Genomic DNA, 235,118 nt, shown 5'->3' on the forward strand with positions numbered 1-235,118 from the left:
AGATTATAAACAGCCATTTACACAAGTGAGTAGTTGATTAATTTTTTTTCGCTTATAATGCTGATTTAAAAAATAATATTGTCCTGATATAAAACGCTTATTTGATTTCATTCGGATACAAAACTACGAATATTTTGTTTAAAAAAATATATTTACTTTTATGTTTACTTTTAATAGTGCAATAAAAATCTTATATATCTAAGGATTCAAACAGGGTTCAACTATCAAAAATTAATATATTAATTATGACAAAAGAATAAATTAAATATAAAGCTGAACAAAACATATTTCATTTAATTGTACCCTAATAAATTTATCAAAAGAATACAAAATGAATTTTGCAAAAATTTCAGAAAATTGAGCAATTTTGTTTAAACCGATCACAGTGCTGACTTAAAATTATAAATGAAGCATTCGTTAGAGTCCACTAGCTGTCGAGCTAACCGTGTGAGGTTTTTGTGATTTTCCTCACCATGTAACGCAAATACAGGTTAGTTACCTTTACAAAGTCCTCCACGAAGGGTAGTTTCTCACAGTGCTTGATCTGGGGGTTAACTTGTCGTCGCACGGGGTTAGCTTTATTCGAGGCGGCCCTGGTTAGGGGCACTTCTTTATTATGACCTGTCTAGGAGCACACAAAGGAACAGTTCATAATAGGGTTACGCCACTAGTATGACGTATGACGACAACTCTGGGCATGGATTCTAATGAAATTTTAATTTCAACTTTACTATGGAATCATATCTCTGCATACGATCTGTGTATGTTGTTAAAATACTACGTTATTCATTGGTTTTGATTTTTCATCCGTAATATAAAATGTGTTTGTGATTGTCTCGCTTATAACTCAATAACTCTTTGTTCTAGTGTTCCGAAATTACGACAGAGGTGGGAATGGAGGGAATTATAGTTCATGATCCAAACAATTGTTCAAAACTTTCAATTCATCGTTTGGGAGAGACGTTTAAAAAATGATATTTTCCCATATCAATTAGCCTTTACATAATTAAATTGCAGACGATTTTGTTTTATGAAATATTTTAAAGATAACATCGGAATTGTTTGCAAGCTTATAGCTTTTCTTAATAGTTTTTATTATTTAAAAAAATTGTTTATTATGCTTTTTTTAATGTTTAGTTGTTTTTTATTCTTCATGTCTCAATTATTAACAAGAACGTGGTAGAATAAGTGGACTACCTCACGAAATGAATATTCCTCAAGTAATCTAAAACCACGTATTTATTTTTCCTACTGTTTGAAACTTATTACTGTGAAACAAAATTATTTTGAATTTATGGTGATTTAAATAAAATAAATTAGGTACTGAAACGCAAAATTAGTGGAGAAATATTTTTTTTTCGTTTAAAAGAAAAGAAAAAATTTGTCATACTTTTTTTGAAGCCAATGATGCTTATTTGATTTTGATAATGAGTACTAGCTGAAATTAAAAAATAAGCTATAGACTAAAATGCAAAATGAATTGAGAAATTAAATTTACTCGTCTAAGAGAAAGGTAAAAAATCGTTGTGTTACATTTTGGTGATTGTGAGTCTTCTTCGTTCAATAACATTTTTATTTGAACCGATCGGTCTGTAAGGGTAGTAGTACTGTGTGTGTGCGGGAGGGGGGGGGTCAGGGAACTGGCCTTGCATCAGAAAGATTCAGGGTTCGAATACCAGGAATGGCATGGATGTTCCTTCATTCTCTATACTATCTGTCCTGCCTGTGGGTGCAACGTTGGCCCACCTAATATGGTGCCACTGAAAGTGCTAGCAAATCTGCCCTCTAAATGATGACGAAATGTTAACACAGATGTACATTGGAGATAAATACAGTTATAGAAAAATTATTTTTGGTTTTTCTTTATCTAATAACGTAAAGCAACCGAGAAGGACAAATACTAATAATAAATAAATAACTAAAAGGCAAATTATTCGAGCTGTATTAATTGTGTTTATTTTGTACATGATTTTGAAATGTTATTCTGTATTGAATTAATGATTATTTACTTTTTTTCTCACTTCGTACTTAGAACGGGTATCCAGCTAGTAATGTAATAAGATCATCTTTTCTTCATCGGCAATAATATATCGAACACATTATTTAGATAGCATATATTATTAAGTTACTGTTTCAAAATCACGCGAAATTAATTCAGGAGAAAACCTGATCAATAAATTCTAAATTTCAGAAATAATATAAGAAATGAACTTATGAAGAAGTCGCAAGTTAAAAGTTTTTATTTCTAACTTCACGTGTTTCCAACTATTATGTTTACATTTGCTTATAATCTTAATCTTACTGCTTCCTCCTACATAAAAGAAGAAGAAAATTCTGGACAGCGTGTGTCTAGAATGTTACTAATAACGTGTTGTTTTGACAGCGCGTGTTGTTAATAATTTATAGATGAATCAGATACGTTGAAAGAAGTATACACATGGCATCGAACTATTGCTATGAAAAGCATACTTTTGCATGTTTCCTTCTGTCTCGACATGAAGTGTTTCATATTTACCGTTTTATTAATCACGGTGGTAATCCTTGCAACAGTACAAGTTCAAGGTGGTAGTCCTGGTACTCCTGGAGCACCAGGTAGTCCAGGTTGCCCTGGTGGAGCAGACGGGGCCGGTGGTCCAGGAGGTGCTGGTGGTCCAGGAGGCGGTGGAGATCACGGAGGCGGTGGTGGCCGGGGAGGCGATGGTACTCCAAATGGTAGTCCTGGTTCTCCTGGTCCACCAGGTAGTTCAGGTAGTTCAGGTAGCCCTGTTGGTTCAGGAGGCGCCGGGGTCCAATAGGAGCTGCTGCTCCAGGAGGCGCTGGAGGAATGATCATGCAACCCTTGTATTCAGAGTGTGCCATTTATGGTAAACTAATGCACGATATGTTTGAAGGTAAGTTATTTTAATACGTGTTAAAATGATTTTTGTCTTGTTTAAGATTGGAACACTTTTAAAATTTCAGTAAATAAGATAAGAAATAGCTTATTACGTAGCAGCAACTGTTTTTTATGTAATATGGTTAGTAGAATGCAAAATATAGATGTCATCATTGTGTAGAAGCCACCCTAAATCATGTAATGTAATACTGGTTAAGTGTTTTCAGAATGTAAAATATAGAATTATACCTATGTAACAGTTGCATTTAATGTAAGGATTTATTTAATGTAAAATTAGATCATTGTTGGCAGAATACAAAACGTAAAATACATCGCAATGTAAAATGGCTTAGTTGTTTGATGTATTTTAAATTTCATTTTAGCTATTTGGTTCTGACTAATTTTTTTAATAAAATTTAAATTTATGTATTAAAATAAAACAATAATAGGTTCGATTCTGAAATAATATCACATATTTTTTGAATATTTTTGTTTGTTTCCATCTTAAGTTTGGCAACTATTCTGGAAATGTCAAGGACAGTGTTTCGAGCTCACGGCGTATCTTATTTCTACACATTCCAGTCTGATTCAAGTTCAATGTTATGTACAATGCGCAAAATAAAAACTGGACCACCCTGAATAATTTTTGATCTAATGAAGGTATTTTCACGGTCTGGGACTCAATGGTTAAAAGGGTGACCTAATTAGTGCAGACGATGTTTTGAGTTGCGAAATCAGGCACAAAACAGTACTTTCTCTAAAACAACATAGTTATTTTTCTTTCTCGATGAATGTGGATTTCCGATCCCCACAAAATATAGGGGCTAGGCTTAGATATATGGTTAATTTTGTCGGGAGAGTGGTTGAAAGTTTGGACCCCTTGCTTCGCCTTTTTTGACTTCGCCATATCTCGAGAACGTTTTAAGAAAATTGAAAAAATTTTGCCCCCAAATATAAAATTAATTTAACCACTGATAAATCCACGCAAAAAAGTAATTTTAGTAGGTCTTTATTATTTTTAATTGTTTTATTAAATAGCAGTGGGAAAAAATTCTTGAATTGTAAATTATGCAACTATTGACATTATTTTAAAGAATGTATTTCTACGTGACAAATTAGAAATTTTGAGCACTATTGGTCTAATAATTCCTGAGAAATCAAATTCTAAAAATACGACTTTTTCAAGATAAGATTTACGATAAACTATTTCACCGATTTTGCTCAAATTTTGTTTTGTCCCTTAAAATTGCATTTTTTATAATGATGTAATAAACTGCATATCTTACAGTTTAATATATTATATTTAAATAAGTGAATTTCATAAATTTGTGCAAAAATATTTAAATTCGCTTAACAATTTTTCGAGATATTGTGAAATATGCAAAAAGTAGAATTAACATCAAGGGATCCAAACTTTGGACCGCTATTCTGATCAAACTGTTGGGAACCTATTTCTGGGATTACGGTAAGCCCTTATATTTTATGAGTTTGAAATCGTCGAAAAAAAGTTATACTTACTCAGAGGAAATACGTTTTTGTTTCTAATCTCGTAACTTTAAGTATCGTTAGTTATTCTGTATATTTGAGGTCACCTCTTTGAACCATTAAGATTAAATTCTAGAATGTGAAAATTCGATCATTAGATCAAAAGTTAATCAGGATAGCTCGTTTTTTGTTTTGCGCGCTGTAGTGGGGTAATGCAAAACATATGTTTAAACATTTCATGACCTGTTACATTAGGCTTCCTAATTCTCCCTGAACTGGGTAAACATTAATGCTGGATGGAGCATCTTGCTACGATTTTACCATCCTCAATAGTGATTCACCAGGCATTAATAATTCATTTTTTTCGCTCGAATATTAGTTAAAGAGAATGTGTATGTTTGTTTGACCATTTTGACAAAATATTTTGAGTTATATATTATTAAGAGAAAATAATAAACCATCTTATATTTATTTTTATATATTTATATAATTCTTTAGTAAGTCTTAAATGATATATTACATTTAAAATACATTAGCATGAATGCATGCTATAATCGTATGCTATAAAAGTTTATTTTATTTTTCAGAAATGCGGAACGATAACAGAATTGGTCCAGAACAATGTCAATCAGGAAATCATACAGTGAGTTATAGTTATTCAATAAACATAATTACATTAATGAACGTAATAAATAAATCTAAACTTTGAATTCGTTATAAAATCTGAAACACTGACAATCTTTCAAATGATTTAATGATGCCAATAAAAACTCAACTTTTAACCATTTTAGTTCAAGTGTTATCATTTGGTATAATTTTTGAAACGCAAAATTATTTGAATAATTGGAAAAGCATGAAAATGTTTGGATATTTTTCTTAAATTTATGTACCACAATTTTAGTTGAGGGAAATAGTACACTGAGAAAGAAAAGAGTGGTTGAAACTACCAGAACACGGTAAAATTTGCCGTTTTTCTTGCTCTATGGGAATACTAAAAAGCTCGGTAGTTTTTACCGTAGCGTTTCGATAATGATTTTCTTAAAATTAACAATAAAACATGATTTCATAATATGTGATATATAATTATTTAAAGGATAAAAAATTAGGTAATTTTATCACGATGCCTTAGACCATGGCGAAATAATAATAATAATTATAAAAATTGGTTAAATTTACTTTTCTCTTTTGTATTTTATACTAACTGTGTGGTAATAAGAGCTATAATTTTAAAAACCGGAAATTCCGGTAAACAGTTGCCAAGGTAAAGAAAAAATAACAGAAAAATTACCAAATGAGTGGAATAAATACTGTATATTTTGGTTTTATATACTAGAATTTAGGTTTTAATTTACTGGAAATTTCCGTACCATAGAGTAAGGTAATTTTACGACACATTTTTTGTCTTCTTTTTTTTCGTAGTATAAAAAAGGAAACCGAATTGCTTGTGTTACTGCTATACTGAAGAAATGATTTATTCTGCAAATTATCTTGCTAATGTGCAAATTAACTAGAGTGATTTCTTAAAGTCCCTAAAATTCATTTCCTTCCTTTAATTACCAAAGTAATCAGCATGTAAGTACCTATTAGTATTTTAATAGATTTATGATGCTACAAAATCTGAATACAAGGAAGTCATTTAATTTTTTTCATTATAAAGGAGTGAGGCAACTCTTTGTATGTATTACTTTAAATATAGCAAGAAAATAAAATAATAAAAAAAAACAATTGAAGAAATTTAAAAAAAATAATAATATTTCAATGGGTCTGCACAAAAATAGTAATAATGAAATATTGCGTTTAACTTATAAAAATTGAGTCTATATAGCTTCGGCTAATTTTCCAAGTAATAAGTTCATTTTACGTTTACTTTCTTAAAAATTTACTACGCTTTTAAATACTTCTATAGTTATATAAGAATTTCTTATAAATTTACCACTGATTTCTTATAAATTATAAAGGCAAAGAAGAAGTCGGTGGTTTTCGAATAACAATATTAACGCAAAATAAATCACTGACTTGTCATCTGCTTTCTTTAAAAATTTTGTAAGAAATTCCTGCAGCACATTTAAATGTACTGTAGGAATTTCTTGCAAAATTTTTCATAAAAGTTTAATTTCTTACAAAATATTTCATAAAAGTTGAGTTTAAACTCAACTTTTATAAGTTATACGCAATATTTTCTTTATTACTTCTTCGTCCAGACCCATTAAAAAGTTGTTGCCCTTAAAAACTTTTAAAATTAATTTATTTAGTGACAAATATCCATAAAATATAAATGTTATACTATGATATAAATATTTAATAACAAATTCAAAATAAACACGTGATTTCAAAGCCACGTGCTTACTTTATTTATGCAGCTTAGTATTAGAAATGCTAATTTGGTTACGTAGATCAACATATCATTCCAGTTGAATGGAAGTAATAGATGAGGGGTAGTGTGGACATTTTGAATAACTTTATTTATTTATTTATTTGTCAAATTTCTTTTGTGAGATATTATGGATTATCGCATTTTGTTTACACTATCATGTGAATTAGCATAATCATACTGTGAATAGCTTAGTAGAAATTCGTAAATAAAGGTTTTTAATTTGGCACGTTCAAGTTTTCTCTATGCTATGCGTTGAAGCCGGAAATACAAATGGCGCTACCTGCATTTATTCGAGAGAAAAAATTGTTTCATTGTGTCTACATAGATAGACCGATGTAATAAATGCAATAAAAGCATGTAACAACGGCTTTAGTTATGAATCCTCTATTCATTCTCTTAATTGTTATTTTTCTAAAAGAAATTAATCCTTCAGCATCAACATATGTGAGCTTTTTCTTAAACAAACCACGCAAAACTGCTATTCAAGAAAAAAAAATATTAATAGTATATTAGTAACATATTTTGCTTTCAGAGTTTCAACAAGATATGATATAATATGTCCCAAATTATGCAGGTTTTCTTTAAAATTTTAATATTAACCTTTACTTTGACTAGTTTCAATTAATCAACATTAAGCATAAACAAATAGATGCCTTTGTTACTTACTTACTTATCCTCTACGTGCCTTGGGCACTTAAGGCCTCCAGCATATCCCTCCAACGCCTCCTGTCTTTAGCAATAGATCTTGCTTCCTCCCAGCCAGATATTCCACATTCTTTTGATTCGCCCAAAAACATGCGCTGGATGGTAAGTCTGGGTCTTCCTCTTGTTCTCTTACCATCAGGGGCCCATGTAAGCGCAACAGATGAAATTTTTTCTTTGGGCATTCTAAGGATATGTCCGAGCCAGCTCCATCTTCGTTTTTTAATTTCATCTTCGATTGTTTTTATTTTAGCTTTCTTTAATAGATTTTGATTTGATACTTTGTAAGGCCAGAAAATTTTAAAAATAAATCTTAAACATTTGTTTTGAAAGGTTTCTAATTTTTGTATTTCGATCTTAGTCTGTTTCCAGGTTTCTGCACCATATAATAGTACTGCTCTAACAATAGCTTTGTAAACAACTATTTTTGTCTTTATTTCAATATTTGACTCTCTCCAAAATTTATGTAATCCCTTAAAACATGTTCTTGCTTTGATTATTCTCTGTCTAATATCTTCGCTACTTCCACCTTTTTTTATCTACAATAGAACCTAAATAGCTAAACGACTCTATGTCATCTATTTCGTGATTTTCGATTTTAATTTTGTCATTTTTCTTTTGATTTATTCTCATTACTTTAGTTTTCTTCTTGTTCATGAATGAACCTACACTATTTGAATATTTGTTGAATTTGTCTGTTTTAAGTTGAAGGTCTTTGTGGGGCAAGTGTAAACACATGGTGGTTGGGCTAGTATTGACGTGCCATTGGAAGAATTTGAATTTGTTAAAAATGTAGCACATGTGACATTATTTATTTTCTAAATTAGAATGATTTTGTGGAATGATATACAATATTGAAATTCCAAATATAAACAAGAATGCAGGCAAATGTCCAAATTATTCTTTAAAAAACACTTCATGAGTTAAAAAAAATATATTAAATATGGTATTGAGACAAGTTAGAAATATATGTCCGCATAGTATCCTCAACCCTGTATGACTAATTTTGATGACGCTGAAAATCTTGTGATTCAAAAAGCAGCTTCGTAAAAATGTCTGTCTTAATAAAAGATTTTTTATTTTGTAATTTGTTTGAAAGGAACGATAGTAAGTAAAATCATGAAATTAAAAATAATTCATTAAAACAATTTATTTCTCATCTCTCTGACAGAGCATTCTAGATCTATTACAAAACTTTCAAAATAAAACTTTTAAATTAAAACTGAAAAAAAAACCTTTTTATTATTTTTTGGTTTAATGATCTTGTTAAGAATCCAAATCTGTTTAAGAAAGTAATTTATATGACTAATTTCATACAGTCTTGACCAAAGCACGAGAACAATTAAGATCGATTCCTAAGTACGTGTAAATCCATACTGATAAAAAAAAGTATAGTCAAAACCACCAGAATATGGTAAAATTTATCATGTTTCTTGCTCTATCTATGGGAACACATAAAAGCATGTTAATTTTTCGGAAACTCTTTGGTAATGATTTCAGGTAAGATTTAACAATCGAATCCATTTTTATTTGTTTTTCCAGTCAAGTTTCTTTGGACCTAAATTTTACAAAATACTTTTAGTTGCCAATGAAAAATTGGAAAATAAAATATAAGTTAAAAACGAAACAAGAAAACCTGCGGTAGCCTTGAGAAATAATGGAGGCCAAAAGAGGTAAATCAGAGCAAGTGAGAAACTTATGCGGTGAATTAAAGAATCGAGATCCACGTTAATGAAACAAGATTCCAGAGCAGATTCGAGACATGTATAAATTTAATGTGGGTATAAAAAACTTTGGCTTTGTTTTAGACCTTTATTTTTATTTATTTTTTTTCCATATTATAGTTGACAACGTGACGTTTTTTATTTTTTACTTTTTTTTAACCAACTCTGTTTTGTATTCTTCATTAATGTCTGGGGGGTATTGAATATGGGCTCCTTGCTAACGAATGGAAACATATGTACTGTAATGAATTCCAAATCGAATTGCGGTAAGATACCGTCACCCTGTGTACATTAATCGTAAAATCAATTTTACCGTATATCCATTTTTACACCAAAATTTTGTACCATATAATTTACATTAATAATTATTCTACTACCGTGACTCCGTGATTTTAATATAAATATTGCGGTAAAAATTACAGTATGCAATATTTTTTGTCCCGTAAAAGTTTGAGGTAAAAAGTACCGGCACTCTGGATGACGTACCTCGTACTGTAATTTGACCCCGAATTTTTCATCGTGTAGACTTTTTCCAGCTTAAAATGTTTGAAGTTACTTTTTTTTCTAATGGTAGAATAAAGGTACTTTTTTGATGTGTTCCTTAAATTTTGATATTTATATTTATTTATTTATTTTTAAGGTATGCATGCCTGAAGATATGGAAAAGGTTCGCTGTGCAGTAACTGAGCAAATGCCCCAAAACTGTGTGGATAAGATTATGGAATTTGTACAAGGAAATTCATGAAACGGAGCCGAAGTTTGATAAGATCGAAATTTAAATTAAAAATATAACTGTTGCCACCTTTTATGAAGAAACATGAAATGTCGGTGAAATAAATATATTCAATTATAAAGTTCTACATTTTTTAATGCATTTTGTTTTCAATAACACACTTTAATTGTTTAAAACTTTAAAAAAAAATTCATTAATTTAATGTTTCTGAAAAGTAGTTGAATTTCTTACTGAGAAGTTAGAATTCCGATTTTAAAACTTTTTTTAATTATATTGTTTCTTTCTAAAGAAAATTTCTTCTAATTGATTTGGTTAAAATTAGGGATGGATCAGATTATAGACAGTCATTTATACAACTGAGTAGTCAAATACATTCTTATCGTTTATAATGCTGATTTAAAAATAATTTTGTCTTAAAATAAAACGCCTATTTGATTTAATTCGGTTGCAAAACCACGAATATTTTGTTTAAAAAAATATATTTAACTTATATCTAAGGATTCAAACAGGCTTCAACTATCACAAATTAATACAGTACACTCTCGATTATCCGTGCGCGGATTGTTCGGTTTGCGGATTATCCGTGCTCATTCCGGAGTCACAAAAAATATAAAGAGAAACATTTTCAAAATTGAAAAACTTTGATTCATGAAGTTATAACACTACAAAATTTCTGGAAGCAATATTCGTTATTGGATTACAGTATATGGAATATCAGCAGCAAGGTCAAGGGTAAAATCGTCTATGTTATCACGATCTTGGAGAGAGATCATACCGCTTGATGAACAATCTTCTTCAGATGTTCAAGAAAAATATGATAACAGTATTTTCGAACAAGCAAGAGGAATCTAAGGTTTCGAAATTCTTGATGAAGAAAATTTAGAAGATTGGTTTCCAGTATTTGACAGATGAGGACATCGTTATGTTGTTAAATCAAATAGTGATGATAGTAACTGATGCAGAAGATGTAGTAAATGAGGGAAATACAATTTTTCATACTGCTGCTCTGTGGAAACTTTATTAGATTATATGGGATGATTTGATTACGGTGACATTACTGCGGTTCGTAAAATATGTGTATCGATAAATGGCGAAGACGCATTACACATTTTTTTAAAAGGAAAATTCCTAGTTTGATGTTTTACAGCATGCAGAAGTGAGTAATTCTTATATTTTTTGTACTGATATTGATTTTTTCTTTAATAAAAGGAGTTTTCGGATTATCAGTGTTTTTCGATTGTCCGTGTGACCTGTTCCGGTGATTAGCCCGGATAATCGGGAGTGCACTGTATATTAATTATGACAAAAGAATAAATTAAGTATAACACTGAACAAAACATATTTCATTTAATTGTACCCTAATAATGTAATCAAAAGAATACAAAATGAGTATTGCGAAAATTTCAGAAAATTGAGCAATTTTGTTTAAACCGATCGCAGTGCTGACGTAAACTGGTAAGTGGATCATTGGTCAGAGTCCACTAGCTCTCAAGCTAACCGTGGGAAGTTTTCGCAATTTTCTTCACCATGTAACGCAAATACAGGTTAGTTACCTTTACAAAGTCCTCCACGAAGGCTAGTTTCTCACAGTGCTTGATCTGGGAGTTACCTTGTCGTCGCACGCGGTTAGGGGCACTTCTTTATTATGACCTGTCTTGGAGCACACGAAGGAACAGTTCATAATAGGGTTACGCCCTTAGTATGACGTATGACGACAACTCTGGGCTTGGATTCTAATGAAATTTTATTTTCAACTTTACTATGGAATCATATCTTTGCATACGATCTGTGTATGTTGCTAAAATATTACTTTATTCATTAGTTTTGATTTTTCATCCGTAATATAAAATGTGTTTGTGATTGTCTCGCTTATAACTCAATAACTCCTTGTTCTAGTGTTCCGAAATTAGGACAGAGGTGGGAATGGAGGGAATTATAGTTCATGATCCAAACAATTGTTCAAAAATTTTAATTGATCGTTTGGGAGAGACGTTTAAAAAATGATATTTTCCCATATCAATTAGCCTTTATAAATAAAATTGCAGACGATTTTGTTTTATCAAATATTTTAAAGATAACATCGGGATTCGCGATCGCAACGCTCGAGTACGCCCTCTAGCGGGAGCCTGTAAATATCAGACATTAATTTATCACGTTTTCATTTAGTCCCATCAAAATCATCGGCCATGATGGACGCCATTTTCTTAGCAGCAAATAAAAATCAAAATTTCCCTAAGGAACAGCTGAAGAATTTTAAAAAACTAACCAGAACATGCCAAACATTGAAGTAGAACACGCCAAGCATTTGAAGAACAATTTCTTAATATTTTTTAACTTTCTATTACCAACAAAATAACTTACAATTGCATGATCACTTGCCGTTACAGATGTGTATATTACGGTAAAATAATTTTTTCTGTCTTCAATTCATTACAAATTAAAATGAAGTCAACATTGCTTTCGACATTCCAATAAAGAAATGTGAATTCAGTACGTCAAGAACTGCAATAGTTATAGAATTCTTCTTTGTTATAGCTATATATTTCTGTATCTATATAATTCGGAAAACAACAATAAAGAATCAACCAAATTACTTGAAATAGTGTCATTTGTGCTGATGGTTAATAAATTTTTTATCGTTTTCTTCGTAAGTATTTCTCAGTTTTGAAAGAATACATAATTTCAACTAGAATTCAGCTGTTCTGTTTTTAAGCTACATATTCAAACTCATATCGAGATCTTACAATTATAAAATTTTGATGTGTGGTATGTTATCTAAAAGTAATAAAGGGATTATCTATGCACATATTATTAGAAGATAAAACTTTCAAACGAAGAACATTTCATTTGGAACTCTACTGATTTATAAAGAAGGTAAGTGTTATGATTTTTATAATAAAAAATTAGCTTGTAAAACTTTTTTTTCTTATTTCATGATAGTTCTCTACAGAATGGTTTCTTACGTCTGATTAAGAACTATAAGAAAAGAAACTATATGAAAGTTTTTATTTCAATGTAAAGAATTCTTAAAATCGTTTTTTATCCTAAGAATTCTTTATTTACCGTTTTATAGTTTATAATTTTTTGATAAAAATTGTTGTCAAAATACTTTTTTTGAAAACATAAATGGTATAACATTATGTGTTTATGTATACTTCTTGCATATTCTAATGTTTCAAGTAATATGATTCAGAAAAGTAAGAATAAAAATTCGGTACTTGTGTATTAACGCCACAACAGCTACAGATTTGGCTGTTTTTAAGTGCCGCCAATCTACACCTAAATTTTTTGTGACAAATCATAAAACGAAACACTTTATTTAAAATCAAAGTAGTTTATCGGATTTCGGTGGACAATGGGCAAAATATTCTCTCCAGAAAAAATAAAATTGCATCTTGTTCTATTTTTGGCAAATCGCAAAGACGCATTTTCGTAGCGTTAAAAACTGGTAACAAAAATCGAAGTACAAATCATTTTGGAATTCTTCTGATTTATAGAGCAGGTAAGTGTTAATTTTTATAAAATAAAAAATTTTACTTTTAAGTAGTTTTTTTCTTGATGATAGTTTTCTATAGAATGGTTTTCTACGTCCGATTATGAATCAAAAAAGAAAAAACATTAAAGTTGTTTATTTTAATATAAGGAATTTTTAGAATTGTTTTTTTTTTTTTTCTTTTTTTTTTTTTTTTTTTTGCATCGTAAGCATTCTTTACTTTACGTTTTTCAGTTTCTAAATAATGATTTTTATTAAAACTTAAAATTTTTTGATAAAATTACTTGTCAAAAAACTTTATTTACAAAATTAAATTACATAAAATTATGAAGCTTATGTATACTTTTTGCTTATTTTAATGTTTGAAGTAATATGATTCTTAAAACTATGGAATGTAAAGTTTAACTAGGCCTTTCAGGTTATATCATTAAATTTAGTAAAACTATTTCTCAGGCATTGGGTTTTAACTCTAATAAGAAGATACATATTTTTTTCTGTTTATTTACAAATATTTTTCAGATGTGTTTTTGATGTTCCTCCTTTAAAAAAAAAAAGAAATACCATCTTGTTTTCGGTTGTATAAGAAAGGATATCAAACATTTTTCTTTTTTAAATTTAATAAGCCACATTAAAGAAGGAACGTTACAATGCTACACGCTACATTGAAGACGTCTCCAGAGTAACAGAATGACGGTTCATATAGAAATCGCAGGTATGCGTCTCATACAACAACGCCCCCTATAGTTCGTTGCGATCGCGAATTGTTTGCAAGCTTATAGCTTTTCTTCACAGTTTTTATTATTTAAAAAAATTGTTTTTTATTCTTTTTTTAATGTTTAGTTGTTTTTTATTCTTTATGTCTCAATTAGTAACAAGAACGTGGTAGTATAAGTGGACTACCTCACGAAATGAATATTCCTAAAGTAATCTAAAACCACGTGCTTATTTATTTCTACTGTTTGAAACTTATTACTTTGAAATAAAATTATTTTGAATTAGTGGTGATTTAAATAAAATAAATTAGGTACTGAAACGCAAAATTAATGGAGAAATATTTTTTTTCGCTTAAAAGAAAAGAAAAATGTGTTATACTTTTTTTGACGCCAATGATGCTTATTTGATTTTGATCATGAGTACTAGCTGAAATTGAAAAATAAGCTACAGACTAAAATGCAAAATTAATTGAGAAATTAAAATTTGGTGAAGGCAATGTTGGTATCATGATTATTGGTGCAGTTTTATCATAGATACCGTTGAAAGGAGTTTTTCATGACCCTACGAATAAGTACAGTAAAAAACCACCTGTTTGTGGTACATTTTGGTGATTGTGAGTCTTCTTCGTTCAATAGCATTTTTATTTGAACCGATCGGTCTGTAAGGGTAGTAGTACTGTGTGTGTGGGGGGGGGTCAGGGAACTGGCCTTGCATCAGAAAGATTTTGGGTTCGAATCCCAGGCATGGCATGGATGTTCTTTCATTCTCTATACTATCTGTCCTTCCTGTGGGTGCAACGATGGCCCAACTAGTATGGTCCCACTGAAAGAGCTAACAAATCTGCCCTGTAAATGTGTGTATTGACGAAATGTTAACACAGGTGTACATTGGAGATAAAAACAATTATAGAAAAATTATTTTTGGTTTTTCTTTATCTAATAACGTAAAGCAAGCGAGAAGGACAAATAATGATAATAAATAAATAAAAATGAAATTATTCTAGCTGCAGTAATTGTGTTTATATATTTCTTTCAGTTCTGTACTTGATTTTGAACTGTTATTCTGTATTAAATTAATGATAATATACTTTTCTTTTCTCCCCGTACTAAGAACGGTTATCCAGCTAGTAATGTAATAGGATCAACTTTTTTTCATCGGCAATAATATTTCGAACTCATTATTTAGATAGCATATATTATTATGTTACTGTTTCAAACTCACGCGAAATTTATTCAGGAGAAAACCTGATCAATAAATTCTAAATTTCTGAAATAATATATGAAATGAACTTATGAGGAAGTCGCGAGTAAAAAGTTTCTATTTGTCACTTCAACACGTGTATCCAACTATTATGTTTACATTTGCTTTTAATCTTAATCTTACTGCTTTCTCTTACATAAAAGAAGAAGAAAATTCTCGAAAACGCGTGTCTAGAAGGTTACTGATAACGTATTGTTTCGACAGCGCGTGTTGCTAATAATTTATAGATGTATCAGATACGTTGCAGGAAGTATACACACGGCATCGAGCTATTGCTATAAAAAGCATACTTTTGCATGTTTCCCTCAGCTTCGACATGAAGTGTTTCTTATTCACCGTTTTATTGATCACAGTGGTAATCCTTGTAACAGTACAAGGTCAAGGTGGTAGTCCTGGTTCTCCTGGAACACCAGGTAGTCCAGGCTGCCCTGGTGGTCCAGGAGGTGCCGGTACTCCAGGAGGCACTGGTGGCTTAGGAAGCACTGGTGGTTCAGGAGGCCCTGGTGGCCAGGGAGGAGCTGGTTTTCGTTCTGGTAGTTCAGATTGCCCTGGTGGACCAGGAGGGGCCGGTGGTCCAGGAGGCCCGGGTGGTCCAAGAGGAGGTGGTGGTCCAGGAGGCCGAGGTGGAAGTGGAGGCCCTGGTTCTCCACCTGGTAGTCCTGGTACTCCTGGATCAGCAGGTAGTCCAGGTGGCCCTGTTGGTCCAGGAGGCGCCGAAGGTTCAGTAGGAGGTGCTGCTCCAGGAGGCGCTGGTGGATTGATCATGCTACCCTTGTATCCAGAGTGTGCCACTTATGGTAAAATAATGCACGATATGTTTAAAGGTAAGTTATTTTAAATGAGTGTTAAAACTATTTTTGCACTGTTTATATTGGAACACTTCTAAAGTTTCAGTAAATAAAATAAGAAATAGCTTATTATGTAGCAGCTACTGATTTTTATGTAATATGGTTGGTAGAATGCAAAATACAGATCTCATCATTGTGTAGAAGCCACTCTCAATCATGTCATGTAAAACTGGCTAATTGTTTTTAGAATGTAAAATATAGATATATACTTATGTAACGGTTGCATTTAATGTAAGGATTTATGTAATGTAAAATTAGTTCATTGCTGATGGAATACAAAACGTGAAATACATCACAATGTAAAATGGTTTAGTTGTTTGATCAATCTTAATTTTTATTTGAGCTGTTTGGTCCTGACTAATTTTTTAAATATAATTTAAATTTATGTAATAAAATAAAACAATAATAGATTCGATTCTGAAATAATATAAGATATTTTTTGAACATTATTGTATATTTCCAACTTAAGTTTGGCAACTATTCTCTAAATGTCAAGAGCAGTGTTTCGAGCTCACGGCGTAGCTTATTTCCACACATTCCAGTCTGATTCAAGTTCAATGTTATGTACAATGCGCAAAATAAAAGCTGGACCACCCTGAATAACTTTTGATCTATTGAAGGTATCTTCACGTTCTAGGACTCAATGGCAGAAGGAGTGACCTAATTAGTGCAGACGATGTTTTGAGTTGCGAAATCAGGCACAAAACAGTACTTTCTCTAAGTAAACATAGTTATTTTTCTTTCTCGATGAATGTGGATTTCCGAACCCCAAAATATAGGGGCTAGGCTGGGATATATGGTTAATTTTGTCGGGAGAGTGGTTGAAAGTTTGGATCTCGAGATCTTTTTAAGTAAATAGAAAACACTTTGCCCACAAATATAAAATTAATTTAACCATAGACAATCCCACCCAAAAATTGAATATCGGTAAGACTTTTCTATTTTTTATTGCTTTATTGGATAGCAATGGAAAAAAAATGGATTGTAAATTATGCAACTTTTGGCAATTAAATAAATTTAAATTCTACAACTTTTATTTTAAAGAATGTATTTTTACATGACAAATTAGAAATTTTGAGCACAATTGGTCAAATAGTTCCTGAGAAATCAAATTATAAAAATACGACTGTTTCAGAATAAGATTTCTGATAAACTATTTGACCGATTTTGCTCAAATTTTGTTTTGTCCCTTAAAATTACATTTTTTTAAAAATGATGTAATAAACTACTAATCTTGCAGTTTAGTATATTATATTTAAACAAGCGAATTTTATAAGTTAGTGAGAAAATTTTTCAATTCACTTAACAAATTTCTCGAGATATTGTGAAATACGCAAAAAGTAAAATTAACATCAAGGGGTCCAAGCTTTGGACAGCTCTCCTGGTCAAGCTATTGGGACTATATTTCGTAGATTCCGGACAGCCCCTATTTTTGGGGGGTCGGAAATCGAATTCGTCGAGAAAAAAGTTATGTTTATTCAGTGAAAGTACGTTTTGGTGCCTAATTTTGTAACTTAAAATAGCTTTTTTTATTCGGCATATTTGAGCTCACCCCTTTGAACCATTAAGAGTAAATTCTAGAACGTGAAGATTCGATCATTAGATCAAAATTTAATCAGGGGGCTGGTGTTTGTTTGTTTTGCGCTGTAGTGGGATAATGAAAAACATGCGTTTATACATTTCATGACCTGCTACATTAGACTTCCTAATTCATTCTCTCTGGACTGGGTAAATAACTATGGAGAATAGAGCATCTTGTTGCTATTTTACCTTCCACAATAGGGATTCACCAGGCATTAATAATGCTTTTTTTTCGCTTAATATTAGTTAGAGAGAATGTGTATGTTTCTTTGACTATTTTGACAAAAAATTTTAAGTTGTATAACTTAAAATTTTTACATTTAAGAGAAAATAATAAAATAAATAATCTTTCTCTTAAAATTTTTGCATTTTAAGAGAAAATATTAAAACATCTTATATTTATTTTAAAATATTTATGTTATTTTTAGTAAGTCTTAAATGATATATTACATTTAAAGTACAGTAGCATGGATGCATGCTATAATCGTATGCAATAAATGTATATTTTATTTTTCAGAAATGTGGAATGATAACAGAATTGGTCCAGAGCAGTGTCAATCAGGAAATCAAACAGTGAGTTATAGTTATTCAATAAACATAATTACATTAATGAACGTAATAAATAAATCTAAGCATAATAAATAAATCTAAGCAGTTCTTATTTTAACGTTTTCTATAAAAACTCAACTCTTATCCATTTTTACTTAAGTGTTAACATTTGGTAGAATTTTTAAAAGCAAAAATACTTTAATAATTGAAACTTAAAAAGGGTTGTATTTTTTTCTTAAATTTATGCCTTGCAATTTTAGTTGACGCTAAAGAGACTGAGAAAAAAAAGCGTTTTTGAAACTACCAGAATACGGTAAAATTTACCGCGATACTTTGTCTATAAGAATACCAAAAAGCTCGGAAGGTTTTATCGCAGCGTTTCGATAATGATTTTTGTAAAATTAACAACAAAATATGATTTCATAATGTATTATATATAATTCGGTAAATGTTGCAAAATATGATTATTTTATATCATGATACCTCAAAGTGTGGCAAAATAAAAAAATAAAAACATTAGATTAAATTTACTTTTTGGTTTTGAATATTATGCGAACTGTGTAGTAATAAGAACTGTAATTTTAAAAACCAGAATTTTCGGTAAATCAAACCAAACGAGCGGAAAAATGACCAAATGAATGGTTTAAGGTACTTAAAAAGGGTTACCGTATAATTTCGTTTTATTAACTAGAATTATGGTTTTTATTGCTGCTACACTGTATTACTGCTACACTTGTGTTACTGCTACACTGTAGAAATCAGTTATTCTACAGATAATCCTGCTAATGTGCACATTTACTAGGATGATTTCTTAAAATACCGTAACAAAGCAGTGACAAATTGCATGTGTTACTGCTACTGTGTAGAAATTATTTATTCTACAAATTATCTTGCTAATGTGCAAATTAACCAGAGTGATTTCTTAAAGTCCCAAAAAACCGTTTCTTTTCTTAAATTACCTAAGTAATCAGCATGTTAGTACCTATTGGTATTTTGATAGATTTATGATGGTGCAAAATCTGAATATAAGGAATTCATTAAATTTTTTTTTCATTATAAAAGACTGAGGCAACTCTTTGTATGTATTACTTTAACCCTTTCAATACGGCGAAAAATCAGACCGAGTGCACCCCATTTCCGGGATCAGTTATTTCTTTATCAAGCGATTATTAGATAAAATAGCTTTTATGCCTAAAGAGTTTAAGGTCTTGGAGACGCATAAACGTCCCCATAACAGTGCGCCATCAACAGCAATGGTTTCACAAGCTTCATACGATCCACAGTAAACCCAAATCATCTGAGACCCGGGACAGGGTATGAACCGGCCTGAATTCTAGAGTCAATAGCTCGTTTTTATGGACATGTCACTTAACATTTTGATGTATATTTTAGACAACGTTTTATTTATTAACACTTTCATGTACATTTGCGTTAACATTTTTATTAACATATTTATTTATAAACCACTAATGTAGACTCAGCTCTCGCTGCTTTCCTCTAATCTTTAATGAGGACTCAAGAGTTTTCAGTTTCAGAAGAGTCACTAATTTAAGCGAGCTTTCATAACTTGTTGTCAAGATAAATTCTCTTTCGACTCATTTCGACCCTTTATCAGAAGAAGGAAAGAAAATGAAATATTTCTGAAGAATTTGTCTGAAAAATTTCGTGTAAAAATTCAACGGGCCAATGTTATAAAGAAGTGAATAAATTGACGTAAGAAATGAGAATTATCAACTGAGCAACCTTGAGAGTTGTCGTTCGCTTGACTAGATCGCGTACGATTAAGATGAGAAAATTATGGAAATATATTGAGACAGCCTTAGAATCAGTTTGGAGGCCCAACGTGGCGTTATTTCCTGTCCTAGATGTTTTTCAGCATCTGGGACATACGTTGTCCCAGCCGTAATATCAAACTTTTTCCAGACTGGGACAGCACATGTCCTTTCCGGTGAGAAAGGGTTAAATATGGCAATAAAACAAGAGAATAATAAATAATTAAAACATTTAAAAAAAACAATAATATTTCTATGGGTCTGCACAAAAAAGTTATAAATAAAATATTACGTTTAACTTATAAAAATTGAGTTTATACAGTTTCGACTAATTTTCCAGGCAATAAGTTCATTTTATATAAAGTTTATTTTCTTATAAATTTACTATGTTTTTAATTACTTTTATAGTCATATAAGAGTTTCTTATAAATTTACCATTGATTTCTGATAAACTATAAAGGCAAATTAAAAGTTGGTGGTTTTCGAATAACAATCCTAATACAAAATAAACCACCGACTTTTCATCTGTTTTCGTTAAAAATTTTATCATAAATTCCTGCAGCACATTTAAACTCAACATTTATAAGTTATACGCAATATTTTGTTTATTACTTCTTCGTTCAGACCCATAAATTTTTTTTTTACTTAGTGACAAATACCCATAAAATATAAATGTAACGTTATAATATGAATATTTAATATCAAATACAAAATAAATACGTGGAATCAAAGCCACGTGTTTACTTTATTTATGTAGTTTAGCATTAGGAATGCTAATTTGGTTACGTAGATCAACATACCATTCTAGTTGAATGGAATAACTTTTTTTTATTTATTTGTCAAATTTCTTTTGTGAGTTATCGTAGATTAGCATCATTTGTTTACACTTTTATGTGAATTTGCATAATCAAACTGTGAGTTGTTTAGTAGAAATTTGAAAAAAAAAAAAAGGTTTTTAAGTTGGCACGTTCAAGTTTTCTCTCTACTTTGTGTAGAAACCGGAGTTACAAATAGCGCCACCTACATTTATTCGAAAAAAGAGATTTGCTGCATTGTGTCTACATAGGTAGGCCGATGTAATAAATTTAATAGAGGCATGTAATAAAGACATTAGTTATGTATCCTCTATTAATTCTTTTAATTGTCATTTTTTTAAAAGAAATTAATCCTTCAACATCAACATATGTGAGCTCTTTCTTAGACAAACCACGCAAAACTGCTAATCAAGAAAAAAATATTAATACTTCATTTGTAACATATTTTACTTTCAGAATTTCAAAAAAAGGTCATGATATGATACAAATTATACATTTTTCTTTAAAATTTTGATATTAACTTTTACTTTGACTTGGTTTCTATTAATCAACATTAAGCATAAACAAATAGATGCCTTTGTGGGGCAAGTGTAAACATATGGCGGTTGGGCTAGTGTGGGCGTGCCATTGGAAGAAAAATGAATTGGTTAAAAATGTAACACATTTGACGTTATTTATTTTCTTAATTAGAATGATTTTGTAGAATGATATACAACATAAAAAAAGTTATTTCAATCTCAAATGAAAAATTTAGCACGGAACCTTCGTATTAATCCACTTTTTAAAGGTTTTGAGAACATTTAACAGAATTGCTTTATGAAAGTAGTGAAAAGAATATGATTCAATAAAGTTGGAATAGTAAAGAAAACAAAGTATTTTATAAATATTTATTTTTCGTAATACATTATTCTAAAACAGAATAACCACGAACGGTCCTGTCTACGATTTTGCGATTTGTTGGCAGACTCCGTGTGCTGTCCATTCAGAATATTTCATCATTAATTTAAAACTAAGGTTATGAAAAATTTTACTTAAAATTGGCTTTCTGCTTTCAGATAAATCAAGATGAATAATAGTTTTAAAATGTATTGGCTTGCTTTCAAACTGTCTTTCTCAGTATAATGAACAGTACAAATTAGTACTTTAATTATAATATGCCAGTATTTATTCTTCACTAAGACTTAGATTGCAGTTGATTGCATTATTTGAGTTGTATTAAACGAAAAAATAATAAGTTATTAAGTTCAACCACTCCAGCTACATAGCTTGTCCCATGTAGTGGTGAAGTGTCTACAAAAACAACCTTTTTTAAACAAACTATTATTCAATAATCAGTTTTGTAATTCCAAATATAAACGAAAATGTAGGTAAACGTCCAAATTATTCTTAAAAAAACACTTTATGAGTTAAAAAAATATATTAAGTATGGTATTTTCATAAATTAGTGAAAAATAGTGAAAAATGGCAGAATGGTCTCCTTTCCCCTATCAGGCTAATTTTAATGCGTAGAAACTCTTATTATTCGAAAAGCAGCTTTGCAAAAATGTCATCAAAAAAGATTTAACATTTTGTAATTTTCTAAAAAGAAACGATAGTAAGTTTAATCATGAAATCAAATATAATTAATTAAAAAAAATTTTTTTAACTCTTCTCTGACAGCGCTTTCTACATATATCACATAAAAGAATTAAAAATTCGATTTATTTTACAATTTTTAAAATAAAGCTTTAAAGTTATTTTTTCTTTTCGAATAGTAGAATAAAGGTACTTTTTTGTCATGTTCCTTAATTTTTTTTATGTATTTATTTATTTATTTTTTAGATATGCATGTCTGAAGATGCGAAAAAGGTTCGCTGTGCAGTAACTGAGCCAATGCCACAAGAATGTGTGGATAAGATTATGGAGTTTGTACAAGGAAATTCATGTAACGGAGCCGAAGTTTGATGAAATCGAAATTTAAATTGTCAATATAACTGTTGCCACCTTTTATGATGAAACATGAAATGTCGGTGAAATAAATATATTCAATTATAAAGTTCTGCATTTTTTAATACAAAATTTGTTTCAATAACACACTTTTAATGTTTAAAACTTCAAAAACAATTAATTAATTTAATGCTTCTGATACGTAGTTGAATTTCTTACTGAAAAGTTAGAATTCCGATTAAAAAAATTTTCATAATTATATCGTTTCTTTCTAAGGAAAATTCTTTCTAATTGAATTGGTTAAAATAAGGGATGGATCAGATTATAAACAGTCATTTATACAACTGAGTAGTTAAATATATTCTTTTCGCTTATTAAAAATAATTTTGTCTTAAAATAAAACGCCTATTTGATTTAATTCGGATACAAAACCACGAATATTTTGTGTGAAAAAATATATTTAATTTCATCGTTACTTTAAATGGTACAATAAAATTCCATATATCTAAGAATTCAAACAGGCTAAAACTATCACAAGTTAATATATTAGTTATGACAAAAGAATAACTTAAATATAATGCTAAACAAAACACTTTTAATTTAATTGTACCCTAATCATTTCATCAGCTGTCAAAATATTACACAATGAATAGTGCAAAAATTTCAGAAAATTGAGCAACCTTGTTTAAACCGACCACAGTGCTGACGTAAAATGGTAAATGGACCATTGGTTATAGTGCACCTTGCTGTCGAGCTAACCGTGTGAGGTTTTTGCGATTATCCTCTCCATGTAGCGCAAAGACAGGTTTACTCCATTACAAAGTTCTCCACGAAGGCCAGTTTTTCACAGTGCTTGATGTGGGAGTTACTTTGTCGTCGCACGCGGTTAGGGGCACTTTTCTATTATGACCTGTCTAGGAGCACAAGAAGGAACAGTTCATAGTAGGGTTGCGCCGTAAGCATCGTATGACGATACCTCTGGGCAAGGATTCTAATGAAATTTTAATTTTAATTTTACCATGGAATCATATCTTTGCATACGATCTGTGTATGTTGTTAAAATACTACGTTATTCATTAGTTTTGATTTTTCATCTGTAATATAAAATGTGTTTGTGATTCTCTCTCTTATAACTCTTTGTTCTAGTGTTCTGAAATTCGGACAGAGGTGTAAAGGATTAATTATAGTTCATGATCCGAACAATTGTTCAAAAATTTCAATTGATCATTTGGTACAGACGTTTAAAAGATGATATTTTCCCATATCAATTAGCCTTTATAAATAAAATTGCAGACGATTTTGTTTATAAATAATTTTAAAGATAACATCGGGATTGTTTGCTAGCTTATAGCTTTCATAGATAGTTTTTATTATTTAAAAAAAAATAGCTTATTGCACTTTCTTTAATGTTTAGTTGTTTTTTATTCTTTATGTCTCAATTATTAGCTATAACGTGCTAGTATAAGTGGACTACCTCTCCAAATGAGTATTCCTGAAATAATCTGAAACAACGTGTTTATTTTTTTCTTACTGTTTCAAACGTATTACTGTAAAACAAAATTATTTTGCATTAATAGTAATTAAAATAAAATAAATTAGTCACTGAAACACAAAATTGATGGAGAAATAATTTTTTTCGTTTAGAAGAAAAGAAAAAATTTGTAATACATTTTTTGACGCCAATGGTGCTTATTTGATTTTGATAATGAGTACTAGCTGAAATTAAAGAACAAGCCATAGACTAAAATGCAAAATTAATTGAGAAATTCAATTTATTCCTCTAAGAGAAAGATAAAAAATCGTTGTGTTATTACTGACTATGATGCTTAATTAAAAAATATGAAGGCAATATTGGTATCATGATTATTGCTGCAGTTTTATTATAGATACCGCTGAAGGGAGTTTTTCATGGCCCTACGAATAAGTACAGGAAAAACCCCACCAGTTTGTGGTCCATTTTGGTGATTGTGAGTCTTCATCGTTCAATAACATTTTTATTTGAACCGACCGGACTGTAACGGTAGTAGTACTTTGTCAGGGAACTGGCCTTGCATCAGAAAGGTTCTGGGTTCGAATCCCAGGAATGGCATGGATGTTTTTTCATTCTCCATACTACCTGTCCTTCCTGTGGGTGCAACGTTGGCCTACCTAATATAGTGCCATTGTAAGAGTGGCCAACAAATCTGCCCTGTAAATGTCTGTATTGAAGAAATGTTAACACAGGTGTAAATTGGAAATTAGTAAAATTACAAAAAAATTATTTTAGGTTTTTCTTTATCTAATAACACAAAGCAACCGAGAAGGACAAATAATAATAATAAATAAATAAATAAAAATGAAATTACTTTAGCTGTATTAATTGTGTTTGTATATGTCTTTTAGTTTTGTACATGATTTTGTAATGCTGTTCTACATTAAATTAATGATAATCTATTTTTTTCTCAACCGCTGCTAAGAACGGGCATCCAGCTAGTAATGTAATAAGATCAAATTTTTCTCATAGGCAATAATATTTCGAACTCATTATTTAGATAGCATGTATTATTCTATTACTGTTTCAAACTCACGCGAAATTTATTCAGGGGAAAACCTGATCAATAACTTCTAAATTTCTAAAATAAGATTAGAATTGAACTTACGAGGAAGTCGCAAGTAAGAAGTTTTTATTTGTCTCTTCAACACGTGTATCCAACTATTATCCAACTATTATCATTTGCTTATACTCTTAATCTTACTGCTTCCTCTTACGCAAAAGAAGAAGAAAATTTTCTACAGCGCGTGTCTAGAAGGTTACTGATAACGTGTTGTTTCGACAGCGCGTGTTGCTAATAATTTATAGATGTATCAGATACGCTGCAGGAAGTATACACACGGAATCGAACGACTGTTATAAAAAGCGTACTTTTGCATGTTTCCTTCTGCTTCGACATGAAGTGTTTCATATTTACCGTTTTATTCATCACAGTGGTAATCCTTGTAACAGTACAAGGTCAAGGTGGTAGTCCTGGTTCTCCTGGAGCACCAGGTACTTCAGGTTGCCCTGCTGGCCCAGGAGGGGCCGGTAGTCCAGGAGGCGCTGGTGGCCCAGGAGGTACTGGTGGTCCAGGAGGCACTGGGGGCCAGGGAGGAACTGGTTTTCGTAATTGCCCAGGTGGACCAGGAGGGGCCGGCGGACCAGGAGGTGCAGGTGGTCCAAGAGGAGGTGGTGGTACAGGAGGCCAAGGTGGAGGAGGAGGCCCTGGTTATCCACCTGGTAGTCCTGGTACTCCTGGACCACCAGGTAGTCCAGGAGGCGCCGGAGGTCCAATAGGAGCTGCTGCTCCAGGAGGCACTGGTGGAATGATTATGCTACCCTTGTATCCAGAGTGTGATACTTATGGTAAATTAATGCACGATATGTTTGAAGGTAAGTTATTTTAAATACGTGTTAAAATGATTTTTGTACTGTCTAAGATTGGAACAATTTTAAAGTTTCAGTAAATAAAATAAGAAATAGCTTATTAGGTAGCAGCTGCTGATTTTTATGTAATATGGTTGGTAGAATGCAAAATATAGATCTCATCATTGTGTAGAAGCCACTGTTAATCATTTAATGTAAAACTGGTTAATTGTTTTCAGAATGTAAAATATAGAATTGTACCTATGTAACGGTTGCATTTAATGTAAAAGATTTTGTAATGTAAAATTAGTTAATTGTTGGCGGAATACAAAACGTAAAATACATCACGATGTAAAATGGTTTAGTTGTTTGAGCCACCTTAATTTTTATTTTAGCTATTTGGTTCTGACTAATTTTTTAAATATAATTTAAATTTATGTATTGAAATAAAGCAATAATAGATTTGATTCTGAAATAATATCAGATATTTTTTGAGCATTATTGTATGTTTCCAACTAAAGTTTGGCAACTATTCTGGAAATAGTAATGTCAAGGACAGTGGTTCGAGCTCACGGAGTAGTTTATTTTCCACCCATTCCTGACTCATTCAAGTTATATGTTATGTACAATGCGCAAAATGAAATCTGGACCACCCTGAATAGCTTTTGGTCTAATGAAGGTATTTTCTCGTTCTAGGACTCAATGGTTAGAGGGGTGACCTAATTAGTGCAGACGATGTTTTGAGTTACGAAATCAGCCACGAAATTATACTTTCTCTAAATAAACATAGTTATTTTTTTTCTCGATGAATGGGTACTTGCGACCCCCAAAATATAGGGGCTGGGCTAGGCCTCAAGCTGGGATATATGGTTAGTTTGGTTAGGAGAGTGGTCGAAAGTTTGGGCCCCTTACTGTAAATTTTCCTTTTTTGATTTCGCCATATTTCGAAAACATTTTAAGAAAATTGAAAACATTTTGCACACAAATATAAATTATACAAATACAAATATTAATTTTAACAATGATAAATTCACGCAAAAAATGAATTTTAGTAAGCCTTTATTAATTTTTATTGTTTTATTAAATAGCAGTGGACAAAAAATTGGATTGTAAATTATGCAACTTTTGACATTATTTTAAAGAATGTATTTTTACTTGAGAAATTAGAAATTTTGAGCGCAATTAGTCATATTTTTCCTGAGAAATCAAATTCTAAAAATACGACTTTTACAAAATAGGATTTCTGATAAACTATTTGACCGATTTCGCTCAAATTTTGTTTCGTCCTTTAAAATTACATTTTTTATAATGCTGTAGTAAACTACATATCTTACAGTTTGATATATTATATTGAAATAAACGAATTTTATAAATTTGTGCAAAAATTTTCCATTCGAGAGATTGTGAAATACGCAAAAAGTAAAATTAACATAAAGGGTTCCAAACTTTGGACAGCTCTTTTGGTCAAGCTATTGGGACCCTAGTTCTGAGATTACGGTTAGCCCTTACATTTTATGAGTTTGAAATCGTCGGGAAAAAAATACTTACTCAGAGGAAATACGTTTTTGTGTTTAATTTCGTAACTATAAATATCGTTAATTATTCAGTATATTTGAGGTTACCCCTTTGAACCATTGAAATTAAATTCTAGAACGTGAAGATTCGATCATTAGATCAAAAGTTAATCAGGGTGGCTCGTATTTTTGTCTTGCGCTCTATAGTGGGGTAATGTGAAACATGTGTTTAAACATTTCATGACCTGTTACATTAGGCATCCTAATTCTCCCTGGACTGGGAAAACAACTATGGTGGTTGGAGCATCTTGCTACGATTTTACCTTCCTCAGTAGTGATTCACCAGGCATTAATAATGCTTTTTTTCGCTCGAATATTAGTTAGAGAGAATGTGTATGTTTGTTTGACCATTTTGACAAAAAATTTTAAGTTATATATTATTAAGAGAAAATAATAAACCATCTTATATTTATTTTGATATATTTATATAATTTTTGGTAAGTCTTAAATGATATATTACATTTAAAATACATTAGCATGAATGCATTCTATAATCGTATGCTATAAAAGTTTTTTTTTTCTTCAGAAATGCGGAGCGATAACAGAATTGGTCCAGAACAATGTCAATCAGGAAATCATACAGTGAGTTATAGTTATTCAATAAACATAATTACATTAATGAACGTAATAAATAAAACTAAACAACATTGATTTCGTTATAAAATCTGAAACACTAACAAACTTACATATGATTTAAGTTTTCATTCTAATGTTAGCTATAAAAACTCAACTTTTAACCATTTTAGTTCAAGTGTTACCATTTGGAATAATTTTTAAAACGCAAAAACATTTGAATAATTGAAAAAGCATAAAAATGTTTGGATATTTTTCTTAAATCAATGTCTTACAATTTTAGTTGCGGAAAAAGTATATTGAGAAAACTACCAGAACACGGTAAAATTTGCCGTGTTTCTTGATCTATGGGAATACCAAAAATTTCAGTAGTTTTTACCGTAGCGTTTCGATAATGATTTTGGTAAAATTAACCATAAAATATGATATCGTAATATGCGATATATAATTCGGTAAATGTGGTAAAATGTGGTCATTTTATCATGATACCTCAGAGTATGGCAAAATAAATCTAAAAACATTAGGTTAAATTTTCTTTTTAGTCTTGTATATTAAATTAACTGTGTAGTAATAAGAACTATAATTTTAAAAACAGAATTTCCGGTAAACCGTGACCAAACGAGCGGAAAAATTACCAAATGAATGGTTTAAATACCGTATATTTTGGTTTTATTAACAAGAATTATGGTTTTTATTCACTAGAAATGTCCTTACCATACAGTAGGGTAATTTTTTCAGACATTATTTCCCCTTTTTTTTGTAGTATTAATAATGTAACCAAACTGCTTTTGTTACTGCTACACTGTACAAATCAGTTATTCTACAGATAATCTTGCTGATGTGCAGATTTACTACGATGATTTCTTAAAATACCGTAACAAAGCAGTAACAAATTGCTTGTGTTAATGCTACTGTGTAGAAATTATTTATTCTACAAATTCATTATAAAAGACTGAGGCAACTCTTTGTATGCATTACTTTAACCCTTTCAATACGGCGAAAAATCAGACCGAGTGCGCCCCATTTCCGGGATCAGTTATTTCTTTATCAAGCGATTATTAGATAAAATAGCTTTTATGCCTAAAGAGTTTAAGGTCTTGGAGACGCATAAACGTCCCCATAACAGTGCGCCATCAACAGCAATGGTTTCACAAGCTCCATACGATCCACAGTAAACCCAAATCATCTGAGACCCGGGACAGGGTATGAACCGGCCTGAATTCTAGAGTCAATAGCTCGTTTTTATTGACATGTCACTTAACATTTTGATGTATATTTTAGACAACGTTTTATTTATTAACACTTTCATGTACATTTGCGTTAACATTTTTATTAACATACTAGCTGACCCGGCAAACGTTGTTTTGCCATATGATTTATTTCTAGAGTATGAAAATATATCTTATTTATTGTAAGTGTGTGCGTATGTGGTATGTGAGTGGCAGTGGCATGGAGCGCTGTGAACGATGACGGAAGGTGAAAATAACAACACACCAAATAATAATTTTTTAAATTTATTGTAACTTTTTTTTATAAATTATATATACAACTAATTCTGAAAATATTAGTAAACAATATTAATCTCTTAGTGCAATGGAGTGTACAATATTTTTTGTCATTCCGTCTTTTGCTAACACAAATAAACTGGATGGTTTACCCACTCGAGAGCATGCCACGTATAATTGTCCGTGTGAAAAACATGGTGTGCTCAAATCTAAGCCACAAACAGACATTGTTTGGCCTTGAGATTTATTAATAGTCATTGCAAATGCCAATCTAATGGGGAATTGAATGCGTTTAAATTGAATTGGCGCATCTGTGGGTATAATAGGGATTCGTGGAAGTAATACACTTTCACCCCGGAATTTTCCATTTAAAATAATGACTTCGATAACGTTGTTCATTAATTTTTTAACGACCAATCGCGTGCCGTTGCACAGCTGTGGTGGGTTCAAATTACGAAGCAAAATAACAGGAGATCCAACTTTAAGTACTAAATTATGCGGTGGCATGCCTGGTAAATCCAATGAATTTAAAAACTCTGTTGGAAAATATGCAGCTTCCATAGGATCGCAAACTGCATCAACGGATTTGTATGTCACCATGTTACCCGGCAATAACTGTTGTATTTTCAGATTCAATTCGTTGACGTCTACATTTTTTGCTGCTAAAATCGCCCTTTCTGCAAGCCACTCATGATTAATGTATTGCGTGTGTAAATCGGGAAATATAAGGTTAATGAGAGCATCTTTTGAATCAGTGATTGTGCAGAAATCCTCCGGTAATTTTATGCATCCTGTCTCATCCTTGGTAACTTTTCCATCACCGATATCTAGCAATTGTTTTGAGAATGTTTCAGCAGATGGATCCTGAAGCATTTGGACTCGCATATTTACTGTTAGTTGAACTTTTTCAACATTATACCACAGTGGAGATGATTTCAAGCAAGCATTGATCTCATCAGCGTACGTTGAACGCGGAATGACGGGAAGTGTTTGCCTGAAATCACCTGAAAGGAGTAGCAGAGTGCCGCCAAATAATTTGTCATTGTTCTTTATATCTTTCAATGTCCTATTCAACGCCTCAAGCGAATGTTTGTGAGCCATTGTGCATTCATCCCAGATGATAATTTTACAGTGTTTCAACACTGTGGCCATAGACGATTGCTTTTTTATGCTGCACGCTGCGTCCGGGTTGTTTTGAATATTTAGTGGCAGCTTAAATACTGAATGAGCTGTTCTGCCTCCATCCAATAAAGTTGCCGCAATGCCAGATGATGCAACGGCCAACGCGATGCCATTATTTGATCGTATTTCAGCAAGAATTAGCGAAATAATAAATGTTTTGCCAGTTCCACCTGGTGCTTCCAAAAAAAAAATCCACCTTGACCTGCCGAAACTGCGAGCATAATGCGGTCATATATGTTCCTTTGTTCCTCATTCATCAGTGGTACATTGCGAGTCACAATAGCTGCCATTTCTACTGTATTGTAATGAAGTTCACGATTCATGTCATTGTTTAAAAAATCAGATGCACTTCGATTTGGCGAAAGCATACCGAAATGACTGAGAGGCAAGTTGGCAATAGTAATGCAAAGATCCTCAATAGCAATCAGTGCTTCATTGTACATAGCATCGCTGAATGCTATCGTTAGATCGTTACAACGTGTGCGATGGTGATACAGTATATCATCAGTCATCGAATCTTTGTGATTATCCCATAAAGTTTCTATTCTGCCCGGGAAAGATGTAGTTAATACTATAGCGAATAGTACACGAATTTGCTTAGCAGTACAGTTCAATGCTGCTTCAGCAAGCATACATTCCCACTGGTTGTCATCTTCCAGCAAGCCGAGTGCAAGACATGCATCTTTATACGTTGGATGCTGATGCCCATCGACTTTACGTATATCGCGAAATGACAATGAGCCGGTGACATTAACCAACAACAGTCGAAGATAAAAGCACTCAGTCTGCCTTGGATTGACTGTAAATACTCTCCCCAAGGCGTTTGATTTGAATAAACCGGGACATGCTTCAACCGGTGTGCCTTGCTTGCGGGGTATCCATTTTTTTTGTTTGAGACCATATGAAATAGTGTGGTACTTCTGAGTAAAGTAATGTCCGTGCAAAAGCACCAAAAGCATCAGCACGATTACACAATTCAAAAAATTCGGTGAGTGTAGTTCTTGGTGGATTTATAGCTCTGTCAATCGCTGTCTCGTTCGTGAAATATACGCGCTGACCGTTTTCAAGATGGACGGCTAAATGAATAACGGTTGGATCCCGTTCATGAATTGGGAAACCAAAGATACGCCAAACTGCTTCATTGGAGCTGATGTACCGGCCAATTTGGTACAGCGTTATTTCATCGTTGTTATTCACTGGAGGGGCAGTCACATTGGTATTTTCAACTCGAAATACTGCCATATCACTGCCTTTATTCACATACTTGCAAATATATTTGATGCTCTTCACTGAACTACAAAACTCTACATTAATATGAGCTTGGAATGTTTTGCTCAGTAGAGGTGAATAAGGCACCACCCAACGATTGTCAATGTCAATGTCGATGTTGCTGATATTTTTAATAAACGATTGTCCGCCATTATCGGAATTTCTTCGACGATATATTGGATATCCGTCAACATTTGTGATCGTATCGTTAGTGAAATTTTTAGGAAACCCTTTGGTACATTTTCCATTTGCCATACACGGCGATAAACGATTAAAATTGCCGCATGGGCCATGAATCATGTTAACTGTAACAATATCAAACAGCAATTGATCAGTAGACGGATTTGGAATTTCCGCAGAAATTACACTATCGATTTCTTCAGGACGTATTTTGTTGATTAACCAAATCAAAATGTGCGCATGATTTAATCCCCTCTTTTGCCATTCAACCGAATACATCCAGCAACGTGTAGGACCAAATACTTGTAATTTCGTAATGAAACTTATTAAAGACTTTAACTTTTGTCTGAATACACGTGCTGTAATGTCATGACGATGTATTGCATTTTGGCCGGGAAAAAGCAATGATGTAATCTCTGGCCATTTAGGATTACACGTGAACGTGATAAACAAACACGGTCGTCCGTACTCGCGCACGTAAGCCAGAGCATCCTGGATATATTCTTGCATATGACGTGGACTGCCTATATACGATGATGGTAGAATGACCGAGTTACCAATTTCGGCGTCATCGGCGCTGCTGACAATAGCGTCTCGCAAGTGAATGTATTCTTCAGCACGCAGCTGTTGTTGATTATATCGCAAGTATCGTAGTCGTTCACTCTCTATCTTCACGTACATGTCGACCATGAATTGTTGACAAAGCTCACGATATCGTAGAATGATGTTGTCCTGACCGCGTCTATTCATCAACTGATACGCATAATAATCCTTCGCACTAACATTCTTGTTTGTTTCGGCTCCTGTAATAATATATACTAATAAATATAATTATAAATAAATAATAAAAATATAATTATAAATAAATAATAAAAATACAATTATAAATAATTCATGAATAATTATAAATCATTAATAAATATAATTGAAATTAATTAACATTAGTTTAGTTTGATAAATTGAAATTAATTAAGTTCTTTGTTAAATGAGTAATGTTCAAGTCCACAATGAATGAAGTACCTGTTGCGGGATCACGTTGTTTAATATTTACGCAATATCCATCTTGTCCCTTCCAAAAAATTAGCGGATATTGGAGAGCGTCATATGAACGGTGTGTTTCAGCAATGAACTGGAGATTATTATTTCTTCTACGAATCACGATTTGTCGTGCAGTTGTTCGATCGCCAACCATGATTCCAGCAACGTCGTCAACAACAGGTGCATTGAATCTACGAATATGCTCTCCAACAGGTGTTTTATCAGGGCTGATGACAATAGCGTGATGATCACTTTGTAATTTAGGCAAGTGTGATTTGAATATTTTCAATAATTCATTGTGCTCATTCAATAGAGCGTCCAGCTCACCAACGATGCGTTTGGCAAAAAATGAATTGAGGTGATTGTATTCACAACGTGCGTCTACGCGCGCATCTTGCCGCCCATGAAATAGATTTGCAAAAATTTATGCGCTTCGTTTGGCATTGGCAGCAATGAGCCCACTTTGTGATAAATTTGACCTTTGACTTTAAATATTGAATTGAATTGTTGACCATATACCGTATTATTTTTAACTATTTCTGTTGCTCCGAATGATGTCATTTGGAAACAGGAATTGAATGTCCGAATTGATTTCAGGAACACATTTGAATCTGGATTCGTGCCAAACAGTAAACCCTTTAATGGTTCAGGTGGTGTATCAATTACATGTAGTTGTACCTTTCCTGATGAGCAACACATCCCGGCTGGCTCATTTTTGAACTTAAGAGCATTGCAATGCAGGCATTCCTTGTCCATAGCACCAATTATGACTTTTGAATGAGCATAATATTCAACATTAGGCTCATACTCGAATGCTAGGCGCAGGAAAGACTGAGAGTTAAAAGATCGATGTGCCTGTTGGCGTTGTTGTTCATTTACTCTTAGTCTGTTAAATGTGAGTCGGCGCGATCGTCTTTGTTCCAATCTTCTTTCTTCATTTCGGTCAGCTCGTGCATCTTCTGATTCTACTTGATGCAATCGTGCCATGCTCTCACGTGCATCAGTATTGTCTTGCTGGATTTGTTCTGCGTTTCTCTCGGCTCTTGCATTCTGCATGAATGTAGCTTGACATGTTTTACGGCCCAAAGAAGCCCCTCTACGTCGTTTTGGCATTGTTTGCTGTTAAAAAAAATTAAATTACTTAATGATGAAAAAAAGTATTATGTATTTATTTATATTTTATTTATGTTATAATTCTTTTGGAGCGTTTGGATGAGAGTAAACTTTGTGAGCTGCGCGCGCAGAAAACGACAGGATAAAGTTAGCCATAGAATGAAATTAATTAAAAATATATATTTTTACTTAAATAATACCTTTTTGATTGATTTTAATATTTTTATTTGATCATTACAGCATTTTTATTATTTTAAATTTTTTTCCATACGCCAAAAAAGTATAACTTCTAACGCATATACATAAGTACACACACACTTTTTTAATTTAACATACTTTTCATGATATTTCTCTTTTGAAATAACAGAGCAGAATTACTCTTAAAATCAATAATTGTATCAATTATTTATAAAATAGGAATGAATAATGACAGCTCTGCAGATTAATAAATTAATAAAAATTTACTTGAGAATAACACTTAAATAGTAAAATGATATTTGTAAACGTATGATGAAAAACAGCATAGTAGTAATGTGTTTATTTATCTTTTATTACTTAACTTACCTTTCACAATATTTTTCCTTCCGAATAATACAGTAGAAATACTCTTAATATTAATAATTATTATTAATATTTACAGCACTGCAAATTAATAATAATTACACGGAAATGATAATTGTAAACGTCACAACGGCGTTCGATGTACAAACAATAATAATGGCCGAAATTTTTCCGAAAACTGCGTGAGAAGTGAGATACTACTTATTGCAAACCTGCCAACTTTTAATCCTTTTGAGGATGATTTTACCCTGCGGTAGTTAAGCGGAATTTAAATTATAATTTTAGACAGAAATATTCGCTGTATTTAAATCAAGCTTATGCGTACTTCTACAATAGTATTACATATTAATATATATGCTTAATTTTTTTAAAAATAGTAGTGGATCAAAAAGATAATAAATTAAGTTTATAAATGCAAGGAATATAGAGAAAGCATACATTTTGCTACTAATTGAAATAAAGAAATAAAATTCTACCTGGTTGTCGTCTTCCAGCAAGCCGAGTGCAAGGCATGCATCTTTATACGTTGGATGCTGATGTCCATCGACTTTTACGTATATCTTGAAATGACAATGAGCCGGTGACATTAACCAACAACATTCGAAGATAAAAGCACTAAGTCTGCCTTGGATTGATTGTAAATGCTCTCCCCAAGGCGTTTGATTTGAATAAACCGGGACAACGGCCTTCATCGGTGTGCCTTGCTTGCGGGAAGTCCATTTCTTTTTGTTTGAGCCCATGTGAAATAGTGTGGTACTTCTGAACAGAGTAATGTCTGTGCAAAGGCATCAAACGCATCCGCACGATTACACAATTCAAAAATTCGGTGAGTGTAGTTCTTGGAGGATTTATAGCTCGGTCAATCGCTGTCTCGTTCGTGAAATATACGCGCTGACCGTTTTCAAGATGGACGGCTAAATGACTAACGGTAGGATCATGAATAGGGAATCCAAAGTTGTGACAAACAGCTTCATTGGAGCTGATGTACCGGCCAATTTGGTAGAGCATTATTTCGTCGTTGTTATTCACTGGAAAAGCGGTCACATTGGTATTTTCAACTCGAAATACTGCCATATCACTGCCTTTATTCACATACTTGCAAATATATTTGATGCTCTTCTATTAAGGGCGAGCATAAGTATTAGAGTTTAAAGTGAATTGTTGCAACGTGCGTGAATATTACTTTTTGATTTATCAGGTTTCTATGTCTAGTTTGGATTGGAATATGATTAAATAAAGATATATTTAAAATATACGTTAAATCTGTCCAAAAAATGGAAAAAAAATTAGTTATAAACCTATTCTCATACCTACTGAATATACATATAAAATTTCATCAAAATCGATCCAGCCGTTTAGGAGGAGTTTAACCACTAAAACTGTGACAAGAGATTTTTATATATATAGATTTATTTATAAACCACTAATGTAGACTCAGCTCTCGCTGCTTTCCTCTAATCTTTAATGAGGTCTCAAGAGTTTTCAGTTTCAGAAGAGTCATTAATTTAAGCGAGCTGTCTCAACTTGTTGTCAAGATAAATTCTCTTTCGACTCATTTCGACCCTTTATCAGAAGAAGGAAAGAAAATTAAATATTTCTGAAGAATTTGTCTGAAAAATTTCGTGTAAAAATTCAACGGGCAAATGTTAGAAAGAAGTGAATAAATTGACGTAAGAAATGAGAATTATCAACTGAGCAAACTTGAGAGTTGTCGTTCGCTTGATTAGATCGGATACGATTAAGATGAGAAAATTATGGAAATATATTGAGACTGCCTTAGAATCAGTTTGGAGGTCCAACGTGGCGTTATTTCCTGTCCTAGATGTTTTTCAGCATCTGGAACATATGTTGTCCCAGCCGTAATATCAAACTTTTTCCAGACTGGGACAGCACATGTCCTTTCCGGTGAGAAAGGGTTAAATATAGCAATAAAACAAGAGAATAAAAAATAATTAAAACATTTAAAAAAACCAATAATATTTCTATGGGTCTGCACAAAAAAAGTTATGAATAAAATATTACGTTTAACTTATAAAAATTGAGTTTATATAGTTTCGACTAATTTTCCAGGCAATAAGTTCATTTTATATTAAGTTTATTTTCTTATAAATTTACTATGTTTTTAATTACTTTTATAGTCATATAAGAGTTTCTTATAAATTTACCATTGATTTCTGATAAACTATAAAGGCAAATTAAAAGTTGGTGGTTTTCGAATAACAATCCTAATACAAAATAAACCACCGACTTTTCATCTGTTTTCGTTAAAAATTTTATCATAAATTCCTGCAGCACATTTAAACTCAACTTTTATAAGTTATACGCAATATTTTGTTTATTACTTCTTCGTTCAGACCCATAAATTTTTTTTTTTACTTAGTGACAAATACCCATAAAATATAAATGTAACGTTATAATATGAATATTTAATATCAAATACAAAATAAATACGTGGAATCAAAGCCACGTGTTTACTTTATTTATGTAGTTTAGCATTAGGAATGCTAATTTGGTTACGTAGATCAACATACCATTCTAGTTGAATGGAAGTAATAAAGAAGGGGGGGGGGTAGTGTGGACATTTTGAATAACTTTTTTTTATTTATTTGTCAAATTTCTTTTGTGAGTTATCGTAGATTAGCATCATTTGTTTACACTTTTATATGAATTTGCATAATCAAACTGTGAATAGTTTAGTAGAAATTTGAAAAAAAAAAAGGTTTTTAAGTTGGTACGTTCAAGTTTTCTCTCTACTTTGTGTAGAAACCGGAGTTACAAATAGCGCCACCTACATTTATTCGAAAAAAGAGATTTGCTACATTGTGTCTACATAGGTAGGCCGATGTAATAAATTTAATAGAGGCATGTAATAAAGACATTAGTTATGTATCCTCTATTAATTCTTTTAATTGTCATTTTTTTTAAAAGAAATTAATCCTTCAACATCAACATATGTGAGCTCTTTCTTAGACAAACCACGCAAAACTGCTAATCAAGAAAAAAATATTAATACTTCATTTGTAACATATTTTACTTTCAGAATTTCAAAAAAAGGTCATGATATGATACAAATTATACATTTTTCTTTAAAATTTTGATATTAACTTTTACTTTGACTTGGTTTCTATTAATCAACATTAAGCATAAACAAATAGATGCCTTTGTGGGGCAAGTGTAAACATATGGCGGTTGGGCTAGTGTGGGCGTGCCATTGGAAGAAAAATGAATTGGTTAAAAATGTAACACATTTGACGTTATTTATTTTCTTAATTAGAATGATTTTGTAGAATGATATACAATATAAAAAAAGTTATTTCAATCTCAAATGAAAAATTTAGCACGGAACCTTCGTATTAATCCACTTTTTAAAGGTTTTGAGAACATTTAACAGAATTGCTTTATGAAAGTAGTGAAAAGAATATGATTCAATAAAGTTGGAATAGTAAAGAAAACAAAGTATTTTATAAATATTTATTTTTCGTAATACATTATTCTAAAACAGAATAACCACGAACGGTCCTGTCTACGATTTTGCGATTTGTTGGCAGACTCCGTGTGAATATTATTCAGAATATTTAATCATTAATTTAAAACTAAGGTTATGAAAAATTTTACTTAAAATTGGCTTTCTGCTTTCAGATAAATCAAGATGAATAATAGTTTTAAAATGTATTGGCTTGCTTTCAAACTGAATTTCTCAGTATAATGAACAGTACAAATTAGTACTTTAATTATAATATGCCAGTATTTATTCTTCACTAAGACTTAGATTGCAGTTGATTGCATTAATTGAGTTGTATTAAACGAAAAAATAATAAGTTATTAAGTTCAACCACTCCAGCTACATAGCTTGTCCCATGTAGTGGTGAAGTGTCTACAAAAACAACTTTTTTTAAACAAAACTATTATTCAATAATCAGTTTTGTAATTCCAAATATAAACGAAAATGTAGGTAAACGTCCAAATTAGTCTTAAAAAAACACTTTATGAGTTAAAAAAATATATTAAGTATGGTATTTTCATAAATTAGTGAAAAATAGTGAAAAATGGCAGAATAGTCCCCTTTCCCCTATCAGGCTAATTTTAATGCGTAGAAACTCTTATTGTTCGAAAAGCAGCTTTGCAAAAATGTCATCAAAAAAGATTTAACATTTTGAAATTTTTTAAAAAGAAATGATAGTAAGTTTAATCATGAAATCAAATATAATTAATTAAAAAAAAATTTTTTAACTCTTCTCTGACAGCGGTTTCTACATATATCACATAAAAGAATTAAAAATTCGATTTATTTTACAATTTTTAAAATAAAGCTTTAAAGTTATTTTTTCTTTTCGAATAGTAGAATAAAGGTACTTTTTTGTCATGTTCCTTAATTTTTTTTATGTATTTATTTATTTATTCTTTAGATATGCATGTCTGAAGATGTGAAAAAGGTTCGCTGTGCAGTAACTGAGCCAATGCCACAAGAATGTGTGGATAAGATTATGGAGTTTGTACAAGGAAATTTATGCTCCGGAGCCGAAGTTTGATGAAATCGAAATTTAAATTGTCAATATAACTGTTGCCCTCTTTTATGATGAAACATTAAATGTTGGTGAAATAAATATATTCAATTATAAAGTTCTGCATTTTTCAATACAAAATTTGTTTCAATAACACACTTTTAATGTTTAAAACTTCAAAAAAAAAATTAATTAATTTAATGCTTCTGATACGTAGTTGAGTTTCTTACTGAAAAGTTAGAATTCCGATTAAAAAAATTTTCATAACTATATCGTTTCTTTCTAAGGAAAATTTTTTCTAATATAATTGGTTAAAATTAGGGATGGATCAGATTATAAACAGTCATTTATACAACTGAGTAGTTAAATACATTCTTTTCGCTTATTAAAAATAATTTTGTCTCAAAATAAAACACTATTTAATTTAATTCGGATACAAAACCACGAATATGTTGTGTAAAAAAATATATTTAACTTCATCGTTACTTTAAATGGTACAATAAAATTTTATATATCTAAGAATTCAAACAGGCTAAAACTATCACAAGTTAATATATTAGTTATGACAAAAGAATAACTTAAATATAATGCTAAGCAAAACACTTTTAATTTAATTGTACCCTAATCATTTCATCAGCAGTCAAAATATTACACAATGAATATTGCAAAAATTTCAGAAAATTGAGCATCCTTGATTAAATTGACCACAGTGCTGACGTAAAATGGTAAATGGATCATTGGTTATTGTCCAATTGCTGTCGAGCTAACCGTGTGAGGTTTTTCTATTTTCCTCACCATGTAAAGCAAATACAGGTTAGTTCCATTACAAAGTCTTCCACGAAGGCCAATTTTTCACAGTGCTTGATCTGGGAGTTACTTTGTCGTCGCACGCGGTTAGGGGCACTTTTCTATTATGATCTCTCAAGGAGCACAAGAAGGAACAGTTCATAGTAGGGTTGCACCCTTAGTATGATGTATGACGACACCGTATGACGATACCTCTGGGCATGGATTCTAATGAAATTTTAATTTTAACTTTACCATGGAATCATATCTTTGCATACGATCTGTGTATGTTGATAAAATACTACATTATTCATTAGTTTTGATTTTTCATCTGTAATATAAAATGTGCTTGTGATTCTCTCTCTTATAACTCTTTGTTCTAGTGTTCTGAAATTAGGACAGAGGTGTAGAGGATTAATTATAGTTCATGATCCGAACAATTGTTAAAAAATTTCAATTGATCATTTGGTACAGACGTTTAAGAAATTATATTTCCCCATATCAATTAGCCTTTATAAATAAAATTGCAGACGATTTTGTTTATTAAATATTTTAAAGATAACATCGGGATTGTTTGATAGCTTATAGCTTTCATAAATAGCTTTTATTACTTAAAAAAAAATAGTTTATTGCACTTTTTTTAATGTTTAGTTGTTTTTTATTCTTTATGTCACAATTATTAACAAGAACGTGGTAGTATAAGTGAACTACCTCCCCGAATGAGTATTCCTAAGGTAATCTGAAACCACGTATTTATTTATTATTATTTTTTTTTTGGCTGTTTTAAACGTATTACTGTGAAACGAAATTATTTTGAATTAATGCAAATTTAAGTTAAATAAATTAGATACTGAAACGCAAAATTAATGGGGAAATAATTTTTTTCGTTTAGAAGAAAAGAAAAAATTTGTAATACTTTTTTCGACGCCAATGATGCTTATTTAATTTTGATAATGAGTACTAGCTGAAATTAAAAAATAAGCTATTGACTAAAATATAAAAAGAGAAATTCAATTTATTCGTCTAAGAGAAAGGTAAAAAATCGTTGTGTTATTACTGACAATGATGCTTAATTAAATTTGGTGAAGGCAATATTGGTATCATGATTATTGGTGTAGTTTTATTATAGATGCCGTTGAAAGGAGTTTTTCATTGCCCTACGAATTATCCTAAGCATTTAACTAAACCACCTTTTTGTGGTACATTTTGGTGATTGTGAGTTTTCTTCGTTCAATAGCATTTGTATTTGAACCGACCGAACTGTAAGGGTAGTAGTACTGTGTGTGTAGGGGTCAGGAAACTGGCCTTGCATCAGAAAGCTTCTGGGTTCGAATCCCAGGCATGGCATGGATGCTCTTTCAATCTCTATACTATCTATCCTTCCTGTGGGTGCATCGTTGGCCCACCTAATATGGTGCCACTGAAAGAGCTAACAAATCTGCCCCGTAAATGTCTGTATAGACGAAATGTTAACACAGGTGTACATTGGAAATAAATGAAATTATAAAAAATTATTTTAGGTTTTCTTTATCTAATAACACAAAGCTACCGAGAAGGACAAATAATAATAATAAATAAATAAATAAATAAAAATGAAATTATTTTAAATGTATTAATTGTGTTTTTATATGTCTTTTAGTTTTCTACATGATTCTGTAATGTTGTTCTGTATTAAATTAATAATTATTTAATTTTTTTTCAACCCGTATTAAGAACGGGCATCCAGCTAGTAATGTAATAAGATCAAATTTCTCTCATCGGCAATAATATTTCGAACTCATTATTTAGATAGCATATATTATTACATTACTGTTTCAAACTCACGCGAAATTTATTCAGGAGAAAACCTGATCAATAACTTCTAAATTTCAGATATAAGATAAGAATTGAACTTATGAGGAAGTCGCCAGAAAGAAGTTTTTATTTGTCACTTCAACACGTGTATCCAACTATTATCCAACTATTATCATTTGCTTATACTCTTAATCTTACTACTTCCTCTTACGCAAAATGAGAAGATAATTTTCTACAGCGCGTGTCTAGAAGGTTACTGATAACGTGTTGTTTCGACGGCGCGTGTTGCTAATAATTTATAGATGTATCAGATACGCTGCAGGAAGTATACACACGGAATCGAACGATTGTTATAAAAAGCATACTTTTGCATGTTTCCTTCTGCTTCGACATGAAGTGTTTCATATTTACCGTTTTATTGATCACAGTGGTAATTCTTGTAACAGTACAAGGTCAAGGTGGTAGTCCTGGTTCTCCTGGAGCACCAGGTATTCCAGGTTGCCCTGCTGGCCCAGGAGGGGCCGGTAGTCCAGGAGGCGCTGGTGGCCCAGGAGGCACTGGTGGTAATGGAGGCACTGGGGGCCAGGGAGGAACTGGTTTTCGTAATTGCCCTGGTGGACCAGGAGGGGCCGGTGGACCAGGAGGTGCAGGTGGTCCAAGAGGAGGTGGTGGTACAGGAGGCGGTGGTGGAGGAGGAGGCCCTGGTTATCCACCTGGAAATCCTGGCTCTCCTGGACCACCAGGTAGTTCAGGTAGCCCTGTTGGTCCAGGAGGCTCCGGAGGTCCAATAGGAGCTGCTGCTCCAGGAGGCACTGGAGGAATGATCATGCTACCCTTGTATCCAGAGTGTGCCACTTATGGTAAATTAATGCACGATATGTTTAAAGGTAAGTTATTTTAAATGAGTGTTAAAACTATTTTTGCACTGTTTATATTGGAACACTTCTAAAGTTTCAGTAAATAAAATAAGAAATAGCTTATTATGTAGCAGCTACTGATTTTTATGTAATATGGTTGGTAGAATGCAAAATACAGATCTCACTGTTAATAATTAGAAGCCACTGTTAATAATTTTTTGTAAAAATGTTTAATTGTTTTCAGAATGTAAAAAAAAAGAATTTTACCTATGTAACGGTTGCATTTAATGTAAAGAATTTTGTAATGTAAAATTAGTTAATTGTTGGCTGAATACAAAACGTAAAATGCATCACGATAGCAAAATGGTTTAGTTGTTTGATCCACCTTAATTTTTATTTTAGCTATTTGGTTCTGACTAATTTTTTAAATATAATTTAATCTTATGTATTAAAATAAAACAATAATAGATTCGATTCTGACATAATATCAGATATTTTTTGAGCATTATTGTATGTTTCCAACTGAATTTTGGCAACTACTCTGGAAATAGTAATGTCAAGGACAGTGGTTCGAGATCACGGAGTAGTTTATTTCTACCCATTCCTGACTCATTCAAGTTAAATGTTATGTACAATGCGCAAAATAAAAACTGGACCACCCTGAATAGCTTTTGATCGAATGAAGGTATTTTCACGTTCAAGGACTCAATGGTTAGAAGGATGACCTAATTAGTGCAGACCATGTTTTGAGTTACGACATCAGCCACGAAATCGTACTTTCTCTAAATAAACATAGTTACTTTTTCTCTCGATGAATGGGTACTTGCAACCCCCAAAATATAGGGATATATGGTTAGTTTTGTCAGGAGAGTGGTCGAAAGTTTGGACCCTTTACTGATAATTGTTCTTTTTTGATTCCGCCATATCTCGAGAACTTTTTAAGAAAATTAAAAACATTTTGCACACAAATATAAAATTAATTTAACTACTGATAAATCCAATTTTGCTTTATTAAATATATAATAAAATAATATATAATATTAAATATATAATAAAAAATTGGATTGTAAATTATGCAATTTTTGACATTATTTTAAAAAATGTATTTTTACACAGCAAATTAGAAAGTTTGAGCCCAATTAGTCAGATAGTTCCTGAAAAATCAAATTCTAAAAATACGACTTTTTCAAAATAAGATTTCTGATAAACTATTTGACCGATTTCGCTCAAATTTCGCTTTGTCCTTTAAAATAATTTTATAATCATGTAATAAACTACTAATCTTACAGTTTAATATATTATATTTAAATAAACGAATTTTATAAATTTGTGCAAAAATTTTTCAATTCGCTTAAAATTTTTTCGAGATATTGTGAAATACGCAAAAAGTAAAATTAACATAAAGGGGTCCAAACTTTGGACAGCTCTCCTGGTCAAGCTATTGGGACCCTAATTCTGAGATTACGGTTAGCCCTTACATTTTATAAGTTTGAAATCCGAATTCGTCGAAAAAATGTTACGCTTATTCAGAGAAAGTACGTTTTTGCGTCTAATTTCGTAACTTAAAATATCGTTAATTATTCAGCATATTTGAGGTCACCCCTTTGAACCATTAATATTAAATCCCAGAACGTGAAGATTCGATCATTAGATCAAAAGTTAATCAGGGTGTAAAACATATGTTTATACATTTCATGACCTGTTACATTAGGCTTCCTAATTCTCCCTGCACTGGGTAAACAACTGTAGTGGATTGAGCATCCTGCTATGATTTTACCTTCCACAATGGTTTTTCACCAGGCATTTATAATGCTTTTTTACCCGCCTAAATAATACTTAAAAAAGTTTAGCTACGTATTCGACAGCTTTTTATGCTCGGTATCTTTATACTCTTTGTAGTGACTTATAGAACATCAACACTATTTTAGATAATTTATGTTGAAGTCACAAGAAATAAAAAAAAATAAAAAGACAATCAATGATTTATATTCTTTTTTCGAAAAAAATAGTATTCTTAGTAAATAATCAGCTGTTTTGCATTAAATAATTTTAAGCAGTAGAATGTTTTTAATTTCTTAACAAGGTTTAATTCTTAGGTAGCAGACAATAATTCATTTTTAAAAAAACTTGACAATAATTTAAAAAAGAACTTTACTTTAAGGAAAACCTAAATTAAAGTACTAAAAAAAATGATTAGTATATTGATGAGGAAATAATAAACGTAGTAGGGTAAAGAATAAGATTTTTAAAAATGTAAAAATTTAGTTAAATAGTTGGTAAAATAGTTCTGCGAAACATTTCCGGACAGGTGATTAAAAAATTACTTTTTAGACGATATATTAGATGTTGAGAAATTTGCGATGATATGAAATATGCTTAAATATGTCTATTACGTATATCTATTAATGTTTATAAAAAATATGTTCACGAAATTGATAAATATTTTATTCTAAATCTATTCATACCTATGTATGTTATTGAAATTGTATCAGTTATTGAGAAAAAAAAATTAAAAATTTTAAAATAATCTCATTAAATAAGCACAATCTCGTGTATAATCATATTCTATCAGAAGCATGCTTTGATAAAATTCGACATTCGTTGAATAAAATGTTTTTTATTCAATAAAATGCTATATTCAAATTTCTTTACTAAATTGCGAATAGATTTTTAGACGACTAAAACAGAAACATCGTATTTTACAGTTTAAAAAAAAATAAAATTAAAAAGATTAGCAAACGATTACTAGCGAAAAAAATATGAATGAAATTTTACGCTACGTGCGCTAAGTCAAGTTCCTCGTAAGTTTATCACATTTTAATATTAATCGCCCCATTTAATTATTTCTTCATTGTCGCCAAATTATTTTAAAACAGTTGAAACTTTAGATTTTTCAATTGAAAAATATGTAGATTAATATGGCATAAAAAAATCCATACCCTTTAATTCAAAATTTTTTCATCCTTACTTTAATTAAATAATAAAAAATAATAAATAATTATTAAAAGTTATTTTTTTCATGAAATTATCTTTGGGGACGTGAGTTTTCTGAGTGGGTGCAATTTTGTTTTTGAATTGCTTCATTAGTTTTTAAAATATGACTGAAAACGCAAAAAGCGAAATTAACATTAAGGGGTCCAAACTTTGAATCGCTCTCCTGACCAAAGTATGGGGACCACACTTTCCAGATTGCGACTGCCCCCTATATTTTGAAGATAAAGAATCCAAATATCTAAAAAAATATATATGTTTATTCAGAGAAAGTACGTTTTTGTGTCTGATTTCGTAACTTAATTAATAATTATCGCTAATTAATTATGTCACCCCCAGGAGCCATTAAGATTGTGATAAGAACCATTCGAGAAAATCCGATCATTAGAACGAAAGTTATTTAGGGGGATATCTTTTTTTTGCGGACTGTAGAGTCCGCAAAAAAAAAAAAGATATCACCCTGAATAACTTTCGTTCTAATGATCGGATTTTCACGAACTAAAAGTCAATCTTAATGGTTCCTGGGGTGACCTCAAATATGCTAATTAATTAGTGCTAACTATTAATTAAGTTACGAAATCAGACACAAAAACGTACTTTCTCTGAATAAACATATAATTTTTTTTGCATATTTGGATTCTTAACCTTCAAAATATAGGGGGTAGCCGCAATCTGGGATATATGGTCCCCATAGTTTAGTCAGGAGAGCGATCCAAAGTTCGTACCCCTTAATGTTAAGTTCACTTTTTACGTTTTTAGTCATATTTTTAAAACTAATAAAGCAATTCAAAGAAAATTTCACCCAGTCATAAAACTCATTTACCCAAAGACAATTTCATGAAAAAAATAATTTTTAATAATTGTTAATTATTTTTTATTATTTAATTAAATTGAGGATTAAAAAATTTTGAATTATAAGGTATGAATTTTTTTATACCATATTAATCTACATATTTTTCAATTGAAAAACCTAAAGTTTCAGCTGTTTTTATTTATTAGAAGCTGAGAAAAATTAAAATTAATTATTTTTAAAAAAATAATTTGGCGAAAGTAAAAAAATAATTAAATGGGGCGATTAATATTAAAATGTGATAAACTTGCGAGGACCTTGACTTCGCGCTCGTAGCGTAAAATTTCATTCATAATTTTTTCGCTAATAATCGTTTGAAAATCTTTTTATTTTTTTAAAACTATAAAATACGATGTTTCTTTTATAATTGTCTAAAATTCTATTTGCAATTTAGTAAAGAAATTTGAATAAAACATCTTATTGAATAAAAAACGTTTTATTCAACGAATGTCGAGTTTTATAAAAGCATGCTTCTAATAGAATATGATTATACACCAGATTGTGCTTATTTAATGTGATTGTTTTTTAGTTTTTAGTTTTTTTGTCTCAATAACTGATACAATTTCAATAGTATACATACATTTTGGAATAAAATATTTATCAATTTCTTGAATACATTTTTTATAAATATTAGTAAAAATACGTAGTAAACATATTTAAGCATACCTCACATCATCGCAAATTTCTCAACATCTCATATATCGTCTTAATGTTAGAAGTAATTTTTTAATCACCTGTCCGGAAGTGTTTCGCAGAACTATTTTATCAACTATTTAATTACATTTTAACATTTTTAAAAATCTTATTCTTTACCCTACTACGTTTATTATTTCTTCATTAATATACAAATCAATTTTTTAGTACCTTAATTTAGGTTTTCCTTAAAGTAAAGTTCCTTTTTAAATTATAGTCAAGTTTTTTTTAAAAGAATTATTGTCTGCTAGCTAAGAATAAAACCTTGTTAAGAAATTAAAAACATTCCACTGTTTACAATTATTTAATGCAAAACAACTGATTATTTACTAAGCATACTATTTTTTTCTTCATATTTTTTGAGGCCAGGTGAGTTTTTATCATCAATTGGGTATAATATGAAAAAAACACAACTACTTCGATTTAGTAGGAACAACATATGACGCAATGCTAAACGAATGGAATTTAGTTGCTGTTTATTTAGTTACTGTTATTAGTAGTTGTTGTTATTTGTTTTAGTTGTTGCTGTTTATTTAGTTGTATTTAGTTTCAATAACTTTTCTTTATAATGCAATAAAATCTGGCGAGCAGCTATTTAAGCGATCGAACACTTCGTTTGTTTATTTGTGGCTTGAAGTTAGGCTCACAGAAAATGCCGTTCATGGGTTAAATTTAGTAGGAACAACACAACCTGTGACGTAGGCTATATTATACCCAATTATACCGTTTTACATTTGAGTCTTGATCATTATTTTGATAAGGATTTTACACTCGTTAAAGTAAACATAAGCATTTCTATATTTTAACAGGATTTATGTGGTCTTTAAAAACGTAATAGCATTAATATTGTAAAAGTTATATTTAACTTAAAAATTAAAATTTTGACACCAGATATTTTGAGTTAATGAAATTAAATATTTTATCTTTTAAGTTTTTGTGCCCCCATTTCAGTATCTTAAGGATCTTACGAGCTCTGCTTAAAAAGAGAGTATCAGATATATAAAAGAAAACAAAAATAATCATAGTAGCAATATTTGGGGGTAAATGTAGCTTATCGTAATGAAGAATATGCTGTGCGACATTTTATGGTGAATTTGCGAACGTAAGTTTCAGAATGTATCGAAACATGAGGATGCTATTTGCTAGTCATCTTTATCCAAAGAAAACCATGTAACCTAAATATCTAGCAGAATGAAGCGATTTTTTAAACAATGAATCATACAATATGCAACATATTATTTCAATATCTTATTCTGAAATATAACATGTTTCAATGTTTTTAAAATGCCACTTAACATTCAGAAATTCCTTGAGTTATAGAAAAAAGAAATATCGTAAATTATAGAAAACCTTGTGAATGTGTATTAGAATTACTATACAATCTACATTTTATTTTTGAAGCACTTTTTGTTTCTTAAGACTCGATTAAATCTGTAAAAATAATTATCCCTAAAATTTTGTATATAGCTATAATAAGTTATGTCAATTTGATTTTAGTAAGAAATCCTCAAATAAATATAGCAAAAACAACATATCTAAATAATATCAGATAAAAAGTTCATGTATTTAAATTCTAAAAAATTAAAAAATCATAAATAATTCTTAAATCAATTCAAATTTCCTTTTCAAAGGAGATATAAAATTTTTTTTTGCTTTTTGGACAGAAATCAGCTTAAAAATTGTCTATTGCCTTGAAACTTCGAGATATTTTCTATTAACAATTAATTAAACCTCTCCCAGCAATCACAGAACATTATTTCATTTTTTTTTACATTCAAAGTTCTTTTACTAGGTTGCTTATTGGCGGTTTTCTGGACTATCGCCAAATATATAAACCCTTATTGCTACCCAATTTACAATCTAATTTTTTCAAAATTTTGTCTACCCCCCTAATTCAAGTGTCTAGATTCCAAATATGTAAAAAAAAAATGTTTTATCAGAGAAAGTACGTTTTTGTGTCTGATTTTGTAACTTAATTAATAGTTAGCACTAATTAATTAGCATATTTGAGGTCACCCCCGGGAACCATTAAGATTGACTTTTAGTTCGTGAAAATCTGATCATTAGAACGAAAGTTATTCAGGGTGATATCTTTTTTTTTTGCGGACTGTACATTGGAAATAAATAAAATTGTAAAAAAATTATTCTTGGTTTTTCTTTATCTAATAACGTAAAGCAACCGAAAAGGACAAATAATAATAATAAATAAATAAATAAAAATTAAATTATTCTAGCTGTATTAATTGTGTTTATATATGTCTTTCATATTTGTACATGATTTTGTAATGTTGCTCTGTATTAAATTAATGATTATTTACTTTTTTTTCAACCCGTACTTAGAACGGGCATCCAGCTAGTAATGTAATAAGATCAATTTGTTTTCATCCGCAATAATATTTCGAATTCATTATTTAGATAGCAAATATTATTATGTTATTGTTTCAAACACAAGCGAAATTTATTCAAGAGAAAACCTCTAATCAATAACTTCTAAACTTCTGAAATAATATAAGAAATGAACTTATGAGGAAGTCGCAAGTAAAAAGTTTTTGTCTATCACTTCAACACGTGTATCCAACTATTATGTTTACATTTGCTTATACTCTTAATCTTACTGCTTCTTCTTACATAAAAGAAGAAGAAAATTCTCGACAGCGCGTGTTGTTTCGGCAGCGCGAGTCTGGAATCTTACTGATAACGTGTTGTTTCGACAGCGCGTGTTGTTAATAATTTATCTATGAATCAGATACGTCGCAGGAAGTATACACACAGCATCGAACTATTGCTATATAAAGCATACTTTTGCATGTTTCCTTTTGTCTCGACATGAAGTGTTTCATATTCGCCGTTTTATTGATCACAGTGGTAATCCTTGTAACAGTACAAGGTCAAGGTGGTAGTCCTGGTTCTCCTGGAGCACCAGGTAGTCCAGGTTGCCCTGCTGGTCCAGGAGGCGCCGGTAGTGCAGGAGGCGCTGCTAGTCCAGGAGGCACTGGTGGTCCAGGAGGCACTGGTGGCCAGGGAGGAACTGGTTTTCCTAATTGCCCTGGTGGTCCAGGAGGGTCAGGTGGTCCAGGAGGCCCTGGTGGTCGAGGAGGCACTGGTGGTCCAGGAGGCTATGGTGGCCAGGGAGGATATGGTCATCCTAATGGTTCTCCTGGTACTCCTGGACCACCAGGTAGTCCAGGTAGCCCAGTTGGTCCAGGAGGCGCCGAAGGTCCAGTAGGAGCTGTTGCTCCAGGAGGTGCTGGTGGATTGATCATGCTACCCTTGTATCCAGAGTGTGCCACTTATGGTAAATTAATGCACGATATGTTTGAAGGTAAGTTATTTTAAATGCGTGTTAAAATGATTTTTGTACTGTTTAAGATTGGAACACTTTTAAAGTTTCAGTAAATTAAATAAAAAATAGCTTATTCCGTAGCAGCAATTTTTTTTATGTGATAAGGTTGGTAGAATGCAAAATATAGATGTCATCATTGCGTAGAAGCCATTCTCAATCATGTAATGTAAAACTGATTGATTGTTTTTAGAATGTAAAATATAGAAATATACCTATGTAACGGTTGCATTTAATGTAAGGATTTATGTAATGTAAAATTAGTTAATTGTTATCGGAATACAAAACGTGAAATGCATCACAATGTAAAATGGTTTAGTTGTTTGATCTATCTTAATTTTTATTTTAGCTATTTGGTTCTGACTAATTTTTTTAAAAATAATTTATATTTATGCATTAAAATAAAACAATAATAGATTTGATTCTGAAATAATATCAGATAGTTTTTGAACATTATTGTATATTTCCTACTTAAGTTTGGCAACTATTCTGGAAATTTCAAGAACAGTGTTTCGAGCTCACGGAGTAGCTTATTTCCACACTTTCCTGACTCATTCAAGTTTAACGTTGTATACAATGCGCAAAATAAAAACTGGACCACCCTGAATAGCTTTGATCTATTGCAGGTATCTTCACGTTCTAGGACTCAATGGCAGGAGGAGTGACCTAATTAGTGCAGACGATGTATTGAGTTACGAAATCAGGCCCAAAACAGTACTTTCTCTGAATAAACATAGTTTTTTTCTCTCTCGATGAATGTGGATTTCCGACCCCCAAAATATAGGGGATAGGAGCAAGCTGGGATATATGGTCAGTATTGTCAGGAGAGTGGTTGAAAGTTTGGTCCCTTAACTGATAATTTTTTTTTTTGATTTCGCCACATCTCGAGAACTTTTTAAGAAAATTAAAAAAATTTTGCACACAAATATAAAATTAATTTAACTACTGATAAATCCACGCAAAAAGGAGAATTTGAGTAAGCCTTTATTGTTATTATTTTTTTTGCTTTATTAAATAGCAGTGGGAAATAATAGCTTTTTTGATTTAACCATATCTGGAGAACGTTTCAAGAAAATTGAAAAAATTTAGCGCACAAATATAAAATTTTTTTAACCACTGATAAGTCCTAGCAAAAAATGAATTTTTGTAAGCCTTTATTATTTTTTATTGTTTTATTAAATAGCAGTGGAAAAAAATTGGATTGTAAATTATGCAACTTTTGACATTATTTTAAAGAATGTATTTTTACATGACAAATTAGAAATTTAGAGCACAATTAGTCAAATATTTCCGGAGAAATCAGATTCTAAAAATACGACTTTTTCAAAATAAGATTTCTGATAAAGTATTTGATCGATTTCGCTCAAATTTTGTTTGTCCCTTAAAATTCCATTTTTTATAATGATGTAATAAACTACATATCTTACAGTTTAATATATTATATTTAAATAAACGAATTTTATAAATTTGTGCAAAAATTTTCCAATTCGCTTAAAAATTTTTCGAGATATTTCGAAATATGCGAAAAGTAAAATTAACATCAAGGGGTTCAAATTTTGGACCGGTATTTTGATCAAACTGTTGGGAACCTATTTTTGGGATTACGGTTAGCCCTTATATTTTATGTGTTTAAAATCGTCGAAAAAAAGTTATACTTTCTCTGAGGAAATACGTTTTTGTCTCTAATTTCGTAATTTTAAAAATAGTCAATATTTCAGTATATTTGAGGTCACCTCTTTGAACCATTAAGATTGAATTCTAGAATGTGAAGATTCGATCATTAGATCAAAAGTTAATCAGGATAGCTCGTTTTTTGTTTTGCGAGCTGCAGTGGGGTAATGTAGAACATATGTTTAAACATTTCATGACCTGTCACATTAGGCTTCCTAATTCTCCCTGAACTGGGTAAACAACTATGTTGAATGGAGCATCTTGCTACGATTTTACCTTCCTCAATAGTGATTCACCAGGCATTAATAATGCCTTTTTTCGCTCGAATATTAGTTAGAGAGAATGTGTATGTTTGTTTGACCATTTTGGCAAAAAATTGAAAGTTATATATTATTAAGAGAAAATAATTAACCATCTTATATTTATTTTGATATATTTATATTATTTTTAGTAAGTCTTAAATGATATATTACATTTAAAATACAGTAGCATGAATGCATGCTATAATCGTATGCTATAAAAGTATATTTTATTTTTCAGAAATGCGAAATAATAACAGAATTGGTCCAGAACAGTGTCAATCAGGAAATAATACAGTGAGTTATAGTTATTTAATAAACATTATTACATTAATGAACGTAATAAATAAATCTAAACATAATAAATAAATGTAAACAGTTCTCATTTTAACGTTTTCTGTAAAAACTCAGCTTTTAACCATTTTAGTTCAAGTGTTATCATTTGGTATAATTTTTGAAACGCAAAAATATTAGAATAATTGAAAAGGCATAAAAATAATATTTTTCTTAAATTTATGTCTAACAGTTTTAGTTGACTGAAATAGTACACTGAGAAAATAAAGCGTGGTTAAAAATACCATAACACGGTAAAATTTGCCGTGTTTTTTACTCTATGGGAATACCAAAAAGTTCAAAATACCAACCGGTAGTTTTTACCGTAGTGTTTCGATAATGATTTTGGCAAAATTAACAATAAAATATGATTTCATAATATATAATATATAGTTTGGTAAATGTTGTAAAAAATGATTATTTTAGATCATGATACCTCAGAGCATAACAAAATAAAAAATAAAAACATTAGGTTAAATTTACTTTTTAGTTTTGTATATTATACTAACTGTGTAGTAATAAGAACTATAATTTTAAAAACTAGAATTTCCGGTAAACCGTGACCAAACGAGCGAAAAAAATTACCAAATGAATGGTTTAAATACCGTATATTTTGGTTTTATTAACTAGAATTATGGTTTTTGTTCACTAGAAATGTCCTTACCATACAGTAAGGTAATTTTTTCAGACATTCCCCCCTTTTTTGTAGTATTAATAAGATAACCAAATTTCTTGTGTTACAGCTACACTGTAGAAATCAGTTTTTCTACAGATAATCTTTCTAATGTGCAGATTTACTAGGATGATTTCTTAAAATATCGTAACAAAGCTGTAACAAATTACTTGTGTTACTGCTACTGTGTAGAAATGATTTATTCTACAAATTATCTTGCTAATGTGTAAGTTAACTAGAATTATTTCTTAAAGTCCCAACAAATCGTTTCCTTTCTTAAATTACCGAGGTAGTCAGCACGTAAGTACCTATTGGTATTTTGATAGATTTATGAAGATGCAAAATCTGAATGTAAGGAAGTCATTTAACTTTTTTTCATTATAAAAGACTGAGACAACTCTTTGTATGCATTACCCTTTCAATACGGCAAAAATTTCCGACTGAGTGCGCCCCATTACCATATTCAGTTATTTCCATATATGGCAGTACTTTTACTTTCGTTACTTGTACCGCCGGTACAAGTAAAAAATACGTACTTTTACTTGTACTTCGTTACTTTTTAAATTTAGTACTGTTGCTTGTACTTTCGTTACTTTTTTAGGGAAAAAGTACAAGTATTTGTAACGGAAATATCGATTGAAATCGTAACTTTTTTCTAAAACTCGATAAGCTTTCTAAAAAAAAAGTTAAATTGAAATTTTTTTTTTATGTTCTTTTAATTTATAAAATTAATGTGCAATATATATGCATTCACAGCTAACTTCGCGTTTAAATACCTTCTGTTACAACTTATACTGCACATTCAATTATTTTTTACTAGCTCAAAGCTCACAAAGCTATCTGAAACCCCGTGTTTGCTTTGTTTATGTTTGTGCTTTTAAAACGCTCTTCTAAAGAGTGAAACAATTTTAAATCAATGGTAATTTAAATAAATGAAAATAATAAACTAAAAATTAAAATCAATAGATAAAATTTCTTTTTCGTGCAAATCCGTAAAAAGTTTGATATTAAAATTATATTTGATTTTAAAATTATATTATACGATTATATTACAAAATTACATTATAATATTCTTCCGAATTTAAAAATAAATTAAATTAATAATAAATTAAATTAAATATCCATAACTTTCAAAATTAAAAATAATTAAATAAATAAAATTTTTGCAAAAACATTAAAGAGCATAAGAATATTATTCAATAAAATTTCAGGTTACTTTGAATTTTCGATTTCCTAGAAATGTACTTTTAAATCGTTACTTTTTTTGTTTAGTACTTGTACTTTTACTTTTTACTCGTTACTTTTTAAAATAAGAACTTTTTACTTTTTACTCATTACATTTTTTAAAAATACTTGTACTTTTACTCGCTACTTATTAAAAGTAACGTTGCCATATATGGTTATTTCTCTTCCAAGCGATTAATAGATAAAATAGCTTTTATGCCTAAAGAGTTGAAGATCTTGGAGACGCATAAACGTCCCCATAACAGTGCACCATCAACAACAATGATTTCACAAGCTTCATTTATGGGACAGCATATGTTCCACAGTTAACCCAAAGCATCTGAAACCCGGGACAGGGTATGTCCCGGCCTGAATTCTAGAGTCAATAGCTCGTTTTTATGGACATGTCACTTAACATTTTGATGTATATTTCAGACAACGTTTTTTTATTAACATTTTCATGTACATTTTTATTAACATATTTATTTATAAACCACTAATGTAGACTCAGCTCTCGCTGCTTTCCTCTAATCTTTAATGAGGACTCAAGAGTTTTCAGTTTCAGAAGAGTCATTAATTTAAGCGAGCTGTCTCAACTTGTTGTCAAGATAAATTCTCTTTCGACTCATTTCGACCCTTCATCAGAAGAAGGAAAGAAAATGAAAAATTTCTGAAGAATTTATCTGAAAAATTTCGTGTAAAAATGCAACGGGCAAATGTTAGAAAGAAATGAATAAATTTAAGTAAGAAATGAGAATTATCAACTGAGCAACCTTGAGAGTTGTCGTTCGCTTGATTAGATCGGATACGATTAAGATGAGAAAATTATGGAAATATATTGAGACAGCCTTAGAATCAGTTTGGAGGCCCAACGTGGCGTTATTTCATGTCCTAGATGTTATTCAGTATCTGGGACCCATGTTGTCCCAGCTGTAATATCAAAATTTTTCCTGTCTGGGACAATACATGACCCTTCCGGTGCGAAAGGGTTGAATATAGTAATAAAATAAAAGAATAAAAAATAATTGAAACATTTAATAAAAAAAACAATAATATTTCTATGGGTCTGCACAAAAAAGTTATAAATAAAAAATTACGTTTAACTTTCAAATATTGAGTTTATGTAGTTTCGGCTAATTTTCCAGATAATAAGGTCATTTTATACAAAGTTTATTTCTTATAACTTTACTATGTTTTTAATTACTTTTATAGTTATCTAAGAATTTCTTATAAATTTACCAATGATTTCTTATAAAGGCAGGGGAAAAGTCGGTGGTTTTCGAATACTAACACAAAATAAACCACCGACTTTTCATCTGTTTTCTTTAAAAATTTTATAAGAAATTCCTGCAGCTCATTTAAACTCAAATTTGATAAGTTATACGCAATATTTTCTTTATTACTTCTTCGTCCAGACCCATCAAAAAATTGTTGACATGCAAAACTTTTAAAATTGTTTTATATAGTGCCAAATACCCATAAAATACAAATATGACGTTATAATATGATTAATGAATATCAAATACAAAATAAACATGTGGTTTCCTAGTCAAGTGTTTACTTTATTTATGCAGTTTAGCATTAGAAATGCTAATTTGGTTAAGTAGATCAACATACCATTCCAGTTGAATGGAAGTAATACAGAAGGGGGGCGGTGGTAGTGTGGACATTTTTAATAACTTTTTTTTTTTTTTGTCAAATTTCTTTTGTGAGACATACGTAGATTAGCATTATTTGTTTACACTTTCATGTGAATTTGCATAATCATACTGTGAATAGTTTAGTAGAAATTTGAAAAAAAAAAAGGTTTTTAAGTTGGTACGTTCAAGTTTTCTCTATACTATGTGTTGAAGCCGGAGTTACATATAGCGCCACCTACATTTATTCGAAAAAAGAGATTTGTTTCATTGTGTCTACATAGGTAGGCCGATGTAATAAATGTAATTATAACGAATACTAAACAAAGACTTCTAATGATTCAATATATATCAACAAGGAATCTTACCTTGTTTCGGCTTCTTGTTCTGCCTTCACCTAGTATTCTCTTCCAAAGGTCTTGGGCTGTAGATAACTAATACACTTAGGCTGAAAAATACTTCGCACAAAACGTTTAAGAATTAAATTTAATAATTTAAGCATGATAAAAAAAGGGAAAGCTATATACAGATGAAAAGAGTTGTACGTTGTTCATTACAAATTCTAAGCTATACCACGCTCGTGGAGAAAAAGTTCGTAATTGAATGTTTCTGTATTTGTCCGCTAGGGGGGATCGAGGTATTCTCAACACTCCCCTCCTTGAGTTCAGTAGAGTGACTAACTGAACTCAAACAAAAAAGGAAAAGTCACAGCATCAGGGTTCAAATCGATCAGGAGCACCCACTTGTCTTCCAGCACGAGTTTGCAGAGGCGCACACTGAGGTGGAGCTTGCTTCTTTAGTTGTTCCGTCAATTTTTCTTCAGTTGTTTTGTTGACTTCAAGAGGACAAAGTTTTCTCAAAGGACGGATTATGATTCCGGATTTGGTTTGCAACTTAGCAGTTCGGGCAAGTTCATCTTTACTTGGCAAAATCTTTAAAATACGCCCGAGAGGCCACTGAATTCTGCTTGCATTGTCATTCCAAATTATCACAATGTCCCCAACTTACAGAGCTTCTGAAGTTTTGGTCTTTGAAGAAGTTTCTCGAAGTTGACCAAGATATTCCGTTCTGAATCTCTTTCGAAGATTTTGACAGATTTCATTTCTGTATGCAAGTCGTTTTTTGAATTTTTCTTGATCTAAAATATCGAAATCTGCAACACCCACCTGTCTTATTTCTTGTAGGAACATCATAGGTGTTATTGGTGATAACTCCTCCGCATCATCGGACACATAAGTCAGGGGGCGTGAATTCATCACACTTTCACAGTCACAGAGAACTGTTACCATTTCCTCGTAATTCAACGATGTTCTACCCAGAACCTTTCTTAGGATTTTCTTCATCTTGCCAATTAGACGTTCCCAAAATCCCTCATACCAAGGGGCAGACGGGGGAATGAAATTCCAGGTAATTGATGACAGATTGGATTCAGTCTTTAGCTTTTCCCAATCAATGCTTTTTAGAAGGTTCTGTGTTCCAACGAAATTAGTTCCATTATCTGTGTAGACAACTGATGGTCTTCCCCTTCGTGAGATAAATCTTCTAAGTCCCAAAATTAAGTTTTCAGTAGAGAGGGATGATAAGAGTTCCAAGTGAACAGCCCTAAATATAGCACAAGTCACCATCAAGATCCAAGTTTTTTGACCATCTTTCAGAATGAGGGGACCAGCCAGGTCAGCACCTACAATTTCAAAGATTGCTGCATCCTTCACTCTATCTGCTGGCAAAAGACCATCTGGTACATTGGGAGGTTTAGAATGAAAACGTTTGCAGATGACACAAGAGTTTATGGCATTTCTTATAGTTTTCGACTTTTCAAGATCCAAAATTCTTCACGTAATGTAGACATCAGTAACTGAATTCCACAATGTCCTAATTGCTTATGCTTCCAATAAATAAGATTTTTAACCACAGTATAATCTGAGGGAAGAACTATTGGAAGACGGAAATTAAAATCATCTTCTCTCATAAATACCTTAGTTTTAATTCTGATCAGTCCTTCATCATCAATAATTGTTTTCAAAGAATTCAGTCTCTTATTTCCATCGTTGGCAAAAGCATCCTTTTGGACACATTTCAGAATTATTTTCTCAGCATTTTTCAATTCTTTATTGTTGAGTTCTCCAATGGTTTCAGTGAATCGAAAAATCCATCCGGTTATTCTCAACAATTTCAAATAAGATGAGTACTTGTTGTAAAATTTTTCACTCTCCTTTACGTTAGTAGCAGTAACTATAGTCTTTCTTTTTTCTGCATTGATTGTATCGATATTTGGCAATATTTCTCTCTTTGGCCACCTTTTTTCAGGTTCTTTTAGAAAATCAGGACCATTCCACCATTCAGACTGCAGAAGAGTTTTTGCTGAGCAACCACGTGATGGTAAGTCAGCGATGTTTTTATTTCCAGGAACAAATTTCCATGAATTCGGGCAAGATAATCTTCGGATTTCTCTGACTCTATTTTCCACAAATGTACCCCATGGTACGTCAGTTCTAATCCAATATAAGGTATCCATGGAGTCGGTCCAATAGTGAGTTTCCACATCTTCGAGTTTCAGATCTTTTTTGACGGATTCTGCTAACCTTGCTCCAATGCAACATGCCAAAAGCTCTAGACGAGGGATAGTTATGTTCTTTAACGGAGCTACTCGGGATCGAGCCTGGACTAACTGGCAGGTTACATCGCTCTCAACTTTAACTCTAAGGAAAACACAGGTGGCATAGGATTTTTTGCAAGCATCAAACATGCAAAGATAAACTTCCTGAATGGAGTGTGAACTCACTCAATCTTCGGGGTATTTTCACGTTTTGCAGTTCAAAAAGTTGATTTTTCCACTTATGAAACTCTTTAACAATATTATCAGGCAACTTACAGTCCCATGAAACTTTGATTTTCCAGCATTCTTGTAAAATTATCTTCGGAATCAAGGTTAATGGTGCAGTAAATCCAATTGGATCAAAAGCTTGTGAGCTAATGAGAGAATACTTCTTTTCGTTACAGGTTCATCCCTAAATTCCAATTTTCTTAAATAACAAGTTAAAGTATCTTCTTCTGTATTCCATAGCAATCCTAGCACAGGTACTTCTTTTATATTCAAAGTTTCAAATGGAAATTCGTCTTTTTCAGCAATGCTAGTGGAATAGCTGTTGTTACACCATCCTCTAAGATCAAATTTGGCTGATGCGAGTAGTTTACAAGATTCATTTCGAAAATAGTCCAGTTCTTGAGGAGAATCGACACTGGTGACGCAGTTGTCCACATACATCGAGTTCTTTAGTTTAGTGGCTAGATCTTAAAGATGCGCAGGGGCTTGTTCTAAATGATGGTCTAGAGTTGCAGCTAAAAGAAACGGGCTACAGTTTATCCCAAAAACAACCCTGCAATGACGATAAATGATCTCTTTTCTATGATCTCCTTCTTTCCACCATATGAAACGCAAATAGTCTCTGTCCCGCTCATGTAATGATATTTGCAAAAATGCTTTCCGAATATCAGCGATGACTCCTATTCTTCCAACCCTGAAGCGATTCAAAACTGAGGGAATTAATTCAATTAAATTAGGGCCTTTTTCAATACAGTCAATAATGGAAACAAAGTTTCGAGTGCGAGCAGAGCCGTCAAAAACGGGTCTAGATTTCGTAGTAGATTGTTCTTTAAATACAGCCCTATGTGGTAAATAACTAACATTCGATGTTGAAGAGGCTTCAGGTTCGCCGACTCTCTCAATAATCCCTTCAGATTCCCATTCATCAAAAACCCTTTCATAATCTTTAAGTTTGTCAATTGATTTTAAAGACCTTATCGTGTTCTTTAATCTTTTTTCTGTCAAGGATTTATTATCGGCAAGAGGTATGTATCTATCTAACCATGGAAGGCAAACTTTATACCTCCCGTCATGATCCATCGTTACAGTTTCTTTAAAGTGTTTTAGGGCAAGATCCTGTAATTCTTCTCTAGACCGTTTTTCACAAGAATCAACAATTCCCAATGTATCTAAATCCCATAAATCTGTGATTTTTGCATCATTAACATGAAGGGATAGAACCAAAAGTGAACTATCAAATTTATCATGATTGGTTGACTTTCCCATTACAGTCCACCCTAGATTGGTCTTTACTGCCACTAATCCACAAGAGAGATGTTCTATACGATCTGTTATAAGCTTTCTTGCAACGTCGGCCCCCAATAGTAAATGTATTTCGTTCAAATTCCTTTCATGTAAACATTCCTTACTTTTTGGGGAAATATCACTCAAAAATATACCCTTTGACTCTAGATCTTTTAGCAACTCAAAATTATTAGCCCTGGGAATATTCGTACAGATTTTCTTTTGATCCATGGCAACTAACTCACAACTATATTTTCTATCGATACTACTTAACTGCAAAGCGAATCGATTATGCAATTCTGTTGATTGAGATCCTCCAAAAAGTCCATGAGTAATTTCTTCCTCACCCAATTTTTCTAATCCCATTCTTTCAGCTACAAATTTACTAATGTAACTCTTTTGACTGCCTGAATCATAAATTCCCCGGATAAAGTGTTCTTTACCTTTATTGTGTATACGAACAATCAATGTTTGCAAATATACAGTTTCAGATGATGTTTGATTCGTTAGTACATTATCTTCAGAATTAGGACTATTTTTACCTTTAATATCATGGTCAAACTTAGAAAAGCACAAGACAGTTTGATGTTTACCTTGGCATCTACTGCACACAACTTTAAAACGGCAAAAGCGTGCAATATGGCCTTTATTTTCTAAACATTTGAAACAAATCCCCTTCTTTAACAAAATATCTTTTTTCTCTTCAACGGATAAATCATTAGCATATTCACATACGGAACTCTCATGTTTTGAGGAGTCGCAAAAACCGCATAATTTTTTATTCATGTTTTCATTTATTTCAGAAGAGATTAATTCTGAAGCGGAAATGAATTTATTTTTATTTTCTGATTTATTATATTTGAATCGAGTATTGGGAATATTTTGCTTACGGCTGGTAGAAAATGATTCAGAGAAGCGGCGGGGTCGAAGGTCATCCGCATGATTCATTATTGCAGATCGTTCTCTAGAATTTAACTCCTTGGAGAGAAAGCTCATAAGTTCTTTTATATCTGATTCTGTTTCACTTTCACGTCTGTTATATTCTAAGACTAAATCAGGCGGTAAAATTTTAATGAGAATGGGGCATAAAACATTTCCGTAATTTTTACAGACTAATCCTAAAGATTCTAAACTTCTTATTTGTGTATTTATGTTATCATAAAATTTTCGGAAAGAAATTACATCTCGTGAGTTCTTTAATGGTTGCATATTTATGATATTATTCATGTGGGCGTTAATAAGAATATCTGTTCGGGCAAATCTTTCTTTCAATAATTTGACTGCCGTGTCATATGTTTCTTCAGAAATAGAAAAACCTTCTATTGTATTCAGGGCAGTTCCACCCAAATGAGCTTTTAAGTAATTAAACTTATCAATTTTATTGAGAGTGTCATTGTTATGAATGGCCGACTCAAAACTGTTCCAAAATGTCAGCCATTGTTTAAACTCGCCGTAAAATTTGGGAATGCTTAATTTGGGGAGTTTAATTCGAATACTTTCTTTTTGTTCACTTTTATAATTTGTAGACTCATCAAGTCCTAAGGATTCCTTATTTTTAGATTTTTCAATCGATATGGTTTCGTTTAATTCCTGAATTTTCTTGGTAGCGCGGAATTTACAACGAACAACTTTTTCACTGTACTCTTCTGATTTCGAAAATTCGTCTTCAAACTCTTCAGGTGCAAACAAAACTTCTAATTCTTTGTTAATCGATTCAAGTGATTCATTTTTGTTTAGAAGAAAATGTAAACACTCTTCTAAAACACTGATATCTGACACTTCTGTTTTAAGTTCATTTTCTAATACATTCAGTGCTTTAGTAACAGACGATCTAAGCAAACCTCTTTTTTTCTTTAAAATTGTTACCCGTTCCTCCATTGTTTATTTTTTTAATTTAGTGCTAATTTATATTTTTCATTTCAATTTAATAAGTGTTCAAATTAAAAAAGTTAACTATCGTCCCAGCAGGGGATGCCATATAACGAATACTAAACAAAGACTTCTAATGATTCAATATATATCAACAAGGAATCTTACCTTGTTTCGGCTTCTTGTTCTGCCTTCACCTAGTATTCTCTTCCAAAGGTCTTGGGCTGTAGATAACTAATACACTTAGGCTGAAAAATACTTCGCACAAAACGTTTAAGAATTAAATTTAATAATTTAAGCATGATAAAAAAAGGGAAAGCTATATACAGATGAAAAGAGTTGTACGTTGTTCATTACAAATTCTAAGCTATACCACGCTCGTGGAGAAAAAGTTCGTAATTGAATGTTTCTGTATTTGTCCGCTAGGGGGGATCGAGGTATTCTCAACAGTAATAAAGACATTAGTAATGAATCCTCTATTCATTCTCTTAATTGTCATTTTTCTAAAAGAAATTAATCCCTCAAAATCAACATATATGAGCTTTTTCTGAAACGAACCGCAGAAAACTGCTAATTGAGAAAAAAAATATTAAAAATATATATTAGTTACATATTTTGCTTTCAGATTTTCAACAAGAGGTCAAAATATAATACAAATTATGCAGGATTATTTTTTCTTAAATTTTGATATTAACCTTTACTTTGACTAGTTTCAATTAATCAACATTAAGCAAAACCAAATAGATGCCATTGGAAGAAATATGAATTTATTAAAATTGCAACACATTTGACGTTATTTAGTTTCTAAATTAGAATGATTTTGTAGAATGATATACAATATACAAAAAGTTGTTTCAATCTCAAGTGAAAAATTTAGTACGGAACCTTTGCATTAATTCACTTTTTAAAGGTTTTGAGAACATTTAACAGAGTTGTTTTATGAAATTAGTGAAAAGAATATGATTCAATAAAGTTGGATTAATAACGAAAGCAAAGTGTTTTTTAAATATTTATTTTTTGTAATACATTATTATAAAACAGAATAACCACGAACAGTCCTGTCCACGCTTTTGCGATTTGTTTGCAGACTCTGTGTGTTGTCCTTCAGAATATTTCATCATTAATTTATTATTATAAATTATTATTTTATTAAAAAATTTGACTTAAAATTGGCTTTTTGCTTTCAGATAAATCAAATTGAATAATAGTTTTAAAATGTATTGGCTTGCTTTCAAACTGTATTTCTCAGTATAATGAACAGTACAAATTAGTACTTTAATTATAATATGCCAGTATTTATTCTTCACTGAGACTTAGATTGTAGTTGATTGCATTAATTGAGTTGTATTAAACGAGAAAATAATAAGTTATTAAGTTCATCCACTCTAGCCACATAGCTTGTCCCATGTAGTGGTGCAAACGTCTACAAAAACAACCTTTTTTAAAAAAACTATTATTCAATAATCAGTTTCGTAATTCCAAATATAAACGAGAATGCAGGTAAACGTCCAAATTATTCTTAAAAAAACGCTTTATAAGTTAAGAAAATATATTAAATATGGTATTTTCATAAATTAGTAAAAATGGCCGAATAGTCCCCTTTCCTCTATCAGGCTAATTCTAATGCGTAGAAACTCTTATTATTCGAAAAGCAGCTTTGCAAAAATGTCATTAAAAAAGATTTTACATTTTGTAATTTTTTAAAAAGAAACGATAGTAAGTTTAATCATGAAATCAAATATAATTAATTTAAACAATTTTTTTAACTCTTCTCTGACAGCGCTTTCTACATATATCGCATAAAAGAATTAAAAATTATTTTACAATTTTTAAAATAAAGCTTTAAAGTTATTTTTTCTTTTCGAATAGTAGAATAAAGGTACTTTTTTTGTCATGTTCCTTAATTTTTTTTATGTATTTATTTATTCATTTTTTAGATATGCATGTCTGAAGATGTGGAAAAGGTTCGCTGTGCAGTAACTGAGCCAATGCCACAAGAATGTGTGGATAAGATTATGGAGTTTGTACAAGGAAATTTATGCTCCGGAGCCGAAGTTTGATGATATCGAAATTTAAATTGTAAATATAACTGTTGCCACCTTTTATGATGAAACATGAAATGTGGATGAAATAAATATATTCAATTATAAAGTTCTGCATTTTTTAATACAAAATTTGTTTCAATAACACACTTTTAATGTTTAAAGCTTCAAAAAAAATTAATTGATTTAATGTTTCTGATAAGTAGTTGAATTTCTTACTGAAAAGTTAGAATTCCGATTTAAAAAATTTTCATAATTATATCGTTTCTTTCTGAGGAAAATTTTTTCTTATTGAATTGGTTAAAATTAGGGATGGATCAGATTATAAACAGTCATTTATACAACTGAGTAGTTAAATACATTCCTTTCGCTTATTAAAAATAATTTTGTCTTAAAATAAAACACCTATTTGATTTAATTCGGATACAAAACCACGAATATTTTGTGTAAAAAAATATATTTAACTTCATCGTTACTTTAAATGGTAGAATAAAATTTTATATATCTAAGAATTCAAACAGGCTAAAACCATCACAAGTTAATATATTAGTTATGACAAAAGAATAACTTAAATATAATGCTAAACAAAACACTTTTAATTTAATTGCACCCTAATCATTTCATCAGCTGTCAATATATTACACAATGAATATTGCAAAAATTTCAGAAAATTGAGCAACCTTGTTTAAGCCGACCACAGAGCTGAAGTAAAATAGTAAATGGATCATTGGTTATGGTCCACCTTGCTGTCGAGCTAACCGTGTGAGGTTTTTGCGATTATCCTCTCCATGTAGCGCAAAGACAGGTTTACTCCATTACAAAGCTCTCCACGAAGGCCAGTTTTTCACAGTGCTTGATCTGGGAGTTACTTTGTCGTCGTACGCGGTTAGGGGCACTTTTCTATTATGACCTGTCTAGGAGCACAAGAAGGAACAGTTCATAGTAGGGTTGTGCCGTAAGCATCGTATGACGATACCTCTGGGCATGGATACTAATGAAATTTTAATTTTAATTTTACCATGGAATCATATCTTTGCATACGATCTGTGTATGTTGTTAAAATACTACGTTATTCATTAGTTTTGATTTTTCATCTGTAATATAAAATGCGTTTGTGATTCTCTCTCTTATAACTCTTTGTTCTAGTGTTCTGAAATTCGGACAGAGGTGTAAAGGATTAATTATAATTCATGATCCGAACAATTGTTCAAAAATTTCAATTGATCATTTGGTACAGACGTTTAAAAAATGATATTTCCCCATATCAATTAGTCTTTATAAATAAAATTGCAGACGATTTTGTTTATTAAATATTTTAAAGATAACATCGGGATTGTTTGCTAGCTTATAGCTTTCATAAATAGTTTTTATTATTTAAAAAAAATAGTTTATTGCACTTTTTTTAATGTTTAGTTGTTTTTTATTCTTTATGTCTCAATTATTAACAAGAACGTGGTAGTATAAGTGGACTGCCTCATCAAATGAGTATTCCTGAAATAATCTGAAACAACGTGTTTATTTTTTTCTTACTGTTTCAAACGTATTACTGTAAAACAAAATTATTTTGCATTAATAGTAATTAAAATAAAATAAATTAGGTACTGAAACACAAAATTGATGGAGAAATAATTTTTTTCGTTCAGAAGAAAAGAAAAAATTTGTAATACATTTTATGACGCCAATGGTGCTTAATTGATTTTGATAATGAGTACTAGCTGAAATTAAAAAATAAGCCATAGACTAAAATGCAAAATTAATTGAGAAATTCAATTTATTCCTCTAAGAGAAAGATAAAAAATCGTTGTGTTATTACTGACAATGATGCTTAATTAAATTTGATGAAGGCAATATTGGTATCATGATTATTGCTGCAGTTTTATTATAGATACCGTTGAAGGGAGTTTTTCATGGCCCTACGAATAAGTACCGAAAAAAAAACCCACCAGTTTGTGGTACATTTTGGTGATTGTGAGTCTTCATCGTTCAATAACATTTTTATTTGAACCGACCGGACTGTAAGGGTAGTAGTACTGTGTGTGTAGGGGTCAGGGAACTGGCCTTGCATCAGAAAGGTTCTGGGTTCGAATCCCAGGAATGGCATGGATGTTTTTTCATTCTCCATACTATCTGTCCTTCCTGTAGGTGCAACGTTGGCCCACCAAATGTGGTGCCACTGAAAGAGTGGCCAACAAATCTTCCCTGTAAATGTCTGTATTGACGAAATGTTATCACAGGTGTAAATTGGAAATTAATAAAATTACAAAAAAATTATTTTAGGTTTTTCTTTATCTAATAACACAAAGCAACCGAGAAGGACAAATAATAATAATAAATAAATAAATAAAAATGAAATTATTTTAGCAGTATTAATTGTGTTTGTATATGTCTTTTAGTTTTGTACATGATTTTGTAATGTTCTATATTAAATTAATGAATATCTATTTTTTTCTCAACCGGTGCTAAGAACGGACATCCAGCTAGTAATGTAATAAGATCAAATTTTTCTCATCTGCAATAATATTTCGAACTCATTATTTAGATAGCATATATTCTTATATTACTGTTTCAAACTCACGCAAAATTTATTCAGGAGAAAACCTGATAAACATCTTCCAAATTTCTGATATAAGATAAGAATTGAACTTACGAGGAAGTCGGAAGTAAGAAGTTTTTATCCACCTGGTTATCCACCTGGTAGTCCTGGTTCTCCTGGACCACCAGGTAGTCCAGGAGGCGCCGGATGTCCAATAGGAGCTCCTGCTCCAGGAGGCACTGGTGGAATGATCATGCTACCCTTGTATCCAGAGTGTGCCACTTATGATAACTTAATGCACGATATGTTTAAAGGTAAGTTATTTTAAATGAGAGCTAAAAGGATTTTTGTATTGTTTAAGATTGGAACACTTTTAAAGTTTCAGTAAATAAAATAAGAAATACACTGGTTATCATAAATTAAGGAAAAATCACAAAAATAGCGATAACTCTTTCAAAAGTAAGCCAAACCGTGCAAAATTTGCATATGTTGTCCACTAAGAGTAGCTGAGTAAAATTGCAATATGCAAATTAGTGGCGCTGCACTCGGCTTACGTCATCTGCCTGGAGCATAAAAGTCCAAGTTTGAGAGAAAGCACACAAATTTTACTGTGATTGCGACATTGAAAATCTGAGATAGCCAATTCGTAATAATGACCTCTAGGCATCATTTGCCTGAAGAACTACGATGGAGAGCCATCGGGAGACTAGAGGCAGGGCAGAGTCAATCAGAAGTGGCCAGATGGCTAAATGTGAGTCCATCTGTGGTTCATAGACTTTGGAGGCAATTTCAAACCACAGATTCGGCATCTAGGAGGTTCAGTCAAGGACGGCCAACTGTTACGACCAGTGCCGATGACCGATATTTGACATTAAGTGCACGCAGGAATAGAACCGCTACTCCGACACATCTTAGATCCTCTCTTGCTGCAGCCACCGGAAGGTTGGTGTCAACGTCAACTGTGCGCAGAAGGCTCCACGAAGGTGGTCTGTATGCGAGACGACCAGCCATTTGCGTGCCGCTCACATCACGCCATAGGAGAGACCGTTTGCAGTGGGCCCGACAACATGTCCACTGGACGTCAGATCAATGGAGGTCTGTTCTCTTTACGGATGAGTCCAGGTTTAGTCTAGAAAGTGACAGTAGACGTTATTTGATATGGAGAGAACCTGGGACCCGTTATCATCCATCAAACATCCGTGAAAGAGATGCATACGGAAGAGGCAGTGTCTGTGTTTGGGGAGGCATATCCTTAGGAGGGCGCACATACCTCCATGTCTTTCCAAGGGGAACCGTGAATGCTCAGGTTTATCGAGACAACATCCTTGATGCTTATGTGCGCCCATATGCCGGGGCAATTGGTGATTGCTTCCTGTTACAGGACGATAATGCAAGACCACACAGAGCTCGCATTGTTGATGATTATCTTCAACAGGAAACAATTACTCGCATGGAGTGGCCAGCTCGATCCCCGGACTTGAATCCTATCGAGCACGTTTGGGATGCTCTAGGGAGGCGTGTATCTGCCATCAATCCGCCCCCTCAGACCCTTGCCACGCTTGCAACTGCTTTACAAGAGCAATGGCTCTCACTTCCTATTGAACTGATAGACCGCATAATTGAAAGCATCACACATCGCTGTTTGTGCTGTATTGCTTCTAGAGGCAATCATATTCCATATTAAAGGTACTTTTTCTATTGCAAACCGATACTTCCAATTTGTTTATTTTATACATGTGCTAATTTCTATACTACTATTAATGTCTGATAATTTCTTTTTATGTTGTTTAATACCTTACTATGTGTTGTATATTGTGGGTAAGTTTCATAAAATTCCATGTGTAATTTCTTGAGTTATCGCGATTTTTGTGAATTTTCCTTAATTTATGATAACCAGTGTAGCTTATTAGGTAGCAGCTACTGATATTTATGTAATATGGTTGGTAGAATGCAAAATATAGATCTCATCATTGTGTCGAAGTCACTGTTAATCATGTAATGTAAAACTGGTTAATTGTTTTCAGAATGTAAAACATAGAATTATACCTATGTAAAGGTTGCATTTAATGTAAAGGATTTTTTAATGTAAAATTAGTTAATTGTTTCGGAATACAAAACGTAAAATACATCACGATGTAAAATGGTTTAGTTGTTTGATCCACCTTAATTTTTATTTTAGCTATTTGGTTCTGACTAATTTTTCAAATATAATTAAAATTTATGTATTAAAATAAAACAATAATAGATTTGATTCTGAAATAATATCATATATTTTTTTGAGCATTATTGTATGTTTCTAACTAAAGTTTGGCAACTATTCTGGAAATAGTAATGTCAAGGACAGTGGTTCAAGCTCACGGAGTAGTTTATTTCTACCCATTCCTGACTCATTCAAGTTTAATGTTACGTACAATGCGCAAAATAAAAATTGGACCACCCTGAATAGCTTTTGATCTAATGAAGGTATTTTCACGTTCTAGGACTGTATGGTTAAAGGGGTCGACCTAATTAGTGCAGACGATGTTTTGAGTTACGAAATCAGGCACGAAACAGTATTTTCTTTAAATAAATATAGTTATTTTTTTCTCGATGAATGAGGATTTTCGACTCTCAAAATATAGGGGCTTGGTTAGGATATATGGTTAATTTGGTCAGAGGAGTGGGCGAAAGTTTGAACCCCTTACTGTTAATTTTCATTTTTTGATTTTGCCATATCGCGAGATCTTTTTAAGTAAATTGAAAACATTTTGCCCACAAATATAAAATTAATTTAACCATAGATAATTCCACCCAAAAAATGAATTTCGGTAAGCCTTTTCTATTTTTTTATTGTTTTATTAAATAGCAATGGAAAAAAATTGGATTGTAAATTATGCAACTTTTGTCAATTAAATAAATTTAAATTATACAACTTTTATTTTAAAGAATGTATTTTTACATGACAAATTAGAAATTTTGAGCACAATTGGTCAAATAGTTCCTGAGAAATCAATTTCTAAAAATACGACTTTTTCAAAATAAGATTTCTGATAAACTATTTGACCGATTTCGCTCACATTTTGTTTTGTCCTTACATTTTATGAGTTTGAAATCCGAATTCGTCGAAAAAAGGTTACGCTTATTCAGAGAAAGTACGTTTTTGCGTCTAATTTCGTAACTTAATTATTCAGCATATATTTGAGGTTACCCCTTCGAACCATTAATATTAAATTCTAGAACGTGAAGATTCGATCATTAGATCAAAAGTTAATCAGGGTGTAAAACGTATGTTTAAACATTTCATGACTTGTTGTTACATTAGGCTTCCTAATTCTCCCTGCACTGGGTAAACAACTACGGTGGATTGAAAATCTTGGTATGATTTTACCTTCCACAATGGTGAGTCACCAGGCATTAATAATGATTTTTTCCCCGCCTAAATATTACTTAAAAAATTTTGGCTACATATTCGACAGCTTTTTATGTTCGGTATCTTTATACTCTTTGAAGTGACTTATAGAACATCAACACTATTTTAGATAACCTATGTTGAAGTCACAAGAAATAAAAAAAAAAATAAAAAGACAATCAATGATTTACATTCTTTTTTCGAAAAAAATAGTATGCTCAGAAAATAATCAGCTGTTTTGCATTAAATAATTTTAAACACCTGAATGTTTTTAATTTCTTAACAAGGTTTAATTCTTAGGTGGCAGACAATAATTCTTTTTTAAAAAACTTGACTATAATTTAAAAAGGAACTTTACTTTAAGGAAAACCTAAATTAGAGTACTAAAAAAATGATTAGTAAATTGATGAGGAAATAATAAACGTTTTTTTTTTATTTCCAATGGCAGACATGAAAGACAAATTTGTAGCCAAGAACAATATAAAGAAAGAACAAAAAACGGAAACAAGAGCTACAAAAATAAGGAGTCTATAGGTCTGAAATAGTGCATCTCGCCCGCCAATATCGTTCCCACAAGGGCCCGGGAGGAAGTGCAGGGCAATGTCTTAGATGGTTAGCGTCCATTTCTTCCTGTTGGTTACATAATGGACAAAGGGGGCTTGAAAAGATTTTAATTTTATACAGGTGTTTTGATAAACAGTCATGGCCAGTGGCGAGGCGAAAAAGGGCCACAGATTTTTCTCTTGGCCATGACGGAATACCTTTAATTCCTTCTAACCAGTCCTTATTTTCATTTGCTTCTTGGAGTTTTGCTTCAAATGTTGTTTGCAGAGAGATTTTTATTAGCCTTTTCGCTGTGTGGAAAGGAACTGGCTTAAGGGATATTTGTAGAATCTTGGCGGCTTTTTTGGCCAAGAAATCTGCAGTTTCGTTACCTTGAAGTCCACAGTGCGCTGGTACCCATTGCATGGCGACATTTTTGTTGTGTTGGTCAAGCCTGTGAAGGGCTTGACGACAATGTAGAATGTCGGCAGATGCGGGGGCTTTGGAGGAAGCAATAGCTTGGAGTGCGGCTTTGGAGTCAGAGAGGATGACTACGTTATTACATTTCTCAAGGTGATTCTGTAGTTGTGACAGAGCTACGCTTATTGCCGATACTTCTGCATCGAAAGCTGTTCTAGACGAACCAATCGGGGTGTAAAATGAAAAAAGGTTGCAGGAAACTCCAGCTCCTGCATTAGTGCCTTCAGCCAATCTTGAACCGTCTGTGAATATATGTAGCCATTCGTTCTCTGGGTACAGTAAGTGCAAAGTCTCCAGGGCGATAGATTTTAAGACTTGATCATTTGTGTCTCTCTTGGAAACATCTTGACACAGGTTTAAACTTAGTGAGTATCTCTCTTTTTCGATAGGGCACTGCGATCTAATAAGGTCTTCTGTTTTCCAAGTAATATTTAGTTGGTCTTTTATTTCAACGACTCTTTGGAGGAAACCGTTCTGGGTCTTCAAAGTTCGACCAATATTTGTCAGTGGGGTTCTCCATAGGGAGAGGCAGTCTGGTAGTCTTAAAATTTTTTCCCACAAAATAACTGCCCTCTCTTCTATACTAGTCTTGATGTTCATGTGGTGGGTAGATAATAGGAGTGCATCGATCGGAGTTGTTTTAACGGCCCCTGTTATAAGTCGAAGGGCCTGATTGTGGAATCTTTCCAGCGAGTCAAGGACTTTTTTGCTGGTCGCCGCCAGCGGCTCGCAGCAATAAGTCATGAGGGGGAGTATATATGATTTATATGTCATGTCGAGGGTATTTCTACAGCAGCCCCATTTTGATCCGGCTATTCTTTTCATTAGGGAAAGTCTCGAGGTGGCTCTCTCCAAAACTTTGGTCACGTGCTCTGTCCACGTCAGTTTTCGGTCGAATACAACACCTAAGTATGAAGAAGAGTCTGTATATAAAACGGGAACGTCCTCATACAATAGTTTCAGTTTGATAGGCTGATGTGTCAAGGAGAAGGTCTGGTAACATGTCTTTTCCAGGTTGACTTCCATGTTATTGATGTGGCACCATTTGTTTAATCCCTTTAAAGCCTGATTAAGGGCTAGTTCTGATTGTCTCTCAACACTGTTTTTGGGAGTTTCGGTCCAGATGACTAAGTCATCTGCGTAGAGAAGGCATTTGATACCATTAATTTTCAGAAGGTCGACAATAAGGTCATTTATAATAAACGTAGTAGGGTAAAGAATAAGATTTTTAAAAATGTAAAAATTTAGTTAAATAGTTAGTAAAATAGTTCTGCGAAATATTTCCGGAGAGGTGATTAAAAAATTACTTTTAAGACGATATATAAGATGTTGAGAAATTTGCGATGATATGAGATATGCTTAAATATGTCTATTACGTATATCTATTAATGTTTATAAAAAATATGTTCATGAAATTAATAAATATTTTATTCCAAATCTGTTCATACGTATGTATGTTATTGAAATTGCATCAGTTATTGAGAAAAAAAACTAAAAATTTTAAAATAATCATATTAAATAAGCACAATATCGTGTATAATCATATTCTATCAGAAGCATGCTTTTATAAAATTCGACATTCGTTGAATAAAATGTTTTTTATTCAATAAAATGCTTTATTCAAAATTCTTTACTAAATTGCGAATAGATTTTTAGACGACTAAAACAAAAACATCATATTTTATAGTTTTAAAAAAATAAAATTAAAAAGATTAGCAAACGATTACTAGCGAAAAAAATATGAAAGAAATTTTACGCTACGTGCGCTAAGTCAAGTTCCTCGTAAGTTTATCACATTTTTATATTAATCGCCTCATTTAATTATTTCTTCATTGTCGCCAAATTATTTTAAAACAGTTGAAACTTTAGATTTTTCAATTGAAAAATATGTAGATTAATATGACATAAAAAATCCATACCCTTTAAATCAAAATTTTTTCATCCTTACTTTAATTAAATAATAAAAAATAATAAATAATTATTAAAAATTATTTTTTTCATGAAATTATCTTTGGGAACGTGAGTTTTCTGAGTGGGTGCAATTTTGTTTTTGAATTGCTTCATTAGTTTTTAAAATATGACTGAAAACGCAAAAAGCGAAATTAACATTAAGGGGTCCAAACTTTGATTCGCTCTCCTGACCAAAGTATGGGGACCACACTTCTCAGATTGCGACTACCCCCTATATTTTGAAGATAAAGAATCCAAATATCTAAAAAAAATATATATATGTATATGTTTATTCAGAGAAAGTACGTTTTTGTGTCTGATTTCGTAACTTAATTATTAATTATCGCTAATTAATTAGGTCACCCCCAGGAGCCATTAAGATTGAGATAAGAACCATTCGAGAAAATCCGATCACTAGAACGAAAGTTATTTAGGGGGATATCTTTTTTTTGCGGACTGTACATTGGAAATAAATAAAATTGTAAAAAAATTATTCTTGGTTTTTCTTTATCTAATAACGTAAAGCAACCGAAAAGGACAAATAATAATAATAAATAAATAAATAAAAATTAAATTATTCTAGCTGTATTAATTGTGTTTATATATGTCTTTCATATTTGTACATGATTTTGTAATGTTGTTCTGTATTAAATTAATGATTATTTACTCTTTTTTCAACCCGTACTTAGAACGGGCATCCAGCTAGTAATGTAATAAGATCAATTTGTTTTCATCCGCAATAATATTTCGAATTCATTATTTAGATAGCAAATATTATTATGTTATTGTTTCAAACACAAGCGAAACTTATTCAAGAGAAAACCTCTAATGAATAACTTCTAAATTTCTGAAATAATATAAGAAATGAACTTATGAGGAAGTCGCAAGTAAAAAGTTTTTATTTGTCACTTCGACACGTGTATCCAACTATTATGTTTACATTTGCTTATACTCTTTATCTTACTGCTTCCTCTTACATAAAAGAAGAAGAAAATTCTCGACAGCGCGTGTCAAGAATGTTACTGATAACGTGTTGTTTCGACAGCGCGTGTTGTTAATAATTTATCGATGAATCAGATACCTCGCAGGAAGTATACACACGGCATCGAACTATTACTATAAAAAGCATACTTTTGCATGTTTCCTTCCGTCTCGACATGAAATGTTTCATATTTACCGTTTTATTGATCACAGTGGTAATCCTTGTAACAGTACAAGGTCAAGGTGGTAGTCCTGGTTCTCCTGGAGCACCAGGTACACCAGGTTGCCCTGGTGGTCCAGGAGGCGACGGTAGTTCAGGAGGCGTTGCTGGTCCAGGAGGCACTGGTGGTCCTGGAGGCACTGGTGGCCAAGGAGGCATTGGTAGATCAAATTGCCCTGGTGGTCCAGGAGGGGCTGGTGGTCCAGGAGGCCCTGGTGGTCGAGGAGGCACTGGTGGTCCAGGAGGCTATGGTGGAAAGGGAGGATATGGTAATCCTACAGGTTCTCCTGGTACTCCTGGACCATCAGGTAGTCCAGGTAGCCCTGTTGGTCCAGGAGGCGCCGAAGGTCCAGTAGGAGCTGTTGCTCCAGGAGGTGCTGGTGGATTGATCATGCTACCCTTGTATCCAGAGTGTGCCACTTATGGTAAATTAATGCACGATATGTTTGAAGGTAAGTTATTTTAAATGCGTGTTAAAATGATTTTTGTACTGTTTAAGATTGGAACACTTTTAAAGTTTCAGTAAATAAAATAAAAAATAGCTTATTCCGTAGCAGCAACTTTTTTTATATGATAAGGTTGGTAGAATGCAAAATATAGATGTCATCATTGCGTAGAAGCCATTCTCAATCATGTAATGTAAAACTGATTGATTGTTTTTAGAACGTAAAATATAGAAATATACCTATGTAACGGTTGCATTTAATGTAAGGATTTATGTAATGTAAAATTAGTTAATTGTTATCGGAATACAAAACGTAAAATACATCACAATGTAAAATGGTTTAGTTGTTTGATCTATCTTAATTTTTATTTTAGCTATTTGGTTCTGACTAATTTTTTTAAAAATATTTTAAATTTATGCATTAAAATAAAACAATAATAGATTTGATTCTGAAATAATATCAGATATTTTTTGAACATTATTGTATATTTCCAACTTAAGTTTGGCAACTATTCTGCAGACGATGTTTTGAGTTACGAAATCAGGCACAAAATCGTACTTTCTCTAAATAAACATAGTTTTTTTTTCTCTCGATGAAAGTGGATTTCCGACCCCCAAAATATAGGGGATCGGAGCAAGCTGGGATATATGGTCAGTTTTGTCAGGAGAGTGGTTGAAAGTTTGGACCCCTTACTGTTGATTTTGCTTTTTTGATTTCGCCATATCTGGAGAACGTTTCAAGAAAATTGAAAAAATTTAGCGCACAAATATAAAATTTTTTTAACCACTGATAAGTCCACGCAAAAAATGAATTTTTGTAAGCCTTTATTATTTTTTATTGTTTTATTAAATAGCAGTGGAAAAAAATTGGATTGTAAATTATGCAACTTTTGACATTATTTTAAAGAATGTATTTTTACATGACAAATTAGAAATTTTGAGCACAATTGGTCAAATATTTCCTGAGAAATCAGATTCTAAAAATACGACTTTTTCAAATTAAGATTCCTGATAAACTATTTGATCGATTTCGCTCAAATTTTGTTTTGTCGCTTAAAATTCCATTTTTTATAATGATGTAATAAACTACATATCTTACAGTTTAATATATTATATTTAAATAAACGAATTTTATAAATTTGTGCAAAAATTTTCCAATTCGCTTAAAATTTTTTCGAGATATTGCGAAATATGCGAAAAGTAAAATCACCATCAAGGGGTTCAAACTTTCGACCGGTATTCTGATCAAACTGTTGGGAACCTATTTTTGGGATTTCGGTGAGCCCTTATATTTTATGAGTTTGAAATCGTCGAAAAAAAGTTATACTTTCTCAGAGGAAATACGTTTTTGTGTCTAATTTCGTAAATTTAAAAATAGTCAATTTTTCAGTATATTTGAGGTCACCTCTTTGAACCATTAAGATTGAATTCTAGAATGTGAAGATTCGATTATTAGATCAAAAGTTAATCAGGGTGTAAAACATATGTTTATACATTTCATGACCTGTTACATTTGGCTTCCTAATTCTCCCTGCACTGGGTAAACAACTGTGGTGGATTGAGCATCCTGCTATGATTTTACCTTCCTCAATAGTGATTCACCAGGCATTAATAATGCCTTTTTTCGCTCGAATATTAGTTAGAGAGAATGTGTATGTTTGTTTGACCATTTTGACAAAAAATTTCAAGTTATATATTATTAAGAGAAAATAATTACGCATCTTATATTTATTTTGATATATTTATATTATTTTTAGTAAGTCTTAAATGATATATTACATTTAAAATACAGTAGCATGAATGCATGCTATAATCGTATGCTATAAAAGTATATTTTATTTTTCAGAAATGCGGAATAATAACAGAATTGGTCTAGAACAGTGTCAATCAGGGAATAATACAGTGAGTTATAGTTATTTAATAAACATAATTACATTAATGAAGGTAGTAAATAAATCTAAACATAATAAATAAATGTAAACAGTTCTCATTTTAACGTTTTCTGTAAGAACTCAGCTTTTAACCATTTTAGTTCAAGTGTTATCATTTGGTATAATTTTTGAAACGCAAAAATACTAGAATAATTGAAAAAGCATAAAAATATTTGAATATTTTTCTTAAGTTTATGTCTAACAATTTTAGTTGACTGAAATAATACACTGAGAAAATAAAGCGTGGTTAAAACTACCATAACACGGTAAAATTTGCCGTGCTTCTTACTCTATGGGAATACCAAAAAGTTCAAAATACCAACCGGTAGTTTTTACCGTAGTGTTTCGATAATGATTTTGGCAAAATTAACAATAAAGTATGATTTTATAATATATAATATATAATTTGGTAAATTTGCAAAATATGATTATTTTACATCATGATACCTCAAATCATGGCAAAATAAAAAATAAAAACATTAGGTTAAACTTACTTTTTAGTTTTGTTTATTATACTAACTGTGTATAGTAATAAGAAATATAATTTTAGAAAACCAGAATTTCCGGTAAGCCGTCACCATTTGAGTGCAAAAATTACCAAGTGAATGGTTTAAATACAGTATATTTTGGTTTTATTAACTAGAATTATGGTTTTTATTCACTAGAAATGTCCTTACCATAGAGTAAGGTAATTTTTTCAGACATTCTCCCCCTTTTTTCTAGTAGTATTAATAAGATAACCAAATTGCTTGTGTTACTGCTACTGTGTAGAAATCAGTTGGTCAACAGATAATCTTGCTAATGTGCAAATTAACAAGGGTGATTTCTTAAAGTGCCGCAAGAAAGCAGTAAAATTGCTTGTGTTACTGCTACTGTGTAGAAATGATTTATTATACAAATTATTTTGCTAATGTGCAAGTTAACTAGAATTATTTCTTAAAGTCCCAAAAAATCGTTTCCTTTCTTAAATTAACTAAGTAATCAGCACGTATGTACCTATTGGTATTTTGATAGATTTATGAAGATGCAAAATCTGAATGTAGGAAGTCATTTAATTTTTTTTCATTATAAAAGACTGAGGCAACTCTTTGTATGTATTACTTTAAATATAGCAATAAAATAAAAGAATAAAAAATAAATAAAACATTGAAAAAAAAACAATAATATTTCTATGGATCAGCACAAATAAAGTTATAAATAAAATATTACGCTTAACTTATAAAAATTGAGCTTTTTTGTTTCGGCTAATTTTCCAGGTAATAAGTTCATTTTATATAAAGTTTATTTTCTTATAACTTTACTATGTTTTGAATTACTTTTATAGTCATATAAGAGTTTCTTGCAAATTTACCATTGATTTCTGATAAATTATAAAGGCAAATGAAAAGTTGGTGGTTTTCGAATAACAATACTAATACAAAATAAACCACCGACGTTTCATTTGTTTTCGTTAAAAAATTTATCATAAATTCCAGCAGCACATTTAAACTCAACTTTTATAAGTTATGCGCAATTTTTTCTTTATTACTTCTTCGTCCAGACCCATAAATATTTTTTTTATTTAGTGACAAATACCCATAAAATATAAATGTAACGTTATAATATGAATATTTAATATCAAATACAAAATAAACACGTGGTATCAAAGCCACGTGTTTACTTTATTTATGTAGTTTAGCACTAGAAATGCTAATTTGGTTACGTAGATCAACATACCATTCCAGTTGAATGGAAGTAATAGAGATAGGGACATTTTGAATAACTTTTTTTCATTTATTTGTCAAATTTCTTTTGTGAGGTTATCGTAGATCAGCCTCATTTGTTTACATTTTCCTGTGAATTTGCATAATCAAACTGTGAGTAGTTTAGTAGAAATTTGAAAAAAAAAAAGGTTTTTAAGTTGGTACGTTCAAGTTTTCTCTATACTATGTGTTGAAGCCGGATTAACAAATAACGCCACCTGCATTTATTCGGGAAAAAAACTTGTTTCATTGTGTCTACATAGATAGACCGATGTAATAAATGTAATAAAAGCATAAAATAAAGGCATTAGGTATGAATCCTCAATTCATTCTTTTAATTGTAATTTTTCTGAACGAAATTAATCCTTCAGCATCAACATATATGAGCTTTTTCTTAAACGAGCCACACAAAACTGCTAATAAAAAAATATTAATAATATATTAGTAACACATTTTGCTTTCAGAATTTCAACAAAAGGTCATAATATAATACAAATTATGCAGTTTTCTTTTTTTTAAATTTTGATATTAACCTTTACTTTGACTAGATTCAATTTAATCTATATTAATCATAAACAAATAGATGACTTTGTGGGGTTAGTGTAAACAAATGGTGGTTGGGCTAGTATGGACGCACCATTGGAAGAAATATGAATTTATTAAAATTGTAACACATTTGACATTATTTAGTTTCTAAATTAGAATGATTTTGTAGAATGATATACAATATACAAAAAGTTGTTTCAATCTCAAGTGAAAAATTTAGCACGGAACCTTTGTATTAATCCAGTTTTTAAAGGTTTTGAGAACATTTAATGGAGTTGTTTTATGAAATTAGTGAAAAGAATATGTTTCAATAAAGTTGGATAAATAAAAAAAACAAAGTATTTTTTATATATTTATTTTTTGTAATACATTATTCTAAAACAGAATAACCACGAACGGTCCTGTCTACGCTTTTGCGATATGTTTGTAGATTCCGTGTACTGTCCATTCAGAATATTTCATCATTAATTTAAAACTGAGGTTTTTAAAAATTTAACTTAAAATTGGCTTTCTGCTTTCAGATAAATCAAGTTGTATAATAGTTTTAAAATGTATTGGCTGTCTTTCTCAGTGTAATGAATATTGCAAAATAGTACTTTAATTATAATATGTCAGTATTTATTCTCCAGTAAGACTTGGATTGTAATTAATTACATTAATTGAGTTGTATTAAACGAGAAAATAATAAGTTATCAAGCTTCTTCCACACTAGCCTCTTAGCTTGTCCCATGTAGTGGGGCAAATGTCTGCAAAAACAACCTTTTTTTAAAAAAAATTATTATGAAAAAATAAAAAGTTTTGTAATTCAAAATATAAACAAGAATGCAGGTAAACGTACAAATTATTCTTTAAAAAAAAGAAAAAAAACACTTCATGAGTTAAAAAAGATATATATTAAATATGGTATTTTGACAAATTAGTAAAAAAAAAGGTCCACATAGTTTCCTCTACCCTGTCTGACAAATTTTGATGCGCAGAAAATCTTATGATTCTAAAAGCGGCTTCACAAAAATGTCTATCATTATAAAAGATTTTATGTTTCGTAATTTTTTTAAACGAAACAATAGTATGTAATGTCATGAAATTAAAAATAATTAATTAAAACAATTTACTTATCACATCTCTGGCTGCTCATCCTAGATCTATTATATAAATTAATTAAAAATTCGATTTCTTTTAAAATGATGTAGATCTGAAATGCAATTTATTTAATTATCATCCTTAATTTTTTTACATGTTCTTGGTCTTTTGTTGAAATTCATTATTCAAGATTTTCTTGTTGTATTAACCCTCAAAGCCCCATAAACAGATTTTCAAATAAGGAACAATAGTTTTATCTTGTTTATACATAACTTTTATAGCTAAATATCATTTACAGAGCAAAAGAAAAACTTCTAATTTTTTTTATTTAATGATCTTGCCTAGAATCCAAATCTGCTTAAGAAAGTAATTTTTAAGACTAATTTCGTATCGTCTTGACCAAAGCACTCGAACAATTAAGATCGATTCCTCTAAGTACGTTTAAATACATACTTAGAAAAAAAAAATATAGTCAAAAACTACCTGACTATGATAAAAATTTATCATGTTTCTGGCTCTATCTATAGGGACACATAAAAGCATGTTAACTTTTCGGAAACTCTTCGGTAATGACTTCAGGTAAGATTAACAATAAACTATATTTTTATTTGTTTTTCCAGTCAAGTTCCTCTGGACTTAAAAAGCACAAAACACATTTAGTTGCCAATGAAAAAATTTAAAATAAAATATAAATTAAAAACGAAACAAGAAAACCAGCGGTAGCCTTAAGAAATGATGGAGGCCAAAAGAGGTAGATCAGAGCAAGTGAGAAACTCATGCCATTAAATAAGGAATCGACATCCTCATTAACGAAACAAGATTCCCGAGCAGATTCGAGATAAGTACTAATTTAATGTAGGTGTGAAAAAATTAGGGTTTATTTTTTACCTTTATTTTTTTCCCGTATTGTAGTTGAGAACTTGATGTTTTTTAATTTTACTATTATTATTTTTTTACCAACACTGTTTTGTATTTTTCATTAATGTTTGGCGGGTATTGAATATGGGCTCTTTGTGAGCCTTTGAAACATATGTACTGCAGTAAATTGGGGTAAATTATCCGTACCCTGTGTGCATCAATCGTAAAATTAATTTTACCGTAAAATCCATTTTTACAGCAAAATTCTGTACCATGTATTTTACATTAATAATTATTCAACTATAGTGACTCGGAGATTTTGAAATAAATATTGCGGCAAAACTTACGGTATATAATGATTTTTGTTCCGCAAAAGTTTGCCGCAAAAAGTACCGGCACTTTGGATGACGTACCTCGTACTGTAATATGATGCCAAATTTTTCATCGTGTAGACTTTTTCCACCTTTAAATGTTTGAAGTTATTTCTCTTTCAAATAGTAAAATAAAGGTACCTTTTTCTCGTGTTCCTTAATTTTTTTTAATGTCTTTATTTATGTACTTATTTATTAGATATGCATGTCTGAAGATATGAAAAAGGTTCGCTGTGCAGTAACTGAGCCAATGCCACAAGAATGCGTGGATAAGATTATAGAGTTTGTACAAGGAAATTCATGTAACAGAACCGAAGTTTGATGAAATCGAAATTTAAATTGTAATTATAACTGTTGCCACCTTTTATTATGTAACATGAAATGTCGGTGAAATAAATATATTCAATTATAAAATTCTACATCTTTTTATGCAAAATATAATTCAATAAGACGCTTTTAATGTTTAAAAAAAATCATTAATCTAATGTTTATGATAAGCAGTTGAATTTCGTACCGAAAAGTTAGAATTCCGATTTTAGAAATTTTTTTAATTGCATTGTTTCTTTTTGAAGAAAATTTTTTCTAATTGAATTGGTTAAATTTATGGAAGGATCAGATTATAAACAGCCATTTATACATCCCTGTAGTCAGTAAATTATTTTTCACTTACAATGCTGATTTAAAAAATAATATTCTCATAAAACGCCTATTTGATTTGATTCGGATACAAAACTACGAATATTTTGTTAATATATATATATATATAAATCTTTCGTTCTTTTTCGTTACTTTTAATTATTAATGGTGCAATTAAATTTTTATATATTTAAGAATTCAAACAGGCTGCAACTATCACAAATTAATATATTAATTATGACGAAAGAATAAATTAAATATAACACTAAACAAAACATATTTCATTTAATTGTACACTAATAATTTTATCAAAAGAATATTAAATGAATATTGCAAAAATTTCAGAAAATAGCTGTCGAGCTAACCGTGGGAAGTTTTTGAAATTTTCCTCACCATGTAACGCAAATACAGGTTAGTTACCATTACAAAATCCTCCATGAAGACTAGTTTCTCACAATGCTTGATCTGGGAGTTACCTTGTCGTCGCACGCGGTTAGGGGCGCTTCTCTATTATGACCTATCCAGGAGCACACGAAGGAACAGCTCATAATAGGGTTGCGCCCTTGGTATGACGTATGACAACAACTCTGGGCGTGGATTCTAATGAAATTTTTTTTTTAACTTTACATCATATCTTTGCAAACGATCTGTGTATGTTGCTGAAATACTACGTTATTCATTAGTTTTGATATTTCATCTGTAATATCAAATGTGTTTGTGATTGTCTCTCATATAACTCTTTGTTCCAGTTCTCTGAAATTAAGACAGAGGTGAAAAGGATTAATTATAGTTCATGATCCAAACAATTGTTCAAAAATTTTAATTGACCGTTTGGGAGAGACGTTTAAAAAATGATATTTTTCCATATCAATTAGCCTTTATAAATAAAATTTTAGACCATTTTGTTTTATTAAATGTTTAAAGATAACATCGGGGTTGTTTCCTAGCTTATAGCTTTCATAAACAATTTTTATTATTTAAAAAAAATAGTTTATTGCACTTTTTTTAATGTTTAGTTGTTTTTTATTCTTTATGTCTCAATTATTAACAAGAACGTGATAGTATAAGTGAACTACCTCACCAAAAGTGTGTTCCATTAGTAATCTGAAACCAGGTGTTTATTTTTTTCTAATGTTTGAAACGTATTACTGTAAAACGAAATTATTTTGAATGAATGGTAGTTTAAGTAAAATAAATTAGGTACTGAAACGTAAAATTAATGGAGAAATATTTTTTTTCGTTCAGAAGAAAAGAAAAAATTTGTAATACTTTTTATGACGCCAATGATGCTTATTTGATTTTGATAATGAGTACTAACTGAAATTGAGAAATAAGTTATAGACTAAAATGCAAATTTAACTGAGAAATTCAATTCATTCGTCTACGACAGGGGGGGGGGGCAAACTTGTTTTGATGAGAACGAAAAAACGAAGGAAAAAAGTTTGGTGGGCCAAGTAAAATCTTCCAAAGTAAAAAAAACGATATGCAAGTTTTAATTTAAATATTTAATGAAATGAATGAAATTGCGATTTCATTTTTAAAAGTTCTTTATATTGAGGTTCCAAGTGAGATGTATTTATTTTAATGCTCAAGGTTGAATGTTTGCTTGTTAGTCTACTTCTGAAATGATTTTTTCAAAGGTTTATAGTTGAAAACATTTGTTCACATATATAAGATGAAGCAAACATGGCACTGACTTTCTGGGCGTGAAATATTAAACTGGGGAAACAAGGTTTTGGTAATGATTTGTAAAACTTTAACTTTGGCATATTTAGAAACAACTGCTTCAGATGGTTCTAATCTACGGCTATTCTATAAATAACGTTTACCTTCAACATTATACCAATTGAAGCTGCCCATTTACATCAATTTATGTTTAGTACAACAAGAATAGAGAAAGTAAAAAGATCATCAATGCTTTGTTAAAAAAATAAGAACGAAAATAACTTTAAACAAAGTAGACAAGAAAATGGGCGTATATTGTTTATATTAATCGTCACGGATCGGCAAGTTAAAATTCTATACACGGACTGGATAAAACCTTCAGACGGGCCACAGTTGACCCGCGGGCCGTAGTTTGCCCATCCCTGGTCTAAGAGAAAGATAAAAAATTGCTGTGTTGTTACTGACACTGATGTTTAATTAAATTTGGTGAAGGCAATGTTGGAATCATGCATATTGGTGCAGTTTTATTATAGATACCGTTGAAAGGAGTTTTTCATGACCCTACGAATAAGTACAGGCAAAAACCACCTGTTTGTGGTACATTTTGGTGATTGTGAGTCTTCTTCGTTCAATAACATTTTTATTTGAACCGACCGGACTGTAAGGGTAGTAGTACTGTGTGTGTAGGGGTCAGGAAACTGGCCTTGCATCAGAAAGGTTCTGGGTTCGAATCCCAGGCATGGCATGGATGTTCTTTCATTCTCTATATTATCTGTCCTTCCTGAGGGTGCAACGATGGCCCACTTAATATGGTGCCACTAAAAGTGCTAACAAATCTGCCCTGTAAATGTGTGTATTGACGAAATGTTAACACAGGTGTACATTGAAGATAAATATAATTATAGAAAAATTATTTTTGGTTTTTCTTTATCTAATAACGTAAAGCATGCGAGAAGGACAAATAATGATAATAAATAAATAAAAATGAAATTATTCTAGCTGTATTAATTGTGTTTATGTATGTCTTTCAGATCTGTACATGATTTTGAACTCTTATTCTGTATTGAATTAATGATCATTTCCTTTTTTTTTCACCCCGTACTTAGAACGGGTATCCAGCTACTAATGCAATAAGATCTACGTTTTTTCATCGGCAATAATATTTCAAACTCATTATTTGGATAGCATATATTATTATGTTACTGTTTCAAACTCGTGCGAAATTAATTCAGGAGAAAACCTGATCAATAAATTCTGAATTTCTGAAATAATATAAGAATTGAACTTATGAAGAAGTCGCAAGTAAAAAGTTTTTATTTGTCACTTCAACAAGTGTATCAAACTATTATCCAACTATTATCATTTGCTTATACTCTTAATCTTACTGCTTCCTCTTACGCAAAAGAAGAAGAAAATTTTTTACAGCGCGTGTCTAGAAGGTTACTGATAACGTGTTGCTTCGACAGAGCGTGTTGCTAATAATTTATAGATGTATCAGATACGTTGCTGGAAGTATACACACGGCATCGATCTATTGCTATAAAAAGTATACTTTTGCATGTTTCCTTCTGCTTCGACATGAAGTGTTTCATATTTACCGTTTTATTGATCACAGTGGTAATCCTTGTAACAGTACAAGGTCAAGGTGGTAGTCCTGGTTCTCCTGGAGCACCAGGTACTCCCGGTTGCCCTGCTGGCCCAGGAGGGGCCGGAAGTTCAGGAGGCACTGGTGGCCCAGGAGGCACTGGTGGTCCAGGAGGCACTGGGGGCCAGGGAGGAACTGGTTTTCCTAATCGTGGTTCAGGTTGTCCAGGTGGACCAGGAGGGGCCGGTGAACCAGGAGGTGCAGGTGGTCCAAGAGGAGGTGGTGGTACAGGAGGTGGTGGTGGAGGAGGAGGCCCTGGTTCTCCACCTGGTAGTCCTGGTTCTCCTGGACCACCAGGCAGTCCAGGTGGCCCTGTAGGTCCGGGAAGCGCCGGAGGTCCAATAGGAGCTGCTGCTCCAGGAGGCACTGGTGGAATGATCATGCTACCCTTGTATCCAGAGTGTGCCATTTATGCGAAATTAATGCACGATATGTTTGAGGGTAAGTTATTTTAAATACGTGTAAAAATGATTTTTGTATTGTTTAAGATTGGAGCACTTTTAAAGTTTCAGTAAATAAAATAAGAAATAGCTTATTACGTAGCAGCAACTGTTTTTTATGTAATATGGTTGGTAGAATGCAAAATATAGATGTCATCATTGTGCAGAAGTCACTCTAAATCATGTAATGTAAAACTGGTTAAGTGTTTTCAGAATGTAAAAAATAGAATTATACCTAAGTAGCGGTTGCATTTAATCTAAGGATTTATGTAATGTAAAATTAGTTAATTGTTGGAGTACAAAACGCACAATACATCACGATGTAAAATGGTTTAGTTGTTTGATCTATCTTTATTTTTATTTTAGCTATTTGGTTCTGACAAATATTTTTCATAAAATTTAAATTTATGTATTAAAATAAAACAATAATAGATTCGATTCTGAAATAATATCAGATATTTTTTGAATATTTTTGTTTGTTTCCAACTTAAGTTTGGCAACTATTCTGGAAATGTCAAGGATAGTGTTTCGAGCTCACGGAGAACCTTATTTCTAAACATTCCTGCCTGATTCAAGTTCAATGTTATGTACAATGCGCAAAATAAAAACTCGACCTCCCTGAGTAACTTTTGATCTAATGAAGGTATTTTCAAGGTCTAGGACTCAATGGTTAGAGGGGTGACCTAATTAGTGCAGACGATGTTTTGAGTTACGAAATCAGGCACAAAACAGTACTTTCTCTGAATAAATACTTATATTTTTTCTCGATGAATGTGGATTTCCGACCCCCAAAATATAGGGGCTAGGCTGGGATATATGGTTAATTTTGTCGGGAGAGAGGTTGAAAGTTTGGACCCCTTGTTGTTTATTTTCCTTTTTTGATTTCGCCATATTTCGAAAACTTTCTAAGAAAATTGAAAAAATTTTGCCCACAAATATAAAATGAATTTAACCACTGATAAATCCACGCAAAAAAAGTAATTTTAGTAGGCCTTTATTATTTTTTATTGTTTTATTAAATGGCAGTGGGAAAAAATTCTTGAATTGTAAATTATGCAACTTTTGACTTTATTTTAAAGAATGTATTTCTACGTGACAAATTGGAAATTTTGAGCACAATCGGTCTAATAGTTCCTGAGAAACCGAATTCTAAAAATACGACTTTTTCAAAATAAGATTTACTATAAACTATTTTAACGATTTCGCTCAAATTTTGTTTTGTCCCTTAAAATAAAATTTTTTGCAATGATGTATTAAAATATTTTGCAGTTTATATATATTATATTTAATGTTGGAAGCAATGTTGGCCCACCTAATATGGTGTCATTGAAAAAGCTAACAAATCTACACTGTATTGACGAAATTGACTTCTGTATAGACTAAAAAATTATAAAAAAATAATTCTAGTTTTTTTTTATCTAATAACGATAACCATTAAGATTGTGATGAGAATCATTCGTGAAAATCCGATCATTAGATCGAAAGGTATTTAGGGAGATATCTTTTTTTTTTTGCGACTTTACATTGGAAATAAATGAAATTATAAAAAAAATATTTTAGGTTTTTCTTTATCCAATAACGTAAAGCAACCGAGAAGAACAAATAATAGTAATTAATAAATAAATAAATAAAAAGGAAATTATTCTTGCTGTATTAGTTGTGTTTAGATATGTCTTTCAATTTTGTACATGATTTTGTAATGTTGTTCTGTATTAAATTAATGATTATTTACTTTTTTTTCAACCCGTACTTAGAACGGGCATCCAGCTAGTAATGTAATAAGATCAATTTGTTTTCATCCGCAATAATATTTCGAACTCATTATTTAGATAGCATATATTGTTATATTGAACTTATTAGGAAGTCGCAAGTAAAAAGTTTCTATTTCAAACTTCAACACGTGTATCCAACTATTATGTTTACATTTGCTTATACTCTTTATCTTACTGCTTCCTCTTACATAAAAGAAGAAGAAAATTCTCGACAGCGCGTGTCAAGAATGTTACTGATAACGTGTTGTTTCGACAGCGCGTGTTGTTTATAATTTATAGATGAATCAGATACGTTTTAGGAAGTAGACACACGGCATCGAGCTATTGCTATAAAAAGCATACTTTTGCATGTTTCCTTTTGTCTCGACATGAAGTGTTTCATATTTACCGTTTTATTGATCGCAGTGGTAATCCTTGTAGCAGTACAAGGTCAAGGTGGTAGTCCTGGTTCTCCTGGAGCTCCAGGTAGTCCAGGTTGCCCTGGGGGTCCAGGAGGCGAAGGTAGTGCAGGAGGCGCTGCTGGTCCAGGAGGCACTGGTGGTCCAGGAGGCACTGGTGGCCAGGGAGGAACTGGTTTTCCTAATTGCCCTGGTGGTCCAGGAGGGGCTGGTGGTGCAGGAGGTGCTGGTGGTCGAGGAGGCACTGGTGGTCCAGGAGGCTATGGTGGCCAGGGAGGATATGGTAATCCAAGTGGATCTCCCGGTTCTCCTGGACCACCAGGTATTCCAGGTAGCCCTGTTGGTCCAGGAGGTGCCGAAGGTCCAGTAGGAGCTGCTGCTCCAGGAGGCGCTGGTGGATTGATCATGCTACCCTTGTATCCAGAGTGTGCCACTTATGGTAAATTAATGCACGATATGTTTGAAGGTAAGTTATTTTAAATGCGTGTTAAAATGATTTTTGTACTGTACACTTTCAAAGTTTCAGTAAATAAAATAAAAAATAGCTTATTACGTAGCAGCAACTTTTTTTATGTAATATGTTTGGTAGAAAGCAAAATATAGATGTCATCATTGAGTAGAAGCCACTCTCAATCATGTTATGTAAAACTGGGTAATTGTTTTTGGAATGTAAAATATAGAATTATACCTATGTAACGGTTGCATTTATTGTAAGGATTTATGTAATGGGAAATTAGTTAATTGCTGGCGGAATACAAAACGTAAAATACATCACAATGTAAAATGGTTTAGTTGTTTGATCTGTCTTAATTTTTATTTTAGCTATTTGGTTCTGACTAATTTTTTAAATATAATTTACTTTTATGCATTAAAATAAAACAATAATAGATTCGATTCTGAAATAATATCAGATATTTTTTGAACATTATTGTATGTTTTCAACTTAAGTTTGGCAACAATTCCGGAAATAGAAACTTCAAGGACAGTGTTTCGAGCTCACGGAGAAGCTTATTTCCACACATTCCTGACTCATTCAAGTTTAATGTTACGTACAATGCGCAAAATAAAAACTGGTCCACCCTGAATAGCTTTCATCTTATGAAGGTATTTTCACGTTCTGGGACTCAATGGTTAGAGGGATGACCTAATTACTCCAGACGATGTTTTGAGTTACGAAATCAGGCACAAAAGCGTACTTTCTCTAAATGAACATAATTATTTTTCTTTCTCGATGAATGTGGATTTCCGACCCCAAAAATATAGGGGCTAGGTTGGGATATATGGTTAATTTGGTCAGAGGAGTGGGCAAAAGTTTGGACCCCTTAATGTTAAATTTCCTTTTTTGATCTCGCCATATCTCGAGATCTTTTTAAGTAAATTGAAAACACTTTGCCGACAAATATAAAATTAATTTAACCATAGACAATCCCACCCAAAAAATGAACTTCGGTAACACTTTTCTGTTTTTTATTGATTTATTAAATAGCAATGGAAGAAAAATTGGATTGTAAATTATGCAATTTTTGGCAATTAAATAAATTTAAATTATACAACTTTTATTTTAAAGAATGTATTTTTACATGACAAATTAGAAATTTTGAGCTCAATTCGTCAAATAGCTCCTGGGAAATCAAATTCTAAAAATAAGACTTTTTCAAAATAAGATTTCTGATAAACTATTTGACCGATTTCGCTCAAATTTTGTTTTGTCCCTTAAAATTAAATTTTTTTTTAAATGATGTAATAAACTACATATCTTGCAGTTTAATATATTATATTTAAATATACGAATTTTATAAATTTGTGCGACAATTTTTCAATTCGCTTAAAAAATTTCTCCAGATGTTGTGAAATGCGCAAAAAGTAAAATTAACATCAAGGAGTCCAAACTTTCGACAGCTCTCCTGATCAAGCAACTGGGACCCTATTTCTGAAATTCCGGACAGCCCGTATTTTTCGGGGGTCGGAAATCGAATTCGTCAAGAAAAAGTTATGTTTATTCAGTGAAAGTGCGTTTTAGTGTCTAATTTCGTAACTTAAAATATCGTTTATTATTCGGCATATTTGAGTTCACCCCTTTGAGCCTTTAAGAGTAAATTCTAGAACGTGAAGATTCGATCATTAGATCAAAAGTTAATCAGGGGGGCTCGCTTTTTTGTTTTGCGCTTTAGTGGGATAATGTAAAACATGCGTTTATACATTTCATGACCTGCTACATTAGGCTTCCTAATTCATTCTCTCCGGACTGGGTAATAATCTATGGTGAATAAAACATCTTGTTGCTATTTTACATTCCACAATGCTTTTTTTTCCCTCCTAAATATTAATTAGAGAGAATGTGTATGTTTCTTTGACTATTTTGACAAAAAATTTTTACATTTAAGCGAAAATAATAAAATAAATAATTTTTCACTTAAAATTTTTGCATTTTAAGAGAAAATATTAAAACATCTTACATTTATTTTGACATATTTATGTTATTTTTAGTAAGTCTTGAATGATATATTACATTTAAAATACAGTAGCATGAATGCATGCTATAATCGTATGCTATAAAAGTATATTTATTTTTCAGAAATGCGAAATAATAACAGAATTGGTCCAGAGCAGTGTCAATCAGGAAATCATACAGTGAGTTATAGTTATTCAATAAACGTAATTGCATTAATGAACGTAATAAATAAATCTAAACATAATAAATAAATCTAAACAGTTCTTATTTTAACGTTTTCTATAAAAACTCAACTTTTATCCATTTTAATTTAAGTGTTACCATTTGGTAGAATATTTAAAACGCAAAAATATTTTAATAATTGAAAATGTTTGTATATTTTTCTTAAATTTGTGCCTTGCAATTTCAGTTGACGCTAAAGAGACTGAGAAAAAAAAGCGTTTTTGATGCTACCAGAATACGGTAAAATTTACCGTGATACTTGCTTGCTCTATGAGAATACCAAAAAGCTCGGTAGTTTTTACCGCAGCGCTTCGATAATGATTTTTGTAAAATTAACAATAAAATATGATTTCATGATGTATAATACATAATTCGGTAAATGTTGCAAAATATTATTATTTTATATCATGATACCTCAAAGCGTGGCAAAATAAAAAAAAAATAAAAACTTTAGATTAAATTTACTTTTTAGTTTTTTATATTATGCGAACTGTGTAGTCATAAGAATTATAATTTTAAAAACCAGAATTTTCGGTAAATCAAACCAAACGCGCGGTAAAATTACCAAATGAATGGTTTAAATACCGTATATTTTGGTTTTATTAACTAGAATTATGGTTTTTATTCATTAGAAATGACCTTACCCTACAGTAAGGTAATTTTTTCAGACATTATTTCCCCTTTTTTTGTAGTATTAATAATGTAACCAAACTGCTTTTTTTACTGCTACACTGTACAAATCAGTTATTCTACAGATAATCTTGCTGATGTGCAGATTTACTACGATGATTTCTTAAAATACCGTAACAAAGCAGTAACAAATTGCTTGTGTTAATGCTACTGTGTAGAAATGATTTATTCTACAAATTATCTTGCTAATGTGCAAATCAACTTGAGTGATTTCTTAAAGTCCCAAAAAATCGTAAAAATGTAACACATTTGACGTTATTTATTTTCTAAATTAGAATGATTTTGTAGAATGATATACAATATACAATAAGTTGTTTCAATCTCAGGTGAAAAATTTAGCACGGAACCTTTATATTAATTCACTTTTTAAAAATTTTCAGAATATTTAACAGAGTTATTTTATGAAATTAGTGAAAAGAATATGATTCAATAAAGTTGGATTAATAAAGAAAACAAAGCACTTTTTAAATATTTTCTTTTGTAATACATTATTCCAAAACAGAATAACCACGAGCGGTCCTGTCACCGCTTTTGAGATTTTTTTGTAGATGTTATCCATGTTATCCATTTCGAACATCATTATCAGTTTAAAACTAAGATTATTAAAAAGTTTACTTAAAATTGGCTTTCTGCTTTCAGATAAACCGAGTTGAATAATAGTTTTAAAATGTATTGGCTTGCTTTCAAACTGTATTTCTCAGTATAATGAACAGTACAAATTAGTACTTTAATGATAATATGCCAGTATTAGAGCCAGAGAAAATAATAAGTTATCAAGTTCGGTCTCACTAGGCTCATAGCTTGTCCCATGTAGTGGGCAAGTGTCTACAAAAACAACAATTTTCTAAAAAAAATATTATTAAATAAACAGTTTTGCAATTCCAAATATGAACAAGAATGCAAGTAAACGTCCAAATTATTCTTAAAAAAACACTTCATGAGTTAAGGAAACATATTAAATATGGTATTTCTATAAATTAGAAAAAAATGACCGAATAGTCCCCTTTCCCCTGTCAGGCTAATTCTAATGCGTAAAAACTCTTATAATTCGAAAAGCTGCTTTGCAAAAATGTCATTATAAAAGATTTTACATTTTTAAATTTTTTAAAAGAAACGATAGTAAGTTAAATCATGAAATCAAATATAATTAATTAAAACAATTTTTTTAACGCTTCGCTAACAGCGCTTTCTAGATTTACTACGTAAATGTATTAAAAATTCGATTTATTTTAATAATTTTAAAATAAAACTTTTAAATTAAAACTTCGAGAGTAATTTTAATGACTAATTTCGTATCGTCTTGACCAAAGCACTTGAACAATTAAGATCGATTCCTAAGTACGTTTAAATCCATATTGATAAAAAAAAGTATAGTCAAAACTACCAAAATAGGGTAAAATTTATCATGTTTCTGGCTCTATCTATAGGAACACATGAAAGCATGTTAACTTTTCGGAAACTCTTCGGTAATGATTTCAGGTAAGATTAACAATAACATGTCTTTTTATTTGTTTCTCCAGTCAAGTTCCTCTGGATTTAAATTGCACAAAACACTTTTAGTTGCCAATGAAAAAATTGAGAATAAAATCTATATATATATATATATGTCACATATACACTTAATGTAATGTGACAATTTTATTTCTAATTTTTATTTAAGCCTTCAATTTTTTCTTTAAACGTTATTCCTCTTTTTTTATTTTAGCAATCTTTTTAACTTTCTTGGTGACCTTTCTCATGGTCGTTGCGGTCATCGCACTTCCTGTGGGGAAAGTTAACCAACCCCTCTTTTCACGCCTTTCTTTTTCCTCTTTTAATTTTAGGGGGGCTAACTAGCCAATCCCTTTACTTTAAATTTCAAACTCTCCGCCCCTTTAAATTTAATTGGTCGTAGTTTTTCTGGTCTACCGGAGTTAAGGAATTTTTAAGTCTTTTTATATACATTCTCTTTCTCTCGAGCCTTCTGGCTGGTTCTTTTTTTTTCGAGATGCGGACTTCGGTCCGTATCGAGGGACTTTTCACATTTTTCTCTTAACCTTTACCTTAAATTAAATGCATAATTATAATCAATTTCTGTAAATTTAAAATCAACATTTTACACCTTTAATTTTCTTTCACATTAAAAAAAAAAAAAAAAAACCCTTCTCGAATTTAAGCTTTCTTTCCATATTTATTTTAACCTTTAAATTACTCGTTCTTTTATAATTAACATTCATCTATAACGCCTTCTGTGTTTTAATTCTCCCGTCACCCATTTCAATAAAATGCCTTTCTTGTGTTGGTAGATGTGGTGAAAGATGTATGTTCTAAATAAAATGATATGTTAATAATTTAATCTTGTGCTGGAGAATTTATTTGCCTCTATTTTCATGATTTATCATGTCCTGTGTGTACAGGGTGAGTACCTTTCAACTATTGTTATGGGCATGCATATATGTGAATTTATTAGTTTTTCTTATTGGAGACATCAGCTTACTGTACTAAATCATATATATTGTTTGGATATAGCATGACTTTACCTTTTTTTATCATTAATCTTTGATTTTCTTAGTTTTCACCCTTATTCTAAATTCGGTGATACCAAATCATCCAATTTGTTCAAACCTCACACTTTGTGACCCTTTGAACCTATTGGGTTATTGTTATCCCACATTAGCATTGTACTACCACTTTCCTTAACGATCACATCCCCCTTAATTTATTTTATTTACCCTTTCATATATTTCGGCCTTAATTATATTTACCACGACGTTTCAATCACTTAACCTTTTTAATCATGACTATATCCAATTATTAGTACATTTACCAAATATTTCAATCTATTAATTATATTACATAAACAAATTTACTTTCATTTTTGATTTATATCACGAATTTATATATATATATATATATATATATATATATATATATATATATATATATATATATATATATATATATATATATATATATATATATATATATATATGTATGTATTTCTCTTACACGGCGACAGAAAAAAGCCTCATTACAACTCCCTAATGGTAACGCTAGAAAATCGACCAATGATTGCCGCTAAAAATGTCACATGCCAATTCTAGCTGAGGTGGCTCATCATATAGCGCTTTTGAAAACGGAATCTGAAATAACAATTCAGCTGAGGCAATCTCATACTATTAAGCTGGGCAGAAGTGAGTAGTCTTTGTCGATAGAACTCTATTTTAGTATTTTCTCGAAAGCGCTTTTTTTCATGAATTTATTTGACGATTTTTGATTTATATCACGAATTTATTTGTTTTATTATTGTTATTAGTTACTCATCGAAAAATGAGTCTCAGTCAATAAGTCTTCATTTGAATTGAAATTTATTTTAATGACTTAGTATTTGCTAAAAAGATATAATTTTTTTTTAAAGTTTTTATATGGATTTGAATGATTGTTTTGAGAGAGAGGTAAATCAGAGCAAGTGAGAAACTCATGCCGTTAACTAAGGAATCGACATCCTCAATAATGAAACACGATTCCAGAGCAGATTTGAGATTTGCATTAATTCAACGTGGGTATAAAAAATTTCGTCTTTGTTTTACACATTTATTTTTATTTTATTTTTTCCTAATTATAGTTAACAACGTGACGTTTTTTTAATTTTTTTATGTCTTAACCAACTCTGGTTTGTATTCTTCATTAATGTCTGGTGGGTATTGAATATTGGTTCTTTGTAAGCATTGTAATAAATTACAGATCGAATTGCGGTAAATTACCAACACCCTGTGCTGTGCGCATCAATCGTAAAATTAATTTTACCGTAAAATTCATTTTTACAGCAAAATTCAGTACCATATATTTTACATTAATATTTATTCAACTATAGTGACTCCGTGATTTTGAAATAAATATTGCGGTAAAACTTAACGGTATATAATGTTTTTTGTTCCGTGAAAGTTTGCCATAAAAAGTACCGGCACTCTAGATGACGTACCTCGTACTGTAATATGATCTCGAATTTTTCATCGTGTAGACTTTTTCCACCTTTAAATGTTTGAAGTTATTTCTTTTTCTAATAGTAGAATATAGGTACTTTTTTGTCGTATTCCTTAATTTTTTTTAATGTATTTATTAATTTACTTATTTATTAGATATGCATGTCTAAAGATGTGGAAAAGGTTCGCTGTGCAGTAACCGAGCCAATGCCACAAGAATGTGTGGATAAGATTATGGAGTTTGTACAAGGAAATTCATGTAACGGAACCGAAGTTTGATGAAATCGAAATTTAAATTGTAAATATAGCTGTTGCCACCTTTTATGATGAAACATTAAATGTGGGTGAAATAAATGTATTCAATTATGAAGTTCTACATTTTTTAATACAAAATTTGCTTCAATAACACACTTTTAATGTATAAAACTTCGAAAAAATTCATTATTTTAATGTTTATGATAAAATTTTATCATAAACATTATCATTATTTTAATGTAGTTGAATTTCTTACTGAAAAATTAGAATTCCGATTTTAATTTTTTTTTTAATTATATCGCTTCGTTCTAAAGAAATTTTTTTCTAATTGAATTGGCTGAAATTACAGATGGATCAGATTATAAACAGCCATTTATACAACTGAGTAATTGATTACATTTGTATTCGCTTATAATGCTGATTTAAATATAATTTTGTCTCGAAATAAAATGCCTATTTGATTTAATTCGGATACAAAACCACGAATATTTTGTTTAAAAAAATATATTTAACTTCATCGTTACTTTTAATGGTGCAATAAAAATTTTATATATCTGAGGATTCAAACAGGCTTCAACTATCACAAATTATTATATTAATTATGACAAAAGAATAAATTAAATATAATAATAAACAAAACATATTTCATTTCATCGTACCTTAACAATTTTATCAGCTGTCAAAAGAATACCAAATAAATATTGTATAAATGTCAGAAAATTGAGCTACCCTGTTTAAACCAAACCCAGTGCTGACATGAAATGGTAAATGGATCATTGGTCAGAGTCCACTAGCTGTCAAGCTAACCGTGTGAGGCTTTTGCAATTTTCCTCTCCAAGTTAAGCAAATACAGGTTAGTTCTATTATAAAGTCTTCCACGAAGGCCAATTTTTCACAGTGCCTGATCAGGGAGTTACTTTGTCGTCGCACGCTGTAAGGGGCACTTCCCTATTATGACCTGTACTGGAGCACACGAAGGAACAGTTCATAATAGTTTTGCACCCTTAGTATGACGTATGACGACACCGTATGACGACAATTCAGGGCATGGATTCTAGTGAAATTTTAATTTTAACTTTACTATGGAATAATATATTTGCATACGATCTGTGTATGTTGCAGAAATACTACGTTATTCATTAGTTTTGATTTTTCATCTGTAATATAAAATGTGTTTGTGATTGTCTCTCTTATAACTCTATAAATCTTTGTTCTAGTGTTCTGAAATTAGGACAGAGGTTAAAAGGATTAATTATAGTTCCTGATCCAAACAATTGCTCAAAAATTTTAATTGATCGTTTGGGAGAGACGTTTAAAAAATGATATTATCCCATATCAATTAGCCTTTATAAATAAAATTGCAGACGATTTTGTTTCATCAAATATTTTAAAGATAACATCGGGGTTTTTTGCTAGCTTATAGTTTTCATAAATTGTTTTTATTATTTAAAAAAAAATAGATCATTACACTTTTTTTAATGTTTAGTTGTTTTTATTCCTTATGTCTCAATTATTAGCAAGAGCGTGCTAGTATAAGTAGACTATCTCACCAAATGAGTATTCCTAAAGTAATCTGAAAATACGTGTTTATTTTTTCCTACTGTTTGAAACGTATTACTGTAAAACAAAATTATTTTGAATTAAAGGTAACTTTAATAAAAATTAATTAGATACTGAAACGCAAAATTTATGGAGAGATATTTTTCTTCGTTTAAAAGAAAAGAAAAAAATTTTAATACTTTTTTTGATGCTAATGATGCTTATTTGATTTTAATAATGAGTACTAGCTGAAATAAAAAAATAAGCTATAGACTAAAATGCAAAATTAATTGAGAAATTCAATTTATTCGTCTAAGAGAAAGGTAAAAAATCGTTTTGGTCTAACTGACAATGATGATTAATTAAAGTTGGTGAAGGCAATATTAGTATCATGATTATTGGTGCAGTTTTATTATAGATACCGTTGAAAGGAGTTTTTCATGGTCCTACGATTAAGTACCGGAAAAAACCACCTGTTTGTGGTACATTTTGGTGATTGTGAGTCTTCTTCGTTCAATAGCACTTTTATTTGAACCGACCGGACTTTAAGGGTAGTAGTACTGTGTGTGTAGGGGTCAGGTAACTGGCCTTGCGTCAGAAAGGTTCTGGCATGGATGTTCTTTCATTCTCTATACTATCTGTCCTTCCTGTGGATGCAACGTTGGCCCACCTAATATGGTGCCACTGAAAGAGCTAACAAATCTGCCCTGTAAATGTCAGTATTGACGACATGTTAACACAGGTGTACAGTCCGCAAAAAAAACAAAAACGAATCACTCTGAATAACTTTTGTTCTAATGATCGGATTTTCACGAACTAAGTGTTAATCCTAATGATTCCTGGGGGTGACCTCAAAAATGCTAATTAATTAGTGCTAACTAGTAAATATACTAAATCAAACACAAAAACGTACTTTCTCTGAATAAACTTATTTGGAATCTAGACACTTGAATTAGGGAAAATTTTAAAAAAATTGGATCGTAAATTGGGTCGCAATAAAGGTTTATATATTTGGCGTTAGTCCAGAAAACTACCAAAAAAAAATCGCCTGCGCAAATTAATATTTTAAGATAACCCATTGACTAATTCAAAAGAGGAATGCTTAATTTTACTAGGTTGCTAGGCAACCATGCTATGACTGTAAAAAAATTGAAATAATGTTTTGTGATTGCTCAGACAGGTCTAATTCATTGTTAATAGAAAATGTCTCGAAGTTTCTAGGCAATAGGCAATTTTTAAGCTGATTTCTGTCTAAAAAGCAAAAAAAAGATTATTTTAATGTCCTTTGAAAAGAAAATTTGAATCGATTTATAAATTATTTATGATTTTCTAAGTTTTTAGAATTTAAATACATGAACTTTTTATCTGATATTGTTAAGATTATGCTGTTTTTGCTAAATTTATTCGAGGATTTCATATTAAAATCAAATTAACATAACTTATTACAGCTATATACAAAATTTTAGGGATAATCATTTTTACAGCTATAACCCCTTGAGGACGGGTGATTCATGAAAGCATTCGTTCAAAATCAGAATCAAGATGTAAATAAATAAAAAACGGTAGCTTAAATACAGGCGTTGCTAATTTCGTTAATAATTAAGAAGATTTTGAGGCATCAACTGATGAAGTTAAAATGCTTTTATGAAATGCGATATTTTTCCATTCGATGTAAAAAATGTTGACTTTAACAAATGCATGCAAAACAGACACCAAGAGTTAATGAGCAAGACAACTTATCAACAAAACACATGCTTCGAGAGTAACGATGCACTATTTCTTCAGAAGCTTGAGAAGGTAATCTCACAAGTTATGTTGCAAATTTTTAAAGGAACATTGACGTCAGAAAAGTTTAATCTCCCAAATATCCAACAGCCTGAGCTTTTCTCAATATTGATGAATTTATTTCAAAAAGAGCATTTGGTTAATCAAATTTTGGCACTGAAGCTGATACAACTAACATTGATAATGAAAGTATCTTGAAAACTGATTTTGAAATAAGTCCTCTTGAGGCATTGTTAGTTGCAAAAACAATTGGTTCCATAAGTAAATGGTAAGTACTGCTGAAGACCCACCAGATATAAGTCAATGAGAGATGGATTTTACTCAAACTTCGAAACTCCTTTTTCTCATTTATTATCCAGTGAGGAATTCTAGAAATGGTACGGGAAAATCAAAAGAAATTTCGAAGATACATTTACATTGGCTAAAAATTTGGAAAAAAGAGGAAGGTTAAATCAAAAGAAAAAAATTACTTTTTTGCATTAACTTCAGAAAAAGAACGAAAATTTAAAGAGATTGAAAGAGCTGAAAAAAAGTTAAAGCAGAAAATATGACGAAGAGAAAAAAAATACTTAGAAAGATTACGAAATAGTATGGGGAAAAGAGTAAACAAAAAAGTGATCGAATTATAATAATGATAAAAACATCATCGGATTACGCAATGATAAACATTTATAATTTAGAACGAACTATTAAGCTGTGAGAAAAAAAATGAGAAACCTTTTTTTTTAAAATTATGTATTCAAACATATTCTACGTCCCATTCCATGACTGAAAAAAAGTAACATTTTCCACGTTAACTGTGATTATATGTTGTAATTCCAGGAAGAATCTTGTTTTTAGACATTTGTGTGGCCTATGGATTCCTAACGAGCACCAAACATTCTCTGAATTAAGTGTTCATTCACTGGAAAATTTAGTGTTTATTCACTGGTAAGAACTGTTCCTTCACTTGCTTATCTTACTACTTATTATTTAAACCACCAAAAGCTTAAAACAATATTATGTAAGTTATCTAAATTCTTTTTACATAATTTGTATTTAATATCAAATATGTCGGCACCATCATTTAGCTAAAATTAAAAATTTTGAAATTTTTATGATTTTTTCTTAAAGGCAAGCTAAGCTTAAGTGTTCCTTCGTTCGTTAATTTACCCTATAAGATGTTGAGAAATTTGCGATGTTGTGAGCGATGCTTAAAACTGTTAACTACGTATTTTTATTAATATTTATAAATATATATTCAAGAAATTGATAAATATATTATTCCAAATATATGCTTACATATGTATAGTATCGAAATTGTATCAGTTATTGAAAAACAAAATCAAAAAATAAAAAATAATCACATTAAATAAGCACAATCTGGTGTATCAATCTGTTCATTCAAAATGTTTTATTCAAATTTCTTTACTAAATTCGCGATCGCAACGTTCGAGTACGCCCTCTAGCGGGAGCCTGTAAATATCAGACATTAATTTATCACGTTTTCATTTAATTCCATCAAAATCAGTGGCAGAATCAGACGCCATTTTCTTAGCAGCAAGTAAAAATAAAAATTTCCCTAAGGAAAAGTCGAAGCACTTGAAAAAACTCTCCAGAATATTGGGATATCTTTCAAACCCAGAACACGCCGAGCATTTGAAAAAAAATGTCTCAATAATTTTTAACTTCTATTATCAATAAACTTGCAACTCATAACTTCCGATTTCGCTATCGCATACTGTTACAGATGTGTGTATTAAGGTAAAATAAATTTTTTTGTCTTCAATTAATTACGAATTAAAGTGAAGTCAACATTGCTTTCGTCATTCCAGTGAATAAATATGAATTCAGAACATACAGAATTGTAATAGTTATAGAATATTCTTCTTCGTTATAGAATAGTATATATTTCTGTATCCATATAATTCGGAAAACAGCAATAATAATTATCCAAGTTACTTGAAATAGTGCCATTTGTGCTGATTCTTAATTAATTTTTATCGTTTTCTTGGTAAGTATTTTTTAGTTTCGAAAGAATAAGTTCAACTAGAATTCAGCTATTCTGTTTTTAGCTACATATTCAAATTCATATCAAGATCTTACAATTATAAAATTTTGCTGTGCAGTATGTTATCTAAAAGTAATGAAGGGATAAACTATGTATCTATTATTTGAGAATAAAGCTTTCAAACAAAGAACATATCAATTTGGAATTCTCCGGGAATTATAAATCAGGTAAGTGCAATGATTTTTACAATAAAAAATTTGCTTGTAAATATTTTTTTTTCATTTGATGATAGTTCTCTACAGAATGCGTTTTTACGTCTGATTAAGAACCATAAGAATAAAAGGAGAAACAATATGGAAGTTTTTTATTTCAATATGAGGAATTTTTAAAATCGTTTTTTTATCCTAAGTATTCTTTATTTGACGTTTTTTAGTTTATAATTTTTTGATAAAAATTGTTAAAATAATCGTTTTGAAAAATTAAATGGTATAACATTATGTGTAATGTATACTTCTTGCATATTCTAATGTTTGAAGTAAGATGATTCAAAAAAGTATGGAATAAAAATTCGGTACTTACGTAACAACGCCACCGCAAATACAGATTTGGCGGTTTTTTAGTGCCACCAATCTACACCAAACTTTTTCCAACAAATCATAAAATAAAACACTTTATTTGAAATCAAAGTAGTTTATCGGATTTTGGTGGACAATGGGCAAAATATTTCGCTCTTGAAAAAATAAAATTGCATCTTGTTCTATTTTGGAAAATCCCAAAGACGCTAAAAAATGGTATCAAAAATCGAAGAACAAATCATGTTGGAATTCTTCTGATTTATAAAGCAGGTAAGTGTTAATTTTTATAAAAATTTTTTTTTACTTTAAAGTAATTTTTTATTTATTTGATGATAGTTTTCTATAGAATGGTTTTATGCGTCCGATTATGAATCAAAAAAGAAAAAACATGAATGTTTATTTTAATGTAAGGAATTTTTAGAATTGGTTTTTTCTTTTTTGCTTCGTATCGTAAGCATTCCTTATGTTACGTTTTTTTATTTTCTAAATAATGATTTTTATTAAAGCTTAAAATTTTTTGATAAAAATTGTTGTCAAAGAACTTTTTTTACGAAATAAAAGTAAATAAAATTATGAAGATTATGTACACTTTTTGCTTATTTTAATGTTTGAAGTAATATGATTCTTAAAACTATGGAATGTAAAGTTTAAATAGCCCTCTCAGGTTATATCATTAAATTTAGTAAAACTGTTTCTCAGGCATTAGGTTTAACTCTAATAAGAAGATACATATTTTTTCTGCTTATTTACGAATATTTTTCAGATGTGTTTTGGATGTTCCTTCTTTAAAAAAAGAGATGCCATCTTGTTTTCGGTTGCATAAGAAAGGATATCAAACATTTTTCTTTTTTAAATTTAATAAGCCACGATAAAGAAGGAACGTTACAATATTACACGCTACATTAAAGACGTATCCAGAGTAACTGAATGACTGTTCATTAGAAATCGCAGGTATTAGTCTCATACAACAACGCCCCCTATAGTTCGTTGCGATCGCGAATTGTTTGCAAGCTTATAGCTTTTCTTCACAGTTTTTATTATTTAAAAAAATTGTTTTTTATTCTTTTTTTAATGTTTAGTTGTTTTTTATTCTTTATGTCTCAATTAGTAACAAGAACGTGGTAGTATAAGTGGACTACCTCACGAAATGAATATTCCTAAAGTAATCTAAAACCACGTGCTTATTTATTTCTACTGTTTGAAACTTATTACTTTGAAATAAAATTATTTTGAATTAGTGGTGATTTAAATAAAATAAATTAGGCACTGAAACGCAAAATTAATGGAGAAATATTTTTTTTCGCTTAAAAGAAAAGAAAAATGTGTTATACTTTTTTTGACGCCAATGATGCTTATTTGATTTTGATCATGAGTACTAGCTGAAATTGAAAAATAAGCTACAGACTAAAATGCAAAATTAATTGAGAAATTAAAATTTGGTGAAGGCAATGTTGGTATCATGATTATTGGTGCAGTTTTATCATAGATACCGTTGAAAGGAGTTTTTCATGACCCTACGAATAAGTACAGTAAAAAACCACCTGTTTGTGGTACATTTAAAGGAAAAAAAATCTAAAGGCGACTAAAAAGGAAACATTGTATTTCATAGTTAGAAAGAAATAAAAATAAAAAGATTAGCAAACGATTATTAGCGAAAAAAATATGAATGAAATTTTACACTACGCGCACGAAGTCAAGTTCCTCGCAAGTTTATCACATTTTCATATTAATCGCCACATTTAATCATTTCTTTATTGTCGCCAAATTATTTTTTTTTAAATAAATAATTTCAATTTTTCTCAGCTTCTAAGAAATAAAAACAGTTGAAACTTTAGACTTTTCTATTGAAAAATATGTAGATTAAAATGGCATAAAAAAATTCATTCCTTATAATTCAAAATTTTTTCATCCTCAATTTAATTAAATAATAAAAAATAATTATTAATTATAAAAAAATATTTTTTTCAAGAAATTATCTTTGGGTAAATGAGTTTTATGAGTGAGTGCAATTTTCTTTAAATTGCTTTATTAGTTTTCAAAAAGTGAAATTAACATTAAGAGGTACGAAATTTGGATCGCTCTCCTGACCAAACTATGGGGACCATATTTTCCAGATTGCGGCTACCCCCTATATTTTGAAGGTTAAGAATCTAAATATGTAACGAAGAATGTATGTTTATTCAGAGAAAGTACGTTTTTGTTCCTGATTTCGTAACTTAATTACTAGTTAGCACTAATTAATTAGCATATTTGAGATCACCCCCAGGAATCATTAAGATTGACACTTAGTTCGTGAAAATCCGATCATTAGAACGAAAGTTATTCAGGGTGATTCGTTTTTTTTTGCGGACTGTACATTAGAAATAAATAAAATTATAAAAAATAATTTTAGGTTTTTCTTTATCTAATAACGTAAAGTAACCGAGAAGGATAAATAATAATAATGAATAAATAAATAAAAATGAAATTATTCTAGCTGTATTAATTGTGTTTATGTCTTTCAATTTTGTACATGATTTTGAAATGTTGTTCTGTATTAAATTAATGATTATTTACTTCTTTTTTTAACCCGTACTAAGAGCGGGCATCCAGCTAGCAATGTAATAAGATCAACTTTTTTTCTTCGGTAATAATATTTCGAACTCATTATTTAGATAGCATACATTGTTATATTACTGTTTCAAACTCACGCGAAATTTATTTATGACAAAACCTGAGCAATAAATTCTAAATTTCTGAAATATATAAGAAATGAACTTATGAGGAAGTCGCAAGTAAAAAGTTTCTATTTCTAACTGCAACACGTGTATCCAACTGTTATGTTTACATTTGCTTATACTCTTAATCTTACTGCTTCCTCTTACATAAAAGAAGATGAAAATTTTCTACAGCGCGTGTCTAGAAGGTTACTGATAACGTGTTGTTTCGACAGCGCGTGTTGCTAATAATTTATAGATGTATCAGATACGTAGCTGGAAGTATACACACGGCATCGAACTATTGCTATAAAAAGCATACTTTTGCATAATTCCTTCTGCTTCGACATGAAATGTTTCATATTTACCGTTTTATTGATCACAGTGGTAATCCTTGTAAAAGTACAAGGTCAAGGTGGTAGTCCTGGTTCTCCTGGAGCACCAGGTAATTCAGGTTGCCCTGCTGGCCCAGGAGGGGCCGGTAGTTCAGGAGGCACTGGTGGCCCAGGAGGCACTGGTGGTCCAGGAGGCACTGGGGGCCAGGGAGGAACTGGTTTTCCTAATTGCCCTGGTGCACCAGGAGGGGCCGGTGGGCCAGGAGGTGCAGGTGGTCCAAGAGGAGGTGGTGGTACAGGAGGCGGTGGTGGAGGAGGAGGCCCTGGTTCTCCACCTGGTAGTCCTGGTTCTCCTGGACCACCAGGTAGTCCAGGAGGTGCCGGAGGTCCAATAGGAGCTGCTGCTCCAGGAGGCACTGGTGGAATGATCATGCTACCCTTGTATCCAGAGTGTGCCACTTATGGTAAATTAATGCACGATATGTTTGAAGGTAAGTTATTGTAAATACATGTTAAACTGATTTTTGTACTGTTTAAGATTGGAACACTTTTAAAGTTTCAGTAAATAAAATAAGAAATAGCTTATTATGTAGCAGCTACTGATTTTTATGTAATATGGTTGGTAGAATGCAAAATATAGATCTCATCATTGTGTAGAAGCCACTGTTAATCATGTATTGTAAAAATGATTAATTGTTTTCAGAATGTAAAACATAGAATTCTACCTATGTAACGGTTGCATTTAATGTAAAGAATTCTGTAATGTAAAATTAGTTAATTGTTGGCGGAATACAAAACGTAAAATACATCACGATAGTAAAATGGTTTAGTTGTTTGATCCACCTTAATTTTTATTTTAGCTATTTGGTTCTGACTAATTTTTTAAATATAATTTAATCTTATGTATTAAAATAAAACAATAATAGATTCGATTCTGAAATAATATCAGATATTTTTTGAGCATTATTGTATGTTTCCAACTAAATTTTGGCAACTATTCTGGAAATAGTAATATCAAGGACAGTGGTTCGAGATCACGGAGTAGATTATTTTTACCCATTCCTGACTCATTCAAATTTAATGTTACGTACAATGCGCAAAATAAAAACTGGACCACCCTGAATAGCTTTTGATCGAGTGAAGGTATTTTCACGTTCTAGGACTCAATGGTTAGAGGGATGACCTAATTAGTGCAGACGATGTTTTGAGTTACGACATCAGCCACGAAATCGTACTTTCTCTAAATAAACATAGTTACTTTTTCTCTCGATGAATGGGTACTTGCGACCCCCAAAATATAGGGATATATGGTTAGTTTGGTCAGGAGAGTGGTCGAAAGTTTGGACCCTTTACTGATAATTTTTCTTTCTTGATTTCGCCATATCTCGAGAACTCTTTAAGAAAATTAAAAAATTTTGCACACAAATATAAAATTAATTTAACTACTGATAAATCCAATTTTGTTTTATTAAATATATAATAAAATAATATATAATATTAAATATATAATAAAAAATTGGATTGTAAATTATGCAATTTTTGACATTATTTTAAAGAATGTATTTTTACACAGCAAATTAGAAAGTTTGAGCCCAATTAGTCAGATAGTTCCTGAAAAATCAAATTCTAAAAATACGACTTTTTCAAAATAAGATTTCTGATAAACTATTTGACCGATTTTCAAATTTATGCTTTTTTACCCGCCTAAATAATACTTAAAAAAGTTTGGCTACGTATTCGACAACTTTTTATGCTCGGTATCTTTATACTCTTTGTAGTGACTTATAGAACATCAACACTATTTTAGATAATCTATGTTGGAGTCACAAGAAATAAAAAAAAAAAATAAAAGGACAATCAATGATTTATATTCTTTTTTCGAAAAAAATAGCATTCTTAGTAAATAATCAGCTGTTTTGCATTAAATAATTTTAAACAGTAGAATGTTTTTAATTTCTTAACAAGGTTTAATTCTTAGGTAGCAGACAATAATTCATTTTTAAAAAAACTTGACAATAATTTAAAAAGGAACTTTACTTTAAGGAAAACCTAAATTAAAGTACTAAAAAAAATTATTAGTATATTGATGAGGAAATAATAAACGAAGTAGGGTAAAGAATAAGATTTTTAAAAATGTAAAAATTTAGTTAAATAGTTGGTAAAATAGTTCTGCGAAACATTTCCGGACAGGTGATTAAAAAATTACTTTTAAGACGATATATAAGATGTTTAGAAATTTGCGATGATATGAGATATGCTTGAATATGTCTATTACGTATATCTATTAATGTTTATAAAAAATATGTTCACGAAATTGATAAATATTTTATTCCAAATCTATTCATACGTATGTATGTTATTGAAATTGCATCAGTTATTGAGAAAAAAAAACTTAAAATTTTAAAATAATCACATTAAATAAGCACAATCTCGTGTATAATCATATTCCATCAGAAGCATGCTTTTATAAAATTCGACATTCGTTGAATAAAATGTTTTTTATTCAATAAAATGCTTTATTCAAATTTCTTTACTAAATTGCGAATAGATTTTTAGACGACTAAAACAGAAACATCGTATTTTATGGTTTTAAAAAAATAAAATTAAAAAGATTAGCAAACGATTAATAGCGAAAAAAATATGAATGAAATTTTACGCTACGTGCGCTTAGTCAAGTTCCTCGTAATTTTATCACATTTTAATATTAATCGCCCCATTTAATTATTTCCTCATTGTCGCCAAATTTTATTTTTTTAAATAATCAATTTTAATTTTCCTCATCTTCTAATAAATAAAAACAGTTGAAACTTAAGATTTTTCAATTATAGTAATATGTAGATTAATATGGCATAAAAAATCCATATTTTGAAGATAAGGAATCCAAATATCTAAAAAATATGTATATATTTATTCAGAGAAGGTACGTTTTTGTGTCTGATTTCGAAACTTAATTAATAGTTATCGCTAATTGATTAGGTCACCCCCAGGAACCATTAACATTGTGATAAGAACCATTCGTGAAAATCCTATCATTAGAACGAAAGTTATTTAGGGGGATATTTTTTTTTTTGCGGACTGTGCATTGGAAAGAAATAAAATTATAAAAAAATTATTTTAGGTCTTTCTTTATCTAATAACGTAAAGCAACCGAAAAGGACAAATAATAATAATAAATAAATAAATAAAAATGAAATTATTCTAGCTGTATTAATTGTGTTTAAATATGTCTTTCAGTTTTGTACATAATTTTGTAATGCTGTCCTGTATTAAATTAATGATTATTTACTTTTTTTTTTAATCCGTAATAATAACGGGCATCCAGCTAGTAATGTAATAAGATCAATTTTTAAAATCGGCAATAATATTTCGAACTCATTATTTAGATAGCATATATTATTATATTTCTGTTTCAAACTCACGCGGAATTTATTCATGAGAAAACATGATCAATAAATTCTAAATTTCTGAAATAATATAAGAAATGAACATATGAGGAAGTCGTAAGTAAAAAGTTTTTATTTGTCACTTCAACACGTGTATCCAACTGTTATGTTTACATTTGCTTAGACTCTTAATCTTACTGCTTCCTCTTACGTAAAAGAAGAAGAAAATTGTCGACAGCGCGTGTCAAGAATGTTACTGATAACGTGTTGTTTTGACGGCGCGTGTTGTTAATAATTTATAGATGAATAAGATACGTCGCAGGAAGTATACACACGGCATCGAACTATTACTATAAAAAGCATACTTTTGCATGTTTCCTTCCGTCTCGACATGAAGTGTTTCATATTTACCGTTTTATTGATCACAGTGGTAATCCTTGTAACAGTACAAGGTCAAGGTGGTAGTCCTGGTTCTCCTGGAGCACCGGGTACTCCAGGTTGTCCTGGTGGTCCAGGAGGCGACGGTAGTCCAGGAGGTGCTGGTGGTCCAGGAGGCACTGGTGGTCCAGGAGGCACTGGGGGCCAGGGAGGCATTGGTTTTCGTTGTCGTAGTTCAGATTGCCCTGGTGGACCAGGAGGGGCAGGTGGTCCAGGAGGCCCTGGTGGTCAAGGAGCACCTGGTGGTGCAGGAGGCCGTGGTGGCCAGGGAGGCTATGGTAATCCTAATGGTTTTCCTGGATCTCCTGGACCACAAGGTAGTCCAGGTAGCCCTGTTGGTCCAGGAGGCGCCGAAGTTCCAGTAGGAGCTGCTGCTCCAGGAGGCGCTGGTGGATTGATCATGCTACCCTTGTATCCAGAGTGTGCCACTTATAGTAAATTAATGCACGATATGTTTGAAGGTAAGTTATTTTAAATGCGTGTTAATATTATTTTTGCACTGTTTATGATTGGAACACTTTTAAAGTTTCTGTAAATAAAATAAGAAATAGCTTATTACGTAGCAGCAACTGTTCTTTATGTAATATGGTTGGTAGAATGCAAAATATAGATGTCATCATTGTGTAGAAGCCACTCTTAATCATGTAATGTAAAATGTAATGGATGCATTTAATGTGAGGATTTATGTAAAGCAAAATTAGTTAACTGTTGGCGGAATACAAAACGTAACATACATCTCAATGTAATATGGTTTAGTTGTTTGATCTATCTTAATTTTTATTTCAGCTATTTGGTTCTGATTAATTTTTCAAATATAATTTAATTTTATTTATTAAAATAAAACAGTAATAGATTCGATTCTTAAATAATATCAGATACTTTTTGATCATTATTGTATACTTCCACTTTAAGTTTGGCAACTATTCTGGAAATAGTAATTTCAAGGACAGTGTTTCGAGTCCTCGGAGGAGCTTATTTCTACACATTCCTGGCTCATCCAAGTTTAATGTTATGTACATTGCGCAAAATAAAAACTGGACCATCCTGAATAGCTTTGATCTGATGAAAGTATTTTCACGTTCTGGAACTCAATGGTTAGAGGGGTGACCTAATTAGTGCAGATGATGTTTAGAGTTACGAAATCAGGCCGTACTTTCTCTAAATAAACATAGTTTTTTCTCTCTCGATGAATGTGGATTTCCGACCTCCAAAATATAGGGGCTAGGCGCAACCTGGGATATATGGTCAGTTTGGTCAGGAGAGTGGTAGAAAATTTCGACCCCTTTCTGCTAACCTTCCTTTCTTGATTTCGCCATATCTCGAGAAGTTTTTAAGAAAATTGAAAAAATTTTGCATTCAAATATAAAATTAATTTTACCACTGATACATCCACGCAAATTTTTTTTTATTGTTTTATTAAATAGCAGTGAAAAAAATTGGATTATAAATTATGCAACTTTTGACATTATTTTAAAGAATGTATTTTTACATAACAAATTATAAATTTTAAGCACAATTAGTGAAATAGTTCCTGAGAAGTCAAATTTTAAAAATACGACTTTTTCAAAATAAGATTTCTGATAAACTATTTGACCGATTTCGCTCAAATTTTGTTTTGTCCCATAAAATTGCATTTTTTTATAATGATGTAATAAACTATATATCTTACTGTTCAATATGTTATATTTAAATAAACGAATTTTATCTCCTTCTTATATTTATTTTGATATATTTATATTCATGTCAGTAAGTCTTGAATGAAATATTACATTTAAAATGCAATAGCATGAATGCATGCTATAATCGTATGCTATTAAAGTTTATTTTATTTTTCAGAAATGCGGATTGATAACAGAATTGGTCCAGAACAATGTCAATCAGGAAATCATACAGTGAGTAATAGTTATTCAATAAACATAATTATATTAATGAACGTAATAAATAAATCTAAACACTGAATTCGTTATAAAATCTGAAACACTAACAAGCTTTCAAATGATTTAAGTTTTCATTTTTACATTTTCTATAAAAACTCAACTTTTAACCATTTTAGTTCAAGTGTTATCATTTGGTATAATTTGTGAATGCAAAAATATTTGAATAATTGAAAAAGCATAAAAATGTTTGGATATTTCTCGTAAATTTATATCCTACAATTTTAGTTGAGGAATAATAGTACACTGAGAAAGAAAAGCGTGATTGAAACTACCATAACACGGTAAAATTTGCCGTGTTTTTTGCTCTATGGGAATACCAAAAAGATCGGTAGTTTTCACCGTAGCGTTTCGATAATAATTTTGGTAGAATTTCCAATAAAATATGATTTCTAAATATGTGATACATAATTCGGTAAATGAGGTAAAATGTGGTCATTTTATCATGATACCTTAGAGCGTGGCAAAATAAATCTAAAAACATTAGGTTAAATTTACTTTTTAGTTTTATATTTCGTACTAACTGTGTAGTAATAAGAACTATAATTTTAAAAACCAGAATTTCCTGTAAATCGTGATCAAACGAGCAGAAAAATTGCCAAATGAATGGTTTAAATATCGTATATTTCAGTTTTATTAACTAGAATTATGGTTTTTATTCATTAGAAATGTCCTTACCACAGATTAAGGTAATTTTTTCAGACATTTCCCCCCTTTTTTTGTAGTATTAATAAGGTAACCAAATTGCTTGTGTTACTGATACAATGTAGAAATCAGTTGTTCTACAGATAATCGTGCTAATGTGCAGATTAACTAGGGTGATTTCTTAAAATCCCAAAAAATCGTTTCCTTTTCTGAAATTACCTAATTTAATTTTTTCATTGTAAAAGATTGAGGCAATTCTTTGTATGTATTACTTTAAACTTAGCAAAAAAATAAAAGAATAAAAAAATAAATAAAACATTTTTTAAAAAATAATATTATTTCTATGGATCTGCACAAAAATGGTTATAAATAAAATATTATGTTTAACTTATAAAACTTGAGTTTATATAGTTCCGGCTAATTTTCCAGGTAATAAGTTCATTTTGTATAAAGTTTATTTTCTTTTTAATTTACTATGTTTTTAATTACTTTTATAGTTATATAAGAATTTCTAATAAATTTACCATTGATTTCTTATAAAATATAAAGACAGATGAAAAGTCGGTGGTTTTCGAATACTGACACAAAATAAACCACCTACTTTTCATCTGTTTTCGTAAAAAATTTTTGTAAGAACTTCCTGCAACACATTTAAACTTAACTTTTAGAAGTCATATGCAATATTTTCTTTGTTACTTCTTTGTTCAGACCCATAGAAAAGTTGTTGCTCTTTAAAATTTTTAAAATTATTTCATTTAATGACAAATACCCATAATATATAAATATAACGTTATAATATGATTATTTAATAACGGATACAAAATAAACACGTGGTTTCAGAGCCACGTGTTTACTTTATTTATACCAAATTAGCATTAGAAATGCTAATTTGTTTACTTAGATCAACATACCATTCCAGTTGAATGAGAGTAATAGAGAAGGGGGGGGGAGGAGATAGTGTGGACATTTTGAATAACTTTTTATTTATTTATTTGTCAAATTTCTTCTGTGAGATATCGTAGATTTGCATCACTGGTGTACACTTTCATGTGCATTTGCATAATCATACTGTGAATAATTTAGTAGAAATTTGTAAATGAAGGTTTTTAAGTTTTTTATATACTATATTAGTAACATATTTTAATTTCAGAATTTTAACAAGATATAATAATATACAAATTAAACCGGTTTTTTTCTCATTAGTTTTAATTTTAAATATTGCTGTTTCATTAATCTGGATTAGGCATAAACAAACAGATGTCTTTGCGGGGCTAGTGTATACATATGGGGGCAGGGTTTTTGTGGACGTGCTTTTGAAAGAAATATGAATTTGTAACAAATGTAACAAATTTGTTGTTATTTATTTTACAAATTTGAATGATTTTGTAGAATGTTATACATTTAAAATTAGTGGTTTCAATCTGAAGCATAAAATTTAACGCAAAACCCTTGTATTAATCCACTTTTGAAAGATTTTGAGAACATTTAACAGAGTTGTTTTATGAAATTAGAGAAAAGAACATGGAACATAAAGTTGGATTAATAACGAAAGCAAAGTGTTTTTTAAATATTTATTTTTTGTAATACATTATTCAAAATCTGAATTACCACGAATGGTCCTGTCAACGCTTTTGCGATTTGTTTGCAGGCTCCGTGTGTTGTCCATACAAAACATTTCATCATTAATTTAAATCTAAGGTTATTGAAATTGATTTAACTTAAAATTGGCATTCTGCTTTTTCAGATAAATCAAATTAAATAATAGTTTTCAAATGCATTGGCTTGCTTTAAAACTTTCTTTCTCAGTAAAATGAATATAACAAATTAGTACCTAAAGTTTAATATGTCAGTATTTATTCTCCACTAAAACTTAGATTTTAATTAATTACATTAATTGAGTTGTATTAAACGAGAAAATAATAAGTTATCAAGTTCGCCCACACTAGCCCCATAGCTTGCCTCATGTAGTAGGGCTAGTGTCTACAAAAACAACCTTTTATTAAAACAAAAAATATTATGGAAAAATAAACAGTTTTGTAACTCTAAATAAAAACGGAAATTTAGTATATATCTATATTGCCTAAAGCAGTCAAAATGACTGTATTGTGAAAGAATAAAGAAATTTGTTTAAAATTAATTTTTAATATTTTTTATATTATTTACAATTATATTAAACATTATTAGTAAATATTAACAATAAAAGGAATATATGTTGTACAAAAAGTCTCAAAATTCTAAAAAATTGCGTCATTATATACACGATTGCTTTTCTAATTGAAATTAAAAAGCTGTCAAAATGACTTCCTTAGGCAATCTAGTGTTAAATATGGTATTTTGATAAATTAGTGAAAAATGTCCACATAGTTTCCTCACCCCTGTCTGACTTATTTTGATGTGCAGAAAATCTTATTATTCGAAAAGCAGCTTCGCTAAAATGTCTGTCATTATAAGAGATTTTACATTTTGCAATTTTTTTAAAAGAAATGATAGTAGGTAATGTCATGAAATTAAAAATAATTGATTAAAATAAATTATTTATCACATCTTAGACAGCTCATGCCAGATCTACTACATAAAATTCTAAAAATAAAAATTCGATTTCTTTTAAAATGATGTATATCTGAAATGCAATTTTTTTTTTAATTATCATACTTAATCTTTTTACGTGCTCTTGGTCTTTTGTTAAAATTCATTATTTATGACTTTTTTGTTGTATTAACCCTCAAAGCCCCATAAACAGATTTTCAAATAAAGAACAATAGTTTTACTTTGTTTATACATAATTTTTAAAGCTGTGTACCATTTACAAAGAAAAAAACCTTCCAATTTTTTTTGATTAAATGATCTCGTGAAGAATCCAAATCTGATTAAGAAAGTAATTTTTATGACTAATTTCGTATCGTCTTAACCAAAGCACTTGAGCAATTAAGATTGATTCTCAAGTACATGTAAATCCATACTGAGAATAAAAGTATCAAACATACCAGAATATGATAAAATTTACCATGTTTCTGGCTCTATCTATGGGAAATCCTAAAAGCATGTTAATTTTTCGGAAATTATTTGGTCATGCCTTCAGGTAAGATTAACAATAGAATGCATTTTTGAAGTTATACTTCTTATGCGACTTCCAACGAGGTTGCGTTAAACGTTTAACGCTACATTTTTATTGGCCGGGAAATCACGTGGTAGAATCCAGTTTTCCCTCATTCATATTGTTTTGGTTCTCACTAGCATAAAAATAATGAAAGTCATAAAACTTTTGTTTTTCGATAAATATTTTTTTAGTTTGTTTTGATACACATATAATTTAATAGGGAGCAGGAAAAAGAGTCGTTGAACAAAACTAGTGATCCTTCTACGACTGCTGATTCTTCTACAATTAACGTCGCAGAATACGAAGTTTAACTTCTTCCGCGCGGAGGGATTCCACGCACTTTTTTTTTTTGAAGTTATACTTCTTATGCGACTTCCAACAAGAAAGCGTTAAACGTTTAACGCTACATTTTTAGTGGCCGGGAAATCACGCGGTAGGATCCAGTTTTCCCTCATTCATTTCCATATTGTTTTGGTTCTCACTAGCATAAAAATAATAAAAGTCATAAAACTTTTTTTTACTATAAATATTTTTTTAGTTTGTTTTGATGCACATATAATTTAATAGGGAGCAGGAAAAAGAGTCGTTGAATAGAACTAGTGATCCTTCAACGACTGCTGATTCTTCGACAATTAAGGTCGCAGGTTACGAAGCTTAACTTCCTCCGCGCGGAGGGACTCCGCGCACTTCTTTTTAATTATTTTCTTTCCAATCAAGTTTTTTTTTACTTAAATTGTATGAAACACTTTCAGTTGCCAATGAAAAAATCGAAAGTAAATTATGAATCAAAAACAAAACAAGAAAATCTGCGGTAGACTTGAGAAATTATTGCGACCAAAATGGGTAAATCAGAGCAAGTGAGAAACTCATGCCGTTAATTAAGGAGTCGACATCCACATTAACGATACAAGATTCCAGAGCAGATTCGAGATATGTATTAATTTAACGTAGGTATAAAATATATGTATTATATACGTATTAATGTATTAATATAAGTTATGTATTATATGTTATGTATTATACTTTATGTATTATGTACATTATGTATGTTATGTATTAATATACGTGTTTTTTTTTACCAACTCTGTTTTGTATTTTATATTAATGTCTGGTGGCTATTGAATATGGGTTCTTTGCGAGCAAATTGAAACGTATGCACTGTAATAAATTTCATATCGAATTGCGGTTAATTACCAGCACCCTGTGTGCATCAATCGTAAAATTCATTTTACCGTTTAATCCATTTTTACAGCAAAATTTTATACCATATATTTTACATTAATAATTATTCAACTATAGTGACTCAGTGATTTTGAATTAAATATTGCGGTAAAAATTACGGTATATAATATTTTTTGTTCCGTAAAAGTTTACGATATAAAGTACCGGCACTCTGGATGACGTACCTCGTACTGTAATTTGATCCCGAGTTTTCATCGTGTAGACTTTTTTCAGCTTAAAATGTTTGAAGTGACTTTTTTTTTCTAATAGTAGAATAAAGGTACTTTTTGCCGTGTTCCTTAAATTTTAAATTTTTTTATTTCTTTTTTATTTTTTTATTTATTTATTTATTTTTTAGATATGCATGTCTGAAGATGTGAAAAAGGTTCGCTGTGCAGTAACTCAGCCAATGCCACAAGACTGTGTGGATAAGATTATGGAATTTGTACTAGGAAATTCATGTTCCGGAACCGAAGTTTGATGAGATCGAAATTAAAATTAAAAATATAACTGTTGCCACCTTTCATGATGAAACATGAAGCGTCAGTGAAATAAATATATTCAACTATAAAGTTCTCAATTTTTTTTATACAAAATTTGTTTCACTAACACACTTTAATTGTTTAAAACCCCCCATAAAAATCATTAATTTAATGTTTAAATGATAAGTAGTTGAATTTCTTTCTGAAAAGTTAGAATTCCGATTTTAAAATTTGTTTTAATTATGACGCTTATTTCTAAAAAAATTTTTTTCCAATTAATAGTTAATTACATTTTTATTCACTTATAATGCTGATCTGAAAATAATTTTGTCTTAAAATAAAATGGCTATTTCATTAATTTCGGATACAAAACTACAAATATTTTGTTAAAAGAAATATATTAAACCTTGCTTTTAGAGTTACTCTTCGAATGCTGCAATAATTTATTTTATATCTAAGGATTCAAATAGGCTACAACTATTACAACTTAACATATTATTTATGACGAAAGAATAAATTAAATATAATGCTAAACAAAACATATTTCATTTAATTGTACACTAATAATTTTATCAGCTGTCAAAGGAATGCAAAATGAATATTGTATAAATGTCAGAAAATTGAGCTACCTTGTCTAAACCAAACCCAGTGCTGACATGAAATGGTGAATGGATCATTGGTCAGAGTTCACTAGCTGTCGAGCTAACCGTGTGAGGTTTTTGCAATTTTCCTCTACAAGTAAAGCAAATACAGGTTAGTTCCATTACAAAGTTCTCCACGAAGGTCAGTTTTTTGCAGTGCTTGATCTGGGAGTTACTTTGTCGTCGTACGCGGTTAGGGGCGCTTCTCTATTATGACCTGTCCAGGAGCACACGAAGGAACAGATCAAAATAGGGTAGCGCTCTTAGCACCGTATGACGGCAACTCTGGGCATGGATTCTAATGAAATTTTAATTTTAACTTTACTATGGAATCATATCTTTACATACGATCTGTGCATGTAGCCAAAATACGACATAATTCATTAGTTTGGATTTTTCATCGGTAATACAAAATGTGTTAGTGATTGTCTCTCTTATAACTCTTTGTTGCAGTGTTCAGAAATTACGACAGAGGTGAAAAGGATTAGCTATAGTTTATGATCCAAACAATTGCTCAAAAATTTCAATTGATCATTTGGTACAGACGTTTAAAAAATGATATTTCCCCATATTAATTAGCCTTTATAAATAAAATTGCTGACGATTTTGCTTATTAAATATTTTAAAGATAACATCGGGATTGTTTGCTAGCTTATAGCTTTCATAAATAGTTTTTATTATTTAAAAAAAATAGTTTACTGCACTTTCTTTAATGTTTAGTTGTTTTTTATTCTTTATGTCTCAATTATTAACAAGAACATGCTAGTATAAGTGGACTACCTCACCAAATGAGTATTCCTGAAATAATCTGAAACAACGTGTTTATTTTTTTTTTCTACTGTGTGAAACGTATTAATGTTAATCAAAATTATTTTGAATTAATGGTAATTTAAATAAAATAAATTAGGTACTGAAACGCAAAATTAATGGAGAAATAATTTTTTTCGTTTAGAAGAAAAGAAAAAATTTGTAATACTTTTTTCGACGCCAATGATGCTTATTTAATTTTGATAATGAGTACTAGCTGAAATAAAAAAATAAGCTATTGACTAAAATGCAAAATGAGAAATTCAATTTATTCCTCTAAGAGAAAGGTAGAAAATCGTAATGTTATTACTGACAATGATGCTTAATTAAATTAGGTGAAGGCAATATTGGTATCATGATTATTGGTGCAGTCCTATTATAGATACCGTTGAAAGGAGTTTTTCATTACCCTACGAATAAGTACAGGAAAAAACCACCTGTTTGTGGTACATTTTGGTGATTGTGAGTCTTCTTCGTTCAATAGCATTTTTATTTGAACCGACCGGACTGTAAGGGTCAGGGAACTGGCCTTGCATCAGAAAGGTTCTGGGTTCGAATCCCAGGCATGTCATGGATGTTCCTTCATTCTCTATCCTATCAGTCCTTCCTGTGGGTGCAACGTTGGCCCACCTATTATGATGCCACTGAAAGAGCTAACAAATCTGCCAGTAAATGTCTGTAGTGAAAAAATGTTAACACAGGTGTACAGTCCGCAAAAAAAAAGATATCACCCTGAATAACTTTCGTTCTAATGATCGAATTTTCAGGAACTAAGTGTCAATCTTAATGGTTCCGGGAGGTGACTTCAAATATGCTAATTAATTAGTGCTAACTATTAATTAAGATACGAAACCAAACACAAAAAGTACTTTCTCTGAATAAACATATATTTTTTGTACATATTTGGAATCCAGACACTTGAATCAGGGGGGTAGACAAAGTTTTAAAAGAATTGGGTCGCAATAAAGGTTTATATATCTGGCGATAGTCTAGAAAACCACCAAAAAAAGTCGCCAGCGCAAATGAATATTATAAGATAACCCATTGATTAATTCAAAAGAAAAATGCTTAATTTTACTAGGTTGCTAGGCAACCAAGCTCTGACTGTAAAAAAAAATTAAAATAATGTTCTGTGATTGTTCGGAGAGGTTTAATTAATAGTTGATATAAAATATCTCGAAGTTTCAAGCAATAGACAATTTTTAAACTGACTTCTGTCCAAAAAGCAAATTTTTTTTACTTTAATCTCCTTTGAAAAGAAAATTTGAGTCAATTTATATATTATATATGATTTTCTCAGTTTTTAGATTTCAAATGCATGAACTTTTTATCTGATATTAATTAGATTATGTTGTTTTTGCTATATTTATTCGAAGATTTCATACAAAAATCAAATTAACTTAACTTATTACTTTACTTTTTACTTTTATTATTTTAACTATTTTATTATTTTAACTATTTTATTATTTTAACTATTTTATTATTTTAACTATTTTATTATTTTAACTTTTTTCCTCGTTTTAATTTTCAAGGAAATGTGTTTCGATCAGAATTCATTCTGGAAATAGCGAAATTATTGAGTAGGTCTCTTGGAGCAATATCATTCTTATCCTCTTTTGACAAAATATAGGAAAAATTGGTTTTCACAGTTTCTGTAAAAAGTATTTTAGCCTTCTTGCCACTTTTTTTTAAAATTTTTCTTCGTATTTTTAATCATAATAAGTTCGGAAATTGCGTATTTTTTATTGCTTTTTTCTCTTTAAATCAGAGGATTCTAAAAGTGGCACCGCTTCGGAATCTTCTTACAAATATAAATTTTTAGCATCTCCTATTTAACAAAATAAAGCATTTTTCCTGATAACAAATTATACTACAATAATATCTTGGAAATCGTGCTAAAGTAAAAAATTAAACAAAATAGTTCAGTATATTATCCGGAAAAAAATCTACATGGAGTCACAAAGAAAGAGTAAATGATATAAAGGAATAATTAGTGAATCACACGTGGTCAGATAATTAAAAATTTAATTTCACAACTAAGATGTTAGGTCGACATTTAAGATACTGAGATATTTTAAGACGCTTAAAAATTTTGACTACGAATTCGGCAGTTTTTTATGCTCGGTATCTTTATACTCTTTGTAGTGACTAACATCAACACCATTTTATACAATCTATGTTGAAGTCACAGGAAACAAAAAAAAGACAATCAATGATTTATAAAAAAATTGTACACTTATTAGTAAATAATCAGCTGTTTTGCATCAAACAATTTTAAACAGCGGAATGTTTTTAATTTCTTAACAACGTTTTATTCTTAGGTAGCAGACAATAATTCTTTAAAAAAAAACTTGACTATAATTTATAAAGGAACTTTACTTTAAGGAAAACCTAAATTAAAGTGTTAAAAAATTGATTAGTATATTGATGAGGAAGTAATAAACGTAGTAGGGTAAAGAATAAGATTTTTGAAAATGTTAAAATTTAGTTAAATAGTTAGTAAAATAGTTCTGCGAATCACTCGGACAGGTGATTAAAAAATTACTTTTAGGACGATATATAAGATGTGGAGAATTTTGCGATGATGTGAGATACGCTTAAAAATGTTTACTACATATTTTTATTAATATTTAAAGAAATATATATTCAAGAAATTGATAAATATTTTATTCCAAATCTATTCTTACGTATGTATATTATTGGAATTGCATCAGTTATTGAGGGAAAAATACTAAAAAATAAAAAATTATCACATTAAATAAGTATAATCTGGTGAATAATCATATTCTGTCAGAAGGATGCTTTTATAAAACTTGACATTCGTTGAACAAAATATTTTTTATTCAATAAAATGTTTTATTCAAATTTCTTTACTAAATTGCGAATAGATTTTCAGACGACTGAAAAAGAAACATCGTATTTTATAGTTTTAAAAAAATAAAATTAAAAAGATTAGCAAACGATTATTAGCGAAAAAAATATGAATGAAATTTTACGTTACGCGCGCTAAGTCAAGTTCCTCGTAAGTTTATCACATATTAATATTAATCGCCTCATTTAATTATTTCTTCATTGTCGCCAAACTATTTTTTTAAATAATTAATTTTTTTCATCTTTTAATAAATAAAAACTGTTGAAATTGTAGATTTTTCAAATGAAAAATATGTAGATTAATATGGAGTGAAAAATCCCTACCTTATAATTCAAAATTTTTTCATCCTTACTTTAATTAAATAATTAAAAATAATAAATAATTATTAATTTTCATGAAATTACCTTTGGGCAAATGAGTTTTATGAGTGGGTGCAATTTTGTTTTTGAATTGCTTCATTAGTTTTTAAAATATGACTGAAAACGCAAAATGCGAAATTAACATTAAGGGGTCCAAATTTTGAAACGCTCTTTTGACCAAAGTATGGGTACCACATTTTCCAGATTGCGACAACCCCCTATATTTTGAAGATAAGGAATCCAGATACGTAAAAAAAAATATATGTTTATTCAGAGAAAGTACGTTTTTGTGTCTGATTTCGTAACTAAATTAATAGTTATCGCTAATTAATTAGATCACTCCCAGGAACCATTAAGATTGTGATAAGAACCATTCGAGAAAATCCGATCATTAGAACGAAGCTATTTAGGGGGATATCTTTTTTTTGCGGACTGTATAGTCCGCAAAAAAAAAAAAAGATATCACCTTGAATAACTTTCGTTCTAATGATCGGATTTTCACGAACTAAGTGTCAATCTTAATGGTTCCTGGGGGTGACCTCAAATATGCTAATTAATTAGTGCTAACTATTAATTAAGTTGCGAAATCAGACACAAAAACGTACTTTCTCTGAATAAACATATATTTTTTTTACATATTTTGAATCTAGACACTTGAATTAGGGGGTCAGACAAAATTTTAAAACAATTGGGTCGTAAATTGGGTTGCAATAAAGGTTTATATATTTGGCGATAGCCCAGAAAACCGCCAAAAAAGTCGCCTGCGCAAATAAATATTTTAAGATAACCCATTGACTTATTCAAAAGAGAAACCCTTAATTTTACTAGGTTGCTAGGCAACCAATTTCTGACTGTAAAAAAATTGAAATAATGTTTTGTGATTGCTCTGAGAGGTTTAATTAATAGTTAATAGAAAACATCCCGAAGTTTCTAGGCAATAGACAATTTTTAAGTTCATTTATGTCCAAAGAGCAAAAAAAAAATTATTTTAATCTCCTTTGAAAAGAAAATTTGAATCGATTTATAAGTTTTTAGAATTTAAATACATGAAATTTTTATCTGATATTATTTAGATTATGCTATTTTTGCTATGCTTATTCGAGGATTTCATACTAAAATCAAATTAACATAACTTATAATAGCTATATACAAAATTTTAGGAATAAGGATTTTTACAGCTTTAATCGAGTCTTCTAGGCATGAAAGTTTGAAGAAAAAAAAAGTGCTTGAAAAATAAAATGTAGATTGTATAGTAATTCTAATGCACATTCACAAAGTTTTCTATAATTTACGATATTTCTTTTTTCTATAACTCAATGAATTGCTCAATGTTTAGTGGCATTTTAAAAACGTTGAAATATGTTATGTTTAAATATAAGATATTGAAATAATATGTTGCATATTGTATGATTCATTGTTTAATAAATTGCTTCATTTTGCTAGATATTTACGTTACATGGTTTTCTTTGGATAAAGAAGATGATTAGCAAATAGCATCCACATGTTTCGATACATTCTGAAACTTACGTTCGCAAATTCACCATAAAATGTCGCACAGCATATTCTTCAATTACGATAAGCTACATTTACCACCAAATACTGCTACTATGATTATTTTTGTTTTCTTATATATATATATATATATATATATATATATATATATATATATATATATATATATATATATATATATATATATATATATATATATATATCTGACATGATACTCTCTTTTTAAACAGAGCTCGTAAGGCCCTTAGGATACTGAAATGGGGGCACGAAAACTTAAAAGATTTTTTTTTCCTAATGCCCGCCTGTGTTAACATCCGTCAATTCAGGCATCTACAGGGCGACAGATATCTGTGTGGCCTAAGGATTCCTAACGAGCATCAAATATTCTCAAAATTAACTGTTCATTCACTGGAAAATTTAGTGTTTATTCAATTTAAGAACTGTTCCTTCACTTGGTTATCTTACTACTTATTATTTAAACCACCAAAAGCTTAAAACAATATAATGTAAGTTTTCTAAATTTTTTTTACATAATTTGCATTTAATAACAAATATGTCGACATGCATTTAATAACAAATACGTCATTTAGCTAAAATTAAAAATTTTGAAATTTTTATGATTTTTTTTTAAAGCAAGCTAAGCTTAAGTATTCCTTCACTGGTTAGTTTACCCTATAAGATTTTGAGAAATTTGCGATGTTGTGAGAGATGCTTAAAAATTTTGACTACGCATTTTTATTAATATTTATAAAATATATATTCAAGAAATTGATGAATATTTTATTCCAAATTTATTCATTCGTATGTATATTATTGAAATTTTATCAGTTATTGAGAAAAAAAACTAAAAATTAAAAAATAATCACATTAAAGAAGCACAATCTGTTGTATAATCATATTCTATCAGAAGCATGCTTTTATAAAACTCCACATTCTCTGAATAAAATGTATTTTATTCAATAAAATGTTTTATTCAAATTTCTTTACTAAATTGCAAATAGAATTTAAGACGACTAAAAAAGAAACATCGTATTTTATAGCTTAAAAAAATAAAAATGAAAAGATAAGCAAACGATTATTAGCGAAAAAAATATGAATGAAATTTTATGCTAAGCGCGTGAAGTCAAGTTCCTCGCAAGTTTATCACATTTTAATATTAATCGCCCCATTTAATCATTTCTTCATTGTCGCCAAATTATTTTTTTAAAAATAATTAATTTTAATTTTTCTCAGCTTCTAATAAATAAAAACAGTTGAAACTTTAGATTTTTCAATTGAAAAATACGTAGATTAATATGGTATAAAAAAATTCATACCTTATAATTCAAAAATTTTTCATCCTTAATTTAATTAAATAATAAAAAATAATTAACAATTATTAAAGATTATTTTTTTCGTGAAATTATCTTTGGGTAAATGAGTTTTATGACTGGGTGAAATTTTCTTCGAATTGCTTTATTAGTTTTTAAAATATGACTAAAAACGTAAAAAGTGAAATTAACATTAAGGGGTACGAACTTTGGATCGCTCTCCTGACCAAACTATGGGGACCATATTTCCCAGATTGCGGCTACCCCCTATATTTTGAAGGTTAAAAATCCAAATATGTAAGAAAAAATATATGTTTATTCAGAGAAAGTACGTTTTTGTGTCTGATTTCGTAACTTAATTAATAGTTAGCACTAATTAATTAGCATATTTGAGGTCACCCCCAAGAACCATTAAGATTAACACTTAGTTCGTGAAAATCCGATCATTAGAACGAAAGTTATTCAGGGTGATATCTTTTTTTTTTTGCGGACTGTACATTGGAAATAAATAAAATTGTAAAAAAATTATTTTTGGTTTTTCTTTATCTAATAACGTAAAGCAACCGAAAAAGACAAATAATAATAATAAATAAATAAATAAAAATGAAATTATTCTAGCTGTATAAATTTTGCTTATATATGTCTTTCAGTTTTGTATATGATTTTGTAATGTTGCTCTGTATTAAAATAATGATTATTTACTTTTTTTTCAACCCGTACTTAGAACGGGTATCCAGCTAGTAATGTAATAAGATCAACTTTTTTTCATCCGCAATAATATTTCGAATTCATTATTTAGATAGCATATATTATTATACTGTTTCAAACAAAAGCGAAATTTATTCAAGAGAAAACCTCTAATCAATAACTTCTAAATTTCTGAAATAATATAAGAAATGAACTTATGAGGAAGTCGCAAGTAAAAAGTTTTTATTTGTCACTTCAACACGTGTATCCAAACTGTTATGTTTACATTTGCTTATACTCTTAATCTTACTGCTTCTTCTTACCTAAAAGAAGAAGAAAATTCTCGACAGCGCGTGATGTTAATAATTTATAGATGAATCAGATACGTCGCTGGAAGTATACACACGGCATCGAACTATTGCTATAAAAAACATACTTTTGCATGTTTCCTTTTGTCTCGACAAGAAGTGTTTCATATTCGCCGTTTTATTGATCACAGTGGTAATCCTTGTAACAGTACAAGGTCAAGGTGGTAGTCCTGGTTCTCCGGGAGCACCAGGTAGTCTAGGTTGCCCTGGTGGTCCAGGAGGCGCCGGTAGTGCAGGAGGCGCTGCTAGTCCAGGAGGCACTGGTGGCCAGGGAGGCATTGGTTTTCGTAGTGGTAGTTCAGATTGCCCTGGTGGTCCAGGAGGGGCTGGTACTCCTGGACCAGGTAGTCCAGGTAGCACTGTTGGTCCAGGAGGAGCCGAAGGTCCAGTAGGAGCTGTTGCTCCATTAGGCGCTGGTGGATTGATCATGCTACCCTTGTATCTAGAGTGTGCCACTTATAGTAAATTAATGCACGATATGTTTGAAGGTAAGTTATTTTAAATGCGCGTTAAAATGATTTTTGTATTGTTTAAGATTGGGACACTTTTAAAGTTTCAGTAAATAAAATAAAAAATAGCTTATTCCGTAGCGGCAACTTTTTTTATATAATAAGGTTGGTAGAATGCCAAATATAGATGTCATCATTGTGTAGAAGCCACTCTCAATCATGTCATGTAAAACTGGCTAATTGTTTTTAGAATGTAAAATATAGAAATATACCTTAACGGTTGCATTTAATGTAAGGATTTATGTAATGTAAAATTAGTTAATTGCTCTCGGAATACAAAACGCAAAATACATCACAATGTAAAATGGTTTAGTTGTTTGATCTATCTTAATTTTTATTTTAGCAATTTGGTTCTGACTAATTTTTTAAAAATAACTTAAATTTATGCATTAAAATAAAACAATAATAGATTTGATTCTGAAATAATATCAGATATTTTCTGAACATTATTGTATATTTCCAACTTAAGTTTGGCAACTATTCTGGAAATTTCATGAACAGTATTTCGAGCTCACGGAGTAGCTTATTTCCACACTTTCCTGACTCATTCAAGTTTAACGTCATATACAATGCGCGAAATAAAAACTGGACCACCCTGAATAGCTTTGATCTTTGAAGGTATTTTCACGTTCTGGGACTCAATGGTTAGAGGGGTGACCTAGTTAGTGCGGACGATGTTTTGTGTTACGAAATCAGGCACAAAATCGTACTTTCTCTAAATAAAATAGTTTTTTTTTCTCTCGATGAATGTGGATTTCCGACCCCCAAAATATAGGGGCTAGGAACAAGCTGGTATATATGGTCAGTTTTGTCAGGAGAGTGGTTGAAAGTTTGGACCCCTTACTGTTAATTTTGCTTTTTTGATTTCGCCATATCTCGAGAACGTTTCAGGAAAATTGAAAAAATTTAGCGCACAAATATAAAATTATTTTAACCACTGATAAATCCACGCAAAAAATGAATTTTAGTAAGCCTTTATCATTTTTTATTGTTTTATTAAATGACAAATTAGAAATTTTGAGCACAATTGGTCAAATATTTCCTGAGAAATCAGATTCTAAAAATACGACTTTTTCAAAATAAGATTTCTGATGAACTATTTGACCGACTTCGCTCAAATTTTGCTTTGTCCCTGAAAATTCCATTTTTTATAATGATGTAATAAACTACATTTCTTACAGTTTAATATATTATATTTAGATAAACGAATTTTATAAATTTTTGCAAAAATTTTCCAATTCGCTTAAAAAATTTCGAGATATTGTGAAATATGCGAAAAGTAAAATTAACATCAAGGATCCCAACTTTGGACCGCTATTCTGATCAAACTGTTGGGAACCTATTTTTGTGATTACGGGTAGCCCTTATATTTTATGAGTTTTAAATCATCGAAAAAAAGTTATACTTTCTCAGAGGAAATACGTTTTTGTGTCTAATTTCGTAACTTAAAATATCATTAATTATTCAGTATATTTGAGGGCTCCTCTTTGAACCATTAAGATTAAATTCTAGAACGTGAAGATTCGAACATTAGATCAAAAGTTAATCAGGGTGGCTCGTATTTTTGTTTTGCGCTCTATAGTGGGATAATGTGAAACATGTGTTTAAACATTTCATGACCTGTTACATTAGGTTTCCTAATTCTCCCTGGACTGGGAAAACAACTATGGTGGATGGAGCATCTTGCTACGATTTTACCCTCCACAATGGAGATTCATCAGCCTTTAATATTGTTTTTTTCCGCCTAAATATTAGTTAGAGATAATGTGCATGTTTGTTTGACCATTTTGACAAAAAATTTAAGTTATATATTATTAAGAGACAATAATTACGCATCTTATATTTATTTTGATATATTTATGTTATTTTTTGTACGTCTTAAATGATATATTACATTTAAAATACAGTAGCATGAATGCATGCTATAATCGTATGCTATAAAAGTACATTTTATTTTTCAGAAATGCGAAATGATAACAGAATTGGTCCAGAACAATGTCAATCAGGAAATCATACAGTGAGTTATAGTTATTCTATAAACATAATTACATTAATGAACGTAATAAATAAATCTAAACATAATAAATAAATCTAAACATAATAAATAAATCTAAACATAATAAATAAATCTAAACATAATAAATAAATCTAAACAGTTCTCATTTTAACATTTTCTATAAAAAGTCAGCTTTTAACCATTTTAGTTCAAGTGTTATCATTTGGTATAATTTTTGAGATGCAAAAATATTTGAATAATTGAAAAAGCATAAAAATTTTTGAATATTTTTCTTAAATTTATGTCTTACAATTTTACTTTACAGAAATAGTACACTGAGAAAAAATGCGTGGTTGAAACTTCCATAACACGGTAAATTTTCCGTGCCTTTTGCTCTATGGGAATACCTAAAAGTTCGGCAGTTTTTACCGTAGTTTCGATAATGATTTTGGCAAATTAACCATAAAACATGATTTCATAATGTATAATATATAATTCGGTAAATGTTGCAAAATATGATTATTTTATATCATGATACCTCAAAGCGTGGCAAAATAAAAAAATAAAAACATTAGGTTAAATTTACTTTTTAGTTTTGTATATTATACGAACTGTGTAGTAATAAGAACTATAATTTTAAAAACCAGAATTTTCGGTAAATCAAACCAAGCGAGCGGAAAAATTACCAAATGAATGGTTTAAATACCGTATATTTTGGGTTTATTAACTAGAATTATGGTTTTTATTCATTAGAAATGTCCTTACCATACAGTAAGGTAATTTTTTCAGACATTATTTCCCCTTTTTTTGTAGTATTAATAATGTAACCAAACTGCTTGTGTTACTGCTACACTGTACAAATCAGTTATTCTACAGATAATCTTGCTGATGTACAGATGTGCTAGGATGATTTCTTAAAATACCGTAACAAAGCAGTAACAAATTGCTTGTGCTACTGCTACTGTGTAGAAATGATTTATTCCACAAATTATCTTGCTAATGTGCAAATCAACTAGAGTGATTTCATAAAGTCCCACAAAATCGTAAAAATGTAACACATTTGACGTTATTTATTTTCTAAACTAGAATGATTTTGTGGAATGATATACAATATACAAAAAGTTGTTTCAATCTCAAGTGAAAAATTTAGCACGAAATCTCTCTATTAATCCAGTTTTTGAAGGTTTATAGAACATTTAACAGAGTTGTTTTATGAAATTAGTGAATAGAATATGATTCATTAAAGTTGAATTAATAAAGAAAACAAAGTATTTTTCAAATATTTATTTTTTGTAACACATTTTTCTAAAACAGAATAACCACGAACGGTCCTGTAACGCTTTTGCGATTTGTTTGCGTGTGATGTCCATTCAAAACATTTCATCATCAATTAAAAACTATGGATATTAAAAATTTCACTTAAATTTGGCTTTCTGCTTTCAAATAAATCAAGTTCAATAATTGTTTCAAAATGTATTGCCTTGCTTTCAAACTGTATTTCTCAGTATAATAAATAGTGCAAATTAGTACTTTAATTATAATATGCCAGTATTTATTCTTCACTAAGACTTAGATTGTAGTTGATTGCATTAATTGTATTAAACGAGTATTGTAGTTGTATTAAACGAGGAAATAATAAGTTATTAAGTTCATCCACTCTAGCCGCATAGCTTGTCCCATGTAGTGGTGCAAATGTCTACAAAAACAACCTTTTTTTATAAAACTTATTATTCAATAATCAGTTTTGTAATTCCAAATATAAACGAGAATGCAGGTAAACGTCCAAATTATTCTTAAGAAAACACTTTATGAGTTAAAAAAATATATTAAATAAGGTATTTTCATAAATTAGTGAAAAATGGCCGAATAGTCCCCTTTCCTCTATCAGGCTAATTCTAATGCGTAGAAACTTTTATTATTCGAAAAGCAGCTTTGCAAAAATGTCATTAAAAAAGATTTTACATTTTGTAATTTTTTAAACAGAAACGATAGTAAGTTTAATCATGAAATCAAATATAATTAATTAAAACAATTTTTTTAACTCTTCTCTGACGTCGCTTTCTACATATATCACATAACAGAATTAAAAATTCAATTTATTTTACAATTTTTAAAATTAAGCTTTAAAGTTATTTTTTCTTTTCGAATAGTAGAATAAAGGTACTTTTTTGTCATGTTCCTTAATTTTTTTTATGTATTTATTTATTTATTTTTCAGATATGCATGTCTGAAGATGTGGAAAAGGTTCGCTGTGCTGTAACTGAGCCAATGCCACAAGAATGTATGGATAATGAAAAAAGGTTTATTCGTCTCGGGGAAAATAATCACTCACCATGCCGGTTTTAATTACACAACTTTATTGAGACAAAACACATAGAGAACTAAAACTACATATACATAAAACAAAAATTAACATTTACTATTCACGTGACTTTATACTGCCATCTATATTTCATTTTGAAAACTACTTTAAGCATAAACATCCTCCCCCGCCATGAACCCTTAGGGGGTTCATAAAATGTTATACATTCATTCAAACTTTAATTTCAAAGACAAAGCTGCAATAAATCAATTACAGAAAATTTTAAGTTTAAGAATCTTCACACAAAACTAAATCAACTTTAAATGAAATATATGTGAATCGTAGACAAACAATAAACAAATTAACTATAACAAAAACAAAATTGATCTAATGAAATGCACTTACAGACAAATATCAACCATCATAAAATTTTGATTTAAAATGAAAGTTAAATTTGACTGAAAAATTAAAATTAACAGTTCAAAGTTCGTATGAGTTCAAAGTTTGTATTCTATAGGCAGTGGGCAAAGTTTAACAATAGGACGTTTTAACTCACCATTTGCAGTTTTCAACCTTACCACTCTGATTTTACCATCTGCTCCAGGATAAGTCTCTAGCACACGTCCCAACTTCCACTTCAGTGGAGGTAAATCATCTTCTTTGATTAGCACCAGTTCATTTACAGCAAGATTTTTCTTTACTTGGAGCCATTTCGGTCGCCTTTGAAGAGTGGAAAGATAGTCAGTTGACCACTGTTTCCAAAATTGTTGTTTCATTTTTTGCATTAACCTCCATCGTTGTAAAGGTGTAATCACTTCCTTTGAAAGATCAGAATCCGGTACTGATGTCAATGAAGTACCAATAAGGAAATGACCAGGCGTCAATGCCTCACAATCAGCAGGATCATCCGACAGAGGGGTAAGTGGCCTAGAATTAAGGCAAGCTTCTACTTCAGCAATCAGGGTTAGGAATTCTTCGTAGGTGAGGATCTGTTCACCGACAGTTTTTTTAAGGTGTGACTTCATAGATTTAACAGTAGATTCCCACAATCCTCCATGATGAGGTGCCGCAGGAGGATTGAATTTCCAAATGATATTATCCTTTGCAAGATAGCCTTGAAAACCTTCATCTGAAGAAAGTGATGCAATCAGGCGTTTCAACTCTCTATACGCACCAACATAATTTGTCCCACAGTCACTGTGTATCTGATCAGGTTTTCCACGTCGAGATGTAAATCTTCTTAAAGAAGCTAGGAAGGCATCAGAAGTCAGATCACTTACAAGTTCTAAGTGAACTGCTTTTGTGGATAAACACGCAAATAAACAAACATAGCATTTCATAGTCTTCACACCTCTTCCTTTTCTGGACTTCACTTGGAAAGGACCGGCATAATCAGTTCCAACAATGGAGAAAACTCGGGAAGGTGTTACTCTTACTGAAGGTAAATCAGACATAAATTGTGTCAAAATTCTAGCATTTTGACGATGACATTTTACACAACTGGAGATAGTCTTTCTGACAAGATTCTTGACACCAATTATCCAATATTCTTGCGTTAATGCTGATAATGTCATTTGAATAGTTCCATGTAGATGGCTTTCATGAAAATATCTCACAATTATCGTTGATAAATGACGACCTTTTGGGAGAAGTATTGGATGTTTTCGACGGTCAGAAAGATTGGAATTCTTCAATCTTCCACCAACTCGGAGCAGTCCCGATGAGTCAAGAAAGGGTGCCAAAGGCAACAGATTGCTATTTTTTGGGAGTGTCTTCTCTTTATGCAGATATTCTATTTCAGTACCAAAAGCATATTCTTGAACTATCTTCAGCAGAGATTTTCTAGAATTTTGAATCTCTGCAGTTGTTAAACAACCACTAATCTTTGCAGCTGGAAACTTGCAATTTAAAATAAATCTTCTACACCAGGCAAATACTCTTTGCAATTAAGTCCATGACGAAATTTTATTTATGACGTTCATAAAATCAGGCTGGCTTTCTTCCTTGCAATCATTCATATTAATGTTCATGGGCTTGATTCGTTTCTCAATACGAACTTCATCGTCCAAGTGTTCGCTATTCCAAGAGCTAAAACCTTTACCATTATTCCATTCTGACTCTTCAAGTCTCAGCCAAGGAGGTCCATGCCTGTATTTATCTCCTTCTTTCAATTCGCTTGCATTGCACCCACGTGTCAGCAAATCAGCAGGATTATCGATACCACAGCAATGTCTCCAATTTTCTGGTTCAGTTTTCGCTTGAACTTCCATTACTCTGTTCCCTACAAAGGGTTTCCAATTGCTAGCACACCCCTTGATCCAATGTAAAGTCACCATGGAATCACTCCATAAATAATAATTGTTCGTTATGTGGAAAACACTTCTCAAGGAGTCTAGCACTCTTGCACCAAGGACAGCGGATAAAAGCTCTAGTCTCGGTAACGTAATTTTCCTAACAGGTGCAACTCGAGCTTTTGCAAGGACAAAGCTAACTTCATACTGTCCTAATTCATTGATGTATCTGAGGTAAGCTATAGTACCGAAAGCTAATTCACTGGCATCGCAGAAAATATGTATCAGAAAATCGATGTTCTCTCGACTAGACCTAGGAAAGTACCAACGAGGTATAATAATGTCTTCCAGTTTCGGAACTTCAAATGTCCATTTCTTCCATTTTCTTCTCAAATCATTAGGTAACTCATCATACCATCCAAGTCCTCTTTGCCAAGTAACTTGCAACAATATCTTTGCTCGAATCGTGAATGCAGCTATAAACCCGATAGGGTCAAAAATCATGCATGATAGTTGCAAAATGGCACGCTTCGTGCAAATAGTACTTGAGAGAGAACAGTTTATGGAAGATAAATCCAATTTCAGTTCATCTTTCACGGTGTCCCATATGACACCTAGTACCTTAATAGGAATCAAACTATTTTTGGAAGGTTCTTCGAATTTCGTTTCTTGCCAATATTGCGACAGTTCGATGCTGTTAGTTTTAAAGGCACGTAAGTTCATGTTGGCAGACATAAGAATGTTCTTTGTGTCGTTACACAGTTCAATAGCGTCTTCTAAATTATTCACACTTGTAATTAAATCATCGACATAGAGGCAATCGTTTAACGCCGCGTATGCTAACTCGTGTGACCCTTTAAATTTCTCAATATGGTGCTTAACTGTAGCGGCTAATAAAAATGGCAAAGACTTAACCCCGAACGCAACTGTAGTGTTCCGAAAAATCTTAATCTCACTTGGCGGCATCTGATCAAACCAAAGAAAGCGCTGACAATCTCTATCGTTTTTATTTAAACAAATGCGCAAAAACGCTTTCTCAATATCTGCTATAATTCCAATAAAATTCTGGCGAAACTGCAAAAGAAGATTTAACAAATTAGGGTTAAGATTTGGACCTGCCTCTAAATTATCATTCAATGAATAACAATTTTTGTCTTTAGAAGATGCATCGAATACAATGCGTAGTTTTGCACGCGATTCCTCTTTATCCCTTCTGATAACTGGATGATGAGGCATGTAATACATATGGTCTGACGAAATCCCTTTCTCAATAGTAATAGGTTCAATTACACCCGATTTTAACTGTTCTCTAAACACTTCATTATTTTCCTGAAAGAGAGCCTGATCTTTCTCAAAACGGGTAGTCAAACTCCAGAGCCTCCTCTTAGCATTCGAAAAATTATCAGAAAGATTCATGTTTTCCCTAAAAGGCAACCTAACCACATATTTTCCATTTTAAAATTTTATTTCATTTTCAAAGCGTCGCAAAATTTCCATATCATCAGTTAAAATGTTATTATCATCCTTCCCAATAAACAAATTATCCATTTCCCAAAGTTTCCTTAAATTAGCATTTAAATCACCATCTGAATTCGTAACATTTTTTCTTTCCGAAATACAAACGTTAACTGATTGAGTTCTTAAATTCATAGATTGCGTAACTCCACTAATACAATAACCGAATAAAGTTTCAATACAATAAAGCCCTTTAGAAAATTCTAATTTATTTCCGGTATAAAATTTCCACATTAAATCGCATCCCAATAAAATGTGAATTTTCTCTTTTCCCTCAAAAGAAAACAATTCTTCAGATGATAAATTTAATTCCTTTAACATTCTTTTAATCATATCATTCGGAGCCTGCACGTGGCAATGAGAAATACAATCAGTAATAAATAATTCTACTTTCGCGCATCTGCTTGGATTATTTATATGAGATAGGTTAACTGTCGTGACCCCGAAATCTTTTTGAATTGGGTTATTTCCAAATGTATATACTTCTAATCGCTCAGTTCGAGAAATCAATAAATTAAGACTATCTGCTAATTCCTTCGTAATCATAAAGCATTAAAATATTTTTAGAATTACATTTTTTATTTGGATTACGCGCAGTTACAGAACACGTCGGCAAAATTATACTCTTGTTTTGACTATTGGCCTTATGCGCAATACTAGAAATAATTGATTCAGGATTTTGAGGCGCGGCTGCTGGCTCCTCATTTCGCTTTTCTGAGTGATTTGTTATTATCGGTTTCTCTTTCCCAAAACAAAACAGTTCGTTATGATTTTGACTCATACATTTTTTACATCGAACATTTTCCTGGCATTCTACACTCAAATGACCTTTACATAAGCATTTAAAGCAGCGACCTTCTCTTTTTAATTTAGACCTTTTCTCAAAAAGTGATAATAAGCGACAATTTATAGAATCGTGTCCCTTAAAACAAAATATGCATTTTTTATCTCTTATGATAGTAGTTAAAGCGGAAGTGTGCGGATTATTTCTTTTCGCGTATGATTCGTTTGCCGAACGATGATATGGAGGGGAATAATCAATTTTTGGTTGTGTTAGCTGTAATGACGATTCTCTCGATTCTAATTCGATTTTGATAAACTTCATTAATTCATTTACAAACTGACCTTTAGATTCTTTTATTTTGTTATATCCCAAACTAACATCAGGAGGTAATAGTTTTAGAATTATGGGACACAAAATCTGGCCATACGAACCAGATGCGACCTTCAAACTTTCAAGGGAACGAATATTAATTTCAAGTTGATCATATAAATTTCGAAACGCTCTCAAATTAGAAGAGTTTTTCACGGGTTCTAAATTAAGGAGTTTAGTCATGTGACCATTAATTACAAGATCCTCTCGTCCAAATCTATCAGATATTAATTTTATGCATTTGTCATAATTAGAATCTGTCAAACAAAAACCCTTAATAGAATTTAATGCCAAACCACCCAACGAATTTTTTAAGTAATGGAATTTTTCGACATTTGATAATTCGGTATTTTTATGCACTGCATCTTCAAATTGGGCCCAAAATTCAAGCCATAAACAGGGGTCTCCAAAATATATAGGCAAAGTTAATTTCGGTAAAGAAATCAATTTTTTGTGTTCTATCATGGGAGTTCTATTTAATGAACTTAGAGGTAAATTTTCGTGACTAGAAACCGATTGCGTTTCTTCATTAATTTTATCAATTTTTCGTTTAAATTTACTTTTCCATTTTAAAATTTTCTCCGAATATTCATCAACCGAAATTATTTCCCATTCAATTTCGTCAACGGAAATAAATGCCTCTATCTTCATGTTAAGTTTTACAAGCTCATATTCTTTTTCAATCAATTGATCGTATAAGGTTTTTAGTTCTTCATTTTTATTCTCATCATCTAAATTTTCATCTTTATAACAGGATTCTATTTTATTAAGCAGTTTAGTCGTTAATGCTCTATATGTTGTTCTCTTTTGAATGGTTTTTTTCTTCGAGTTTTCATCAATTTCATCTGTCTCATTATCACTGACCGACATGGTTATTCAAATTCAATTCTAAAGTTCCCAAATTCAAAATTCAATTCTATTCAAGTTTCAAACAAATTCAAAAATCAAAGTCACTTACATGAGTCATCCACATCTGCCCACGTAATGGCGCCACAAATGAAAAAAGGTTTATTCGTCTCGGGGAAAATAATCACTCACCATGCCGGTTTTAATTACACAACTTTATTGAGACAAAACACATAGAGAACTAAAACTACATATACATAAAGCAAAAATTAACATTTACTATTCACGTGACTTTATACTGCCATCTATATTTCATTTTGAAAACTACTTTAACATGAACAGATAAGATTATGGAATTTGTACAAGGAAATTCATGTAACGGAACGGAAGTTTGATGAGATCGAAATTTAAATTGTAAATATAACTGTTGCCACATTTTATGATGAAACATGAAATGTCGGAAAAATAAATATATTCAATTATAAAGTTCTGCATTTTTTTATAAAAAATTTGTTTCAATAACACACTTTTAATGTTTAAAACTTCAAAAAGAATTCATTAATTTAATGTTTCTGATAAGTAGCTGAATTTCTTACTGAAAAGTTAGAATTTCGATTTAAAAATTTTTCAGAATTATATCGCTTCTTTCTGAGGAAAGTTTTTTCTAATTGAATTGGTTAAAATTAGGGATGGATCAGATTATAAACGGTCATTTATACAACTGAGTAGTTAAATACATTATTTTCGCTTATTAAAAATAATTTTTTCTTAAAATAAAACGCCTATTTGATTTAATTCGGATACAAAACCACGAATATTTTGTGTAAAAAAATATATTTAACTTCATCGTTACTTTAAATGGTACAATAAAATTTTATATATCTAAAAATTCAAACAGGCTAAAACTATCACAAGTTAATATATTAGTTATGACAAAAGAATAACTTAAATATAATGCTAAGCAAAACACTTTTAATTTAATTGTACCCTAATCATTTCATCAGCAGTCAAAATATTACACAATGAATATTGCAAAAATTTCAGAAAATTGAGCAACCTTGTTTAAATTGACCACAGTGCTGACGTAAAATGGTAAATGGATCATTGGTTATTGTCCAATTGCTGTCGAGCTAACCGTGTGAGGTTTTTGCGATTATTCTCTCCTTGTAGCGCAAAGACAGGTTTACTCCATTACAAAGTTCTCCACGAAGGCCAGTTTTTCACAGTTCTTGATCTGGGAGTTACTTTGTCGTCGCACGTGGTAAGGGACACTTCTCTATTATGACCCGTCTAGGAGCACAAGAAGGAACAGTTCATAGTAGGATTGCACCCTAAGCATTGTATGACGGCAACTCTGGGCATGGATTCTAATGAAATTTTAATTTTAACTTTACCATGGAATCATATCTTTGCATACGATCTGTGTATGTTGATAAAATACTACATTATTCATTAGTTTTGATTTTTCATCTGTAATATAAAATGTGCTTGTGATTCTCTCTCTTATAACTCTTTGTTCTAGTGTTCTGAAATTAGGACAGAGGTGTAAAGGATTAATTATAGTTCATGATCCGAACAATTGTTAAAAAATTTCAATTGATCATTTGGTACAGACGTTTAAAAAATGATATTTCCCCATATCAATTAGCCCTTATAAATGAAATTTCAGACGATTTTGTTTATTAAATATTTTAAAGATAACATCGGGATTGTTTGCTAGCTTATAGCTTTCATAAATAGTTTTTATTATTTAAAAAAAATAGTTTATTGCAATTTTTTAAATGTTTAGTTGTTTTTTATTCTTTATGTCTCAATTATTAACAAGAACGTGGTAGTATAAGTGGACTACCTCCCCGAATGAGTATTCCTAAAGTAATCTGAAACCACGTATTTATTTATTATAATTTTTTTTTTGACTGTTTGAAACGTATTACTGTGAAACGAAATTATTTTGAATTAATGCTAATTTAAATTAAATAAATTAGATACTGAAACGCAAAATTAATGGAGAAATAATTTTTTTTGTTTAGAAGAAAAGAAACAACTTGTAATACTTTTTTCGACGCCAATGATGCTTATTTAATTTTGATAATGAGTACTAGCTGAAATTAAAAAATAAGCTATTGACTAAAATGCAAAATGAGAAATTTAATTTATTCGTCTAAGAGAAAGGTAAAAAATCGTTGTGTTATTACTGACAATGATGCTTAATTAAATTTGGTGAAGGCAATATTGGTATCATGATTATTGGTGTAGTTTTATTATAGATACCGTTGAAAGGAGTTTTTCATTGCCCTACGAATTATCCTAAGCATTTAACTAAACCACCTTTTTGTGGTACATTTTGGTGATTGTGAGTCTTCTTCGTTCAATAGCATTTGTATTTGAACCGACCGAACTCTAAGGGTAGTAGTACTGTGTGTGTAGGGGTCAGGAAACTGGCCTTGCATCAGAAAGCTTCTGGGTTCGAATCCCAGGCATGGCATGGATGTTCTTTCATTCTCCATACTATCTGTCCATCCTGTGGGTGCATCGTTGGCCCACCTAATATGGTGCCAATGAAAGAGCTAACAAATCTGCCCCGTAAATGTCTGTATAGACGAAATGTTAACACAGGTGTACAGTCCGCAAAAAAAAAAAGATATCACCCTGAATAACTTTCGTTCTAATGATCCGATTTTCACGAACTAAGTGTCAATCTTAATGGTTCCTGGAGGTGACCTCAAATATGCTAATTAATTAGTGCAAACTATTAATTAAGTTACGAAATCAGACACAAAAACGTACTTTCTCTGAATAAACATATATTTTTTTTTTACATATTTGGAATCTAGACACTTGAATTAGGGGGGTAGACAAAATTTTAAAACAATTGGGTCGTAAATTGGGTTGCAATAAAGGTTTATATATTTGGCGATAGTCCAGAAAATCGCCAAAAAAAGTCGCCTGCGCAAATAAATATTTTAAGATAACCCTTGACTGATTCAAAAGAGAAACGCTTAATTTTACTAGGTTGCTAGGCAACCAATTTCTGACTGTAAAAAAATTGAAATAATGTTTTGTGATTGCTCTGAGAGGTTTAATTAATAGTTAATAGAAAACACCTCGAAGTTTCTAGGCAATAGACAATTTTTAAGTTCATTTATGTCCAAAAAGCAAAAAAAAAAAAAATAAATAAATAAAATAAAAAATTATTTTAATCTCTTTGGAAAAGAAAATTTGAATCGATTTATAAGTTTTCAGAATTTAAATACATGAACTTTTTATCTGATATTATTTAGATTATGCTATTTTTGCTATGTTTATTCGAGGATTTCATACTAAAATCAAATTAACATAACTTATAATAGCTATATACAAAATTTTAGGGATAATGATTTTTACAGCTTTAATCGAGTCTTCTAGGCATGAAAGTTTGAAGAAAAAAAAGTGCATGAAAAATAAAATGTAGATTGTATAGTAATTCTAATGCACATTCACAAGGTTTTCTGTAATTTACGATTTCTTTTTTCTATAACTCAATGAATTGCTGAATGTTTAGTGGCATTTTAAAAACATTGAAATATGTTATGTTTAAGAATAAGATATTGAAATAATATGTTGCATATTGTATGATTCATTGTTTAAAAAATTGCTTCATTTTGCTAGATATTTACGTTACATGGTTTTCTTTGGATAAAGATGATTAGCAAATAGCATCCACATGTTTCGATACATTCTGAAACTTACATTCGCAAATTCACCATAAAATGTCGCACAGCATATTCTTCAATTACGATAAGCTACATTTACCACCAAATACTGCTACTATGATTATTTTTGTTATATATATATATATATATATATATATATATATATATATATATATATATATATATATATATATATATATATATATATATATATGATACTCTCTTTTTAAACAGAGCTCGTAAGGCCCTTAAGATACTGAAATGGGGGCACGAAAACTTAAAAGATTTTTTTTTTCCTAATGCCCGCCTGATTTAACATCAGTCAATTCAGGCATCTACAGGCCGGCAGATATCTGTGTGGCCTAAGGATTCCTAACGAGCATCAAACATTCTCAAAATTAAGTGTTCATTCACTGGAAAATTTAGTGTTTATTCAATTTAAGAACTGTTCCTTCACTTGGTTATCTTACTACTTATTATTTAAACCACCAAAAGCTTAAAACAATATTATGTAAGTTATCTAAATTTTTTTTACATAATTTGCATTTAATAACAAATATGTCGACATGCATTTAATAACAAATACGTCATTTAGCTAAAATTACAAATTTTGAAATTTTTATGATTTTTTTTTAAAGACAAGCTAAGCTTAAGTATTCCTTCACTGGTTAGTTTATCCTATAAGATTTTGAGAAATTTGCGATGTTGTGAGAGATGCTTAAAAATGTTGACTGCGTATTTTTATTAATATTTATAAAATATATATTCAAGAAATTGATGAATATTTTATTCCAAATTTATTCATTCGTATGTATATTATTGAAATTTTATCAGTTATTGAGAAAAAATAAATAAAAAATAATCACATTAAAGAAGCACAATCTGTTGTATAATCATATTCTATCAGAAGCACGCTTTTATAAAACTCCACATTCTCTGAATAAAATGTATTTTATTCAATAAAATGTTTTATTCAAATTTCTTTACTAAATTGCAAATAGAATTTTAGACGACTAAAGAAGAAACATCGTATTTTATAGCTTAAAAAAATAAAAATTAAAAGATAAGCAAACGATTATTAGCGAAAAAAATATGAATGAAATTTTATGCTAGGCGCGCGAAGTCAAGTTCCTCGCAAGTTTATCACATTTTAATATTAATCGCTCCATTTAATCATTTCTTCATTGTCGCCAAATTATTTTTTTTAAAATAATTAATTTTAATTTTTCTCATCTTCTAATAAATAAAAACAGTTGAAACTTTAGATTTTTCAATTGAAAAATATGTAGATTAATATGGTATAAAAAAATTCATACCTTATAATTCAAAAATTTTTCATCCTTAATTTAATTAAATAATAAAAAATAATTAACAATTATTAAAAATTATTTTTTTCGCGAAATTATCTTTGGGTAAATGAGTTTTATGACTGGGTGAAATTTTCTTCGAATTGCTTTATTAGTTTTTAAAATATGACTAAAAACGTGAAAAGTGAAATTAACATTAAGGGGTACGAACTTTGGATCGCTCTCCTGACCAAACTATGGGGACCATATTTCCCTGATTGCGGCTACCCCCTATATTTTGAAGGTTAAGAATCCAAATATGTAAGAAAAAATATATGTTTATTCAGAGAAAGTACGTTTTTGTGTCTGATTTCGTAACTTAATTAATAGTTAGCACTAATTAATTAGCATATTTGAGGTCACCCCTAGGAACCATTAAGATTAACACTTAGTTCGTGAAAATCCGATCATTAGAACGAAAGTTATTCAGGGTGATATCTTTTTTTTTTTGCCGACTGTACATTGGAAATAAATAAAATTTTAAAAAAATTATTTTAGGTTTTCTTTATCTAATAACACAAAGCAACCGAGAAGGACAAATAATAAAAATAAATAAATAAATAAAAATGAAATTATTTTAGCTGTATTAATGGTGTTTGTATATGTCGTTTAGTTTTGTACATGATTCTGTAATGGTGTTCAGTATTAAATTAATGATTATTCAATTTTTTTTCAATCCGTAATAATAACGGGCATCCAGTTAGTAATGTAATAAGATCAAATTTTTCTCATCGGCAATAATATTTCGAACTCATTATTTAGATAGCATATATTATTATATTACTGTTTCAAACTCACGCGAAATTTATTCAGGAGAAAACCTGATCAATAACTTCTAAATTTCAGATATAAGATAAGATTTGAACTTATGAGGAAGTCGCAAGTAAGAAGTTTTTATTTGTCACTTCAACACGTGTATTCAACTATTATCCAACTATTATCATTTGCTTATACTCTTAATCTTACTGCTTCCTCTTACGCAAAAGAAGAAGAAAATTTTCTACAGCGCGTGTCTAGAAGGTTACTGATAACGTGTTGTTTCGACAGCGCGTGTTGCTAATAATTTATAGATGTATCAGATACGCTGCAGGAAGTCGGACACGGAATCGAACGATTGTTATAAAAAGCATACTTTTGCATGTTTCCTTCTGCTTCGACATGAAGTGTTTCATATTTACCGTTTTATTGATCACAGTGGTGATCCTTGTAACAGTACAAGGTCAAGGTGGTAGTCCTGGTTCTCCTGGAGCACCAGGTACTTCAGGATGCCCTGCTGGCCCAGGAGGGGCCGGTAGTCCAGGAGGCACTGGTGGCCCAGGAGGCACTGGTGGTCCAGGAGGCACTGGGGGCCAGGGAGGAACTGGTTTTCCAAATTGCCCTGGTGGACCAGGAGGGGCCGGTGGACCAGGAGGTGCAGGTGGTCCAAGAGGAGGTGGTGGTATAGGAGGCTATGGTGGAAGAGGAGGCCCTGGTTCTCCACCTGGAAGTTCTGGCCCTCCTGGACCACCAGGTAGTTCAGGTAGCCCTGTTGGTCCAGGAGGCTCCGAAGGTCCAATAGGAACTGCTGCTCCAGGAGGCACTGGTGGAATGATCATGCTACCCTTGTATCCAGAGTGTGCAACTTATGGTAAATTAATGCACGATATGTTTAAAGGTAAGTTATTTTAAATGAGTGTTAAAATTTTTGGAAATTTTAAATATTGGAATACTTTTAAAGTTTCAGTAAATAAAATAAGAAATAGCTTATTATGTAGCAGCTACTGATTTTTATGTAATATGGTTGGTAGAATGCAAAATATAGATCTCATCATTGTGTTGAAGCCACTGTTAATCATGTATTGAAAAAATGATAAATTGTTTTTAGAATGTAAAACAGAGAATTATACCTATGTAACGGTTGCATTTAATGTAAAGAATATTGTAATGTAAAATTAGTTAATTGTTGGCGGAATACAAAACGCAAAATACATCACGATAGTGAAATGGTTTAGTTGTTTGATCCACCTTAATTTTTATTTTAGCTATTTGGTTCTGACTAATTTTTTAAATATAATTTAATCTTATGTATTAAAATAAAACAATAATAGATTCGATTCTGAACGAATATATGATATTTTTTGAGCATTATTGTATGTTTCCAACTAAAGTTTGGCAACAATTCTGGAAATAGTAATGGCAAGGACAGTGGTTCGAGATCACGGAGTAGTTTATTTCTACCCATTCCTGTCTCATTCAAATTTAATGTCACGTACAATGCGCAAAATAAAAACTAGACCACCCTGAATAGCTTTTGATCGAATGAAGGTATTCTCACGTTCTAGAACTCTATGGTTAGAGGGGTGACCTAATTAGTGCAGACGATGTTTTGAGTTACGACATCAGCCACGAAATCGTACTTTCTCTAAATAAACATAGTTACTTTTTCTCTCGATGAATGGGTACTTGCGAACCCCAAAATATAGGGATATATGGTTAGTTTGGTCAGGAGAGTGGTCGAAAGTTTGGACCCTTTACTGATAATTTTTCTTTTTTGATTTCGCCATATCTCGAGAACTTTTTAAGAAAATTAAAAAATTTTGCACACAAATATAAAATTAATTTAACTACTGATAAGTCCAATTTTGTTTTATTAAATATACAATAAAATAATATATAATATTAAATATATAATAAAAAATTGGATTGTAAATTATGCAATTTTTGACATTATTTTAAAGAATGTATTTTTACACAGCAAATTAGAAAGTTTGAGCCCAATTAGTCAGATAGTTCCTGAAAAATCAAATTCTAAAAATACGACTTTTTCAAAATAAGATTTCTGATAAACTATTTGACCGATTTCGCTCAAATTTCGCTTTGTCCTTTAAAATAATTTTATAATCATGTAATAAACTACTAATCTTACAGTTTAATATATTATATTTAAATTAACTAATTTTATAAATTTGTGCAAAAAATTTTCAATTCGCTTAAAAATTTTTCGAGATATTGTGAAATACGCAAAAAGTAAAATTAACATAAAGGGGTTCAAACTTTGGACAGCTCTCCTGGTCAAGCTATTGGGACCCTAATTCTGAGATTACGGTTAGCCCTTACATTTTATAAGTTTGAAATCCGAATTCGTCGAAAAAATGTTACGCTTATTCAGAGAAAGTACGTTTTTGCGTCTAATTTCGTAACTTAAAATATCGTTAATTATTCAGCATATTTGAGGTCACCCCTTTGAACCATTAATATTAAATTCTAGAACGTGAAGATTCGATCATTAGATCAAATGTTAATTAGGGTGTAAGACATATGTTTATACATTTCATGACCTGTTACATTACGCTTCCTAATTCTCCCTGCACTGGATAAACAACTATGGTGGATTGAGCATCCTGCTATGATTTTACCTTCCACAATGGTGATTCACCAGGCATTAATAATGCTTTTTTACCCGCCTAAATAATACTTAAAAAAGTTTGGCTACGTATTCGACAACTTTTTATGCTCGGTATCTTTATACTCTTTGTAGTGACTTATAGAACATCAACACTATTTTAGATAATCTATGTTGGAGTCACAAGAAATAAAAAGACAATCAATGATTTATATTCTTTTTTCGAAAAAAATAGTATTCTTAGTAAATAATCAGCTGTTTTGCATTAAATAATTTTAAACAGTCGAATGTTTTTAATTTCTTAACAAGGCTTAATTCTTAGGTAGCAGACAATAATTGATTTTTATAAAAACTTGACAATAATTTAAAAAAGAACTTTACTTTAAGGAAAAACTAAATTAAAGTACTAAAAAAAATGATTAATATATTGATGAGGAAATAATAAACGTAGTAGGGTAAAGAATAAGATTTTTAAAAATGTAAAAATTTAGTTAAATAGTTGGTAAAATAGTTCTGCGAAACATTTCCGGACAGGTGATTAAAAAATTACTTTTAAGACGATATATAAGATGTTGAGAAATTTGCGATGATATGAGATATGCTTAAATATGTCTATTACGTATATCTATTAATGTTTATAAAAAATATGTTCACGAAATTGATAAATATTTTATTCCAAATCTATTCATACGTATGTATGTTATTGAAATTTCATCAGTTATTGAGAAAAAAAAACTAAAAATTTTTAAATAATCACATTAAATAAGCACAATCTCGTGTATAATCATATTCTATCAGAAGCATGCTTTTATAAAATTCGACATTCGTTGAATAAAATGTTTTTTATTCAATAAAATGCTTTATTCAAATTTCTTTACTAAATTGCGAATAGATTTTTAGACGACTAAAACATAAACATCGTATTTTATAGTTTTAAAAAAATAAAATTAAAAAGATTAGCAAACGATTAATAGCGAAAAAAATATGAATGAAATTTTACGCTACGTGCGCTTAGTCAAGTTCCTCGTAAGTTTATCACATTATAATATTAATCACCCCATTTAATTATTTCTTTATTGTCGCCAAATTATTTTTTTTAAATAATCAATTTTAATTTTCCTCATCTTCTAATAAATAAAAACAGTTGAAACTTTAGATTTTTCAATTGAAAAATATGTAGATTAATATGGCATAAAAAAATCCATATTTTGAAGATAAGGAGTCCAAATATCAAAAATATATATATATATGTTTATTCAGAGAAAGTACGTTTTTGTGTCTGATTTCGTAACTTAATTAATAGTTATCGCCAATTGATTAGGTCACCCCCAGGAACCATTAAGATTGTGATAAGAACCATTCGTGAAAATCCTATCATTAGAACGAAAGTTATTTAGGGGGATATTTTTTTTTTGCGGACTGCACATTGGAAGGAAATAAAATTATAAAAAAAATATTTTAGGTTTTTCTTTATCTAATAACGTAAAGCAACCGAAAAGGACAAATAATAATAATAAATAAAAAAATAAAAATGAAATTATTCTAGCTGTATTAATTGTATTTAAATATGTCTTTCAGTTTTGTACCTAATTTTGTAATGCTGTCCTGTATTAAATTAATGATTATTTACTTTTTTTTCAATCCGTAATAATAACGGGCATCCAGCTAGTAATGTAATAAGATCAATTTTTTTTTAATCGGCAATAATATTTCGAACTCATTATTTAGATAGCATATATTATTATATTACTGTTTCAAACTCACGCGGAATTTATTTAGGAGAAAACATGATCAATAACTTCTAAATTTCTGAAATAATATAAGAAATGAACTTATCAGGAAGTCGTAAGTAAAAAGTTTTAATCTGTCACTTCAACACGTGTATCCAACTATTATCATTTGCTTATACTCTTAATCTTACTGCTTCCTCTTACGCAAAAGAAGAAGAAAATTTTCAACAGCGCATGTCTAGAAGGTTACTGATAACGTGTTGTTTCGACAGCGCGTGTTGCTAATAATTTATAGATGTATCAGATACGCTGCAGGAAGTATACACACGGAATCGAACGATTGTTATAAAAAGCATACTTTTGTATGTTTCTTTCTGCTTCGACATGAAGTGGTTCATATTTACCGTTTTATTGATCACAGTGGTAATCCTTGTAACAGTACAAGGTCAAGGTGGTAGTCCTGGTTCTCCTGGAGCACCAGGTAATCCAGGTTGCCCTGCTGGCCCAGGAGGGGCCGGTAGTCCAGGAGGCGCTGGTGGCCCAGGAGGCACTGGTGGTTCAGGAGGCACTGGGGGCCAGGGAGGAACTGGTTTTCCTAATTGCCCTGGTGGACCAGGAGGGGCCGGTGGACCAGGAGGTGCAGGTGGTCCAAGAGGAGGTGGTGGAACAGGAGGCGGAGGTGGAGGAGGAGGCCCTGGTTCTCCACCTGGAAGTCCTGGTACTCCTGGACCACCAGGTAGTCCAGGTAGCCCTGTTGGTCCAGGAGGCTCCGGAGGTCCAATAGGAGCTGCTGCTCCAGGAGGCACTGGTGGAATGATCATGCTACCCTTGTATCCAGAGTGTGCCACTTATGGTAAATTAATGCACGATATGTTTAAAGGTAAGTTATTTTAAATGAGTGTTAAAATTATTTTTGCACTGTTTAATATTGGAACACTTTTAAAGTTTCAGTAAATAAAATGAGAAATAGCTTATTATGTAGCAGCTACTGATTTTAATGTAATATGGTTGGTAGAATGCAAAATATAGATCTCATCATTGTGTAGAAGCCACTGTTAATCATGTATTGTAAAAATGATTAATTGTTTTCAAAATGTAAAACATAGAATTATACCTATGTAACGGTTGCATTTAATGTAAAGAATTCTGTAATGTAAAATTAGTTAATTGTTGGCGGAATACAAAACGCAAAATACATCACGATAGTAAAATAGTTTAGTTGTTTGATCCACTTTAAGTTTTATTTTAGCTATTTGGTAATTTAATCTTATGTATTAAAATAAACCAATAATAGATTTGATTCTGAAATAATATCAGATATTTGTTGAACATATATTATTGTATGTTTCCAACTTAAGTTTGGCAACTATTCTGGAAATCGTAATGACAAGGACAGTTGTTCGAGCTCATAGAGTAGCTTATTTCTACACATTCCTGACTCATTCAAGTTTAATGTTATGTACAATGCTCAAAATAAAATCTGGACCACCCTGAATAGCTTTCGATTTAATGAAGGTACTTTCACGTTCTTGGACTCTATAGTTAGAAGGGTGACCTAATTAGTGCAGACGATGTTTTGAGTTACGAAATCAGGCACGAAGCAGTACTTTCTTTAAATAAATATAGTTATTTTTTTCTGAATGAATGAAGATTTTCGACCCTCAAAATATAGGGGCTACGTTAGGATATATGCTTAATTTGGTCAGAGGAGTGGGCGAAAGTTTGAACCCCTAACTGTTAATTTTCATTTTTTGATTTCGCCATATCTCGAGATCTTTTTAAGTAAATTGAAAATATTTTGTCCAAAAATATAAAATTAATTTAACCACAGATAATTCCACCCAAAAAATGAATTTCGGTAAGCCTTTTTTATTTTTTATTGTTTTACTAAAAAGCAATGGAAAAAAAATTGGATTGTAAATTATGCAATTTTTGACAATTAAATAAATTTAAATTATACAACTTTCATTTTAAAGAATGTATTTTTACACGACAAATTAGAAATTTTGAGCACAATTGGTCAAATAGTTCCTGAGAAATCAAATTCTGAAAATACAAATTTTTCAGAATAAGATTTCTGATAAACTATTTGACCGATTTCGCTCAAATTTTGCTTGGTCCCTTAAAATTAAATTTTTTTTAAAATGATGTAATAAACTACACATCTTGCAGTTTACTATATTATATTTAAATAAACGAATTTTATAAATTTGTGCGAAAATTTTTCAATTCGCTTAAAAAAATTTCTCGAGATATTGGGAAATACGCAAAAAGTAAAATTAATGTAAAGTGGTTCGAACTTTGGACCACCCTCCTGGTCAAGCAATTGGGACCCTATTTCTGAGATTTCGGACAGTCCCTTCTGGGGGGGGGGGGTCGGAATCGAATTCGTCGAGAAAAAGTTATATTTATTCAGTGAAAATACGTTTTGGTGTCTAAATTTCGTAACTTAAAATATTATTTATTATTCGACGTATTTGAGCTCAGCGCTTTGAACTATTAAGAGTAAATTCTAGAACGTGAAGATTCGATCATTAAATCAAAAGTTACTTAGGGGGGCTCGTTTTTTTGTTTTGCACGCTGTAGTGGGATAATGTAAAGCATGCGTTTATACATTTCATGACCTGTTACATTAGGCTTCCTAATTCATTCTCTCTGGACTGGGTAAATAACTATGGTGAATAGAGCATCTTGCTGCTATTTTACCTTCCACAATGCTTTTTTTTCCACCTAAATATTAGTTAGAGATAATGTGTATGTTTCTTTGACTATTTTGACAAAAAATTTTAAGTTGTATAACTTAAAATTTTTACATTTATGAGAAAATAATAAAATAAATAACCTTTCACTTAAAATTTTTGCATTTTAAGAGAAAATATTAAAACCTCTTACATTTATTTTGACATATTTATAGTATTTTTAGTAAGCCTTAAATGATATATTACATTTAAAATACAGTAGCATGAATGCATGCTATAATCGTATGCTATAAAAGTATATTTTATTTTTCAGAAATGCGGAATGATAACAGAATTGGTCCAGAGCAGTGTCAATCAGGAAATCATACAGTGAGTTATAGTTATTCAATAAACGTAATTACATTAATGAACGTAATAAATAAATCTAAGCATAATAAATAAATCTAAGCAGTTCTTATTTTAACGTTTTCTATAAACTTTATAACGTTTTCTAATAACGTTTCTTGCAATTTCAGTTGACGCTAAAGAGACTGAGAGAAAGAAAGCGTTTTTGAGGCTACCAGAATACGGTAAAATTTACCGTGATACTTGCTCTATGAGAATACCAAAAAGCTCGGTAGTTTTTACCGCAGCGTTTCGATAATGATTTCTGAAAAAATAACAATAAAATATGATTTCATAATGTATAATACATAATTCGGTAAATGTTGCAAAATATGATTATTTTATATCATGATACCTCAAAGCGTGGCAAAATAAAAAAATAAAAACATTCGATTAAATTTACTTTTTAGTTTTATATATTCTGCGAACTGTGTAGTCATAAGAATAATAATGTTAAAAACCAGAATTTTCGGTAAATCAAACCAAACGCGCGGTAAAATTACCAAATGAACGGTTTAAATACCGTATATTTTGGTTTTATTAACTAGAATTATGGTTTTTATTCATTAGAAATGTCCTTACCATACAGTAAGGTAATTTTTTCAGACATTATTTCCCCTTTTTTTGTAGTATTAATAATGTAACCAAACCGCTTGTGTTACTGCTACACTGTACAAATCAGTTATTCTACAGATAATCTTGCTGATGTGCAGATTTACTAGGATGATTTCTTAAAATATCGCAACAAAGCAGTAACAAATTGCTTGTGTTAATGCTACTGTGTAGAAATGATTTATTCTACAAATTATCTTGCTAATGTGCAAATCAACTTGAGTGATTTCTTAAAGTCCCAAAAATTCGTAAAAATGTAACACATTTGACGTTATTTATTTTCTTAATTAGAATGATTTTGTAGAATGATATACAAAATACAAAAAGTTGTTTCAATCTCAAGTGAAAAATTTAGCACGGAACCTTTGTATTAATTCACTTTTTGAAGGTTTTGAGAACATTTAACAGAGTTGTTTTATGAAATTAGTGAAAAGAATATGATTCAATAAAGTTGGATTAATAAAGAAAACCAAGCATTTTTTATATATTATCTTTTGTAATACATTATATTCTTCAGCAGAATAACCACGAACGGTCCTGTCACCGCTTTTGCGATTTGTTTGTAGATTCCGTGCGTTGTCCATTCAGAATATTTCATCATTAATTTAAAACTAAGGTTATTAAAAATTAAACTTAATATTGGCTTTCTGCTTTCAGATAAACCAAGTTGAATAATAGTTTTAAAATGTATTGGCTTACTTTCAAACTGTATTTCTCAGTATAATGAAAAGTACAAATTAGTACTTTAATTATAGTATGCCAGTATTTATTCTGCACTAAGACTTAGATTGCAGTTGATTGCATTAATTGAGTTGTATTAAACGAGAAAATAATAAGTTATCAAGTTCGTCCGAACTAGCATCATAGCTTGTCTTATATAGTGGGCAAGTGTCTACAAAAACAACCTTTTTTTAAAAATAAAAATATTATTAAATAAACAGTTTTGCAATTCCAAATATGAACAAGAATGCAGGTAAGCGTCCAAATTATTCTTAAAAAAAACACTTCATGAGTTAAAAAAATATATTAAATATGGTATTTTCATAAATTAGAAAAAAATGACCGAATAGTCCCCTTTCCCCTGTCAGGCTAATTTTAATGCGCAGAAACTCTTATAATTCGAAAAGCTGCTTTGCAAAAATGTCATTATAAAAGATTTTACATTTTGTAATTTTTTAAAAAGAAACGATAGTAAGTTAAATCATGAAATCAAATATAATTAATTAAAACAATTTTTTTAACACTTCTCTGACTGCGATTTCTAGATATACTACATAAATGAATTATAAATTCGATTTATTTTAAAATTTTTAAAATAAAGCTTTTAAATTAAAACTTCGAAAATAATTTTAATGACTATTTTCGTATCGTCTTGACCAAAGCACTTGAGCAATCAAGATCGATTCCTAAGTACGTTTAAATCCATACTGAGAAAAAAAAAGTATAGTCAAAACCACCAAAATAAGGTAAAATTTATCATATTTCTGGCTCTATCTATAGGAACACATGAAAGCATGTTAACTTTTCGGTAATGATTTCAGGTAAGATTAACAATAAAGTGTATTTTTATTTGTTTCTCCACTCATGTTCCTCTGGACTTAAATTGCAAAAAACACTTTTAGTTGCCAATGAAAAAATTGAAAATAAAATATAAGTTGTAAACGAAACAATAAAACCTGCGGTGGCCTTGATGGAGGCCAAAAGAGGTAAATCAGAGCAAGTGAGAAACTCATGTCGTTAACTAAGGAATCGACATCCTCAATAATGAAACACGATTCCAGAGCAGATTTGAGATTTGCATTAATTCAACGTGGGTATAAAAAAATTTCGTCTTTGTTTTACACATTTATTTTTATTTTATTTTTTCCTAATTATAGTTAACAACGTGACGTTTTTTTAATTTTTTTATTTTTTAACCAACTCTGGTTTGTATTCTTCATTAATGTCTGGTGGGTATTGAATATTGGTTCTTTGTAAGCATTGTAATAAATTACAGATCGAATTGCGGTAAATTACCAACACCCTGTGCTGTGCGCATCAATCGTAAAATTAATTTTACCGTAAAATTCATTTTTACAGCAAATTTCAGTACCATATATTTTACATTAATAATTAATCAACTATAGTGACTCCGTGATTTTGAAATAAATATTGCGGTAGAACTTGCAGTATATAATGTTTTTTGTTCCGTGAAAGTTTACCATAAAAAGTACCGGAACTCTGGATGACGTACCTCGTACTGTAATATGATCCCGAATTTTTCATCGTGTAGACTTTTTCCACCTTTAAATGTTTGAAGTTATTTCTTTTTCTAATAGTAGAATAAAGGTACTTTTTTGTCGTGTTCCTTAATTTTTTTTAATGTATTTATTTATTTACTTATTTATTAGATATGCATGTCTAAAGATGTGGAAAAGGTTCGCTGTGCAGTAACTGAGCCAATGCCACAAGAATGTGTGGATAAGATTATGGAGTTTGTACAAGGAAATTCATGTAACGGAACCGAAGTTTGATGAAATCGAAATTTAACTTGTAAATATAACTGTTGCCACCTTTTATGATGAAACATTAAATGTGGGTGAAATAAATGTATTCAATTATGAAGTTTTACATTTTCTTATACAAAATTTGTTTCAATAACACACATTTCATGTTTAAAACTTCGAAAACATTTATTGATTTAATGTTCATGATAAGTAGTTGAATTTCTTACTGAAAAATTAGAATTCCGATTTAAATTTTTTTTAATTATATCGCTTCGTTCTAAAGAATTTTTTTTCTAATTGAATTGTTTGAAATGACAGATGGATCAGATTATAAACAGCCATTTATACAACTGAGTAATTGATTACATTTGCTGATTTAATGCTGATTTAAATATAATTTTGTCTCGAAATAAAATGCCTATTTGATTTAATTCGGATACAAAACCACGAATATTTTGTTTAAAAAAATATATTTAACTTTATCGTTACTTTTAATGGTGCAATAAAAATTTTATATATCTGAGGATTCAAACTAGCTTCAACTATCACAAATTAATATATAGATTATGACAAAAGAATAAATTAAATATAATGTTAAACAAAACATATTTCATTTCATTGTACCTTAACAATTTTATCAGCTGTCAAAAGAATACAAAATAAATATTGTATAAATGTCAGAAAAGTGAGCTACCTTGTTTAAACCAAACCCAATGCTGACATGAAATGGTAAATGGATCATTGGTCAGAGTCCACTAGCTGTCGAGCTAACCTTGTGAGGTTTTTTCAACTTTCCTCACCATGTAAAGCAAATACAGGTTAGTTCCATTACAAAGTCTTCCACGAAGGCCAATTTTTCACAGTGCTTGATCAGGGAGTTACTTTGTCGTCGCACGCGGTTAGGGGCACTTCTCTATTATGACCTGTACTGGAGCACGCGAAGGAACAGGTCATAATAGGGTTTGGCTCTTAGTATGACGTATGACGACAACTCTGGGCATGGATTCTAATGAAATTTTAATTTTAACTTTACTATGGAATAATATCTTTGCATACGATCTGTGTATGTTGCTGAAATACTACGTTATTCATTAGTTTTGATTTTTCATCTGTAATATAAAATGTGTTTGTGATTTTCTCGCTTATAACTCTATAAGTCTGTGTTCTAGTATTCTGAAATTAGGACAGATGTGAAAAGGATTAATTATAGTTCTTGATCCAAACAATTGCTCAAAAATTTTAATTGATCGTTTGGGAGAGACGTTTAAAAAATGATATTATCCCATATCAATTAGCCATTATAAATAAAATTGCAGACGATTTTGTTTCATCAAATATTTTAAAGATAACATCTGGGTTTTTTGCTAGCTTATAGTTTTCATAAATTGTTTTTATTATTTAAAAAAAATAGTTCATAACACTTTTTTTAATGTTTAGTTGTTTTTATTCTTTATGTCTCAATTATTAGCAAGAGCGTGCTAGTATAAGTGGACTATCTCACCAAATGAGCATTCCTAAAGTAATCTGAAAATACGTGTTTATTTTTTCCTACTGTTTGAAACGTATTCCTGTAAAACAAAATTATTTTGAATTAAAGGTAACTTTAATAAAATAAATTAGTTACTGAAACGCAAAGTTTATAGAGAGATATTTTTCTTCGTTTAAAAGAAAAGAAAAAAATTTTAATACTTTTTTTTGATGCTAATGATGCTTATTTGATTTTGATAATGAGTACTAGCTGAAATAAAAAAATAAGCTATAGACTAAAATGCAAAATTAATTGAGAAATTCAATTTATTCGTCTAAGAGAAAGGTAAAAAATCGTTTTGGTCTAACTGACAATGATGATTAATTAAAGTTGGTGAAGGCAATATTAGTATCCTGATTATTGGTGCAGTTTTATTATAGATACCGTTGAAAGGAGTTTTTCATGGTCCTACGATTAAGTACCGGAAAAAACCACCAGTTTCTGGTACATTTTGGTGATTGTGAGTCTTCTTCGTTCAATAGCATTTTTATTTGAACCGACCGGACTTTAAGGGTAGTAGTACTGTGTGTGTAAGGGTCAGGGAACTGGTCTTGCATCAGAAAGGTTCTGGGTTCGAATCCTAGGCATGGCAAGGATGTTCTTTCATTCTCTATACTATCTGTCCTTCCTGTGGGTGCAACGTTGGCCCACCTAATATGGTGCCACTGAAAGAGCTAACAAATCTGCCCTGTAAATGTCTGTATTGACGAAATGTTAACACAGGTGTACAGTCCGCAAAAAAAAAACGAATCACCCTGAATAACTTTCGTTCTAATGATCGGATTTTCACGAACTAAGTGTCAATCCTAATGATTCCTGGGGGTGACCTCAAAAATGCTAATTAATTAGTGCTAACTAGTAAATATATTAAATCAGACACAAAAACGTACTTTCTCTGAATAAACATATAATTTTTTACATATTTGGAATCTAGACACATGAATTAGGGAAAATTTTAAAAAAATTGGATCGTAAATTGGGTCGCAATAAAGGTTTATATATTTGGCGATAGTCCTGAAATCCGCCAAAAAAAGTCGCCTGCGCAAATGAATATTTTAAGATAACCCATTGACAAATTCAAAAGTGGAATGCTTAATTTTACTAGGTTGCTAGGCAACCATGCTATGACTGTAAAAAAATTGAAATAATGTTTTGTGATTGCTCAGAGGGGTCTAATTCATTGTTAATAGAAAATGTCTCGAAGTTTCTAGGCAATTTTTAAGCTGATTTCTGTCTAAAGAGCAAAAAAAAAATATTTTGATGTCGTTTGAAAAGAAAATTTGAATCGATTTATAAATTATTTATGTTTTTCTAAGTTTTTAGAATTTAAATACATGTACTTTTTATCTGATATTGTTTAGATTATGCTGTTTTTGCTAAATTTATTCGAGGATTTCATATTAAAATCAAATTAACATAACTTATTACAGTTATGTACAAAATTTTAGGGATAATCATTTTTTCAGCTTTAACCCCTTGAGTACGGGTGATTCATGAAAGCATTCGTACAAAATCAGAATCAAGATGTAAATAAGTAAAAAACGGTAGCTTAAATACAGGCGTTACTAATTTCGTTAATAATTAAGAAGATTTTGAGGCATCAAATGATGAAGTTAAAATGCTTTTATGAAATGCGATATCTTTCCATTAGATGTAAAAAACGTGGACTTTAACAAATGCATGCAAAACAGCCACCAAGAATAATGAGCAAGACAACTTATCAGCAAAATACATGCTTCGAGAGTAAGGATGCACTATTTCTTCAGAAGCATGAGAAGGTAATCTCACAAGTTATGCTGCAAATTTTTAAAGGAAAATTGACGTCAGAAAAGTTTAATCTCCCAAATATCCAATAGCCTGAGCTTTTCTCAATATTGATGAATTTATTTCAAAAAGAGCATTTGGTTAATCAAATTTTGGCCCTGAAGCAGATACAACTAACATTGATAATGAAAGTATCTTGAAAACTGATTTTGATATAAGTCCTCTTGAGGCATTGTTAGTTGCAAAAACAATTGGTTCCATAAGTAAATGGTAAGTACTGCTGAAGACCCACCAGATATAAGTCAATGAGAGATGGATTTTACTCAAACTTCGAAACTCCTTTTTCTCATTTATTATCCAGTGAGGAATTCCAGAAATGGTACGGGAAAATCAAAAGAAATTTCGAAGATAAATTTACATTGGCTAAAAATTTGGAAAAAAGAGGAAGGTTAAATCAAAAGAAAAAAATTACTTGTTTGCATTAACTTCAGAAAAAGAACGAAAATTTAAAGAGATTGAAAGAGCTGAAAAAAAGTTAAAGCAGAAAATATGACGAAGAGAAAAAATATACTTAGAAAGATTACGAAATAGTTTAAAAAAATATGGGGAAAAGAGTAAACAAAAAAGTGATCGAATTATAATAATAATAAAAACATCATCGGATTACGCAATGATAAACATTCATAATTTAGCTGTGAGAAAAAAATGAAAAACCTTTTTTTTTTTAATTATGTATTCAAACTTATTTTACTTTCCATTCCATGACTGAAAAAAAGTAACATTTTCCACGTTAACTGTGGTTATATGTTGTAATTCCAAGAAAAATCGTGTTTTCAGACATTTGTGTGGCCTCTGGATTCCTAACGAGCATCAAACTTTCTCTGAATTAAGTGTTCATTCACTGGAAAATTTAGTGTTTATTCAATGGTAAGAACTGTTCCTTCACTTGCTTATCTTACTACTTATTATTTAAACCACCAAAAGCTTAAAACAATATTATGTTAGTTATCTAAATTCTTTTTACATAATTGTATTTAATATCAAATATGTCGGCACCATCATTTAGCTAAAATTAAAAATTTTGAAATTTTTATGATTTTTTCTTAAAGGCAAGCTAAGCTTAAGTGTTCCTTCGTTCGTTAATTTACCCTATAAGATGTTGAGAAATTTGCGATGCTGTGAGAGATGCTTAAAAATGTTGACTACGTATTTATATTAATATTTATAAATATATATTCAAGAAATTGATAAATATATTATTCCAAATCTATGCATACATATATATATTATTGAAATTGTATCAGTAATTGAAAAACAAAATAAAAAAATAAAAAATAATCACATTAAATAAGCACAATCTGGTGTATAATCATATTCTATCAGAAGATCATATCATATCCTATTTTATAAAACTAGACATTCCTTAAATAAAGTGTTTTTTATTCAAAATGTTTTATTCAAATTTCCTTACTAAATTCAAGATCGCAACGCTCGAGTACGCCCTCCAGCGGGGATATCTTTCAAACACAGAACACGCCGAACATTTGAAAAAAAATTTCTCAATAATTTTTAACTCCTATTGTCAATAAACTTGCAACTCATAACTTCCGATTTCGCTATCGCATACTGTTACAGATGTGTGTATTAAGGTAAAATAAATTTTCTTGTCTTCAATTAATTACGAATTAAAGTGAAGCTTTCGTCATTGCTTTCGTCATTCCAGTGAATAAATATGAATTCAGAACATACAGAATTGTAATAGTTATAGAATATTCTTCTTCGTTATAGAATAGTATATATTTCTGTATCCATATAATTCGGAAAACAGCAATAAAAATTATCCAAGTTACTTGAAATAGTGCCATTTGTGCTGATTCTTAATTAATTTTTATCGTTTTCTTGGTAAGTATTTTTTAGTTTTGAAAGAATAAGTTCAACTAGAATTCAACTATTCTGTTTTTAGCTACATATTCAAATTCCTATCAAGATCTTACAATTATAAAATTTTGCTGTGTAGTATGCTATCTAAAAGTAATGAAAGGATAAACTAAGTATCTATTATTTGAGAATAAAGTTTTCAAGCAAAGAACATATCAATTTGGAATTCTCCGGGAATTATAATCAGGTAAGTGCAATGATTTTTACAATAAAAAATTTGCTTGTAAATATTTTTTTTTTCATTTGATGATAGTTCTATACAGAATGCTTTTTTACGACTGATTAAGAACTATAAGAATAAAAGGATAAACAATATGGAAATTTTTTATTTCAATATGAGGAATTTTTAAAATCGTTTTTTTATATTAAGAATTCTTTATTTTACGTTTTTTAGTTTGTAATTTTTTGATAAAAATTGTTAAAATAATCGTTTTGAAAAATTAAATGGTATAACATTATGTGTAATGCATACTTCTTGCATATTCTAATGTTTGAAGTAAGATGATTCAAAAAAGTATGGAATAAAAATTCGGTACTTACGTAATAACGCCACCGCAACTACAGATTTGGCGGTTCTTAAGTGCCTCCAATCTACACCAAACTTTTTGCAACAAATCATAAAATAAAACACTTTATTTAAAATCAAAGTAATTTATCGGATTTTGGTGGACAATGGGCAAAATATTTCGCTCTTGAAAAAATAAAATTGCATCTTGTTCTATTTTTGGCAAATCCCAAAGACGCATTTTCGTAGCACTAAAAAATGGTAACAAAAATCGAAGAACAAATCATTTTGGAATACTTCTGATTTATAAAGCAGGTAAGTGTTAATTTTTGTAAGATAAAAAATTTTACTTTGAAGTACTTTTTTTTTATTTGATGATAGTTTTCTATAGAATGGTTTTATGCGTCCGATTATGAATCAAAAAAGAAAAAACATGAAAGTTGTTTATTTTAATGTAAGGAATTTTTAGAATTGGTTTTTTCTTTTTTGCTTCGTATCGTAAGCATTCCTTATTTTACGTTTTTTAGTTTCTAAATAATGATTTTTATTAAAACTTAAAATTTTTTGATAAAAATTGTTGTCAAAGAACTTTTTTTACAAAATAAAATTAAATAAAATTATGAAGCTTATGTATACTTTTTGCTTATTTTAATGTTTGAAGTAATATGATTCTTAAAACTATGGAATGTAAAGTTTAAATAGCCCACTCAGGTTATATCATTAAATTTAGTAAAACTGTTTCTCAGGCATTAGGTTTAACTCTAATAAGAAGATACTTTTTTTTTCTGCATATTTACAAATAGTTTTTAGATGTGTTTTGGATGTTCCTTCTTTAAAAAAAGAGATGCCATCTTGTTTTCGGTTGCATAAGAAAGGATATCAAACATTTTTCTTTTTTAAATTTAATAAGCCACGATAGAGAATGAACGTTACAATGTTACACGCTACATTAAAGACGCATCCAGAGTAACTGAATGACTGTTCATTAGAAATCGCAGGTATTAGTCTCATACAACAGCGCCCCCTATAGCTCGTTGCGATCGCGAATTGCAAATAAATTATTAAGCGACTAAAAAGGAAACATTGTATTTTATAGTTCAAAAGAAATAAAAATAAAAAGATTAGCAAACGATAATTCGCGATCGCAACGCTCGAGTACGCCGTCTAGCTTGAGCCTGTAAATATCGGACATTAATTTATCACGTTTTCATTTAGTTCCATCAAAGTATTTGACTGAATCAGACGCCATTTTTTAGCAGCAAATAAGAAACAAAATTTCCCTAAGGAAAAGGCCGAAGAACTTGAAAAAAATCTCCAGAATATTAGTAAATCTTTCAGGAACAGAACACGCCAAACATTTGAAGAAAAATTCCTCAATAATTTTTAATTTCTATTATCAACAAACTTGCAACTGATGACTTCCGATTTCGGATACTGTTACAGATGCGTGTATTAAGGTAAAATGCATTTCTTCTGTCTTCAATTCATTACGAATTAAAGTGAAGTCAACATAGCTTTCGTCATTCCAGTGAATAAATATGAATTCAGAACATACAGAATTGTAATAGTTATAGCATATTCTTCTTCGTTATAGAATAGTATATATTTCTGTATCCATATAATTCGGAAAACAACAATAAAAAATTATCCAAGTTACTTGAAATAGTGCCATTTGTGCTGATTCTTAATTAATTTAAATCGTTTTCTTGGTAAGTTTTTTTAAATTTTGAAAGAATAAGTTCAACTAGAATTCAGCTATTCTGTTTTTAGCTACATATTCAAATTCATATCAATTATAAAATTTTGCTGTGTAGTATGTTATCTAAAAGTAATGAAGGTATAAACTATGTATCTATTATTTGAGAATAAAGTTTTCAAACAAGGAACTTATCATTTTGGAATTCTCCGGGAATCATAAATCAGGTAAGTACAATGATTTTTACAATAAAAAATTTGCTTGTAAATATTTTTTTTTCATTTGATGATGGTTCTCTACAGAATGGTTTTTTACGTCTGATTAAGAACTATAAGAATAATAAAAAAAGAAACAATATGAAAGTTTTTATTTCAATGTTAATAATTCTTAAAATCGTTTTTTTTATCCTAAGAATTCTTTATTTTCCGTTTTTTAGTTTATAATTTTTTGATAAAAATTGTTCTCAAAATACTTTTGAAAAATTAAATGGTATAACATTATGTGTTTATGTATACTTCTTGTATATTCCAATGTTTGAAATAATATGATTCAGAAAAGTATGGAATAAAAATTCGGTACTTACGACGTATTAACGCCACCGCCGCTACAGATTTGGCGGTTTTTAAGTGCCGCCAATCTACACTTAAAATTTTTGCGACAGTTCATAAAATAAAACACTTTATTTGAAATCAAAATAGTTAATTGGATTTCGGTGGAAAATGAGCCGATATAGAGTTTAGCATAGATTCAAAACAATCATATCGCCATATGAACTCTGATGAATAAGATTCCAAATGAAATAACATTTCCAAAACGTACGTTTGCCAAGATAAAGTTTTATGTTGTGGGAATTGGTACATTTTCGTTTTTTCGGTAAAATATTTCCCTCCTGAAAAAATAAAATTGCATCTTGTTTTGTTTTTGGCAAATCCCAAAGACGAATACTCGTAGCACTAAAAATGGCGACAAAAAAGAATTGTTTTTTTTTTCTTTTTTTTTTGTTTCGTCAGCATTCTTTATTTTACGTTTCTCAGTTTCTAAATAATGATTTTTATTGAAACTTGAAATTTTTTGATAAAAATTGTTGTCAAAAATCGTTGTTTATAAAATTAAATTTCATAAAATTATGAGGCTTATGTATACTTTTTGTTCATTTTAATTTTTGAAGTAATATGATTCTTAAAACTATAGAATGTAAAGTTTAAATGGGCCTTTCATGTTATATCATTAAATTTAGTAATACTATTTCTCGGGCATTAGGTTTTAACTCTTATAAGAATATACATATTTTTTTCTGTTAATGTACAAATATTTTTCCGATGTGTTTTGGATATTCCTTCTCTAATAAAAAGAGATACCATTTTGTTTTCGGTTGTACAAGAAAGAAGATCAAGCATTTTTCTTTTTTAAATTTAATAAGCCACATTAAAGAAGGAACGTTGCAATGCTACACGCTACATTAACGACGTCTCCAGAGTAACTGAATGACGGTTCATATGGAAATCGCAGGTAAGCGTCTCATACAACAACGCCCCCTATAGTTCATTGCGATTGCGAATTAGCGAAAAAAATATGAATGAAATTTTACACTACGCGTGAGAAGGCAAGTTCCTCGCAAGTTTATCACATTTTCATATTAATCGCCACATTTAATCATTTCTTTATTGTCGCCAAATTATTTTTTTTAAAATAATTAATTTTAATTAAAATAATTAATTTTAATTAAAATAATTAATTTTAATTAAAATAATTAATTTTAATTTTAAATATGATGAAAGAAATGAAAACATGAATGAAAACAACATGATGTTTGATCACTTGGATATGATAGAATGTTGGTTAATGATTAATAACATTAAAGTTCCCCCTGTAAGTTATATGATGGACTTTAATAAAAATGATTATAATCGATTATATTATGCTCTTTCAGAATCAGGAATTAATAATATAAATTCTGAAACAGGTTGTATGATAAACTATTCAAATTTCAGTAAGTATCCTATAATTTGTTTCAACTTGGCAAACCATGAAAATTATACCAACTTAAGTAATTTAATGAATGAATTCAATTGGAGGTTGAGAAATAATACTACCAAAAATTATGTTTTTTACTTTATTTTGAAAGAAAGAAACAAATGCTCCTTGAATGTGTCTACTCAAGATATAAAAATGATTAAAACTCTGAAAACATAAAGGATTTTTATTATTTTAATAAATGGCTGCTTATTATCCTCTGGGTGAGGAAATAAAAGAAGGTCCTCCAGGTCCTCCTGGTATAGGGTTTAAAATAACAAATAATGGTAATTATGATATGGAAAGAAAACTTTTAAAAAATGTATTCGATCCTCGAGAAGATAGTGATTTTGCAACTAAAAGTTACGTAGATAGTAGCTACAAGGAAATAAAAGAAAAAATTAATACTTTAACAGTTAATAGTCTGATTCACGGGGAAGATTTTTTCAATGCGAAACAAAAATATATAAAAAATTTAGGAGATCCTAGAGAAGAATCTGATGCTGCAACTAAAAAATATGTAGATGATTTAAAAAGTAAGTGTTTAATTCGTAATAACGGTCATTATAATGCTAAACATAAATGTATTAGAAATATAGCTACTCCTCTAGAGGACAATGATGCTTCAACTAAAAACTACGTCGATGAATTAAAAGACAAAAGTTTAATACATGATGAAAATAATTTTGATGCTAAAAATAAAATCATATCAAATGTAAAAGAACCTGAAAAAGAAGGCGATGCTGTTACCAAAAAACATCTTGATTATTATTGTATACTGTGGGATAAAATTAATAGAAGTTATTATGCTCACAATCAAAGAATATCGAGTGTAAAATGGCCCACAAATACCGACGTTGCTAATAAATATTACGTTGATAATAGAACTTTTTGCGCTACCACAGATAGACTTGTTCAGTTTACAGGTGTGGGTTACAAGACTTTTGAATTCAACGAAACTACTTCAAAACTTTAGATTCAAACTTAAAATTATCACAAAACATGTATATGAAAATTACCATCTTTTTAGCTCGTGACAAAATGAATGAAAAGCCTAAAATACGTTTAGAAAAAGTGAAAGAAGTACTTCTTGATAAAGAGATAAATGTTAATGAAGATGCAATAACTATGTTTGCGTATGGAAAGTTAAATGAAGTTTTAACATTATCAGTGCTAACAGGAGGAGGCTGTAAATTAAAGACTTATTTACATATTGAGAAATTAGAATTTAAGAAAGTTTAAAAATTATTTGTTAATAAATGGCAAATGAAATAAATTGGAATGACTTTTCTAGAAAGAAACTTTCAGAAGATGTAATTATAAGTTTAGCAGATTATTTAAAATGGGAATATGTGTTTCAATTTTCTGAATTGTCTGAGAGGCTAATAGAACAGCATGCGCAACCAGATGATTGGTTTATTATTTCTCAATATCAAAAACTCAACGAATCTTTTATTGAAAAACATGCCTCTGATGTAGATTGGGAAAAAATATGTAGATACCAAACCTTATCTATCCGTTTTATTGAGAGACATTTAGATAAAGTGACTTGGTATGAAATATCAAGATTCCAAAGATTGGATTTAAAATTTATAGAAAAGTATTATGAAAGTTTAAATATTAATGTTGCATCTAGATATCAAAAATTATCAATGAACCTTATAAGAAAATTTCAAGATTATGTAAATTGGGATTATATTATACAATATCAAGATATTGATAAAGATTTTGTAATAGAATTTGTTTCTAAAATAGATTTCTGTCTTTTAATAAAAAATAAAAGCAATATATTACCAGAAGAATTTCATAATTCAAACAAAGAAAAGATGGTTTGTATACTTCTTGCTGAAATTTGTCATAACACACGAGTACCACTATATGAACCATTAAAGGAATAAATTATTTTAAAAAAAATATTTTTATTTTAATTATAGTTTTTACTCGCAGTAGATTATTTTTTAATTAATAAATGCATTCTAAAATTGTAATTAAAGACTATAATGAACCGGATGAATTTAAAGATCCAAATCAACATCCTCTATTGCCTATACATCCCTTTAGATTAATCATAAATGGTGTTTCCAACAGTGGAAAATCGAACTTATTAATCAATTTAATTTATGACTACTTACACTTTGATAGATTTTACATGTGTGCAAAAGACATATTTGAATCTAAGTATGCAAAATTACCAGAAAAATACACTCAATTTACACATGTAAAATTAGAAGATATTCAAAAATGTAAAGGCTTAAAGAATAAAAAAGAAGTTTTGAAAGAATATAAAAAATTTAAAAAAGATCAAGTTTTGTTTTCTTCCAAACTAGAAGATTTTATTACCGTAGATGACTTGGATCCTTCCAATATGAATTTAGTTGTATTTGATGATTGTATATGTGGAAAAGATCAACAATCTATAGAAGAATTTTTATACGAGGAAGAAAGAAAAATGCATCCCTTATATATATAAGTCAGTACTATTATAAAATACCTATAACCATCAGAAGTAACAGCGATTATTTTATATTTTTCGATATGAAACAAAAAGAAATTAAACAAATAATACGAGAAATAGATGGTCAAATAACAAAAGAAGAATTTAATTAAATGTATAAGAACTGTATCAAAAAACCATATGATTTTTTAGTTTTAGATTTAGTCAATCCTAATATGAGGTACCGAAATAAAGAATTCGTGTATATATAAATGGAAGAATATTTAGAGAAAAAAATTTTCATTTACAGAAAAAGTTATAATTGCTGTCAAAAGATTAGTATCGCACTATTTATGAGTAAGTTTTTATTTAGTGCATCTGGCTTATCTGGTTTTATTTTAATCCCCTTATCAGCTTTGAGTTTAGGAGCTGGCGTTATTGAAGTGGTTGACAGATCTTTAAATATATCCGAAAGAAAAGAAGAATATAAATATACTTACAAATTTTATAAACAATTACTGAATTTGTTTAAAGCCAATACATTAACTGAAGAAGAAATTCATAAAAAAGAGGCTGAATTTATTCAAAGTTTAAAATATTTTTCATTAGAGAAATACGTTAAAAAAACTCAATTGTATGGCTACAAATATATATAACCTCATAATTTTTATTGCCTATAAATGTCGTGTAAAAGTAATATATTCAAAGTTGGAAAATTAAGTAAAGACGGAAAGTTCAAGTTTTGTTGTAAAGAATGTGGTCAAAAAGGATCTGGCTTTATCAATTCAGCAATTAATAATTTACCCTTTGAAATGCATTTACCAGGACATCAATTTACAGGACCTGGAACACAATTATTGCATGGAAAGAAAAGATTAAACGATGATTTAACATATAAAGAATGGAGTAAGCCCATTAACAGAGTAGATGAAATTGCATATAAACATGATGTGTGTTACCTTAAAAATAAAGATACTAAAACTAGAAATGATCTATGCGATAAAAATATGATAGAAGAATTGGATAATATTCCCAATCCAACAATTCGTGAAAGGCTAGATAGAGCTGTTGTGAAACCTATTATCAAAGCTAAAAGAACATTTGGTATGGGTATGAAAGAAGAAATATATTGTTTAAAATGTAAAAATCATACAAATACTAAAGATGCTCATAAAGAAACTTCTAAAAAGGGACGATTGATGATGAAAGGTACATGCGAAGTTTGTGGATCTAAAAAGAGCCGTTTTTTAAGAAAAGCGGGGTCATAGAAACAGCAGCAGATATATATTATGATCCCGAAAAAGGTTATTGTGGTATCAATGAATTAAAAAGAAAAACAGGTTTATCTCCAAAAAAAATTACAGATTTTTTACATGAACAAGATGTTTATACTAGATATAAACCTCTCATTAGAAAATTTAAAAGAAGACGAATATATGTATCTCATATTGATGATCAATGGCAAGCGGATTTATTGTTTATAAAACCTTTTAGTAAATACAATAACGGAGTGACTTACATCTTAACAATTATAGATATTTTTAGTAAATATGCTTGGTGCGTTCCTATTAAAAGAAAAACAGGTGAGGAAGTAACAAAAGCTTTTGAACTCATTTTTAAAGAAAGAATTCCAGAGAAACTACAAACGGATAAAGGTACGGAATTTATTAATAAAGATACTCAAAAATTATTCAAAGATAATAATATTCACTGGTTTACTACTGAAAATGTTGAATTAAATCATTCTGTAGTTGAAAGATTTAATCGTACAATAAATGGAAAAATAAGAAAATTTATGGCTGCAAATAATACAAATAAATACTTAGAAGTACTAGATAAATTAGATTATAATTATAATAATTCTTATCATCGATCTATTAAAATGACACCCTCACAAGCCAGTCGGACAGAAAATGAAAGTATCGTATACAATAATTTATTTTCTGAAAAAGAAATAAAGAAACCAAAGTTTAAAATAGGTGATAAAGTAAGAATTTCAAATTACAAAGAAACGTTTATGAGAGGTTATCACCCTACATTTACAGAAGAAATTTTTATAATATCTGAAATATTAAAAACCGACCCGATAACTTATAGAATTAAAGATTTAAACGGCGAAGAAATAAAAGGAACTTATTATGAAAAAGAATTGGTTAAATATACTAAAGAAATATTTAAAATTGAAAAGATAATTAGAAAAAAAAGGAAATAAATTACTCGTTAAATGGTTAGGTTATTCAAATGATTTTAACAGTTGGATAGATAAAAAAGATATTTTATAATCTAATAATGACGCAGTTTTACTGACAAAGCATGAATGCATACAAGTGTGAAGTGTAGTATGGATGGATGGATGGACGGACGGATAGATTTCAAACTTTTTCGGAACGTTAACCGGAAGTAAACAGATCAAATCGAGATTAAAGTTGTTCTTGAAAAAACTGATAACGTATCTTTCAATGAATAGTGTAATTGTACTACAAATGCAATAAATGTAAGTTCTTTAAAACCCTTTAGAATTCAACCTTCAATTATGTATACTCCTATATGGGGATCTCTTTACTTTAAAAATATCTGAAGTAGATAGATATGGTTTTAGATTTAAATGTTTAAAATTAGATGGCATTTGGAATTCGTTTGCTGAAAAGTATTTATATATTTTTTTAATAAATGGAAAATGTTTTTGCAAAGATATTTAAACAAATTAAGAATAGAAACGATTCAGAAGAAGATGAATATTTTTATGATACGGAAGACTTTGACCAATATTTAAAACAGAGATATACGTCAAGAATTAGTTCTTTTAAAGATTAAAACGGAAATTAAAATTAAATTTAACAGTTTCAAATTTTTTTTATTATAAAAAGAGTTTAAATTATAAATATTTTTTGAAAAAAATATGTGATTATTATAATATTCCTAATAATGACTATTTAAAAAAATATTACCTTATAAATGGAGATTACTAAAACGTGTTCATTTTGTAAACAAGTATTATCATTACATGATTTTTATATCAATCGTCGCTATGGTAGAATTGATCATCGTAATTATTGTAAAGTTTGTGATGGTAAAATAAAATATAAAAAACAAGATTGTGAATGTGGTAAACAATATACTCGTGCACATAAAAAAAGACATATAGAAAGCAGTTATCATATGAAACACTCATTTTTAGCTTTGTTTCCGTTCCACAAGGATTTATTTTCAATTGAAAGAAAAAGTATTTCAAAAAATGTTTCTTAATAAATATGGAAGTATCTCTGAAATCAAAGACTGTTAAAGAATTGAGAGAATATTGTAAATCACACAATTATCATAACTATTATAAACTAAAAAAATCAGATCTTATTAATCTTATAATTGAAAATAAATTTTCAAGTAGATTTAAAAAACTTTTCACTTCCTTTGATGATGATATATTTACTCAACCAAGGGAACCAAGAGAAAAACAAATTAAATGTGATATTTGCGGCCATTATTATAAAGAAACTCATCTTGAAGACCATAATGAAAGTCATATAAATGAATTTTATCAAGAGGGTATCAAAGAGATTGAAACAGCTTCTGAAGGTAGATTAAAGACGTATTCTTTGGAAAATAAACCTGGTTTTAAAAACGCTTCAGAATTTTTAAAATTTTTACGAAGTGTGATTATTGTTAAATTAAAAGAATTGGTTAATGTACAAGAGCTGAAATTAAATTTTAAATTATTTTGTCAATTTGTAAGAAATGAATGTGAGTTTCAAGAATTTTCGTTTAAAACTGTTAATGAGATAATATTGAAATCAACTGATTTAAATCAATATTATGATGAAGTAATTGATAAATTATTGAGAGAAATGGATGAGTTTGAAACTAAAGGATCAGGTTGGAAAATTAATGAAATTAATAGATTAGAACTTAGAATTAATAAATATAATCCTCTTAGAGGTTCATCATACGTAGAATTGCCAGTTAAAATAAAGAATAAAAAAGCTATAATAAATGTTCAAAATAAAGATAATAAATGTTTTATGTGGGCTGTATTATCTGCCTTGCATCCTGTTGAGGAACATGGGGAAATAGTTACAAAATATACTCAATTTGAAAAGGAACTAAATTTTAAAGGAATTGAATTTCCAGTGGCTCTGAGCGATATTCAAAAATTCGAAAAATTAAATAATATATCGATCAATGTTTACAGTTATGATAGTTCTGTTTATCCATTACGAATAGCAACCAATTATTTTGAAAAACATATCAATCTCTTTTATTTCGAAAATCATTATTGCTGGATTAAAGCCTTCAATAAATTAGTTAGAAAACAGGAAACTAAAATGAAAACAGCAATCCATTCGTGTGATAGGTGTTTAACCTATTTTTATTCAAAAGAAAAACTTGAGAATCATAAAAACGATTGTAAAAATAATAAAACTGTAAAGATTCAGATGCCTGATAAAAATAAATTTATTGAATTTTCAAAATATAATCATTCATTGAGAGTACCATTCGTAATTTATGCAGATTTTGAATGTTTGACAAGAAAAATTGATAACTGCCAACCAAATCCAGAGAGCTCTTATACAATGAAATATCAAAAACATGAGCCAATGAGTTTCTTCATCACATCAATATGAACATCAAAATATGAACATCAGTATTATAAAGATCCAGTTATTAATAGGGGACCAGATGCTGCAAATATATTTTGTAAAATGTTAAAAGAAGAAACAGAAGAAATTGAAAAAATTTATGAAAATATCAGGCCACTTCAAATGAGTGAAGATGAAGAAAGGCATTTTGAAAAAAATAATAAATGTCATATATGCAAAAGTGAGATAATAGATAAAGTAAAGGTAAGAGATCATGATCATTTAACCAGTAAATATAGAGGTCCAGCTCATGAATCATGTAATTTAAACTATAAAAATCCAAACTTTGTACCAGTTTTTATTCATAATTTAACAGGATATGATGCTCATTTATTCGTTAAAGGACTCGGTTATGATGAAAAAAATATTGATTTAATTCCAAATTCTGAAGAAAAATATATATCATTTAGTAAAAATATTGGATCTATGAAACTTAGATTTTTAGATTCATTTAGATTTATGGCTAGTAGTTTGGATAGTTTATCCAAAAATTTAACTAAAGAACAATATAAAGAAACATCTAAATTTTTCAAAAGTCAATTAGACCTAGTTATTAGAAAAGGTGTATATCCTTATGATTATATGGATTCGAGGGAAAAATGTAAAATAAATAAATTACCTCAAAAAGAAGAATTTTATAGCAAATTGAATGAATGCCATATAACGGATGAGGATTATAAACATGCACAAATTGTATGGAAGTCATTCAATATTAAAAATATGGGTGAGTATTCAGATTTATATGTTAAAACAGATGTTTTGATACTTTCAGATATTTTTGAAACTTTTAGGGATGTCTGTCGGAAAACCTATAAACTAGATCCAGCATGGTACTTCACTGCTCCTGGGTTATCGTGGGATGCTATGCTAAAATCAACTGGAATCAAATTACAATTACTGAATGATTATGATATGATTTTAATGCTTGAGAAAGGAACCAGAGGTGGGATATCTCAATGCTGTAATAGGTACGGGAAAGCTAATAATAAATATATGAAAGACTATGACAAAAGTAAAGAATCTAATTATTTAATGTACCTAGACGCCAATAATTTATACGGATGGGCAATGAGTCAATATTTACCATATAATGAATTTAAATGGATACAACCAGATACTATTGAAGATATTTTAGAAACCTCAGACAGCGAATCTGAAAAAGGTTAAATATTAGAATTAGATTTAGAATATCCAAAGAATTACATGATAAACATTCAGATTTACCTTTAGCACCTGAGAATAGAATACCAGATTCGCAGTCTAAACAATCAAAATTACTGACAACCTTATATGATAAAGATAACTACGTTATTCATTATAGAAATTTAAAACAATATTTAAAAATGGGATTAAAACTTAAAAAAGTACACAGAGTTCTTGAATTTAAACAATCCCCTTGGCTGAAGAAATACATAGATTTAAACACGTAAATGAGAACTAAAGCAGCCAATGAGTTTGAAAAGGATTTTTATAAACTTATGAACAATTCTGTGTTTGGAAAAACTATGGAAAATATTAGAAAAAGAGAAGATATAAAACTGTGTTGTAATGCAAAGAAGGCTCAAAAACTCATTGCTAAACCAAATTTTAAAGGAAGAACCATTTTTGAAGAGAATTTAGTTGCTATTCATATGAACAAAACCAGAGTCCTCTTTGATAAGCCCATATATGTTGGAATGAGTATCTTAGATTTATCCAAATATCTAATGTACGACTTTCACTATAATGTTATGAAGCCTAAATATGGGGAAAACATTAAATTATTATATCAGGATACAGATAGTTATATATATGATATAAAAACAAATGATTTTTATGATGATTTGAAAGGAATGATCGATTATTTCGATACTTCCGATTATCCAGAAAATAATAAATATGGTATTGAAAGAATAAATAAAAAAGTATTGGGTAAGATGAAAGATGAAAATTCTGGTAAAATAATGACTGAGTTTATTGGATTGAGAGCAAAAATGTATGCCTTAAAAGTTGAAGAAGAAGTCATAAAAAATTCTAAAGGTGTAAAGAAAGGTGTGGTTAAAAATAGAATTTCATTCGAAGATTATAAAGAATGTTTATTAGACAGCGAGAAAAGCGATTATTATAGAACTATGAATTTAATTAGAAGTACTAAGCATGAAATATTTACAGTTCAAGTAAATAAAAATCTCCATCAGCATCAGATGGTAAGCGATATATTTTAGAAGATGGAATTCACTCAAGAGCATTAGGACATTATGAAAATGTTCTTAAATAAATGGAAGAATTCAATAGTCTCAGAAGCGACAGCCCGATATTAAAATTGAAAGATTTAAAGTCGGGGTTATACGAGGGTTGCTATTTATATTTCTGGCCTTGGAAACAGTAAGTGTTGCTAGGCGACCGCAGACGACGTATCCGACTACCTTAAAAACGAGGATTTTCACAGAAAATCACTTTTTTATTTTATTGCTTTATAATAATGCCCAATTTTTCTAGTTTTTAAAACTGTTTTGTTTTTGAATGCACGTCAAGCAGAACTTTAGTTATAGCTATTTTAGTAACAGATGACAGTTGTCTAACTTACCGGAAATTACAAAAATGAAACCGGTAGTAGGTAATAGTTTCGGTTCCATTTCTATTTGTGTGTTTATTTTTCTTAGATATTTAATTTTTAAAAGCTCTTAAACTCTCGGCTAATAATCTGAATTATATTTTAATTAGATTTTACGTTTCGTGGTTACTGTTTGTGGGTAACATGAAAAGTTAGCATATTTTCTGATAGTTTGTTTACATTTGAAGCGTACTTTCTATATCTTGATTTTGATTTGTTTTGAAGAAATTTATTGATTTCTTTCAAAAAAATTTGTTATTTATTTTGATAAATTTATTGAGATGGGTAAAGGACGTACTTCTCGATCTAAGAAACGTAAATATTACGGTAATCAACATGCCAACAAAAGCAATGATTTGAGTAAAGTTAATTATACCATTTATTCAAAATTGTGTAAAGCAGATGCATCTATTACTTCAAGCTCTTCAAAATTATCGATTTCTATGGATGTCAATAAAGAACTGATGCCTTTGGATAAAAACAATCTGTGTGGCAATCGAATAATTGATATTGAGATCCTGATGATGATATTAGCTTCATTATGTTGTCCGGTTTGCTATGATAACAAATTGCATTTATAAGAAAATTCTAGATTTGGGCTATTATAAATATTATAAAAAATATTTTTTACTTCTAATTATTAATAAAAACAATATTTAGACATATATTTATATGTCTAAATATTTAGACATATACAACAATATTTAGACATAAAGTGTGAAAATACAGTAAGATGGTTGTCTAATAAAAAATTGTTCCTGTGTTAAATGCTTTATAAGTAGTAGACTTTTGATGTTATTCAATAAATACTTTAAAATATAGCTAAATAATACGTTAAAATATCGCTACGTAAAATAAAACTAAGAAAATGTGTGAAGGAATGTGCCCCCTATAAAATATAATAATTTCCTACTGACAAACATTCATAGTTTTTAGAAAAATTTAATTTTAAACTTTAATTGTGTTTTTCTCAAAATGAAAATTTTGCTTTTTTTTGTCTACGGAAAACAAGATAATTCAATTAATTATTATAAATTTATCTTCAAACTTTCAGAGATTGTTTCTTGTATTGGTGGTTATGTAACAGACCTCCAGAATTCAGATAACTGTATTATTTTTTGTTTTATGAGATATTTTGCAGTAGATAATGTGAAGAAAATGTGAAAAAAATGGAAAAATATGCTTAACACTCCATAAATTTTTTTAATTTCATGATATCATTTAAGTTGAGGTTCATAACACTTCAGAGGGTTATACGAAACGGCTCAAAAAGTTAGATAGCTGTATGTACAATAGTTTTTTGCGTAGAGTGTTTTCCGTTAATGAGTTATTTTCATTAAAATTATCCAAAAAATACTCTTTAAACAAAAAATTTCCTGTATATTTAAATTTTCTCTATTAAATATGTTTATTTAAATTAATATACAATATAAATTGCAATAATGTTGTGGAAAATATTTATTTTTCAAAAATTTTGTCCCGAAGGTAATCGGATACCTTAATCGAAAGTTTGATATTTTTAAACATAAATTCAGCAGACGATTTACCATTATAGCTTCATTTGTGTTGTTGACAGTAAATTGAAAAGTTCTTCTCTTTCAAAAAATGGAATTGAATCATGAACATTTTCGTGCCATTATTTTTCATAACTTTCGACGTGGATTGTCAAGACAAGAGTGCTTCGATGAACTTAATTCTTTATTCAACGATAAAGCGCCATCCTACAGCACTGTAAAAAATTGGTACAACGAATTTAATCGTGGTCGATGTTCGATCCAGGACGAATCCCGTGCAGGTCGTCCAAAATCCGTTGTTGTGCCAGAAAAGATCGATGCTGTGCGTGAACTGATAAAGCAAGATCGTCATGTGACATACCGTGAGATAGAGGCGTCTTTGGACATTAGTATGACTAGCATCAATAAAATATTGCATGAACATTTGAGCGTAAAAAAATTTGTTCGCGTTGGATCCCGCATAATCTGACAAACTCTCAAAAAAAGGCTCGTGTCGATTGGTGCAAGGAAATGTTGGAAAAATACGTTCAAGGTGCATCAAATGCTGTGTATAACATCTACACAGGTGACGAATCATGGATCTAAGCATATGAGCCGGAAACAAAACAGCTATCAACTGTATGGGTCTTCCAAGACGAGGCAAAACCAGCAAAAGTTGTTAGAGGAAGAAGCACATCGAAACAAATGATTGCCTGTTTCTTCAGCATTAACGGTCATGTGGCAACAGTTGCGTTAGAGCAACGCAGGACGGTCAATTCTGAATGGTACACGACCATTTGTTTGCTAGAAGTCATCGGAGAAATTCGAAAAAAGCAGAACAGGCGAATCATTCTTCATCATGACAATGCGAGCTCTCACACATCGACTAAAACAAAGGCATTTCTGACCGAGCGAAAGATCGAACTGATGGGTCATCCGCCGCACAGCCCTAATTTCGCACCCAATGACTTCTTCTTATTCCCACACATCAAAAATAAATTACGTGGACAACGATTTTCGACCCCCGAAGAAGCGGCTGATGCATTCAAAGCGCATGTTTCGGAGTTACCTCAATCGGACTGGAAAAAGTGCTTTGAAAATTGGTTCAAACGCATGCAAAAGTGTATTGATCATCATGTAGAATATTTTGAAAAACAATAAAACCAATTTCGATCCGACATATTTGTTTTTTCATTATTAGGCCAGAAATATAAATAGCAACACTCGTATGAATTGATATCATTGAGAAAAATAAAAACAAGGTATGGTGATTGTGTAGTTGTGAAAATAGATGCGGCACTAAATGAAGTGAAAGAATATTTTCTAAAAAAGAAACATGGAGAACTTTCGGACAAAGCAATTCAAGAAATAAATGAAGGTGATTATGTACTTTATTATGAAGGATTAATTGATGGAAAATACATATATCCTTTAATGGAAGGTTACTTAGGGGATTTACTACAAAAACAATTAAATCAACAAGTAGACTCGATAGAATTAAATCAGCCAAAACAATTAAATCAACAAGTAGATTCGTGCGCCAAAGCGTGGGCCAGGCACAATCTAATAGGAAAATAAACTTTTTCTATAAAAAAGTGTTTTTATCATTTTATATATATTTAATTAAAATATTATAATGCTGTATATAAAAATTTACTTTTTTAATCACTTTTCTTTGAATTATACAATTTTATTAAAAACTGTTTTCGTGCGCGAGCGTGCTCCAAGGTGTGCGTGAGGAAGTGCTAGGACCAAAATAGAAGAAAAAGGTGTTTTTATCATTTTATATATATTTAATAAAAAATTAAGTTTTTCAATCCTTTTTAATCAATTTTCTTTCATTTTCTTTGAATTATACGATTTTATTAAAAACTGTTTTCGTGCGCGAGAAAGTGGCCCAGGATCCCTATATTTATACTACTTTTGACATTATTTAGTTTCTAAATTAGAATGATTTTGTAGAATGATATACAATATACAAAAAGTTGTTTCAATCTCAAGTAAAACATTTAGCACGGAACCTTTGTATTAATCCAGTTTTTAAAGGTTTTGAGAACATTTAACAGAGTTGTTTTATGAAATTAGTGAAAAGAATATGATACAATAAACTCGGATTAATAAAGAAAACAAAGTATTTTTTAAATATTTATTTTTTGTAATACATTATTCTAAAACAGAATAACCACGAACGGTCCTGTCTACGCTTTTGCGATTTGCTGGCAGACTCCGTGTGATGTCCATTCAGAATATTTCATCATTAATTTAAAACTAAGGTTATGAGAAATTTTACTTACAATTGGTTTTCTGCTTTCAGATAAATCAAGTTGAATAATAGTTTTAAAATGTATTGGCTTGCTTTCAAACTGTATTTCTCAGTATAATGAATAGTACAAATTAGTACTTTAATTATAATATGCCAGTATTTATTCTTCACTAAGACTTAGATTGCAGTTGATTGCATTAATTGAGTTGTAATAAACGAGAAAATAATAAGTTATCAAGTTCGTCCGCACTAGCATCATAGCTTGTCTTATGTAATGGGAAAGTGTCTGCAAAAACAACCTTTTTTTTAAAAAAAAAATATTATTAAATAAACAGTTTTGCAATTCCAAATATAAACAAGAATGCAGGTAAACGTCCAAATTATTCTTAAAAAAACACTTCATGAGTTAAAAAAATATATTAAATACGGTATTTTCATAAATTAGTGAAAAATAGCCGAATAGTCCCCTTTCCCCTGTCTGGCTAATTTTAATGAGCAGAAACTCTTTTTATTCGAAAAGCTGCTTTGAAAAAATGTCATTATAAAAGATTTTGCATTTAGTAATTTTTTAAAAAGAAACGATAGTGAGTAAAATCATGAAATCAAATATAATTAATTAAGACAATTTTTTAACACTTCTCTGACAGCGCTTTCTAGATATACTACAGAAATGAATTAAAAATTCGATTTATTTTAAAATTTTTAAAATAAAGCTTTTAAATTAAAACTTCGAAAATAATTTTAATGACTAATTTCGTATCGTCTTAACCAAAGCACTTGAACAATTAAGATTGATTCCTAAGTACGTGTAAATCCATACTGAGAAAAAAGGTATGGTCAAAAACTACCTGACTATGATAAAATTTATCATGTTTCTAGCTCTATCTATGGAAACACATAAAAGCATGTTAACCTTTCGGAAACTCTTCGGTAATGACTTCAGGTAAGATTAACAATAAAATGTATTTTTATTTGTTTTTCCAGTCAAGCTCCTCTGGATTTAAATTGCACAAAACACTTTTAGTTGCCAATGAAAAAATTGAGAATAAAATCTATATATATATATATATATATTTCTCTTACACGGCGACAGAAAAAAGCCTCATTACAACTCCCTAATGGTAACGCTAGAAAATCGATCAATGATTGCCGCTAAAAATGTCACATGCCAATTCTAGCTGAGGTGGCTCATCATATCATCACATATCTTGAAAACGGAATCTGAAATAACAATTCAGCTGAGGCAATCTCATACTATTAAGCTGGGCAGAAGTGAGTAGTCTTTGTCGATAGAACTCTATTTTAGTATTTTCTCGAAAGCGCTTTTTTTCATGAATTTATTTGACGATTTTTGATTTATATCACGAATTTATTTGTTTTATTATTGTTATTAGTTATTCATTGAAAAATGAGTCTCAGTCAATAAGTCTTTATTTGAATTGAAATTTATTTTAATGACTTAGTATTTGCTAAAAAGATATAATTTTTTTTTAAAGTTTTTATATGGATTTGAATGATTGTTTTGAATTCTTAGAATTTTAAGCATTTGCAATGTACCTAAGTTAGGCGCGAGCGAGGCGAGCTTGGTTTGCGAAGCAAACCATATAAGATTGCGTAGCAATTTTCGGGGGTTGGCGAGCGTTAGCGAACAGGGGGCGCAGTCCTCTAGTATAAATTAAAAACGAAACAAGAAAAACTGCTGTAGACTTGAGAAATGGAGGCCAAAAGGGGTAAATCAGAGCAAGTGAGAAACTCATGCCGTTAACTAAGGAATCGACGTCCACATGAACGAAACATGATTCCAGAGCAGATTCAAGATACGTATTAGTTTAACGTAGGTGTAAAAAAATTAGGTTTTTTTTTAAACCTTTATTTTTTTTCGCATATTGTAGTTGAGAACTTGATGGTTTTTTATTTTATTACTATAATTTTTTTTTACCAACTCTGTTTTGTATTTTTCATTAATGTCTGGCGGGTAGTGAATATGGGCTCTTTGTGAGCATTCGAAACGTATGTACTGTATTAAATTGCAGATCAAATTGCGGTAAATTACCGGCACCTTGTGTGCCTCAATCGTAAAATTAATTTTACCGTAGAATTTTGTACCATACATTTAACATTAATAATTATTCAACTATAGTGACTCTTTGATTTTGAAATAAATATTGCGATTTAAATTACGGTATATAATATTTTTTGTTCCGTAAAAGTTTACGGTAAAAAGTACCGACACTTTGGATGACGTACCTCGTACTGTAATTTGATTCCGAATTTTTCATTGTTCAGACTTTTTCCACCTTAAGAGATTTAAAGTAATTTTTTTAATAGTAGAATAAAGGTACTTTTTTGCTTGCAGTGTTCCTTATTTTTTTTTTTATTTATTTTTTTTTCAGATATGTATGTCTGAAGATGTGGAAAAGGTTCGCTGTGCCGTAACTGAGCCAATTCCACAAGACTGTGTGGATAAGATTCTAGAGTTTTTACAAGGAAATTCATGTAACATAGCCGAAGTTTGATGAGATCAAAATTTAAATTAAAAATATAACTGTTGTCACCTTTTATGATGAAACATGAAATGTCGGTGAAATAAATATATTCAATTATAGAGTTCTACATCTTTTTATATAAAATATAATACAATAAAACACTTTAAATTTTTGATTTTAAAAAAATTTAGTAATATAATGTTTATGATAAGTAGTTAAATTCATTACTGAAAAGTTAGAATTCTGATTTTAATTTTTTTTTAATGATATCGTTTCTTTCTAAAGAAAATTTTTTCTAATTGAATTGGTTAAAATTAGGGATGGATCAGATTATAAACAGCCATTTATTCAACTGAGTAGTTAAGTACATTCTTTTCGCTTATAATGCTGATTTAAAAAATAATATTGTCTTAAAATAAAACGCCTATTTGATTTAGTTCGGATACAAAACTACAAATATTGTGCTAAGAAAATATATATAACTTTTGTTTTTTTCGTTACTTTTATTTTTAATGGTGCAATAAAAATTTTATACATTTAAAGATTCAAACAGGCTGCAACTATCTCAATTTAATATATTAATTATGACGAAAAGTAAATTAAATATAACAGTAAGCAAAATATATTTCATTTGATTGTACCCTAATAATTTTATCAAAAGAATACAAAATGAGTATTTTAAAAATTTCAGAAAATTTAGCTTGTTAAACCGTACTTTCTCTGAATAAACATATATTTTTTTGTACATATTTGGAATTCAGACACTCTAATTGGGGGGGGGGGAGACAAAATTTAAAAAAAAATTGGGTCGTATATTGGGTCGCAATAAAGGTTTATATATTTGGCGATAGTCCAGAAAACCGCCAAAGAAAGTCACCAGCGCAAATGAATATTCTAAGATAACCCACTAACTAATTCAAAAAAAGAATGCTTAATTCTACTAGGCTGCTAAGCAACCAAGCTCTGGCTTTAAAAAAGATTGAAATAATGTTCTGTGATTACTCGGAGAGGTTTAATTAATAGTTAATAGAAAATATCTCCAAGTTTCTAGCAATAGACAATTTTTAAGCTGATTTCTGTCCAAAAAGCAAAAAAAAAAAATTTTTTTTAATCTCCTTTGAAAAGAAAATTTGAATCGATTTTTAAATTATGTTTGATTTTCTAAGTTCGTAGAATTTGAATACATGAACCTTTTATCTGATATTATTTAGATTATGTTGTTTTTGCTACATTTATTCGAGGACTTCATAATAAAATAAAATCAACATAACTTATTATGACTGTACGCAAAATTTTAGTGATAATCATTTTTACAGCTTTAATCGAGTCTTCTAGGCAAGAGAGTTTGAAGGAAAATAAAGTACTTGAAAAATAAAATGTATATTGTAAAGTAATACTAACGCACATTCACAATGTTTTCTATAATTTACGATATTTCTTTTTTCTATAACTCAAGGAATTGCTCTAGGTTTAGTGGCATTTTAAAAACATTGAAACATGTTATGTTTAAAAATTAGATATTGAAATAATATGTTGTATATTGTATGATTCAATGTTTAAAAAATCGCTTTATTCAGCTAGATATTTAGGTTACAAGGTTTTCTTTGAATAAAGATGATTAGCAAATAGTTTCGCTACATTCTGAAACTTACGCTCGGAAATTCACCATAAAATGTCGCACAGCATATTCTTCAATTACGATAAGCTACATTTACCACCAAATACTGCTACTATGATTATTTTTGTTTTCTTATATATATCTGATACGATACTCTCTTTTTAAACAGAGCTCGTAAGGTCCTTACGAAACTGAAATGGAGGCACGAAAACTCAAATAATAAAATATTTAATTTCATTAACTCAAAATATCTGGTCTCGAAATTTTAATTTTAAAGTTAAATATAACTTTTATAATATTGATGCTCTTACATTTTTAAAGACCACATAAATCCTACTAAAATATAGAAATGCATATGTTTACTTTAACGAGTGTAAAATCCGTATCAAAATAATGATCAAGACCCAAATGTAAAACAGTATAATTGATGATAAAAACTCAACTGGCTTCAAAAAATATGAAGAGGAAAGTAAAAGTTGACATGTTTCGAGCGTTCAAATATAATCGCCCATTCTCAAGACTTGTCAGGCTTGAATAACTGGTGACTTTTATTATTGGACCCTCAAAACATGTCTACTTTTATTATCATCTATTATTTTTTAAATCAATGAAGTTTTTATATTTTCGATTCAGTTTCTTGGGATTATCTATTTAGTTACACAACATATTAAATTATTTCACTCGATATTAAAATAAGTTTTACATAAGTTATAGGCGCAGGATCTTACATTGAAAAAATAATAATTCACTACTTTGTAAAAAAAATCAATGCAGTACATTTTTGTTTTTGCTGCAACCCTTAACATTTTAATTTAAGGACATAAAAAAATTCCTTTTACAATTGAAATTTCAAAAGTCGAATGTGAGATGGAATGTCCCTTAGCACCAGGAATCGAACTTAAATAGTTACAAGGACAACTATTTTAAACACGTTAGCGTTTCCGAGCTACTCGAAGTTGTTTGAAGAGGTATTTTTTATATATATATTCCAAAGTTTATTCTACATATATTTCAGGATATTATTGAGGAGTATTTTGATCGAGTTTATTTGTAAACACTTCTTTCCTTAAATTAATTAAATAATTTGCTTAAAATAAATTATTTAAGCTACATGATTTAATGCATTTATAGTATAATAGTAATTGGAGCTTCCATTGCATATCCTTAACCATGATACCGCTATCATTAAATAAAGGGAATAAGCTTATATAAATAATAAAAGATAAATTTTTCTTCGTTTTAATTTTCAAGGAAATATGCTTCGTTCAAACAGATTTCATTCTGGAAATAGCGAAATTATTGAGTAGGTCTCTTGGAGCAAAATCATTCTTATCCTATTTTGACGAAATATAGGAAAAATTGGTTTTCACAATTTCTGAAAAAAGTATGTTAGCCTTCTTGCCACGTTTTTTTTTTATTTTTAATCAAAATAAGATCGGAAATTGCGTATTTTTTATTGCATTTTTTTTTAAAAAAATCAGATGATTCTAAAATTGGCACGGCGCCGGAATCTTCTTACAAATTTCAATTTTTAGTATTTTCTGCTTAGCAAAATAAGGCATTTTTCCTGATAACAAATTATACTACAATAATATCTTGGGAATCACGCGCTAAAGTAAAAAATTAATCAAAATAGTTTAGCATATTATCCGGAAAAAAATCTGCATGAAATCATAAAGAAAGAATAAAAGATATAATGAAATAATTAGTGAATCACACGTGGTCAGATAATTAAAAATTTAATTTCACAACTAAGATGCTAGGACGACATTTAGGATACTGAGATATTTTAAGACGCTTAAAAAGTTTGGCTACGTATTCGACAGCTTTTTATGTTCGGTATCTTTATACTCTCTGTAGTGACTTATAAAACATCAACACTATTTTAGATAATCTATGTTTAAGTCACAAGAAACAAAAAAAGACAATGATTTATATTCTTTTTTCGAAAAAAACAGAATGCTTACTAAATAATCAGCTGTTTTGCATTAAATAGTTTTAAACAGCGGAATGTTTTTAATTTCTTAACAAGGCTTTATTCTAAGGTAGCAGACAATAATTCTTTTAAAAAAACTTGACTGTAATTTAAAAAGGAACTTTACTTGAAAGAAAACCTAAATTTAAGTATTAAAAAAACTTGATTAGTATATTGATGAGGAAATAATAAACGTAGTAGGACAAAGAATAAGATTTTTAAAAATTTTAAAATTTAGTTAAATAGCTGGTAAAATAGTTCCGCGAAACATTTCCGGACAGGTCATTAAAAAATTACTTTTAAGACGAAATATAATATGTTGAGAAATTTGCAATGATATGAGATATGCTTAAATATGTCTACTACGTATTTTTATTAATGTTTATAAAAAATATATTCAAGAAATTGATAATTATTTTATTCCAAATCTATTCATACATATGTATGTTATTGAAATTGTATCAGTTATTGAGGGAAAAAAGCTAAAATTAAAAAATAATCACATTAAATAAACACAATCTGGTGTGTAATCATATTCTATCAGAGGAATGCTTTTATGAAACTCGAGATTCGTTGAATAAAATGTTTTTTATTCGATAAAATTTTTTATTCAAATTTCTTTACTAAACTGCGAATAAATTTTTAAACGACTAAAAAATAGCCATCGTATTTTATAGTTTGTAAAGAAATAAAATTAAAAAGATTAGCAAACGATTCCTAGCGAAAAAAATATGAATGAAATTTTACGTTACGCGCTCTAAGTCAAGTTCCTCGTAAGTTTATCACGTTTTAATATTAATCGCTCCATTTAATTATTTCTTCATTGTCGCCAAATTATTTTTTCTTAATAATTATTTTTAATTTTTCGCATCTTTTAATAAATAAAAACATTTGAAACTTTAGATTTTTCAATTTAAGAATATGCAGATAAATAAGGCATAGAAAAATCCATACCTTGCAATTCAACTTTTTTTCATCCTTTCTTTAATTAAATAATTAAAAATAATAAATAATTATTAAAAATTATTTTTTTCATGAAATTATCTTTGAGCAAATGAGTTTTATGAGTGTTAGCAATTTTGTTTTTCAATTGCTTCATTAGTTTTTAAAATATGACTGAAAACGTAAAAATCGAAATTAACATTAAGGGGTCCAAACTTTGAATCCCCCTCGTGACCAAAGTATGGGGACCACATTTCCCAGATTGCGACAATCCCCTATATTTTGAATATAAGGAATCCAAATATGTAAAAAAAAATGTATGTTTATTCAGAGAAAGTACGTTTTTGTGTCTGATTTCGTAACTTAATTAATAGTTAGCACTAATTAATTAGGTCACCCCCAGGAACCATTAAGAATGTGATGAGATCCATTCGTGAAAATCCGATCAATTTAAGGGGATATCTTTTTTTGCGGACTGTACATTGGAAATAAATAAAATTATAAAAAAATTATTTTAGGTTTTTCTTTATCTAATAACATAAAGCAACCGAAAAGGGCAAATAATAATAATAAATAAATAAATAAAAATGAAATTATTCTAGCTGTATTAATTGTGTTTACATATGTCTTTCAGTTTTGTACATGATTTTGTAATGTTGTTCTGTATTAAATTAATGATTATTTACTTTTTTTTCAACCCGTACTTAGAACGGGCATCCAGCTAGTAATGTAATAAGATCAACTTTTTTTCATCGGCAATAATATTTCAAACTCATTATTTAGATAGCAAATATTATTATATTACTCTTTCAAACTCATGCGAAATATAATCAGGAGAAAACCTGATCAATAACTTCTAAATTTCTGACATAATATAAGAATTGAACCTATGAGGAAGTCGCAAGTAAAAAGTTTTTATCTGTCACTTCAGCACGTGTATCCAACTGTTATCTTTAAATTTGCTTATACTCTTAATCGTACTGCTTCCTCTTACATAAAAGAAGAAGAAAATTCTCGACAGCGCGTGTCTAGAATGTTACTGATAACGGGTTGTTTCGACAGCGCGTGTTGTTAATAATTCATAGATGAATCAGATACGTTGCAGGAAGTATACACACGGCATCGAACTATTGCTACAAAGGGCATACTTTTCCACGTTTCCTTCTGTCTCGACATGAAGTGTTTCATATTTACCGTTTTATTGATCACAGTGGTCCTCCTTGTAACAGTACAAGGTCAAGGTGGTAGTCCTGGTTCTCCTGGAGCACCAGGTACACCAGGTTGCCCTGGTGGTCCAGGAGGCGACGGTAGTCCAGGAGGCGCTGCTGGTCCAGGAGGCACTGGTGGTTCTGGAGGCACTGGTGGCCAGGGAGGCACAGGTTCTCGTTGCGGTAGTTCAGATTGCCCTGGTGGTCCAGGAGGGGCTGGTGGTCCAGGGGGCCCTGGTGGTCGAGGAGGCACTGGTGGTCCAGGAGGCCGTGGTGGCCAGGGAGGCTATGGTAATCCTAATGGTTCTCCTGGTTCTCCTGGACCACAAGGTAGTCCAGGTAGCCCTGTTGGTCCAGGAGGCGCCGAAGTTCCAGTGAGAGCTGTTGCTCCAGGAAGCGCTGGTGGATTGATCATGCTACCCTTGTATCCAGAGTGTGCCACTTATGGTAAATTAATGCACGATATGTTTGAAGGTAAGGTACTTTAAATGTGTGTTAAAATGATTTTTATACTGTTTAAGATTGGAACACTTTTAAAGTTTCAGTAAATGAAATAAGAAATAGCTTATTACGTAGCAGCAACTGTTTTTTATGTAATTTGATTGGTAGAATACAAAATATAGATATCATCATTGTGTAGAAGCCACTCTTAATCATGTAATGTGAAACTGGTTAATTGTTTTTAGAATGTAAAATATAGAATTATAATTATGTAACGGTTGCATTTAATGTAAGGGTTTATGTAATGTAAAATTAGTTAATTGTTGGCGGAAAACAAAACGTAAAATACATCACAATGTAAAATTGTTTATTTGTTTGATCTATCTTAATTTCTATTTTAGCTATTTGGTTCCGACTAATTTTTTAAATATAATTCAAATTTATGTATTAAAATAAAACAATAATAGATTCGATTCTGAAATAATATCAGATATTTTTTGAACATTATTGTATATTTCCAACTTAAGTTTGGCAACTATTCTGGAAATAGAAATTTCAAGGACAGTGTTTCGAGCTCAGAGAGTAGCTTATTGCCACACATTCCTGACTCATTCAAGTTTAATGTTATGCACAATGCGCAAAATAAAAACTGGACTACCCTGAATAGCTTTGATCTTATGAAGGTATTTTCACGTTCTGGGACTCAATGGTTAGAGGGGTGACGTAATTAGTGCATTTGAGTTATGAAATCAGGCGCAAAGCCGCACTTTCTCTAAATAAACATAGTTTTTTTTTCTCTCGATGAATGTGGATTTCCGACCCCCAAAATATAGGGACTAGGCAGGGATATATGGTCAGTTTTGTCTGGAGAGAGGTTTAAAGTTTGGACCCCTTACTGTTAATTTTGCTTTTTTGATTTCGCCATATCTCGAGAACGTTTCAAGAAAATTGAAAAAATTTCGCGCACAAATATAAAATTATTTTAACCACTGATAAATCCACGCAAAAAATGAATTTTAGTAAGCCTTTATCATTTTTTATTGTTTTATTAAATAGCAGTGGAAAAAAAATTGGATTGTAAATTATGCAACGTTTGACATTATTTCAAAGAATGAATTTTTTTACATGACAAATTAGAAATTTTGAGCACAATTAGTCAAATAGTCTCTGAGAAATCAAATTCTAAAAATACGACTTTTTCAAAATAAGATTTCTGATAGACTATTTAACCGATTTCGCTCTAATTTTGTTTCGTCCTTTAAAGTTACATTTTTTATAATGATGTAATAAACTACATATCTTACAATTTAATATAATATATTTAAATAGACGAATTTAATAAATTTGTGCAAAACTTTTTCAATTCTCTTAAGAAGTTTTCGAGATATTGAGAAATATGCAAAAAGCAAAATTAGCATCAAGGGGTCCAAACTTTGAACCGCTATTCTGATCAAACAGTTGGAAACCTATTTCTGGGATTACGGTTAGCCCTTATATTTTATGAGTTTGAAATCGTCGAAAAAAAGTTATACTTACTCATAAGAAATACGTTTTAGTGTCTAATTTCGTAACTTTAAATATCGTTAATTATTCAGTATATTTGAGGTTACCCCTTTGAACCATTGAGATTAAATTCTAGAACGTGAAGTTTCGATCATTAGATCAAAAGTTAATCAGGGTGGATCGTTTATTGTCTTGCGCGCTGTGGGGGGATAAAGCAAAACATGTGTTTAAACATTTCATGACCTGTTACATTAGGCTTTCGAATTCTCCCTGGACTGGGTAAACAACTATGCTGGATTAAGCATCTTGCTACGATTTTACCTTCCACAATGGTGATTCACCAGGCATTAATAATGCTTTTTTTCCGCCTAAATTTTAGATAGAGAGAATGTGCATGTTTGTTTGACCATTTTGACGAAAAGTTTTTTATTATTAAGATAAATAAATAAACTATCTTATATTTATTTTGATATATTTATTTCATTTTTAGTAAGTCTTAAATGATATATTACATTTAAAATACAGTAGCATAAATGCATGCTATAATCGTGTGCTATTAAAGTTTATTTTATTTTTCAGAAATGCGGAATGATAATCAAGTTGGACCAGAACAATGTGAATCAGGAAATCATACAGTGAGTTATAGTTGTTCCATAAACATAATTACATTAATGAACGTAATAAATAAATCTAAACACTGAATTCGTTATAAAATCTGAAAGACCAACAAACTTTCAAATGATTTAAATTTTCATTTTAACATTTGTTATAAAAACTCAACTTTTAACTATTTTATTTCAAGTGTTATCATTTGGTAGAATTTTTGAAGGCAAAAATATTTGAATAATTGAAAAAGCATAAAAATGTTTGGATATTTTTCTTAAATTTATGTCCTACAATTTCAGTTGAGGGAAATAGTACACTGAGAAAGAAAATCGTGGTTGAAACTACCAGAACATGGTAAAATTTGCCGTGTTTCTTGCTCAATGGGAATACTAAAAAGCTCGGTAGTTTTTACCGTAGCGTTTCGATAATGATTTTGGTAAAATTAACAATAAAATATGATTTCGTAATATAAGATATATAATTCGGTAAATGTGGTAAAATGTGATATTTTATCATGATACTTCAGAGCAAGGCAAAATAAATCTAAAAACATTAGTTTAAATTCACCTTTTAGTTTTGTATTTTATACTAACTGAGTAGTAGAAAGTAGGGGAGAGTGGGGTCAATTGCAACAGGGGACGATTGTAACAGAGCAAAAATTTCGAGTGTCGGGTTCTAGATTTGGTTTCTAGGTGGCACACAAGGTGTATTTAGTAAATCTACATGTACACCCCTGCTGGCAACCATTTTTATGTACTTTTGAAAGAGTTACATCACAAAAGATATTTTCACGCTAAGTAAGTACTTTTTTTGGTATTAGAATATTATATTGTAACAAAGTAATTTTGTTTATACAAATAAAAATTATTAGCCTAATATGTAAGTGGACAACTTAATTAACATTTCAAAAAAAGATTAGTTTTGTCAATTAACTAGCATTGTTTTTAACAAATGAAGCTGAAATGGCGTCTTGGGGACGATTGTAACAATAAGTAAAGGGACGATTGTAACAGCTGAAAATAAATAATCTTATGTTTACAAACCATTACTTAACTCTTTAAGAACCACTAATAGTTTCCTATATCATTTATATTATGTTGCATGTGCATTATTTTAATTGTCACATTTCACAGCTTAAATTAAAAATTTTTTACCCCTTAAAGTTAAAAGTTTAACCCTTTAGGTCTCTGCTCATTATTATTTTTACTCCTAAAATATCACTACTATTTTGATCAATAAAAAAATATATCACAACTATGATAATAAGTATAATTAACTATGTTTTAGTTGAATTTATGAATGAACTGTTACAATTAACCCCGTAAGTGGGGACAATTGTAACAAGTGCACGACTGTCAAAAATTGTTAATAACTAATATAATAACATTTAAAATAAAGTATTTATTATTTTTTTTCTAGTAGAGGTTAGTCTACTTTACTCGTCTGTCAATTAATACCAAAAATATATTGGTTTTTTTGCTAGTTAAAAATAATTAAGTAAAAAATGTTACAATTGACCCCACTCTCCCCTACTATAATTTTAAAAACCAGAATTTCCGGTAAACCGTGACCAAAAGAGCGGAAAAATTACCAAATGAATGGTTTAAATACAGTATATTTTGGTTTTATTAACTAGAATTAAGGTTTTTATTCACAAGAAATGTCCTTACCAAACAGTAAGGTAATTTTATTAGACATTTCCCCCCCCCCTTTTTTTGTAGTATTAATAAGGTAACCAAATTGCTAGTGTTACTGCTACACTGTAGAAATCAGTTGTTCTAAAGATAATCTTGCTAATGTGCAGATTAACTAGAGTGATTTCCCCCCAAAAAGTCCCAAAAAATAGTTTCCTTTCCTGAAATTACCTAATTTGATTTTTTCATTGTAAAAGAGTGAATCAAGTCTTTGTATGAATTACTTTAAAAATAGCAAGAAAATAAAGGAATAAAAATATAAATAAAACGTTCTTTAAAAAATGATAATATATCAATGGATCAGCATAAAAAAAGTTATAAATAAAATATTACGTATGACTTATAAAAATTGAGTTTATATAGTTTCGGCTAATTTTCCTGGCAATAAGTTCATTTTGTATAAAGTTTATTTTCTTATAAATTTACTATGTTTTTAATTACTTTTATAGTTATATAAGAATTTCTAATAAATTTACCATTGAATTCTGATAAACTATAAAGGCAAATGAAAAGTCGGTTGTTTTCGAATAACAATACTAGCACAAAATAAACCTCCGACTTTTCATCTGTTTCCTTTAAAAATTTTATAAGAAATTCCTGCAGCACATTTAAACTCAACTTTTATAAGTTATACGCAATCTTTTCTTTATTACTTCTTCGTCCAGACCCATAAAAAAGTTTTTGCCCTTTAAAACTTTTAAAATTATTTTATTTAGTGACAAATACCCATAAAATATAAATGTAACGTTATAATATGAATATTTAATAACAAATACAAAATAAACACGTGGTATCAAAGCCACGTGTTTACTTTATTTATGCAGTTTAGCATTAGAAACGTTCACGTTTTCTCTATACTATGTGTTGAAGCCAAAATTACAAATGGCGCCACCTAAATTTTTTTGAAAAAAAGAAATTTGTTTCACTGTGTCTACATAGATAGGCCGATGTAATAAATGTAATAAAAGTATGTAATAAAGGCATTGGTTATGAATCCTCTATTCATTTTTTTAATTGTCATTTTTCTAAAAGAAATTAATCCTTCAGCATCAACATACGTGAGCTCTTTCTTAAACAAACCACGCAAAACTGCTAATCAAAATAAAATAAAAAATATTAATACTACATTAGTAACATATTTTACTTTCAAAGTTTCAACAAGAGGTCATAATATGATACAAATTATACAGGTTTGTTTTTTAAATTTAGATATTAACTTTTACTTCGACTTGATTTCAATTAATCAACATTAAGCATAAACAAATTGATGCCTCTGTGGGGCAAGTGTGAACACTTGGCGGTTGGGCTAGTGTGGACGTGCCATTGGAGGAATTTCAATTTGTTAAAAATGTAACACATTTGACATTATTTATTTTCTAAATTAGAATGATTTTGTAGAATGATAGACAATATGCAAAAAGAGGTTTCAATCTCAAGTGAAAAATTTAGCACGAAATCTTTGTATTAATCCGCGTTTTAAAGGTTTTGAGAACATTTAACAGAGTTGTTTCTTGAAATTAGTGAAAAATATATGATTTAATAAAGTTAGATTAATAAAGAAAACAAAGTATTTTCTAAATATTTTTTTTTGTAATGCATTACTCTAAATCAGAATAACCACGAATGGTCCTGCCAACGCTTTTGCGATTTGTTGGCAGACTCCATGTGATGTCCATTCATCATCAATTTAAAACTAAGGTTATTAAAAGTTTTACTTAAAATTGGCTTCCTGCTTTCAGATAAATCAAGTTGAATAATAGTTTTAAAATGTATTGGCTTGCTTTAAAACTGTATTTCTCAGTATAATGAATAGGGCAAATTAGTACTTTAATTATAATATGTCGGTGTTTAATCTTCACTAAGACTTAGATTGTAATTGATTGCATTAATTGAGTTATATTAAACGAGAAAATAATAAGTTATCAAGTTCGTCCGAACTAGCATCATAGCTTGTCTTATATAGTGGGCAAGTGTCTACAAAAACAACCTTTTTTTAAAAATAAAAATATTATTAAATAAACAGTTTTGCAATTCCAAATATGAACAAGAATGCAGGTAAGCGTCCAAATTATTCTTAAAAAAAACACTTCATGAGTTAAAAAAATATATTAAATATGGTATTTTCATAAATTAGTGAAAAATGGCCGAATAGTCAGTCCCCTTTCCCCTATCTGGCTAATTTTAATGCGCAGAAACACTTATTATTCGAAAAGCAGCTTTGCAAAAATGTCACTAATAACAGATTTTACATTTTTAAAAAGAAACGATAATAAGTAAAATCATGAAATCAAATATAATTGATTAAAACAATTTTATTAACTGACAGCGCTTTCTAGATGTACTACATAAATGGATTAAAAATTCGATTTATTTTAAAATTTTTAAAATAAATTTTTAAAATAATTTTAATGACTAATTTCGTATCGTCTTGTCCGAAGCACTTGAACAATTAAGATCGATTCCTAAGCACGTTTAAATCCATACTGATAAAAAAAAAGTATTGTCAAAACTACCAAAATATGGTAAAATTTACCACGTTCTGCCTGTATCTATGGGAACACGTAAAAGCATGTTATCTTTTCGGAAACTCTTTGGTAATGACTTTAGGTAAGATTAACAATAAAAAGTATTTTTATTTGTTTTTCCAGTCATGTTCCTCTGGACTTAAATTGCAGAAAACACTTTTAGTTGCCAATGAAAAAATTGAAAATAAAATATAAGTTAAAAATTAAGCAAGAAAACCTGCTGTAGCCTTGAGAAATAATAGAGGCCAAAAGAGGTAAATCAGAGCAAGTGAGAAACTCACGCCGTTAACTAAGGGATCGACATCCACATTAATGAACCAAGATTCCAGAGCAGATTTGAGATATGTATTAATTCAACGTGGGGATAAAAAAATTTTGTTTTTGTTTTACACCTTTATTTTTATTTTATTTTTTCCATATTATAGTTGAAAACGTGACGTTTTTTTTAAAAATTTCTTTCAAACCAACTCTGTTTTGTATTCTTAATTAATGACTGGTGGGTATTGAATATGGGTTCTTTGCGAGCATTGCAATAAATTACAGATCGAATTACGGTAAATTACCAACACCCTGTGTGTGAAGGGACCGATCACGACAAATTCAGGTCCAAGGCCCACCAAACTTTCCGGGCCCCTTATAAAATATTTTGAAATTAAATTTCTGAAAAGTAGTCTAACGATAAAAAAGAATCTACTGAACTGCATAATTCAAGAGAAAGATTCAAAAAAATTTTGAAAGCGGACAATTGAAGATTATTTATTTAAGATAGAGTTTATGCATCTATATATTAAAGCAAAATATAAAACAATGTTATATCAAAACAAAAATAGTTTGATGACCACAAACAATTGAAATCAGTGATTTTTGCTAAAAGTCACTGATTAGCTGATTTATTTTTTATCGTAAGCTGTAATTAATTCTTTTACTGAGTATTTTATTCAACACAAAACTAGCCAACTTTTCATCAGATTTCACAATAAGTTTAGCATGTATGCTAAGATATTAGGGTTATTAATTATAATTTTTATTAAAAAATACATTTCAACATACAAAAAATATCCAAAAGAGCCAAAATTATAGCAACTCTTAGAAAATTTAAAACGCATTTAAGTAATAATTTATTTAGACACATCACTTTAAAAAAAATTCATTTTCAATGAAAGAGTTATGATACATTGATGATACATTTTTCAAGTACTCAATTCAATAGACTTTTTAAAAAAGTTTTTTTTTGTACTCTTTTTTCAACAAATAATTTTATGAGAATTTCAAAATCCTGTTCTGCAATAATATCTGGTTCAACTTATAGCAAAATAAGATATTTCTGCTTCAAAATTTGATCTTAAGTACTACTAAAAAAATATAGAAGCAGAATGTAAATTAAGCAAAACAAAGTAATGTTCAAATAAAAATAGTCAAAGACATCTATTAACCACAAGCAAAAACTACTGTACTTTTACTTTAAACACAAGCAAAAACAGAAACTGTACTTTTGCTTTATTATTAAGCTGTAACTATTCACCTGTCTTTAGATTTAAAGATAGGTTTCAAAAATGATAAGTTTTTTATTTTTATGTACACTTTTTTCAGCAAATAATTTTATGAGAATTTCAAAGCTTTTTGCATTTCATTCATTTAATGTTATCATGTTAATGCAAATGATGCTAAATCATTTAAAGCTATTTTCTTTTTTTTTTTTTGCACAACCAGATTGATAATTTGGTTTCATCATTTCGAAACTGTCAAGAAAATCGAAATTTTAATATTGTAGAAGAAACGTGTAAATAGAACAATTTAAAACATCAACATGAAAGATTGTTTCTCTTCATCTGCAGCTTTACACATTTGTTGTGGGCCTAGGCGATAATCAGGCCCTGCCTGTGTGCATCAATCGTAAAATTAGTTTTACCGTAAAATTCATTTTTACTGCAAAATTCTGTACCATATATTTTACATTAATAATTATTCAACTGTAGTGACTCGGTGATTTTGAAATAAATATCACGGTAAAACTTACGATATAACATGTTTTTTGTTCCGTAAAAGTTTGCGGTAAAAAGTACCGGCAGTCTGGATGACGTACCTCGTACTGTAATTTGAACCCGAATTTTTCATCGTGTAGACTTTTTCCACCTTAAAATGATTGAAGTTATTTTTTTTTCTAATAGTAGAATAAAGGTACTTTTTTGTCGTGTTCCTTAATTTTTTTTAATGTATTTATTTATTTATTTATTAGATATGCATGTCTGAAGATGTGGAAAAGGTTCGCTGTGCAGTAACTGAGCCAACGCCACAAGACTGTGTGGATAAGATTATGGAGTTTGTACAAGGAAATTTATGCTCCGCAGCCTAAGTTTGATGAAATCGAAATTTAAATTGTAAATATAACTGTTGCCATTTTTTATGATGAAACATGAAATGTGGGTGAAATAAATATATTCAATTTTAAAGTTTTGCATTTTTTATACAAAATTTGTTCCAATAACACACTTTTAAAGTTTAAAACTTCAAAAAAAATTCAGCTATTTAATGCTTATGATAAGTAGTTGAATTTCATTACTGAAAAATTAGAATTCCGATTTAAAAATTTTTTTTTTAATTATATCGCTTCTTTCTAAAGAAATTTCTTTCTAATTGAATTGATTAAAATAACAGATGAATCAGATTATAAACAGCCATTCATGCAACTGAGTAGTAGATTACATTTTTATTCGCTTATAATGCTGATTTAAGTATAATTTTGCCTTGAAATAAAACGCCTATTTGATTTAATTAGGATACAAAACTACGAATATTTTGTTTAAAAAAATATATTTAACTTTATCGTGACTTTTAATGGTGAAATAAAAATTTTATATATCTAAGGATTCAAACAGGCTACAACTATCACAAGTTAATATATTAATTATGACGAAGGAATAAATTAAACATAATGCTAAACAAAACATATTTCACTTAATTGTGTTCCAACAATTTTATCAGCTGTCAAAATAATACAAAATGATTATTGCAAAAATATCAGAAAATTGAGCATCTATGTTTAAACCGATCACAGTGCTGACTTAAAATGATAAATGGAGTCCACTAGCTGTCGAGCTAACCGTGTGAGGTTTTTGTGATTTTCCTCTCTATGTAACGCAAATACAAGTTAGTTCCATTACAAAGTCCTCCACGAAGACTAGTTTCTCACAATGCTTGATCTGGGAGTCACCTTGACGTCGCACGCGGTAAGGGGCACTTCTCTATTATGACCAGTCCAGGAGCACACGAAGGCACAGTTCATAACAGTGTAGCGCTCTTAGCAAAGTATGACGACACCTCTGGGCATGGATTCTAATGAAATTTTAATTTTAACGATGTGTCCTAACTCTCTTGGAAGTTTGTCGCAATTTTAATGCAACTTCTTGTCGTGTGTTACGTTTTCAAACTTGTACATTTCGACAAAAAATAGATTAAAAATATTTTTTTAAATAAAGAACTGTACCTTGGAAAAAGAAACCGATTGCAATTTAAATCAACGATACGAAAGATCTAAGATTTGTTGAAATAAATCTTATGCAACAGGAGAAAAAAGAAGAAATTTTTTCCCCCTCCAGTATTATCAGTTATTATGGGTAACTTGCCTTAATCCAGAAGAAGAATTTTTAAGTGGTGCTGCCATCTAGTGAATATATAAAATTAAACTATTTTCATTTATTTCTTAACAATTTTTAAAGGCTTTACAACTAAACTTTTTATTTTGGAAAGTAATTGATACTGTAGAGTTAAAAAGATCAGACCTGCGGATCGGAATACCGGACCTGCGACCTCTCATCCTGATATTCTTTCTGCTGTCAGAAAATTAACTGCAACTGACTACAGGATACTGATGTCATAATTATTCATCGCACATTTTATCCAGTATATATGTTACCGTTGAAGTACATAATGCAGTTATTTCATAGAACGCCTAGTTATTCCATGAAATAACTGATCATGTCCGTTAAAGTGTGTAATATGTTATTAATTTGACACTTTAACTAGTTATTCTATGAAATAACTAGGTATTCTACAAATTAACTAATGAGAGACAGTTAAAGTGTAAAATAAACAATTTATCTAAAGTGAAATAACTAGGCATTCTATAAATAAACTAATGATAGACAATTAAAATGAAAAATAAGCAAATTATTTATTTTAAGCAGCGCATAAATGGTATTTATGGAAACGTACCATAAAATCATGTGTTGCAACAAGGATTACTAAAAAAAATGACACTTGGAATTACAAAGAACATTATTTCTATAACAAAAAAAATTTTGGTGACACACTGGGTTTTACACGAACATTTTTTAAATCCCTGACCAGTACCTAAACTTTGAGCTGTAGCATATAGATTATTTTACACTTTAACGGGCTGCAGATCATTATTCTATGAAATAACTAGTTAAACCGTGAAATACAAGAGAGTTTTACACTTTAACGGTCAAGATCAGTTATTTCATGGAATAACTAGGTATTCTATGAAATAACGGATTTCATACTTTAACGGTAACATATATCTGAAAAACCACAAAACCACTACTACTCTGTGTTATACACTATCTTGAATTTTAATTTATTTTTAAGTTAGTCACGCAGTTTTTGTGACTGTATCAATTTTTCGAAAAATAAAATATTTATTTTTATCTTCTGATTGTTTTGATGTTGTCTTTGGTTCCGTAAAAATGTAAGAACGCTATGCCTCGCTTGTACATAATGATGACCCGGAGAATTACAACGGTTGACTGAAGAATGATAGTAGTAACGTATAGAAAACAGTGGTTTCCAGTCATTGGTTTCAAATTTTAAAGTAAGTGAGATTTTGGTTTTCTTTCTTGACCGATTATGATGACTTATGTGAAGATTGAAGTTTGTCATTCTCCTGTTAGCCTCTTTTGATTAAGTAAACTATTATAACTTAAGGAAATGTAGGGTTAATCTGGTAATTTAATAGTTGATAAATTCTTAAGTGTGTCTTGCATAATTGACAGTGAGACTATTTTTCTCTTTTCAATAATTTTATGCATAGTAATTGTAGACATTTATAATGTCAGTTGAGGAAAAGGACACTAAAAATTTAGAACTTTATTCTAAACTTAGAACTTTAAAAAATTTAGAACTTTAAAAAATTTAGAAAAATTTAGAACTTTATTCTAAAAATTTAGATCTCAATTCTTAAGTGTGTCTTGCATAATTGACAATGAGACTATTTTTCTCTTTTCAATAATTTTATGCATAGTAATTGTAGACATTTATAATGTCTGTTGAGGAAAAGGACACTAAAAATTTAGAACTTTCTCGTGTTGCTTTTAAAGCACCTATTTTTTGGGAAACAGAGCCTGAGCTTTGGTTCCACCAGTTGGAATCACAATTTGTGATAGCGGGAATAACAACTGATGAAACTAAATACCATTATGTAGTTTCCGCTTTGGACAGTAAGGCTCTATCTTCTATAAGGGATATAATTCGTAACCCTCCCAAATCTAATGCATATGAGAGGTTAAAAGCCAAAATAATCGAAACCTTTTCTCAATCAGAGTCTGTTCAGTTAAAATTGCTGCTGCAAGATTTGCTGTTGGGTGATAAACGTCCGTCACAGCTTCTGTTAGAGATGCAAAATCTCTCTTGCCAAAAGCTTAACAACGATATATTGCGTACTTTGTGGCAACAACGTTTGCCAGTTCATGTGCAGCAAATTTTATCTGTTTGCAAAGACCCAATTAATGAACTAGCTTTAATTGCCGATAAGATATGCGAAATATCTTGTTTCCAATCGGTATCTGAAGTAGGAAATTTTTAGGATAATTTAACTCTTCAAACATTGCGTGAAGAAATTTCGATTCTTAGCGCTAACGTTGAGAGATTATCTAGCTCTTTAGACAACGTAATCGTGATAGAAGTCGCAATCGTCAATACAGACATTTAAATTCACGTTGTCGTACTCCTGATAATCTACGCACGGGTAAATTATGTTGGTATCATAATCGTTTTGGTAATAAAGCACATAAATGCATACAACCATGTCAATTTTCGGAAAACTAAACGACTCGTCTGATGTAGCGACGGCAGATGTTAACCAGTCTCACAGTCACCTTTTTGTTTATGATAAAATATCTGGTTTCAGAATTCTCGTAGACAGCGGAGCAGCAGTTAGCTGTTTTCCTAAAAATTTAACAAGAAATATTCATTGCACATTTTCTTCAATATATATATGTATCTGTAAAACCGCAAGACTACTACTCAGTGTTATACACCATTTTGAATTTTAATTTATTTTTAAGATAGTCACGCAATTTTTGTGACTATATCATTTTTCCGGAAAATAAAATGTTTACTTTTATCTTCAGATTGTTTTGATGTTGTCTTTGGTTCCGTAAAAATGTAAGAACGCTATGCCTCGTTTCTACATAACCATTAAGATTAAATTCTAGAAAGTGAAGACTCAATCATTAGATCAAAAGTTAATCAGGGTGGCACGTTGTTGGCGCATGCGCGCCATTCCCTAGCGGAACGAGATTAAATCATCTCTTCTCCTATGAGACTCGAAAACATTAGATGTGGATAAATATCTCTTAAACCCTTTCGAAATCCACAATATCTCCAGCTGTTGTTGTTGTTTATACTTAATGTTGTTGTTATTAATAAAAAACAAAAAGTGCAGCTGGTGGTCCGTCGTTATTTACTAAATTATCAAGCGTGTTGGTTTTTGGCCGACATTGTCTGGTCCGTCGAGCCGGAGCGCTCGAATCAAACTACAACTATGGATACTATATACTGAAACTAAATAAAGCAAAAATTTCCTTGAAAGGAAATATTACTCGAATACAAACCTTTGTCGATAGTATATCTGAAGATATTCCTAATAATACCATACTTGAAGTGAAATTGAAAAAAGTCGAACAATTACAAAGTAAGCTTGATGAATTGAGAGTGCATTCTTTCGGTGTTGAAAAAATAACTGATCAAGAATTAGAGGAATTCGAAAAAGAAATCGAACAATGCGAATCTCGTCTAGAAGATTTGGAGGTAAGCCTCAAACTTATAATTGATTCTAAAAAAGAAACTGTATCAACTGTAAACGATGTTAAACAAAGTAATCAAACTGAAAATATAACTAATTCAAAAATTCCACCTATTATACTTCCAACATTCTCGGGAAGATATGAACACTATAGTACCTTTAAAAATCAGTTTGATGACTTGATCACCTCTAATGATCAACTCACTCAGTCGCAAAAACTTTATTATTTAAACTCATGTCTCTCAAATGAAGTAAAAGAATTTGCTTCCACATTTGACACATTTTCTTCATTATATGAAGCACTCGATTCACGTTACGATAATAAAAGATTAATCGTTGATGTGCATGTAAATTCCATCCTAAATTTTAAAAATATAGAACGTGAAAATGCTACAGAAATTCGTGCAATGATAGATTGCATTCAAAAGAATTTACGAGCTTTAAAAGTTTTAAAATATGAACGAAACGATTTATTTGACATTTTTCTTCAAAACATAATGCTTAACAAATTGGATAAAGAAACTCGAAAGAACTTCGAATTAATACAAAAAACCAAAGAAGTTCCGTCATACGAACAATTCATTACATTTTTAGAACAACGTGAAGCTGTTCTCTTATCGGTAAATCGAAATTGTTATTCAGACACGAAAACAATTAAGAAAACAACTAATTTCCCATTTAAAAACAAAACTGTTTTGATGAATGAAAATATAGAGAATAAAAACTGTGTAATTTGTTTAAAAGAATCACATCCTATATTTCGCTGTGATAAATTTTTGAAATTAACGCCGCATAAAAGATTTGATCTTGTTAAATATCATAAACTATGTGAAATTTGTTTGAAAAAAAATCATAAAAAGTGGGAATGTAAATCGTCGTATGTATGTAATTGTGGTCAACGCCATTCGAATACATTATGTTTCAGACGAGCTATCGCTGAGAACAGAAATCAGCTGGCGTCAGAAAATCAAATCGCTGACTCAGCATGCGAAGGATCAGAAATAAAAAATGAAAATAAAAGCTCTCTTCATAATGCGGTTTTAAGTAATACTTCTAATGAAAATAAAAAGAATGTTTTATTATCTACTGGAAATATTCTCTTGCAAAAAAGGGATGAGTCATTAATTAAATGTAGAGTTATTTTCGATTCGGCATCAAATGTTAATATATTGAGTAAGAAAACTAGTGAAATTCTTGGGATTAAATTAGAAAGAATCCAAACATTCGTGGCTGGACTTAATTCGACTAAACAAAATCTGAAAGGAAAATTGAGTACTATCATTTCAAATAAAAGTGGTAGTTTTAAAGAACCGATTGAATTCTTAGTCGCAAATAAAATTACGGGTCTGACTCCAAGTGTCAGCTTAGATATATCGAAAACGAAAATACCCGAGTTTTTAGAATTAGCGGATCCTTCATTTTTTGAAGCGAAAGAAGTTCACGCTTTATTAAATGCCTTTTCGAAACCTTTCGAAACCTTTACGAACCTTTAGACTTTAGAACCTTTAACCTTTTCGAAAAACTTATCAACTTTAGACTAAGCAGAGTGGCTATTTCATCAGATATTCGGCAGGCTTTTTTGCAAATTTGCAATGCGGATAAGCACAAGGATACAGTACGATTTCTGTGGACAGACAGTGATCCTCGTTTAGACTCAAAACCAAAACTTCTAATTTATCGTTTCAAGAGATTACTCTTTGGACTTAACACTAGCCCTTTCCAACTAGCAGCCACCATCAAACATCACATTGAAAAATACAGAGAGGAATATCCCACGACTGTACATCATCTAGATTCTTACATGTACGTAGACGATTGGATAACAGGTCAAGATACCCGAGAAGAGGCACTTATAATATCCCGAAGTGCGAAGAAAATCATGAAGGAAGCTGGAATGGAGATGAGAAAATGGATTAGCAACGACTCCACCTTGATGAGTCAGTGGTCAGAAGAAGAATTTGACACTTATCCAGTTGATATTCCTATAAACTTAGGAACTAATAATGCTAAGGTATTAGGCATGACCTGGCAAACTGAAGATGATTGCTTGATATTAGACACAAAAGGTATTTTAGAATTCGTTTCAAACTGCCGAAATACCAAAAGATTTCTTCTGCAGACCATCGGAAAGATTTTTGATCCAATGGGATTGCTTACTCCCTTCACAATACGGATGAAATGCCTCATTCAAAAACTTTGGGAAAAGAAAGTTTCGTGGGATGAGAATCTCCCTCCCAGCATTATGGAAAGTTGGAAAAATTGGTGTAAAGAGTTACCGCTCCTGAGAGAACTTAAAATTCCAAGACTTGTGCTAGATTCTAACAGTAATAGTGACATCGTAGAAATGCATGTTTTCTGTGATTCCTCGAAACTTGCATACGGAGCTACCATTTATGTGAAACTTAAAATACAAGACAAAGTGTATGTAAATTTCGTTACTTCGAAAAGCAGAGTTGCACCGCTAAAAGGAGTTACTTTGCCTCGACTTGAGCTTCTAGGAGCTTTAGTAGCTGCACGTCTGAGTTCCAAAGTGCTGAAAATCATCAATCAGAAAAGACAGTGCACAGTGTTCCATTGGACCGATTCAAAAGTAGTTTTGTTTTGGATTAGAGGATCTCAGAAAAAATGGAAACAATTCGTCGCTAATCGTGTTCGAGAAATCACTAAGCTGACTGATCCTAATACTTGGTTTCACTGCGCCGGAAAGGAAGATCCCGCAGACTTGTTGACAAGAGGTCTCAGTGCAGAATCGCTTCTACACAGCAAAAAGTGGTGGCATGGTCCTTCATTTTTGTTGTCCGATGAACTCGTGAGTGAATTTGACTGTCCAGTGCCAAATGAAGAAGAATATTTACCAGAACTAAAATCCAAAAACTCAGTAGAAACTACAGTCTTGACTTTAAATCATGACAAAACCTTTTTTGATAATCTGATTAATCGTAGCAATAGATTTCTAACTATAGTTCGAATTTGTAGTTATCTTTTCAGGTACATTCATAACTTGAGAAATCCAGAGAAAAGGATTCTTGGTCCTCTGAAGGTAGAAGAATTGTCCAATGCTGAAACCTATCTAATTCGCTGCTTGCAGGAGCAAGAGTTTCCAAAAGAATTAACTGCTCTAAAGTCAGGAGGTAGCGTTTCCAATAAAAGTAAGATCTTTAATCTATCACCTATTCTAGATAAAGAAGGGTTATTGAGAGTGGGTGGCAGACTAGAAAATTCTCAATTATCGTACTCGAGTAAACATCCCATTTTATTGCCTTCTAAATGTAAGTTAGCTGAAATAATCGTTAAATACTATCATGTTAAGTATTTTCATATTGGTGCACAACATCTACTTTTTCAGGTTAGACAAAAATATTGGCCCATTCATGGTAGGAATTTGTGCAAAAAAATCGTGCACAGTTGCGTAGTTTGCTTTAAAGCAAATCCTAAAGAGTATAATCAAAAGATGGGTAATTTGCCAAAAGAAAGAATAACACCTGATAAAGTTTTCAGTTCTACTGGAATAGATTTATGCGGACCATTCTTTATTAAAAATAAATATCAGAGGAAAGGTCCTGAAATTAAAATCTACGTTTGTATATTTATCTGTTTAGTAACAAAGGCTATACACCTTGAGCCAATCAGTGACTTGACTTCGCAAGCTCTCATAGCGACGCTTAAACGATTCATTGCCCGAAGGGGTAAATGTCGTAAAATCTTTTCAGATAACGGAACTAACATGGTAGGGCTAATAAAGAACTTAATTGTTTGTTTAAGATGGTAAGGGATCGAGAGGAATCGTTATTTGCATTTTTTGGCGAAGAAAAAATTGAATGGAACTTTATTCCCCCCAGGAGCCCAAATTGGGGAGGGCTTTGGGAAGCAAACATTAAATCATTTAAATTTCATTTTAAGCGTGTAGCAGGGAACTCTAAATTCAATTACGAAGAATTTTTAACACTTGTAACTCAAATAGAAGCAATATTGAACTCTCGACCTCTTACTCCTCTTAGTTCTGATGTTGAAGATTTAGAAGTGCTGACACCAGCACATTTCTTAATAGGGAGGCCGATAACGGCCAGAGTTGAACCATCCCTAACTGATATAGAGCCAAGTCGTTTAAACTCTTGGCAGAGAATTACCAAGTCAGTACAAACTATCTGGAAACGATGGAGCCTTTCTTACCTGAATAGCTTACAGCAAAGAAAAAAATGGGTAAAAAATCAAAAAAATTTAAAAATCGGGGATATGGTTTTGATAAAAGAAGAAAACCTTTTCCCATGCAAATGGGTTTTGGGTCGGGTAGTAAAACTGTATCCTGGACAAGATAATCAAATAAGGGTAGTTGAAGTAAAAACTTGTAAGGGGGTATATAAAAGGTCAGTTTCCAGATTGAGTGTACTGCCGATAGAAAATTAAATAGTTGTATATTCATCTAAATATTTGTATATAAATTTATGTAACACTTGTATTTTATTAGAATTTCATGTAAAAAATGTATCTCAAAGATTCTGATTGAGTATTAGTTATGTTAAAGTTATAATACTCAATAATGTTAAAGTTTTGTAAAATTATATGTTAAATGTATAAGTGCAAAAGAAATTGTCAAGTTCTTGCATGTGAACAGTGCAAGGCTGGGCGGTGTGTTGGCGCATGCGCGCCATTCCCTAGCGGAACGAGATTAAATCATCACTTCTCCTATGAGACTCGAAAACATTAGATGTGGATAAATATCTCTTAAACCCTTTCGAAATCCACAATATCTCCAGCTGTTGTTGTTGTTTATACTTAATGTTGTTGTTATTAATAAAAAACAAAAAGTGCAGCTAGTGGTCCGTCGTTATTTACTAAATTATCAAGCGTGTTGGTTTTAGGCCGACACACGTTTTTTTGTTTTGCGCAATGTAGTGGTATAATGTAAAACATGTTTAAACATTTCATGACCAGTCACATTAGGCTTCCTAATTCTCTCTGGACAGGGTAAACAATTAAGGTGTATGGAGCATCTTGCTACGAATTTACCTTCCACAATAGTGATTCACCAGGCATCAAAAATGTTTTTTTCGTTTAAATATTAGTTAGAGAGGATGTGCATGTTTGTTTGACCATTTTAACAAAAAGTTTTAAGTTATATAGTATTAAGAGAAAATAATAAACCATCTTATATTTAGTTTGATATATTTATATTATTTTTAGTAAGTCTTAAATGATATATTACATTTAAAATGAATGAATGCATGCTATAATCGTATGCTATTAAAGTTTATTTTATTTTTCAGATATGTGGAATGATAATCAAATTGGACTAGAACTATATCAATCAGGAAATCATACAGTGAGTTATAGTTATTAAATAAACATAATTACATTAATGAGCGTAATAAATATATTTAAACATTCAACTCGTTATAAAATCTGAAACATTGACAAACTTTCAAATGATTTAAATTTTCACTTTAACGTTTGCTATAAAAACTTAACTTTTAACCATTTTAGTTCAAGTGTTATGATTTGGTAGAATTTTTGAAACGCAAAAATATTTGAATGATTGAAAAAGCATAAAAATGTTTGGATATTTTTCTTAAATTTATGTCCTACAATTTTAGTTGAGGGAAAAAGTACACTGAGAAAGAAAAGCGTGGTTGAAACTACCAGAACACGGTAAAATTGCCGTGTTTTTTGCTCTATGGGAATACTGAAAAGCTCGGTAGTTTTTACCGTAGCGTTTCAATAATGATATTGGTAAAATTAACAATAAAATATGATTTCGTAATATGTGATATATAATTCGGTAAATGTGGTAAAATGTGATATTTTATCATGATACTTCAGAGCAAGGCAAAATAAATCTAAAAACAATAGTTTAAATTCACTTTTTAGTTTTGTATTTTATACTAACTGAGTAGTAGTAAGTGCTATAATTTTAAAAACCAGAATTTCCGGTAAAGCGAGCGTGAAAAAATTACCAAATGAATGGTTTAAATACAGTATATTTTGGTTTTATTGAGTATAATTATGGTTTTTTTTTACTAGAAATGTCCTTACCAAACAGTAAGGTAATTTTATCAGACATTTTTCTCCTTTTTTGTAGTACTAATAAGGCAGCCAAATTGCTTGTGTTACTGCTACACTGAAGAAATCAGTTGCTGTACAGATAATCTTGCTAATGTGCAGATTAACTAGAGTGATTTCCCCCCAAAAAAGTCCCAAAAAATCGTTTCCTTTTCTGAAATTACCTAATTTAATTTTTTCATTGTAAAAGAGTGAAGCAAGTCCTTGTATGTATTACTTTAAATATAGCAAGAAAATGAAAGAATAAAAAAATAAATAAAACATTTTTAAAAAAGTAATATTTCTATGGATCAGCACAAAAGTTATAAATAAAATATTACGTTTAACTTAAAAAAATTGAGTTTATATAGTTTCAGATAATTTTCCAGGCATTAAGTTCATTTTGTATAAAGTTTATTTCCTTACAAATTTACCATGTCTTTTATTATTTTTATAGTCATATAAGAATTTCTTATAAATTTACCATGGATTTCTGATAAATTATAAAGGCAAATGAAAAGTCGGTGGTTTTCGAATAACAATACTAACACAAAATAAATCACCGAATTTTCATATGTATTCGTTAAAAATTTTAAAAGAAATTTCTGCAGCACATTTAAACTCAACTTTTATAAGTTATACGCAATATTTACTTTACAACTTCGTCGTCCAGACCCATAAATAAGTCGTTGCTCTTTAAAACTTTTAAAATTATTTTATTTAGTGACAAATACCCATAAAATATATATGTAACGTTATAATATGAATATTTAATAAAAAATACAAAATAAACGCGTGGTCTCAAAGCCACGTGTTTACTTTATTTATGCAGTTTAGCATTAGAAATGCTAATTTGGTTACGTAGATCATCGTAACCATTCTAGTTGAATGGAAGTAATAGAGAGGGGAGGGGGTAGTGTAGACATTTAGAATACCTTTTTTTTTTTTTTTGTCAAATTTCTTATATGAGATATCGTAGATTAGCATCATTTGTTTACATTTTCATGCGAATTTGCATAGTCATACTGTGACTAGTTTAGTAGTAATTTGATTATATTTGTAAAATACGGTTTTTAAGTTGTAACGTTCACGTTTTCTCTACACTATGTGTTGAAGCAAAAATTATAAATGGCGCCACATAAATTTATTCGAAGAAAAGAAATTTGTTTCATTGTGGCTACATAGATAGGCCGATGTAACAAATGTAATAAAAGCATGTAATGAAGGCATTAGTTATGAATCCTCTATTTATTCTTTTAATTGTCATTTTTCTGAAAGAAATTAACCATTCAAAATCAACACATCAGTTCTTTCTTAAACGAACCACGCAAAACCGCCAATCAAAAAAGAAATTTTAATTAGTAACATATTTTGCTTTCAGAATTTCAACAAGAGGTCATAATATGTCAGAAATTATAGTTTCTTTCTTTTTTACCAATTTTGATATTAACTTTTACTTTGACTTATTAATCAACATTAGGCACAAACAAATAAATGTCTTTGTGGGACAAGTGTAAACACATGGTGGTTGGTCTAGTGTGGACGTGCCATTGAAGAAAATATGAATTTGTTAAAAATGTGACACATTTGACGTCATTTATCTTCTAGAATAGAATGATTTTGTAGAATAATAAACAATATACAAAAAGTGGTTTCGATCTCAAGTAAAAAATTTGGCATGGAACCTTTGTATTAATCAACTTTTCAAAGGATTTGAGAACATTTAACAGAGTTTATTAATATTTAACAGAGTTGTTTTATTAAATTAGTGAAGAGAATATGATTCAATAAAGTTCAATTAATAAATAAAATAAAGTATTTTTTAAATATTTATTTTTTGTTATACATTATATTAAAACAGTATAACCACGAACAGTCCTGTCAACGCGTTTGCGATTTGTTTGCAGGCTCCGTGTGATGTCCATACAGAATATTTCATCATCAGTTTAAAACTAAGGTCATTAAAAATTTAAAATTGGCTTTCTGCTTTCAGATAAACCAAATTGAATAATAGTTTTCAAATGTATTTGTTTGCTTTAAAACGGTCTTACTCGGGGTAATGAGTATAACAAATTAGTACCTAAAGTTTAATATGTCAGTATTTATTCTCCACTAAGACTTGGATTGTAATTGATTGCATTACTTGAGTTGTATTAAACGAGAAAATAATAAGTTATCAAGTTCGTCTACACTAGCCTCATAGGTCTCAATCTCGTCTCAAGTTAGTGTCTGCAAAAACAACCTTTTTTAAAAAAAAAAAATTATTATGGAAAAATAAACAGTTTTGTAATTCCAAGTATAAACAAGAATGCAGGTAAACGTCCTAATTATTCTTAAAAAAACACTTTATGAGTTAAAAAAGTATATTAAATTTGGTATTTAGACAAATTAGTTAAAGATGTCCACATAGTTTCCTCTCCCCTGTCTGACAAATTTTGATGCGCAGAAAATCTTATGATTCTAAAAACGGCTTCGCAAAAATGTCTGTCATTATAAAAGCTTTTACATTTTGTAATTTTTTAAAAGAAACGATAGTAATGTCATGAAATGAAAAATAATTAATTAAAACAATTTATTTGTCACATCTCTGGCAGCTCATCCAAGATCTACTACATAAATTAATTAAAAATTCGATTTCTTTTAAAATGATGTAGATATGAAATGCATTTTTTTTTTAATTACCATACTTAATTTTTTTACGTGTTCTTGGTCTTTTGTTAAAATTCATTATTTAAGATTTTTTTGTTGTATTAACCTTCAAAGCCCCATAAACAGATTTTAAAATAAAGAACAATAGTTTTATTTTGTTTATACATAATTTTTATAGCTATGTACCATTTACAAAGAAAAAAAAACTTCTAATTTTTTTTTAATTTAATGATCTGGTCAAGAATCCAAGTCTGCTTAAGAAAGTAATTTTTATGACTAATTTCGTATCGTCTTGACCAAAGCACTTGAACAATTAAGATCGATTCCTAAGCACGTGTAAATCCATACTTAGAAAAAAAGTATAGTCAAAAACTACCAGAATATGATACAATTTATCATGTTTCTAGCTCGATCTACGGGAACACATAAAAGCATGTTAATTTCTCAGAAACTCTTCGGTAATGACTTCAGGTAAGATTAACAATAAAATGTATTTTCATTTGTTTTTCCAGTCAAGTTCCTCTGGACTTAAATTGCACAAAACACTTTTAATTGCCAATGAAAAAATTGAAAATAAAATATAAGTTAAAAACGAAACCAGAAAACCTGTCTTGTGGTAGCCTTGAGAAATGGAGGCCAAAAGGGGTAAATCAGAGCTAAGTGAGAAACTCATGCCGTTAACTAAGGAATGGACATCCACTGTTCATTCTAAAATGAATTCTTGCCTTCTACAGGAATAGTGAAAAATGCTCCACTTACCTTTAGACCACCAATTTGATTATCCGTAAACCTTTATTGGTTTTAATAACAAAGATGGTGAGTTTACAGTAAATGATATAATGATAATTATAAAGTGATAAAAAATAATAAGTAATTAATTAGCGGAACAAGTCGCTTCTCCATTTGTATTACATCTACTGTTTTTAAGTTTATTAAAAGTTAATATTTCTGAAGCGGTAAGGCGCCATCTAGGGATAGTTTTCTGGGATGAGGGGGGATGACATCTGGCGATGAGGACTCTTTACATCCTCCCACCTTGAGTTTTGGACGACGAATATCATGACGAAACTCAATTAGTCAATTCAAGTCTATAAAGTTTTCGACATGGTCGCAAGTACGATCCATGCCGAGTTTTCACGCGAACCACTCTTGTTTTTCCATCTTTACCGGTGAAAAGAGCTTCTATTTTGCCCAAAAGCCAATTGATGCGTTTATTGTTATCGTCCCGTATGAGAACGATTTCTCTTTCGCTAGCTTGAGAGTCTTTCTTTTTGCGGGCAAAATCTCTAAATTTTCCTAAATACTCAATTCGGAAACGTTTTCTTAAGTCCTCTCGAATTTTTTGATGATAGGCAAATCGTTTTTTGTGCAATCAATTAGATCAATATTCAGTACTCCAGATTCTTTAAATTCGTGCAAAAACATGGCTGGTCTTAATGGTATCAGGTCCTCTAGATCTTCTGAGATGTAAGTTAGTGGTCTGGAATTTATGATGCTTTCAACATCACAAATGACAGTGTATAAATCTTCCTCCATTCTTCATAGAGACGGTTTGCTCTTCTAAGGACTTTCCGTAAAATTGATTTTAGCATTCCAATCATTCTTTCAAAAAATCCACCCCACCAGGGTGAAGAGGGAGGATTGAACTTCCAGTTAATCTTTTTTGAAGTAGCAAAATCTTTTAGTTTTTCGAAGTCTACTGATTTCAGATCTGCAGCCGCTCTAGTCAGATTTGTGCCGTTGTCAGAGAAAACCGTTGCTGGCCTTCCTCGTCGTGCTATGAACCTTCTTAATGCCAACAGAAAGCTATCCGTGGAAAGTGAAGTAACTGATTCAACATGAATGGCACGGAAAACCGCACAGGTGAAATAGCACGATCCAACTCTTCCTTCCATCCTTCAAAAAAAGTTGTCCGCACAAATCCACTCCTATGACCTCGAAAATCAATGCTTCCCGTACACGATCTTCGGGTAGAGGACTACTTAGGACTTCTGTAGGACGAGCGCTGAATCTTTTGCAAATCACACATTTCTTAATCACTCGTTGAACAGTTTTTCTGCATCTGAGAATCCAATATTGTTCTCTTAGAACTGACATTACAATTTGCGTTCCGGCATGATTTAGTTCTTTGTGTTTATCAAGTATAAGACAGTAAGTAACATTATGGTCAGATGGCAGAACAATAGGACACTTATTAAATGTTCTCAAGTCCTTCCTCATGGCTATTCTAGTTCTGACTTGAATAAGGCCTTCATCATCCGTTATAGTTTGTAATGAAGCATAGCAAGGCGTGGTTTCTTCTGCTAGGCATCTGTTCTGCACGTACTTCATAATAACCCTTTCAGCGTCTTTCATTTCTTCAATAGTCAGCTGTTTCTGGAAGTTTCGTTCATCTGTAGCACTCTTGATGTTTCTATAAAATCCGTAAATCAGTTACTCTTATCATTTTTTGATATGATGTAAAAGTATCATATAACGAAATTCGTCCTTTGAATAAATTTTTTGAAGTCACTACTGTTTTTCATTTTTCAGCGTTGATAATGTCCAAATCTGGATCGATAATATCTTTTGGCCAGAGCCACGGCTAAAAGAATGGCATCTTTTCAAAACAATTGGACCCTCCCACCATTTGGATTGCTTAAGATGCTCTGCAGAGCATCCCCGTGAGGGAAGATCAGCTGGATTAAGCGATCCGGGAACATAATTCCATTTTTCCGGCAAACTGAAAGATCTGATTTCTTGGACTCTGTTGTAAACAAAAGGAGCCCAATTTTCATTCCTTTTTATCCAAAAAAGGGCATTTACTAAATCTGACCAGAAAAATTTTGGAATATTTTCAAGTCTTAAGTCTGATTTAACTCCATGTGCTAGTCTAGCTCCAATTGAACAGGATAAAAGTTCAAGTCTGGGTATTGTGATGGGATTTAGAGGAGCTACTCGAGATCAAGCTTGAATGAGCTGACATGATGTCGAGTCTTCGTTTTGGCTTCTCAAGAACATGCATGTAACATAAAGCTACCCTGCTCGAATCACAAAAAAATGTAAACTTAAATTTCTCGAACTTTCAGGATTGCCCAAGAGGCATCTCGGAATTGTTATATCTTCCAATTGACTTAGTTGTTTTTGCCATTTTTCAAACGTTTTTCTAATGAAAGATGGCAATTCTGCATCCCAAGTTCATTTTAGCTTCCAGTACTCCTGAAGCATGATCTTCGGTCTTAAGGTTACTGGACACGTGTAACCAATGGGGTCGAATACTTTGTGAACTTCAGACAGAATTTTTCTTTTGGTTAAAGTCTCAGAGGCCAGCGATGTTTCCTTAAAGTCCAAAGTCAATGAATCAGTACTTAATTTCCAAATCAGTCCCAAAACTGGTGCTTTTCTTTCTTCATTAGGGATGTTACTTCTTGTGAATTTAGGATACCCACCCTCTTAGATCGAATTGAGCTCTCTTCAATATATACTGTGACTCAGTAATAAACTTGTGCAAATGCTCTCTATCTTCAACATTGATGGTTAAGCAATTATCTACAGAAAATGACTCTTCTAATTTAACTGCCGTTTCCAGCATTGATTCTGCTCCTTTCTTCAAAGGGTACTGTGGAGTGGCTCCCAACAAATATGGGCTACAAGTCAAGCCAAACACCACTCTTCTATGTCGGTAAATTTTGATCTCCGAAAGGTCTCCATTTTCACACCATAGAAATCTTAGGAAAGGTCAATCAGCTTCACTCAGTTGAACTTGTAAGAAAGCTTTTCGAATGTATGCAATGACTCCAATCTTATTTAATCTAAATCTGTTGATAACTGAAGGAATGGGCTCCACGTGATTAGGTCCTTTTTCAAGACAATTATTGATAGAGGGGAAATTTTTTTATTTTTGTCGAGCCATCAAATACGGGTCTGATCTTGGTTGTAGATTTTTCTTTTATCACTGCTCTGTGAGGCAAAAAATGTTCATTGGTAGCTGTATCGTCTGGGCCAACCTCTTCGATGATTGCCACTTGCAGCCATTCTTTAAATACCGCTTCATAATCTTCTTTAAGAACTCAACACAGTTCTTCATTCTTCTTTCAGCAACACTTCTATAATTAGGCAAAGTAGGGTGATTTAGGATCCATGGAAGGCTCACTTCATATCTCCCATCTTCGAGTACCTTTATGTTGCGATTAAAATGGTCTTCGGTAGCTTTTGCAAGTTCTTCTCTTGATTCTTTTTCACCTGGGTCTAATATTCCTAACGTATCTAGTTTCCAGAGATTCGAAATTTTAGCCTGGGCCACATGAAGGGACAAAACTGTGTTCGTACTATTACTGTTTTCAGGCTCACGAGTTTTACCCATAAGTGTCCAACCTAATCGCGTTTCGAATGCAACTAAACTTTCTGAAACAGATTTAATAATACCTGTGAAAAGTTTACCGCAAACGTCTGCTCCGATAAGTAAATTAATTTCTTTAATTTTTGAATTCCTATCTTGTTCGCTTCTTTTATCCAAGAATCGTCTCTTATTTTAGGATTTTCTGCACAAATTTTTTCCTGATCATAAACTTCAAAGTTACAAAAATTATCCCGATTTAAATTTATGCTGATTAGTTCTTTGCAATCCACCGAAAAGACTATGATTTAAGTTTTTTTGCCCTATTGGTTTGTAACCTATTTTATTTATTTTTTCTTTTAAAAGATACGACTTTTGGGACCCCGTGTCTATCAATCCGCGTATAACTATTTCTTTTTGTTCGTTAATTTAGCGAATTGTTAACGTTTGCATTAATACTTCCGGATTACAAGTTTCATTCGATAAAACCGTACTTTCCACTTTACTATCTGTTTTCTTTTCCGGACACATAAATGTATAATGACGTCTAAAGCAAATATCGCATTTTACAGCATTTTTTAGCCGTATGGCCAAAGCGAAAACAAATAATGCAACAACCGCTCCTCATTAAAATATTCCATTTCTCATTTATTTATTTCAGTTTAAATTCATTACAATCCCATAAATTATGTCTATCGTTACCGCATGAAATAGATTTATTTTTATTATTACTCGATTCATTCAACAAACCTGACGCCCTTGACACGCGATTCTTATTTTGTTTATTCGAATTTTCGCCTCCACTTCTACGCTTTGAGGCGAGGAAAGGGGAACATTCTGAAACTCGTGTTAGACGAACTCAAGGCCGTGGCTTTTTCTCGGCTGATCACATCCGTTTTTAAAATATCGAGGATCTCTGATACTTTCCACTCGTCATTGCTATATTTTTTAGTTATTTCTAACACTATATCTGAGCGAAGTAATTTAATAAGTATAGGACAGAGTAAAGCCCCGTAATTTTCCTGATTAATTCCCAAAGATTCTAAATTTCGGTTGAACAAGAATCAAAGAGTTTTCTTAATGAAAAAATATCTGTTGATTTTTCTACTGGGGTAAAACTCAACAATTTATTCAAATGAGAGTTAATTATCAACGTTTTCTTGCCAAAGCGTTCTTTTAATGTTTTAATTGCTGATACATAATTATTATTTGTTAAACTGAATCCTTTAATCCAGTGGTTCCCAACCTGGGGGCGATCGCCCCAAAAGGCGATAATCCGTAGGGGGGCGATCAGGGGGCGATGAGTACTCAAAAGTTAAAAATTGCTAATAATATTAATAATAAAAGCTATTTGAGATTGAAATTGAAAATATATATGAAACCTATGGTTCTGGTGTAGACAAAGAATTATGATAGGTAAAAATTAAAAAGAATTCAAGTGCAGGATCGTTTTCGTCATACGTTTTGGTATCGCAGGCGGAAATCTGATAAGTCACTCTGTTCCTCTGAGCAATAATACTGTTTCCAGGCGTATTGATGAGATGGCCGCCGACGTTGAATCAAAACTCATCAAATTTCTGAAAGAAGGTAAATTTAAGTTGTAGATTGATGAATCAACTGTGATAGATAACAGAGCTGTTTTAGCTTACGTTAGATTCATAAATGAGAATAAGGAGATTACCGAGGAAATGCTGTTTACAAGAACTTAGTACACAGATACAAAAGGATTGTCGATTTTTAAATTGGTCAAAGATTATTTTGAGGTAAAAGAAATTCCCCTCACAAATGTAAGTGCTTGTGCAACAGATGGTGCTCCAACCATGTCTTGTTGTCATACTGGGTTTCTGGGTCACCTTAAAAAAGAAGTACCGGAAGTTATCTCGTCATTCATTATGTCATTCATCGTCAACGTTTGGCTGCAAAAAATTGGTTAGTTCTGGAATCAATAAAATAAAAGCTAATTCTCCTAATAACCGTTTGTTCCGAGAACTTTGTCATGAAAATGATGAAGATTTCGAATTCCTGCTCCTATATACAGCTGAGATGGCTTTCAAAAGGAAACTGAGCCGTTTCTTCGAATTGCTGGATTCGGTTACTGAGTTTTTCGTCACCACTGATTCTGTTTTAAGTGAGAGTTTAAAGCAAAGCAAGTTCGAAACTGCGTACCTCACTCATAGTTTTGAAAAAATGAAGGAAATCAACGTAACACTTTAAGGAAATAAAATAAACATTATCAAGGGTAAGGGAATCATATCTTCATTCATCGCAAAATTTGATGTCTACAAGTCAAACATTGGTCGCAAAGAACTAATGCAATCTCCAACTCTTAAAAAGTGTTCAATGGCAGATATCGGGATTCTCGAAAATAAAATCTTACTTTTTACTGATCACCTTGATCAGTTATGGAATCAAGATTTAAAGATTTGATGAAATTAGAAATTCCGGATTGGATTTTCGATCCTTTCTCTTTTGAAGTTGTGGATAAGCTCACTTCCTCTTTGTAGAAGTATGACTGTGAGCCTTAAGTCGTCTTTAAAAAATACGGTTACCAGTTAGCTTGGGTAAAGCTTATGGACACTTATCCACAATTGTGGAAACAAACTGAGCCGCTTCTCATCTCGTTCCCGTCAACATATTTAGTGGAGAGAGGATTTAGTTCTGTCTTCCAGCTGCTCACAAAGCAAAGAGATAGGCTGGACATTTGCTTCAAAGGAGACCCGCGTTTAAATCTGACGAGCATAAAACCTGACATTCAAGCTTTAACTTGAAATACACCAAGCACAGGGCAGTCATAGAAGTGGTAAAAATGTATTTTCTCCCTCTTCATTTTTTTCCTCAAATTTTAGTTGTTAACGTTTCAACTTTTTCTTGATTACATTAAAATATGAATTTAGAAAAATGCACTTTTGTTTTGATTATTCCGTTTTAAATATAATTTCTTTTTGGACAAAAAAGATGCATAATTTTTTTTTAATTAATAAAAATGACAGGATAAATGTGCCTCCTTATTTGCATTACAATTTAAATTAAAATCAAATAACATGGCATATTTTCAGTGTTTGGTTGCTCACAAGCAACAATGAATGGTTTTTTGAGCAAAAAGAGAAAGGGGCGATAGGTGTCAGCCAACCCCAAGAGGGGGGCGATGGTCCACAAAAGGTTGGTAACCACTGCTTTAATCGCATCTGAAGCAGATCCCACTAAATATGTTTTCAAGTAATCAAACTTTTCAACATTCGACAGATCAGTATTTTTATCTATGGCAGATTCGAACTAATCGTAAAATCTTTGCCAGTCTAAAGGATCGCCAGAAAATTTCTCTATAGTTAAAAGAGGCAGTTTCACAGAAGAAGTTTCATTTATTCTTATATTAGTATTTATCTTCGGTTCGGAAATGTTCGAATTTAACTCAGGAGACACTACCGAAGTCGACAGTTTTACTATTTTTCTTATTAATCTGCTTTTATTTCGTACAATATTTGTCAAATATTGATCACACATTATAATTTCTGTATCGATTTCATTTACATCCGTAATATCCTGCTGAATTTCGAGATCTTCAATTGTTCTTGTTTTAACATTAAATCAGACATTAACTTATCCAATTCTTCTATTGTAACCTTATCATCTTGATAAATGTTTTCGATTTTGGTTAATAACTTAGTTGTTAATGACCGTATCGTAGTACGTGTTTGTTAGGATTTCTCCATCTTAATTTATAAACGATCTACTTATACACTTAAAGTCACTATTCTATGAAACTAAATTTCTAATCGAAAATAAACAAGAAATCTTTTAATGGCGGTCCCTGTTCGGGCGCCAGAAAATTTTCAATCTAAAATGAATTCTTGCTTTCTACAGGAATAGTGGAAAATGCTCCACTTACCTTTAGACCGCCAATTTGATTATCCATAAGCCTTTATTGGTTTTAATGACAAAGATGGTGAGTTTAGAGTAAATGATATAATGATAATTATAAAGTGATGAAAAAGAGTAAGTTATTAATTAGCGGGATAAGCCGCTTCTCCACTTGTATTACATCTACTGTTTTTAAGTTTATTAAAAGTTAATATTTCTGAAGCGGTAAGGCGCCATCTGGTTATAGTTTTCTGGGATGAGGGGGAATGACATCAGGCGATGAGGGCTCGTTACATCCACATTAACGAAACAAGAAACAAGATTCCAGAGCAGATTCGAGATATGTATTAATTTAACGTAGGTATAAAAAATTAGGGTTTGTTTTACACTTTTATTTTTTTCCATATTGTGGTTGAGAACTTGATGATTTTTTATTTTATTATTATTTTTTTTTACCAACTCTGTTTTGTATTTTTCATTAATGTCTGACGAGTATTGAATATGGGCTCTTTGCAAGCATTCGAAACATATGCACTGTAATAAATTGCAGGTCGAATTGCTGTAAATTACCGGCACCCTGTGTGCATCAATTAATTTTACCGTAAAATCTATTTTTACAGCGAAATTTCGTACCATACATTTTACTTTAAGAACTATTCAACTATAGTGACTCAGTGATTTGGAAATAAATATTGCGATTAAAATTACGGTATATAATACTTTCTGTTCTGTAAAATACGGTAAAAAGTACCAGCACTCTGGATGACGTACCTTGTACTGTAATTTGAATCCGAATTTTTCATCGTGTAGACTTTTTTCACCTTAAAAGATTTAAAGTAATTTTTTAATAGTAGAATAAAGGTACTTTTTGCCGTGTTCCCTAAATTTTAATTTTTTTTTATTTTTATATTTATTTTTTAGATATGCATGTCTGAAAATGTGAAAAAGGTTCGTTGTGCAGTTACTGAGCCAATGCCACAAGACTGTGTGGATCAGATTATGGAGTTTGTACAAGGAAATTCATGAAACGAAGTCGAAGTTTGATGAGATTGAAATTTAAATTTAAAATATAACTGCTGCCACCTTTCATGATGAAACATGAAATATCGGTGAAATAAATATATTCAATTATAAAGTTCTACATCTTTTTATACAAAATATAATTCAATAACAAACTTTAATTTTTTAAAACTTGAAAAAATTTAATAATTTAATAATTTATGTAAAGTAGTTAAATTCATTAAAAAAAGTTACAATTCCGATTTTGTAGTTTATTTTAATTATATCGTTCTTTCTATTTAATTTGGATACAAAACTACGAATATTTTGTTAAAAAAATTTATTTATCTTTTTTTATCGTTACTTTTAAGGTAATAAAACATTTATATATCTAAGAATTCAAAGAGGATAATTATCACAAATTAATATATTAATTATGACGAAAGAATAAATTTAAAATTTCTAAACAAAACATATTTTATTTAATTGTGCCCTAAAAATTACATCATCTGTCAAAAGAGTACAAAACGAATATTGTAAAAATTTCAAAAAATTGAGCATATGGGCATGGATTCTAATGAAATTTTAACTTTACCATGGAATCATATCTTTGAATACGATATATGTATGTTGCTAATATATGACGCTATTCATAAGTTTTGATTTTTCATCAGAAGTATAAAATGTGTTTGTGATTGTCTCTCTTATAGGTCATTCTCACAAAAACAGTAATTTTCATGTCCCCAGTATATTTTATGTTTGTTTTACTGCTTACGAAAAAAAAATTCAGGGGAAGTGTCCTTCAGAATGCAAACTAACAAAACAATTAAAAAAAATATCAATTTTTATTTTTTATTTATTTTAGGTAATTAAAATATACCAATATATCATTCCCTCACATGTCCCCGCTGCTGATTTAAAAAAAGAAAAAAGTTGTTACTGAAATAAAAAAATTTTTTTACAAATTCGTGTATTTTATTTCAGAATACTAAAATATAGAATTCAGAAAATCAATTTTAAATTTAATTTCTGATAAAAATATTAACACAGCACTATTTTAAACTTTGTCCCCAGTGTTTCGCGTCATTCCCTCACAGCAATGTTCTTTTCACCTGCAATCTTCTTAGAATAAAAATATTTTAATAAAAACTTCAGAAGTTAACAACTGGCATCATAGAACAAAATTGCAGTATGTTTCCATCTTCAACTTAAAGAAGCCTTGCTGTGGAATAAATTTGAATGAATCAAACCAGGTAAAATTTTTTACATTTGTCATTCCCTCATGTCATTTTTTAGAGTAAAATAAAATACAACTTCATCGAGAAAGTGGATAATTATATGTTGCTTTCTTGTATGAATATAATTGTATGTGATTGACTTCAGAAATTAATTAGGCCTAACGGTTATTTTTAAATTTTATTGAATTCGTCATTCCCTCACTAGTGTATAAAGTGAGGAAATGACGCTGAAGTGAGGGAATAATTCAAGATCAGTATATTATTAAATTTTTTTTTGTTCAATCATGACAGCCAATTTTATTTCCCAAACCTGTAAAAACTATTAAATATATAAGAGTAAATTATAATAAATATTAGATATACTTAGTATGTTATCATTTTCAAACTTTAGGTAGATGTAACTTAGATAAAAACATGTATTAAAATAAAATATCATTCCCTCACTATTAGTGTCATTCCCTCACTTTTTAAATAGTGAAAATAATTAATTTACTTATTAATTAATTTGAAAAATAAATTAAAAAATTAAAAAATTAATTTATTAAATTAATTAATTTATTTATTAAATTAATTATTAATTATTATAAATTAATTATTTAAAAAATTAATTAATTTAAATATTAAGTATATTTTATAGGATATATACTTTCTTTATAATGCCATTACATATTTCTATTAATATAAAAAGTTTCAGAGCTTTTTATTCACTTTACTTTTTCGGGATTTTATGAACTGAAAAATGACAGTTTTCGTGAGAATGACCCTTAATAATTCTTTGTTGTAGTGTTCTGAAATTAGGACAGAGGTGAAAAGGATTAGTTATAGTTCATGATCCAAACAATTGTTCAAAAATTTTGATTGATCGTTTGGGAGAGATGTTTAAAAAATGATATTTTCCCATATCAATAAGCCTTTATAAATAAAATTGCAGACGATTGTGTTTTCTCAAATATTTTAAAGATAACATCAGGGATGTTTTCCAGCTTATAGCTTTCATAAATAGTTTTTATTATTTAAAAAAATAGTTTATTGCACTTTTTTTAATGTTTAGTTGTTTTTTATTCTTTATATCTCAATTATTAACCTGAACGTGGTAGTATAAGTGGACTACCTCACCAAATGAGTATTCCTAAAGTAATCTGAAAAGACGTGTTTATTTTTTTCTACTGTTTGAAACGTATTAATGTAAATCAAAATTATTTTGAATTAATGGTAATTTAAATAAAATAAATTAGGTACTGAAACGCAAAATTAATGGAGAAATAATTTTTTTTCGTTTAGAAGAAAAGAAAAAAATTTTAATACTTTTTTTGACGCCAATGATGCTAATTTGATTTTAATAATGAGTATTAGCTGAAAATAAAAAATAAGCTATAGACTAAAATGCAAAATTAATTGAGAAATTCAATTAATTCGTCTAAGAGAAAGGTAAAAAATCGTTGTGCTATTATTGACAATTATGCTTAATTAAATTTGGTGAAGGCAATAATGGTATCATGATTATTGGTGCAGTTTTATTATAGATACCGCTGAAAGGAGTTTTTCATTACCCTACGAATAAGTACAGGAAAAAACCACCTGTTTGTGGTACATTTTGGTGATTGTGAGTCTTCTTCGTTCAATAGCATTTTTATTTGAACCGAACGGACTGTAAGGGTCAGGGAACTGGCCTTGCATCAGAAAGGTTCTGGGTTCGAATCCCAGGCATGTCATGGATGTGCCTTCATTCTCTATCCTATCAGTCCTTCCTGTGGGTGCAACGTTGGCCCACCTAATATGATGCCACTGAAAGAGGTAATAAATCTGCCCGGTAAATGTCTGCATTGACAAAATGTTAGTACAGGTGTACAGTCCGCAAAAAAAAAGATATCACCCTGAATAACTTTCGTTCTAATAATCCGATTTTCAAGAACTAAGTGTCAATCTTAATGGTTCCGGGGGGTGACTTCAAATATGCTAATTAATTAGTGCTAACTATTAATTAAGATACGAAATCAGACACAAAAAAGTACTTTCTCTGAATAAACATATATTTTTTTGTACATATTTGGAATCCAGACACTTGAATCAGAGGGGGTAGACAAAATTTTAAAAGAATTGGGTTGCAATAAAGGTTTATATATCTGGCGATAGTCCAGAAAACCACCAAAAAAAAGTCGCCAGCGCAAATGAATATTATAAGATAACCCATTGATTAATTCAAAAGAAGAATGCTTAATTTTACTAGGTTGCTAGGCAACCAAGCTCTGACAGTAAAAAAAATTAAAATAATGTTCCGTGATTGTTTAGAGAGGTTTAATTAATAGTTGATAGAAAATATCTCGAAGTTTCAAGCAATAGACAATTTTTAAGCTGACTTCTGTCCAAAAAACAAATTTCTTTACTTTAATCTCCTTTGAAAAGAAAATTTGAATCGATTTATATATTATATATGATTTTCTAAGTTTTTAGAGTTTAAATACATGAACTTTTTATCTGATATTAATTAGATTATGTTGTTCTTGCTATATTTATTCGAAGATTTCATACTAAAATCAAATTAACTTATTGCTTTACTTTTTAATTTTATTATTTTAACTATTTTATTATTTTCACTTTCTTCCTCGTTTGAATTTTCAAGGAAATGTGTTTCGATCAGATTTCATTCTGGAAATAGCGAAATTATTGAGTAGGTCTCTTGGAGCAATATCATTCATATCCTCTTTTGACGAAATATAGAAAAAATTGGTTTTCACAGTTTCTGTAAAAAGTATTTTAGCCTTCTTGCCCCTTTTTTTTTAAATTTTTATTTTTATTTTTAATCATAATAAGTTCGGAAATTGCGTATTTTTTATTGCATTTTTCTTTTTAAATCAGATGATTCTAAAATTGGCACCGCTTCGGAATCTTCTTACAAATTTAAATTTTTAGCATCTCCTGCTTAACAAAATAAAGCATTTTTCCTGATAACAAATTATACTACAATAATATCTTGGAAATTATGCTAAAGTAAAAAGTTAAAGAAAATAGTTTAGTATATTATCCGGAAAAAAATCTACATGGAATCACAAAGAAAGAGTAAATGATATAAAGAAATAATTAGTGAATCACACGTGGTCAGATAATTAAAAATTTAATTTCACAACTAAGATGTTAAGACGACAGTTAACATACTGAGATATTTTAAGCCGCTTAAAAATTTCGGCTACGTATTCGACAGTTTCTTATGCTCGGTATCTTCATAATCTTTGTAGTGACTAACATCAATACCATTTTAGACAATCTATGTTGAAGTCACAAGAAACAAAAAAAGACAATCAATGATTTATATTCTTTCTTTCGAAAAAAATGTTACACTTATTAGTAAATAATCAGCTGATTTGCATCAAACAATTTTAAACAGCGGAATGTTTTTAATTTCTTAACAAGGTTTTATTCTTAGGTAGCAGACAATAATTCTTTCAAAAAAAAACTTCACTATAATTTATAAAGGAACTTTACTTTAAATAAAACCTAAATTAAAGTGTTAAAAAAATTAATTAGTATATTGATGAGGAAGTAATAAACGTAGTAGGGTAAAGAATAAGATTTTTGAAAATGTTAAAATTTAGTTAAATAGTTGGTAAAATAGTTCTGCGAATCACTCGGACAGGTGATTAAAAAATTACTTTTAGGACGATATATAAGATGTGGAGAATTTTGCGATGATGTGAGATACGCTTAAAAATGTTTACTACGTATTTTTATTAATATTTATAAAAAAATATATTCAAGAAATTGATAAATATTTTATTCCAAATCTATTCATTAGTATATATATTATTGGAATTGCATCAGTTATAGAGGGAAAAAACTAAAAAATAAAAAAATTATCACATTAAATAAGCATAATCTGGTGTATAATCATATTCTGTCAGAAGCATGCTTTCATAAAACTTGCAATCGTTGAATAAAATGTTTTTTATTCAATAAAATGTTTTATTCAAATTTCTTTACAAAATTGCGAATAGATTTTTAGACGACTATAAAAGAAACATCGTATTTTATAGTTTTAAAAAATTAAAATTAAAAAGATTAGCAAACGATTATTAGCGAAAAAAATATGAATGAAATTTTACGTTACGCGCTCTAAGTCAAGTTCCTGGTAAGTTTATCACATATTAATATTAATCGCCCCATTTAATTATTTCTTCATTGTCGCCAAATTATTTTTTTAAATAATTAATTTTTTTCATCTTTTAATAAATAAAAACAGTTGAAATTTTAGATTTTTCAATTGAAAAATATGCTTGGACCATTAAGATTAACACTTGGACCATTTAGATTAACACCACGCTTGGGACCATTAAGATAACAATTAGTTCGTGAAAATCGGATCATTAGAGCGAAAGTAATTCAGGGAGATATATTTTTTTTGCGGACTGTACCTTGGAAACAAATAAAATTATAAAAAAAGTATTTTAGGTTTTTCTTTATCCAAAAACGTAAAGAAACCGAGAAGGACAAATAACAAAAATAAATAAATAAATATAAATGAAATTATTCTAGCTGTATTAATTGTGTTTATATATGTCTTTCAGTTTTGTACATGATTTTGTAGTTCTGTATTAAATTAATGATTATTTACCTTTTTCTCAACCCGTACTTAGAACGGGCATCCAGCTAGTAATGTAATAAGATTAACTTTTTTTTAATCGGCAATAATATTTCAAACTCATTATTTAGATAGCATATATTATTATATTACACTTTCAAACTCACGCGAAACATAATCAGGAGAAAACCTGATCAATAACTTCTAAATTTCTGAAATAATATAAGAATTGAACTTATGAGGAAGTCGCAAGTAAAAAGTTTTTATCTGAATCTTCAACACGTGTATCCAACTGTTATCTTTAAATTTCCTTATACACTTCCTCTTACACAAAAGAAGAAGAAAATTCTAATCAGTGCGTGTTGTTTTGACAGCGCGTGTCTAGAATGTCAATGATAACGCGTTGTTTCGACTGCTCGTGTTGTTAATAATTCATAGATGAATCAGATACGTTGCAGGAAGTATACACACGGCATCGAACTATTGCTATAAAAAGCATACCTTTGCATGTTTCCTTCTGTTTCGACATGAAGTGCTTCATATTTTCAGTTTTATTGATCACAGTGGTCCTCCTTGTAACAGTACAAGGTCAAGGTGGTAGTCCTGGTTCTCCTGGAGCAGCAGGTAGACATGGCTCTCCTGGACAACCAGGTAGTCCTGGTTCTCCTGGAGCACGAGGGGGTCCAGGTTGCCCTGGTGGTCCAGGAGGCCCCGGTGGTCCAGGAGGCGATGGTGGTGTAGGAGCCCCTGGTGCTGGAGGAGGCCAGGGAGGCAATGGTGTTCCCGCAGGTAGCCCTGGTGGTCCAGGAGGCGCCGGTGGTCTAGGAGGCGATGGTGGTGAAGGAGCCCCTGGTGGTCCAGGAGGCAATGGTGGTAAAGGAGCCCCTGGTGGTGGAGGAGGATAAGGAGGCCCTGGAGGCAATGGTGCTCCTGAATCACGAGAGGGTCCAGGTTACCCTGGAGGTCAAGGAGGCGCCGGTGGTGACGGAGGCGATGCTGTTGTAGGAGCCCCTGGTGGTCCTGGAGGCAATGGTGGTGAAGGAGCCCGTGGTGGTCCATGATACCATGGTGGTCCAGGATACCATGGTGGTCCAGGAGGCACCGGTGGTGACAGAGGCGATGGTGGTATCGGAGGCCCTGGTGGTCCAGGAGGCGATGGTGGTATAGGATCTCCTGGTGGTCCAGAAGGCCATGGGGGAGTGGGAGGCACTGGTGCTCCTGATGGTCGGCCAGGTAGACCTGGTCGTTCAAGAGCCGCTTTTGGTCGAAGACGCCGTGAGAGCCCGGGAGGCTACGGTGTTCCTAAGGAAATGATCATGCTAACCTTGTATCCAGAGTGTGCCTCTTATGGTTAATTAATGCACGATCTGTTTAAAGGTAAGTTATCTTAAATACGTGTTAAAATGATTTTTGTACTGTTTAAGATTGGAACAATTTTAAAGTTTCAGTAAATAAAATAAGAAATAGCTTATTACGTAGCAGTAACTGTTTTTTTTTTGTCATATGGTTGGTAAAATGCAAAATATCGATGTCATCATTGTTTACAAGCCACTCTTAATAATGGAATGTAAAACTGGTTAACTGTTTTTAGAATGTAAAATATAGAATTATACCTATGTCACGGTTGCATTTAATGTAAAGGTTTGTGTAATGAAAAATTAGTTAATTGTTGACAGAATACAAAACTTAAAATACATCACAATGTAAAATAGTTTGGTTGTTTGATCTATCTTAAATTTCCTTTTAACTATTTGGTTCTGGCTTTTTTTTTTAAATATAATTTAAATTTAAGTTTTAAAATAAAACAATAATAGATTTGATTCTGAAATAATATCAGATATTGTTTAAACATTATTGTATGTTTCCAACTTAAGTTTGGCAACTATTCTGGAAATAGAAATGTCAAGGACAATTTTTCGGCTCATGGCGTAGCTTATTTCTACACATTCCTGCCTAATTCAAGTTCAATGTTATGTACAATGCACAAGATAAAAACTTGACCTCCTTGAATAACTTTTGATCTAATAAAGGTATTTCACGTTCCGTGACTCAATGGTTAGAGGGGTGACTTAATTAGTGCAAACGATATTTTGAGTTAAAAAATCAGGCACAAATTTACTAAGTTTTGGTTATATAAGAGGTTTGTGGTTATATAAGAGTTTCTTATGAATTTACCATTGATTTCAGATAAATTATAAATGCAAATGAAAAGTCGGCGGTTTTCGAATAACAATACTAACACAAAATGAACCACCTACTTTTCATTTGTTCTCGTTAAAAATTTTATAAGAGATTCCTGCAGCACATTTAAACTCAACTTTTATAAGTTATACGCAATATTTTTTTTACTACTTCTTCGTCCAGACCGATAAAACAGTTTTTGCCCTTTAAAACTTTTAAAATTACTTTTTAGCGACAAATACCCATAATATATAAATATAACGTTATAATATGAATATTTAGTAACGAATACAAAATAAACACGTGGTTTCAAAGTCATGTGTTTACTTTATTTATACAGTTTAGCAATAGACATAATTTTGTTACTAACATCAACATACCATTCCAGTTGAATGGAAGTAATGGAATAGCTTTTTGAATAGTTTTTTTTTTATTTATTTGTCAAATTTCTTCTGTGAGATATCGTAGATTTGCATCACTGGTGTACACTTTCATGCGCATTTGCGTAATCATACTGTGAATAATTTAGTAGAAATTTGTAAATGAAGGTTTTTAAGTTGTTAAGTTTTTTCTATATTATATTAGTAACATATTTTGCTTTCAGAATTTCAACAAGAGGTCATAAAATACAAATTATACGGCTTTTTTACTAATTTTAATTTTTAATGTTGCTGTACATAGTTTCAATTAACCAGGATTAGGCATAAACAAACAGATTCAGATGTCTCTTCTGGGCCCGTGTATGCATATGGCGGCGGGGTTTTTGTGGACGTGCCTTTGAAAGAAATATGAATTTGTTACAAACGTAACAAATTTGCTGTTAATTATTTTCTAAATTTGAATGATTTTGTAGAATGATATACATTTAAAAATAGAGGCTTCAATCTTAAGTTTATCACGGAATCTTTGCATTAATTCATTTTTTAAAGGTTTTGAGAACATTGAACAGAGTTGCTTTATGAAATTAGGGAAAAGAATATGATTCAATAAAGTTGGATTAATAACGAAAGCAAAGTATTTTTTAAATATTTATTTTTTGTAATACATTATTCTAAAACAGAATAATCACGAACGGTCCTGTCAACGCTTTTGAGATTTTTTTGCGTGTGCTGTCCATTCAAAACATTTCATCATTAATTTAAAACTATTGAAAATTCAACTTAAAGTTGGCTTTCTGCTTTCAGATAAATTAAATTAAATAATAGTTACAAATTAGTACTTTAATTATAATATGTCAATATTTATTCTCCACTAAGACTTGGATTGTAATTAATTATATTAATTGAGTTGTATTAAACGAGAAAATAATAAGTTATCAAGTTTCGTCCACACTAGCCTCATAGCTTGTCCCATGTAGTAGGACTAGTGTCTACAAAAACAACCTTTTTTATTATCAAGTTTCGTCCACACTAGCCTCATAGCTTGTCCCATGTAGTAGGACTAGTGTCTACAAAAACAACCTTTTTTATTATCAAGGTTCGTCCACACTAGCCTCATAGCTTGTCCCATGTAGTAGGACTAGTGTCTACAAAAACAACCTTTTTTTAAAACAAAAATTATTTTGAAAAAATAAACAGTTTTGTAACTCTAAATAAAAACGGGAATTTAGTATATACCTATATTGCCTAACAGCAGTCAAAACTACTGTATTGTGACAGAATAAAGAAATTTGTTTAAAATTAATTTTTAATATTTTTTATATTATTTACAATTATATAACACGATATTAGTAAATATTAACAATAAAAAAAGTACATACTGTACAAAAAGTCTCAAAATTCTAAGAAATTTTGTCTTTATATACACCATTGTTTTTCTAATTGAAATTAAAAAGCAGTCAAAATGACTTCCTTAGGCAATCTAGTGTTAATATGGTATTTTGATAAATTAGTGAAAAATGTCCACATACTTTCCTCTCCCCTGTCTGAATTATTTTGATGCGCAGAAAATCTTACTTTTCGAAAAGCAGCTTCGCTAAAATGTCTATCATTATAAAAGATTTTGCATTTTGTATTTTTTTTAAAGAAATGATAGTAAGTAAAGTCATATAATTAAAAATAATTAATTAAAACAATTTATTTATAACCTCTCTGACAGCGCATCCTAGATCTACTACATAAAAGAATTAAAAATTTGATTTATTTTAAAACTTTTATATAAAACACTTAAATTAAAACTTTAAAAAAAAACTTTTTATCCTATTTTGATTTAATGATCTTGTCAAGAATCCAAATCTGATTAAGAAAGTAATTTTTATGACTAATTTCGTATCGTCTTGACCAAAGCACTTGAACAATTAAGATTGATTCTTAAATACCTGTAAATCCATACTGAGAATAAAAGTATCAAACATACCAGAATATGCTAAAATTTGCCGTGTCTCTGGCTCTATCTATGGGAACACTTAAAAGCATGTTAATTTTTCGAAAACTCTTTGGTAATGACTTCAGGTAAGATTAACAATAGAATGCATTTTTAAAGTTATACTTCTTATACGACTTCCAACGAGGTTGCGTTAAACGTTTAACGCCACATTTTTATTGGCCGGGAAATCACGTGGTAGGATCCAGTTTTCCATCATTCATTTCCATATTGTTTTGGTTCTCATTAGCATAAAAATAATGAAAGTCATAAAACTTTAGTTTTTCGATAAATATTATTTTAGTTTGTTTTGTTCCACATATAATTTAATAGGGTGCAGGAAAAAGAGTCGTTGAACAGAACTAGTGATCCTTCTACGACTGCTGATTCTTCTACAATTAACGTCGCAGGTTACGAAGCTTAACTTCTTCCACGCGGAGGGACTCCACGCACTTTTTTTATTTGCTTTCCAATCAAGTTTACCTTGACTTAAATTGTATGAAACACTTTTAGTTGCCAATGAAAAAAATTTAAAGTAAATAATAAATCAAAAACAAAACAAGGAAATCTGCGGTAGACTTGAGAAATTATTGAGACCAAATGGGGTAAATCAGAGCAAGTGAGAAACTCATGCCGTTAATTAAGGAGTCGACATCCACATTAACGATACAAGATTCCAGAGCAGATTCGAGATATGTATTAATTTAACGTAGGTATAAAATATATGTATTATATACGTATTAATGTATTAATATAAGTTATGTATTATATGTTATGTATTATACTTTATGTATTATGTACATTATGTATTATGTATGTTATGTATTAATATACGTGGGTTTTTCTTTACCAACTCTGTTTTGTATTTTTCATTAATGTCTGGTGGCTATTGAAAATGGGTTCTTTGCGAGCAAATCGAAACGTATGCACTGTAATAAATTTCATATCGAATTGCGGTAAATTACCAGCACCCCGTATGCATCAATCGTAAAATTAATTTTACCGTTTAATCCATTTTTACAGCAAAATTTTATACCATATATTTTACATTAATAATTATTCAACTATAGTGACTCAGTGATTTTGAATTGAATATTGCGGTAAAAATTACGGTATATAATATTTTTTCTCCCGTAAAAGTTTACGATAAAAAGTACCGGAAGTCTGGATGACGTACGTCATACTGTAATTTGATCCCGAATTTTCATCGTGTAGACTTTTTCCACCTTAAAATGTTTGAAGTGACTTTTATTTCTAATAGTAGAATAAAGGTAATTTGCCGTGTTCCTTAAATTTTAAATTTTTTTATTTCTTTTTTATTTTTATATTTATTTATTTATCTTTTAGATATGCATGTCTGAAGATATGGAAAAGGTTCGCTGTGCAGTAACTGAGCCAATGCCACAAGACTGTGTTGATAAGATTATGGAGTTTGTACAAGGAAATTTATGCTCCGGAGCCGAAGTTTGATGAAATCGAAATTTAAATTGTAAATATAACTGTTGCCACCTTTTATGATGAAACATGAAATGTCGGTGAAATAAATATATTCAATTATAAAATTCTACATTTTTTTTATACAAAATTTGTTTCACTAACACACTTTAATTGTTTAAAACCCCCCAAAAAATCATTAATTTAATGCTTAAATGATAAGTAGTTGAATTTCTTTCTGAAAAGTTAGAATTCCGATTTTAAAATTTGTTTTAATTATGTCGCTTATTTCTAAGAAAAATTTTCCAATTGAATTTTTTAAAATTAGAGATGGATCAGATTATAAACAGCCATTTATACGACTGATTAGTCAATTACATTTTTATTCACTTATAATGCTGATCTGAAAATAATTTTGTCTTAAAATAAAATGGCTATTTGATTAATTTCGGATGCAAAACTACAAATATTTTGTTAAAAGAAATATATTAAACCTTGCTTTTAGAGTTACTCATCGAATGCTGCAATGATTTATTTTATATCTAAGGATTCAAATAGGCTACAACTATTACAACTTAACATATTAATTATGACGAAAGAATAAATTAAATATAATGCTAAACAAAACATATTTCATTTAATTGTACCGTAAACCGGGGCGAGTCTACCCATTTTTTCAGTTTGTCTACTTTCAAGTGGTCAAACTTTTGTAAATATTAAAGAAAAAAGTCTTTTAATAGGTGTTTCGGAATCGCTATTTATCCCTCTTTAAAGCTGTGAAATCGATTTCAGAAAATATTAACAGTTACGCTGTTACTGTATATTTTTATGGAACTGCTGACAAATCTCTCGTATGGGGCGAGTCTACCCATTCTACTAAAATGATTGTTAACATTGTAAACAATCAAATTTTACTATTAAATTGTTATTTTAGTTACTATATAGGATATTTATGAAGTAAAATTCATAACTTTATTAATTATATATTCCATTTTTTTATTCATAAAATAACACAAATAGAGTATTTGATCGATTATTACATTTTGATCACAGTTTTATTTTTAAAATCATTAACATTATAAAATAACATTTTTGTTCTGATTATTGTTGATAAAAATAAATTAAAATTAATATTGTTATTGTTTGGCTTTTATCCTTTGGATAGCTTTTTCCATCTCAAGTGGCATTTTTTTGTAACATTTAAATCCATTTGTTTTGCGAATATAATTTCGAACCATCTGTAATAATAAATAATAATTTATTTAAGTTGCATTAAATAAAAAAAGTTAATTCTGTAATATAAAAATTGAAAAAATAGGTAAAATAAACATATTTTATATTTACATTTATATTTAACCTATAAATTTTCTTATTAATGATAAATTTATCAATGCAGAATTAAAATAATATACTCAAATTCATTTTAAATGACTTAATTTTATATAAACAAAGTTCTGTTGTTGTTGTTGTTGTTACTTATCCTCTAATTGTCTGACGAGGTCAGACAAGATCCAGTAGTTTGTTGTTGACCCTCAAAAAGTCGATTACAAGAAGTGGAGAAGCATATAAGTCCTCCTTGGAAAGGCCCAAGCAGTCGAGGTAATGTTCTGCTGAGGCCTGCTGGGCTTCACATTTAGAGCAGACTGCATAAGTCTTTCTTCCTTTAAAGTACGAGAGACTGTTCGTGTGTCCGCTTGTCAGTCTGGAAATAGCTGTTTGAGATGCTCTTTCCCCTGTATGAACAAGTGAAGAGCCCGGTTCCTTGGCCGCATACCAATGATGAGAGGGGGGGATCCTCCACTTTTTTGATAGATGGCTTTTGATTTTGGACTGATACTCAGAAAAGGTAAGGGCTGAGGACGAAGATGTTAAATGACTACAGCCCTCCTTGGCCAAGCGATCCGCTTGCTCATTTCCAAAGATGTCAACGTGGGATGGTATCCACTGAAGATGAACGTCGTGGTGCTTTGAAATAAGTTGAAGTTTAAGAAGGATGGAGATGCTTGTTTTGTCTCCAACTTTAGTCCAGTTGTGTAGGTGTTGAAGGGAGCTGCAACTATCCGACAGGATCCAAAAATCTCCAAAGTCACTCTCGTTGATTATAGCATCGATGCCCTGTTCAATTGCGGTTAATTCACTTCGAAAGACTGAAGTGAAATCAGGCATACGGAGACAGATGGAGTAATTTTGCTCAGATATTTCAATGAAGACGCCGCTACCAGCTAGGTTTCCGAGTCCACTACCATCTGTGTAAATTTTTACGGCGTCACTGGGAATCTCGCCTAAAATTTCCAAAGCTAGCTGCCTAAGTTCAGCTGGGATAAGATCTTTCTTTGTGACCGGAGCAGAAAAGTCGAAGTGGAAATGGACTCGGGGAATTCCCTCTGAAGGATTCAGATAAGATTTTAAGGAGTGGGGCTCAACGTCTTCAGAAGGCAAATGCAGAAGTTCAACATGACTGAATGGACTGTTTTTCTTCAGTCGCTGATTGTTGCGCCAGTTGTTAAGGTAAAGAGAGATTCTATTGTGCTGACCATATCTAGAAAGTTTGAAGTAATTGGTGAGATTTGCCTTTCTTCTAGTTTGGAGGGGTTGAAGATCAGCCTCAAAGAGGACTATTTCCTTAGGGCAACTACGTTTGAGTCCAGTAATTATTCTTGCAGCACTTAGTTGGACCCTTTCCAATTTATCCAGGTTAGTGGCAGATGCACAGGAGTACACAGGAAAGCCATATTCCAGGATGGGTCTAATGAGAGACAAATAGGTATCTCTTAACGTGACAGCATCTGCTCCCCAATCTTTGCCCGCAATATATTTAAGCAAGTTTAATCGTTTTCTGCATTTTGAGACAATATGTTCGATATGTTTGTTGCTTGTCCATTCTGGGTCTGAGACGTATCCGAGATAAGTTGGATGCTTTTCGTAAGCAAGATTCTTGTTATCCATCTTTATATTTGGCTGATAGTTGTACAATCTTTTGTTGGTGGTAAAGAAAGTAACGATGGATTTGGCAGGATTAAAACAAAGTTTGAACTCCAAAGCGTAGTCTGAAAAAGCAAATAATTCATTGTTAAGATTCCTTTCCATTTCGACTAAATCATTTCCAGAGCCCCAGAGAACGATTTCGTCAGCAAACAAGCCAACTTTTTCCACTTAAGGAGGTGTTTTCTCAATGCCTGCCAAGTGAAAAGAGAAGAGCGTAGGGCTCAGGACCGAACCCTGAGGGACGCCCTGTCCGAGCTCAATTGGGTCTGAGAAGGTGTTGTTAAAATTCACCCTGATAGATCTGTGGTGCAGGAAATCCGAGATCCACGCCAAGGTGTAACCACGAATGTTAAATGTGTCGTGTAGTTTAATTAATAGTTTGTGCTTCCATACCCTGTCAAACGCTTTCGAAAGATCCAGGAGAGCGGCAATAGTGTGGTGGGTGGGCCTAAAATTTTGAGCATCTCTTATGTTCTGGCAGAAAAAAAGGATTTGATCAATAGTGCTATAGCCTCTCCTGTAGCCATACTGTTCACCAGGCAATAAGTTCCTGTTGTGCAAAAAGTACTGAATTCTGATTAATATCATCTTCTCCATTATCTTGCAAGCTGTATTGTAAGTGCTATGAGTCTGAAATCCTTTGGGGCCCAACTCTTTTTGCCAGTTTTCTTGATAGGGATTATAGTGGCTTTTTTCCAGTCAGCCGGAAGAAAAAAGTTCAACAAAGTTCAAAAGTTCAAATTGAAACAAAGTTCTAAATTATATTTTTAAAAGAATGCAAAATGAATATTGTAAGAACAGAAAATTGAACAAACTTTTAAACCGATTACAGTGCCGACGTAAATAGGTCAATGGATCATTGGTTAGAGTATAAGTTAGAGAAAAAGCTCGGTAGTTTTTACCGTAGCGTTTCGATAATGATTTTGGTAAAATTAACAATAAAATATGATTTCGTAATATGTGATATATAATTCGGTAAATGTGGTAAAATGTGATATTTTATCGTGATACTTCAGAGCAAGGCAAAATAAATCTAAAAACAGTTTAAATTCACTTTTTAGTTTTGTATTTAATACTAACTGAGTAGTAATAAGTAGGGGAGAGTGGGGTCAATTGTAACAGGGGACTATTGTAACAGAGCAAAAATTTCGAGTGCCGGGTTCTAGATTTGGTTCCTAGGTGGCGCACAAGGTGTAATTAGTAAATCTACATGCACACCCCTGCTGGCAACCATTTTTATGTACTTTTGAAAGAGTTACATCACAAAAGATATTTTCACGCTACGTACGTACTTTTTCTGGTATTAGAATATTATATTGTAACAAAGTAATTTTGTTTAAACAAATAAAAATTATTAACCTAATATGTAAGTGGACAACTTAATTAACATTTAAAAAAAAGATTAGTTTTGTTAATTAACTAGCATTGTTTTTAACAAATGAAGCTGGAATGGCGTCTTGGGGACGATTGTAACAATAAGTAAAGGGACGATTGTAACAGCTGAAAATAAATAATGTTATGTTTACAAACCATTACTTAACTCTTTAAGAACCACTAATAGTTTCCTATATCATTTATATTATGTTGCATGTGCATTATTTCATTAGTTCATTGTTACTTCTTCGTCCAGACCCATAAAAAAGTTTTTGCCCTTTAAAACTTTTAAAATTATTTTATTTAGTGACAAATACCCATAAAATATAACTGTAACGTTATAATATGAATATTTAATAATAAATACAAAATAAACACGTGGTATCAAAGCCACGTGTTTACTTTATTTAAGCAGTTTAGCATTCGAAACGCTAATTTGGTTACGTAGATCAACGTAACCATTCTAGTTGAATGGAAGTAATACAGAGGGGAGGGGGTAGTGTGGACTTGGTTTCAATTAATCAAAATTAAGCATAAACAAATAGATGCCTCTGTGGGGCAAGTGTGAACACATGGCGGTTGGGCTAGTGTGGACGTGCCATTGGAGGAATTTGAATTTGTTAAAAATGTAACGCATTTGACATTATTTATTTTCTAAATTAGAATGATTTTGTAGAATGATATACAATATGCAAAAAGTGGATTCAATCTCAAGTGAAAAATTTAGCACGGAACCTTTGTAATAATTCACTTTTCAAAGGTTTTGAGAACATTTAACAGAGTTGTTTTATGAAATTAGTGAAAAGAATATGATTCAATGAAGTTAGATTAATAAGGAAAACAAAGTATTTTTTAAATATTTTTTTTTTGTAATGCATTACTCTAAATCAGAATAACCACAAACGGTCCTGTCAACGCTTTTGCGATTTGTTGGCAGACTCCGTGTGATGTCCATTCATCATCAATTTAAAATTAAGGTTATTAAAAGTTTTACTTAAAATTGGCTTCCTGCTTTCAGATAAATCAAATTGAATAATAGTTTTAAAATGTATTGGCTTGCTTTAAAACTGTATTTCTCAGTATAATGAATAGGGCAAATTAGAACTTTAATTATAATATGTTGGTGTTTATTCTTAACTAAGACTTAGATTGTAATTGATTGCATTAATTGAGTTATATTAAACGAGAAAATAATAAGTTATCAAGTTCGTCCACAGTAGCCTCATAGCTTGTCCCATGTAGTGGGGCTGGCGTCTACAAAAACAACATTTTTAAAAAAAATTATTTTCAAATAAACAGTTTTGCAATTCCAAATATAAACAAGAATGCAGGTAAACGTCCAAATTATTCTTAAAAAAAACACTTCATGAGTTAAAATAATATATTAAATGTGGTATTTTCATAAATTAGTGAAAAATTGCCGAATAGTCAGTCCCCTTTCCCCTGTCTGGTTAATTTTAATGCGCAGAAACACTTATTATTCGAAAAGCAGCTTTGCAAAAACGTCACTCTAAAAGATTTTACATTTAGTAATTCTTTAAAAAGGAACGATGATAAGTAAAATCATGAAATCAAATATAATTGATTATAACAATTTTATTAACACTTCTCTGACAGCGTTTTCTAGATATACTACATAAATGAATTATAAATTCGACATGTTTTAAAATTTTTAAAATAAAGGTTTAAAATTAAAACTTCGAAAATAATTTTAATGACTAATTTCGTATCGTCTTGACCAAAGCACTTGAACATTTAAGATCGATTCCTAAGCACGTTTAAATCCATACTGATAAAAAAAAAAGTATTGTCAAAACTACCAAATTATAAAGTAAAATTTACCACGTTCTGCCTCTATCTATGGGAACGCGTAAAAGCATGTTAATTTTTCGGAAACTCTTTGGTAATGACTTCAGGTAAGATTAACAATAAAGTGTATTTATATTTGTTATTCCAGTCATGTTCCTTTGGACTTAAATTGCAGAAAACACCTTTAGTTACCAATGAAAAAAGTGAAAATAAAATATAAGTTAAAAGTGAAACAAGAAAAACTGCTGTAGCCTTGAGAAATAATGGAGGCCAAAAGAGGTCAATCAGAGCAAGTTAGAAACTCCCGCCGTTAACTAAGGGATCGACATCCACATTAATGAAACAAGATTCCAGAGCAGATTTGAGATATGTATTAATTCAACGTGGGGATAAAAAAATTTTGTTTTTGTTTTGCACCTTTATTTAAATTTTATTTTTTCCATATTATAGTTGACAACGTGACGTTTTTTTTTTTTAAATTTCTTTCAAACCAACTCTGTTTTGTATTCTTCATTAATGTCTGGTGGGTATTGAATATGGGTTCTTTGCGAGCATTGTAATAAATTACAGATCGAATTACGGTAATTTACCAACACCCTATGTGCGGGAACGGTCAAGACAAATTCAGGTCCAAGGCCCACCAAACTTTCCGGGCCCCTTATAAAATATTTTTAAATTAAATTTCTGAAAAGTAGTCTAACGATAAAAAAGAATCAACTGAACTGCATGATTCAAGAGAAACATTTAAAAAAATTTTGAAAGCGGTCAATTGAAGATTATTTGTTTAAGATAGAGTTTATGCATCTATATATTAAAGCAAAATATAAAACAATGTTATATCAAAACAAAAATAGTTTGGTGACCACAAATAATTGATTTTTGCTAAAAGTTACTGATTAGCTGATTTATTTTTTATCGTAAGCTGTAATTAATTCTCTTACTGAGTATTTTATTCAACACAAAACTAGCCAACTTTTCATCAGATTTCACAATAAGTTTAGCATGTATGCTAAGATATTAGGGTTATTAATTATAATTTTTATTAAAAAATACATTTCAACATACAAAAAATATCCAAAAGAGCCAAAATTATAGCAACTCTTAGAAAATTTAAAACGCATTTAAGTAATAGTTTATTTAGACACATCACTTTTAACAAAATCATTTTCAATGAAAGGTTGGTGAATGGTTGGTGACTTCAAATATGCTAATTAATTTGTGCTAACTATTAATTAAGATACGAAATCAGACGCAAAAAAGTACTTTCTCTGAATAAACATATATTTTTTTGTACATATTTGGAATCCAGACACTTGAGTTAGGGGGTAGACAAAATTTTAAAAGAATCGGGTTGCAATAAAGGTTTATATATCTGGCGATAGTCCAGAAGACCACCAAAAAAAAAAAATCGCCAGCGCAAATGAATATTATAAGATAACCCATTGATTAATTCAAATGAAGAATGCTCAATTTTACTAGGTTGCTAGGCAACCAAGCTCTGACTGTAAAAAAAATCAAAATAATGTTCTGTGATTGTTCGGAGAGGCTTAATTAATAGTTGATAGAAAATATCTCGAAGTTTCAAGCAATAGACAATTTTTAAGCTGACTTCTGTCCAAAAAGCAAATTTTTTTACTTTAATCTCCTTTGAAAAGAATATTTGAATCGATCTATATATTATATATGATTTTCTAAGTTTTTAGAGTTTAAATACATGAACTTTTTATCTGATATTAATCAGATTATGTTGTTCTTGCTATATTTATTCGAAGATTTCATACTACAATCAAAATAACTTAACTTATTGCTTTACTTTTTAATTTTATTATTTTAACTATTTTATTATTTTCACTTTCTTCCTCGTTGGAATTTCCAAGGAAAGGTGTTTCGATCAGATTTCATTCTGGAAATAGCGAAATTATTGAGTAGGTCTCTTGGAGTAATATCATTCTTATCCTCTTTTGACGAAATATAGGAAAAATTGGTTTTCACAGTTTCTGTAAAAAGTATTTTAATCTTCTTGCCACTTTTTTTTTTTATTTTTATTTTTAATCAAAATAAGTTCCGAAATTGCGTATTTTTTTTGCATTTTTCTTTTTAAATCAGATGATTCTAAAATTTGCACCGCTTCGGAATCTTCTTACAAATATAAATTTTTAGCATCTCCTGCTTAACAAAATAAAGCATTTTTCCTGATAACAAATTATACTACAATAATGTCTTGGAAATCGTGTTGAAGTAAAAAATTAAACAAAATAGTTTAGTATATTATCCGGAAAACAATTTACATGGAATTACGAAGAAAGAGTAAATGATATAAAGAAATAATTAGTGAATCACACGTGGTCAGATAATTAAAAATTTAATTTCACAACTAAGATGTTAGGACGACATTTGAGATACTGAGATATTTTAAGACGCTTAAAAATTGTGGCTACGTATTCGACAGTTTCTTATGCTCGGTATCTTTATACTCTTTGTAGTGACTAACATCAACACCATTTTAGACAATCTATGTTGAAGTCACAAGAAACAAAAAAAAAGACAATCAATGATTTATATTCTTTCTTTTGAAAAAAATGTTACACTTATTAGTAAATAATCAGCTGTTTTGCATCAAACAATTTTAGACAGCGGAATGTTTTTAATTTCTTAGCAAGGTTTTATTCTTAGGTAGCAGACAATAA

At 30.4% G+C, this 235,118-nt stretch overlaps 5 protein-coding genes and 1 long non-coding RNA gene across 17 annotated transcripts; all 6 read left to right on the top strand.

The window, feature by feature from the left end:
* The first annotated feature begins 2,799 nt into the window (after positions 1-2,799).
* LOC147804050 (uncharacterized) lies at positions 2,800-10,020 on the top strand. The gene is made up of 3 exons (XR_015429216.1): positions 2,800-2,891; positions 4,948-5,003; positions 9,801-10,020. It is a non-coding gene; the product is annotated as an uncharacterized LOC147804050 (long non-coding RNA).
* Positions 10,021-15,531: 5,511 nt separating this feature from the next.
* LOC122271244 (uncharacterized) lies at positions 15,532-22,960 on the top strand. The gene is made up of 3 exons (XM_043051833.3): positions 15,532-16,184; positions 18,307-18,362; positions 22,747-22,960. The coding sequence occupies exons 1-3, from the start codon at positions 15,677-15,679 to the stop codon at positions 22,867-22,869; spliced, it is 687 nt and encodes a 228-aa protein (XP_042907767.1). The 5' UTR covers positions 15,532-15,676; the 3' UTR covers positions 22,870-22,960.
* A 2,550-nt stretch (positions 22,961-25,510) lies between these two features.
* LOC147804051 (uncharacterized) lies at positions 25,511-39,845 on the top strand. The gene is made up of 3 exons (XM_087151776.1): positions 25,511-26,257; positions 28,331-28,386; positions 39,632-39,845. The coding sequence occupies exons 1-3, from the start codon at positions 25,780-25,782 to the stop codon at positions 39,752-39,754; spliced, it is 657 nt and encodes a 218-aa protein (XP_087007902.1). The 5' UTR covers positions 25,511-25,779; the 3' UTR covers positions 39,755-39,845.
* Positions 39,846-42,458: 2,613 nt separating this feature from the next.
* LOC107449866 (uncharacterized) lies at positions 42,459-82,376 on the top strand. 4 transcript variants are annotated; one of them, XM_087151775.1, is made up of 3 exons: positions 42,459-43,194; positions 77,281-77,336; positions 82,162-82,376. In XM_087151775.1, the coding sequence occupies exons 1-3, from the start codon at positions 42,699-42,701 to the stop codon at positions 82,282-82,284; spliced, it is 675 nt and encodes a 224-aa protein (XP_087007901.1). In that variant the 5' UTR covers positions 42,459-42,698; the 3' UTR covers positions 82,285-82,376. The 4 variants fall into 4 exon arrangements, with proteins under 4 accessions (XP_087007901.1, XP_087007899.1, XP_087007900.1 ...); XM_087151773.1 differs by lacking the exons at positions 77,281-77,336; positions 82,162-82,376 and adding exons at positions 53,250-53,305; positions 64,790-65,003 and having other exon boundaries at positions 42,461-43,194; XM_087151774.1 differs by lacking the exons at positions 42,459-43,194; positions 77,281-77,336; positions 82,162-82,376 and adding exons at positions 49,576-51,020; positions 53,250-53,305; positions 64,790-65,003.
* Positions 82,377-88,174: 5,798 nt separating this feature from the next.
* Positions 88,175-226,378, top strand: LOC122268318 (uncharacterized). 9 transcript variants are annotated; one of them, XM_087151765.1, is made up of 3 exons: positions 88,175-88,984; positions 91,094-91,149; positions 96,001-96,214. In XM_087151765.1, the coding sequence occupies exons 1-3, from the start codon at positions 88,489-88,491 to the stop codon at positions 96,121-96,123; spliced, it is 675 nt and encodes a 224-aa protein (XP_087007891.1). In that variant the 5' UTR covers positions 88,175-88,488; the 3' UTR covers positions 96,124-96,214. The 9 variants fall into 9 exon arrangements, with proteins under 9 accessions (XP_087007891.1, XP_087007890.1, XP_087007893.1 ...); XM_087151764.1 differs by lacking the exons at positions 91,094-91,149; positions 96,001-96,214 and adding exons at positions 110,677-110,732; positions 116,096-116,309 and having other exon boundaries at positions 88,200-88,984; XM_087151767.1 differs by lacking the exons at positions 88,175-88,984; positions 91,094-91,149; positions 96,001-96,214 and adding exons at positions 104,617-105,510; positions 127,246-127,301; positions 129,498-130,179.
* LOC107449864 (uncharacterized) lies at positions 182,506-192,027 on the top strand. Its single transcript, XM_087151771.1, has 3 exons — positions 182,506-183,282; positions 185,332-185,387; positions 191,814-192,027. Exons 1-3 carry the CDS (start codon positions 182,775-182,777, stop codon positions 191,928-191,930), a joined length of 681 nt encoding a protein of 226 aa, XP_087007897.1. The 5' UTR covers positions 182,506-182,774; the 3' UTR covers positions 191,931-192,027.
* Positions 226,379-235,118: the final 8,740 nt, after the last annotated feature.

The sequence above is a fragment of the Parasteatoda tepidariorum genome, chromosome 9 (genome assembly GCF_982258835.1).
Source record: "Parasteatoda tepidariorum strain Cologne lab strain chromosome 9, Ptep-v5.0, whole genome shotgun sequence".
In the NCBI taxonomy this organism is placed as follows: domain Eukaryota; kingdom Metazoa; phylum Arthropoda; class Arachnida; order Araneae; family Theridiidae; genus Parasteatoda; species Parasteatoda tepidariorum.

What these genes read in the sequence shown, in the direction of transcription:
- LOC122268318 (XM_087151761.1), top strand. Translation starts at nt 108,794, where the DNA reads ATGAAGTGTTTCATATTTACCGTTTTATTGATCACAGTGGTAATCCTT. An exon ending in AATGCACGATATGTTTGAAG is followed by an intron (nt 109,302 to 110,676) that starts GTAAGTTATTTT and finishes TTTATTTTTCAG; the next exon opens with AAATGCGGATTGATAACAGA. An exon ending in GTCAATCAGGAAATCATACA is followed by an intron (nt 110,733 to 116,095) that starts GTGAGTAATAGT and finishes TTTATTTTTTAG; the next exon opens with ATATGCATGTCTGAAGATGT.
- LOC107449866 (XM_087151775.1), top strand. Translation starts at nt 42,699, where the DNA reads ATGAAGTGTTTCATATTTACCGTTTTATTGATCACAGTGGTAATTCTT. An exon ending in AATGCACGATATGTTTAAAG is followed by an intron (nt 43,195 to 77,280) that starts GTAAGTTATTTT and finishes TTTATTTTTCAG; the next exon opens with AAATGCGGAATAATAACAGA. An exon ending in GTCAATCAGGGAATAATACA is followed by an intron (nt 77,337 to 82,161) that starts GTGAGTTATAGT and finishes CTTATTTATTAG; the next exon opens with ATATGCATGTCTGAAGATAT.
- LOC122271244 (XM_043051833.3), top strand. Translation starts at nt 15,677, where the DNA reads ATGAAGTGTTTCTTATTCACCGTTTTATTGATCACAGTGGTAATCCTT. An exon ending in AATGCACGATATGTTTAAAG is followed by an intron (nt 16,185 to 18,306) that starts GTAAGTTATTTT and finishes TTTATTTTTCAG; the next exon opens with AAATGTGGAATGATAACAGA. An exon ending in GTCAATCAGGAAATCAAACA is followed by an intron (nt 18,363 to 22,746) that starts GTGAGTTATAGT and finishes TTTATTTTTTAG; the next exon opens with ATATGCATGTCTGAAGATGC.
- LOC147804051 (XM_087151776.1), top strand. Translation starts at nt 25,780, where the DNA reads ATGAAGTGTTTCATATTTACCGTTTTATTCATCACAGTGGTAATCCTT. An exon ending in AATGCACGATATGTTTGAAG is followed by an intron (nt 26,258 to 28,330) that starts GTAAGTTATTTT and finishes TTTTTTCTTCAG; the next exon opens with AAATGCGGAGCGATAACAGA. An exon ending in GTCAATCAGGAAATCATACA is followed by an intron (nt 28,387 to 39,631) that starts GTGAGTTATAGT and finishes TTTATTCTTTAG; the next exon opens with ATATGCATGTCTGAAGATGT.
- LOC107449864 (XM_087151771.1), top strand. Translation starts at nt 182,775, where the DNA reads ATGAAGTGTTTCATATTTACCGTTTTATTGATCACAGTGGTCCTCCTT. An exon ending in AATGCACGATATGTTTGAAG is followed by an intron (nt 183,283 to 185,331) that starts GTAAGGTACTTT and finishes TTTATTTTTCAG; the next exon opens with AAATGCGGAATGATAATCAA. An exon ending in GTGAATCAGGAAATCATACA is followed by an intron (nt 185,388 to 191,813) that starts GTGAGTTATAGT and finishes TTTATTTATTAG; the next exon opens with ATATGCATGTCTGAAGATGT.